Here is a 256,441-nt window from a genome sequence, read left to right as displayed (position 1 = left end):
AACTTTCTTAACTTTTCTAGGCCTCAGATTTCTCAGAGTCTACTGTGAATATTGTGAACAGTTAAATGAGCTAATACAGATAAGACATTAGCACATATACTGCTCAATACATGATTGTATTATAATTGTTTTTAGACAAAATGATGCAGCTGTTATTTCTCCCCAGTCCTTTTTTTTTTTGAGAATGGAGTCTCTCTGTGTTGCCAAGAGTGGTCTTGAACTCCTGGGCTCAAGCGATCAGTCTCCAGAGTAGCTGGTACTATAGGTATGAGCCATCCCTTAATATTTAAGTATTGCACTATAGCTTTGGGGAAGAGAAAGGAGTGAACATCACAGAATGCTATTTTGCAGGAAGTAAGACGCAGGTTTAAATCCTGGTTCCACCACCAGCATGGTGGGTGACTTTGGGCTCGGGTATTTAGTATCTCTGGGCTTCAGGGTTCATCTGCACAGTAGGGAGATCACAACGTAGGCAGTGTGAGGATTGGAAAAGTCAGTCAAGTCCTCCTATACAATCAGCCCTCAAAATTAGTTGCTATTAACAACAGTGGTTTTTTTTTTTTTCTTTCTTTCTTTGGGACGGAGTTTTGTTCTTGTTGCCTGGGCGGGAGTGCAGTGGTGTGATCTCGGCTCACTACAACCTCTGCCTCCTGGGTTCAAGTGATTCTCCTGCTTCAGCCTCCTGAATAGCTGGGATTACAGGTGCCCGCCACCATGCCTGTCTAGTTTTTTGTATTTTTAGTACAGATGAGGTTTCATGTTGGCCAGGCTGCTCTTGAATTCCTGACCTCAGGTTATCCATTGGCCTCAGCCTCCCAAAGTACTGGCTGGTATTCCAGGCATGAGCCACTGTGCCCAGCCATATAGTGGGATATTAATATGGATATAGTGTTTTCTGACTTGGGTTCTGGAACTCCTTAGACTCCCCTGACTTCTCTACCTAGATCCCTGCTTTTTTTTTTTAAGCTGGAGTTTTGCTCTTTTTACCCAGGCTGGAGTGCCCTGGAGTGATCTCAGCTTATTGCCACTTCCAACTCACAGGTTCAAGTGATTCTCCTGCCTCAGCTGCCTGAGTAGCTGGGACTACAACCACGTGCCACTACACCCGGCTAATTTTTGTATTTTTTAGTAGAGACAAGGTTCACCGTGTTGGCCAGGTTGGTCTCGAACTCTTTATTTCAAGTAATCCACCTGCCTCGGCCTCTCAAAGTGCTGGGATTACAGGCATGAGCAATCATGCCCACCCCAAAGACACGTTTTAATTATTAAAAGTAGTTAAATATTTTTAAGTATTTTTACACATGGATAATTTTTTAAGGTATACAAATGTTTTCCTTACCTACTACCATCATCATTTTGTAAAACAATGGTGTAATGTAGAAAGGGTATGTTTTTATTTCTTTATTTTTTACAAGCAAAGAAACAGGAATTCAGAGAAATTAAGCAACTTGTTTAAGACCATGGAGTTGGCAAATGAAAGAGCTTCTCCCAGAGAACTTACGGTAGAACCTCATGGGGTAGAAAGCACTATTTAAGTGGGCTGGTGAAAATGCTCCACGTTTTCACCACTAGTGGATGATTGAGACTTGAGGGTGATCGATGGAAAAAGTCACCATTTGTGGGCTCAGAAGAAATGAGTTCAAGTCCCGGCACTGTTACTTTTCACTGCTGCTGATGAGCAAAACCATGGTTTTCTCAGAATCTCACTTTACCTGTAGAAGGAGAACTTTGAACTAGATCACAGCCAAGAGTCCTGTTTTCTTTCAAATTGGTTGTAGGGATGGTGGGGTTAAAATAAAAACTGCAGCTGAGTTAAATTTAAAATGATTTAATTGAGTGAAGAATGACTAATGACTTGGAAAACCTCCTGAGCCAGAGTGGGCTCAGAGACTCCGAAACAGCCACGTCGTGGAAGAGGATTTACGGACAGAAAGAGGAAAGCGACGTCCAGAAAATGGAATGAGGTACGGAAACAGACAGACTCGTTATTGCTGGGCGTTTGCCTTATCTGAACACGGTTTGAACAGCTGGCCAATATGATTGACCCAAGCTTGGTGATTGGTGCAAGAGGAGGCTACAGTCTGTTTACAGCTCCATTTAGGTATATGGTTCACTATGTACAGAGAAACCTTTAGGCTGAACTTAAATTATGTAAAAAGGTAGCTTTAGGCTAAACTTGATTTAACAGTGGTCATTAACAGTGCCAGAGGAAGAGAGATAAGATGAAATATAAGACTGTATCATATTCTCTAGTTTAGATAAGTTTGTCCTTGAACATTGAGAATATAATGTCATCCAAAGCATCATCCAACATCCACGCTCCTCTTCTGTTGACACCCTATTCTCCCTTTTAGGAAATCTCCCATAGTGTGGAAGTCTTTCCACTGAAGTCTAAGTAACAGGTGTTTCCTCTTTGTACCACAAAGCAGTCAGGGATGGAGGGCTCTTTCCTTGGACTTCAGCTCTTCAATGCGTGTTAGGAAGGGAGAGGGATGGTTGAGGTTCATGTTCACGGCCACGTCGTTGATGATTTGTGGACTAGACACAGCATGCCCTCTTGTGTGGTTCCAGCTCTCTAGCTTCCCCAGGCTGCTTCATTGTTTTCCAAGCCTGGTCCTCCAGCTTTCCTCTCATTCCAATAAATTGGAAATGCAGTTAAAGATAGCCAGAGTTGGAGTCTGAAGCTTGCCACTAAGACTTTAATAAACGAAGCCTGCATTTTTTTTTCCTAAAGCTAACTGTCAACCTTCTTAAGATGATCTGAGGAAATACAATTCAAACCATGATTCATAACTGTGCGAGGTATGCGAGGCACCAAGAAAGGCAGGATAAAGGATTCAGAAGTAATTATCCTTCTTTCCAAAATTTTAAATTGAATATTACTTTATTCTGTTTACAGACAGAGAGATTACAGGTAGTAAGCTCCCTTTCTAAAGCTGACAGTAACTCCCACACTAATAAACGAAAGCCTGTTTGATAAGAAATATTTACGTATGTGACTGTGAGCACAGCTGAAAATACGGTGTGCTTCATAAATTTAGAACTGCGTTTCCTAAATGTCAAGTGTTTATAACCTGGAAAAAAGAAAGGAAAAACAACTCTACATTTGAAACATGTTCCACAGCTTCCTTGATGAGGCATTTTATGGACCATTAGTTGTCTAAATAGAGATTGTATTTTAGAGAGGAGAATATGAAAGAACGTTCTCTAGTTTAAGGTTGTATCTTCTACCTAGTGACAGAGTCAAGCTGTAAACTCAAGCAGGCATTTGGCATTCGGTTATTCTAAGTCATCTTTCTTTCTCTCTCTTTTAATGTTCTTTCTTCACTTTAAAAACAAACACAGATAAGAGCCCCTAGCACAGGGCCAGCCTCAAATGAGGGCGAATAGGTGCTGGTTTGCTTTTCTCCTCTTTTCTTTGGTAGGTGGACTAAATTCTATGACTCCAGTCTGAGGATGAACAAAAGTCCATCTCTGGAGTTTATGGACTTAATATACCTTATACAGTGGTTCCTGGGAATGCATTTTGTCAGGAGTGAATGGTCATGTTAGAAAACCTGCTCAAGCTTGAGCCCAGGAAGTGGAGGTTGCAGCGAGCTGAGATCGTGCCACTGCACTCCAGCCTGGGCGACAGAGTGAGACCCCATCTCAAAAGAAAAAATATCTGCTCAAGATTTTCAGAAAGGATAATAAGATTTTACACACAGACACACACACACACACACACACACACACACACGGTTTTTATGTCTGTTAAATGCAAATTTTCTCATCTGATTTCTTTTCCATCTTTTCTGCTTTAAACTAGAACTCTAGAGAATATAATTATCTAACATCGAATTGTCTAGAGGTCAGCTTCACAGCTTTCAGGCTTCATAGAGGTTCAGCGTGGTTTTTGTGTGATGGTTTATGATACAGATTATTGAAGGACTTCATTCCCCACTGCCTCCTTTATTTTTACTTTTGTTTTGCTCTGCAGAATCTGGGGTGTAGCCAGGGTCAGAGCCGATAATTCCTGCAAATTCATGTCAAGACATGAATTCCATGAGATGTCCGTTTATGAGTTAGAAATACTAAGGAGAGTCATGTCTTATGGATGTATGCTTTGTAGTAAGAAACTCACGGATAAGTAAACAAATTATTGTTTTGGAAGAACACAGTCTGAATTGACTTCTTTTGACCTTCCTTGTATAGACTGTAGCATCGATTCCACAGTGGTTAACTCGCGCTATCTTTTTTCTTGAGACAGAGTCTTGCTCTGTCACCCAGGTTGGAGTGCAACCGCACAATCTTGGCTCACTGCAACCTCCACCTCCTGGGTTCAACCAATTCTCCTGCCTCAGCCTCCCTAGTAGCTGGGACTACAGGTACTCGCCACCACACCTGGCTAATGTTTTTGTATTTTTAGTAGAGACAAGATTTTACCATATTGGCCAAGCTGGTCTCAAACTCTTGACCTTGTAATCTTCCCACCTTGGTCTCCCACAGTGAGCCACCATGCCTGGTCCCTACTATCTTTTTTTGAGACAGAGTCTCTCTCTGTTGCCCAGGCTGGAGTGCAGTGGTGCGATTTTGACTCACTGGAACCTCTGCCTCCCCAGTTCAAGCTATCCTCCCACTTCAGCCTCCCGAGTAGCTAGGACTACAGATGCATGCCACCACGTCCGGCTAATTTTTTTGTATTTGTAGTAGCAGCAGGGTTTCACCATTTTGGCCAGGCTGGTCTGGAACTCCCGACCTCAAGTGATCCACCTGCCCCGGCCTCCCGAAGTGCTGGGATTACAGGCGTGAGCCTCTCCCACTAATTACTAACTCTTTTCTTATGTTGGTGTTTGCCAGCTTCTTCGCTCTCCCCTTTAAGCCTCCTTCTTCACTTTAAAAACGAACACACATAAAAGCACCTAACACAGGTGCTTGCCAGCTTAAGAAAAGGAGCCGGAAAGTCTTAAATGAATCACTACTCCATCAGCTGACATTTATTATACCTCCTGCCAGTGACGGACAACGGAGAAGGGCGGGGCCCTTTATAATAGTGATACACTTTTGCAAAAATGCACAGTTCACGTAGGCCAAGTGTGCCCATCCCACAACAATCCACGTGTTAGGTACACTTCAGTGGCAGGAGACAGGGGCTCCCTTTTATGAGATAATAACACAAAAGGGTACAGCATGAAAGTCCATGGCAGGCAGCCCCTTGCATTCACAGAGAAGAAACTGTGTACCTCTGCACTGGGAGAAATGCAGGCTTTCAAAGCAGGAGAATGGAAATGAGACAACTGGTTGAGGAATTCAGCTTTCTGTGGCACAACATGGGGCTGGAGGCTTAATTAGCTTAGCACCCGGCTTGCAAATGGGGTGGTTTAAAACTCAGCAAATTGTTTCATTATCCTTCTACATTAAACTAATCTTTCGAGTGGTTCCCTGACTCTTCTCAGGGCAGCTTTTCTGTGGTTTAAATAATTCAGTCTCTTCTGGAGAATCTCTAGTATGAAGACTTCTGGTTCCTGGAGTAAGCACACCAGAAGATGAAATAGCACACCTGTGTATGAAACGCTAGCGCTCCTTTAGAGGCAGCGGTTCTAGAAAACTGAAGCTTCAATCCAACCTCTGTGATGATGACCATAGATTATCGTTGCTGGAATTTTATAATAGACATCTTAAAAGCTTGTTCCGTGTGGAATAAGACAGCTTCTACCAGTCTTCAAGGCCAGAAATTCAACATTACTTTTGGCTCTGTCCCTCATTCACTGTGGGTCTCCCTGGAGCCATTCGATCCTGAGGAGCTGTGGTCTCCCCTTCTTCAAAATGAAGAAGAGAGCCCCCTTGGGCCAAATGGGACAATGTGTACGTAAATCACTGAAAATCACCATGTTCCGCCCATCTATAAAAGTCATTATGATTGATGACTAATACACTGGAACAAACAGACTCTAATTTATATATCCCTTTCAACTTCCATGTGATTATCGTATATAAAACATCTCAGAAATGAGATTAAAATTCATTTAACTAGGTAACATGCAGGGAGGGCAATTATTTTCCATCAGATATGCACAAGGAAGCTGACCAGTCTCGTTTTGAATCAGAACACACTGTTCTATTAGCTGGAAAATTAACAGGAATTTTATATCAAAACACTACTAATATAAAAAAATGAAGCGTGTTTTACTATGATGTTGTAGAACTTATGAGTGAAGAAGGATCAATATGCTGAATTTTTCTTTCTTCAAGAATAAGAGTTTCATTAAAACCTGAGAAATAAAACCATGTTAGCATGATATAATCTATAGTTAGCAATCAAGACTTCCATAAAAGCATTCAATACTTTGAGAAAGCCTGAAAGCAGACTGCATAACAAACCACCTGGCCAGAAGATGAAATCCAAATTATAATATTATTCAGAAACTGGCTCAGTCAAATAGCTGTTTCCTTTCTCTCCTCCAAATTCTCCAATTGCTTTCTTAACCTTAAGCTCTATTTCAATTTATGGTGATTTTTTTAAAAATTCAAAGTTTATGTAAAATAACTTCAAAGTTGGAATGACACTTTCGAACTCTTTATTTTTTTCAAATAGAGAAGCCTAGCAACTTGGTAGGACCCAATTCCCACCTTATTTTGATACTCTAGAAATAAGTGAGTTGAAGATCATCAAACAGAAAATCTCAAAATAACAGTGAAACCTTCTTTTATTTAGAAATATAAACATCATACAACTTTTTAATTAAAGGGAATAATAATTTTTTTTTTTTTTTTTTTTTTTTGAGACAGAGTTTCGCTCTTGTTACCCAGGCTGGAGTGCAATGGCGCGATCTCGGCTCACCGCAACCTCCGCCTCCTGGGTTCAGGCAATTTTCCTGCCTCAGCCTCCTGAGTAGCTGGGATTACAGGCACGTGCCACCATGCCCAGCAATTTTTTTGTATTTTTAGTAGAGACGGGGTTTCACCATGTTGACCAGGTTGGTCTCGATCTCTCGACCTTGTGATCCACCTGCCTCGGCCTCCCAAAGTGCTGGGATTACAGGCTTGAGCCACCGCGCCTGGCCCAGGAATAATAATTTTTATTCAGTTCTTTAAAATTCATCCTATAGTCTCCAATTTAATGTTAAAATGATACAAGTCTTGAGGCTGAGGCGGGCAGATCACTTGGGGTCAGGAGTTCGAGACCAACCTGGCCAAAAGGGTGAAAGCCCATCTCTACCAACAATACAAAAACTAGCTGGGCATGGTGGCGTGGTCCTGTAGTCCCAGCTACTTGGGAGGCTGAGGCAGGAGAATCACTTGAACCCGGGAGGCAGAGGCTGTAGTGAGCTGAGATCCGACTATTGCACCCTGACCTGGGTGACAGAATGAGACTCCCTCTCAAATAATAATACTGATAATAATAATAAAGTCTTACTTTGGGTTATTTTCCAATCTGAAGTCTCACTAGTCTCAGAATGACACAACTGTCACCTATTAAATCATCACGTTTTGTTGATTGTTGTTCTTTCCAGCTATCTTGAAACATAAATATCGAAATCTCAAGTTAATGGATATCTCAAATTTGAAAGCAAATGAACACTAGGTATAACTATAGAAGAATGATGTACACCAGGATTAGCTCTGGTGCACACCATCCGTCCTACAGAAACCTAAAACCTCTATGACTTGTAGCAGATCAAGGTTATGAATCTATATTCCTTCTTGCACTTACTTCAAATCTTCTTGAAAGAACTTTAAAAACGTGAAGGTTATACTATTTCTCTTTTACCAAACAGATGGGATCACAGTACTTCTAAAATACTAACTTCATTCCAGATTTCACTTTTATTTATTTCTTGTTAAAGAGAGAATATGGGGCATAGTGAAGGGTTTCGGAAGCCTAAGGAAGTTATTTTTATATCTACGTCAAACTTAGGTAAATGCCCTCTTTTTACACTAAGTCCTTGCTGTGTAAAGTAAGGAGTATATTGTAGTTGCCACTTTTTTGGGAGGGGGGTGGGAGGGTGGGGAATGAGACTCCTGTATTGCCCAAGGCAAGTGCAGTAGTGTGATCTCGGCTCACTGCAACTTCCACCTCCCAAGTTCAAGTGATTCTCCTGCCTCAGCCTCCCAAGTAGCTGAGATTACAAGCTCCCCTCCCCACCATGCCCAGCTATTTCTTTTTCTTTTTCTTTTTTTTTTTTTTTCTGTATTTTTATTAGAGACAGGGTTTCACCATGTTGGCCAGGCTGGTCTGGAACTCCTGTCCTCAAGTGATCCACCCACATTGGCTTCCCAAAGTGCTGGGATTACAGTCGTGAGCCACTGCGCCCGGCCCACTGCTGCTTTTTTCCTGAAGAAACAGTAGTTCCCCTAACCTTATGGGCTCTCCTGTGAAAATAAAAACTGAAATGACATCTTTGAATTGAGAAAGCAAAATATATAAGAATAAGATGCTACTGAATAAAGTAAGGGAAGTAAAGAAACACGTTATTGAGAAATCAAATATATATAAAATCTACTTCCCTATTCTTGTTTTATTCACATCTTAAATTTGATCCGCATATTGATATCTGGTAAAGTTCTCCCTGTAGTTACAGAAAGACATTCAGAAATCAGAATATTTGACTTGAGGAGTTAAAGCTACAGCAACACAAGAGAAAAAGCCTGTTAAGAGTAAAATTTTAATAGTACTTAGTCTTGGCCAGGTGCGATGCTTCATGCCTGGAATCCCAGGACTTTGGGAGGCCGAGACAGGAGGATCACTTGAGCCCAGGGGTTTGAGACCAGCGTGGGCAACTCGGTGAAACCCTGTCTTGACAAAAAATACAAAAATTAGCTGAGCATGGTGGTGTGCACCTGTAGTTCCAGCTACTTGGGAGGCTGAGGTGGAAGGATCCCTTAACCTTGGGAGGTTGAGACTGCAGTGAGCTATGATGGCATCACTGCACTGCAGCTGGCCAACAGAGAGAGACCCTGTCTCCAAAACAAACGGGCTGGGTGTGGTGGCTCACACCTAGAATCCCAGCACTTTGGGAGACTGAGGTGGGCGGATCACGACGGCAGGAGTTTAAGACCAGTCTGATCAACATGGTGAAACCCCATCTCTACTAAAAATACAAAAATTAGCCAGGCATGGTGGCACGCATCTGTAATCCCAGCTACTCAGGAGGCTGAGGCAAGAGAATGGCTGGAACCCTGGAGGCAAAGTTTGCAGTGAGCTGAAACTGCACCACTGCACAACAGAGCAAGACTGGGCAACAGAGCAAGACTCTGTCTCAAAAACAAAACAAATCAAACAAACAAAACATAAAACAAACAAAAACTTTAAAAAACTTGGTCTCTTCTGTGTGTCAGGTAACATTTTAAGTGCTGGGGATACACAGTGAACAAGATAAAGACTGCCCTCCAGGAGCTCAGATTATATACATATGATATACATATAATAATACATGTGATATATATAATCATAATACATATAATATGTATAATCATAATACATGATATATATATATATATATATAGTGTGTGCATACACATATATATAAAAATGGTGAATTTTTCCCACTTTCTGTTTCCTTTCTGAGACCGTAAGTGTAAGGGAGGAATTTGGAACAATACGTTTATGGTGGTAGACATCAAAAAACATTTCAGTTCTCACAAATGAAGGACTAGCTGCTTCTCCCACCTCCAGGAACGAAATCACTCCTCCACATCAAACACCTGGATAAGCATTGCTTAACTTTGTTAAACGACCATTCATGAAGTGTCTGTGATCAATTGCAATCAACTTATGTACTGAGCACTATCAGGCACTAGAACAGAGGCATTTAACGTGAGATAGGACAAAGTCCCAACCTTTAAAGCATGTGGAATTTACATATATGATTTAAAAAAAAACAAGTAAGACTAAAGTTGTCAAGACAACTCAAGTATTTTCCTAAGTAATCTAAAGCAGGGGGCCTTCTGTATAAATAAATGACATATTTTGACATAAAGCTTCTGTTTCTCCTGGTCAAATTGAAGGTACACAGCTCAGCATTTCATAAAATCATGATCTTCAAAATTTCTGTCCCTAGTTCCCCTCTCTGCCTTCAACAGGTTCCCAGTCCTGCCTTGGAAAAACTTTGTGATATTCTACTTTTTAGGAAACCATTTTGCCATTGTTTTTTCCATCTCCTTCCACTCCCCAAACTGGAGAGGATCTGGTATCAGTTAAGCAGGGACTAACAGAAAGCGATTCTGTCCGGTACGGCCCCAGCTGAGGTTTGAGGGGAGTGGGTGGATAGGCAGAGAGCTGAAAGAACACGCAGGGGAGGGGCGGCGCATCGGCAGCTGAGTACGGTTTTATTCAGCAGCTCTCTCATCAGCAGCCTACTCTTTGCTCCAGCTCGGGAACTCCTGCAGCCCTCGTGCCTGCAGCTACACTCTGGACTACAAGACCAACTCTCCCTTACAGGGAGAGCAGCTTAACTCTTTCCCTCTGGGCACAAGCCAGTTCCTGGCTCCCCACTGCCTGCCTTCAAGGTGACCTACTCTCCCTTACAGGGGTCAGTAGCCTTACTCTCTCTCTGGGCACCAGCATGCCAAGCCATGTCCAGTGATGCTGTTCTGTGCTGGGCTGAGCCAACCCATATGCACAGCGTCAGCAGGGCAGTTATACCTTTTCAAACAATAATGGCTCCAAAACAGGCATGAGCTTACACGAACAGGTTATGTGACAAGTGGAGTATTGCACCTGTGCTCTAAATTCACCAAGTCATGCAGGCCTCAGCCTCATTCTTGACCATCCATGTACCTTACAGATTCACCCTCAGGTATTTGCTGAGTTGGACGCTGCATTTTCTATAAACCTCTCATCCTGTGTTCCCAGCTCCATATTCATCTCCTCACCACCCTACACTTCCTATAGAGAGAGTAGAGTATTTTTAAGATACAAGGAACACCTGAAATCACCGTTAGGCCTTTTCAGTGGATGGAAAGGAAAACCTGATGTTGACCTTTGGATGGACGATGAGGAGGGAGGGCTGTCAAACCCAGAACGACCCCTGAATCAGATAGCACAGGTTGTTTTGCTAAAGAAGAAAGGTCGTCTGGGTCTCTTCATCACTGACACCTCTCTCTCCTCTCTCTCTCTGTCTCTCATCTCACTCTGTTGCCCAGGCTGAAGTCTCAAACTCCTGGGTTCTAATGATCCACCTGCCTCAGCTTCCCAAGTAGTTGGGACTACAGGTGCACATTACCGTAACTAGTTTTTAATTTTTTTTTTTTTTTTTTTTTTTGAGACGGAGTTTCCCTCTTGTTACCCAGGCTGGAGTGCAATGGCGCGATCTCGGCTCACCGCAACCTCCGCCTCCTGGGTTCAGGCAATTCTCCTGCCTCAGCCTCCTGAGTAGCTGGGATTACAGGCACGCACCACCATGCCCAGCTATTTTTTTTGTATTTTTAGTAGAGACGGGGTTTCACCATGTTGACCAAGATGGTCTCGATCTCTTGACCTTGTGATCCACCCGCCTCGGCCTCCCAAAGTGCTGGGATTACAGGCTTGAGCCACCGCGCCCGGCAGTTTTTAATTTTTTAATAGAGTTGGGATCTTGCTATGTTGCTAATTTTGGTCTCAAATTCCTGACTTCAAGTAATCTGCCCACCTCAGCTTCCCAAAATGCTTGAATTATAGGCATGAGCAACCACACCCAGCCTCCTTGTACTTTTCTATAGGACTTGTATTTTATATAATAATTACAAATAATTTTTACAAAAGCCTGTTTTGCTAAACTTTTTAAAATTAAGCAGTGATTAAGAATGAGCTACAGAAAGTAGTATTTATTCAGCACCTATTATATACTAGATATTTTGCATATAGCAAACCACATAATTGACGTATCAAGGCAGGAATTATAATCTTTATTTTCCAGGAGACAAAACTGAGCTTTATCATGATTTCTCAACTCTAGACTCACACAGCTGCTGCCAAAACAAGTGCCCGTCCCAGCAGCCTGCCCCCTGCTGGTTTTATCAAATTCAACCCCCTGCTTCTACCCCCACGTCTGTGTACAAGAATGTACACACACATACACACTCACATATACACTCACACATGTTTCTGCAATATTCCATCTGCCTAGGCGAGAACTTGTCCTGACAAACAAAATGCAGTAATTATTTCCTGGCCAAACCTGTTATTCAACATCTCTATGATTTGGGAAATCGTTTCTGATTTCACACTGATGAGGGTCATACTGAGGTCTCAAGAGAAGTAATAATTACAAAGCATCCTCATCTATGTGAAAGGGTAAGATGTTCAGCTATATCCAGCCCTTTTTGATGCTCTGCTGGAAGGTGATTGAGGTGGAAAGTGCTATTGACTCATGGTCATCTTGGTCCATTAAGTACTTTGTACTTCTTTTGTGTTTGTGCTAAGCGTGGTTTCAAAAGCTGGAAGAAGCTTAACAATTTCTAATATGGAAATATCTCTTTCACAATGTATATGTGGGAGTGTGTGTATGCTATGAAAATATATACACACATATATTCACATACAAATATGTACACACAACTCTCCATATATATATTTATAGTATACTAATTAAAAGGTAAATTCTTAATGATCCATGAAAAGAGAATGGCAGGCCAGGTGTAGTGGCTCACACTTGTAATCCCAGCACAGCGGGAGGGGGAGGGGGGAGGATCACCCAGGAGTTTGAACCCAGGAGTTTGAAACTGGCCCAGGAAACATGGTGAGACCCCCCTCTCCAACAAATAAAAAAATTAGACGGGCATGGTGGCTTGTACCTAGGGTCCGAGCTACTCAGGAGGCTAAGGTGGGAGGATGATTTAAGCCAAAAAGGCAGAGGTTGTGGTGAGCCAAGATCACACCACTGTGCTATAGCCTCAATGATAAAGCAGAAACTTGCCTTAAAAAAAAAAAATTGATATCCCAGAAAACTTTAAAATATCTATATATTCACAAATGTATACAATCATAGTATATTATTCAAAACGTAAATTCTTTTTTTTCTTTTTTTGAGATGGAGTTTCACTCTTGTTACCCAGGCTGGAGTGCACTGGCGCGATCTCGGCTCACTGCAACCTCCGCCTCCTGGGTTCAGGCAATTCTCCTGCCCCAGCCTCCTGAGTAGCTGGGATTACAGGCACACGCCACCATGCCCAGCTAATTTTTTTGTATTTTTAGTAGAGATGGGGTTTCACCATGTTGACCAGGATGGTCCTGATCTCTTGACCTCGTGATCCACCTGCCTTGGTTTCCCAAAGTGCTGGGATTACAGGCTTGAGCCACTGCGCCCAGCCCCCAGAACGTATATTCTTAATATATCATGGCAAACAAGAGGCCACAGATGATGGCTCATGTTTGTAATCTCAGCACGTTGAGAGGCCCAGGCAGGAGGATCGCTTGTGTCCAAAAGCTTAAGACCAGCCTAAGCAGCAGAGTGAGAACCAACCTCTCAAACAAAGTCAGACATTAGTCAGGGATGGTGGCAGATGCCCGTAGTCTACGCTACTCAAGATGCTGACTTGAGAAAATCAGTGGAGGCCAAAAGGCCAAGGCTGCAGTGGAGCCATGATCACACGACAACACTCCAGCCTGGGTGACAGCAAGACCCTAAGGGAAAAAAAGTTAACTGTAAAAAATAAAGAAGACATAAAATGAGAAGCTACCATGTCCAGGGCAAAGACAAACAGCCCACGCCAGAGGCCCATTCCCCTTCGAATCCCCAGAAGACAAGAAAAGCCATGAGCCACTAAATAAAAGACACATCACTGTAAGAAGACACAAGCAGAATTTACTCCAAATCTGTCAAAAATACACTCTCCAGGTTAAAAGTAGAGACAGGTGTTCAGTGAAGGCACACTGCTAAAAAGTGAACAAATCACAGTCCAGGGAGGCTTTGGGCTTTTTGATGCTGTTGACGATCAGAGACCCATAGGGCTGGATCCAGAGGAGGCCACTGGGAGGCAAGGGCAGGGCAGAAAAAACCACCAGGAGGCAGGAGATGAGCCTGGAGTGTCCACTAAGAGGCAGAAGAGAAGGCTGGAGAGGCCACGGTGAGACACAGGCTGGTTTAAGAAAGCCCACCGTGAAAAAAGTAGTTGAATCTTGAGAGACAGACATGACACAGAGGATGGGGATGAAGAGCACTGTGAGTCAAACGAATGGTCTGCAAAAAAGGGCTAAAAAACAGGTAGTCTTGAGGCCAGAAAAGGCCCATATAGCGAATAGCTGGACTGAAGAGGCTGTGGTCAGGCAGGAGCTGGGTCTGTCCGAGTCGCCCGTAAGCTGGAGGAAGGCCTTGAAAGCCTGACCTGAAGAAAAGTGAAGTCTACAGAGGCTGCTGGGAGCTAGGCAGGCGCTGGGACAAACGTGTTTGTTGCCAGGCAGGAATTGAGCCATATACCCAGCGGGGAGGAAGAAGAGCTGGGCCTGGGGAGGCCGCCATGAGGGACACAGAGGCCGAGCCTAGAGAGGCCGACGGGAGGCAGGAGCTGGCCCTGGAGGCGCCCAGGTCAGGAAGTTTTGCGCCCGGAGAGGCTGCCGGGAGGGCAGGAGCCGGGCCTAAAGAAGCCAACTTGAGGAAGTTTGGGGCCTGCAGAAGCCGTCGGCCGGCAGGAGCTGAGCCTGGAGAGGCCACCGTGAGGCCTGAGCTGGGTGGGCCTGGAGAGCTTGACTTGAGGACCTTTTGGGGCTACAAAGGCCACCAGGAGCTGGGCAGGAGCTGACTGAGTCCACAGAGGTTGTTGCAAGGTGAGGCAGGAGGTGGGCCTGTGACGTAGCCATTAGGAAGAGATGGGCCTGGGAAAGACGCAGGAGGCAGCACCTGGGCCCGGGAAGGACGCCAGGAGGTAGCACCTGGGCCCGGGAAAGACGCAGGAGGTAGCACCTGGGCCCGGGAAAGACGCAGGAGGTAGCACCTGGGCCTGGAGGGGCCGCCGCCAAAAGGCTTCCAAGAACTGGGCCTCGAAGGCCACCGTGAGGAACGAGCTGGGTCTGCAGAAGCTACTGGGATGCAGGGGCTGGGCCTGCAGAGGCTGCCGAGACACAGGAGCCTCTCTTGGCCTGGGGAGGCCGTGGCAAAACAGGAGATGCAGCTAAAGAGGCCATTGGAGAGGCAGGAGCTGGGTTTGTCCATGCTGCCACCAGGCAGGCAGGCAGGCAGGCAGGCAGGCAGAGATGGCCTGGGGAGGCCGATGTCGAGGGCAAGACCTAGGCATGGAGAAGCTGTTGTCAGGCAGGAGCTGGATCCTTCCAGGCTGCCGGGAGGCCGAAGGTGGGCCTAGAAAGCCTGACTTGAGGAAGGCTGTGGGTTACAGAGGCTGCCGGGAGCTGGGCGGGAGCTCGGCCAAACACGGTTATTTTGAGGCAGGAGTTGGGCCTGTGGACACAGCCAGGAGGAAGCTGGGCCCGGAGAGGCCGACTTGGAAACATTCTGGGCCTGGAGAGGATGCCAGAAAGCCAACACTGGGTCTGGAAAGGCCACCGGGAGGCACCAGCTTGGCCTAAAGAGGCCACTGGGAGGCCGCAGCTGGGCCTGTACATACAGGCCGCCAAAAAGGCAGGAGCTGGGCCTGAAAGAAGCCATGGTGAGGCCAAGAGCTGGGCCTGGAGGGTCCACTGAGAGGCAGCGGCTGGCCCTGGAGGGGCCTACCACAGGCAGGAGCCGGGCCTGGAGAGGCCCACGAGAGGAAGCTTTGGGCCTGGAGAGGCTGCCGGGGAACAGGAGCTGGCCCAGCAGACTTGGTCAGAGGCATGAGCTGAGCCTAGACAGCTGGGCCAGTGTGAGGGAGAACCTGGGCTTACACTAGAGGCCAGCGAGAGGCCAGAGCTAGGCCTGGAGGGGCCGCCAAAGGCATGAGCTGGGCCTCAGTGGGCCAGTGTGAGGGAGGAGCTGGGCCCGTGGAGGCAGCCAGGAGGCAGGCGGTAATTTGCCTTGGGGAAGCTGCTGCCGGGCAACAGCTGGTCCTTGGGAGGCTTCAGGGAGGCCAGAGCTGGGCCCGGAGAGGCCACTGTCAGGAGCTGGGGCTGGCAAGGCCACCAGGAGGCAAAAGATAGGCCTGGAAAGCTCCACTTGAAGCTTTGGGCCCACAAAGGCAAGGGCACCAGGAGCTGAGCCAAAAGAGGCTGTCGTGAGGCAGGACTTGGGCCTGTAGACGCAGCCGGGAGGAAGAGGTGGGCCTGGGGAGGCTGCTAAGAGGGAAACAGAGGCCGAGACTGGAGAGGTGGGATGGAAGGCGGGAGCTGGGCCGAAGGAGGCCACTGGGAGGCAGGAGCTGGCTCTTCCCTGGAGGGGCCCATGTCAGGAAGATTTGCACCTGGAGAGGCCGCTGGGAAGGCAGGAGCTAGGCCCGGAGAGGCTGACTTCAGGGTCATTTGGGCCTGCCGTGGCCACAAGGAGGCCGGAGCCAGGCCGAGAGAAGCCAGCTTGAGGAAGTTTGGGGCTTTAGAGACGCTGTCATCGGGCTGGAGCTGAGCCTGGAGAGGCCACCGTGAGGCCTGAGCTGGGTGGGCCTGGAGAGCTTGACTTGTGGAACTTTCGGGCTTAAAAAGGCTGTCAGGAGCTGGGCAGGAGTTGAGTCCACAGAGTTTATTGTGAGGGAGAAGGTGGGCCCATTGATGTAGCCGGGAGGTAGACTGGACGCCAGGAGGCTGCACCTCGGCCTGGAGAGGCCGCAAGAGGCATGAGCTGTGTCCAGAGAGGCTTCCAGAAGGCTTTGAGAAGTAAAGCGTGGGTTCTGCAGAGGGTGTTCTCAAGCTAAAGCGGGGCCTTTACATGCCCCTGGGAGACAGATGTCGGGCCTGGAGAGGTGAACTTAAGGACGGTTTGGGCCTATAGTGGTTGATGGCAAATGGGCCAGAGCCGGCCAAAAGTGGTTTTATGAGGCACCAGGTGTGCTGTATCATCAGCTAAGACATATAGTTGGGCCTGGAGAAGCCGACATGAGGCAGAGGCTGGATTTTTAGCGGCCGATGGGAAGCAGGATCTGGGCCAGGAAAGGCCAACTGGAGAAGCATTTGGGCGTTCAGAGGCCACCAGGAGGCAGTAGGTGGGCCTAGAGAGGCTGACCTGAGGACGTTTTTGGCCTGGAGACACCATTCCGGGACAAAACCTGCACCTGGAGATGCTATTGTGAGGCATAAACTTTGCGTAAAGAGGCCGGTGTGAGGCAGGACCTGGCCCTACCCAGGCTGCCGGGGGACAGGCAGCAACCCGGCTGGGGAAGGTTGTCATGAGGCAAAAGCTGGGTCTGCAAAGGCCTCTGTGAGGCATCAGCTTGGCCTAAAGAGGCCATTGGGTGGCAGGAACTGGGCAGGTAGAGGCTGCCGGAAGGCAGGAGCTTGGCTTGGTCAGGCCATGGTGAGGCAGATGCTGGGCATGAGAGTCTGCTGTGAGGCAGAGGCAGACGGAAGCCAGGAGCTGGGCCTGGGGAGGCTGCCAAAAGGCGTAAGCTGGGCCTAAAGAGCCCAATGTGAGGCGAGTGACCGACTTCAGGAAGATTCCGGCCTGGAGAGCATGTTGGGGCAGGAGCGGGGCTTGTCAGGGCTCCTGAAAGGCAGGAGCTGGACGGTGGGTACATGCTGGGCCTGGAGAGTCTGCAGTGAGGCACATGCTGGGCCTGGGGAGTCTGCGGTGAGGCACATGCTGGGCCTGGGGAGTCTGCGGTGATGCAGAGTTTGGGCCTGGAGAGGCCAATGGGAGGCAGGATTTGGACCTGGAATGGCAAACTTGAGAAAACTGTCTGGTGAGGCCACCAGGATGCAGGAACTGGGCCTGAAGAGGCCACTGAGAGGCATGAGCTGTGCCTGAAGAGGCCAGTGAGAGGCAGGAGCTATGCCTACAAAGGCCAGCTTGAGAAAGTTTTGGGCCTGGACAGCCTGTCAGGGGACAGGAGCTGGGCCTGCAGAGGCCACCGTGATCTGGGTGTAATGAGGTTAGTGTGAGGCAGGACTGGGTCTGTCGAGGCTGCCAGGAGGCAGGTAGAAACTTGTTCACGGAAGACCTCTGTGAGGCACAAGCTGGGCCTGGAGAGTCCACTGGGAGACAAGAGCAGGGCTGGAGAGGCCACTGTCACTCAGGAGCTGGGCCTGTCCAAGCCACTGGGAGGCTGAAGCCTGGAAAGCCCACCAGAAACTAGGCAGGAGCCGAGCCAAAAGCAGTTGTTGTGAGGCAGGTGCTGACCCTCTAGGCACAGCTGGGACAAGAGCTTGGCCTTGAGAGGCTGACCTGTGGACACTTTGGGCCCAGATAAGCCACTCAGAGGCAGGAGCTGGGACTAAAGAGGCCATTGTGACGGCGAACCTGGGCCTGTGGAGGCAGCTGTGAGGCAGTAGCCTCATCTGCAAAGACTACCATGAGGTAGGATGTGGGCCTAAATAGACAATAGTGAGCCATGAGCTTGGCCTCTACAGAGGCTGACATGGAAAAAGTTCTGGGCCCAGAGAGGCTGCCAGCAGGTGGGAGCAGGGCCAAAAGATTCAAACACGTTACATTTATTGGGCACTTTATTTCCGTTATTATATTGTAATATATAATGAAATAATTGGTAGAATTCACCATAATGTAGAATTGTAGAATTCACCATAATGTTAAGCTTGTTTTCCTGTGACTAGATGGTCCGCTCTGAGTGTGATGGGAGAAAGGTACAGATTATCGGGCATTAGATTCTCACGGGGACCACACAACCTTGATCCCTCGCATGCCTGGTTCACAATAGGGTTCATGCTCCTCAAAGAATCGAATGCTGCTGACCTGAGAGAAGGCAGAGGTCAGGCAGGAATGGGAGCCACAGGGAGTGGCTGTAAATACAGATGAAGCTTCCCTCCCTAGACACCACTCACCTCCTGCTGTGTGGCTCCTTACAGCTCCATGGCTCAGGGGCTGGGCACCCATGCTCAAGTACATCCAAAAGGACCCTTTCCATACCAGCCATTCTAGTGGGCAAGTGCAGCAACCTCTTTGCTCCCAAAGCACGTGCCTGAGCTGGCATTTCATCACAATCAGCAGTAAGTGGTAGCTTGAGTCACTTCCCCAAAATCACCAGCATCCCATTTCCCCTTGGCAAGGAGCTCAGCACTGCCTCTTGGATAACCAAACCTATGCCCAGATCCCATCTGCGTAGGCCTCTCTCCTGGGACCCTTCCTAGCATCAACTGCATTAGAGTCCAGTCAGGGAGACATAAACCACTCAAAAGTTTCGAGTGGCAAAATTTAATACGGAGAATTACTCATTATCACAGGGGAACAGCATAATGAGAGACTGGCTAGCACAAAGCAAAGGGAACTCTAGAGAATATATAGGACCAGCCAAGGCCAGGCATGGTGGCTCATGCCTGAAATTCCAGCAACTTAAGCCAATACAGGAGGATTGCTTGAGGCCAGGAACTAGAGATCGAACTGGGCAACACAGCAAGACCCTGTCTCTATCCAAGAAAAGAAAAAACTTAGCTGCGTGTCATGGTGCATACTTGTAGTCCCAGCTACTCGGGAAGCTGAAGAGGGAGGGTAGTTTGAGCCTGGGAGGTCAAGATTACAGTGAGTTATGATGATGCCACTACAGTCAAGCCTGGGTGATGCCGCTGTGACGCTGGCATCGCGTCATGGTGCTGGCGTCAGGGCGGTCTGGCAGTCTGCGGAGTTGGGCTCTTCTCAGTACAGACCTTGGGGGGCACTGCGAGGGTGGAGCTGCATTCTTTTCAGCACAGACCCGCGGGCACCGCGAAGGCAGAGCAGTGTTCTCAGCACAGACCCTGGGGGCACCTCCTCGCTTTGGGACAACTCCCGGCCTCCACCACGGTGAGTAAAATCCTTCCTGTTTGCAGTCGTGACTGCTGAGGGTCAGAGACTAGTAAGAAGGTCTTGATGTGGAAAATTCGACAGCAAAAGCCCCTCTGAATCCCGCGCAGAGGTTCTCCCCACCCAGGGCCAGGAGGCAGCGGTGCGAGGTCCGCACGGCAGCCTCAGAACACAGAGCGTTCCTAAGGCAGATACGACATCTGAAATATGAATACAACACCCACAGTGTGGTGCTTATGTAGAAAACACCTGCAATGCTAATGCAAAACCTCAGTACAAAAACGTTAATATAAAATCTGCACTACCCACGCCGGCCTGCCAATACAGCACTCTTAATAATCAACACTGACGTAATCATGCAAACGTAGAAAGCAATGTATGGTTAGGGTTCAGGGTGAGGGTTAGGGCTAGGGGTTAGGGGTGACCAGTTAGGGGTTAGAAGAATTTTAGGCCAAATAAATTTAAACTGTTTATTTGAGCAAAGGCATGATTCTTGAATCATGCCTGAAGCACCAGAATGGAAAACAGCGTTTGGAGCTTCAAGCTCTTAGTGGTGGCAGCTCAATCAGGTTTCTCCTGGCCTCCGGCTGGATGACTGCCTGTTGTGGGGATGGTTCCCTCAGTGTGCCTAGTCATAGAGCCAACTGGTGCCTGGGCTTTTTGTCATTGACTGTGGTTGGTTTGTTAATTGTTTAAAGTCAGTTTAAATGCTTCCAAGTTCAGTTTCCGTTTGCTTAGGCGAGACCTCAGGCTAACGGCCTCCTCCTCTTTTGCTTTAACATGTCAAAACCATAATTCATTTTCATTTTAGGTTCCTGACATTAATAGAAGTAACTTCACATTTTGCTGTTATTCAGAAAGTTGGTTTAATTGGCGACCTCTGAGATGGTGCATGAAATAATGTCTGTTAATCATGAGCATCTTAGATTAGATGAAATATGTTAACTCTATTAAGCTTTGTTATTAAGCCAAAACAGGAGTTTCTTTTCTTTTCTTTTCTCCTTGGCTTTAACCATTTAAAATACACTCAAGCATCTTCTAGTGATGTGGTCCGATCCCGGGAACGCGGATGTGTCTCTCAGAGTGCACAGAATACCCGTGAGTTAACATATAGCACCCAGAACACCCATGACACAGACTAACAAAGCACCCATCACACTCATATAACCTCCAGAACACGCATGTGTCCCTCAGAGTGCAGACATATCACCCAGAAAGCCCGTGACAACATCAGACTCGGAGTGTACACATACGATCTGGAACGCAGAAGTGAGACCGACTATCTCAACACCCGTTACACTCATATAACCCCAGAACACGCATGTGTCCCTCAGAGCACGCACATATGCCCAGAATGCCTGTGACACTGTCAGAGTATACACATCACTCGGAATGCACAAGTGATATTGTCAGATTGATCCAACACCTGTGACAGTCATATAACCCCTGGAACACACGTGTCCCTCAGAACACACACATATCACTGGGAACAACTGTTACACCGTCAGACTCAGAGTGCTCTTATCACCCAGAATGCACAGGAGATGCTGTCAGATGAACCCAACACCCGTCACACTCAATTTAACCCCAGAACATGTGTGTGTCCCTCAGAACACACATGTAATGCCCAGAATGACCATGATACTGTTGGGCTAATACAACACCTGTCACACTCATATAACCCCCAGAACACGCATGTGTCCCTTGGTGAACATATCACCCAGAATGCCCATGACACCGTGAGACTAATAGAACAACTGTCACATGCATATAACCCCAGGAACACACATATCACTCGGGATGCAAACACGGAGTGTGGGACCCTCCAGCTTTCACCGGGGTACTGGGTTCACAGCCTGTGCCAAGCTGGGTTTGGGCTGGATTTGGCCTGTGTTATGAAGCGTGATGTTGTTGTTTCTGCCTTTCTGATGTATTGACAGGGTTGTTTTAAATAGTAGTTGACTTCCCAGTAACGTCATATACCTGCAGTTAGTGTGACTTCTCCTTCCCTCCGATTGCCCAGCAGTTACTGCTGTGCCAGATATGCCGCTTCACAAATACCCCCGTGCGTTTCACCAAAAGCAGAAACGCTCCTCCAGGTGACCCCCACATAACCCCCACATCAGGAAATACGCGGTTTCTTTTTTCTTTTTTTTTTTTTTTTTGGAGACGGAGTGTTGCTCTGTTGCCAGGCTGGAGTGCAGTGGCATGTTCTCAGCTCACTGCAGCCTCCACCTCACGGTTCAAAGGATTCTCCTGCCTCAGCCTCCCCAGTAGCTGGGATTATAGGTGTGCGCCATCACACCCTGCTAATTTTTTCTATTTTTGGTAGAGATGGGTTTTCACCACGTTGGCCAGGATGGTCTTGCTCTCTTAGCCTTGTGACCCTCCCTCCTCGGCCTCCCAAAGTGTTGGGATTACACATGTGAGCCACCGCACCCAGCCGAAAATAGATGATTTCTGTGTTAAAGTCCAGTCCACAGACCTACTTCACTTCACTGCCTGCCCCAGTTGGCAGAAAAATGTCTCTTTCCATGTGGGCTCAATTTTCCTTTTTTGGAATTGTTTCTGACACACACTCAATTTTCTGTTTGTTTTTTTTTTTTTTTTTTTTTTTTTTGAGATGGAGTGTCGCTCTTTTTGCGATGGTGCAATGTCTGCTCACTGCAGCCTCCACCTCCCAGGTTCAAGAGAGTCTCCTGCCTCAGCCTCCCAAGTAGCTGGAATTACAGGCATCCACCACCACCCCTGGGTAGTTTTTTGTATTTTTAGTAGAGATGGGATTTTACCATATTGGTCAGGCAATTCTCAAACTCCTGACCTCAGGTGATCCACCCACCTCGGCCCCGCAGCGTGCTAGGATTACAGGTGAGCCACCATGCCCAGCTGACTCTCTGTTTTCACAGCCTTGACAGATGTAAAGAGCAGAGATGACTCCATGCTGGGTCTACCCAGCCTTTCCTCCCAAACAGCTGCAGACCCCGCCTTCCCGGTGGGAACACCCTGGCCTGGTGCCCTGCTCTCCTCAGTGCAGCCCAGCTGGAGGATCTTCCATCCGTCCCACCACCGCTGGCGACCTCACTTGGTAATGTCAAAATACTTATTTACAATCACAGGTCATCCTGTAGATGTGACTTTGCCAGTGGTTTCCCAGTAAACTCAGAACCATGGCCTCCAGATCCTGAGCCTGCCTGCTGCCCTCTCCCATCCAGTCTGCTACAGTGCCTGCATCCCACTCATGGGGACATGGACTCCCAGGTGTCTCCGTGGGGATTTTATGTGTGTTCTCCCAGTCCATTCACCCAGTGACCACCTTAGGTTTTTAAGGCTTTGTCTAGATAAGTCCTTAAAGTCATAGCAGTTATGTTATCCAAAAGTAGAAAAGTTAATAATGTGATTTTTCTAAAGACAAGGAAATAATCCATTATTTATTAGATCACCTGTGAAATGACCCTCAATTTTTTTTTTTTTTTTTTTTGAAGAGATGGAGTCTCCCTGTGTTGCTCAGGCTGTAGCGCAATGCACAGTCTCTGCTCACCATAGCCTCCACCTTCCAGGTTCAAGTGATTTTCACGTCTCAGGCTCCTGAGTAGCTGGGACTACAGGCACCCAGCATGACACCGAGCTAATTTTTGTATTTTTAGTAGAGATGGGGTTTCACTATGTTGGCCAGAGTAGTTTCAAACTCCTGACCTCATGATCTACCTGTCTTGGCTTCTGAATGTGCTAGGTGTTAGCTACCATGCCCAGCCTATTTTTAACTTTTTGAGGGAATACCAAACTATGTTAAAAGTAGGCTGCACCATTTTATGTTCCACATACAGTATTTAAAGGTTGTGACTTCTCTTGGACCTTGCCAACACATGTTATTTTACATTTTTTAAACCATAGCCTTTGTAGTATGTGTGCAGGAGTGTCATTGCTTTGTAGCGTGTGTGCAGGAGTGTGTCATTCCTTTGTAGTGTGTGTGCAGGAGTATGTCAGTTTAGACGGCCATAATGAGAATGGTATTGATCATCATTTTATGTGCTTGTTTTCCATTTATCTGTTTTACTGGTGAAGTGTGTATTCAACTGTTTCTTCATTTTGTAATTTGGTTGTTTTTGTTGTTGAGTTCTCCAAATAATACATTGTGGTTAACAGACTGTTGTTAGATATATAATGCACAAATATTTTCTTCCATTCATTCTGTGGGTTGTCTTTTCATTTTCCTTTTTTTTTTTTTTTTTTTTTTTTAGAAGGAGCCTTATTCTGTCACCCAGGCTGGAGTGCAGTGGCGTGATCTTGGCTCACTGCAACCTCCACCTCCTGGGTTCAAAAGACTCTCCTGCCTGAACCTCCCAAGTGGCTGAGATTAGGAGCTCCTGCTATTGTGTCTGGCTTTTTTTTTTTTTTTTTTTAGATGGAGTCTTGCTCTGTTGCCCAGTGCTATAGCACAATCTCAGCTCACTGCAACCTTCACCTCCAGGGTTCAAGGGATTTTCCTTCTTTGGCCTCCAGTTGGTATTACAGGTGCGCCCCAGGACACCTGGCTAATGTTTGTGCTTTTAGCAGAGATGGGGTTTCTCCATGTTGAGACTGGTCTCAAACTCCTGACCTCAGGTGATCCACCCGCCTCAGCTTCCCAAAGTGTTGGGATTACAGGTGTGAGCCACTGCACCCTGCCACTGCCAGGCATTTTCTTTTTCTTTCTTGTTTTTGAGATGGGATGTTGCCCTGTCAGCTACACTGGAGTGCAGTGGCCTGATATCTGCTCATTGCAACCTCTGCCTCCTGGGTTCAAGCAATTCTCCCTTCTCAGTCTCCCATGTAGCTGGGATTTTAGGTGTGTGTCACCACACCCAGGTAATTTTTGTATTTTTAGTAGAGATGGGATTTCGCCATGTTGGCCACGTTGGTCTCGAACTCCTGACCTCAAGTGATCCATCCACCTCAGCCTCCCAAAGTGTCGGGATTACAGGAGTGAGGCACTGCACCTGGCCAGTTTTATTTTTTTGTAGAGACAAGGTCTCCTCTGTTGCCCAGGCTGCTCTTGAACTCCTGGCCTCAAGTGATCCTCCTGCCTGGATTCCTTGAGTACTGTGGTTGTGGTTAGGGTTAGGTTAGGGTTAAGGGTTAGCGATTAGGGTTGGGGTAGGGTTTAGGCTTTAGGGTTTATAAGCTCTAGGTAACCCCAGAAAAATCTGGGCTGCAGGTTGCTTCTATAATTTTAAGGAGATAGACTCTATCATTCAAATGTATTTAAGATATATATTGGTTCGGTCTAGAAAGGTGCAAGAACCCAGTGGGTTAGAGTGAAGAGGGGCTTTCAGGTTATTGGTAGATTTAAAATTTTTCTGATTAGTAATCAGTTGAGTTATTATCAATAGAAAGGAACATCTGGGTTATGATAAGGGGCTGTGGAGACCAAAGTTGTATCATGCATATGAAGCCTCCAGGTAGCCAGCTTCAGAGAGAACAGATTGTATTTCTTACCACATTTAAGGTCTGTGTAGATGTTAAATGCTGATTGGCTTTTCCTGAATTCCAAAAGGGAGGAGGGCATAATGAGGCAGGTCTGACCACTTCTTTACAGATAATTGGGGGAGGGGCCTTTGAATTTTATTTTTGGTTTGCAAGTGCTTTTCTAGTCACTTCATGCTCTCAAGATGTGTTACCACCATTACCGTTACCTTTGACCACCTGGCTGAGATAGTATTTTCAGGTTTCTGACTGTGAAGTTACTTTTTTCCTGTGTCTATATTGTATGTATTTTTTTGGAGGAAGTCACCACACAGAGCCCACCCCTAAGGAATGGGGAGTTAGCCACACGTCCTTAATGACTGAATGTCTGTATGAGGTATTTCAAATTCTTCTGTATGAGAAAATTCCGTTCAGCCCGTCTGTGTATGTATTTAATTCAGATCGTTCCTTTCATCTTTTGGTTGTTATCCATTCTACAGTATTTTTTCTTTATTTATACCCGTGGCCACTGGGAGCTCTTTCCACTGGCTCCTTTGACATAATTTAATGTTTGTTTGTTTTTTAACAATTTCTTTGTGTTATTTCAGAAGTATCATGGCTCCTATATTTTCTGTTCTAGGGTTAGTTTCAGCCATTTCTTCAGAGAGTCCTGATTTCCTTTGCTAGAGAATGGCATCAAAAACTTATATCCAGCCACTAAATGTGGTCATTGCATCATGACCCTCACAGCTGACAGTGCAAAGAAATATATGTGTGTATTCTAACTCACATGTACCCACTTAATTATAAAGGTCTCTACGTGAAACCATCTGTGTATATATTAAGTTAGATGTGAGTTTATACTTATGTCTCCAATCAGTAGACTCTCATCCATTATCACGGAGCTCATTTTAGGCTTTCCCCATTTTGTGTCTGTAACATCTCACTGAACAGTGAGGAACCTGGCTCCCACTGTCTGCCATTTATTACATCCCCTGTTCCACTGGGAACAAGGAATTCACTTGTGATCCAGATTCCAGGTTGAGACTTAATAAGAAATAAATGTTTGGTCTCTGTCTCCAGTTCCTGGCACAGAGATCCTAAAACTTTTATAATTTTATAACAATAGTGGTACTAGGTGCATCTTAAGTTCTATTATTTGGTCTCTGGCCCTGATTCCTGACGCAGAGCTCCTAAATCCCTTGGAATCTCCTGGGTAATAGGATTGTCTTCTGTTCTAATAAGGACCCTAATAAGGTTCTAATAAGTTGTTGTTACCATGGAATCGGACAATCATTTCCATGAGGATCTAGAACCACGGGGCCTGCTATCACAGCAGGTGTCACCAACACAATCAGTACTCGGTCACAAGTACCTTTGCTTAGAACCAGGAGAGCTCTCCTCCTGTACTTGACTTCCCAAAGTGCTGGGATTACAGGCATGAGCTGCTGCACCTGGCCTGATCCCCAAAATACGGGTTTGTGCCTGGGAGAGGGCGTCCCCACATGGATAACATTTGAAATTGTTTTGTATAATCTGTGGACCTCTTCACAAACACCCTCAGAGCATGTAGGCTCATCTGTCGAGTGATTCCACATACAAGCAATCATGTCAGTTCCTTTTATACAAAGCAATTTTGTTTCTCTTTTTCTGCTATCTCTAGTCCTTTCAGCATGATGAAAACAAGAAATGGTGGCATACCTGAGCCATCTCTGTGTTTCTTATTTTTTATTTTTATTTATTTTATTATTTATTTTTTGAGAGTCTCACTCTGTCACCCAGGATGTAGGGCAATGGTGCGATCTCTGCTCACTGCAACCTCCGCCTCCTGGGTTCAAGTGATTCTCCTGCCTCAGCCTCACAAGTAGCTGGGACTATAGGCATGCACAACCATGCCCAGCTAATTTTTTTCAATTTTTATTAGGGATGAGGTTTCACCATGTTGGCTAGGCTGGTCTTGATCTGACCTCAGATGATCTGCCCACCTTGGCCTCCCAAAATGCTGAGACTACAGACATGAGCCACCAAGCTCAGCTTTACTGATTGATTTGTTGATTGAGATAGGGTCTCTGTCACCGAGGCTGGAGTACAGTGGCGTGATCTCGGCTTACTGCATCCTTGAACTCCTGGACTCAGATGATCCGCCCAGCCTCCTGAATAGCTGGGACAACAGGCATGGGCCACCACATCGGCTAATTTTTAATTCTTCTGTAGAGACAAGAGTCTTGCTGTGTTGCCCAGGTCTTAAACTCCTGGCCTGAAGTGATTCTCCTGCACTGGGCCCCCCAAACTTCCCAAAGTGCTGGGATGACAGGCATGAGCCACTGCGCCTGGCCTAATCTCTTGTTTTGTTTTGTTTTGTTTTTCTAGACTAAGTCTTGCTTTTGTCACTCAAGGTGGAGTGCAGTGGCACCATGTCTGTTCACTGCAACCTCTGACTGCCGGGTTCAAGGAATTCTCCTGCCTCAGCCTCCTGAGTCGCTGGAATTACAGGCGCCCACCACCATGCATGGCTAATTTTTGTATTTTTAGTAGAGACGAGGTTTCACCATGTTGGCCAGGCTGCTCTTGAACTCCTGACTTCAGGCGATCCGCCCGCCTCGACCTCCCAAAATGTTGGGATTACAGGTATGCGCCACTGCATTCAGCCCCTTAATCTCTGTTTTAAGGACTGATATCTCTTCCCCAAAGGTGGGTTTGTGACTGGGAGAGGGCACCCCCAGGTGGACAACATTTGAAATTGTTCCGTATAATGGCTTGATAACCTTATTGGAAAAGCCACCATCCTCTTCCCAGATCTTGTCTGTGGAATGGCAGCTGATTGGTAGGATCACAGAGGTGGGAGATCACCACCATCCAATTTACCACTCGGGGTGCACGGTTTCCCATGAACTGGAAAGCTCTGTCCTCACGCCTTGCACATGCAGAACTTGGTAGACAGGAAGCTGTTGACACACATCTTGAGACACCAAAACCCAAAGAGTTCTTTGCCTTCTGGCTGGGTGACTGGGGGCTTTGGTTTCCCTAGGCCTGGGTGTCCTCTGACCATCCGGTTGCCTTCCCTGCCCGGAATAAGTTGCGCCTGGTGCAGTGGACAGGACTCGGTTCCTCTGGACACTGTGAGTGCTGTGTCTGGCAGGAGGAGTGTGGGAGGGAGAGGGGAATGGCGGCCACCCTGGCCCATAAGGCAAGCCAGCATCAGCGCTTGGGGCAGATGGGGACTCCATGCAATGGACTGGCACGTGCAGAGCACGCCATCTGCGTGTCACTGGAAACAGACATCGTGCTGCCGTTTCTGTTAGCCGTTTAGCAACCACTCACTGGGCACCCACTTTGTGCCATCCTGGACGTTCAGCAGGGATGCTAACACAGTGATCCAAGCTTTTTGCCACCAGAGACTGATTTTGTGGAAGACAGTTTTTCTATGGACCAGGGTGGGGTGCATGGTTTTGGGATGATTCAAACATTTTACATTTATTGTACATTTATTATTATTACACTGTAATATGTAATGATTTCAGATTGTATTCCTGCAACTGGACGGTCCCATCTGGGGTTGATGGGAGGCAGTGACAGATGATCAGACATTAGATTCTCATAAGGAGCATGCAGCCCAGATCCCTTGCATGCGCAGTTCACAATAGGGTTCATACTCCTATGAGAATCTAATGCCACTGCTGATCTGACAGGAGGCGGAGCTCAAGCGGTGATGCAGGTGATGGGGAGTGGCTATAAACACAGATGACACAAGGCTTGCCTGTCCTCTGCTTACCTCCTGCTGTATGGTCCAGTTCCTGAGAGGCTGCAGACTGGTAACAGTCTGTGAGCTGGGGGTGGCGGACTCCTGCTGTAACAGATCAGGTCCTTGTCCTCATGCAGAAAGCCCAAGATGATAAGCATGGCAACATTTTGGTCAAGTTAGAAAATGGCATCACTGCAAGCTGTGCATAGTGGCTCATTCATGTAATTCTAGCACTTTGGGAGGCTGAGGTGGGTGGATCATGAGGTCAGGAGTTCCAGAGCAGCCTGACCAACATGGTGAAACCCAGTCTCTACTAAAACACAAGTATTAGCCAGGTATGGTAGCATGCCCCTGTAATCCCGGCTACTCGGGAAGCTGAGGCAGGAGAATCACTTGAACCCAGGAGGCAGAGGTTGCAGTAAGCCAAGATTATGCCACTGCACTCCAGACACAGTAACAGAGCGATATTCCATCTTAGAAAAAAAAAAAGAGAAAGGAAATAAAGTATCATAATTGCAAGCATCATTGCACGGTAAGACTCCCCAAACTCAAGTTACCTGGGCTTGCCCCTCCACCCCATCCTTTTGTCACCCCACGGACCAAGACACCCTCCCCCTTGTTGTACAGAAGAACGTAGGCAAACTGCGTACCTGAAAAACACTCACCTCGTGGTAAAAATCCTCGCCTGTGGTGCTGGCCAGCCCCAGCACTGACCAGCTAGTTGATCCTGACAAGTAGATCATCTCTCTCAGCTCCGTATTTCCATCTGCAAAAGGGGCCTATCAATCATCACAGCAGCCGATTGTGAGACTGGATTTAATGGATCTGGGCTGAGAGCTTTGATTTTTAGAAAATCTTTCAGGAGATTCTGTGTTAAGGATCAAGAACCACTAATCTAATCACACGTGTCACAGTGAAATATTTATTATTGATTATAACGGTTATAATTATTATAGTTATATAATTAAAAGTCAATATATAATCTATATTCTAATAAGTATTTAACATTATTTGAGATGGAGTCTTGCTCTGTCATCCAGGCTGGAGTGCAGTGAGCAGTGCAGTCTAGGCTCAGTGCAACCTCCCAGACTCATGCAATTCTCCTGCCTTAGCCTTTAGAATATCTGTGATTACAGGTGCCCACCAGAGGACTTGGCTAATTTTCATACTTTTTAGTAGAGATGGGGTTTTGCTATCTTGGCCAGGCTGATCTGAAACTCCTGACCTCAAATGATCCACCCACCTCGGCTTCCCAAAGTGCTGGGATAACAGGCGTGAGACATTGCGCCTGGCCACAGTGAAATTAATAACACCCCCTTCACTCTCTGGGAAGACTGGGATTAGAATGTAATTTATATCAGAAGTTCATTAACTTTTTCATAAATGACCAGATTATGCATATTTTAGGCTAGTGGGCCAGTTTGTCACAACTGCTCAAAACGTGAAATATAGAAATGAATGGATTTGGCTGTGTTCCAATAACACTTTATTGATAAGAGTAGGCAGTAGGCAGGATTTGGTCTCTGGGCCATGGTTTGACTTCCCCTGGATTATTAGCCATGGGACACAGAAAGAACAAGACCCCTGCAGGGTCACATACAAGCCAGCTAGTAACAGGACCGTTTGCTGAGTGGGAGAGATTTCCTGCTGCAGTTTCTGCCCCTGGCCTCTCTGATGCAGAGGCTGGCCAGGTCAGGGGTCTCCTGTAACTGGACTCTTGTGCCCTGCAGCTGCCAAGAAGGACTGCATCATAATACATGGTGCCATCCTCACCTGGTTCCGGGAAAGCCCTCCCTCCCTCCACAGGTACAGAATGACACTTATGGAAACCAGCCTCATGTTTTTAGGAAGAAGCTGCGTGGGGTTCCTGCCACCTTCCACCTGAGAGATGGTGCATGTTTCTAGCCTGGAACAGGAGGGTGGGTTAGGTTGGGCTGGGCCTTTGCCAGGAAGGTTCTCAGGATGCTCCTGTACCTCCTGCAGGTGGGGACCTGTACAGCATGGGGACCAAGGCATCTCAGTCTCCCCCATCGGGGAAACACCCCTCTGCTCCCAGGCTGGCCAAGACATTGCCAAGGTGGGGCTGGCTGAGGAGCCCCACGGTTCAGCCTCATCAGCTTTGCTTACTTCTGTGCCACCTTGATCAGTCCCAGATCATTATCACCTACAGCCTTCAACTCTATGGCTTGGGCTTTGTGGCCAAAAATCCCAGGCAGCCCTGAAACTCTGTAAGAAGGCAGAGAATGTGTCCTGGGTTGTCGTTCACTCACGTCACTGATGGAGCACTTGCTAGGGGCCATGCTCTGTTGTAGGTATTGGGGAGTGGGTGAAAGAAAGGGACAAGGGCCCAGCTCTCTTGGGGTGACATGCTGATAGAGGTCAGGCCCAAACAGGAAGCCAGGACAGGGGGACAGAGCACGACGGCAGGCCTAGTGAGGGAAGGTTTGGCATCCAAGCCAAGATCATAAGGAAAGACAGTGAGCCATGCACGTGTATGGGAGAAGAGCGGTGGTTTTTGTTTGTTTGTTTTTGGAAACAGAGTCTTGCTCTGTGGCCCAGGCTGGGATGCAATGGTACAATCTCGGCTCACTGCAACTTCCACCTCCTGGGTTCAAGCAGTTCTCCTGCCTCAGGCTCCTGAGTAGCTGGGATTACAGGCACGTGCCACCACACCCAGCCAATTTTTGTATTTTTAGTAGAGACAGGGTTTCACTATGTTGGCCATGCTGGTCTCCAACTCCTGACCTCAAGTGATCCACCTGCCTCAGCTCCCAATGGCCTGGGATTATGGGCACGAGCCACCATGCCTGGCCTGGGAGAAGAGCCTTCTAGGCAGTGAGAGGTTGGTGCAAAGGTCCTGCCTGGGTCAGAAGTATGCCTGGACTTGGGTTTTCAAACCTCAGCATCGTTGATATTTTGGGCTGAAACTTCACTGCTGGGTTCTGTCCTGTGTACTGTGGGATGTTGAGCGGACGCCCAGGCTCTACCCACTAGATACCAGCAGCATCCCCTACCAGTTGTGACATCCAAAAATAGATCTTGCCAAATGACTCTTGGGAGATGCAGTCACCCCCAGTTGAGAACCACTGACCTATTGTGTTCAAGAAACAGTAAGGAGGTCAGCGTGGCCAAGAAAGAGCAGCCGACGCGCGGAGTGGAAGGAGCCGGGACGTTCCTGATCGTCAGGACTTCAGCTTTGACTCTGAGTGAAATGGGAGTGCTGACGGGTTTAGCTGGTAAGTGTCAAGAGCTGGCTTGGGCTTTTTGTTTGTTTTTGAGATGGAGTCTCACTCTGTTGCCAGGCTAGAGTGAAGTGATATAATCTCAGCTCACTGCAACCTCCACCCTCCTGGTTCAAGCCATTCTCCCCTCTCTCTCTCCTCAGCCTCCCAAGTAGCTGGAACTACAGGCATGCACCACCACACTCAGCTTTTTGTATTTTTAGTAGAGACAAAGTTTCTCCATACTGATCAGGCTGGTCTCAGACTCCCAACCTCAGGTGATCCGCCCACCACAGCCTCCCAAAGTACTGGAATTATAGGCGTGAGCCACTGCTGACTTGGTTTTAACAAATCCCTCTGGTTACGGGGTGGAGGAGTGGGGCGAGACCAACAGCAGGGGCAGGGAGGGGAGGAAAGAGCCTAGCTATTTCAAAAGCCAAGACAGGAGGCCAGGCTGGTGAAACCTTGAGGCTACTGCCAACTGTGTGTGCACGGGGGTGGACCTGCAGGCATGTGTGTGCATGGTGTGCATGTGTGCACACATGTATGCATGTGACCGTGGATTGCTTGGGTATGCACATACACTTTGTGTGGATGTGTACCCACATTGTATGTTGCTGTGCACGCTAGCATGCTTGTATGTGTGCAAATGTACATGCATGTGTGCATGCTTTGTGTGTATGCGTGTGCACATGCACAGATGTGCACAGGATGGTTGCTCAAATAGCCAGACAAGGACTGGGAAAAGAACAGCCCCACAGGTGCTCTTAGACTCCCAGACAGGAAAGCCGGGCTCCTTCTGGGGCGCACCCTTCCTCAGAGATGGGGACTGGGCCCCTAACCAAGGTCATGTCTCCTTTCTGGCATTGAAAGAATAAACCTCACCATGCCCCAGGGCTGATTGCTCGCTGTAGTCGGTCCAGTGGGGACAGGGAAGTCCTCCCTGCTGTCTGTCCTCTTTGAGGAGCTGTCAAAGGTGGAGGGGTTTGTGGGCATCAAGGTGAGGCCACCCTCTGCCTGTCTGCTAGGATGTCCCCATCATCCTGAAAGTCCCTTTCCTCACTGCCTTTCCACCCCTCCCCATCCCAGCCAAGTTCACTTTCATTCATTCTCTCCACCCACCACTGAGAGCCCAGCTCCCACTGCTCCTCAAAACCTGTCATACCTCTGTCCCCATCATCCTTCTGTGACCAAAGTAAGTTGTGTTTTAGTGTTCGGTGGCCTACACGCTCTAGGAGGCCTGGATGCAGAACACCTCCGTGGTGGAGAACGTGTGCCTCAGGCAGGAGCCGGACCCAGCCAGACTGCAGAGAGTCCTAGAGGCCTGTGCCCTATGGCCAGATGTGGACAGCTTCCCTGCAGGAGTCCACACTTCAACTGGGGAGCAGGTGAGAGAGTCTCGGGGTCTTTTGGGTCAGGGAGGCACTGCAATTGGGAGTCATTTTGGTCCCTGACTCATGATGAGCAGTATGATGGAGAAATGCAGGGAGTGGTCAGGGAAGTAGAGAAGAAGGGCTCAGTTCAGGGTCAGGCACATACTAGGTGTTCAATAAATAATCATTAATCACTAAACGGAAACGGATAGAGAGGTAAGGAGTTGCGGTAGGGATTAACGATGAGGGGCTCTGTGACAACTGAGTGAGAAGACTAGGCTCCTGTCTTCCTCTGCCCTGCCTTGCTGGGTGACGTTGATCTAATTGCTTCCCCTCTCCGGGCCTCAGCAAAGGGTCTGGACAGAGATATCCAAGACACAGGATATATGCATCTGGAGCTATGGATTGGGCAGGAGCTGGGAAACTGTGACCCCCAGGCCAAATCCAGTCCTCCACCTGTGTGTGTTTTGAAACGGAGTCTCACTCTGTTGCACAGGCTGGAGTGGTACAATCTTGGCTCACTGCAACCTCCCCCCTCCAACATTCAAGAAATTCTCCCACCTCAGCCTCCTGAGTAGCTAGGATTATAGGTGCATGCCACCACACCTGGGTAATTTTTGCATTTTTAGTAGACAGTGTTTCCCCATGTTGGCCAGGCTAGTCTCGAACTTCTGACCTCAGGTGGTCTCCCCATTTTCCTGAGTCAAAGTCCAAGTCATGACGATCCCTGGCAAGGTCCCTGTCACCTTGCTCTGGTATCCATCATCCCCATCTCCCATCGTTTTCTCTTGGCTTCACTCCAACCTCCTGAGTGTCTGTGATGTTCCCTGAATCCCCGCAGCACACTCGGGCCCCAGCGCCTTTGCACCTGCAGTTCCTACTGATGGAAATCTCTCCCCATGAGTTCCCAGGGCTCATCCCTCACTTCTATCACATTCACAGAGAAGCCTTCCCTGATGACCTTATCCAGCACCACCACAACAACCCTGCTCATGCTAGTGCGCCTTACGCCCACACCTGCTTTTCATTTTGTTTCCTTTCTCCTTTCCCTTATTTTCTTGAGACAGGGTCTTGGTATGTTCCCCAGGCTGCAGTGCAGTGGCGCAATCTTGGCTCACTGAAACCTCGACCTCCCAAGTTCAAGCAATCCTCCCACCTCAGCCTCCTGAGTAGCTAGAATTACAGGCAGATGCCACCACAACTGGCTGGGTTTTTTTTTGTACTTTTAGTCAAAATGGGGTTTCACCATGTTGGCCAGGCTGATCTCAAACTCCTAACCTCAAGTGATCCACTCACCTCAGCCTCCCAAACTGCTGAGATTACAGGCGTGAGCAGCACACCTGGCTGTACCTGCTTTCGTATTTATTCTTCATAGTGCTTTCCACCTGATGTGCTGTGTTACTGGTTTGTTTATGGCTCACCTGTCTCTCTCCTCCTAATTAGAATGACGGATCCATTCAGAGAGCAGAAACTTTGTTTTGTTCATTGCTGTTTTCCCAAAGCCTAGAACCCTGCCGGGGATATGATAACAAGGCAGTAGTTGTTAGTGGAATAAATGGATGTAAGAATGAATGAATGGTCAGGTATGGTAGCTCATGCCTGGAGTCCCGGCACTTTGAGAGGACTAGGTGGGTGGATTGCTTGAAGTCAGAAGTTTGAGACCAGCCTGGCCAACATGGTGAAACTCCATCTCTACTAAAAATAAATTCGCCAGGCATGGTGGCGCACCTGTAATCCCGGCTACACGGGAGGCTGAGGCAGGAGAATCGATTGAACCTAAGAAGTGGAGGCTGGAGTGAGTTGAGATCATGCTACTGCACTCCAGTATGGATGAAAGAGCAAGACGCTGTCTCAAAAACAAAAATAATTTTAAAAAAGAATGCATGAAAGACAAGAAGGCCTAGATAGAAGGAATAAGTGGTAGTAATCAGTAGTACACAAGGGAAATCATAGTGAATGAGAATTTATTTGTAAATTTCAAAATAGCTAGAAGACGAGGACTGTCATGTTCCCAGTACAAAAGACAAATATTTGAGGTGATGACTATCTCAGTTACCCCGATTTGATCATTAAAATACTGTCTACAGCAGGGGTTGATTTTTTCTGTGGCACTGATTTTTTTTTGGGCCATACCCCCTGGCCACAAATCAGTACGTCTGAGGCTTGTTAGGAACTGGACAGGCAGCACAGCAGGTGAGCAGCGGGCAGGCGTGTGAGGCTTCATCTGTGTTTACAGGCACTCCTTATTGTTGGCATCACCACTTAAGCTCCACCTCTAGATCAGTGGCAATGTTCGATTCTCATAGGAGAGCAAACCCTACTGTAAACAGCACTTGCAAGGAATCTAGGCCGCATGCTGCTGCTGCTCCTTTTTTTGAGATGCGGTCTCACTCTGTTGCCAGGCTGGAGTACAGTGGTATGTTTTTGGCTCACTGCAACCTCCGCTTTATGGGTTCATGCGATTCTCCTGACTCAGCCTCCTGAGTAGCTGGGATTACAGACACATACCACCATGCACGGCTAACTTTTCTATTTTTTTAGAGAGATGCGGTTTCACCATGTTGGCCAGGCTGGTCTCAAACTTCTGACCTCGTGATCCACCTGCTTCGGCCTCCCAAAGTGCTGGGATTACAGGCATGAGCCACCACGCCCTGCAGCTGCATGCTTCTTGTAAAAATCTAATGCCTGATGATCTATCACAGTCACCCATCGCCCCAGAGGGACCATCTAGTTTGTGCAAAACTAGCTCAGGCTCTCACTGATTCTACATTATGGTGAGTTGTGTAAGTATTTCATTACATTTTACAATGTGGTAATAACAGAAGCAGGCCAGGCACAATGGCTCATGCCTATCATCCCAGCACTTTGGGAGGGTGAGGCGGGCAGATAACCTGAGGTCAGGGGTTTGAGACCTGCCTGGCCAACATGGTGAAACCCCATCTCTACCCAAAATACAAAAAATCAGCCAGGTGTGGTGGCAGGCACTTGTAATCCCAGCTACTTGGGAGGCTGAGGCAGGAGAATTGCTTGAACCCAGCAGGCAGAGGTTGCAGTGAGCCAAGATCACGCCAGTCCACTCTAGCCTGGGTGACAAGAGCAAAACTCCATCTCAATAAATAATGATAAAAATAATAATAGAAGTAAAGTGCTCAATAAATGTAATGTGCTTGAATCATGCTGAAACCACCCCACCCTGCCCCCAGGTCCATGTAAAAATGTTTTCTACAAAACTGATCCCTAGTGCCAAAAAAGTTGGGGACCACTGCTCTACAGGTCTCAAAATATCACCTGTGCCCCTCAAATAGGTACAACTATTACATGTCAATAAAAACTAAGGTATGTCAATTAAAATTTAAAGTTAAAGGACTGAAAAGTTACCACTGGGTCATAGAATAGGGAAATGAATGGTGTCCTCCTTAAAGGTGGTCTCAGTGGAGAAAGGGAACAGAAGGTGGACTCATGGATACGGAGTAAGTAGGACACGGAGTTGCTTGGGAAGTGCAGGTAACTCCTCCAGGAAGCGTGCAGGGAAGGGGAGAAGTGAGGCTGGTATGGATGGAGGGGATGCTGGCTTGGGAGTGGGTGCTGGCCTGGGAGTGGGTGCCTCTGAAGCTGAGCATGTCCCCAGGGGACAGGCATGGGGAGCTACACCTCACCCTGATGAGCAGATGTGCCCCAACCTGCTCCTGCCTGGGCTCCCCAGTTTCACCCTGCAGATGCAGACTCAGGATACTATTCCTTTTGTGGCCACAGGGCGTGAATCTCTCAGGGGCCAGAAGCAGCAGTTGAGCCTCACCCGGGCTACGTGCAGAAAGGCAGCTGTGTACCTGCTGGATGACCCCCTGGTGGCTCTGGACACCCAGGTCGGCCAGCACGTCTTCAACCAGGTCATCGGGCCTGGCAGGCTACTCTAGGGAACAGTAAGTTTGAGAACGTGTCAGAGGGCACAGGGCAAAGGCAGAGGATGCCCTTAGCATCCAGTCCTAACCCAAGTTTCTCTCACCGCCCCCTTCCACTTGAGTCCAATTTTTCTCTTTGTATTTGTCAGCTTTTGCTGTGATGGTGCTGCATAACAATCTCTCAGATTCCATCAGCTTACAACAGCAGCTACTTCTTGCTTATGCATCTGTGGTTTAACTACTACAGGTCTGCCTTGGATGATTAGCCCAGGTCAGATGGACTCCTTGTCGTCTTGATACAGGCTGAAGGAGTCCCCTCTGTTTCTCTATTTGGAAATGCTATTTTCAAGAAAGATGGCAGGAGCACAAGAAGGGGAGCTGTCCCCACTGAGTCCACAGACAATACTCCCACCCCAATCCCCTGCTCCAGGAGGCTGGCCAAGCACATGTGTACCTTTTCTTTTCTTACTTTCTTTCCCCTTCCCTTCCTTCCTCTTTTCCTTCCCCTCCCGGCTCCTCCTCCTCTCTCCCGGCTCCTCCTCCTCTCTCCCGGCTCCTCCTCCTCTCTCCCGGCTCCTCCTCCTCTCTCCCGGCTCCTCCTCCTCTCTCCCGGCTCCTCCTCCTCTCTCCCGGCTCCTCCTCCTCTCTCCCGGCTCCTCCTCCTCTCTCCCGGCTCCTCCTCCTCTCTCCCAGCTCCTCCTCCTCTCTCTCGGCTCCTCCTCCTCTCTCCCGGCTCCTCCTCCTCTCTCCCCCTCTCTCCTCCCTTCCCTCCTTTCTTCTTTTTGATGAAGTCTTGCTTACCTAGGATGGAATGCAATGGTGCAATTTCAGCTCACTGCAACCTCCACCTCCCAGTTTCAAGTGACTCTCGTGCCTCAGTTTCCCAGGTGTGTGCCACCATTCTAGCGCATTTTAGTATTTTTAGTAGAGACAGGGCTTAGCCATGTGGACCTGACTGGTCTTGAACTCCTGGCCTCAAGTGATCCACCTGCCTTGGCCTCCCAAAGTGCTGGGATTACAGACATGAGCCAGAACACCCTCAGAGGCTTGTGAAGTTACCGTTGTCATTTTACAGATGAGCAGAGAGTTAAATCAGTTGCCCAAGGTCACCAGGTTAGAACTTAAGCGTGTCCAACTCCAGAGTCCATGCCTGCAGTTGCTGTGGAGACAGCACAAGAAGGTTTTGATGCCTAGAAAGCTACAACATGCCTGCTAGAGTTTCTAATAATCCAGAGAACACGAAGTGCACTTGATACATGACAAAGTTCTGGAACTAAAGTTGCCAAGCCAAGCTCACCCACAATGACTGAAAAGTAGCAACTCATAGCACATCACATATATTGGCTCACTGAATCAACATAATGTCCCTGTGAGGCTGGTACTAGAATCATTTCCATTTCACATACAAGGAAACTGAGGTCCAAAAGTTAAGGAACTAGTCCCAGGTTACATGGTTTGTAAGTGGCAGCACTGGGATTTGCAACCAAGCAACTTGATTCCAGAGAATGTGTTTTTTAATCACTTGGCTTTTTATTATCTCTGCATGACAAAGCAAGGACTCACACACAGGTCTCCCTCAGTGTTCGACTTTTGTCTCTTCTGAGAACACCTGCTTAGCATTGGCCCACCCTGGCTAAAAACCCTAGGTGTTGATTCACAAAGTCCCAGTCCTGAAGCTTGAAGCTAGAACTTGCCTGTTTGTATTGATCAGATTTTGCTGCAGTGATACCGTGTCACAAATAGCCCCCCAACTCTCAGCAGCTTACACTAGTGGCTATTTCTTGCCTACAGGTCTCTGGTTAAACTCCTACAGCTCTGTCTTCAGTTACTGGCCACATCTGGGGAATAGTGGTAGGGAGGTGTCCTTCCTGGGAGAGATGGTACCTGAGGGTAGGTGGGAGTTAGCCAGAAAAGAGCATTCCAGACACAAGGCTGCTTGAGCAAGGCTGTCAGGAGAAAGAGAGAACTTTATACAGTGTTGGCTGCTGTTTTTCCAACCTCAAGTTCACAGCAGGTACTCAATTATATTCACTGACTGAAAAAAAGAATGAGTGAATGCCTGCATGATGTTCCTGGGAGAAGTCAGAGTGGGGTGTTGAGGTTGCTGGACAGGTGGCAGGAGCCAAAACAGGGAAAGTGGATGGTCAGAGCAGTTAAGGCCACATGGTCAGTGGGTGTCAAAGTCAGTATCTGGACCGTGTTGTGTGACAGGACTCTCTTGACCTTGCAGAAACAGAACCTGGGACCAGCACCAAGGACCCTAGAGACTTCTCTGCAGGCAGGAGGCCCGAGCTTAGACCTGAGAGGTGAGTCCACCATGGCGCCACGCGCAGAAGGGCACAGGCTGAAGCTGATGTAGCTGAAGGGACCATCTGCATCTTAGGCAGTTAGGGGGCAACCAACACCATTACAGATGGAGCACCTGCTAAAGTTCCCCCATGGTGCCCCGCTGAGGGATAATTCACCAAAATTGGTCCAGTTGGCCAAGATGATTAGGTCTCCATAGGGTCAGTTCATGGGATGAGCAAATGCCTTCCAGCATGATGGATGTCTTCAGGTGGGCCGAGCCAGCTTGCTGCCGTTGTCTCAAGGCTGCAGTAGGGTGAGGCTGTTCCAAAGAAATGATCCTCCCCATAGTTGTTAACCACCAAGCCAAGTTTGGTCATTCATGCTTTGACAGGTGGGTTATGCACAGGACGTGGGTCTGTACACATAGCATCACTTACTGTTAGCCAGGAGGCCTGCGGTCCCCTATTCTCTCAGCTCCCTCCAGCCGGGACAGAGCTGAGCTCACTGTCTGGAGCAGAGGGACCTGCTACCTGCTACTCTCCCCTCTTAATGAGCGGGATCTTAGGAAGCAGAACCACAGGCCACTGGTACCAGGTGGTTTGAGCTTAAGTGCCTTCTGTATAGGGATGTGGGGTGGCAAGGATCCTGAGGGGCCTCAGTCCCTGGGGATCATTGGGGTTGATCCCCATCGCAGCTAGCCACCTAGAGGACACTTCTCAGTCACACACTGACCAATCCCACCGTCTTCACAGCACAAAAGAATCCGAAGTAAGATCAGATGGATGGGTAGTCATGTTCAGAGAAAACCTTTAGATAATGACATTAAGGCTGGGTGTGGTGGCTCATGCCTGTAATCCCAGCACTGTGGGAGGCTGAGGCAGGTGGATCACCTGAGGTCAGGAGTTCAAGACCAGCCTGGCCAACATGGCCAAAGACTGCCTCTACTAAAAATACAAAAATCGTCCAGGCCTGGTGGTGCATGCCTGTAGTCCCAGCCACTTGGGAGGCTGAGGCATGACAATTGCTTGAACCTGTGAGGCTCAGGTTGCAGTGAGCAGAGATTGTACCACTGCACTCTGGCCTGGGCGACAGAGCAATACTCCATCTCAAAAAAAAAAAAAAAAAAAAAAAAACTGCCAAATTTAACGTGTCTAAAGTTTTGTTTTCTTGTGTTTTGTTAATGAGACAGAATCTCTCTGTCCCTTAGGCTGGAGTGCAGTGGCACGATATTAGCTCACTGCAACCTCAACCTTTCAGGTTCAAGAGATTCTCATGCCTCAGCCTTCCAAGTAGCTGGGAATACAGGTGTGCGTAACCAGGCCTGGCTAATTTTTGTATTTTTAGTAGAGACAGGGTTTTGCCATGTTGGCCAGGCTCGTCTGGAACTCCTGACCTCAGGTGATCCACCTGCCAAAGGGCTGGGATTATAGGCATGAGTCATGGCACCTGCCTGACAAAGGTTAACCGAGTAAAGAATGATCCAAATATCAGGCAGCCCCTTAACCAGATAAGTTCAGAGAAGCTCTGGTATAGCCACGTGGTCAAAGATGAATGGACAGAAAACAGAAGTGGGTTACACAAACAGCCATATTGGTTGCAGCTCAGCGTTTGCTTTATTTGAACATGGTTTAAACAGTTGGCTGCCTTCAACTGGCTGAAATTCCGTGATTGTCAAGAGTAGGCTGCAGTCTGTTTGTGTAGAAGTCCAGTTAGTTTACAGTTCACTATGTATGGGAAAACCTTTAGGCCAAACTTAATAGTAGGTAGGTAGACAAGTATATACAGATACACAGTTATGTAGATGAATGGATAAATGGATAGATATTACCTTTATTTTTATAGCTGCGGAAACTGAGGTACAGAGGTTAAGTCAGCTCACTCATCTACAGACAAGACTTTCAAAAAGTCTTCAGCATCTGAATTGTGCATAATTTTGTCAGTTGGACTGACAAATCTGATGGTAAACAGTAGGGGCAAAACAACTGCACCAAAGCCTAGGCCAAAATGAGAATTCTGAGAACAGGATGGGTGCAGTGCCTTATGCCTGTAATTCCAGCACTTCAGGAGGCTGAGGTGGGTGGACTGCTTGAGCTCAGGAGTTTGAGACCAACCTGGGCAACATAGCAGGACCCCATCTCAGAAAAGGAAAAAAATAAGAATTTTGAGAACAGAGTTCCAATGGTGGGCAAATTAAGTTCATCCTGTGAAATGGTATCAGAAGAATGGGCTTGCTTGACTGTGGGTTAATAGATGGCATTTAGCTGGGTACCACACAGGTAGAAAGGAAGTATGATATCAGGTCAGTATTCTGTTAGTTGAATGGTTGAATGAATGAATGAAGAGTATACCCTGAGCTCAGTGGCTATCAGTGGGCCTGAGGGTTGGGCACATACACCCCACTATTGGGAGAGACACTGACTTCACCTTTATTTCCTCTAAACAACAGGTCCATCAAGTCAATCCTTGAGAAGGACCACACCACTTCATTAGCCCAGATGGGGGTTCCTCTAGATGACCCTGACAGGACAGCATGGCCAACAGAAAAGGACAGCATGCAATACGGCAGGGTAAGCACCAGCTCCGCCCATCCTCCCCACCCACTGCCGCCACCCCCAGGGCACCAAGTCCTACCAGATGTAGCAGTTAGCAGTGGGGCAGTGGTGATGCTCACCTTTCTGGAGCACCTACTCTGTGCCAGAATTCTAGACCTTCATTTTCTTAATCTTCACAACCCCTCTAAAAACTAGATTGTGATAGCTCTATTTTAGACATATAAAACGTCTTTTAAAATTTATTTTATTTTTGAGAGAGTGGCTCACTCACTCACCCAGCCTAGACTGCAGTGATATAATCACAGCTCACTTGCAGCCAAGTTACAAAACTTGTCTATGTCCTCATAGCTAGCCTGGGACTCAAATTTAGGCCAGTCTAAGTGTGAAACTTGTACTGTTTCTCCTCTTCTATACTGCACCGTACCTCCACTCGCCTACTTATCCATCCCCTCATGCACCTAGATGCTCGTCCACGCACCCACTCATCCATCCATCCTTCCCACCCACCCTCGTATTTATCCATCCATCCCATCCATTTACCCACCTACTCATCTATCCATCTGACCCACTCATCTATCCATCCATCCCATCCATCTACCCACCCACACATCTATCCTTCCCACCCACTCATTTATCTGTCATCCCATCCATTCACCCACCTACTCCTTTATTCAAACCATCCATCTAACCCAGCTAACAGTACATACCAACCATTCCCTCACCTATGCATCTGTTTAGCTGTTCATCCATTCATTGATCTTTCCATCCATTCATTCACTCATTCATCCACATACCTACCTAACTACCCACCCACTCGTTTATTCACCCACCCACCCCCTCATTCATCCAGCAAACACATACACAGTGTCCACTATGTGCCAGGCTAAGTCTAGTGGAGACTGGATACTAGTGAGGACAGATGGAGAGAAAATAATTAGGCTAATAAGCAAGCTATATCTGATAACAGTAAGTGCTATAAAGAAAATAAGAATAATCCCAACACTTTAGGAGGCTGAGGTGGGAGGATTACTTGAGGCCAGGAGTTCAAGGGTGCAGTGAACTATGCTCCTGCCACTGCAATCCAGCCTGGGTGACAGAGTGAGATCCTGCCTCTTAAAGAATCATGAAATGGAGACCAACTGAGGGTCACAGTTGATATGGATAGGATGCTCTGAGAACTTACATGTGAGCTTCCGCAGCAATGTGTGAAGGAACTAATCATACAAAGAGCAAGAGAAAGAGTACTCCAGGCAGAGGAAGCAGCAGGCACAATGGCTCCAAAGCAGTAAGTGGTTTAGGATGCCAGAGAAAGGGGTCCCATGAGGCTGGCAGGCAGTGAGTAGGGGCAAGATAAGCATCTTGGAATTTCAGTTTTTTTGTTCTGAGGTAGAGTTTTACTCTTGCCACCCAGGGTAGAGTGCAATGGCGCAATCTCGGCTTACTGCAACCTCCGTCTCCCGGATTCAAGCGATTCTCGTGCCTCAGCCTCCCAAGTAGCTGGGATTACAGGCACCCGCCACCATGCCTGGCTGAATTTGTATTTTTAGTAGAGATGGAGTTTCACCATGCTGGTCCAGGGTGGCCTCGAACTCCTGACCTTAGGTGATCCTCCCGCCTTGGCCTCCCAAAGTGCTGGGATTACAGGTGTGAATCACCTGCCTGTCTGGAATTTCTTCTAAGAGCAAGAGATGGCCGTGGACAGGTAAGTGACAAGATGTGATTAGATTGATGTTTGCAACAGTCCTTTCTGGCTGCAACTGTGCATGAACTTCAGATTTGTAGGAGCAGGACCCTAAACCAATGGCTCAACCTCTCTGTGCCTCAGTTTCCTTATCATGAGCATAGACGCATGCCTGACCCATGGTGGGTGTTCAAGAAAACCCTTTCTGGATGGGTGTGGTGGCTCACATCTGTAATCCAAGCACTTTGGGAGGCAGAGGAGGGAGGATTGCTTGAGGCCAGGAGTTTGAGATCAGCCTGAGCAACATAGCGAGATTCCATCTCTTTAAAAATACTAAAATTAACAAGGCATGGTGGTACAAACCCATAGTCCCGGCTGTTTGGGAGGCTGAGGTGGGGAGATTATTTAAGCCAAGGAGGTCAAGGCTGTAGTCAGCCATGATTGTGCCACTATACTACAGCCTGGGTGACATGGGCAATGAGGCAAGATCCTGTCATTCATAAATAAATAAATAAAGCTGGGCATGGTGGCTCATGACTGTAATCTCAGGACTTTGGGAGGTTGATGGTGGCAGATCATGTGGTCAGGAGATCAAGACCATCCCGGCTGACACAGTAAAACCCTGTTTCTACTAAAAATACAAATAAGTAGCCAGGTGTGATGGCATGTGCCTGCAGTCGCAGCTACGTGGGAGGCTGAGGCCGGAGAACCACTTGAACCTGGGGGACAGGTTGTAGTGAGCTGAGATCACGCCACTGCAGTCCAGGCTGGGTAACAGAGAGACTCAGTCTCAAAAAACAAAAAAAGAAAAAGAAAAAAAATTATGAATGCTAACTTATTGGGGATTGTGTAGGAGATGGGGGTTCTCAGGCTAGCCAGAGCTTGCTGGGGAGATGGAGCTCCTGGTGAGAATAATGGAGGGAGAACCCGTGGGGTCTTCGTGGGGGTTCCCTCTGCCCATTGGTGTGTTTTCTGAGAGCTTTGCCTGGCCTTGCCTCCACTCACCTCTTTCTCCAGGGGCTCTCTCTGGACAGAATCTTCAAACACCCCTGCCGAAGTGGCGCCTAGGAGACCTTATCTGGTGTTCCTCAGTCTACCCCCGCCTACCTGAGGTTCTCTCTGCCTTCTATGCACTCATGGTCCAGCTTATCAGGAAGGGCTGAGCCAGCTCCAGGGATGTCCAGACTTCATCTGAGTACTGGCTGAACGGGTCCAGGTTCAGGCAGAAGGAACCCGAAAACAAAACAGGATCCTGTTCAGAGAGAAGAGAGTGGCGGCATGTGATGCCTACGGCACACTGACATGGATGGAGAAGAGGTGAGACATAAAGACTTCTGGCCAGGAATGGCGAAGGTGGGGTTTCAGAGCTCCTTGAAATCATTATTTCTGGTGATGTTAATAATGGAGTAAAAGGCCAGGTACAGTGGTTCATGGCTGTAATCCCAGCACTTTGGGAGGCCAAGGTGGGCACTTCACTTGAGGACAGGAGTTCGAGACCAGCATGGCCAACATGGCGAAACCCGGTCTCTACTAAAAATAAAAAAATTAGCTGGGCTTGGTGGCATACACCTCTAGTCCCAGCTATTTGGGAGGCTGAGGCAGTAGAATCACTTGAACCCAGGAGACAGAGTTTGCAGTGAACCCAGATCAGGTCACTGCACTCCAGTCTGGGTGACAGAGTGAGACATCCCCCACCCCAAATATATTCCTTAAGAATGGAAGAAAAGTCAGTCTGGAGTACAGGAGTGTGGCAGAATAAGACAGATTTCCTTTCCATACCACTTCCTAGAGCCTTCAATGTGCATGTAGGTTGAGAACCTTTCAGAGGCGAGAGGTAAATCCTCATGGTCAAGTCCTGTGGATTTGTCCTCCAACTCCAAAAGAGAATCTTCTAAGAAACTTTAGAGAAGATTACACTAGAAGGCAACATATTAAGGAATCCACCTGCAGGGATTGATCTAGAAAATCCTTATTTTGGCCAGGCATGCTGGCTCACCCCTATAATCCCAGCACTGTAGGAGGCTGAGGCAGGCAGATCACTTGAAGTCAGCAGTTTGAGAATCAGCCTATGTAACATGGTGAAACCACATCTCTACTACAAATACAAAACTAGCCAGGCATGGTGGTACGCACCTGTAATCCCAGCTACTTGGGAGGCTGAGGCAGGAAAATCACTTGAACCCAGGAGGCAGAGATTGCAGTGAGCCGAGATTGTACCACTTCACTCTATCCTGGGAGAGACAGGGTGAGACTCTGTCTCAATTTAAAAAAAAAAAAAAAAATCATTTTTTCTTACCAAATACTGCATGTTCTCACTTTTAAGTGGGAAATGAACTCTGGGTACTCATGGATATACAGATGGGAACAACAGAACCGGAGCCTTCAAAAGTAAGGGGAGATGGAGGAGGGTAATCTCTCGGTTACTCTGTTCAGTATTTGGGTGATGAGATCCATAGAAGCCCAAGGGTCAACATTATACAATATACCCATGTAACAAGCTTACACATGCACCCCGTGATCTAAAATTGAAAACATTCTTATTTCTTGTCTAACTCTTAGAAGGGTTAGAGATTCTCAGTCTGACTCTGACAGCAGAGAGAGAAGTCAGAGTCTTTTTAGATTTTTCTAGATGCTCAGAAAACTACCAACTGCAGGGACAGGAAGTCAGGAGTGATACTCAGTGATTTTCCACATTGTTAATCATATGCAAAGAGGCAATTGAGGGAAGCAGCAGCATAGCCTAATCAATAATAATGAAGGCCAGGTGCGGTGGTTCATGCCTGCAATCCCAGCAGGGAGGCCACAGTGGGCGCATCATTTGAGCCCAGGAGTTTTCGAGCAGCCTGGGCAACATGGTGAAACCCCGTCTCCACAAAAAATACTAAAAATAAAAATAAATAAAAAAATTAACTGGGTGTGGTGGTATGTGCCTGTCGTCCCAGCTACTCAGGAGGCTGAGGTGGGAGAATTGCTTGAGCCTGGGAGATAGAGGTTGCAATGAGCCGAGATTGCATGGAGACAGATTTCAGAAAAAAAAAGACCCTGTTTCAGAAGAAAAAAAATGAAGTAGAGCCACATGTGTGTTTGTCCCAAAACTAAACATACATCACTGTTAGGGCATGCCACCCCTGGGTGGCACCCAGACCTTACCTGGGGGATGATGGTGATCTTGAAGCAGAGGCTGTGCAGGCCAATCTTGGTGGTGATGTCACAGATGATCACTCCTTTGGCAGACTCATTGATCTGAAAGAAGCCCAGGGTCAGCGATGACTTCCCAGCTCCTGTGTGCCACACGATCATCCTACAGGATAGAAGGGACTGGGTGTGGTGGGAATGCTGGCATCTGGACTTGTCCCTGCCCCACAGTGCCCTTATCTCTGCCCTACCTCAGGCATCAGTCATCTGGTCAACCCAGCTCCACACCCCCTCCCTCACCCACTGCCCAGAGACTCTCCTTTATTAAGGTGTTTTGGCCAAAGTTCAAAAAGGATGCTCTTCCCTTTGCCAGACTCCCAAAAGGAATTCCTCAGGTTTTTATAGGTTATTAGAGACCTCAAAAGAGATACACAAGCAGCAGAAGGAATTTCCAACAAAGCTCTGTTTGTTTCGACTCAATAACTATTAACTAATAATTACGTATTTCCTCATTTCACACCTCTGATGGTGAGTTTCCCATCATGAGCTGTTGAAACACCTGAAAGATTCAAGCAGATGTTCCATGCCCTTTGCCATGACCTGATCTCCATACATGTTCCCTTGAAGAAACTAGGTTCTCCAGTTAATAGCCAATAATGACATTCCTCATCTCCAGTTCTCCCTGGGCTCTTGAGAAATGGGCTTCTTCTACCCTCCTACAGAGGTGTCACAGAGCAGCATGTGTGCAAAAATTCTCATGACATAAGCCATAAAGACTTAGTAAGGGCCAGGCGCAGTGGCTCATGCCTGTAATCCCAGTATTTTAGGAGGCCAAGGCAGGTGGATCCCCTGAGTCGGGAGTTCAAAACCAGCCTGGCCAACATGGTGAAACCCTGTCTCTACTAAAAATAAAAAAATAAGCCAGGTATGGTGGCATGTACCTACAGTCCCAGATACTCAGGAGACTTAGGGAGGAGAATCACTTGAACCCAGGGGGATTGAGGTTGCAGTGAGCCAAGATCACGCCACTGCATTCCGGCCTCGGCAACAGAGTAAGACTCTGTTTCAAAAACCACGCCCCCCCCCCACCCCCGCAAAAAAAAACAAAAGCTGCTTCCAGGGTCCAGGCATGGTGGCTGACTCCTGTAATCTTAGCACTTTGGGAGTCTGAGGTGGGCAAATCGCTTGAACTCAAGAGTTCCAGACCAGCCTGGGCAACATAGTGTGATCCCATCTCTACAAAAAATACAAAAATGAGCCAGGCATAGTGGCACACGCCTAAGAGTCCCAATCACTTGTAGTCTCCCGACTTGGGAAGCTGTGGTTGCAGTGGGCTGACATCACACCACTGCACTCTAGCCTGGGAGACAGAGAGACCCTGTTTCAAAAAAAAAAAAAAAATCTTCCAAAACATATCTGTGGGGCTCATTTAGTCTTCGGGCTATCAGTTCACCTAAAGCTTTCACTTGTACAAGCTGGATGTGCTCTAACAGCTTTTACTGCCACAATCCACTCCCTCCCCCCGCAACAGCCATTCCAGTGGAGGTGTGGCGCTGTGACAGGGCAGATGCCGCAAGTAGGTTCGTCCACCTGGTGGCACCCTGTGCCTGACTGGGAATAGGGGGTGATGTGTACCCACCTTTTATCCCCCATTGATGTTGACACTGATGTGCCTGGGAACAAAATCCAGGTCTTCTCAGCAGCACGGGCAGGAGTTCCAGAATTCCACTTGGCCCACCTGGAGCCAGCTGCTGGGTGGAGCTGTTTCCTGGATTTGCCAGGGTACCTTCGAGCACAGCAGAGGGAGAGAATAAGGAATTCCCAGTCCATCCTAGAAAGCTGTGACTCCCCCAACCTCCCTTCCCACTCACTCACTCTGCTGCCCAAAGTGACCTCCCAGGCCTCAGCACTGGGGGTGTGCTCTCCTGGAATGCTCTTCCCTATATGACCTCCTCACATCCTGCAGATCTGATTGATGCGGAGGGCTCTGAGCCCCGCATCTCTCTGTCCCCTCCCACACTGCCTTCTCCTACAGAGAACTGCCTGCCTCCAGCCCTCTCCACACTCATATACTCGAGTGTATTCTGTCTCCAATACTTACTGCACCAACCACTCAGTGAGGACAGGCTCTAATTGTTCACCACTGTATCCCAGGGCTCAGAGCACATAGTAGGTGCTCAATAAATATTTATGGACATAACAAGCGTGACACAGTTGCTAATATAGAAGATAAACCAGTGGTAGAAGGCACAGAAACAGAGGGAACATCATCTCTCAGTAGGTCAGCAATACCCGTTGTAAAGCTGTCATCTCTCTGTAATAGATAATGGCTGATTAGATCATAGTTGTTCGCTTCTGTCTGCCAGAATTAATCTGATGTTCATGTTCACCTTTCTCTTAAAATCGTACAACTGACTTGTATCAAAATTGTTTTTTATTTTTGTGAAACAAGAGTCTCACTCTGTTACCCAGGCTGGAGTGCAGTGGCATGAATCTCAGCTCACTGCAACCTCCACCTCCCAGGTTCAGGTGATTCTCCTGCCTCAGACTCCTGAGTAGCTGGGATTACAGGTACCTGCCATCACACCCAGCTAATTTTTGTATTTTTTGTAGAGACAGGTTTCACCATCTTGGCCAGGATGGTCTTGGACTCCTGACCCACTTCAGCCTCCCAAAGTGCTGGGATTACAGGTGTGAGCCATGGCGCCTGGCCACAGATATTGTTCTTTATATGAACATAGTAGGTGAACTTTTTAAAATGTTTTCTAACAAAATATAATGTTTTCCCCAGATTTTTTTTTAACCTCAAGGAAATAACAGCTTGTCAGAGACTTCCTATAGAAGTAGTAATTTTTTAGGTAACTATCATTAGGTTGGATAAGGCAATAGATAATTTCAAAATAGCAAGCAGTAGTACATCTTACCCATATCTTTAGGCTGGTGCCAGGTTTTAAGGGTACAGACTGGTCCTAGGTATTTGCGGAACACAATACAGATATTTTAAAAAGTGATTCTGTAAAATCTACATTATGTTCTCTGTTTCTCTAAAGTGTGTGTGATTTGTTCCTCACACTTGTGAGAAAAAAAGAAGAAAACAGTAACATAAATCTTGAAGTATGTTTCAATGTTGGGTGAATTTTTGTTTTTAGGCACCAACAAAATTCGTTTGATAAAAAAATTTAAAAAATATTTATGGATGGAGTCAATGAAATGAGTGGTCTTCTCTGGAAAGGCACAAGAATAAAAGCGAGTTACCCTAGCTGCCCACCCTGGCAGGAAGGCAAGGATAAAAGCAGGGGCAGTATCACAGTGCCTCGTCATCCTTACAGCAATCCCATATGGAGGGTCCTTCAGTTATTCCCAATTTACACACAAGGGGACTGAGACAGAGAGAAGGGAGGTAGCTTGCCAAGGGACACACAACCCTGCTGAAAAGCAGTCCAGTTCGGCATTTCCTGAGGCTCACAGCTGGATGTGGTGTAGGCCAGGTTCAGTGGTTTTAGCCTCAGAGAATGCACATCCCTCCAGGGCACACACAGATGGGAAGCAGGCTGCAGAGCACATGGCCAAGCTCAGAGACATGGCAGAGGGCATGTAACAAGAAAACATCGGGCACCTTTTAGGCAAGATATTCAGCCCTTTTGTGGATATGCTATAAAATAACAGTGTTGCCGGGCATGGTGGCTCATGCCTGTAACCCTAGCAGTTTGGGAGGCAGAGGCAGGGAAATCACTTGAGGTCAAGGTTTCAAGACCAGCCTGACCAATATGGTGAAACCCTGTCTCTACTAAAAACAAAAATTAGCTGGGCATGGTGGCAGGAGCCTCTAATCCCAGCTACTCAGGAGGCTGAGGCAGGAGGATCACTAGAACCCAGGAGGCAGAGGTTGCAGTGAGCCAAGATCATGCCACTGCACTCCAGCCTGGGTGACAGAGAGTCTGTCTCAAAAAAAAAAAAAAAAAAAAAAAAAAGAATATTCTGCATATGAGTTTCTCTTGCACAACTTCAAAAGTGTTTTAAATGAACATGTGGATAACACCCCCCCCCACCATGGGCACCAAGGAAGGAGAACTGTCCAGACCCCAGGCACAATCAGTGCCTGAAGAATATCTTACAGTGTTATTGTTCAGCTGTTTCCTTTATATAATCCTTTATATATAATCATATATTAGTTTACAGAATTAGTGCCTGAAGTATAACTTACTGCTTACATGTGTCTAGCTTATATTAATACTTATAGGTAGCATACTTAGTTCTATATAATTTTTCTATATAATCATATAATGGAGGTAGTCGGAGCTGTACTGACACATTTAGTGCTGATTTATGTAATTCTTCCATATAACCACATAGTAGTTTGTAGCAGGAATGCCTGGAGCAGTCACAGAACAGAAGCAGTACGTGCGAAAACGGCCAGACCAGGACAAGAACCAAAGACCCAGGCGGTGGCGTCCCTGCCTGAAAAGACATATACTGTATGGCAGGCTTGGAGCAAGAGCCTCTCCTCCTGATAAAGGAGTTGTAGTACCTTGCATCCAGTTCCTGTGGAAAGTGGGCCTCAGGCCTGAGATCCTGGAAATAACCGAGGGAGAAGCCGCCCTCTGGTATGACCAGTCACGGCGGCTGTACACCCTGTCAGTCTCTTCTCGCTTCTGTGCTAGCGCAAATCATCCTCCCATAAATATCTTAAGAGAAGAGCACGAGTTCGTCAGCTCCCACTGCATTAAACTTACAGTATCCTCCTATTAGAAATCCTTTGAAGTCTCCAGCCCCCAGATAAGAAGTGTTACGCACAACACCTGTTGTACACAGCCCACTTCCTTGCCTTGGTGACCTAATTGGGTCTTTTTCTGTACATGACTCTCTACTGCACACAGCATGGCCCCCTACTGCACACAGCCCACCTGTCTGCCCAAGTGACATAACAGGGTGGCCCCCTTGCTTGTGACTCACGTGATTATGTATGCCCTATTACCAAGCCTATAGATGATGACTTCACTACGACCCTGCCTCCTAATTCTACCTAATAAATACAGGTGCTTCAGAGCACTGGGGAGCCCTTGCCGATCTCCACTCACAGGTGGTGTGGCCTCCTGAGTCCAGGTGCTCTTAACCAGTTCCTCAGTGTCCTGTCTCTTTACTTCTCGGATCCTGCACCTCAGCACAGCGTAAGAGACACCCCACGACCCTTTGGGGCCCCATGGCCCTACATGAACACATCTTTATGCTATGCCATGAAGTCAGCAATAAAATACATTAAAACAATTAATGTTTAAACATATAAACGACTATATACAAGAAACTTATTATACTTAAAGGCATTTATTATCCAACACTGAAAAAGTAACATCTCCAATCAATGGTAACAGCTATAACTGAGGACAGACATTATTTCAGGAACGTACATGTAGTCACTTTTCATCCTAACATTCATCTGACAAAGTAGGTTTCTTTGTTTTTTTGAGACAGGATCTCTCTCTACCACCCAGGCTGGAGTGCAATGGCACCATCATGGCTCATTCCACAGTGACCTCAGCCTCCTGGGCTCAAGTGATCCTCACACCTTGGCCTCCCAAGAAGCTGGAACCAAAGGCATGCGCCACCATGCCTGGTTAATTTTTGTATTTTTTGTAGAGACAGGGTTTTGCCCTGTTGCCCAGGCTGGTCTGAAACTCCCGAGCTCAAGAGATCTGCCAGGTGTCAGCCTCCCAAAGTGCTGGGATTACAGGTGTGAGCTAGGCCCTAAGTAGGTGTAAAAATCCCTATTTAACATAAGAAATTGAGGCACCATGAGGCTAAGGCCACAAGTCTAAGAACTGGGAGAGATGGAAGCCCCCCCAGATCCGTTAGCTTTGAGCTCAGTATACCAAGCCAAGGAGGCAGGGAGGGCTAACTTAATGTTAGCTGGCAGGCTGGTATAAGTTTGCAGCAGAATTTTCATTGATTTCTGGGAAAATGGGGAAAAGAAAGAACACAAAAGTAAACTTTTTTTCTTTTTTTTTTTTTTTGAGACAGTTTTACCCTTGTAGCCCAGATGGAGTGCAATGGTACCATCTCTGCTTACTGCAACCTTTGCCTCCTGGGGTCAAGTGATTCTCCTGCCTCAGTCTTCAGAGAAGCTGGGATTATAGGTGCATGCCACCACACCCAGTTAATTTTATATTTTTAGTAGAGACAGAGTTTCACCAGGTAAGCCAGGCTGGTCTGAAACTAAACTTTTAAAAATAACTAAATGATTCCACTTAAAGATCTTTTATTCTGGCCAGGTGCAGTGGCTCATGCCTGTAATCCCAGCACTTTGGGAGGCTGAGGCACGCAGATCATGAGGTCAAGAGATCAAGACCGTCCTGGCCAACATGGTGAAACCCTGTCTCTGCTGAAAATACAAAAATTAGCTGGGCGTGGTGGCGCACACCTGTAGTCCCAGCTACTCAGGGGGCTGAGGCAGAAGAATCACTCAAACCAAGGAGATGGAGGCTGTAGTGAGCTAAGATCATGCCACCGCACTCCAGCCTGGTGAGAGTAAGACTCCATCTCAAAAAATTAAAAAATAAAATATATTATGAAAGACTCTGTTCTTTCGAACTGTTTGAGTAAAAATATCCTTTTTTTAAATGAAACGATGGTGAAAGGAGATGGTGGTGTGTTATTTGTTTTTATTGGCTGTACCTGGTAGAAATAAAAAATCAAGCCAGGCATGGTGGCTCACAAGGTCAAAAGACCGAGACCATCCTGGCCAATATGGTGAAACCGTATCTCTACTAAAAATACAAAAATTAGCTGGGCATGGTGGCACATACCTGTAATTCCAGCTACTCAGGAAGCTGCTGCAGGAGAATCACTTGAACCCAGGAGGCAGAGCCTGCAGGGAGTTGAGATCATGCCACTGCACTCTAACCTGGCGACAGGGCAAGACTCTGTCTCAGAAAAAAAAAAAAATTAGCATTTCTATTGTAGCCTCCTAATTTTGGGGAAATATTTCTTTAGAAATCTCAAAGTCTGGCCCTTTACATCATAATGATCCCAAAACAATAGGAGACTTTATACAGAGATAACACATACCCCTCAAGATTCTCTCTTTAACCTTTACCTTATTCTGTTTGGATTAGGACATTTGGGGATTGTGAAATGAGAATAAAGTTGAGTATAAGCAATCCAAAACCACGTGCTGACCCTGGTTCCTAGAAGAGAACTTTCTTCAGAATTTTTTTCATCTGTTAACATTTCTCTGGGCTCAAACATTTTTTGTTTGAGATGGAGTTTCACTCTTGTTGCCCGGGCTGGAGTGTAGTGGTGCGATCTCAGCTTACCACAACCTCCGCCTCCCAGGTTCAAGTGATTCTGCTGCCTCAGCTTCCTGAGTAGCTAAGATTACAGGTATGTACCACCACATCCAGCTAATTTTGTATTTTTAGTAGAGACGGGTTTTCTCCATGTTGGTCAGGCTGGTCTTGAACTACTGACCTCAGATGATCCACCCACCTCGGCCTCCCAAAGTGCCAGGATTACAGGCGTGAGCCAGGTGACTTCAAACTTTCTTATGTATTTATTTGAGACAGAATTTCACTCTTGTTGTCCAGACTAGAGTGCAATGGTGTGATCTCGGCTCACTGCAACCTCTGTTCAAGCAATTCTCCTCCTGCCTCAGCCTCCCAAGTAGCTGGGATTACAGGTGCGCACCCCCACGCCCAACCACCTAATTTTGTATTTTTAGTACAGACGGGGTTTCTCCATGTTGGTTAAGCTGGTCTCGAACTCCTGACCTCAGGTGATCCACCTGCCTTGGCCTCCGAAAGTGCGGGTATTACAGGCATGAGCCACCAGAGCCAGCCCCGGGCTCAAACTTTCTTCTCCTAAGAGTCATATCTCTCAGGAGTACTGCTACATGGCAATCACTGCTCAAAAGAAACTAACTTGAGGTGTCCAGTAATCAGCTTTCATTTAAAGTCTCTTTCAGCTTGACAAAATAAAAACTTTCAATGTGTTGTCTACCTACTTCCAAAAGAAAATTAGTCTATATATGTACATACACATGTGATTATATATGTATATATACATGTGATTTTGATCAGGCTGTTTATAAACTATTTCCAAAATAAGTTGACCTGTAAATTCATTTATTAAATGAGTTTATTAACTACTTGATTTTTGCAAGTAACAGACTGATCAAAATGAACAAATTTCTTAAAATAATTTCATCATATAGTTAGCAAGTTATTTACTCCTTATTAGCATATCTTATTTTTACCTATCTTTTAACAAGCATCTAAGTTAAACTATTTTATGTTCACAGCTACACACTGAAACACTTTCAGTCACAACATATTAAATTCACATTTAAACTATAAAGAGATCCAGTTACCTTTAGTCTTACATGTACTTACATACGCTTTTAATATACCTCCTAATGTTTTATGATGCACACACAGCTCTTGCAAGATATATAACTATGAGAATATTTAGAACGTATGCTTATTAAATGGTTCAAAGGTCTGTTCTTCAAAAAAAAGTCAATTTTAAGAACTTAAGCATAAAGTACTCCTTCCATGCCCCATATTAAAAGATCCATTTATTTTAGACGACTTGTTTCAAAAAAAATCTAAAATTGGTAATAATTCTGCTTAAATTCCATATTAACCTAGGATCAAAAGTTATTTTTAGTTCTTGTTTTTTAAATACTTGAAATGTGCTGCCGCATAATGTTTTCCTTACATATTTCTTCAATCAACTAACTTCAGGTGGAAGGCACTTACGAGTTTAAAAGTCCTTTCCCAATGTGGAAATAAAAATGGTGCATGAAAGACACTCAACGTTTCTCAAGGGGTATCTGAGAGTCTAATCAGCCTATTACCTTGGTTCGGAATAACCACCAACAATTGTGAGCTTTTTGTCACATCTATGTATTTTCCCCTGTAAACTAATACCTATATTTTAAATGCATTTTCAAAATATTTCATTTGGCCATGTGATAATTATTTTCCCTGTAAAAAGCTACAGGATTTTCGTTTAAGAGCTAATGAGCTAGAGTATCTAGTCCATGAGAAGGTTAAGTGGAAAGAACGGCACCCTGAAGTTTGTAACCAATAATAAGACAAACTCCAGTGCTACCTTGTTCATATAATCAACAATGTGTGAGTCGAAATAAATTAGTGAGCTATATACATTTCTGTCTACATACCAATTTACCAATCAACAGGAGGGGAAGAAATTGCTCAAATGTGAGTACTATTAACAAACATCTAAATCTTAGATATAGTCTCTATTAAAATCGTAACCTATCAATTCTGAAATCATTGTTTTTAATCCTGCCCCCCCTAAAAATAACCAGCCACCTGTAAAATGTAAATTCTTCCCTTCTTCAAAGTAACTTGCCTAGGAAAATTTAATGCCTTAGAATAAAACGTTAACAGACAAACTAATTACAACATTAAAATAAATAAATAAAACGATCAGTAACACAAACCAATCGCTCAGGTTTAGCAAAGCATGTGTTTTTAATCTGTTGTGAGTATCCTATTACACTAATAAGCAACAACGTTTAAAAGTCATCCTAACGCATAAAACACCACCATACACGTAAAATACTTGTCCTTTACTCCAATGAAGCTTAAACTCAGACCCAAACTCAGACCATTTCCCCTTCCTGGCACACTGAAATATACGAGGGGAAATCCAAGAAATTAGATTTGTTAAGTGCCAGTTTCTTCTTCCAGAGTAGGGTCAAACTCGTGTTTGCCCGCAAATGCCACCGTCCCAGTAAGGCTGCAAATTCTCACTAGCGCTGGAGTACAAACAAGTTTGATAACGGAAACTCCCGTCCCAGCACCAGGAAGACAATGGGAAACGCAACCCCCCTGAGTCCGCGCTGGCCCTAAAGCTTCGGCTGCAGCGATGGGGGGACAAGAAGTGGCCGCTGGCCTCGCAGGTGCGGCAGACAGGGTCCCACACCCCCGACCCGCTAACCCGGAAACCTGTTAGCCTGGCCGGGACCCTCTGCAGACGCTCGCGCTCCAGCCCAGCGCGGACCCCGCCGGGCTCGGGTTCTGACCCCGTCCGTTCCCCCGCGGTCGGGTCCCACCGGCCCAGGTCCGAGCTCCCGCCGCGCGCTCGCCACCCCCAGCCTCCGCCCTCGCCCAGCGCCGCTGCCCCCCGACCACCCCCGAGCCGCTACCTGGAGGCAAGGGCAACGAAGCACTTCACCCAGGACCCCAGGTCGCAGAGGGCCCGGTGCTCAGAGTCTCGCTCCTCCTCCCGCTCCACGTGGTAGGCTAGACGGAGAGTAGGATCCCGGCGGCGCGCACGGCTTACCCGGCCACCCGCTCCCACCGCGGCACCCACACTCTCGAAGACAGGCGCCTCCATCTTAACGCTCCGCGGCCGAAGCCTCCTTCCGCCTCCACCTGAGCCGCCGCCGTCCGTCGGCCCGACCCAGTCCGCGCCCCATTGGCGGGGTCTTTTGCTCCGGGCCCCGCCCCCACAGGCGCGCGGCCCAACCGCCGCGAAAGGAGGCGGGCGAAGCGGGGAAGGCGCACACGGGAACGGAGGGAGGGGAAGGAGGGCGCAACCGCCGAGGAGGCTGGATTGGCCGGCCGAGACTGAGGCGGTGCGTCCCGGCGCGTGAAGGGCGGGGCCCGGGGTGAGGGGCGGGGCCGCAGGTGAGGGGCGGGGCCCGGGCGGGAGGGACTTAAGGGAGCCGTTGCCAGGACCGCTTAGGAAGGATCTTACTGTGGGTGGCTGGGTGAATCCTTGGCCCCTCCCTCTGGGATGGCAATCAGTTGCCATCCTTTTCCCCTTTTCCGTCGTTATCACTTCGTATTTCTGACACAATCCAAATTACCCCTGGTCAATGCTTGGGGCTCCTGAGCCACCCTCCTATAACCTGATCTTCCCACCGTCACCTCCAGGCACTTTGTGTTCAACCTGTGCAAAACTTCCTGGACTGCAGTTAGGGTGCTCCCAGCAGCCATTGTGCCATGAGAGTACAATGAACAAAGGAGGAACCAGGCGAGCTGATCCCAGATCAGTTCCATAACACAAGAAGCAGATGCCAAGGTGGAATTTGATGTGCAAGAGATTGACAGGAAAAAGAAAAAAGCCTGTGCAGAATAACGGAAAGGGGGAGCAAGAATAAGCATGGATGGGCCGGGTGAGGGGGCTCACGCCTGTAGTCTCAGCCCTCTGGGAGGCCAAGGCAGGCAGATCACCTGAGGGCCAGACTTTAAGACCAGCCTGGACAACATGGTGAAACCCCATCTCTACTAAAAATACAAAAATTAGCCTGGCATGGTGGTGGGCAGCTGTAATCCCAGCTACTTGGGAAGCTGATGCAGGAGAATTGCCTGAACTCAGGAAGGGGAGTTTGCAGTGACCTGAGATCATACCACTGCATTCCAGCCTGGGTGACAGAATGAGCGCGACTCTGTCTCAAAAATAATAATAATAAAAATTCTAAAAAATAAAAGAAGTTTTAAAAGGCATGGATGGACACAGTGGCTCATGCCTATAATCCCAGCACTTTGAGAAGCCAAGTCAGGAGGATCACTTGAGGCCAGGAGTTCAAGATCAGCCTGGGCACATGGCGAAACCCTGTGTCAACAAAAAAAAAAATAAAATTATTAGCTGGGCATAGTGGTATGCATCTGTAGTCCTAGCTACTGGTGAGGCCGAGGTGGGAGAATTCCTTGAGCCCAGGAGGTCAAGGCTACAGTGAGCCATGATCGAGCTACTGCACTCCAAATCCTATCTAAAATAAAATAAAATAAGCAAAAAGAATATTCATGGAGAGCATACTGACCACAATGCAGGTCTGACAACTGTTTGAGAGCTCTGCAGAGAGCCCAGAGCAGACTGTCCACATAGGAGCAGTTTGTAAGGCAGGAATGGCCTGAATCTGGAATCCCTGGCATGCAGAGTCATTGGCTGGCGCAGCCTGGGAAGAGCATGCCTCAGGATGAAGCCTGTGTGGGCCCAAGTGTGTAGCAGATGGTATCTTGGCCAGACCTCTTAGACCTCTTGCAGTAGGCTCTCTCTCTTTTTTTTTTTTTAAATAGGGTCTCACTCTGTTACCCAGGCTGGTGTGCAGTGGCACAATCTCAGCTCACTGCAACCTCTGCCTCCCAGGTTCAATTCCCCTGCCTCAGTCTCCCTAGTAGCTGGAACTACAGGCGTGCGCCACCGCGCCCGGCTAATTTTTGTATTTTAATAGATACAGCATTTCACCATGTTGGCCAGGATAGTCTCGATCTCCTGACCCCGTGATCTGCCCACCTCAGCCTTCTAAAGTGCTGGGATTACAGGTTTGAGCTACCGCACCCAGCCAGTATGCTCTCTTACAGATGCACATCTGTAATCTCACCACTTAGGGATGCTGAGACAGGTGGATCACTTGAGGTCAGGAGTTTGAGACTGCCCCGGACAACATGGTGAAACCCCGTCTGTACTAAAAATACAAAATTAGCTAGGCATAGTGGTGGGCACCTGTAGTCTGAGCTGCTTGGGAGGCTGAGGCAGGAGAATTGCTTGCGGCCAAGAGGCAGAGGTTGCACGGAGTCGAGATGGCACCACTGCACTCCAGCCTGGGCAACAGAAGAAGACTCTGTCTTTAAGAAAATAAAGTAAATAAAATAAAATGAGGCCAACTGAGTGTGTTCCCAGCACCACCACCACATTACCAAACAGTTTTCCAAAGTAGGTGTACCGATGTAAACTCCCATTAGAGCTACATGAGTCTGTTACACCACATCCTCCCAGTCATTCGCATAGTTAGTGCTTTCAGCTTTAGGATTTTTGGTGACTCTACAGAGGGCTCTCATTGTAGGTATTTTGTTTTTTTGTTTGTTTTTGTTTTGTTTTTTGTTTTTAGGACGGAGTCTCACTCAGTTGCCCAGGCTGGAGTGCAGTGGCGTGATCTCGGCTCACTGCAACCTCTGCCTCTCAGGTTCAAGCAATTCTCCTGCCTCAGCCTTCCAAGCAGCCATCACATTTGGCTAATTTTTTAGTAGAAGTGGGGTTTCACTGTGTTGGCCAGGCTGGTCTCAGGCGCCTGATCTCAAGTGATCCACCTGCCTCAGCCTCTCAAAGTGCTCGGATCATAGGCATGAGCCACCATGCCTGGCCCCAGCATATATATTTTGAATGAATGAATGAATGAATCAACAGTCAAAAAATGTTAGCTGTCAGTATCTTTGTACAAACAATAGGCCCACAGCAAACATCTTTTCCCAAATAAAAAGGAAGTCCTCACAACAGAGATTATTTCACCACTCCAGAAAAAAAAAAGATGAAAAGTTTTTAAAAAGTGCTTTGTAGGCTGGGCACGGTGGCTCATGCCTGTAATCCCAGCACTTTGGGAGGCCAAGGCAGGCAGATCACCTGCGGTCAGGAGTTCGAGACCAGCCTGACCAACATGGCGAAACCCCGTCTCTACTAAAAATGCAAAATTAGCCGGATGTAGTGGCGCATGCCTGTAATCCCAGCTACCCAGCCTGGGCAGCATAGCAAGTCCCTATCTCTACAAAAAATAAAAATACAAAATTAGCCAGGCATGGTGGCACACGCTGTAGTCCTAGCTGTTCAGGAGGATGGGGCAGAAGGATTGCTTGAGCCCAGGAGTTCAAGGCTACAGTGAGCTATAATTGAGCCACTGCACTCCAGCCTGAGCCACAGAGAAACACCCTGTCTCTAAAAAAAAAAAAAAAAAAAAAAAAAAAAAAAAAAAAAAAAAAAAAAAGACATCTTATTTTGTCCTCTGTTCTCTGAAGTCCTTCTGCCTTCCTGAGGATGTCATTGTCCACATGGACGAGCATGCAGTTCGCCTGACTCACCATCCCATGTCTTCCTCAGCTCTCATGACCTTTGCTTCCACTCCCCTTAAGCTGCTACATGAATGGCTCTTGTGATCTTTTGGACAGCTAGATTTCTGAAACCTTAAACTCTAACGTTCTTTCTACCTCACACCTGTAATCCCAGCACTTTGGGAGGCTGAGGTGGGTGGATCACTTGAGCTCAGGTGTTTCAGACCAGCCTAAGCAACGTGGCCACACGCTATCTATACAAAAAAGTACAAAAATTTAGCCAGGTTTGGTGGCATATGCCTGTAATCCCAGCTACTCAGAAAGCTGAGGCAGGAGAAATTGCTATTCAGAAAGCTGAGGCGGAGGTTTTGGCGAGCCAAGATTGTGCCATTATACTGCAGCCTGAGCAACAAGAGTGAAACTTCATCTTAAAAAAAAAAAAAAAAGAAAAAATTTAGCCAGGCATGGTAGTATGTACCTGCAGTCCCAGGTACTCAGCAGTCTGAGGTGAGGATTGCTTGAGCCCAGGAAGTCAAGGCTACAGTAAGCCATGATCACACCACTGCACTCTAGCCTGGGTGACAGAGTAAGACCCTGTCTCAAAAATAATAAAAAAAAAAAAAAGTTGATTTTTTTTTTTTTCTTTTTGAGACAGAGTCTCACTCTGTCACCCAGGCTGAAGTGCACTGAAGTAATCTCAGCTCACTACAACTTCCACCTCCTGGGTTCAAGTAATTCTCCTGCCTTAGTCTCCTGAGTAGCTGGGATTTACAGGTGTGCACCACCATGCTTGGCTAATTTTTGTATTTTTAGTGGAAATGGGGTTTCACCCTATGGGCCAGGCTGGTCTCAAACTCCTGACTTCAAGTGATGTGCCTGCCTCAGCCTCCCAAAGTTTTGGGATTACAGGCATGAGCCACTGTGCTTGGCCAAAAGTTGAATTTCTTTCCCCCCCCACCCCGAGATGGAGTCTCACTCTGTCAGCCAGGCTGGAGTGCAGTGGCCTGACAGCAGCTCACTGTTAACCTCCGCCTCCCTGGTTCAAGCGATTTTCCAGCCTCAGCCTCCCAAGTAGCTGGGATTACAGGTGCATGTCACCACAGGCCGGCTAATTTTTGTATTTTTAGTAGAGACAAGGTTTTGCCATATTGTCAGGCTGGTCTCGAACTCCCAACCTCAGTTGATCCACCTGCCTTGGCCTCCCAAAGTGTTGGGATTACAGGCGTGAGCCACCGCACCAGATCAGTTGAATTTTTTAATAAATAAAACAGAAAAAAATATTTGATGTATTTAGAGGGTATGGGTGCAGGTTTTCTTATTATGGAGTGCTGAGGTCTGGGCTTTGAGTGTAGCCATGATCAAATAGTGAACACTGTACTCAGTAGGAGAATATTCACTCTTCCACCCTCCTCCCATCTTTTGGAATCTTCAGTCTTTTTTTTCCTCCTGTGTACCTATTTTTTAACTCCCACGCGTGAGAACAGTCAGTATGTGACTTTGTTTCTGAGTGATTTCACTGAGGATAATGGCCTCCAGTTCTATCCACACTGCTGGAAAAGACATGATTTCATGACATGATTTCATTCTTTTTGTGGCTGAGTCACGTTCCATGGTGTGTATGTACCACGTTTTCTTTATCCATTCATAGTAGCAAAGATATGGAATCAACCTAAGCATCTGTCAGCCGCTGACAGACAGGTTGATTCCATATCTTTGCTACTGTGAATGGGGCTGTGATAAACATAAGAGTACGGGTACTTTTTGATACATTGATTTCTTTTCCTTTGGGTAGATACCCAGAAGTGAGATTACTGGCTGAATGGCAGTTCTATTTTTAGTTCTGTGAGAAGCCTCTGTACTGTTTTCTGTAATGGTTGTACTAATTTACATTTCCACTAACAGTGTATAAGCATTTCCTTTTCTCTGCATCCTCACCAATATCTGTTGTTTTCTGACTTTTAATTTTTATAGAGATGGGGGGGTCTCATTATGTTACCCAGGCTGGTCTCAAAGTCCAGACCTCAAGTGATCTGCCCACTTTGGCCTCCCAAAGTACAGGGTTACAGGTGCGAACCATCATATCTGGCTGTTTTCTGACTTTTTCTAATAGCACGTGCTGGCTGCAGTGGCTCATGCCTGTAATCCCAGCACCTTGCGGGGGGCCTAGGTGGACAGATCACCTGAGGTCAGGAGTTTGAGACCAGTCTGGCCAACATGGTAAAACCCCATCTATACTAAAAGTACAAAAATTAGCTGGGCGTGGTGGCAGGCTCCTATAATCCCAGCTACTCGGGAGGCTGAGACAGGAAAATCGCTTTAACCTGAGAGGCAGAAGTTGCAGTGAGTCAAGATTGTAGCACTGCACTCCAGCCTGGGTGACAGAGCAAGATTCCCTCTGTTTTTTTGTTGTTGTTTGTTGCCCATGCTGGAGTGCAATGCCGCGATCTCAGCTCACCGAAAACTCCCGAGTAGCTGGGATTACAGGCATGTACCACCGAGTTCGGCTAATTTTGTATTATTAGTAGAGATGGGGTTTTTCCGTGTTGGTCAGACTGGTCTTGACTTCCTGACCTCAGGTGATCTGTCCACCTAGGCCCCCCACAAAGTGCTGGGATTACAGGGATGTGTAATCTGGGATCTGCCTGCCTTGGCCTCCCAAAGTGCTGAGAATACAGGCATGAGCTACCGCACCCAGCCCCTCTTAATAACAATAATAACAACAATAATAGCATGTGCTTCTTCAAACATGACCTTAACATTGCTCCATGATGAGGTCAGGTCTGCGCTCCTCCCCCTGGAATTCGAGAAGGTCTGTGACTGGCAGAAGTGATTCAAGGTAGGTCATAAAAGGTGACACCATTTGTCCGTGGTCTTCCTGGGATGCTTCCTCTTTCACCCAGACGCCATGCTGTGAGGAAGCCCAGATCACAGGGAGAGGCCACATTTTGATCTTCCAATCAACAGTCCCAGCACAGGTTTCAGATGACAGCCAGCATCACTTGCCAGGCTGAAGAAGGCTTTGCAATAACTCCAGCCCCAGCCACTGCAACAGCATGAGAGACCCCAAGTGAAAATCACCTACCTGAACCCAGTCAACTCCCAGACCATGAAAAAAAAAAAAAAAAACAGATTGTTATTCTAAGCACCCAGAGCAGGCACCCCCAAACTTTTTACACAGCGGACGAGTTCACTGTCCCTCAGACCATTGGAGGGCCGCCGCATACTGTGCTCCTCTCACTGACCACCAGTGAAAGAGGTGCCCCTTCCTGAAGTGCTGCCAGGGGCCGGATAAATGGCCTCAGGGGGCCGCATGCGGCCCGCGGGCCGTAGTTTGGGGACGCCTGGCCCAGAGTTTTGGGGTTATATATTACGCAGTAAGGGTAACTTCAATATCTTCCTTTGCTTCTAGCTTTTCAAATCTCTTACTCATCAAACGCAGTCTCTCTCAGAAGACCTCTGCCTTAATCAACATTTTCCCCGTAGACCCAGCAAGACGTAAGTTGGGTTTTCTTCCTACTCTTCAAGGCCACTCAGAAACCATTTCTTCTTCTATTTCTTCTTTCTTCTTCCTTTTTGTTGTTGTTGTTGTTGTTGTTGTTGTTGTTGAGACGGAGTCTCACTCTGTTGCCCAGAATGTAGCGCAGTAGCGCATTCTTTACTCACCACAACCTCTGCCTCCCGGGTTCAAGCAATTCTCCTGCCTCAGCCTCCTGAGTAGCTGGGATTACAGGTGCTTACCACCCATGTCTGGCTAATTTTTGTAGTTTTAGTAGAGACAGGGTTTTACCATCATGGTCCGGCTGGTCTTGAACTACTGACCTCAAGTGATCCACCCACCTCAGCCTCCCTAAGTGCTAGGATTACAGGCATGAACCACTGTGCTCAGCCAGATTCTTCTTTTTCTTCTTTTTCTTCTATTTCTTCTTCCTCCTCCTCTCCTGTCTCCTTCCTCTACTTCTTCCTCTTCCTCCTCTTATTCTTCCTCCTCTTCCTCCTCCTTCTGCTTCTTCTTTTTTTTTTTTTTTCTCTTCCTCCTCCTCTTTCTCTTTGACAGGGTCTCACGTCTCCAGGCTCATGCAATTCTCACACTTCAGCCTCCTGAGTAGCTGAGATCACAAGGCGCATGCCACCATACCTGATTGGTTTCTTTTTTTTTTTTTTTTTTTTTTGAGATGGAGTTTTTTGGCTCTTGTTACCCAGGCTGGAGTGCAGTGGTGTGATCTCGGCTCACTGAAACCTCTGTCTCCTGGGTTCAAGCAATTCTCCACAGTAGCTGGTATTACAGATGCATGCCACCATGCCCGGCTAATCTTTTGTATTTTTAGTAGAGATGGGGTTTCGCTATGTTGGTCAGGCTGGCCTCAAACTCCTGAGCTCATGATCTGCCTGCCTCAGCCTCCCAAAGTGCTGAGATTACAGGCGTGAGCCACCACACCTGGCCCCATTGGTTTCTTTTTATTTTTTGTAGATATGGGGCTCTCACTATGTCACTCAGGCCAGCCTCAACCTCCTGGTCTCAAGTGATCCTTCTGCCTTGGCCTCCCAAAGCGTTGAGATGACAGGTATGCAGCACTGTGCCCAGCCTCATGTTTCATCTTCTTGAGCCAACCTGAGTGTCTCCGTGTTCTCCAGCACTCTGTTCCCTTGAAGATGCCATCTCCTGTGTGACTGCTGCGAGTCCTGGCATCTTTTCAGGATTTCCTCTCTAAGAGCCATTCACAAAATGGTGAGTTCATTTGCCCACAGTCCACATGGCAGCCAATAGCAAGGCCAAACAGCAGCAGTGCCTGGATCTCCCTGCATAGCACATTCACCTTGCCTTGCATACACTTCCTTCACTACACGAGGGTAAGAACACCTTTGAGATCATCAGTGTGCATGTTCTCTGTTCAGACTAAAACATACAATAACTCCCACCAAGACACTAACATCCTGATGGGTCTGTATGTTAAAGCAGTTGTCTTCAAATTTAACTCCTATGAATGATTATACTTCTGTTTATTCTAAAACTCCCTGGAGACTTCCCAGTATCTTGCAATTCCTCAATAAGTCACAGGGAGCCCAGGAATAAATTATTCAAAAACAATTAGCAAAACACTTTAACTTATTTTATTTATTTAGTTGGTGATATTTTCCAATTTAATTAGTTTTGCTGATATAGAAATTTTTCGAAGAGGCCTCTTTGGGTTAAGAACAATGCTCTTCTTTCTAGTTGCTCTAGAGAAGAGGAAGAAGAAGAAAAAAGAACAAAGCCCATTTTATGAAACTTTTAGCCATGAGTAGAACACAGCACAATGAAAACATTCTCTTTTACACAAGAAATATATTTTGGCCAGGTGCGGTGGCTCATGCCTGTAATCCGAGCATTTTGGGAAGCCAAGGCAGGAAGATCACCTGAGGTTAGGAGTTCAAGACCAGTTTGGCCAACATGGTGAAACTCTGTCTTTACTAAAAATACAAAAATTAGCCAGGTGTCACGATGGCCGCCTGTAATCACAGCTACTCAGGAAGCTGAGGCAGGAGAATTGCTTGAACCCAGGAGGCAGAACTTGCAGTGAGCTGAGATTGGGCCACTGCACTCTAACCTGGGCGACAGAGCAAGACTCCATCTCAAAAAAGAAATAACAGAAATATATTTCACAAAAGTGCATTTAATGCAGGCAAATAGTGAGCATCAGAGAACTTGGTCTGGAGTCCAGAGACACAGTGTCGCATTGGTTACAAGAGTGGTTTGGGACCCCAGCTTTACTGCATTAATAGCTGCCCGTGCCTAGCAATGTACTTAACCCTCTTTGCCTCAGTATCTTCTCCATAAAATGGGGATGGCAGTAGTACAGTGGTCCATGCCTCAGAGGGTTTGACAAGGGTCAAGTGGTGGGCACACAGTGCTCAATAAATGCTGTAGCTATTATCTTTATTTTCGTCTCTGTGAGTGAAAGAAAAATCCAACACTGGATCGGATTAAATTCTTCCAGAAGCAATGGCTTAAAATAAACTGCCATTCAAAACCTAAAATTATCATATTGGGTTAAAGCTATTCAAAATTTAACTGATCTATATACCAGTAATTCCACAAAACAGATAAATATGTGTAGTTACTTAGAACATTTAACAACTGCATTTAAATGTAGATTCTCAGCCAGGCTCGGTGGCTCACACCTCTAATACCAGAACTTTGGGAGGCTGAGGCGGGTGGATCACCTGAGGTCAGGAGTTCGAGACCAGTCTGGCCAACATAGTGAAAACCGTCTCTACTAAAAATACAAAAATTAGCTGGGTATTGTGGCGGGCACCCTGTAATCACAGCTACTCAGAAGGCTGAGGCCAGAGAATTGCTTGAACCCAAGAAGCGAAGGTTACAGTGAGCCAAGATCACACCACTGCACTCCAGCCTGGGCAACAGAGTGATACTCCATCTCAAAAAAAGCAAAAAAGCATAAAAAAATTAAAAAACAAAAAAAAAATGTAGATTCTTGGGCTTTGTTTCATATGATTCCCAACAGCAGAGAGACCTAAGAATGTGCTTTTTTTTTTTTTTTTTTTTTTTTTTGAGATGGAGTCTTGCTCTGTCACCAGGCTACAGTGTAGTGGCACCATCTCAGCTCACTACAATCTCTGCCATCTGGGTTCCAGCAATTCTCCTACCTTAGCCTCCTGAGTAGCTGGGACTACAGGCATGTGCCACCACGCCCAGCTAATTTTTTTTGTATTTTTAGTAGAGACAGGGTTTCACCACGTTGGCCAAAATGGTCTTGATCTCCTGACCTCGTGATCCACCCATCTCATCCTCTCAAAGTACTGGGATTACAGGCGTGAGGCACCAGTAGCCCGGCCAAGAGTGTGTATTTTTATCAAGCCCTTTAGTGACCTTTATGAACACGCAAACTCAGGTAATAACATTGATTGAAGGGTTGGTGAGTACAGATTTTCCAGGTTTAAATGATATTGGACATAGATCAGCTGTTCTCAAATTTTTTTATTGTTGTATTTGAGGTAGAGTCTTGCTCTGTAGCCCAGGCTGGAGTGCAGTGGCACGATTTCGGCTCACTGCAACCTTTGCCTCCTGAGTCCCGGTTCAAGTAATTCTCCTACCTCAGCCTCCCAAGTAGCTGGATTACAGGCACAAGCCACCATGCCCAGCTAATTTTTGTATTTCTTTTTAGATGGGGTTTCACCATGTTGGCCAGTCTGGTCTTAAACTCCTGACCTCGTGATCCACCTGCCTCGACCTCCCAAAGTGTTGAGATTACAGACATAAGCCACCGCAACTGGCCTATTCTCAAATTTTAATGTGCTTAAGAATCACCAGGAAAGTGGTTAAAAATTAGATATCCAGAGATTTAGACATTTAGGGATATAGATTCAAAGCTCTGGGAAACACTCAAAAATCTGCAATTTTAACCAGTTTCTTCTCTCCAGGGTGAATCATTCAAAGGCACTTGTCTTCATCCATTCTGTGCTGCTGCAAAAGGTAATTTATAATGAACAGAGATATATTTGGCTCAGGGTTATGGAGGTTGGGAAGTCCAAGTACAGGGGCTACATCTGATGAGGGCCTTCTTGCTCTCTCAAATGATGGCAGAAAGTATCACATGGTGACAGAGAGCAGGAAGGGGGCTAAACTCATTCCTTAGAAGGCACTCACTCGTGTAATAATGAACCCCACTCCCACAATGACCGCATTAATGCATTAAGGCAGAGTCTTCATGACCTAATCACTTCTTAAAGGTCCCACCTCCCCACATTGTTGTATTGGGGATTAGGTGGTTTCCAACACATGAGCTTTGGGGGATACATTCAAACCATAGCATTCTGCCCCTGACTACCGAAATTCATGTTTTCACATGCAAAATACATTCATTCCATCCCAGTAGCTCCAAAAGTCTTAACTTGTTTCAGAACCAACGCAAAACTTTAATGTTCAGAGTCTCAACTAAATCAGATATGGGTTAGACACATAGCACAATTCATCCTGAGGCAAATTTTCCTCCAGCTGTAAGCCTATGAAATAATAATAAAAATAAAGTGATCTGCTTCCAAAATACAGTGGTAAGACAGATATAGGGTAGATGCTTCCTTTCTTCTTCTTTTTTTTTTTTTTGAAACAGTGTTTCACTCTTGTTGCCCAGGCTGGAGTGCAATGGCCAGGCTGGAGTGCAACGGCACAATCTCTGTTCACTGTGATCTTCACCTCCTGGGTTCAAGCAATTCTCCTACTTCAGGGTCCCGAGTAGCTGAGATTACAGGTGGCTGCCACGACACCTGGCTAATTTTTTGTATTTTTAGTAGAGATGGGGTTTCACCATGTTGGCCAGGCTGGTCTCAAACTCCTGACCTCAGGGGATCCACCCACCTCAGCCTCCCAAAGTGCTGGTCTTACAAGCATGAGCCACCGTTCCCAGCAGACATTTTCATTTCAAAAAGGAGAAATCGGCCAAAAGAAAGAAGTAACAGGTCCAAAGTAATTCCGAAACCCAGGAAGGCAGACAAATTAAATCTCAAGACTCCCGAATAATCTTTTATTTCCTGTACTGCTACCTGGACACATTGGGAGGGTTGAGTCCCCAAAGCCTAGAGCAGCCCTGCCCCTCTAGAGCTAGCAATATAGGGCTACTATACTGCTGTGCCTGCTGGGCTCAGTTCACGCAGAAGCTCTCACGAGCTGAAGTATCGCGCCTTCAGCTCTCCCAAGCTGAAGTTGCAAATTATTAACTCCACAGTTCAGCCAGGCACAGTGGCTCACGCCTGTAATACCAGCACTTTGGGAGGCCAAGGCGGGTGGATGACCTGAGGTCAGGAGTTTAAGACCAGCCTGGCCAACATGGCGAAACCCCATCCCCACTATAAATACAAAAATTAGCTGGGCCTGGTGGCACACGCCTGTAATCCCAGCTACTCGGGAGGCTGAGGCAGAAGAATCACTTGAACCTGGGAAGCAGAGGTTACAGTGAGCAGAGATCGCCACTGCATTCCAGCCTGGGTGACAGAGTGAGACTCCATCTCAAAAAAAGTAAAAAGAAATAATAATAAAAAAGCTGGATTAGGGCTATAATTTTGGGGTTTTGAAATGCCATGTCAATAGTCTGGGAATCGATCTCTCATTTTATTACAAATGATTATGTTAAAAAATTTCCCATTTTTCAGAAGGGAAATGATATGATAAATGTGATGCTTAAAGACATTCATCAGATTCTAGTATGTGGAGCATGCTAAAGAAATGAAAGAATAAAGGAGATGCAAGCTGTTGCATTAGCCATGGTATGAGATGTTAAGGACCCCAACTTTATTAAGTCACACTTAATAAACGGCTTGAACCCAGGAGGCAGAGGGTGTAGTGAGCTGAGATTGCGCCACTGCACTCCAGCCTGGCGACAGAGCAAGACTCTGTCTCAAAAAACAAACAAACAATACTCTGGGTTCTCTTCAGGCTCTATAAATCTTTGGCCTTTTACTAAAGATTTCCGTGGAGAGGAACAGTTATGAGTCTTTATACAATTTTTTGAGGCCTTGTGTTTCACGAAGCTAAATAAAAAAACAAACAAACAAAAAACTCTACAGTTGTTGGGTCTCAGAGGTGGCCCCACTCTTGCGGCTCCATTAGGCATTGCCCTGGTGGGGTCTTTGCAGTAGCTTCACCTCTGTGACAAACTTCGGCCTGGGGCTCCTGGACCTCCCAGGTTCAAGGGATTCTCATGCCTCAGACTCCTGAGTAGCTGGGATAACAGGTGCCTGCCACTACTCCTGGCTAATTTTTTGTCCCTTTTTTTTTTTAGTAGACATGGGGTTTCATTATGTTGGCCAGACTGGTCTTGAACCCTTGACCTTGTGCTCTGCCTGCCTCGGCCTCCCAAAGTGGGCCATATGGTCTTTGCCACAACTATTCAGCCCTGCTGCTGTAATACAAAAGCAGCTGTATACAATGATGACTCAACCAGTGTGGCTAGCTATGTTCCAATAAAACTTTATTGGCAATGACGAGCAGGCTGATTAGGCTCATGAGCTGTAGTTCCCCCACCCTGCTCTAACCACCTGTTGCCCACTCTTGGCCTCAGGCAGGACCCGCACCTCACCTCATCATCCAGTGTTAGCCCATCCCTGGTGAGTTTCTCCTGCTCCGCAATTCACCATCCTTTCCTCTCCAAACAAAATCCGACATAGCTTATTCTTACTTGAACATTTGATGTTATTTTACTTAACATTTCTTAAACTGCTGTCTGATATCTGGAAACATATTCTGATGCCTTTTATCTTCTTTTTGCCTGCAGTAATATATACTTTTGACAGAGTAGTGTGTTTGAGAGTGCATTTCCCTCATTAAAAAGAGTACTGCTGCATGTATACATTTTCCAGTCAGCAATAATTATTGCCAAATAGAGCAAGGCTTCTAATTAACAAGCAAATTCCAAACTCCAAATGGTGTACCAGACTACTTAATTAGATCTGTTGCTTTTTAATTCCCTCACGGAAAGTCTCAGACATGGCTTTAACTCTATTTAGTCAGTTATTTTCTTTAGCCTAACCTTGGTCTTACTCTACATCATGCTAATTATTCTCACTAATTTATTTGTTTACTGCAGGTAGAGGCTCTCTTACCCTACACAGGTCAGGGAATGTAAAAATCTCCGTGATCCGTAACTCTGGTTTTATCTCCCAGACAACAAGAGCAATACCTGACAATGGTTTTGTTTGATTTTCATATCTAGGTTTGTTTTTCTTCTCTCTTGCCTGCAACCTCTGCATTTGTTAAAACGATAGAATATTTCAATTCAAACCAATGACATGGAAAAACAGTATGTAGCCTGGTTTTACTAGAGAAATGAAGACGAGGGCTAACGTGAAGATACTGTGCTAGGAAATGGCAGGAGAGAAGGCTGAAAAGTTTAAGTAACGAGGATTTTAGCAAGAGGGCCTCAGAGTGCTTTCCTACTGTCTTCTCTGGACTCCCAATTTCCAGCCGTTTCTCTGCAGTCTGGCACCTACAGGCCATTAGCAGACCTGGAGGAATGTAGCAAAGCCTCTACCCAGGCCCATGGGAAAACGCTTCGGCAGGATTTGTTTCCCTCTTGAAGTCAGACCAAATGTATGAGTTTTCTATTACTGCTGTTACAAATGGCCATGCCTTTAGAGGCTTAAAAACAGCATGGATCTATTATCTTACAGTTGCGGAGGTCAGAAGTTCAAAATGGGTCTCACTGGCCTAAAAGAAAATTGTTGACGGGGCTGTGTTCCTTTGAGAGGCTTTATGGAAAAAGTCCATGTGTCCTTGCCTTTTCCATGCCACCTACATTCCTTGGCTCGTGGCCTCTTCCTCCATCTTCAAAGCCAGTGAAGGAGCATCTTTAAATCTCTATAGGACTCTGACCCTCTTGCCTTGTGATTACATTGCACACACCTAATCAAGGATAACCTCCCCATGTCAAGGTCATCTGATTAGCAACCTTAACTCCATCCACAATCTTAATTCCCTGTTGTAATAGAACATATTCACAAATTCTTGGGATTAGATATCTTTTGGGGGGGGACCATTATTCTGTCTATTACATCAACTGAGTCTAGGATTCAATAATTCAGAGTACTGGTGCGTCTCTATGCATTTTGTCAAAATTACTGAATTCCAAAATGAAGAATACGTTTTTACAACATGCTAGACATAAAATTTAGTGATGTATACATACACATGAGATTAGCATTACATTTATCTGCAGAATGAATGAACATGGAAGGGTGTGGACACACAGAGACTAAAATCCAGGAAATGTGTTTCCATCTAAGATATCATTCACCCATCAAGGAAAATGAAGACATTTGGAAATATGCTAGAATTCCAAAAATATATCATCTGTGAAGATTCAAAGGGAATATTCAAGAAAAAACTTTCAGTCAAACAACAAAATATCTCAAACAGAGGCTGGAGGACAGAGCAAGGGGAAAAGAAGATTAAATAGTGGCCAGTAATGAACATTTCAAAAACCGTATATATTGTTAAATCTAAACAGAGAATTGTAGAATATAAAAATTAAAAAGTATGGATTTACTTTACTTGGCTGATCTTAGTTATAGAAATCTAATTTACCCTTTTATTTGACGAGAAGCCTTGTGAGGAAGCTAGACTTGGTGACGTAAGTCCTTAAGGGCTGTGCTAATACTGCCTTTCTTAGCAAGATAAGGAAAAAAAAAATACAGAATATGTCCTGGTGACCACTAGAGCGCTCTATACAAACACACGGTGCTGGAAACTAAATGCATACATTCTCTGGGAGAATAAACCGTATGCTAGCTTAGTTAGAGGTGTTATCCCTAAATTTACTGATAGTTACAAGAAAAATTAAAAAAAAAAAGAATTCCTGAGAAATTTAAATGTTTGACAACCAGGCCTGTAAATATAATGGTTTAACCACAAAGCTTTAAAGCGTTTGTTATGGGAAATTGACTTTCTTCAAGTCAGCTGTAAATTAACTCATCAGTCTTGTGATAAGTAACGTACCACTCAGGATGTGAACTTGCTGGACTTGTGATGATGAATCCACCACACTGTGGCTGTTCTCTTGTTTTTCAGAGCACTTTTTCTTCCCTTACCAGTTCTATTCCCAACAGGTAGAGAAGTGATTTAGGCTGCCTCTGACAGATCTGATCCATACACAGTACAAAGCGTCTTTCTTCCATGCACTGAGTGAAATACTAACAACAGTCTTGTACTAAAAGTTATAAATTTAGCAAAACGTAGGACTTGAGGGGATGGGAGACAGTTAAGTAAAATTAGAAGGATAGTCTAAATTTATCTTCTTTCTGGTGTATGAATAAAAGCGATAGGGAAATAGAGTATCTGAAGTATATAGGAATTGTATCTTGCTTTCATGTAATAGTCAAGAAACAGCATTTAATTGTGAAGCTACTTGTTCACACAAGAAAAAAAGCTAACACATTTTCAAAAGTAGAAATTTTAAGAAATCACATTCTCTGATCATAGTCTGATACAGATAGACAAAAAGTAAAACTATGCCTCTAAGAAAATAACAAATCACTTCTACATCAATCTTGGATAAAACAGAAAAGTCAAAATAAAACCATGAACTATAGGTAGACCAGTGAAAGGAAGGCCACTACGTTCTAAAACCTCTGTCACACAGGTCAGGCACAGTGGCCTGTAAGCCCAGCGCTTTGGGAGGCAGGTGACTCACTTGAGGTCAGGATTTTGAGACCAGCCTGGCCAACATACTAAAAACACAAAAATTAGCTGGGTGTGGTAGTGCACACCTGTAATCTCAGCTACTTGGGAGGCTGGAGCAGGAGAATTGCTTGAACTCAGGAGGTAGAGGCTGTAGTGAGCTGAGACTGTGCCACTTCACTCTAGCCTGGGCAACAGATCAGTAATTTATCTCTAATAATAATAATAATAATAAAATGCCTGGTAAATAATGAAAGCTATACTCAGTGGGAGATTACAACCATGAAAGCTGTGCTGGGGGTCCCCAAGACCACTTTCAGGCTTGTCAATAGACTAGAAGAACTCACAGGACTCAGAAAAGCTATTGTGTGCACAATTATGTTTTATTTCAAGGAAAGGGTGCAGGTTAAAATCAGCAAAATGCAAAGGGTTGTGGAGCAAAGTCCAGGAGAAACCAGGTGCAAACTTCCAGATGTCCTCTCCCAGTAGAGAAACACAGACGCATTTAATTCTCCCAACGAGAATGTGTGATTACACGTGCAAAGTACTGCCAGTCAGGGAAACTTACCTGAGGCTTGGTGTCCAGGGTTTTTATTGGCAGAGTCACTAGCATAAACACAGTACATGTATGATTAACCTCAGCCACTCAGAGCAAAAATAGCAAAAAGAAGCATCACCATAAATCACATTGTTAGCAGAAACCACCTAACTAAAATAGTACCAGGTAGCCCAAAGCCTCAGTCATGCAAAACTCTCTGATCCTGCAGAATATTTCAACATCTCAGGGCTTAGCTCCCAAGAGCCAGCTGAGGCTGATCCTAAAGACAGGCCTTCTTAGGGCACGAGCAGGGTTTAGCGGCCAGAACTGCAGTTAGCACCTTCTGCACAAATGCCTCCATGATTTTAGAAGAAACAATACATTTTTAAAAAATACAATTCTTGGTTTAAGAAATTAGAAATAGAAACAAAAGATAGCACAAAAGGGAATTAAGGTAACAAAAAGAAATAAAATGTAATAAGAGGTTAAATATATCCCAAAGCCAGTTCTTCCAAAAGACCAACAAAATAGACAAACGCTCATGAGATTAATCAAGAATTAAAGAGGATAAAAATACACAAGCTTAGGAATGAGAACGAAAACATGACCATAGATAAGGAAGACAATAAAATAGTTTAAAGATATCCTAGATACAATGCATAGAATAAAGATACAATGCATAGAATATCCTAGATACAATGCATACAATGCATATATTAATATATATATATAATGCATTTTATATATATATACATATATATATACATATATATATATATATATATATTTTTTTTTTTTTCTTTTTGGAGATGGAGTTTCATTCATGTTGCCCAGGCTGGATTGCAATGATGCAGTCTCGGCTCACTGCAACCTCTGCCTCCCAGGGTCAAGCAGTTCTCCTGCCTCAGCCTCCCTAGTGGCTGGGATCACAGGCATGCGCCACCACATCCAGCTAATTTTTGTATTTTTAGTAGAGATGAAGTTTCTTCATGTTTGTCAGGCTGGTCTTGAACTCCTGACCTCAGGTGATCTGCCCGTCTCAGCCTCCCAAAGTGCTGGGATTACAGGTGTGAGTCACCGCACCCAGCCAGAAATGTATATATTTTGAGTAAAAATATAAGGTCCCACTGTTGAGCCCAGAGGAAGGAAAAACCATGAACAAACAAATTACCACAGAAGTATGGAAAAGATAACGGAAGATCTATAGTTAAGAAAGACAACAGTGTAAGATACTGTCACAGCTGAGGAAAGCCCTCTAGCAAGGAGAGGCAGCTGTTGGCAGCTGGAAGTCCAGCAGGTATTCACAGAAAAAGTAAGAGCCAGAGGATGTGACAGAACACCGAGAGTATCTGCAGCAACTAGTAGGGCCAAAATATGTTAATTGCCCTGGTAGGCAAGTAAATGAAATTAAAACAATAGACATCATCGTACCCCATAATATTGGTAATTACAATGAGGAATTACAGATGCCTATGGTTGGAGGCCCACAGGATAAAAGATTGTCTTGTATTTGATGGTGGAAATATGAATTGTCACAACCTATTGAGAAACAATCTAATAATATCCATTAAAATTCAAGGGTGTGTGTGTGTGTGTGTGTGTGTGTGTATGTGTGTGTGTGTGTGATTTGTTTTAGCAATTCCAGTCCTGGGGATCCACCCCATGGAAATAAAATAGAAGCAACAATCTATAGGAATATATAACCAGGGAAGTTTTTCAGCAATATTGTAGAGGTTTTTAGAAAAGAAAATGCCCATCAATAGGAAAATGACTAAAGACATATTAATACCTCCATACCATGCACAACTGTTTAGCTATTAAAAATGAGTTATGGCCAGGCATGGTGGCTCACACCTGTAATCCCAGCACTTTGGGAGGCTGAGGCAGGGAGATAATTAAAGCCAGGAGTTCAAAAGCAGCCAGGGCAACATAGTGAGATTCCATCTCTACTAAGAATTTTTTAAAAATTAAATAAATTTATAAAATAAATTTTTAAAATGAGTTAGATCTAAATAGATCAAATCAGAAGAATTTTTCAACATATTATTAAGTGAGAAAGCTAGGATGTGGTGGAATTTCTACAATATGATTTCATTTTATTAAAAAAAATTAAATCACATTGTGTCTGTGTTTATGCTTATAACAAAAGCATGACTGAAGGTCTAGAAGGATGCTCAGTAGCTTGTTACACAAGGTACCTGCTCCTGCTGGTGGTGGAGAGAGATGGCAGTAATGCCAATGTTTGGGAAGGAGACAGAGAGACCCAAGATTTAAAAATGTGTATGTCTTGGGTCTCTCTGTCTCCTTCCCACACATTGGCATTACTACCATCTCTCTCCACCACCAGCAGGAGCAGGTACCTTGTGTAACAAGCTGTCACCATGGAATATTACGCAGCCATCAAAAACCATGAGTTTGCGCCCTTTGTAGGGACATGGATGAACCTGGAAACCATCATTCTCAGCAAACTGACACAAGAGCAGAAAATCAAACACCACATGTTCTCACTCATAGGCGGGTGTTGAACAATGAGAACACAAGGACACAGGGAGGGGAGCACTACACACTGGGGTCCGTTGGGGGGAAATGGGGGAGGGATGGGGAGGTGGGGAGGTGGGAAGAGATAGCATGGGGAGAAATGACAGATACAGGTGAGGGGAAGGAAGGCAGCAAACCACACTGCCATGTGTGTACCTATGCAACAATCTTGCATGTTCTTCACATGTACCCCCAAACCTAAAATGCAATAAAAAAATGTGTATGTATCTGTATTAGCCCATTTTCACATTGCTATACAAAACTCCCTGAGACTGGGTAACTTATACATATATGAAGAGGTTTAATTGAGTCACAGGTCCATACTGCTGGGGAGGCCTCAGGAAACACTATCATGGTGGAACGCAAAGGGAATAAAGACACTTCTTACATGGTAGCAGGAGAGACAGAGTGCCATACTTTTAAATCATCAGATCTCGTGAGAACATACTTAATATCACACAAACAGCATGGGAGAAATCTTTCCTCATGATTGGAGTGATTTATAAAGGAAACAGTTTTTTTATTTTTTCTTTCTGATGGAGTCTCCCTCTGTCACCCAGGCTGGAGTGCAGTGGTGTGATCTCCATTCACTGCAATCTCTACCTCCTGGGTTCAAGTGATTCTCTTGCCTCAGCCTCCCGAGTAGCTGGGACTACAGGTGCGTGTCACCATGCCTAGCTAATTTTTTTATTTTTAGTAGAGATGGGGTTTCACCATGTTGGCAAGGCAGGTCTCAAACTCCTGGCCTCAAGTGATCCACCCACCTCGGCCTTCCAGAGTGCTGGGATTATAGGCACCAGCCACAGTGTCCAGCCAAAGAAAAGAGGTATAATTGACTCATGGTTCTACAGGCTGTACAGGAAGCATGATGGTTCTGCCTCTGGGGAGGCCTCAGGAAACTTACAATCATAGCAGAAGGTGAAGGGGAAGCAGGTACATCTTATGTGGCCAGAGAAAGACCAGAGAGAAAGGGAAAGGGGAGGTAAATACTTTTAAACAACCAGATCTCATGATAACTCACTCACTATTATGAGAACAGCACCCAGAAGATGGTGCTAGACCATTCATGAAGGATCCACCCCATGAGCCAGGCACCTCCCACCAGGCCCCACCTCAAACACTGGGGATTATAATCTGACATGAGATTTGGGAGGGGACACAGATCCAAAACATACCAGTTGGTGCTGAAATAAATTTAGCGTCACTATGGCAGTCTCAAAGAATGTTTTTTTTTGTTTGTTTTTTTTGCGTGTTTTTTGTATTGTTTTGAGACAGAGTTTCACACTGTTACCCAGTCTGGAGTGCAATGCTGAGATGTTGGCTCACTGCAACCTCTGCCTCCTGGGTTCAAGCAATTCTCCTGCCTCCGCCTCCCAAGTAGCTGGGATTACAGGTGCCCGCCACCATGTCCAGCTAATTTTTTGTATTTTTAGTAGATACTGGGTTTCACTATGTTGGCCAGGCTGGTCTCGAACTCCTGAACTCGTGATCCACCCACCTTGGCCTCCTAAAGTGCTAGGATTACAGGCATGAGCCACTGCACCCAGCCTAAAGGATGGTTTTAGAATTTATTAATATAAACCATTTCATATTTTTAAACATGCCAAAAACTTTTACTCCTATCTGTTTCATAGAGGGGGCCGCGGCTCAAATGTTCCCTTATCTTTGTTTTCTTTCGCAGTCTCTGCAAATGAATGAAAACTGAACACTTTTCTGAACCTTCAAAGACTTTAGCTTTCATTATCAGTTCGTGTCATCCAGGAAAGAGATATCAGTATAGAGTAAGACATGCACGAAATGTATTAGGGGAACTGGGATCCCCTGTAGAAGGTAAAGTAGAGGAGGACCAAGAGTAGGCAGTGCTTCCAGACCAGGCGTGCGGTTTGACACCTGTCAAAGAAGAGGAAGGAGGAGGTGTCAGAAAGAACTCAAGACTCCAGCACAGCTCTGAGTCTGGCCAGGATGATGGCGTGACCTGGACCAAAGATTGTTAAGAGTCCTGCACCAGGCCGGGATGACTCGGCCCAGGTGTCCCATCCTGACTGGCTGGGAGCAGCCCAAGGAGGGTGTGGCCCTGGGTGAAGTCTGCAGTGAGTCCTGGAGGTGTGGCAGGTGGAGCTCGTTAGCTAATTTCACTCCTCACGGCAGGTCACCTCCTGGAGGATCTTTAGAAAAATCTGCACAGCACAGCACAGCACAGCAGGGCTATCCCACTCTATTTTTCACTCACCGTGGCTCACTTCCAGGCTTTATTAGAATTACTTCTAACATATCTTACAGGTATTGATTGACTTACCACCTAGGCAACTTACGACCACTTGACTTTACGACCACAATCGCTGGCCACAACTGCTCTGCGTCTGGCAGCCCAAACGTTGCCCAGCTGGGCGGACGACAGTGCGGACCAGCTTCTGGCAGCACTACCATCTCCGCGTGCACCATTTCAACTGTACATAGAGCCTACTCAACTTACGACCAAATCGTGTTACGACCGTCCTGCGGGCCCAACCGTGGTCGTAAGTCGAGCACTGCCTACTTCCCTAACTAGTTCATCGCATTCTTAAGCATAGGATCCATGTCTATTTTATTCTTGGAAATGCGCAACGCTGGATATACTTGGAGGGACCTAGAGACTCATATCTCAGGATCCCCAATTTATTAAGCCAAAAGGAAAAGTCAAGCAGGGAACTGCATCAAGCAAAGCTGCCTTGCATTTGATTCCTAAACAACGTAGCTGCAAGGATCAACAAGCTACCTCCCTCCCTCACGATTTGCCCACAAGGAAATTCCCGTGGACAAGGGACAGCCTCGAAGTCATCCCTCTGCTCACGTGGGGCAAATGTGTATCTGACTGCTTCCTCTGCCCTCTCGTTTCACTGAGCCAGACTGAGGCATGAGTGACTATTCATCTACCCTCCTCTCACAGGTATATTGTGTATTCAGTGAAAGGCTAACTAGAGACTCAAAAGAAGGCACCTGACTATCTCTTAAATACTTATGGCATGGAAGCCCTCTTATCGGCTTCAAGTTGCCTGGCCTTTCCGAACCAATGTACATCTTACACATACTGACTGATGTCTCAAGTCTCCGTAAAATGTATAAAACCGAGCTGCTCACTGACCACCTTGAGCACACGTCGTCAGGACCTCTTTAGGCTGGGTCCCGGGCGTGTCCTTAGCCTGGGCAAAATCAACTTTCTAAATTGATTAAGATGGGTCTCAGATGCTTACTTTTGGGTTCATACAACACAAAACAAGTGGTCAGAAATGGATTTCCACAGTAATAATTATTTCTTGAATACATCATGGTGTGAAACGGAGGGTTTCCTCAGACTCTGCAATGAAGTGTCCTGAGCATCTTTTGAATACAACAGTTTCCTATCCTGACAGTCTTATCTTGTTTACACAGGAGTTCAAGTGTTCACCGCTTCCTACTCTTCCTTCCTTGACAGCGACGTGAAGTTAAGTGAGACCAATCATTTTCAGCAGGTACTTACTTCATATCACATTCCCGTCCACTCTGTGCAATACTCCACTGGCTACTATGCATGTATAACATTAATTGCACACATTTATCATGCACTTTTTACAGGTAAATTTATATACATTTACCATGCACCTTTTAAGGAATCAAGCTGTATGTACAGGTGACACCAACTACGGAAGTCTCTTGATAAACAGTTCTAGTTTGAATAAACCAAATTCAACTTAGTACAATACTAATAAGCAAGAAAGAGACGGCTGCTAGTCATACCAGGATCAGTCTAAATAATCTTTCTTCTCAACATTCTCTTTTCATAATATTGGGTCAGTATTGTTTGGATGGAGAGTTCCTTTTTTTTCTTTCTAAATCAAAATGTTAATATTGCTCTTTGGAACTACTGGTTAAGAGCTGCTACCCTGAAAGTCTCATGGGAAAAAGATAAAAGGGAAGAAGTCATAGTTGTTTTTTATAAGCTGGTATCACTGTTACTCACGCTGGTCAAATGGCTGTTGGTAGCACTACCATGACTGTTTTGCCAGTAATTCACGATCGGTTGAAAACACAGAAGGTAGCTTACATTCATTCAGACACATATGTGCGTGGAAAGAAAGAAATACTTCCTTTGGACTACTGTATTTCAGAACACCGAGAGCACCACGGGACTGACGTCTAGCCTGAAAAGGGAGAGAAGGAGAACCAACCTTTTACTGAGTGCTATTTTATTTTAAAAGAAACACTATTTTTTCATTTTCCCCAGTCACTTGCACCATATTTACGCAATTATGAATCAATAAATATTTTTGAGTTCCCACTAAATCATTTTTGGCACAGAAGACCCACTTCATAAAAGAGATCCAGGCTAGAATTCTTTAAATTGTCTACAATAAAGATCACATGAGCTGAAATTTATGAATACTGGAGGATTTACAAGTTGAATCCTGAGCAAGTTGGAGAATCTTCACTGTTCCCCCCACCTAATTTTTTGAGCATGAAAAACTGTCCCCACACCCAGGAGGTGAGAATTTTATTTCCCTATGAAACAAAAAGAACAGAAACATTGACCTGTGACCAACCCAAAGGACCCTCAGAAACCTTTGAAAATCAAAAGCTGAAATAACCATCACCCCCAGTCACTATTTAGCAGCCTGGAGAGCTTGGTTTAATTTTAAAAGTGTCCTGTGGTTGCAATCTAATATTTTGAGCCCCTGTAGTTGATAGCTGCTGAGTAGCATTCTGTGTATAACGAGAAAGAATCATCTATTAGAGCAGGTGTATTTCCACACAGCTGTCAGCATTCCGCATCCCGCTGGGCACCTTTGTGTCCCACGCAGTGTCAACTGCTCTCACCTCTGTTAAACTGCAGAAAAGAGAAGCTTATATCGAATTGCCATTTCAGCACTGACAATTCTGATCATCCTTCATTTCAGGAAAAGAGCAAATCTGATTTAGCCAAAGTGTGGGTTATTCGGAGACAGTGGTGATTATGAAACTTCGGTCCCCTGATAGCTACTCTCCGCTGATAATAAATAATCCTTTAAGAAAATATGAGGGTGCTCCTCTTCCCTCCTCTCTCAAATATTAGTTTCGTACCGAGTGAACGAAGTCAAATGACATATTGCAGAAAATCTCTTGAAGACAAGATTGAGCTGAGGACCTGGCTCACCTGAACACAGTGGTTTCACCTCTGGTTCTCAGGTCTGATTGAAACGAGTTTTTGAGATTACAGTTCAGTCCCTAGAGGGCCCTACAGGATAGTCAATCCACATCAAAAAGCCATTGCAGGTATGAATTCATGCTGATTTTACGTGACAGCCTGTTTCCATTTAGACTGGTTCAAGCACCACAGAGCGGAATCACTCCTCTTCTGGTAAGATTAAAAGCTTACCCATTTTTGAACAGAATCCTTCACCTGGAATTGCTCTTATTACTTTTTGTTTTCCCAGAATAATAAAATCTTTCTTTTCTGATGGCAGAAAACATTTCACCATCCATTCACCTTTATTTCTCCTTGCAGAACATAAGTATCATAACTAAGACACCAGCCGGCTCAAGGGGTGTTATTTTATTTTGGTTATAAAGAAGAATTACAAGACTCTAACCACAACTAATAGCAGGCCCTAAGATTTTTAAAATGTCAGCCGGGTGTGGTGGCTCATGCCTGTTGAGCATCTAAATCTGGCGGGGCATCGTGGCTCATGCCTGTAATCCCAGCACTTTTTGAGGCCGAGTTATGTAGATAACTTTAGGCCAGGCGTTCAAGACTAGCCTAGCCAACATGGTGAAACACTGTCTCTACAACAAATGCAAAAAATTAGCTGGAGGTGGTGGCAGGTGCCCGTAATCCCAGCTACTTGGGAGGCTGAGGCAGGAGAGGTGGAGGTTGCAGTGAGCCAAGATTGTGCCACTGCACTTCAGCCCCAGCAACAGAGCCAGACCCTATCTCAAAAAAAAAAAAAAAAAAAAAAGTCCAGAGGAACCGTATTATCTACTCAATGGGTCTCTCATTTCTGCCTAACAATGAGTTAAACATTTTTTTTCCATAAGATTCAAATTTTGGGAAATCCACTGGATTTAGTGGGAAAATAAATTAATAGAAAGGCTTTTAAAGTCTTAGTTATTTCTTCAGTGTGATTAGTGTTGGATAAATCCCTAAGGAGGAGACAGTTTAACTGAAAATTTATTAAAATCTGTAAACGAGTTGAGGATTATGATGATCATGGGTTATTCATTTATTTAGGAATTGTATGTATCTGAATTCAGATAATAAAATCAGAAGACGGTGGTTCAAAGAAGTGCTGGTGAATGCTCTACAGGAAGCTGAGAACACAGCTGAACAACACGGGCCTAGGAGGGACACAGACCTGAGTTGAAATCCTGCTGGCTTCTCCTTTTTTTAGTGGCTTTGGATAAATTGTTCACCTTCTCAATGTCTGTGCCTTCTTATTTTTAAGGTAGTGGTTGTAGAATATCTCCTTGTGGTGTCTGCTTAGACCTCACAGTGTCCTTTCTCTAAGTACAGTCCCCTCCTCCCATGTTCCTGCTCAGTCTGGAGTGTTGGCAGCCATGTTGAGTTTTTTTCCCCCAACTTTATTGAGACAGATAAAAGTTTGTTGATTGACAAATAAAAATTGCAGCCAGGTGCAGTGGCTCACGCCTAGAATCCCAGCACTATGAGAGGCCAAAGTGGGCAGATTGCTTGAGCTCAGAAGTTCAAGACCAGCCTCGGCAATACAGTGAAATCCTGTCTCTACTGAGAAAGCATACAAAATGTTAGCTAGTTGTGCACTCCCAGCTACTTGTGAGGCTGAGGAAGGAGGGTCACTTGGGCCTGGGGAAGTGGAGGCTTGGTCAGTGGCAATCTCAGGGAAAACTTTTGGGGGTCTTCCCCTTTGCATAGGATCTATAGTTGTATTTCCCTGCACCCTCAAACTTCTGGGCTGAAGAGACACTCCCACTTAGGCCTCTCAAGTAGCTGAGGCTACAGGTATGTACCACCACACTGGGCTAGTTTTTAAAATGTTTTGTAGAGATGAGGTCTCACTACACTGTCCAGGCTGGTCCCAAACTCCTGGGCTCAAGCAATCCTCCCATCTTGGCCTCCCAAGGTGCTGAGATTTCAGGTGTGAATCACTATGTCCAGCCCCATCCTGCCTTTAAAATGTCCTTCTTTCCTGCTGACAAGTGGTGGTAAGAAAAATTTAAAAAGAAAGAAAGAAAGAAAAATGTCCTCCCCACCCCACTTGTCTTGGACAAAGTAGTCTCCCCTGGTTTATTTGGGGAAATGAAGGAAAGAGCTTTAGAGATGAGGATAGCAAACATCTTAGGGCAGGCATCTCTGAGCTCTCTTCTGAGACCTGGCTGGTGGCTAAGCAGGCAGAGCTCTCAGCATGGCAAGGGAGTTGAATTCATCAACTCAGTGAATCTGACATACAGTTGAAATATTGGAAACTTAAAAACTATGCCAGTTTTAAGCTTTGAGACTGTAGGTCTATGAAAAATAAAATGGGAATGAGATCATTATCTCATCAGGAATCTAGCTTCCATGAAGTGTCTGGGGAAAGATGGATGTCATGTTTAGTGTCAGAAGTGCCATTTCATACAGCTCTTTATTAAACAAAGGTGCTTTGCTATCCCCTTTGGGTCAGAGGTTAACAGGTCATAGCTCCAAGGGCCTAATATTATGCACACGCTTACGTATGTATAGACAAGGCGCTAGACTGAAAAGTCAAACTTCTCAGCTGTGATGAGATGATGTAAGGTGGCTGGTTTGTTTTTGTGTCTGACGGTATTAGTCTCTTTTCATGCTGCTGATAAAGACATACCTGAGACTGGGTAATTTACAAAGAAAAGGAAGTTTAATGGACTCACAGTTACATGTGGCTAGGGAGGCCTCACAATCATGGGAGAAGGCAAAAGTCACGTCTTACATGGCGGGAGGCAAGAGAGAATAAGAACCAAGTGAAAGAGAAAACCTCTTATAAAACTACCAAATCTCATAAGACTTATTCACTACCATGAGAACAGTATGGGGGAAACTGTCCTCATGATTCAGTGATCTCCTCCTGGATCCTCCCAAAACACAGGGGAATTATGGGAGATACATTTCAAGATGAGATTTTGGTGGGGACACAGCCAAACCATATCACTTGCCTTGCAACGGTGCCAAGGTTGAGAGCTCACAAAATGCTTCCAGGTTCATGGCTCAACCAAGAAATGTAGTAAAGTCCTTAACGTCAGAATTCATTGATTCCAAATTTTATTATGCAGAACAAATAAAAACATGCTTGGAATGCATGTCGTAGGAAACCTACAGAGTCCTCTGGTTGAAAATGTGTTAAAAAAACAGTGTTCACCCTTTTGCTGGAAGTGGAGAGAAGACAGGGAAATCCTAAAACCTGCCAGTGTTTTGTAATCATCCTCAGAAAGGCTGTGACAAAAATGAATGGCCCTAACATTTTCTTAAGGCATACAGAAGAAACCAAAGACTTCTGAAGACCAAAGGGTTCTGTTTTGTTTTATTCACCACAGTGAATGTACTGAATGATACCGTGGAAGAGAAAATCTGCTGATTGTCCTCTCGCTCAATTTTCTAATTTGCATCCAGAGGCCACGTAGGCTGCTTAAAAGCTAGCTAAAAATGAGTTATAATAATAAGAATTTTGTGAAGTGTTTTCAGACTGCTTTTCCTGACGACTAAAATACTACTCACCAGTTGCCTAGAAATATACCAAAGAACAGCAAAAACAGTGGCAAAATTTTTCTCACAAACCAAATAAATAACTGACTCAAGGGTTGCAGACATACATAATACTCTTGTTCTTCACCCAGATGGAGAAGGCAATCAAGGATGTTGGTAAAGAAGGAAGTTTGTTTTCTGCAATTCATTTATAATTATATTGTAGTTATATAAGCGAATGATATTGTTCTCAGAAAATACTTGGTGAAGCCAGGCACAATGGCTCACACCTATAATCCCATCACTTTGGGAGGCCAAGGTGGGAGGATTGCTTAAACCCAGGATTTCAGGACCAGCCTTTGCAACGTAGTGAGACCTTGTCTATACCAAAAGATACAAAAGAAATTAGCCAAGCATGGTGGCATGTGCCTGTAGTCCCAGCTACTTGGGAGGCTGAGGTGAGAGGATCACTTGAGCTCAAGAGGTGGAAGCTGCAATGAGCCAAGATTGCCCCCACTGCACTCCAGCCCAGACAACAGAGCAAGACTTTTGTCTCAAGAAAGAAAAGAAAATATCTGGTGATTTAGGAATTTCGGGTGAAGGATCATAACCTCATTCATTTAACCCTAAATCAATTGGTAGTTTCATGTAAACGGGCATATGAGGAATTTATTATACTATTCTTGAAAATGTTATTACTAGGAAATTTGAAATATTTCAGAATAAGAAGTTTGTAAACATGTCATTTTTCTAGTTTCCACTTATCAGCTGTAAATCTAGCTCAAGTTTTGAATCTTTAAATTTCTTACCTATAAATTGAGGATAAAACATTAGTGACAACCACAAAGAATTCAATGAAATGATAACTCAAGAAAAGTTGATGATAGTTTATACAAATCTTCAAGTTATTTTTATTTATTTATTTTTTTGAGATGGAGTTTTGCTCTTGTTACCCAGGCTGGAGTGCAATGGCGTGATCTCGGCTCACCGCAACCTCCACCTCCTGGGTTCAGGCAATTCTCCTGCCTCAGCCTCTTGAGTAGCTGGGATTACAGGCACGCGCCACCATACCCAGCTAACTTTTTGTATTTTTAGTAGAGACAGCGTTTCACCTTGTTGACCAGGATGGTCTCGATCTCTTACCTTGTGATCCACCCGCCTCGGCCTCCCAAAGTGCTGGGATTACAGGCTTGCGCCACCGTGACCGGCACCAAGTTATTTTTAATGACAGACTATGCTTGGTTTTGGTCAGTTACAAGTAGCTGAGTCCTTATATGATATCTACTATGATAAGAAAATATACTGATACCATCTTTATTACAGGGGAGTACTGGAACTGACCCCATAGCTTTTTAATTATGCCTCATTTCTAGAGAGTTGCCCATTCAAAAAACAAAATCTATTCATGGTATAGACAAAAGGCATTCAAAATCCAGGCAATTCCCCTGAAGACCTTTACATACCCATGTGACCAGGTATCAGTGTCCTCTTGAATCTCAGAGAGTTAGAAATATGACATCTCTGGTTAAGAGTTTTAAAACCTGAACTTTAGACTTTTCAGTAATGATATGGTACATTCCTATTAAATTTCATTTATCAAATTCTAATTTCAAAGAACCTTGGTGACTACGTACTTTGCCATTCAAACTAGACAACTTTGAGAATGAAAAGGATGAACTAGGACTGTCTGGGCAAACTAGGATATATAATTACACTATTAAGAATACACTTTTATAAGCTGCTGACTTATCGATGCAAAATGAAAAGGTGCATTGTCTTCGGAGATGTTTATTACTAGGAAACCAACGATTGTCCCGTAAATAGAACTATTATGGTGCTGCTAATGTGCAAGAAATTGCATGATTCTTAGAAGAGCAACTTGGGTGAATACTGAATGAAAGGGCAACTATTTTAGGAAGCCGTCAGCATTGAGCTCTTTAGACAAACTGGTTCAAATACCACTATATTTACCCAAAGATCAGTAGGCCCAGAAAAGTCTACTACAAGGTCTGAGATATTATTCCCTAATATCTCTCTTCGATGTTAATGCTAATATCACAGTGCGTGTACACTGTGATATTATTTGTAATATCACTCTTAGATATTGCTGCTAATATCACACTGGGGGTATACACTGTGTGCACACTCTCTGTGATATTACTAAAAACATCTTTGATAATGCTGCTAATATCACAGTGGTTGTACATCCTGTGTGTATACCCTCTTTGATATTATTTATATTTTCAATATTGCTGCCAATATCACAGTGATTGTACACCCTCTGTGAATTTATTCATAGTATTTTTGATATTTCTGCTAATGCCACCAAGGATGCATGGTCTCTGTGATATTATTCATAATATCATACACCCTATATTACTCATAATATCATTGATGTTACTGCTAATATCACAGTGAGTGTACATCCTGTAATGTTACTCATAATATCTTCAATATTACTGCTACTATCACAGTGGGTATACACCCTGTGATATTAATCATAACATCTTACATATTACTGCTAATATCATAGTGAGTGTACACCTAGTGTGTACACCCACCGTGATATTAATAACATCTTCAACATTACTGCATATTATCACAGTGGGTATACACCCTGTGTACCTGTGTGCACCCTGTAATAACACACTGTGATGTTAATAAAATATATTAATGATATTTCTCTCTCTGATATCATTTAGTGTTAACATACTGTGATGTTAGTAAAACATATCAATGATATTTATCTATCTCATATCATCTGGTGTTAACACACTGTAATATTAATAAAATATATCAATGATACCTAGCTCATGTCATCTTGTGTTAACATACAGTGATATTAACACAATATCTATGATTTGATATAATATCATCTAGTGTTAACACAGTGGTAATACACTATGAAATTAATACAATACTGATATTTAAAAATCATCTATTGTTTACATGCTATGGTATTAATAAAATATTGATTTAATTTAATCAATATTTTATAAAATGAATTTTTAAAAGGTATCATTTATATAAGCCTTGTTTCTAGAGTGAATATATGTCATGTCTAGCAAGTAATTTTATGGGGAAAATTTAACGTCATCTACAGTGTATTTGCTCAGTGATCAGCAGGACAGCATTCTAAGAAACTTCAGGACTTGAGAGAAGACCATGAAATGTGGAGTCTAAACTGTCTGAGCTCAAACTCTAGTTCACTCACTTAGGAGACAGGGGAAGCTACTTATACTAAATATGGTTAGGTGCTCAACCAGCATCGTTTATTCCTCCCTTCCTCCTTCCCAATCAAACTCTAAATTTGCTCAGGTACATGTGTCCCCACTAGAACCCATAGGGATGAAACCAAAGGTAAAGGTGACACCCCAAATCCTTTTGCCAATGGCTAGTTTAAAAATAGGCATATGGATGATTCGAACCAATGAGAAACAAGCAAAGGTTTACAGGGGATTTAAGGAAAGTTCTTTTCTCCTGGGATAGTCCAGAAGTGACCCTCTCCTCTACACTGCAGATGTACAGATGTACAGATATGAGACCTGCATGTATGACATTTGTTCAACAGCTGGTCTCAGCATGAAGTAGTCACACAGAGGTAAATGCCACAGGGAAATGAAACCAGAACCAAAGGGTGAAGGCAGCAGTTAAGTCTCCCTGTCTCTAGACTTCCAGATCTGTGAGCCAAGAATTCCAAACTGTAAAAGAATTTGACGAGGCTTTTTGATATTTGTGGCTGAAAGCACCCTAATCGTTCTGAGCCAGTTTTTCATCTGTGAAAGTCAGCTGGATAGCTGTATTGCATTCTTGCAGGAATTCATGATAATACACATAAGGTATTAGGCACAGTGCTTGGCACAGAGCAAACTTTTAATAAAGGACACCAGAAGTGGGGTATTTGTCTACACACTGAATACCTGCTACTAACACAGGAAAAAATTAAGCAAATTTTTAACGGCCTGGATTTTTAGTTGCTTGTATTTGGTATTAGCATCCAGGGAAGATGCCGTAATCACTGAGGTAAGGGTTTTCAATCTTTTTGAGACCCTTAAAAGACAAGGAATAGAATAATAATGCAGTAATAATGTAATGGTATGTTACTAGATGTCAGAGGCCCAGAAATAAACTAATTTATTATAGTACAACATATTGGCTAATTCCAAAATTAATTAAGCATTAAAATAAATCCAGTAGAATATATAACATTTATAGTATAAGCTTGAGTGATAATTCCTTAACTGAGAAAGGTTGAAATTTGGAACCTATCACAAAGAATTAGACAATTAGAAAAAATAACAACCCAATACAATGATAAAAATAGTGATAAAAATTCTAAAGTTTTTAAATTTTAAATGCTGTTTTTTTCTTTTTTTTTTTTAATTGCATTTTATTGCATTTTAGGTTTCGGGGTACATGTGATGAACATGCAAGATTGTTGCATAGGTACACACATGACAGTGTGGTTTGCTGCCTTCCGTCCCCTCACCTGTATCTGTCATTTCTCCCCATGCTATCTCTTCCCACCTCCCCACCCGCCCCGTCCCTCCCCCATTTCCCCCCAACGGACCCCAGTGTGTAGTGCTCCCCTCCCTGTGTCCATGTGTTCTCATTGTTCAGCACCCGCCTATGAGTGAGAATATAAATGCTGTTTTTTTCAAACATCAACAACAATGAAACTAAAAGAAAGGATAAAATATTGATTAAGCACATGGGCTTTGGGTATAAAACCTGAATTTCAAACTTGCCCCTAACGTTTTTAACTATATAACCTGGGGCAAGTTTCTTAGCCTTTCCTAACCTCGATTTTCAGATTTATAAAATGTAGATAGCAAAACTCTACCCTGACTTAGGTTTAAATAAGATAAGGTAATCTAGGCCAAGTTCTCATATAGGTGCCAAATATATACTTAGCACTTAATAGAAAAACAAACAAAAAATATTTTTCAGACAGAAAATTAGGAAAGATAAAAGACTTGACTAACAACCTCAATCAATCTGATCTAACTGACGTTAGTAGAACACTCTACCTAACTACAACTGTTAGGTGGACACATTCTTTTGAAATCCACACAAGATATTTACCAAGAAAGGCTATATCCTGGGCTGTAACAAAGTCTCAATACATTTAAGTGGATTTAAATCATACTAAACATATTCACTGACTACAGTGAAATTCACTTAAAACGATCTGCAGTAACACATATGAAAAAAATCAGAAATATTTGGAAACTAAATAATATACTTCTAAGTAACCCTTGGTCCAAAGAAGATTTCAAAAGGCAATTAGATCATAATTAGAAAGGAACGAAAATGAAAATATGAAATACACAAATTTGTGAGAAAGATCTGACAGTTTTTAGAGGAAAATATAGCACTAAATTCCCATGTTTAAAAACAGGTAATTCAAATCAATGACATTAAGGAAGTATAAAAGGAAAAGCAAATACAACTGAAAGAAGAGAAATAATAAGAAGCAGAGAAGAAATCAGAGACCAAACAGCAGGTTCTTGAGATGGTCACTAAAACTGATAAACCTCAAGCTGGACAGACAAGGGAAAATGTCAGAAGACACAAATTACCAATGTGAGAAATCAGATAGCAGAATAACTGTAGACTCTGCAATATTAAAGGATAAGAGAATCTTATGAACAACTTTATTACGATAAATTCTAAGACTCTGATGAAGAAGATAAATTTCCTGAAGAACACAAACTACCAAAGAAGAAACAGACCATCTGAATGGTCCTGCATCTATTAAAGAAATTGCTCAATATTAAAAATCTTCCCTCAGGGAAAATCGTAGGCCAGATGGTTTCACTGGTGAATTTTACCAAATGTAAAGAAGAAAATGCTGAACTTATGCAAATTCTTCCAGAACAACAAAAAGCAAAACATAAACTAAAACAAAAACAAAACTAGCTTTGAAAAAGATTGGAGTTTTATCTCAAGACTTATAAAACTACAGTAATAAAAATGGCATGATGTTGGCATAAAAACAGACAAATCGATGAAACAGAATTGAGTCTACAAATAAATAAACCCAAATATAAATAAATTGATTTTCAACTAGGTGCCAAGCAGTATAACAAAGACAAATCTCTTCAACAAACTCTACTGGAAAAACTGTTCAGATATATGCAAAAATATGATTTAATCTTTACCTTACACTCTAAACACATATGGAACATAACTCAAAATGGTTCTTAGGCTTGAATATAACAGACAAACAATAAATCTTCTAAAAGAATACGGAGGAGAAAATCTGTGACCTTGGGTTTGGCAAAGGTTTCTTAAATTTGACACTAAAAACACAAACTATAAAATTTTTAAATTAATAAACTAGACTTTAGTAAAATTAAAAACTTCTGCTATTCAAAAGACACTGTTAAGAAAATGAAAAGGCTGAGAAAGTAGTTGCAAAATACATATCTAGTAAAAGACTTGTATCTAGAGTCTATAAAGATCCTTCAGAAGTCATTTATAAGAAGAGAATCCAATTCAAAATGGCCAAAATATTTGAGCAGACAAAGAAGATACGTGGGCTGGGTGCGGTGGCTCATGCCTGTAATCCCAGTACTTTGGGAGGCCAAGGTGGGTTGATCACAAGGTCAAGAGCTCAAGACCATCCTGGCCAATATGGTGAAACCCCATCTCTACTAAAAATACAAAAATTACCCTGGCGTGGTGGTGTACACCTGTAGTCCTAGCTACTCAGGAGGCAGGAAAATTGTTTGAACTTGGGAGGCAGAGGTTGCAGTGAGCTGAGATTGCACCAACACACTCCAGCCTGGCAACAGAGTGGAATTCTGTCTCAAAATAAATAAATAAATAAATAAATAAATAAGCTATATGGCAGTCAAATAAACACATTAAAAAATCATAAGGGAAATGAAAGTCAAAATCACAATGAGATACAGAGATACAACTGTGTACCCAATAGACTGTCTAAAATTAAACACTGCCAAACCGAATTCTGTCAGAGATGTCAGGCAACAGCCACTGGTATAAGATACTGATAGAAACATGAAATATTATAACCACTTTGTAAAACAGCATGGTAGTTTTCTAAAAGTGTTAGACATACATGGACCATGTGACCTAGTCATTCCAATCCTAGATACTTGTCCCAAGGAAATAAAAATCTATGTTCACAAGAAGACTTGCACATAAATGTTCATGATAGTTTTATTTGTAACAGCCAAAACCAGGAGATATTAAAATGTTCATCAACAAGTGAGCAGATAAGCCAATTGTGGTGTATCCATATTACATAATTCTACACAGTAAAGGAATAAACTACCGATACACGATCAACATGAATGAATTCTAATATTAGTATGCTGAGCAAAAGTGCAAGACAAGAAATGAATACAGACAATGATTCCATTTTTTATAAAATTCTAAAAAATGTAAACAGTCTATAGTGTAAAAATGTAAATTAGTCTATAGAAAAACATTAGGAATTTCCAGGGGACCAGGGTGAGATGGACAGGGAGGAGGAAGAGGGGGCATTACAAAGCAGCACAAGAAACCATTTTGGGGTAATGAATATATACAGTGTCTTAACTGGGGAGATGGTTGCATGGGTGTATGCATGTACATAAATATGTGCCGTTTATTACATGTCAATGACATGGGATAACATTGATTTTTCTTTTCATTTTGTAATTGTATAATGGAAATAATATTGGCTTTAGAGTCAGATCTATGAGTTGAATACTAGCTCTGCTCTTATATATAATGCAACCTTATATAAGTTACTTACCATTTTGAGTCTCAGCTTCTATATGTATTTATGTAGTAGAAAGACTATCATATGTGAGGATAAGAATATATATGTCAAAGGCTTGCTGTATTAAATACGATAACATGTTTATTTTTCTTATCCCTAAACCCACTCCCATTACCCTCTCCTTAATAGGTACCCTTCTTGTATTTGACACGTGGCCTTGAATATGTTTGTATGTATGCATGCATATGCTTTTAAGTAATTAAATGGCATTGTGCTAAAACTCTTGTTTTTCCATCATGCTAAATTTTAAGGATCTACCCTTATTTCTGTATATATGTCCAATACTTTGCTTCTAACTGCTGTATCGTATTCCACATTAAGTATCCAGCAAAGTTAGTTCACTGACTTCCTAAGAGACAGACATCTGTGTGCCAATGGTCTACTACTGCAAACAATAATGAAATAAATATCTTAGTACTTGTTTTTTTGTGTGGATCAGAACAAGTTCTCTTGGCTATATATCCAAAAGTGCAATTACTGGACTATAGAACGACATATGATGAATTTTACTAACTCAGTACTCCTAGGTTGCTTTCCAAAATGGCTCAATCAGCTTATACTTCCACCAGCACCTGAAGTTAATGACCTTACTAATATTTACCAATGCAATGGATATAGTATCTCACCCTCATTTGCATTTCTCAGATTACTGGGAAATTTCAGCATCACTTTCCATTCTGATTGGCTACTCAGCTTTCCCCTTTGTAAATCACATTCTTATCTTTTGTTCATTTTCATGTTGAGTTTCCTGTCTTTTACCTGTTGATTTACAATTCCTTGGAATGTCTCTCTGTTAATGCCATTAATTTTATGCATTGCTAACAGCTATTTCAGTCTTTCCCAGCCTATTAACTTTAAGGTGTCATTCATTGAGTAGAAATCTTTGATTTTAATATAGTCCTAGCCATTCTTTCTTAGCCCAATTCTTTAAAAAATTATTTTTGGGTCATGCGGAAGAAGTACAGTTCCTCACCTATATCTCAAACATAATTTTCCCACATTTTCTTCTATGAGCTTTAAAGTTTTACTTTTTAAACCATCTTTTTAATCCCTCTGGAGTCCAGCTTTTTATATGCAATGCAGGCATTTATTTTTCTCCATTCAATGAGCCAATGTTTCAATACTATCTGCTAAGGACTTTGCCTCGTCTCCGTTACATACGTGATGTATCTGTATCATTTATCGCCTACATTTTTTTCAATAAAAAGAAGACTGCTTCTGGAAGAGTAATGGCCCAAAATAAAAAAGAGCATGAGAAATATCCCTGCCTTTCCACTCTCAAGAGTGGTGACACTGCTCACTATGGGATCAGAATAGGAAACCTTAAACACTCCTAGCACCCTCAAATGAATTTTTTTGATCAAGTATTAAGAAAGAAACAGTCGGCCGGGTGCGGTGGCTCAAGCCTGTAATCCCAGCACTTCGGGAGGCCGAAACGGGTGGATCACGAGGTCAAGAGATCGAGACCATCCTAGTCAACATGGTGAAACCCCGTCTCTACTAAAAATACTAAAAATTAGCTGGGCATGGTGGCGCGTGCCTGTAATCCCAGCTATTCAGGTGCCTGAGGCAGGAGAATTGCCTGAACCCAGGAGGCGGAGGTTGCAGTGAGCCGAGATCGTGCCACTGCACTCCAGCCTGGGCAACAAGAGTGAAACTCTGTCTCAAAAAAAAAAAAAAGAAAAAAAAAAAGAAAAAAAGAAAGAAACAGTCTTATTAGATCAAGTGCATCAGATATATCAGACGAATTCCCATAATGCCTTCAATTTTTAATGCATAATAATGTGTTTCCATGTTATATTAGATGAATGTTTTGAAGTTCACAATGTATTATATATCACATCATAACTATACTTCTGCCGTAGCTAGTTAGGATGTTAGTCAACCCGTTTTCCCCCAAATTTTCCAATTTTCCCAAAGCTTCTTAATTCATGAATTGATTTAGGGTTCCTGACATTACATAATATTTAACTGGTAAATTTTTTGTAAGCAAGGAAAAATTTAGGCAAAAACAGGTCTGATTTGCTGCTTGATTCTGTATTCTACAGAGCCCTCAAAAAAGAGTTTTTGACTGATTACCTGGCCGAGAGTCCACAGTCACTGGGTTAGGATTTACATGAAGAGGGAAATCTTTAGTGAAAGTCATGATCTATTTGTCATTCATTGCCTTTTGTTCAAAGGAAAAAGCACCAGAGACTTCAAGAACTATTACACTGTGCAAAAATGGACACTATGCAATTGATCACGGATCCCTCTGCAGGGGTCCCAGAGCACTACGGACTATACACTTAAATGAATATTTCTGCCTTGCTTTTGGATTTGACTGAAAATTATATTGGAATCTTGTTACTGTTTCATTGCCCAATGAGGCTGATCAAGTGGAAAACAGAATCAAGCAAGCTAGTATTTTTCTTAGAAACTGCTAGTATATAGCATTATGAGCTAGAATCCTAACTAAAAGGCTATTCTTTTTTTTTTTTTTTTTTTCTGAGACAGGGTCTCACTCTGTCACACAGGCTACAATGCAGTGGTACAATCACAGCTCACTGCAGCCTCTACCTCCTGGGCTCCAGTGATCCTTCCTCCATAGCCTCCCTCCGTAGCTTGGACCACAGGTCCATGCCACTGTGCTCAGCTAATTTTTTTTTTTTTTTTTTTTTTTTGTAGAGCAGAGTTCTATGTTGCACAGGCTGGTCTCAAACTACTGGCCTGATGTGACCCACACTGACCTCCCAAAGTGCTGGAATTATAGGTGTGAACCACTGCGTCTGGCCTACAGTGCTACTCTTGTCTAGTACCAGAACTCAGACTTTCCATTCTCAATGCCCTTGGATGTACTCGAGCTTTAAGAGCAGAAGATCACATTAGATCTATCTAATAACATTTAAGCAATGTTGATTACACACAGATTTCTTGGGAGTGTCACAGTCAGAACTGGTGGTGGTGAATCTACAAATCTACCAGATGGAGTAGATTTGTAGATTCACCACCACCAGTTTATAGTTTTTGTTTTGCTCTTGCAATAATTCACCCTTACAGGACAAAACCAGCTGTGACTTTTGTTTTAGTTTACATAGCTGATATGCTGTATTGTCAACATTCATGTTCTATAGCATTTTAGAAAGTTCTAAGTAATGTTCTGTTTTAGAACAAAAGAACATTATTGCCACCTCACAGCGGGATATATGGAAGGCTATGCTGTACCAGGAAGAAAATGATAGGATTGAATGAGGCACTGTGTCTCACTCATTTTAGTTCTCTGCAACACAGTGACTATTCTAGAGAGGGTAGGAGCACTTCAAATAATGACCAACAACCCCAATGTGTTGTGAAATCACAATAGGTCTATTTGAGAAAAATATACAAAGAATGTGCATGTTATATGTCACAATGAATATGAATGCACGTTATATGTGTCACATATATCTACATATGACAGAATTTGGATATAGACAATATACCACGTCAACTATGTAAATTATAAAACATGATCACAGTTCTTGTTGCTCTGTAAGGGTGAATTCCTGTAAGTTTTTCACAGATGTTGAACCAGAAACTTCCGATGTATTCATGTGGAAAGGTTACAATTTACTCCACACACAAAAAAAACCCACAATATTTTTTTTCTCCTAAAGTGTTAGTGAAACATGGGTATTATTCTGCTCTTTGGTCTTACACCATCTGGAATATTTCAGGAATCCATATAAGTGATACTAGAGAATCTGTTTTGATATTCTACAGAAAAATTTTTAAGTTAAGATAGGATATTACATGGGAAAAAAATCTTAAGCTCTAGATGTCCTAACTATAATTTTTATTAAAATAGCATATAAAGTCCCCACATTGTATATTTAATTATTTCAGTATATTGTGTTACTTTTACTCATCACCTATATATTTCATCAATGGTTTGAGACATCCACAGGGGGTCTTCCCATATCTGCAGATCAGGGGAGACTATTGAACACTGAAATAGATTCCACTGAAATAGATTTAATTATCCCTGCTTCTGTTCCTTGTAGCTCTTTATTCATAGCTTTTGTCATTATAATGCTTACCATACCCTATCATAATTAATGATATGCACATCTATTTTCTCCTACAAGAGGCAATAATCCTTCTCGCAGGCCCTACTCTCTCACAGAGCCTGGTGCAGGGCCTGGTATGAAGTAGCTACTCAATGATTTTAAAACAAAATTGAATGGGTGACCCCATAGACAAGACAACAGGTAAGAAAGACTGGGTATTGTAACTGTTCATGTCCTTGGAGTACATCCTGTAAGCGAGGAGGAAAAGGTCTAAGAATGAGGCAGGAAGTTAAAATAAAATCATGAAGTGATAAAAAGATGGAGATACAGGAGGAAAATAAATGGCTTAAATACAACCATTGTATCATCACAGCTACTATTAAAAGTCAATTTAATCAGAAGCAGGACTACTGCCATAGTCAAAGAAGAATTTCATTCCTGAATGATCAAGAATGTCTTAAGTACATAATTTTCTTGTATGCACTCTTTAAAACAATGGGAAAGATATTGGCAGAGACCTGCCACAGAAAGAAACCCAATGGATACTGATAATGCAACTACTCTCTTTAGAAAAGACCTCCGAGACAGCATGCTTTTACTCTCCGTCTGGTGAAGGTGGAGGTGGCTGGTACAAACAGTAACAAAGAAATATTCTTTGAGACCCTACCTAACACGAAAGGCCATGCCACCAATTTTATAAATTATCACGTTTTATTTATATGAGTCAGATATCATGGTGACCATTTTACAAAGAGAAAAAATGAAGATCAGAAGGATTGAATGACTTGACATGGTAGCAAAATGAGCGGGGGCAGCTTTGGTCAAACTAAATTTTGGGTCTCATCTTAGAATAGTAGCCACCTCCTTTGGTGCTTGGAGACATTGTTACTCACCTACTGCATTATATTAAAATTATTCCCATTTTAAGATACTTTGTTTAGGCAACTTCACATTTGCTAAATTGCAGTTTGAGGATTCCTTTCACATGAAGTTGGAGGATCTGGCTGTACTCTTTGGGCATCTGATGGAAACCACGTTTAGGTGGCATGTTGTCGTAATAGTGATGGCTGACAGGTGTGTCTTCTACAGTTTTAGAGAAGGGCCAGAATCCATACAGCTTCACGTTTTCACACAGTTCCACTGCAACACTTGTGATCATCAAGCCGGTGGACAGGCGGTACGCGGTCACGCCTTTAGTTCTCCAGAAAAGGGCCAGATGTTTCAGGTACTTGGGATGGAAAAACAAAACCTTTTGTCTTGCTTTAGACTCTTCGAGTGTGTGGTACACTTTAAAAGAGGTACCCGTGTTGGCCCTGAAGGAAAACGCTGGCAGAAGAAGAAATGCATCTCCATATGTTGCAATGTCCTCCAGAAATAGGGCTTTCTTTTCCTTTAAGTTCCCATATCTGCCAAATTAAAAACAAATTACAGTATTCCCAAGAATAATAATCAAAGTAGCAGTTTTGATAACATGAAGCTGAATTTACCATTGGTCAAAAAACTGAACCATTTATATACTGTATATAAAACAGAGTGTGGACTCAGATAAAACTCATTCAAGTAAGCATTATGTCAGTATCAACGGTGTATCTTCTACTATCTTTCTTGGAATCCTTCCAATTTCTGCTTTCTTACTGGGCTGCACCCATAGTGAACAGACATTTCTTGTATTATTTTCTATTTCTTTCAGTAATTTGTCCTAAAGTTGCTTTTTGTTATTGAAACACCTTCCAAATGTATAACAATAAAATATTTCTTCAGGCCAGGTAGAGTGGCTCATGCTTGTAATCCTAGCACTTGGGGAAATCAAGGTGGGTGGATCACAAGGTCAGGACATTAAGACCAGCCTGGCCAACATGGTGAAATCCCATCTCTACCAAAAATACAAAAATTAGCTGGGTGTTGTGGCACATGTCTGTAATCCCAGCTACTCCAGAGGCTAAGGTATGAGAATCACTTGAACCCAGGAGGCAGAGGTTGCAGTGAGCCAAGATTGTGCCACTGCACTCCAGCCGGGGTGATAGAGCGAGACTTCATCTTAAAAAAACAAAAATAAAAAACATTTTTTCAAGCATACCATGCATATCAATACATTTTTAAAATTCATTTAGCTGTACACTTATGCTTTGTGCACTTTTTAATTGTACTTTAGTTTCTGCGAAGTGTGCAGATCATGCAGGATTGTTGCATAGGGACATACATGGCAAGGTGGTTTGCCACCTCCATCCCTCTGTCACTCATATCTGGTATTTCTCCCCATGTTATCTCCCCCCAACCTCCCCACCACCCGCTATCGCTCCCCTATTTTCCCCCAACAGGCCCCAGTGTGTGATGTTCCCCTCCCTGTGTCCATGTGTTCTCATTGTTCAACACCCGCCTATGAGTGAGAATATGTGGTGTTTGATTTTCTGTTCTTGTGTCAGTTTGCTGAGAATGATGGTTTCCAGGTTCATCCATGTCCCTACAAAGGACATAAACTCATAGTTTTTTATGGCTGTGTAGTATTCCATGGTGTATATGTGCCACATTTTCCTTGTCCAGTGTATCATCGATGGGCTTTTGGGTTGGTTCCAGGTCTTTGCTATTGTAAACAGTGCCACAACGAACATAGGTGTGCATGTGTCTTTATAATAGAATGATTTATAATTCTCTGGATATATATGCAGTAATGGGATTGTGGGGTCAAATGGAATTTCTATTTCTAGATTCTTGAGGAATTGCCACACTATCTTCCACAATAGCTGAACTTACACTCACACCAACAGTGTAAAAGTGTTCCTATTTCTCCACATCCTCTCCAGCATCTGCTGTCTCCAGATTTTTTAATGATCGCCATTCTAACTGGCATGAGGTGGTATCCCAAAGTGGTTTTGATTTGCATTTCTCTAATGACCAGTGATGATGAGCATTTTTTCATGTTTTTTGGCCTCATATATGTCTTCTTTTTGAAAAGTGTCTTTTCATATCCTTTGCCCACTTTTGAATGGGTTTGTTTCTTGTAAATCTGTTTTAGTTCTTTGTAGATTCTGGATATTAGTCCTTTGTCAGCTGGGTAGATTGCAAAGATTTTTTACCATTCTGTTGGTTGCCAGTTCACTCTAATGATTGTTTCGTTTGCTGTGCAGAAGCGCTGGAGTTTAATTAGATCCCATTTGTCTATTTTGGCTTTTGTTGCCAGTGCATTTGGTGTTTTAGTCATGAAGTCCTTGCCTATGCCTATGTCCTGAATGGTATCGCCTAGGTTTTCTTCTAGGGTTTTTACGGTATTAGCTCATATGTTTAAGTCTTTAATCCATCCAGAGTTAATTTTAGTGTAAGGTGTCAGGAAAGGGTCCAGTTTCTGCACATATTTCATTATATGTTTCCTTTAGAAAACTTAAAATAGGCCAGGCACAAAGGCTCATGCCTGTCAGCACTTTGGGAGACTGAGGCGGGAAGATCACTTGAGGCCAGGAGTTCGAGACCAATCTGGGTAACACAGTGAGACCCTGCCCCCCATCTCTATTAAAAATGAAAAGAATTAGCTGGGCACAGTGGTGCATGCCTGTAGTCCCAGCTACTTGGCAGGCTGAGGTGAGAGGAAACTGTGAGCCCAGGAGTTTGAGGCTACAGTGGCCTGTGATTGCATTGCTGCACTCTAAACTCAGTGACAAAGTGAGGCAAAGAAAGAGAGAAAAAGAAAGAGAAAGAAAGAGAAACAAAGAAGGAGAAAGGACGGAAGGAAGGGAGGGAGGGAGGGAGAGAGGAGGGAGGGAAAACTTACAATATCTAAATGCAAATATAGATATACATATATATCATTTAAAAAATTTTCCTCCATGCATTGTAGTATCTATATGTATGATTTAAGTAACTTGGTATCCTAGTAAGCATAATTGTGAGTGTTTAGAAAATATGCTTTGAAAGGCAGGTTCAATATTTTATTTTCTTTCAAGAGATGCTATAACTATTAGTAGAAACATACTCTATTACTGATGTTTATCAGTCACTTTTGATGAAAACAATGGAGTAAAAACTATGTATAAGAGTTTTCATTAGCCAACACTTTTATGGTAGTTACGTTGCAGAAATGAAAGATGGTAATTATTTTTTGGTGATAAACTCTCCAACATGATAACTGTATTCTGCCAGGTTGTCTTAGAGCTCACTCTCTGGAGTTTCTAAATAGAGTAAGTTTTATCAAGAAAGTGCTACCAAGATAGAAAATAAAGCTAACACTAAAAGAAAATGAAGAAGGCCGGGTGCGGTGGCTCACGCCTGTAATCCCAGAGCTTTGGGAGGCAGAGGCGAGCGGATCATCTAAGATCAGAAGTTCGAGACCAGCCTGGCCAACATGGTGAAACCCCGTCTCTACTAAAAATACAAAATTATCTGGGCATGGTGGCTCATGCCTGTAATCCCAGCTGCCTGGGAGGCTGAGGCAGGACAATCGCTTGAACGCAGGAGGAAAAGGTTGTGGTGAGCTGAGATCTTGGCTAACACAGTGAAAAACCATCTCTACTAAAAATCTTGTTGCACTCCAGCCTGGGCAACAAAAGCAAAACTCCCTCTCAAAAAAAAAAAAAAAAAAGGAAAAAAGTGGCTTCATTATTGTTAAAAGGGATGAAATAAATACGTTCTCATTTGATTAGCTTATGACATTGGAAATACCCACTGAGTCATAACTCTTATGAACAACAACCTTGACAGAATGCAACATTTGCAAATGAATTCTTATATATTTTTCCAAAAAGTCATTCCACCTGTATTGCCAAGTCAGCCTCAGCAACAAGATTAGCGCTTAAGCTGAGAATCATGTTGAACAATGAAAAAATGTTCTTGACCAGTTACGTAACTTGCTGGTACTTACTTCAGAGTTATGATACTGGGATTTATAGTCACAAGATTTGTTTTACTGCCAACATCTTTACTAACATCTCCTGTGATTGGGGGAAGGTTACACCTGAAATTTTAAAAGAAAATTATTTTCAAAATAGAACTTGTTAAAAAAAGATTGTATACACACATACGCACACATACATGTACATATAATAATTGTCCTTATATTGGATAAATCATTGCTATTAAGAGAGCCTCAGAATCCATTTGGTTTCTATTTTAAATGATTTAATGTAGTAATTATTCAGCTCTTGGTTGACATTTCAATGTTGTATAAAATATACACTTTTTTTTTTTTGAGATGGAGTCTTGCTCTGTTGCCCAAGCTGGAGTGCAGTGGCACTATCTCAGCTCACTGCAACCTCCACCTCCCAAGTTCCAGTGATTCTCCTGCCTCAGCCCCCTGAATAGCTGAGACTATAGGCATGCACCCAGCTGATTTCTGTATTTTTAGTAGTGATAGGGTATCACCATGTTGGCCAGGCTTGTCTCAATCTCCTGACCACAAGTGATTCGCCTGCTTCGGCCTCCCAAAGTGCTAGGATTGCAGGCATGAGCCACCGTGCCTGGCTAAACTACACAAATTTCATAAATGCTTTCAATATGGACAATAACTTTTATAACTATCAAAACCAGAAATGACAATTACACCTTGTCTAAGTTTAGAAGAGTTCCCAATCCTTTTATTAAAATAGTTATTTATATTATTTACATTAATTACGTTCTCATAGTGGTATGATCACTCATTTGCATGTTCTTAAAAAATTGATGCACTGTTGCTAAAGTTATACAGTCTACCAGGAGCAAAGACTACATTAAAAAAATCAAAACTTCCCGATTCCCATGTGGATAGTTTTGCCACCAAATTATGGTGTTAATAAATAAAATCCTAATGTTCTTATAGTGATGTTTTTCATACTGATGTTCTCATCTTCCTTTGAGTACTAATTTGCTGTTAAATTGGAAAACAAAATAAGAATTCTAATTTTGAGTAATTATATTCTTGTCATAAAAAAGGAAAAATTGGTTATGACTTTCTAAATCTCACTTACTGAAGTTCAAGTAGTAAGGCTAAAAACATAAGAAGGGAGCATCCTGGAGTGCTTCCTGAAAAAGGCTATTCAAAGCTGATGTGATCTGTAACATGACTGAGGATGAAATACGCCATTCCATGTCCTATAAAACATATGAGGCCAGAAGTGGTGGCTCATGCCTGTAATCCCAGCACTTTGGGAGGCCAACGTGGGTGGATCACCAGGTCAGGAGGTCAAGACCATCCTGGCTAACACAGTGAAAAACCGTCTCTACTGAAAACACAAAAAATTAGCCGGGTGTGTGGTGGCACATGCCTGTAGTCCCAGCTACTCGAGAGGCTGAAACAAGAGAATCCCTTGAACCTGGGAGGCAGAGGTTACAGTGAGCCGAGACCACACCATTGCACTCTAGCCTGAACGATAGAGAAGACTCCCTCTCAAAAAAGAAGAATGAATTAATTAAACATGAACTTCTTCCCTCATTGATATAAAAGCGATGTCAGAAAATGAAACAAATATGGCACCTTGGCAAGATAAATATTAACCAAATATTAATAATAAATATTAAATGATAAAGATTAATCATAGATACTAGGCCACAAAAGTGACCTTGCTAGTGGGCCTCCTATTAAAAAATGCCCTTTCTAGAACAGTCTCATATTCTTTTGAAGAATCAAATGTGATTTCTAGTAGAATATGATAGGAGACTCCAAAGGGAAGGATGTTTTATAAGAAGATACAGTAAGTTTTTGCTTAAACTTAAAAAATCTCAGTAGATAGTTAATTTATGAGTCTAAAATAAATGCCTGTGTTTCTAGATCTATTTTTGCTGATGGCAGGTATTTTCCTGAATATAGAGTACACACACACACACACACACACAGACACACACAAACACACATAAAGAGTAGTATAGGTCATGGTATGTATTATACATATATACACATTAAATTTAAATTGTATAACAGTATATGTTATTTTATTATACTGTTATATAATTTTATCATATATATGTATATATGTAATATATGTATACATATTAAACATATATAACATATAACACTGATATATAATTATATATGTATATGTGTAATTATATACATATAATATGTATGCATATTATATACACATATTATGTCATATACAATATGCATAATACTATATATTATATATACATATTAGGTAACATATACTATGCATACATATACATATATAATAACATGCTGTATTATACAGGATATATACATATACTATTATTTACATATAATACTGTATTAGTTTATATGTAAACATATGTATTATAGGTAAATACTATTATTTACCTATAATACTATAATTACATATAATGCTATATTATATAGTATATATACAAATATACGTATATATGCATATATATTATAGCATATATATATTATATATTACATAGTACATAGGAATAATATTATATAGTATATATACAGATATACGTATATATGCATATATATTATAGCATATATATATTATATATTATATAGTACATATGTATAGTATTATATAGTACATATGTAATAATACACCATATAATAGTACATGTACATATGTAATATGTATACATATTATATTACATGCATATACATACATATATACATATATACACATATTATATATATTATATATAAGGTATACATAACACATGTATATATACTATACATATTATGCAATATATAATATGCATACATATTATACACATATAATTACATATAATACTGTATTATATAATATACCATATAGCATATAGTATATATTATATAATTATAAATATATAAATATAAATATTATAATTATGTATAATTATATAGATTTATATTTATATATAATATATATGATATATAATTATATATCATTATATAGTATATAATATCTACTATATATTTTATATAATTATATATATAACTATATAATTATATATTATCAATATTATATATAAATATATGATATATAGTAGATATATACTATATGATGTATAGTACATATATTGTATATAATACAGTATTATACATTTATTATACATATGTATATGTATATATGATATATGAATGCTACTGGATTTTATATATTACAGTAGACTACAGTATATATATGTGGTTATATATATTACTACTACTGTAATATATATAGTATGTACTGGTATAGTCACATATACCAAGAGTATATATAGTCATTACCTATTTTCGTTCCTCACACACTTAATTCATAGCTCCAAATCTTTTGAAATGAAAAATAAAAGTTTGTTTTATAAACTATTACCATGCAGCACCAAAGTAAATACAGGCTTAAAAAATGAAATAGATTTTAATAACACCAACACATCTAGCCCTCATTTTGCCTTTCAGTTTGAATGGCTAGCTTTACAGAAAATTCTATATTCAAGAAAACATCCATCATCAGCAAATGTGTAATCTACGTATGCAGACAGTTGTGCTGTATCTGCTGAGTTTCTTTTCTTCTGGGTTTTAAACCAAAACTTCTTCTATTGCCTATACTTGCTATAAAGTATAATGAATGTTTAGGCCTGATCCTCATCACAGATGTTTTTGGAATTTTAAGCCTATAAAAAGTCTACTGAAAGAAGAATTATCTTCCTTATGGCTTTTTCACACTGAGTACTTGAACAAAATGGCTAAACCATTCAGATATTGACCATTTTAATACTAATCACGAAGAAGACATTCAATGATTGTTGCACTGTCAGGTCTATTGTTGCTTCATCATCACTTCAACGCAAAATTTAAAAATGAGATTAAAATTAGAAAACAGGGTTTCTAAGCTGTTTGTTAGAAACCCTGTTTCTTTTTCAATTGCTTAAAAGGGCAGCACTAAATCAAGAAAGATCAAAGGGTCCCTTCTGATGTATGAAATCAGTGCTCCTTAAACAGGAAGAACCAGACTTCCACTTTCTCTTTAAAAAGGTGCATTTCAATTGAAACCCATCCTCAGATGGATGAATTACCTTTCCATCAGACTGAGAAAGTAGAGATGCTTTGGTGTGGCTTATTAATACATGGCATGCATAAAATCCATTTTGTTTCTATTTTTGCATGCTGGCTGATATGGAGATAGAAAACATTTTAAAAGACCAGAACTAAGAAGCTGTACAAATTTGTTTTTTAAATTGCAAGCCAGAGAACGAAATATTGATACAGTTTGCATGGCTATAAAATGTCTTGATCAGCATTTCCCCAAGTATTGTCTGAGAACAAAACATCTTTGAAATATTCTGTTAAACAAAAACAAAAACAAACAAATGAAAAAAGATCTTCAAGGTCAGGTAAGCCTGGGTTATATCGCCCTCCAGAGTCCTCCCAAAGTAGCCATGGTACCCATTAACAGACTGAATGCTCTGAAAAGTCCTGCAATACAAAACCCTCTTTCACCACCACTCTTTTCACCCACTGTTTCCTAAACACATCTCACAATAGCACATTTTGATTCTTCAGATATTGACATTCTCAGGAACTCATGAGCCATATAACACTTCAGGAAAACCTTCCTGGATAATTAGTAGACTTTTGTAATGAGCTCAAAGGTCAAAATACACAAAGGATATGGTTACACTATCCCTCTGAAACACCCAACTGATCTTTTGTTTCGAAGAAATCAATTTGACAGGTCTTACCTAAAAACGAAGTCAGATTTATCTATTTCAGCTCCACAGAGAGACTTATTCAGAATTCCCCCATTTCCGACCACTGCACACTGATTATAAGGGTAGTCCACAAAAGGCTGGGACTGGTAGGAGAAAGTAGAAAACTACCATGAAATACCATTAATTTTAGAACCATAGACATCAGCTTAATTCTAGTAACTTAACTTTTTATACATGCTAAGGAGAAGAATAAAAACAATGGACCAGGTGCGGTCGCTTACGCCTATAATCTCAGCACATTGGAAGACCGAGGAGAGTGGATCACCTGAGGTCAGGAGTTTGAGACCAGCCTGGCCAACATAGTAAAACCCTGTCTCTACTAAAAATACAAAAATTAGCCGGGCGTAGTGGCAGGCACCTGTAATCCCAGCTACTTGGGAGGCTGAGGCAGGAGAATCGCTTGAACCCAAGAGGCAGAGGTTGCAGTGAGCTGAGATCACACCATTGTGCTCCAGCCTGGGTGACAGTGGGAGACTCCATCAAAAAAACCCAAAAACCAAAAAACAGACAAACAAGGAAAAGCAGCAGCACAGTTTGTTAATCAACTTATTATGACTTAATATAAAACACCAGCCCAGTGCAGTGGCTCCCATCTGTAATCCCAGCACTTTGGGAGGCCAAAGTGGGTGGATCACAGGTCAGGAGTTAAAGGCCAGCCTGGCCAATATGGTAAAACCTCTTCTCCACTAAAAATACAAAAATTAGCTAGGCATGGTGGCGGGTGCCTGTATTTCCAGCTGCTGGGGAGGCTAAGGCAGGAGAATCACTTGAACTTGGGAGGCAGAGATTGCAGTGAGCCGAGATCGCACCACTGCACTACAGCCTGAGTGACAGAGGAAGACTCCATCTCAAAAAAAAAAAATGTGTGTGTGTGTGTGTGTGTGTGTGTGTGTGTGTGTGTGTGTAGTGTGTATATATGTAAAATAAAATAAAAAATCATATGAACCTAAGTTTCATTCCTCTTGAGAGAAACAGACATCATATACAACATAACGTAATAATACAAAAGGCAGTATCATGTATTTTACATGGCATAATTAAGGAAAAAAATTAGAATGGCAAAATCCCATATTCTGCCTTTCTGATAAACAAGGACGTTTTCAGCAAGAAAGAGAAAATAAAGAAATTAGGAAGCAGCATTAAATCTATTCTGAGGCATAAAATTAATAGGTGATTTAGCAAAAATTTCCTGTGCTTCTTAAATAGTTAGACCTTCAGGCTCAGTAATGGCATTAGATTTATGTCTGCCGTCTCTGCGAATGGCCAGCCAGTGTGCTTCAGGGAGGCCTACCAACTGTACTGACATATTTCAAATTAATTTCCAAGACCTCAATCTTTTTTATTCCTTTTAGGACACAACCTGCTTACCCCAGAAGGTTTCCTATTTTCCCCCAAGTTCTCCACGGCCTGAAATCTAACTTTTCCATTCAGTGGTGCACTTTCACCTTCCTGGTCACTTTCCGTGAAGTAATCATGTGACCTTGGGCCCACAGCCAGGGTCCCAGCTCATGCTTCTCTGTGATGAGGTCCTGATACACCGACTTTGTCTTTAGGATTAAGGTGTAAGTCCTCAAGAGCAGAGAGGCTGTTTATTAGTTTTAATTTCCCCTCATTTTCCCCTCCTGATCTTGCACAGTGCCACGTGTACAGCTTTCAATACTCATCTCATGAGCTTTCAACAAGCTCTCCCACCTTCTCACTAGGTGGCTTTGAGGATAAATCTTATTTCTTTTGCAAAACCAGTATCAGGGTCATTCTTTTACTGCACGTGTACAGAATGAACCTGGCCCTGGTCTGTAACCACTGCAGGGGTCACTAGTAAATATTCAAGAATTTTGTGAGCTGGTATTTAACCATTGGTAACTAAAAATTTTCCAGGATAGGGATATTGACGCCACTGAAGTTGCCAAAGTTTACAAAAGCAAGGCACATCACCCTTGCCAAAGGCTATTTACCAGCCCCACTGGCATTAGCCCAGGGCTCATGTGGTTCTGAGCAGCCCAGAGTGACAGAAGATGCCCCAGAACCACCGTGGCTGCTGTCTGCCCTGATGCTGGCTCTGGGAGCTGCCCAACTAGCATAGAAACTCAGTTTCAGTACATCTCTCTTTGTAGTTTTGTCTTTGAAATGTAAAAGTCCTATTGCACTTTTTATGCAAGAGACACTATTTCAAGTACGTACTTTATTAGCACATTTAACCTACACAGCAACCTTTTGAGTATCTTACAGATGGGAACAGGCAGGCATGAGTCCAAGTAACAGCTAGAGAGCAGCAGGACTGGAAATAGGAACCCAGTTTGCTCCAGAGCACATGCTTTAAACCACTACACATTATAGTTTCTCACAATTCTGTGGATTAAAATAACTGAATAACGTGTCCTATTTCTTGTTATATCTGCAATGCCTAGCAGAGTGACTGGCTCTAAACAGAGCAGTTCTCAGATACCTCAGGCTATTTCATGTCACTCAACTTCTAGGTCAAGATGTCTTCAGCCAGTATCTACTAAACGGTGCCACCATAAATTCTGAATTTTATAGATAGGGTAGGATGCAAAAATGCAAATAGGCTCTTTATGGTATAAAATAGAAAAGATTACTGAAGGAAACATATCTCACATTATGCACTCACAATAATGAATGTTTTTCTCTGGTTTCTCGGTCAACTGAGAGGAAAACATCTATATGCTTTAGTATCTCATGTTCAGGAAGAATTTAAATAAATTACAAACCTCAATGTTTCCTTAAATAAACCTCCTAAGAAAATGCAAATTTGCACACTCCACTGCCTGCTCATTGCTCCCTCGGGCTGAAAATCGACTTTTGTTTTTTTTCTCTGCAAGTAACTTAGCAAAGTTTGTGGAGGAAGTGGCTCCACATCACTTCCTGAAAACATTTAATGCAGTCTTCCTGTGTGCTTAGCAGTTCGTCGCGAAGAGTTGCATGCAGAAGGGCAGCGTAAAGCAAGGTGGGAAAGAGGACCTCCCCACCACAAGCCCCATCCATGAAAGGAGAAGCCTAGAGAAACACACGCACAAAAGGGACCTGGCTCTGCAACTGGTGCCGTACTGACTGCAAAATTTCCTCTCCCCAGTTAAAAAAAAAAAAAAATCAGTGTACATTTGGAAAGCGGATGCAATTACCAGTTGCATACATATTTATCAAATCTTTATTAAGTTAATCCTTTCAAAGCACCAAATGAGAGGTAAAGTAGTTGCTGCTCCTCTGTTCTGGTCAGTCAAAAACAAGGTAAACATGGGCAAAACCCACATGGATGAATGAGTGAAAGAGTTGCTCACTGTCAAGCTTTCCAAGGCTTCCCCTGATAGGAAAGATAAACTGTGGGGATTCACTCAGCGTGGTGGCAAAAATATGAAGGTAAAAATATTAGAGAAAGTTATAGAATATAGTCTCAAACCCTTTTGGAAGGCCTAAGGATCTTTTATATAGTTCTTGGCTGAAGGCAGCCAGAGTCTCTTTGCAGGAGCCAGAGAGATGAGGGCGCAAATACAAAGGAATGTGAGTAGTTTACCTAACTAACTTTTTTACTCATGTGGTCTTAACACTAGACTTTGAACCAGATAATCCTCTGGAGAGGTCAGTGGGGGAGGTTTACCAGGGATATTACCCACTCATGGTGTTTGCTTTGGGCACGAACTCTTTCTTTTAATCTTTTCACTCTAGTGGTATTGACCCAAGTCTTTGTCAATTAAACTTTACTGAATACATGCAAGTCTCACTGGCTGGAGGGGGCCAGTGGTCACAACTGTTTACAGCACTCTTCAGGGTGCCTGTAAGTCACCGGTACACACTCAAACTGTCAAAGCATAATATCTGTGTGTGAGTGTACTTTATTCATCCGTCGTTGAGTCAGGGTCTGCAGGACAGACCCCCGCAGGTGGTGACCCCAACAATAAATACTCTTGCCTTATCTTTTCAATCACTGCTCATTTCAGTGCATCGTGAGAATGCTTTGAGTTAGAATTTTTGTCCCCTTTTCCTTCCAGAAAATTTACAGTATTTTTCCTCTATCATTTTCTATTTATTTCTTACTCATGCTCAGCAAGTTATTCTTCCTCTGAATCCTAATATATAAGAAAAACTGGAACAACTTACATAAGCAACAAAAAACTAGCTGAAAGAAGTCAAGGCTCCAACAAAAGAAAACTATAAGAGTCTCATATCCCACAGCTGGTACACTGCATATAGACAGTGATCCCATTTTGACCATCTTGATGTGGCCTAATTGCTTTTTAATCAAATCATAGAAAGATGCTGGAGAATGTATGTTTATAAGCAATGAGATGTTTATGTTCTTCAGAGCCAAAATTTCCCCAAGTCAAGTTTCTCCTCACTGTGTCAAGCAGTTTTAGAACATATCATGACTCATTTTTCTAATTTTACAAATAGGTAGTGAGTGCATACATGTACTGGGAAATGTCCTAGGGGTTTGGGATACATCACTAGACACAGCAGAAAAAAATCTCTATCTTATGGTGGGCATGTTTATTGACTATAAATTCTTACATGTTTACTTCCCAAAGATGAGCCACATAAACGCGCTGTTCCTTGTGAAGGAATTGATTTAGTCACTATAACTGACAATTGGAAGAATCTTATTTGAGGTGAAAAATGGCCATCTTCACAAGCCTCAGTAACTACTCAGCAGAAAGCCCAAGTGTCTCATCTCATTTGAAGAGGAGTCTGGAAGACTCAGAACTAGAAGAGCTTATCATTTAAGACATAAATATTCCTTCCCCGCAGAGCCACACTGCATTCCAAAGGGCCTGTTTAAAAAATGGCCCACTATCCAAATTTTATACGACGTAACGGTGTGGTATGTTAATTAATTCCATCATAATTTTAAGTTATAGCTTAAAGTAAGGGAAAATTCACCTCGAATGGTAACACAAATAACCCACCACAAATCTTTACTCACCACTGGAAACATATGAAAAATGTTCTCTTTAATTGGGATTTCTTTTTTGCTTTCCACCTCGTAACTCATGTTAGTCCCAACTGGAGTGTTATTCTGAGAAACAACAAAGTTTTGAACAGCATCACAGCAGGAAGCAAGTTTTGCTCTGCAAAGGATAAGAATAAAAAGGAAGCAATGGTATAAGATTAAGAAACCAAAAATAGAGATCACAATGGAGGATGCAAAGGAGGATTTTGCCATACTGACTTTCAAAAAGAAGATAATTATTCACAAAGATGACTTTCTTTTTTTTTTTCCTCCAGGCTCTATATTCCTTGAGGATTGAGACTGACTCTCTTTCTTTTTGTCTTTTGCTTTTATCTTATTTTAACTTCTTTTTAAAATTTTTCTTATTTTACTTTAGGTTCTGGGGTACATGTGCAGATCATGCAGGTTTGTTACATGGGTTTACATATGCCATGGTCATTTGCTGCACTTATTAACCCATCATCTAGGTTTTAAGCCCTGCATGCCTTAGATGTTTATCCTAATGCTCTCCTTCCCCTTGCCTCCACCCACTAACAGGCCCCAGTGTGTGATGTTCCCCTCCCTGTGTCCGTGTGTTCTCATTGTTCAACTCCCACTTATGAGTGAGAACATGTGGTGTTTGGTTTTCTGTTTCTGTGTTGGTTTGCTGAGGATGATGGCTTCCAGCTTCATCCATGTCCCTGCAAAGGACATGATCTCATTCTTTTTATGGCTGTGTATTATTCCACGGTATATATGTTCCACATTTTCTTTATGCAATCTATCATTGATGGGCATTTGGGCTGGTTCTATGTCTTTCATATTGTAAATAGTGCTGCAGTAAACATATATGTACATGTGTCTTTATAGTAGAATGATTTATATTTCTTTGCGTATATACCCAGTAATGGGATTGCTGGGTCAAATGATATTTCTGGTTCTAGATCCTTGAAGAATTACCCACACTGTCTTCCACAATGGTTGAACTAATTTACATTCCCACCAATAGTGTAAAAGCTCTCCTATTTTTTTACAGCCTCACCAGCATCTGTGATTACAAGTGTGTACCACCCACACCCAACTAATTATTTTTAGTAGAGACAGGGTTTCACCATGTTGGCCAGGCTGGTCTTGAACTCCTGACCTCAAGTGATCCACCCACCTCAGCCTCCCAATGTGCTATTTCTTGATTTTTTAACAATTACCATTCTGACTGGTGTGAGATTGTATTTCACTGTGGTTTTGATTTGCATTTCTCTAATAATCAGTGATAATGAGCTTTTAAATTACGTTTGTTTTCTGCATAAATGTCTTCTTTTAAGAAGTGTCTGTTCATATATCCTTTGTCCACTTTTTGATGGTGTTGTTTCTTTTTTTTTTTCTTGTAAATTTGTTTAAGCTCCTTGTAGATTCTGGATATCAAACGTTTGTCAAATGGGTAGATTGCAAAAATCTCATTCTGTAGGTTGCCCGTTTGCTCTGTGCTAGTTTCTTTTGCTATGCAGAAGCTCTCTAGTTTAAAATCAGTGGGTAAAAATTACAAGCATTTCTATACATCAACAATAGACAATCAGAGAGCCAAATAACGAATGAACTCCCATTTACAATTGCCGCAAAGGGAATAAAATACCTAGAAATACAGCTTACAAGGAATCTGGAGGACTTCTTCAAAGAGAACTACAAACCACTGCTCAAGGAAATAAGAGGGGACCTGAACAAATAGAAAAACATTCTATCCTCATGGAAAGAATCAACATCGTAAAAACGGCCATACTGCCCAAAATAATTTATAGATTCAATGTTATTCCCATCAAACTGCCATTGACATTCTTCACAGAATTAGAAAAAATTACTTTAAATTTCATATGGAAATGGAACCAAAAAAGAGCCCATATAGCCAAGATAATCCTAAGCAAAAATAACAAAGCTGGAGGCATCATGCTGCCTGACTTCAAACTGTACTTCAAGGATACAGTAATCAAAACGGCATGGTACTGGTAGCAAAACAAACATATAGATTAATGGAACAGGACAGAGACCTCAGAAATAACACCATACATGCACAACCATCTGATGGTCAACAACCCTGACAAAAACAAGCAATGGGGAAAGGATTCCCTATTTAATAAATGGTGCTGGGAAAACTGGCTAGCTGTATGCAGAAAACTGAAACTGGACCCCTTCCTCATACCTTATACAAAAATTAACTCCAGGTGGATTAAAGACTTAAATGTAAAATCAAAACCATAAAAGCCCTAGAAGAAAATCTAGGCAATACCACTCAGGACACAGGTACAGGCAAAGACTTCATGACAAAAACATTAAAAGCAACTGCAGCAACTGCAACAAAAGTCATTTTTTTTTTTTTTTTTTTTTTTTTTTTTTTTTTTTGTGACAGAATCTTACTCTGTCTCCAAGGCTGGAGTGCAGCGTCACAATCTCAGCTGACTGCAAACTCTGCTTCCTGGGTTCAAGCAATTCTCCTGCCTCAGCCTCCCGAGTAGCTAGGACTATAGGCACCTGTTACGATGCCTGGCTAATTTTTGCATTTTTGGTAAAGACAGAGGTGCCACCATGTTGGCCAGGCTGGTCTTGAACTCCTGGCTTCATGTGCTCTGCGCCCTCAGCCTCCCAAAGTGTTGAGATTACAGGCGTGAGCCACCGCACCTGATAGTTTTTTTTTTTTTTTTTTTTTTTTGAGACGGAGTTTAGCTCTTGTTAACCAGGCAGGAGTGCAATGGCACGATCTCGGCTCACTGCAACCTCCGCCTCCTGGGTTCAAGCAATTCTCCTGCCTCAGCCTCCTCTGATAGTTTTTTAAAAATCTCACTAGACTTCTAACTGGCTCTGGATCGGAGCTTGGTGACTTGGCAAGATAAATGGCAAAGCAGTTAAACATACTTATACTCAGATAAGGACCTTCTCACCAATGAAAAATGCTCATGAAGATAACATTTTTAAAAATACAAACTTTCTTCTGATGATACTGTTATAATACTAAAGTCAAAAAATGAGCGGATACATTATAATGATTTTATAATAATTATAAAATAAAGAAACTAAGTTAGTAACAGTATGACCATCACTAAAAAAATATGTAATCATTTATTATGAGACAACTCCAGTGGAAAAAAGAATTATCTAATACAATGAATTTTTAAGTGAGGTGAATTTAAAGTTGCCATTCCATATAGAAAGCCCAGAGAAGCATAAATAATTACCAAGCTATATTTCAAAATTATTACCATGGAGTGAAACATTATTATTAGAATGCAGAACTAGGAAGTGCTTTCAAGGATCAACCTCTGGCAGGTGTAGATGTAGAACCACTTAGAATTCATATTTCATGTCTTTAATTCTCCAATGATGTAGATTCCTTAAAGTCTCTTGATAATTATTCCAGGGTTTAATCAAACTTAAAGTGAAAGAGATTTCTGCATTTGCACAATGAAACTACGTCTTAATGTAAATCTATTCTCCTTGTTAGGTTTTCATAGATTCTCCCTATAAAAATATTTCTCATACTTGAAAATGGAAATCAAGCAAAGCTTTAGCCTTTTTCAATCTTGAAGGGTTTATGGAAATTTCTCTTCTCTCAGGTTTTCCTCATACGACCGGTTTTTCATTATTTCCGTCATTTTGTTTCTCTTTAAATCTCTACTTATTTCTCCATATTACTTAAAAATCTGTATCCAAGCCGGATCGAATCATAAGAAAAGAGACAGTGAATATTCACCAAGAAATGTTGATTATAGTGAGTCATTAGAAATAGTCTTTCTTCGGGCCACACTTCTGTTATTGGTTTGGTAATGAAAAGTAAACTTCCATACATGTTTTTACTGAATTTTGCCCTTTTGAAAAAATACAATTCTCTAATTTGTCAAGGTCATTTTAAACTTACTCTTCTGAATTCCAATAATTCTCAAGGCATGAAAAGTAAAGGTGATATTTGCACCTCAAACTTAACGTTTCCAACAATACTTCTTATCAGTTAACTTAAGTTTAAATATTCATTAAAATAGTATATCCTTCTTAATTGGATTCTGTCACTCACTTATTATTTCTTTTTGTATTTTACAACCTACCATTTAGAAAAGATAGTTCACAGAGATTTACAAAAGAAAGAAAATGAAAATGAAATGGTATGTAGTCAAAAACAGGACACTAAGTAGTTTTTAATTATACATTTAATTTGATAAAAACTTGAGTGACATATTGCAAATTCAGAAATTCTTAAGTGTATATAATTTCTAATGGTTCTTTTATCTAGCATTTTGAGAAAAGACAACACAATAAATTCTCATTTACCTTTGGCAGGTAATTTCTCTAAGGATATTCAGGGCCTACAAGAATATTGTATCAGCAGAAACACTAAATCAGATCTCCCCTTATGCTTTTTCAAAATATTAAGAGTTTTTGCTGACTTTTTCTTTTTTTTTTTTTGAGATAGAGTCTCCCTGCGTCGCCCAGGCTGGAGTGCAGTGGTGGTTCAAGCGATTCTCCTACCTCAGTCTCTCAAGTAGCTGGGACTACAGCCATGCACCACCATGCCTGGCTCATGCTTTGTATTTTTAGTAGAAATGTAGTTTCAGCATGTTGGCCAGGCTCGTCTCAAGCTCCTGACCTCAAGTGATTTGCCCACTTTAGCCTCCAGAAGTGCTGGGATTATAGGCCTGAGTCACTGTACTAGGCCTTTTTCTGAAATTATGTATTTTAGATATCGTATAAAATTTCCAAACCTATAGGAAAGTTAAAATAACTGCACAATCAGCGCTTGAATAACCAGCAGCTAGATTTCACGATTAATTTTTCACTATATTTGCCTTATTGTGTATTATCCACTAATCCAATTTCACTGTTATAGTTGTTGCAATTCAAAGTAAACTGTGGATCTGAGTACATGTCACCTCTAAACACTTTCTATCTCCAGACCCTCCACCAAGCCCCATAGGACACTTTTGTGATGATTTTTCACCATAGATTACTTTTGCCTGTTCTAGTATATGAACATAATTAATTACGTCACATGTATGCTTTTTTTTTTATTGAGACGGAGTCTCACTCTGTCACCTAGGCTGGAGTGCAGTGGTGCAATCTCAGCTCACTACAACCTCCACCTCCCAGGTTCAAGTGATTCTCCTGTCTCAGACTCCTGAATAGCTGGGACTACAGGTACCCGCCAACACACCCCACTAATTTTTGTATTTTTAGTAGAGATGAGGTTTCACCATGTTGGCCAGGCTGGTTTTGAACTCTTGATCTTAGGTGATCCATCTGCCTTGGCCTTTCAAAGTGCTGGGATTACAGGTGTGAGCTGTCATGCCTGGCTTACATGTATCCTTTTATGTAAGACTTTTTTCACTCAGCCTAAATGTTTTCTGAGATTCGTATATGTTGCCATGTGACATGGTTTGGGTCTCTGGCCCCACCCAAACTTCATGTCGAATTGTAATCCTGTGTTGGAGAAGGGACCTGGTGAGAGGTAATTGGATCACGGGGGTGGATTTCCCCCTTGCTATTCTCATGATAGTGATTGACTTCTCACGAGATCCGGTTGTTTAAAGGTGTGTAGTGCCTCCCCCTCCTCTGTCTTCCTCCTGCTCTGGCCATGTAAGATACGCTTGCTTCCACTTTGCCTTCCACCATGATTAGCAGCAATCCGTTCTTAATTGCTGGAGTAGTATTTCATGGTATAGATATGTACCAGAGTTGGTTTAGCCATCCCTCTTGCAACTTTTGAAGATCTCACTATCAAAAATCCACATTCAACTCCCAAGGCACTCATTATAATCTCCCAGGAAAAATATCAGAATTATAATCTGAGATGTCATTTCTGAAACCTCCCTTTAGTCACAGGCTAAGGGGACTTTTCCAGCTTTTATGTGCAGTGGCGGAGTGATTAAGTGCATGCTCTATGTCACTCTCCAGTTCATCCATGTGGCAGACAGTAAGAGCTAGATTTGGTATAAAGCTGAGCTGCTTACAACAAATAAAACAAAAAGGAATTTTTATCTCTATTACCCTATTTCCCGTCACCCCTGAAATCAGAGTCAGTTCTGATCTTGGGTGACTCTAAAGCCAACTAGACATGTTCACAATAATGGGTATGACCACTGCTCCCTTGTTGGGTAAAAAGAAGAAGATACATTATGAAATGGAAGACACTGTGGGTATTCATCAGAAATCCTGCCATTTCCATGACACCTCAGTTGTCTATAATGCAAGGTTTCAAACACCTCCACAGCAGTAAATATCCCCAACAGATTAGTAGGCACAAGCTTTAACAATCACAGATGTCAAAACACTGTGCACTTTGGCCATTACCCCCACCCGATTTCCACAGCAAGCAAGGAGGCTTAAAGATGAGAAAATTGGCGTTGAGAGAGGGTGAGTTATACCACCAAAGCATGCAGGTTATAAAGGACTCAAACTTTGTCTTTTGACATTCACTTCTCTGCATTTTACACTAGAGTATGTTTTAATTGGGGGAAATGCCATTATCTCAGCCTTTTCCCCGAGGATACTTTCCAAAACAGTACCACCATAGCATACGTACTTGTTCCCAAAGTAATGCTGGTAAGATCTTGCTGAAAACCTACCTAGAGTCCATTCAAAGGCTATCATACAATTTAAATATAACTCTTCAAAGCCTATGTAACTGAGACATTTGAGGCTCTCCTTTTACATGGAAGATGTATAAGCTGCCCTATGGGACTAGGATTATCAGGTGACCCAAACAAAGTGCCCCGAAATAAGGTGAAAAGAAGCCCCTGACTTGATGAGAATCTAACTCTTGCTGCATTCCACCTTCAGCAATTTCCTGCAGGCTACCCAGGTTCAAAAGAGAATACACTGCCTTCCATACCCCCAGGAAAGAATTGGAACTTTCTGTACTGCACTGAGTTCTAGAATTCAGGAGAGTTCATATACTTTGAAAAATGTTTAACTTTCAAGGAGTAGGTTGGCTCTGGGAGAATCTGACTTAATGCTTTTCACCTGGGTCTGTAAAGATGGAATTGAGGATATACAAAATCATCTTTGCATCATAGGTCAAATCATCTTTGCATTACAAATCCCTTTTGAGAAAGGGATCTTTACTAAAATTGTAAAAATTTATTTTTGTTTTTTTCACTGTAGGTGCTATTTTCTTTTTCTGTTTCTTTTGTTTGTTTTTGTTTCAAGTCTCAGGTCAAAATTCTTCAGTTCTAAATGCAGTGCTTCCTGGATTTCCAGGAAGTGTTAACCAGTACTTAAGCCTGACAGTTCACAGAGCCCTAGGGCACCTGGAATACTAATAACCTAAAGGCCCAAGCCCATGGCCCCCAGGAACCTCTTCTGTTTATTACACTACTCTGAGACTCCCTAATGAGATGTGGGGAAGTTAGACATGTCAGATAGAGGCTGCAGGCCCTTTCCAGGTATTGAGAAAGCACTACCTTTCCAGAATTCATTCTCTATGATTCTAATGAAGGTCCTAGAAAAAAGAGTTTTAAAATGTAAGCACCAGCAGAAAGTCAAAGGGTTTATTTACCATCCAAACCATTTCTAAAATGGCCACATTTCTTTTTCTTCACAAAAACGTAACACATGTAGGCAACGACCCAACCTGCCTCTCTCCTGCTGATGCCCCTCTTTGCCTCTCTTCTTGCCCCATTTGACCTGTAATTCATGGACTGACCAATAACAATAACCAACATTTAGTACATTGCCACTGCATGCTAAATATTTTATGTAGATTATTTCACTTAAGACTTGCAATAACCCTACAAAATAGAAGCAATTAACAGTCTCATTTTATAGATGAGGATAACTTAGGATCATAAAGTTAAGAAGGTCATATAGGACATATTCATTCACTCATTCATATTTATTTAGCACCTATTAAATATTGAGCTCTCTGAGAGGTGCTGGCTACACATTGGTCAATAAATTACACACTGTCTCTGCTTTTATTGTGTTTGTGATCCAGTTGGGAAGAAAAACAAAAGGTTTAGAAGGATGACTTGTAAGGCAGTAAGTGGCAAAGCCAAGATTCGAACCTAGAATTCAAACTCTTACTCTAAAGCCCACCGCCAGAGCATGCCCCACAAAGAACCATGGCATACAATGGGGGAAATTAAAATGTTCTTATCTGAGCCACCATATCTTACAACCCGAAATAGTTTTCTAGAATTCTCAAGTTCATATTCGAAAGAACTTCTTTAACAAAAAGTAAAAGAGCTTTCTGGGCTCAAAGGGCCTTTCCAGCCGGGTGTGGTGGCTCACGCCTGTAATCCCAGCGCTTTAGGAGGCTGAGGTGGATGGATCATGAGGTCAGCTCAAGACCAGGTGAAACGCCATCTCTACTAAAAATACAATAAAAAATAAAAGTTAGCTAGACATGGTGGCGGTTGCCTGTAATTCCAGGTACTCGGGAGGCTGAGGCAGAGAATTGTTTGAACCTGGGAGGTGGAGGTTGCAGTAAACCGAGATTGTGCTACTGGACTCCAGCCTCAGTGACAGAATGGGACTCCATCTCAGAGTCCCAAAACAAAACAAAAGGGCCTTTCCATTGCTGTCACATAGTGTAGAAGACCCATCCCCTGCACCCTAACTGCCCAGCATCCACAGACAATCTTCATGTCCCAGGGAATGCTCTAGACTTTGCAGGAGTCTGTGTGGTTGCCTGTTGGCTTGTATTGTGCAGCTATGGGAGGCAACTCCCGGAGAAGGTGAGAGAGAAATAATCATTTGTTATTGGAGGTTGAGAACAAGTCATCTCTGGTCAGAGGCCATTGAAGGCGAGAAGAAGATTTACAGGCTTTGACTTGACTTGCTAGAACCCAAGAGTATGCCCTCACTTTCCAAAACTCAAGTATGATCTGAAACTGCATATTTAAAGGAACTGTGGCTACAAAGAGAAGAGAGATACACGCTATTCTATAATGTTCAAAACCATGCCTGGGGTGCTTGGGTCTGTTGTAGAAGTTTGACTTTTAAAGGCATTTCACAAACCAGGGCTGGTCTGGAGGGAACAGACTGAAATCCATGCCAGTTGAAAAACTAATAACAGCCCGGCTGGAGAAGAGAAGATTTGGTGTATTCAATAGCTCTCTTTGAATATTTTAAGGATTATAAGGTGAAGGAATAATTAGATTTAACTTCTGTAGCTTCAAAATACAAAACTAGGACTGATACGGACTGAATGCTTTTGTCTCCCCAAAATTAGTATGTTGAAACCCAAAGCCCCAGTGTCACAGTATTAGGAGGTGAGGTCTCCGAGAGGTGATTAGGACTAGGGAGGGTCATGAGGGTGGAGCGCTGATGAATGTGAGGTTAGAGTAAGAAGTTGGCTGTCTGCAACCCACAAGAGGGCCCTCGCCAGAACTTATCAGAACCATGCTGGCACCCTGCTCTTCTACTTCACAGCCTCCAGAACTGTCAGAAATAAATGTTGGTTGTTAAAGTCGCCCAGTCTATGGCATTTGGTTATGGCAGCCCAAGCTGACTGAGACAAAGACCGATACACAGAGCAATTCAGCACACATTCACTGAGCAGTCAGCAGGGATGTCCGTGGCCCAAGGTTGTGCTGTTACAATTTGCAAAGTATTAAATACAAATATGAATAAAACATGGATGGGTCTTACCCTCTGGGAGTTTAAGTGTATTAAGAGAGACAGACACAAAGCATCACTGGTATTTCAGTATCATTTCACTATAACATGAGGCTATGAGACCAGCACAGAGGAAAGGCACTTAGCCAACTTGGGAGTTAGGGTAGTTTTTGTGATGGAGCTGTTAACACAGCACCCAGCACACAGGTGGCGCTTGATATATATTTCCTCACTGAATGAATAAGCCTGTGTTTGAGGATAATTCTTTGGGTCATATAGGATGTATGGCAGTGGAAGGAAATCAGAGGGAGGAAAGCCACCTGAGACATGACTGCAAGGCTTTTGCTAGAGTCACCTAATTAAAGATTAAAAGAACCTACATGGAACAATTTTAAAATTGAAAAGAGGAGGAAGGAGACTTGAGATATGGTCTCAAGGTGGAAAGAACAGCCCAGGCACAGTGGCTCATGCCTATAATCCTAGCACTTTGGGAGGCCAAGGTGGTTAAATCACTTGAGGTCAGAAGTTCGAGACCAGCCTGGCCAACATGGCAAAACCCTGTCTCTACTAAAAATACGAAAATTAGCCGGGCATGGTAGCAGGTGCCTGTAGTCCTAGCTACTCAGGAGGCTGAGGTGGGAGGATCGCTTGAACCCAGGAGACAGAGGCTGCAGTGAGCTGAAATTGTGCCACCGCACTCCAGCCTGGGTAACAGAGATTCCCGCTCAAAAAAAAAAAAAGATAAAAATGATAAAGGCAGTGGGGCATTACTACAATGGTTTGATATGAGATGTTCTTCTTGGTCTTCGCCTAAACCTCAGCACTCCTAGGGGAATTCATTCATTTCACAAATATTCATCAATGGCATCCCAGGCATCTTGCACTGTGCTAGGCTCTGGGGATATGCCAAGGAATGACCCAGACCCCCAGCCTGTCCTTATCTTGCTCCTGTGACACTACAATGTAGATGAGAAGCAGAAGATGGAAGAAGCCACTGAACAAGGTAACAAAGGTGAACAATAGCTGTTAACTATGGTTCAGAAAGAAAGGTCAGCAAGATAGAGGGAATCTTTTCTCTACAAAGGGTCAGGAACCACAGGAAGGAAAATCAATAGATAGTTGTGCAAGCAAAGAACAATTTGATTCCCCCCTAGAGAGCCATAGAAAATATTGTATTCATAAGCTCATAAATGTTTGAAAAGGGAATCGAAAATTATTTAATGAGCTCAGAAAATAGTTTCTAGATTTCAGCTCTGATGCTATTGGTACCTGCAGAAGAGAGGTGGAGAGGTTAAACAGAAAGAGTAAACTAAGACTGTGCAGAAACCAAGGGGGAAAAAAAGGAGAAACAGATGAACATTGCATGAAATGGAAGAGAAAAGAAAAGTGGTGGACACATGAAATAAAACACAGAAAGAAAGCTCTGAGAAAAACAGAAGAGATGAAGACAGAGGGCAAAAAGACAGTCACCCACAGAAAACCAAGGACATAGAGATGAAAGAGACACGAAATAGACAGAAATGCAAACACATGCTCACAGAGGAGCAGGTTTACCCAGACAGAATATTCAACAGAGAGGGTCCAGAAAGAGAGACACAAGATAGAGACTCAGATAGGAGCACAGAAAGGGAAACGTGTGTTTGAGGCTTATGTCTACAGATGCATAAACAATAATAAAGGCATGCATGGCTTTTACTGTCTGAAGCACTCTTCCAAACACTTTATATATTATTTAATCCTTATAAGAGCCTTATGAGAGAAGCACTATTATCTTCACTGTTGTCCCCATTTTTCAGATGTAGAAGCTGGGTCACAGAGGTGAAGGTACTTGCCTGAGGTCTCACAGCTAGCTAATGACATGACTGAGACTTGAACACAGGCAGTCTGGTCTTAATAGCTGTGTGCTCTAAATACTTCCCTATATTCCTCTAATTGTTGTCTAATGTATGCACAAATAAACCATGGCAAAGATGCACAGAGGGGGGAAAAAATCAAGAAGAAAGCCCACATCGTCACTGTCACAAGACATGAACAGACTCTGTTGTGTTAGTAAGTTTTCATGCTGCTAATAAAGACATACCCAAGACGAGGAGGAGGTTTAATGGATTCACAGTAGCACTTCAATGATTTAATTATCTCCCACTGAGTCCCTCCCACAAAACGTGGGCATTATGGGAGCTACAATTCAAGATGAGATTTGGGTGAAGACACAGCCAAACTGAAGGACCGTGTTAAGGAAAATTGCCTGTGTTTCAAAGGCAGGAATTTCCCCTCGCCATATCTCCATCCACGCCCCCATCCGGGAATGCAAAATTCTTTATCTAACTTTCCTGTACAGGGGCTAGGTAGAAATTCCAGGTGAGCTGCTTCCGTTCAGAAAGCCCGCCAAAAGCCCTCGGAGGAGGGGCTCTGTTGCGGGCCCAAGCAACCAATCCGGGATCAGAATTAAAGATCAATAACATCAGAGGAAGTTTGAAAGACCTCCCCTCATTGGACAGGAACATGAATGAGGCAGGAATAACTTCAGGGTTAAAACTGCACCGCTCCTTACCTGTGCGGATATCCCCTTCGGACTCCCCTCCCACAGCAGCGTGGGAGCTCTCCCGCTCTCTCTCTTTCTCTCTCTGCCTAATAAATTGCTCTCTGCTAAACCCTTTGGGTACAATATATATTTGAACAGTAAGCTCACCCACCGCCCGGGCCCCTTCCCCATTCCTGGGCAAGTGAGCCCAAGAACCCGGGACTCCAGGTTACATCTTTGGCGAGCACAGAGAGGGAGCTGAGCCCCTGCACCACGACCCGGTTACAAAACCGTATCATCCGTCCTTCATGGGAAAATATCTGTATTGTGGGAAATTTTGGAAATTGTGATTAAAATATTCTTAAGCTATGCTGAATGTTCACAGCTATATGCATAATAAAAGAGGGAAACAGGGTCCAAATCCCTCCCTCTCAAGGGCCAGGGAAGACCCAGCCAGATACAGGTTAAGGGGCCGCAGGTTGGAAATGGGAGTGCAGGGAGTCAAGGCTAAGGCTGAAAATCCCTGCCCAGGCAACAGATTGCTTGAGGCTGGGTAGAAACTCCTGCAGAACAGATAGAATGGAAATAGAAAAACAAATATAATTCATATAGATTTGAATGGATAAACAAATGAAGCACTCACTACCGTTCTCACTACTGGGAATGTAACAGAAAAGAAAGAGAGCTTCTCATGGAGAACTTTTAGCTGGTGAGAGAGCAGTCAACAATCAGAACTTGGTGCCATCAGTCTACACTGCAACACGGGGAGGAAGAGGGAAGAGGTGGGCCAGGCCAGGCCTACTGTATACCTCTAAGGCTTAAGAGAAAGGGCTGGGAGGGGTGAGACTACAGCAGAAAAGCCCACTTCCTTTTGTGACAAGAGTGGACCTTTGAGACTGAGATGCCTGCCAGTGTAACCTGGGGAGCCCACAGTTCCTGGAGCACTTCAGGTGCTGCTCTGAGTGGGAGAGTCCACTCTCTTGAATCCTTAATCTTGTGTTTATGTTTTGCTAGTTGCATAAGGAAGCAAAGTACAAGCAAGGTTGAGTACAATTCCACAATCATGCAAGCCCAAGGAGCTGGGCCAGCTGTGGGGTCAAGAGCATGTTGGAAGGTACCTAAGCCACCCAAAGTCTGGGGACTCGGCTCCCCAGAAGATGCAAAGCTTAAGCTGAAAACTTAAACAAAAGGAGCCAGGTAAGGCAGAAGGAGATGGATGGGTAAAGACTGTTCAAGAAGCAGGAAAGAAAATGTGAAAGCCTGGAGGGGAGGGAGGGAGGGAGGGAGGGAAAGGGGGAGAGAGGGAGAGAGAGAGAGAGAGAGAGAGAGAGAGAGAGGAGGGAGGGAGAGAGAGAGAGAGAGAAAGCATAGAATGTGCAAAAGTCTGAAAGAAATCCTGTGTGGCTTAAGAGATGGAGTACTAGGTGGAGAACGCTGCAGAACTGAATCAAGAGTCTCACAGGCATCACAAAGTCAACAATACGGCTTTCTTCTATGGAAAAAGCAAAGCATTGAAGGGTCTTAGTTATGGACGTGACACATGGTATATACATTTCAGGATGTGCACCCTGGCTTCAGTGAGGACAGATTAGTAGAGCTGCAGAAAGATCCCACTAATCAGTTAGGAGGATAGGGAATGACCCAGTGTTGTAGGTAGTCGCCAAAGATGGCCACCATCAACTCTTTCTCTCCCTACATACACATGTCAAGAAATGAAACCTAAAATTCCTCCCCTTGAATATGGGCTGGCCTTAGTAAGTACTTGAACAAGTAGAATGCTGCAGAAGAAGGGACATTCTGGGATTTCCAGTGCTGTGTCATAAGAAGTGTTGTGGCTTCTGCCTGGATCTCTTGGAACGTTCATTCTCTGGACAATTCCCCAAGGAATCCAGCCTCTATGCTGCAAGAAGTTCAAGTCACATATGGAGGCTCCTTTGAAGATCCTTAAACGGCAGCCCTAGCTGAATTCCTAGTAAGCAGTCAATGTGTGCTTACACACAAGGCTGATGTGTGAGTGTGTCATCTTGGACATCCAGCTCAGGCAAGTTCTCAGATGACTCCAGTGGACTGCAACCCTATGAAAGCCCTCCATTAAGCATTCCCTGGGCAGTGTGTGGTGGCTCACATCTGTAATTCCAACACTTGGCTGAGGTGGCAGGATCACTTGAGCCCAGGAGTTGCCTGGGCAACATAGGGAGACCTCATCTCTACAAAAACTCCAAAAATTAGCTGGGCTTGGTGGCATGCTCCTATAGTCCCAGCTATTCAAGAGGCTGAGGCAGGAGGATTGCTTGATCATAGCAGGTCAAGGTTGCAGTGAGCTGTGATGGTGCCACTGCACTCCAGTATGGGTGACAAAGTGAGATCCTGTCTAAAAAATAGTAACAACAACAAAAGCATTCCCCAGCTGAGCCCAGGCAGCACAAGGAACTGAGAGAGAATATGAAATTATTGTTTTCAGCCATCAGTTTGGGGGCAGTTTATTATGCAGCAGCAGATAACCAAGATGCCAGTTAAGAGAGAACAGTAGCCATATATGTCTGAGCTCTCCAGAAAAACAGAATCAGTAGTCTATGTATGTATGTATGTAGCAATTTATCCATCTATGTATCTATGTATGTATCTACCTTCTATCTATGTCTCTATCTTCTATGTATCTACCTATATATCTATGTATCTAGCTATTTATATATTTTTTATCTATCTGTCTTCTATCTATGTATCTATCTGTATCTATCTATCTAACTATCCATCTACCTATCTATCTTCCTATCTTCTATGTATCTACCTAGGTATCTATGTATCCAGATATCTATATATCTTTTACCTATGTATCTACTATCTATGTATCTATCTATGTATTCATCATGTATCTATGTATCTATGATCTATCTATATATCTATCATCTCCTATGTTTCTACCTATGTATCTGTGTATCTATGTATCTAGCTATCTATATACCTTTTATTTATGTATCTATCTTCCATGTATGTATGCATGTATCTATGTATCTATGTATCTATCTATCTATCTATCTATCTATCTATCTATCTATCTAAAGAGTCTTATTTTAAAGAATTGGCCCACACAATTGCAGGGGCTAGCACATCTAAAATCTGTAGGGTAAGCTTGCAGGTTGGACATGCAGGCAGGAGTTGATTCTTCAGTCTTGAAACAGAACTACTTCTTCTCTGGGACACCTCAGTTTTTGCTCTTAAGGTCTTTAACTGATTGGGATGAGATCCACCCACATTATCAATGGCAAGCGCCTTTACTTAATGTCAATCAATTGTAGATGTTAACCACATCTACAAAACACTTCACAGCAACACTTAGATTCACATTTGATTAAATAACTGGGTACCATAGCCTAGCCAAGTAGACACAATTAATTCCAGTAACCCAGACCAGAGATGGGTAATGAGATTGCAAAAAGAAGATAGATTTAATACATATTTAGGGCCTGAGACTTTAGCAAAAGTTTGGCAATGGACTAGAAATGGGCACTGAAAGAGAAAAAGGTGGTGAGGATCATGCAGGGGTTTCTGATTCAGGCCACTGGGAAGGTGCCTTCTCTGACATACAGAGTAGCCTAAACAAGAGGGGAGAGGGCTATGATATGTTCATAATGAAGGTGGTGACCAGTTGTGTGTGTGTGTGTGTCTGTTTTTTTTTTAGATGAAGTCTTGCTCTGTCACCTAGAGTGACAGAGATGCAACCTCAGCTCACTGCAACCTCCACCTCTCGGCTTCAAGTGATTCTCCTGCCTCAGCCTCCCGAGTAGCTGGGACTATAGGCGTGCGTCACCACATCCAGCTAATTTTTATATTTTTAGTAGAGATGGGGTTTTACCATGTTGGCCAGGCTGGTCTCGATCTCTTGACCTTGTGATCTACCCACCTGAGCCTCCCAAAGTGCTGGGATTATAGGCATGAGCCATTGCGCCTGGCCCCTGCTGTGATTTTAATTCATGCCAAGACTTGTAAAGAAAAAAAATGGGATCACGTTGCAGAACTGGAAGTGAGAGTGTGAAAAAGCAGGACTGAAGGCTTTGGGAAAGTGAGGGGTGCACCCATCTGGCTTGCTTCAGGGGCCATTTGCAATGAGCATAAACCTGTGACTGAAGTGACTTGCAAGGTTCCCTACACTGCTCTAACCGCATGCGCATCCCCTGCCTTTTAACAATTAATTTAAAGCCAATTATGAATTGCCTAAGTGTGGAAACACAAGTTCTAAAAATACAAAATCAATATGATTTTGGAATATATTTTAGTTTGCAAACACAAAAAAAGTCTAGGTCACTGCCATTATTTATTGTTCAACGTGTGAAGAAGAGCATGTAAAGAAACCAAACTATTGTTGACGGCTTATAAACTTTTATTTAGTTAGATATGTTTAGGGGAGGAAGAAGGCGGAGTAGGAAATTTCTTTTTTTTCTTTTTTTCTTTTCTTTTTCTTTTTTCTTTTTTTTTTTTTGTAGTCATTGTCTAGCAAGATACTGAGAGCCTGAATTAACACTGCATCCTATGAAACCAGAGTTTTGTAATGATAATGCTGAATCAGTCTTATGTGTAATTATACCAACATGCTACTCTGTGAAGCATTTCTTAAGGGAAATGTTCCCAGTATATTTTGTTTTTATGCCACTTTCTTTTATTAAAGGTCTCATTATTTCATGAACTTCGATTTACCAGACCAAATGATAATGGTAGGCTTCAGTGAAGACCAGCAATACACCTGTATTTCAAGAAGCTTGGTGTGTGCCCTGACTGGGAAACTGTCTTGCACAGGGGGAGAAACAGGTAGGCAGGTCAGTTTTGCTCATGGCCATTCAATGAGCTGGGTTCACATACCCAAAGAGGCCCTAAGCGCCCCCAGAAAGCAAGCACACATCTCAGGCATTCTTCCAACATAGCTTCCGCTGTGGAATTCATCATTTTCCAAGCTTTTTGGCTTCAGCCCTACACTCAGCTTCTGTTTTTGCTTGGCCTCTGGAAACTGCTTTTGGCTTCTGGCTCCCTTCCAAATCCTAACTTTTCATCTCTGCCCTTAGGCTTCACCCAGCAGAATCTCAAATAAGAATGATCCATTCCTGTCCTGGGTTCCTCAGCCCTTATTTAGCCCTAGTCAAGGGCTAAGTAATCTGGGGACTGGGGATGGGGTGGGAAGCATAAATCTTGGCTCTGCCTATACTTGAGCTGATTAATTTTCAGGGAATTCAGAACAATTCCTGATTAGACGTGAGAGCATGTGGTTTAACCAGCCATATTGAAAGGGAGGGACAAGCAGACAGTTCATATAAAGGTAAATCCTTTTCCATGGAAAATAATGCACAAAAAGATGATAATTTAGAAAGCTGAAGTTTAATACTTTCTGCTCTTTCCATCATGAAAAGATCAAAGAAAGTTCAAACAGAACAAACTGAACAGGAAGGGTTGGTCCTTACCAAGTATGTGATACAATGAACAGGAAGGGTTGGTCCTTACCAAGTGAAATGATCACAAAAGCAAATCGGGGTTTATAAATGTTTACACATTCCCCTAGGCAGAGGACTGGAACTGAAAATATTATAGCATTATTGCTGCATCATAGACTTGCTGTACTTACTGTAGATACAAAGAGTTTAACTAATTAGTAAAATATTAATTATAAGCCAGAAAAATGATACTAAACTGGAAATAATCATAAGAGCTATGACGTGCTGAGATTCTAGCATATAACAGACTCTGTACTGAGCATTTTACATATTGAATATTCATAAAAACTCACAGAGGTAAGTATTGTCTACATTTTACTAATGAAGACACTGGCTGGGAAAAGTGGCTTAGCCTAATAAGAATAAAGATGTTGTCATCAATAACCAGCGGCAAAGGTAAAATGATGACTTTAAGATGTTCTAGTAGGAACTCTTTCACTTACAGGAAAGACCAAATTTAAAAGAAAATGAAAGATTAGGGATAACAAAAAAAAAATGTCAATAAAATATGTGAAACAAACAAGACACATGGAGTCAACTTAAAGCTGAGCCTAGAAATCAAATTGTACTCTCCAATTCTCCCCATCTACTAGTTCCTATGGTGAGCCTTGATCTATTTTCTGAATCAACTAGAAAGATTCTTTGTTCCTCCTGATGCCCTCCATAAAACACATGGCTCAGATTAACCAGGTCTGTAAATTAAATACACACACACACACACACACACACACACGCAGACACACACACACTCAAATGAAAACTTATACCTGTGGTTAGTGCAATGAAAGTGAATTTCAAGACAGTACAGCAGCCAGGACTTAATCAGGTTGTCCAGGGAAGGCTGCCCTGAGGAAGGGATAACTGGTTTTAAACTGGTTGCAGCAGGGGCAGAAGTGGTTAGAGCAATGTGGCCAAAGTCCATATTCCTCCCAGTTATTGCACAAGAAGTCAATGAGAAGGATTCATCATGGTTCATGGTGACCCATTTGAAGGTCATAGAATAAGCAGAAGGTACTATGAGAGAGTGAGTATAGACAGCTCCTTCCAGAATGCACTTCCATGTTTATTGCAGCTTGATTCACAATAGCCAAGATACAGAATCAGCCTAAGTGTCCATCAATGGCTGAATGCATAAAGAAAATGTGGTATATATACACAATGGAATAGTATACATCTGTAAAAAAATGAGGAAATTCTGTCACTTGCAGACAACAAGAAAAAACATGAAGGACATTATGCTAAGTGAACTAAACTGTCCATGCAGAAAGAGAAATACTGCATGATCTCACTTATATGTGGAATCTAAGTTGAACTTACAGAAGTACAGAGTAGAATGGTGGTCAGAAGGGGCTGGGAGGTGGTGGAAATGGGGAGATGGTGGTCAAAGGGTACAAAGTTCCAGATGGGCAGAAATAATACATTTTTCAAGATCTATTGCACAGCATGGTGACCGTAGTTCCTAATAAGGTACTGCATATTTCAACATTGATAAAAGAGCAGATTTTAAGTGTTCTCACTACAAAAAACAAATGCTAAGCATATGAGCTGATAGATATGTTAATTAGCTTGATACAATTATTCTACAATGTATGCATATATCTAGACATCATGTTTTATTCCATAAATATATACAATATTTGTCAATTAAAAATAAGCATTTAAATTTAAAAGAATAATAGGTAAAACTCTTCAAAAAGACCAAATTCAATCAGCAACTCAGATGTCTAGTTTTTCCCTTAACAGCTAATATGTACACTGATATTAAGTTTATAAAAGGTCAGCTCACATCTTTGAGTGGAATGTCCGAACTAATGCAAGGTAAAATGAAATATAAAAGAATATGATTATTAAAGCAAAGGATAGGAAGTCAAGTGAAATATAAACTCATAAGTGAAGGGTCCATGCTGAAACACTGGAGAAAGATCTATCTACTAGGATCTCATGCCAGTGTAAACAATGTAACGTACCCATGAAGACAGCACAAGTAATGCTATAAGGAAAAGAGAATTTGAAACACAAGGCAGCCTAAATGGAGCTTACTTGACATGTGAACATGAAATATTGAGTACAACTTGGGAGATAAATTTTGAAATAGAATTTAGAAGACCAGTGAACCCTGTGTGAGTGCCACATACTTTGATGGCAGAGTTCATATTCTGAAGACCAAGGAAAGGAGCTAGTCCCTAAATGTACAAGAGCTAGCTTCTTTTATTAAATATGGCAGAAGTAATGACATGGTGTGGGTTTTGTTGCTTTTTCTAAATGCACAGGCATGCTGTATAGCATGACAAATAGAAGATGATATGACAGTATATTAATGATGAAAAATGGTCTCAATGCAGAGGAAACAAAGAAAAAAGCTTTTTCAATCTGACAACTGACCCAAAACACCTATCATAAAGTACACACATCTTCTTAAATTAAAAATAAAATATGTATTGCTTTCAGCTGTCAATGTAGTCAACCCAAATGAATTGTAAATAGCAAACATTTATAGGAGGAGAGTGGTGGCTCAGAAAAATGAACTTGGTCTTGTAATATCAAAAGAAGCCCCTAGCAGAGATGATTTTTGATTTTCTCCAAGAAATCTGTCCTATAGAAAAAAATGCCTGGAACATAATAAGGTTCAATAAATGTTGACTGAATGAAAAAGAGCAAGCTCACAAAATGCTCATGCAAATCAAACAATACAATTGCTTTTGGAGAAATCGTTCAGAAAATAACTGAAAACTTTGTGGTAAAACCAAGTGTGGTTTTCCAGTTCTGTGATTCATTGCAAAATATTAACTTATTTCTTTATTTTCATAATTTATATTCTTTTGCAAAGTAAAATCATTAAATGGCCTGGTTGGAATCACGTAAATGTCATATAGTTAAAAAATGAACGTATATGGTAGATATGCAAGTTTAACACTATTGTCTTCAAAGAGTGCAAATAAAAATGAAAGTAACATAGTGACTGTTATTTTTAAAATATCAGTGAATCTACAAATACAGCACTGGAACCTTTTCTCACATATCTAACACAAGAAAGACAAAGGAATAACTTTCAATAAATTTTAATTTAACCAAACCTGAGGGGATAACTCAAGATTTAATAAAATTGCCACCACGTAATAGTTATCTGTAACAAAGCAATAAGGCACAAAATACCTGTTTTACAAGTCATTTGAAAAGTATCTCATTTCCATGAGTCATAAATGTGTGGGTTTACATAATACCACTGTTTGCTGCCACTATGTTTTCAGTAAACACATGATTGATAATATTCAGTAATCTTGGATTCCAACTCATCTCTTTGAAATATGAGGATATCCAAAAAAATCAAATGGTATTAGTGGCTCCAAAAGAAACTAAAAAACAAAATCATAGTGTATGTATTTCTGGGGGTGGGGGCAGGGGTGGGGGGAAGTGAAAGTAAAATAAAAATTAAGCACTGTTACTGTGTACCTATTAGTTTTCCGTAATTGGTTATACAAATGAAGAAGGTTCTTTTAAGTTAGAAAACGATTCAAGAAAGCTAATGCAGTAATTACCATGCAAGTTACCTAGGGAATCTGAGACTAATTACTGAAGCTCAAAAATCTTCTGCTGGGATAAAACCTGCTTACCAGAAGTTTCCAGAGTTTCACAAAGGAGCCTTCAAGGGTGAAGTAGAAGAAGTGGGGAAGGAGGAGTAGAGGGCGTCTCATCTTATGTTTAATTTAAATTTAAGCATCTCAATGTTACTCTCAAATAGCTGAGTGTCACGCTCAAGCAAATGATTATCCATCAGTTTCTAAAAATCAGAGGGAGAGACTGTGAAGAGTAGTAATTGCTTAGACTGAAATCCAGGTAGATTTATCACAAATTATTCAGTGCATTAGCTTGTTCTTAGAGGGAAGGGGGTGGGGACCTCTTATAGGAGAATCAATCAAGCTTTTAAAAGCAGAAACTGCAGACCCCTCAACATTGTTGACTTTGTACAGCTACACATAAAATAAATTAGATAGCAAAAAAGAACGTCCTTCTTCAAAGATTCAAGATTCTTCAAAGATTCAAGGCAGGGCATCTTCAACTCTGACTTAAATCTCTCTTTACCTGAGTTCAACTAGTATCTCATGAAACTCAAATTCATAGCAGAAACTTAAAATCTGTGAAGTAGAGGTAGAGGTAAATCTGAGCCAGAATCACACCTGCGCCTGGGATAACCACGCATCATGGAAGGTGAAAGAGGCAACTGAATCCCAAACAGAGTCTCAGGGCCAGAAAGATCCTTAAAAATACATTACTCCCTGTGGAAGGTCCTAGACTCCTTGAGAATCTGATGAAAATCACAGATTCTTTGCCCAGAAACATGTGTAAAATCTCACAATTTTAAGAGTTTTAGGAAACCACTTTTATGGACTTCAGATTAAGAATCTTCCTAGTTAAGCCTCTCATGTTTCCAGGTAAAAGCTGAAGGAAATCTGAGGCTCAAGATCCACTACCAAGTTCTCAGACCCATAGTTAAGTGCTGAATGAGTAAAAGCTTAGGAATCTGTAGGAAAAAAAAAAAAGAAGACAAACCCCCTCATAGCACAAAAAGAAACTAAAAATTGCTGAGAAGATAGACTTGGAGAAGCTCTATTCCTTACAAAAGCCAGATGTAAGCCATACTTGCTTTTCTTTTTTGAGATAATTCATTTTCTCTTAGCATTTATATTTTTCCCAGACCAAGAAAAAGGTCTTCTGTATCCAGTTGTCCCCCAGTTGGCTGAAACATAATCTGTCCAAGATGGCTTTACTTTTCAATCCAATTTCTCTCTGAAATCTTTATATCTGACAGTGTCTGGAAAAGCAACAAAGGAGAAAGGACTTATAGAGTGCCTACATAAATTGGTTATGAGTAACACATAAACAAGGAACAACAAACTGTGGAAGGCCACAGGAGGCCTCTGAGGAAGAAGGCCTCTTCAAGCCTCGTGTTCCGGTGCAGGGTGACCTTGGCTCTTTTACCATAAACATTGTGCTCAGGGACGTAAAACCCCTTCGTAGCACTATGTCACAGCTAGACTTGTAGGCTCCTTGTAAGGCCCATGTTCCATCAGCAATACATAGATAATAAGCTAAAGATAACCACATGTTCTTGTTTTGTGAAACTCCCAAACCACCACTGTTATCAATCCTTAGAATGACACATCAGTTCCGGTTCACTGATTCAGTTCCAGCTCACTGATTCACTCCACCATCATCGTCTCCTCACCACTACTCCTCCCCTACCCTGTAGATCAAAGTGATTGCAACCAATAAATAGAGTGGATGATCAGAGCTCAGGGCCTTCACTGTTTCTTCCAGAGTAATAAAATGATGGCCCCCTGGTCCCACTGTCTCTCTTAATCTTTTTCTCATTCCTTTGTCACCACCAGACTCGGGGAACCCATGGGTGATATAGGGCTGGCTCCCTATAGTCAGAAGCAGCATGAGTATTGCAGATGCAAGATTTCTCATTTGACTTTATTTTTCTTCTCCTTCAATGAGAGAACTGGAAGTCAACACGAAACCAAGTCCTACCAAGTCTTCAGTTATGGAGCAATTTATTAGGTACCATCTACGTGATAGGTACTGGAGATACAAAGATAATACCGTGTCCCAAAGGGCTCACAGTCAAGCATCTCTCTCTCTTGATATTTTCATAGCTACCATTGATGTTGTAGGTGGTCACCATTCTATAGTCACTTGTCTACAACCAGCCCATACCTGCTCTGATTTTCTACACTGCTCCCTTCCTCCTAATACTCCAACGTGCTTTCACTCATTTGCTGTCCGAATACTTTCCCTAAAACAATGAATTCTTCTTGTAATTCCTTTGCCAGCAATATTTCTCTTGTTAGATACAGTGAACTCCAAGTTTCTCTTCAAAGAATCAGTGTCAGTATGTTCAGCTCTCTTATTCTCTAATTCTCCATTTTAAAGTTTAACTTTCTTGTGGTTTCAGTAAACAACCTTTTCCACCAGTTCTAATCAGTAGCTCACATCTGTTCTCCCAGTCCCCTGCTCCGTCCTGACTCATCCCAGTCACCTACTCTTGTCACCTGCCCTGGTCAGCTGCTTTAACCTGAGTCACCCCGGTCATCTGCTTTGACCTGTACCATAACCATCCTTCCCGCCAAACTACCCACCCTGCCACTCCAGCTCATACCCCTGCTTTAAAATAGCCATTTGGAATTAGCTTAGACTGAGCGGTCTAACCCTAGCCAATAGGGGAACAACACAGCAGTAGGGGCTACCTGTATCAGAATAAGAACCTCTTCCTCTCTCTTGTCCAGGTGTGTACTCGCCATTGCTCCATCTGTGAGATGCACCCTTCTATAGAAGTAAATTGCCTTGCTGAGAAAATTTATATTTGAGTACTATTTCTTTTGTGGCACTGAAAATTTACATGTAACACTCTTGGGTTCCTGGTATCTACAGAATGTCTGTGGACTTTACTGATAACGAGATCTGTGTGCATCATGTCCTTCCTTGTCTACCTGAAATGATTGCCTTTATCCTGCATACCTAATAGTACAAATTCATTGCTCCAGCCCAACTGGCCTTGAAACTTACTGGCCTTTATTCCTTAGCCTCATCATTGCCAAATTGGTCTCACCCTCCCTTTCCAGCCGTCTTTAAATTTAGAGCTACAGCTCAAGTTCTGCCTCTTCTCACAAAATTTCAAAAAAACTGTATCCCACAGTGATCTTGCATTAACACAGCATAGTATTTCTAAATCACTTATTTTGATATTCAATCATAAACATTCATATTTATATTTCTTATCTTTCTAAAGTGACTATAAATCCTTTGAGTTCAGTAAAACATTATACTTTTTTGTTTACTTTCATATATCCATTTATTTAATATTTTTATTAAGACCCTATTTTGTATCCAGCACTCTACCAAGCATGAAAAGAGGCCACAGTGCTCTGACTTAGTAAATCATAAATATCTGTGGCTAACCTTTACCTTTTTTCATACCAAGTGACATATTTATTTAAGGAAAACAACTTTTAAGCTCTCTTATTGTTAGATCATTTGACCACAGGAGTCCTATAACTTTCAAACAATCCCCAGGTATCAACTGTTGGAAGTTCCAACAATCAGGTTACAGATAGGTTTAAAATATATTCACTTGTTTGTATTCTTCCAAATTTAATGTAACTTTTGTAAATGCTGCTTAAAAATTACCACATTTTAAAGACTCACATTCTACTTTTCTTCAAATTGGTATAAAATTCTAAGTAAATACAATAAAATTAAAAATGATTTAGCTACCTGACATTTTTAATTACAGGGGACATATCCATAATATCAGCTTTTTCAACAAGCCAGAGACTCCCCAGATTTGGCCAGCTATATCAGTAAAAATTTAGGAAAGTAGGTGGTTTATTATGATTTAATTTCATAACTTCTGTTGAGGGTTTCTAAAATTTAGTTTAGAAATATGCCCATAAAAAGAACATTACAATATAATAAATATTCAAGTTGATAAATAAATGTCTCTGTGCCTGTTCTCTTCTATGACAACCAACAAAGTGTATTATAGCCCCTGACGTTTACTTTCTTCTTCTTTTTTTTTTTTTTTTTGAGACAGAGTTATTTTGTCATCCAGGCTGCAGTGCAGTGGTGCAATCTAGCTCACTGCAACCTCAGCCTCACAGATTCAAGTGATTCTCCCATCTCATCCTTCCAAGCAGCTAGGATTACAGGCATGCACCACCACACCCAGCTAATTTTTGTATTTTTAGTAGAAATGGGGTTTCACCATTTTTGCCAGGCTGGTTTCAAACTCTTGACCTCAAGTGATCCACCCGCCTCAGCCTCCTAAAGTGCTGGGATTACAGGTGTGAGCCACTGCGCCTGGCCTAAGATGTTTACCTAAATTGGCCCTGAAGAGATGGAGAGGCCACTGGGAGTAATCGTCATGGTTACTGATGAATTTTTTTTTTTTTAACATCAAAATGGTACTAAGGTAAGAATGGCTGTACCCTCCATGGAGCAGCCATCTATGCAGATCCCATACCTCATAATCTGCAGCAGCAGTGACTCTCATATAGCTCTGGATTGGAAGAGACTGATTTTTGTCCCAAAAAAAAGAAAGGAAAGAAAGAAAAAAGATTTACAGATAATATCGTTTTGAAATTGAGTCAGACACCATGAGTGAATAAGGTTACCTTCCTCCAAAGGGAATTTCCTTTTGCTCCTATCAGCATCTAAGCTAAGGGCAGAGCTAAATCCAACTCAGGATGGAAATGATTCAAAATTGGCCTTCAGTTTTTTTGAAAACTGGTTTTTCCAGGGATTGCTGGAAGCTCTGCTCAGCCTCTCTGCCTCTCGGCCAAATTTTGCCTTTATATTTGGCAAGTTCCTTGTGAGAAAAATAGCCCCTATTATTGGGCTCCCCTCACCTCCCGGGCGTTAGTCCTTTAAATTTGCCCTGACTTGGTGGCACGCCAGTGCCCTCACACAGGTGTTTGGTACACTTTGTCTTATTTGCATTACTATCAAGAGGCTTGGTCCGAACTCGACAGCCAGAAGTAAAAGCTCCTAAACTCCCTACTTTTATCATCAGTCATTACTAATCTGTCTTTCCAGCTAATTATCTTAGATTGATCCTCTGATCATTAGAGTCATTACTAATCTATCTTTCAGCTAATTATCTTAGACTCATCCTCAATAGCTCACTACCTGAATATCTCCCTCTCCCTTTTTTTTTGGGTCTATTTTTCATATGCAGAAAGGTCTCTCAAAATCAGACTCTGTTATCACTTGTTGACCCTGTGATCATTCAGGTTATGATTGTGCAATTTTCAGTCTCATTTTCCTGCCATCAGGACCTCTCAAATCCAGTCTTAAATAAAATTGTGTAGCATAAAACATCCTGGAAATAAAATGGTGAAACAGGAATCCCCTTTCCAGCCTCTCTTCCTAAAATATCAGGTAGGAAAGATGCTAAATGGTATCATGCAGGAAGTCATGGCATCCATGTGTCTACCCAGTGGAGGGAAGATACCACTTTTGACTTTGACACAACCAGGAAGGTACTCTTATTCAGTAGGGGTGGAGCAGAACCCCCTCAGGTTGGCAGCAGAATCAAAGGCGTTGGTCCAATTATACCGGCATATTCTGACTAAAGAAGGAACAGCAGAGCCACTGCACGAGGCAAAAAAGAAGAACTGCCTTCCCACATGCAAAAGAGAACCATGCAGCAGATACTTTTTAGAGTATTTTAGGGGAAAGCAAAGTCTCTTTAGTAATATTTTTATAAGTTTAATCCTTCAAGTAAACTTTGAAAATAATGAGTAAAGATAAAGACCTGTCTCTGGATCATAATAGAATAAAATAATGTGGCATAGGATGAAATTGGAATGGAATGTTCAGGAAAGAATCAGAATGTAGAAAAGAAGGAGGTGGAGGAGGGGAGGAAGAAGAAGAAGAAAGAGAAGGAGAAGGAGAGAGAAGGAGACAGAAGAAGAAAAGATGAAGAGGAGGAGGAGGAAGAGGAGGAGGGAGAAGAGGAGGGAGAGGGAGAAGGCTAAGAGAAGGAGAAGGAGAAGGAGAAGGAGAACAGGTGGAGGAGGAGGAAGTGGAGGAGGAGGAAGAAGGGGAAGGAGGAGAAGGAGAAGAAGAACAAGAAGAAGGGAGAGGAGGAGGAGGGAACAGGAAGGAAGAAGACAAGGGAAGGAAGGAAGGGGGAAGAAGAAAAATGGAGGAGGAAAGAAGAGGAGGAAGAGGAAAAAGGAGGAGGAGGAGGAGAAGGAAAGGAGAGAAAGAAGAAAGAAGAAGAAAAAGAAGACAAAGAGGAAGGAGGAGGGAAAAGAAAAGAAGCCCCCCTCACGAACCAAAACCAGAGCAATCTAGACCAAGCAAGCACAGAGACCACTGACCTTGATCTATGATCCGTGGAGGTGTGGGGGACAAGAACTATCAGGTAAGTATTGACTCTCCCTCACTGCATATTGCTTTAACAAAGCTTATTTTTGTCTGGATGGGCTACAAGCTTTCCAACCACAGCCCTACAATGGTCAAGTGATAACCTGGTTTTGCCAGTTGATACCTCCTCCTCAAGTTATTACTTAGCGCGAATCACACCCCTGAATGTCATTTGTGTTAAAAAGTGAATGAGGAAAAACTGGAAGAGTGTATGCAGAAAACAAAAGTTGTTCTAAAGTGATGGGATTATGGATTATGTTTTCCAAACATTCTTCAACACTATTACATTTTATTTGCTAAATAAATAAATAACAAATGTAAATGGTACCAAAAAACACAGCATCTTTTAAAATACAACTTAAAAACATAATAAAACCTTTCTTTTGAACTTGGGATTTTTTTAATAATGAAAACAGTAACATAATGCAAATTTCTACATAAGAGATGCGGATGGAACACCCCATGCCTCATGAGAGGGTCTTAGAATTCCATGGGCCTCATCGCCAGCTGGGGTTGGTTCTACTTCTCTTTTTAACAACATATTGCCGATTTTTCTACAAAGCAAATGAACAAGACTGTTTAAAAATCTCATATTCTTAATGGAAAAAAAGTACCTGAAATTTGCATATTCTTCTGCTTGTGGTTTCCATGGACAACTCTGTATATCTGTGATAATCTGAAGGTAGTCGTTCTCTGAATACCTAAAAAGTAAATGTCCATATAATTAGAAAATAATGACTTCATATGTAAATCTTCTTAGAAGATACTTTTATTATCTCATTTTAGTCGATAAATATTTTTTGATATAAGGTGAGGCAGGAATAATTAAAATCATACTCATTTCAAAACACCAAGAAAGTACAATTTGTAAATGATTATTAAGTGGGTTTAGGGATCTGTAGTTTGCACATATCATAAGCGAAGTATAGTATTAAAAACCATGACAGCACACCAACTCACATATACATCCTGTGGGCATTTCACCTTGCCTTAAAATAATTGACAAATAAATATATTTTTACAGATGTTTGCCATAAATATGTAGTCAATAGATTTTTTTCAGACTCTCAAGTTCATACGTTTACCTTGGAATGTATAGACAAAAATTTCTTCCGAATAATTATCTTAAGTTTTAATTTTGAACTGTACATTCAACACCGAGACTGGACTGTTGAGCGAGATGTTTACTGACATAATAATCTATAGTTTGAGATTATAGATACATATCTATATATTTATATAGATATATAGATATATAAAATTTATCTATAAATATATATAATAAATATACAGATATATTTATATAGAAAAATCCCAAGTTCAAAAGATGTTTACTGACATAATAATCTACACTTTGAGAAGCACGGAGCAGGATACCAGTCCCCAGTAGATCTCTCCCTATCTGAAATTCCACCACTAAGTATTAATTCCTAAAGCACAGAATATCCTTTAGTCTTTGTATGCCCATTTGAAATGCAAATATCCCTTTGAGTGAGAAAACTCTTAAATTTTATTCCAATTAGTAACTTATTCATTAGTTGCCAGCTATTAGTGATCAAAGGCTCTACAACGATGAGATAGAATATATGTTGAAGACATAATGGAGAAGAAAAATGAAACCAGACTGATAGCTGGATTAACAGAACATGATAAAGACTACTGGGAATGGAAAATATGTAAATATATATGAAAGATTTTTTCTTATTTTTCTAAGTCTTCTTGAAAGATAATTGTTTAAAGTGACTATAATATTTGAGGGGGTGGTTATATATGTAGACATAAAATGCATGACAGCTACAGAACAAAGGCCAGAAAGAGGTGGGGGACAGGAAGTAGAAGTGGTATAAATCATCTGACAACAGACAGCAATAAGAAAAAGATGCATTCTTCTCATCTAAACCAGCAAAACCAAACAAAATTATGAAAATGTTATCACAGAAATACTCAATCCAAAGGAAAGTAGAAAAAGAGGGAAGGGAACAAAGAACCGGTAAATAGAGAACAAACAGCAAGATGGCAGACTTAGGTCCAACCGTCTGACTAATCTCAACAAATATAAATGATCTAGACATACCAATTAAAAGGCAAAAACTGTCAAACTGGGAGATGAAAGAAGATGAAAAAGAAGATGGAGATGAAGGCTAAGACAAAAATGAAGAAGAGGAGGAGGAGAAAGAAACAACCAATCCACATGTTGTCTACATGAAGCGTATTTTATATAAATAAGCAAATAAAAGTAAAAAAAAAAAGAATCATTAAAACAGAGTTAGAAGGGCTTTAATGATAGTATATTTTTGAGCAAGGAAATAAAATTCCCAAAGAATATTAATGAAAAAAAATGAGATTAGAGTAGAAATTAATAAATTTTTTTAAATGTAATGAGATCAAAAGCTGGTTCATTGAAAACATCAATAAAATTGATAAAACTGTTGTCACACTGATTAGAAAAAGTGAGAAAAGATACAAATGACCAGTACCAGAAATGAGAGAGGATGGAGTGCTAAGAATCTTCAAAACATTAAAATATAATAACTTTATGCCAAAATATTTTGTGGCTTAGATGGAATGCATATATGTGTTGAAAGACACAAAGTACCAAAGCCCATACAAGAAGAAATTGATAACAAAAATAGTCCTATAGCTGTTAAAAGCCTATAGCCAATAAAATTGATTTTGTAATCAAAATTCTTCCTACAAAAAAAAACAAAACAAAACAAAGCAAAACACACTAGGGTCAGATGGCTTCACTGGAGAATTTTATCAAACATTTAAAGAATATTAATACCAATTCTATACAAACTCTTCTAGAAAATTGAAGTGGGTAAGACACCTCCCAATTCACTGTATGAGAACAGGGTTACCCAGATACAAAAATAATGAAAAGACATTAAAAAAAAAAAGGCAGAACAACATTTCAGATAAAGATAGATGCAAAAAATCTTCAACTAAATATTATTGAATTAAACCCAACAACATGTAGAAAGGATAAAGCACTGTGATCTACTGAGGTGTGTATCAGGAATTTGGTTTATTTTAAAATCAATCAAAGCAGCTTACCATATTACCAGATTCAAAAAGAAAACACAAATAATGATCTCAGTACACAAAAGGATTTGACCTGATCCAACATTCAACAATGACAAAATCTCTCAGAAAATTTAGTATAAAAGGGAATTTCCATAACTTGATAAAGAGCATTTACAAAAACACCTATGGCTAGGATCACACTTAATGGTGAAAGACTGAATGATGAATGCTTTCCCCCTAAGATCAGGAACAAAGCAAAAACGTCCACTTTCACCATGTCTATTCCACCTTGTATCAGAGGTCCAACAAATGCAATAAAGAAGAAAAGGAAATAAAGCCATCCAGATTAAAAAGGAAATAGTAAAACTGTCTTCATTCAGAGATGACATCATCATCTAATGATTGTAGAAATGTTGTATACATATGCCAGCACTTGACAAATTATTCACTTAAGTGGAAGTTCATTGAACATTATTTATCCTCAAAAAGATTTAAAATGTTTATTACTAAATGAAAAATTATATTTTCCATGATGCTATAACTAAGATAATAAGCACTATATATCAGCTGTTTTTAAGGATCAAATATCTAAAATTTGAAATCTGATTTATTATGAACCTAGAGTATATTTAAATTGATATGTTTGTTTAAAGAGTTTCCTGCACAGTTAATACGTTACTACTTCCTATGAGCTCTCAGACTGCTTTGACCAACATTTCTATAATATCCTCTCTCACACTGAATTTAATTATGAGTTTACATGTTGGTTTCTCAGTCTCTCCCTTCCCCTCAGGACTTTGAGGTCTGACCATTTCTGTACCAGCACAATCCCTACGACACGCTGATTTGTTTTTGTTAACCTAGGAAATGCATGTTTAAATATAAATATAACTATTCTGAATAAGCTCCAAGCTTGGATTATGGCTTCCACTTAAAACTTCCCTCAGTACTGACTTCCACTGACTTTTTCTATTTATACATCTCCCATTTAAAGCCCAGCCCTCCTTCCTTGTATTGCTTGAGAGTTCTCACATTAGAGCTTAATAGCTCATTAGTCAGATTTCTCAGTCCAGTAATCCAACTCACTCTTCTTAATTTCCCAGTTTCTTAGCATTAAAGAAGGCATGCATATGTGTGTGTGTGTGTGTGTGTGTGTGTGTGTGTGTGTGTCCTATTAAACTCCTACCCCCTTTTTCCATGAGTAACCCATACACTCACTGTACCTATCTTCCTTTTTGAGCTCTCTCAATAGTGACCAATGTAGAACTTGCCAATGAGTTCACATAGGATATGGAGAAAGGGGGTTATATTGCTAGGTAGTAGTGATCTAACCTCTGCAACTTAAGAACAAAGAATACAGCAAATCCCTCTCTTTTTGGCTGACTCTCGGACTTGAGGGCAATTTTTCTCAGCCCTTTCCGTTGACATGGCATGGGGGTGGGGATCTTCTTGTCCCTCCCTCCATACTTTATCTTATTAATATGCTGGAGTTGGCTCACAGAATCTTGTGGGAGCTGACCGTTAAGTTTCTAGGAATGGAGCCGGGCGCGGTGGCTCAAGGTTGTAATCCCAGCACTTTGGGAGGCCGAGGCGGGTGGATCACGAGGTCAAGAGATCTAGACCGTCCTGGTCAACATAGTGAAACCCCCGTCTCTACTAAAAATACAAAAATTAGCTGGGCATGGTGGCACGTGCCTGTAATCCCAGCTACTCAGGAGGCTGAGGCAGGAGAATTGCCTGAACACAGGAGGCGGAGGCTGAGGTGAGCCGAGATCGCGCCATTGCACTCCAGCCTGGGTAACAAGAGCGAAACTCCATCTCAAAAAAAAAAAAAAAAAAAAAAAATGTTTCTAGGAATGTTGTGAACAGGTTATTAAATCATTAGTAGCCTGAAATCAGCTGAAGTGGGAGCATTTGCACCACAGGAATTAGCAAATTTGATAAATCAGGTTTCTCCGCTTCCCCCCTCCACCCAAGCTAATAGTAAAACATGAATGAGCTCAGGATAGCTCCTATACTTCTCATCCCAGCTAGAAGCCTGTTGGCCTGGCTCATACCCATTCACTATCCCCATAGTTTGAGCTTCACTGAAGCTTGCTGAAAAGGCCAGGTGAGACTGTTCCGCCACACCTAGCTCATCAAATAAGACTGATCCACAGTGGCTCTGGGTTTTATAAAATGATCATATAACATCCAAACAGCAACTACTACATTGCAAAATTAAAGATGACTTTATTACCACCAAAATTGTGTGCAAATGCACCTGAGTATGTGATACTTTTACTTTAGCTTACTTGAAAAGCAGAGATTTTCTTGCAATCATTCTTGCCTGTATATTGAGCTTAGTATTGAACATTAAAATTACCATCTATGGACAAGTGGGAAAAAATGTGCATTGTAGAATGTGGATAGTCTAAAATATTTTGTTTTAAACATCTCCCCATATATTGTAGCTGGTTCTAATTTAACCTAATATTGAAAGACATCGATCATAATGTATCTAAGTTTACTGGTAAGTTAGCCGAATAAAATGGCTTTTGACTTTATGGTCACTGACATGTAAAACCAAGTGAATACCTTATAGCAGACCCATCTATTATTAGATATACTTCTGGACATTTTACAGTTGGAAGACTACTCAGGCTACTTACTCCCTGAGATTATGTGTTCAAGAGTCATTTTTACATCCCATCTAGAAATGAAGCCTTATCCTCAGACAGTAGAGAGGGGAAGACAAAAGAATAGGGATACCAAAGTGAATTTTTTTCTAAGTGCTTGCCTTTTTTTAGGGAAAGTTAAATCACCAACAGTTTTTTGGAAAATTAAGATTGCCATAGGATCATCACAATGATAAAATGGAAGCATGGTTGCAACCAAAAATCATTTGAGGAATTAAAACCACAGGTGTGCTACAGCCGTGGGCCAATTTGGTGATAGGTGCATCTCTGCAAAAGCTTCCTGCTAAGTAAAATGTTCTAAATCGCATCATACTTTCTGCACCCTTACATATCACCCTAAAATCTTGGGAGGTCGCTCTGCTTCAGATATCATATCTGTTTTTCTGGATGACAAAACTAAAACTTCTGAGAAGATAAACAGCTTGCTCAATATTGCACTGGATGTAGATGAGCTAAGAATTAAACTCATGTCTTTTGATTCACATTCTGGCTCTTTCCAATATATCATGTTGTAGCTCATCTATTTTCATAATGAAACTGACAATTAATCCCAACAGAAATGTTTTCTGTCCCAAGACATACAATAAATCACACTAAATAATGCAGCAAGTTATGTTCAAAAGAATAAATAATGCCTATTTAAATCATTATTAGTAATACTCAAAATGAGACACAAATTAAAAATAACCTACTAAATGATAATACATGTCATATTAAAATTTTAAACATTTTTCTAGAAACGTCTCTTTGAAGATGAAGACCCACATGCTGTGACTAGTTTGATCTCAATTAAGATCTAAAGAGGGCTTTTCAAACACTATAATTTATGCTTAATTAATTAAATGATTAAATATTTACAGTAGTTTCCCCTTATGTATGGTTTCATTTTCTTCCGTTCCAGTTACCCATGGTGAACCACAGTCCAAAAATATTAAACGGAACATTCCAGAAACAAACAATTCATAAGTTTAAAATCATGGACTGCTCTGAGTGGTCTATGAAATCTCACATCATGCTGCTCCATCCAGCCTGGGATGTAAATCGTCCCTCTGTTCAGCAGATACACCCTGTCTATGCTACCTGCCTGCTGACTTAGTTACTTTGAAGCCGTCTCAATTATCAGACTTAAAGAACATAGTATATATAGGGTTCTGCACTGTCTATGGTTTCAGGCATCCACAGGGGGTCTTGAAACATATCCCATGCAGACAAGGGAGACTACTGTATTGGATACTTACTACATGCCTAGAAGTTATCTTGGAGCTATTCATTTATTAGTCTTATTTAAGCAGCCGAGATACTGATTCGGTTTCCTATGACATCTCTTCATGGTGAAAGCCAACCATCTTTCACCCACTGAAATGGGTGGGGATAACACAGTAATATTAAGTCAGTAGTTTTCTCAGTGGTGTTCTGTGTAGATCAAAAAGTCTTTTGCAGCATTTTCACCAAGCCCCTGAAGAGCTCAGCTCTACTTGAAAATAGATTCTGCAAATGAATGCAGTGCTACAAGACTTTCAGTCAATACAGTCAATCATTTCCACTGGGTAATACTCTTTCAAGGAATAGCTAATGAGCATAGGAAAGCGAAACTAGGAGAAGCGTATGGCAGGTAGACTGAGTTGAGCTCTGCAGTGGCTCTGACATCTTATCCACTAAAGGCAGAAGACTTCAATTTACATTGCTTTCAACCAGGCACGATGGTAACTTCTAATTAGAGTGTCATGGATATTGTCAACTGGCATGGGGAAAGGGGGTCTGAAACTTTTATTTTCTCCATATCTTTTAATGTCCCTCAGACAAGTTAAATAAATATTAGAAAGCAGCTTTAGAGATTAACTCCTGAAGATGCCAGTGCGTCTTCACAGCCACAGTGAAATCTCCGAAGTGCTATACTGTAGTATTTGAAAAAGCTAGACTTTTTTTTTTTAAGGGATGCTTCCTTTGTTCTAGAACGGGTACTGGTATTAAGCATATACTTAAGATGTGCTAGGAAATGCTGTGAGCAGTGACTAACCTTAGCCAACCAAGAGGGAACGGTGTATCTATTTACAAAGGGGTGGGATGTGATGGATGAGAAGCTACACAGATTGGTGGAGCACACTAGGGCCATCAGTAGGGTAAAGTAAGAGAGCTGTTACCACCCCCAAATCTACAGGTGACCGACTGAGAGCTGTGACTGTAGGTGAAGACAAGGGTGATAGCCTTTGATAGAAGATGCAGTCATCCCTAATCCCAGCCCACAGAGAGGGATCCAGGGGAGTAAATCCCCCAAGCTCTCTCTCTCCTTCCACCTTCCATTCTCCTGCCAATGACTCCCATAGGCTGAACCTAACCAGATGCCAAAGGGTAAGAGAAAGACAGTAAGTACATTTATTAACGTAGTCCAAGGAAGTCAGCCTCAAGTACCTGCAGCAAGAAGAAAAAGCACGAATGATAGATCTGGATGATCAGCCAATAATTTATAACACAAATGGCAATCTATTCATGATGCTACTTCTCAGCATTATTTTGGGGTAATTGAATTGTAGCTCCATGGAAAATTTGATATAATGCCAAAATCAAGCAGTGGCTCACAGCAAAACACAAAACAGAATGTTCAGTAACTTGAAGTCTCTTGTATTAGTCCATTTTCATACTGCTGTGAAGAAATAACCAAGACTCGGTAATTCCTAAAGAAAAAAGAGATTTAATGAACCCACAGTTCCCCATGACTGGGGAGGCCTCACACACATGGAGGAAGGTAAAGGAGGAACAAGGGCATGTCTTACATGGTGGCAGGCAAGAGAGTGTGTGTGCAGGGGAACTGCCCTTTATAAAACAATCAGATCTCCTGAGATCTATTTATCATGAGAACAGCATGGGAAAACCCACCTTCATGATTTAATTACCTCCCACCAGTTCCCTCCCACGACAAATGGGGGTTATAGGAGCTATAATTCAAGATGAGACTTGGGTGGGGACACAGCCAAACCATATCACTTCTTCACAAATATCTGCAACCTGTAAATACATCACCAGGATAAAGAGACTGAATAAACAAATAATGAGTCTGATGTTTTAGATTTTCATATTTCCTCCTATCACACTATCACTATAAGATTTCTAAAGATGAAAAAAATGATGACCTGCTTTTCAAGTTTATAGAAAGAAATCTCCAGACCTGTAAGAGGATATCCAGAGATAAAAGTGACAATTTAGTGATTTTATACCATCAGTTTTTACAAATAAGTCCTATAAATTGCAGAGTCTGAGGGAACCACTAAGTTCACTATTTCACCATTTCTTGAAGTTACAACAGCAAAGGAGCAAACACGCACAGAACACCTGCTAAGATTTTTAAGCCATATATGAGTAGCTATTAACCTTTTGCATCTTCAGCTGTCCCAACTCACATAAGCAAAGTGGATCCTTCCCTCCCTCTTGACTCTCCTTTGCACCACCCCAATATCTATTACATATCCCTATAGCACTTATCCTTTTATTTTCACATATTTATCGAAAAAATATTTACTGGTCATTTGCTATGCATGAGACACTGTTCTGTGCATCAGTAATAAGCAACAGAACACAAAAATCTATGTTCTCGTGAAGTTTATATTGTAGTAAGGGTTGACAGCAAACCCAAATAATACATCTATTAATACCATGTTAACGTGCTAGGTACTCCAATGTATTCAGTAATACCAAAAAAAAAAAAAAAAAAAAAAAAAAAGAGTAAAGCAGAACAACAGGGAAAGAAAGTATGAGGAATAGGGTTGCAGTTTTGTAGGGTGACCAAGGAAGCCTGAGGGGTGATAATTGAGCACATACTTGAAAAATGTAATTAAGTAAGCTGTGCAAATACAAAGGGGTGCAAGTGTGGGGACAGCATTCTGGGCAAGGTGATAACAATTGCAAAGGCTGGAGGCAGAGGCGGGCATGGTGTGTTTGAGGGACACAAAATGATCTGGGGGGCTGTAATCCACCTCTCAGTCACTCATGAATCCAGTCATGAAGGTGGCAGGAGATGAGATAGGAAAGGTAATAAAAGTCTGATGCTCTTGGCCTTGCTATTTAAAGTGTGGACCTGAGACTAGTGGTATTGGTATCACATAGGATAGGGACTCTACACAGAGTCCCCACCGGCAAGAAGACCCTCAGCAGCCCCTCAGTCCTGGACTTCTTAGCCTCCATAGCTTAAGAAAGAAATTTATTTTCTTGACCAGGTACAGTGGCTCACGCCTGTAATCCCAGCACTTTGGGAGGCTGAGACAGGTGGATCACCTGAGATCAGGAGTTCGAGACCAGCCTGGCCAACATGTTGAAACCCTGTCTCTACTAAAAACACAAAAATTAGCTGGTCGTGGTGACAGGCCCCTGTAATCCCCCTACTGAGAACGATGAGGCAGGAGAATCGCTTGAACTCAGGAGGCAGAGGTTGTGGTGAGCCAAGATTGCACCACTGAACTCCAGACTGAGTGACAGAGCGAGACTCTGTCTCAAAAAAAATTTTTTTTTAAATCATTTTCTTTATAAATTAAAAAAAAAAGAATGCAGTATTTCAGGCCCCATTCTTGACCCACAAAATTAGAATCTATATTGAAACAAAATCCCACAGGTGATATGTAGACACATTAAAGTTTTTAGTAGCTTGATTGAGATATAATTTGTACGCCATACAATTCACCAAGCATAGACGTACTGTTAAATGGTTGTTATATTGACGGACATGTTCAAACATCACTGCAGTCAATTTTACAACATTTTAAGCACCTCAAAAAAAATCCTGTATCCTTTATCTATTACTCCCTGCATCCCGTAAGTTTTGGTATGTCATGTCTTCATTTTCATTCATCTTAAAAGTATTTTCTGATTCTACTTTTGATTTCATCTTGGATGCCTTGGACACTCAGACATGTGTTGTTTAATTCACATCCATTTCTGAGTTTTCCAAATTGTTTTTCTGCTATTGATTTCAAATATCACTTCATTGTGATGAGATATTATACTTGGCATTATTTCTATTCTCTTAAATTTGCTGCATTTAAAAAAAATCATCTAACACATGGTATATGCTGGAGAATGATTTGTGTGCATTTAGATCATCATAGTCTGTGGTTACATGGCGTGTTGTGTGTCTGGTTGATTTATAGTGTTCTTCAGGTCTTCTATTTCTATGTTAATCTTCTCTCATTTTACTATCCACTACTAAAAGTGGACACTGAAGTTTTGAATTATTATTGTTGACTTGTTTCGCTCTTTTTTTGCTTCATATATTTTGGTGCTCTGTTACTAGGTGCATACATGTTTATAGTTATTTTACATTGCTAATGGATGACCTTTATCACTATAAAATCTTTACCTCTTAATTTTATTTTAAAAGTCTACTTTGTCTGACATAAGAAGAGCCACTCCAGCTTTCTTGTGGTTGCCATTTGCACAATTTATCTTTTTCCATCCTTTTACTTTAAATCTGTTATATCTTTGAGTCTAAAGTGTGTCTTCTGTAGACAGTACAGAAATGGATCATGTCTTTAATTCAATGTGACAATCTCTGACTTTCAATTAGGTGATTTAATCCGTTCAAATTTAATTGGTTATTTATATAGTTAGATTTATGTTTGCTATTTTACTTTTTGTTTGCTGTATGTTTCATGTTTTTTTCGTTTCTCTAGTCCTCTTTTATAGCTTTGTTTTGACTTAGGTAAATATTTTCTAATGTAGCAACTTACATCTTTAATAATTTTAACTATTTTCAGTATGGTTGCTCTAAGGTTTACCATGCACATCTTATCAGAACCAGCTTCAAATTTATACAAGTTTAATTGCAGGGATACATAGAAACATTATTCCTATATAGCTCTGTTTCCTTTTCTCCTTTATTATGATATTATTGTAGATATTAAACCTATTAATGTTACAAACCCAACTATACCTTGTTGTCATTATCACTTTATCATCTCTTATCATTTCTATAGCACAGTATAGCTTTGCTCGAGACTACTTCCTTTGTCCTATTAATGTTAAACACCTACATATATCTTTGAGAAGCGTTTGTAAGGAACTTGTAGGTCACTAGAAGAACTCTGTCTTTTCTTTTGAGTGAAACTGAAAGACTTTGGAGCAGAGAAGTTATCTGTCTACTTACATAAATACAATCCCTCTGTCTACTTTGTTGAAAATAGTCCTTAAGAGAGCAAGAGATGGAAGTTAGGAGAAAATTAAGAGATGTTTGCCATAATCCAGGAGAGGGAAAAGGTGACTTAAACCAAAGTGGGAGTGCTGGGGTTAGGAAGAAATCAGCAGCTTCTGGATTTGATTTGAAGGTTGCCAATAAGATTTGATAATAGACTGGATATGGTATGGTTAAAAAGACAGGAATCAAGGATAACTCCAAAGTTTCAGGTCCGAGCAACTAGCAGAATAGACATGTCATTCATTAACTGATACAGGGAAGAGTGCTAAAGTACAAAGTTTAGAGGGAAGTCCAGGAGATCAGTGTGAGATAGGCTAGCTTTGAGATCCCTTATAGACATTCCAGGAAAGCTTTGAGTTGGGCAGAGATTGATACAAACCTGCAAAGAGGTTCAGGTGGGAGACAGAAATTTGGAAATTGTCAGTATGGTATTTAAAACCATGAGACTCAATGGGGTCCTTGAGGGATGAGGATGAAGAGAAATGAGGCCCGAGGACTGAACTATGGGGCATCCAGTGTCAAAAGTGAGGAGACGTGAGAAGGAATCTGCAGTGAAGAATAAGAAGGGGCTGGGAGCAGTGTCTCATGCCTGTAATCCCAGCACTTTGGGAGGCCAAGGTGGGAGGATCACCTGAGATCAGGAGTTCAAGACCAACCTGGACAAAATGGTGAAGCCCCCTTCTCTACTAAAAGTACAAAAAATTAGCTGGGAGTGGTGGCGCATGCCTGTAGTCCTAGTTACTTGAGAGGCTGTGACAGGAAAATCGCTTGAACCCAGGAGACAGAGGTTGCAGTGAGCTGAGATCATGCCATTGCACTCCAGTCTGGGTGACAGAATGAGAGTCCATATATATGAATGAGAAGGGAAAGCCACTGGCCACTGTAGGATAAATATTTAATATGTGACTCTTTAATATACTGTGGACAGCTAAGAAATAGAAATAATATATTTATTGTGATGCTCCTTATATACAAGAGCTTTAAATCCATTCTTAACCATGTATACTTCAGAAAACCTCCTAAGTCTAATGCACTCTCCAAGTTGAAAATAACTCTTTCTGTACTTGCCATAATATGAGGCATGTGGTAGTTGCTTTGTGTTTCTGAAATTAACATTTAATATATGACTACAACTTAAAAATGTCCAAAGTTTTCAGACACCAATTTTGAACAATGACAATAATTAGCCATCAGCCAAGATCTTACCAAGAAAAACCACATGGATAACCCAGCTGCAAGTAGAATACTGCTACATAAGACAATTCTATCTAAGTACATTTATATTATGGATGCTTATGTAAAATAAGTAAAGTGAGGAACGTGTGTTACAATTTTGGAGCTGGCTCACTTTTGAATAGCTTCACATTTTAAAATCAAAATCCAATGCTTTTATCTTTTTAAATTTCTCACTTACAATTTTGCTGTCATTAAGAGTGATGCCTTGGAGTAGTGAAAAGAGAACAGTAAGACTTCTATCCAAATCTCAGATCTGCCATTTGTAACTGTCTGATGTTCTGCAAGCCATCCTCAGAGCTCATCTGTCTCACTTGTGGAATTAAAATAGTAAAATCTACTCTGAAGAAATACTGCAAGAGCTATACATACATTTAAATTACCTGGCAGAGAGTTGGCCCACAAAAATGGTAGTTGTGACTATCACGATTGATAATTGTGTTAGTAATAATTATCGCCATTATGACAAGAATATAATGTAGATTATTATGAACTCAGTAATGAGTTGGTTACCCATGACTATGTAATAAATCACTCCAAAATTTAGTGGCTTAAAGTAACCATAAACAGTCATTATTGCACAGAACTCACAAAATCTCTTATGACCTTGCTTGAAAGTCACACATTACTTCTGCAATATTCTATTGGTTAGCCCTCTTTAGGCTGGCAGGGACTATAGAAGTGTGCAGATACCAGGAAGAGAGGATCTTTGAGGCTTTGATCTGAAAGACCAAAATAGATGTCCTTTGATGAACTAAAAAGAACCATAAGGTTAGGGAAAAAAAAGTTACCCATAGGTTGAGGGTTCAGGGGTTCTAGCATGGCAACTCCATAAATTCCCACGGCTGCAAGAAAAACCACACTCTCTAAACTCCCTAACAACAGGAGTTACCAGGCAATTTATCAGGCTGATTTATAACCCAGATAACCTCAACTCTGATTGGACAGAGGACAGCCTTATTGTTTTCTGACAAGCAACTGCAGCCGACCTTAAGCTAGTTTCAGCAGCTTCCAGAGGCTGTGCACAAATTACGTTTGTGTCCTATAGTTCACCTTTTGACATAAAGAGCCAAATTCTACCTCATTTAAATGCTACAACCCACCCCAAAGTGAATATGGGAATGTATGTTACATACACAGCACATGCACTTGACTTCCCCTTGTAAATAACGCGTAACTTTTCCCCAAAACATGCTGAACATGTTTGACTTTACCATGTAACAGAGACCCTGTGAGGCATCAAACCCAACCTGCTCTTCCTCTCTTTGACGAGACAGCACGTACAGTCCATGCTGGAGACTCTCTTCCCAGCTTGCAAACTGATATTGCCAATAAAGTCCTTCTTTCCACTATTGTAATCATCCTGATGGCCTTTTGGATGACAGTCACCTTGAAGCTCCAGCTACCACAAATAGCAAATAAACTATACCTTTAACATTGCCTGTTATATTTGAAGATGTTGAAAACAGCAACAGATTTGCCTTCTCTGTGCCAGTTCTAAAATTGAAAATAATTCCAATTCTTTCTCAATGACTTTAAATAAGTTTGATTATTTTTATTGCCATGGTCTTCCCAGAAAGGCAGTTTGATTATTTTTATTGCCATGGTCTTCCCAGAAAGGCTTTGTTCAAATGGCTAGTTATTTGAGGAAGTATAAGGAAGCCTGCTGATATGAATGCATAATCAACATTGTTGTCTAACTAGCAAGCCAGCTTTTCCATTTTTCTCTGAGAGAAAATTCAGTTTTGTTTCCACTGACAAGTACTTACAATAAAATAATACATAATTCCAATCTTCAGCATCATAAAAATGATAGTAAGGAACTCTTACCAAGTATTAACTAAAGAATTCATATTAGGATTATGCTAGTTATCTTTTAATGTCAACAACCACAGCAAACACACAGACACACACACACACACACACACACACACACACACACACACACGGAAAAATAGTCTTTATTAACTTTCCACTAACAGATTGCCTGACTTTGAACAAGTCATAATCCCATTTTTTATCTTTAAACTGAGGGAATCAGATTTGTTTTAAAAGTCATACATGTTCATAGTTGAAACAAACAATATACGAATTCAAATAATTTAAGAGACTATGCTTTCAAACTCAGATTGTAATTATTTTTCACATACTCTTTGAAGTACAGAATGACTGTTAAACCACATTTTAATAAATCTGACGTAACTTTCGTTTAAATGCAAACACTGTCAGAGACTTTTATCATACTCTCAATATGATTACCTCGGCCGGGAGTGATGGCTCATACCTATAATGTCAGCACTTAGGGAGGCCAAGGTGGGTGGATCAGCTGCGGTCAGGAGTTTGAGATCAGCCTGGTCAACATGGTGAAACTCCATCTCTACCAAAAATACAAAAATTAGCTGGCATGGTGGCAGGCGCCTGTAATCCCACCTACTTGGAAGTCTGAGGTAGGAGAATCGCTTGAACCCAGGAGCAGAGCTTGCAGTGAGCCAAGGTTACTGCACTCCAGCTTGGGGGACAGAATGAGACCCTGTCTCAAAAAACATATATATATTATTAGCTCATCTGCCCTCCCAACTTGAAATTTTATATCAGCTAATACAGCCTTGGCTTTGATTACCAATAGGAATTTCCCCAAATACTAAGAATGTAATGTGTTGATATGAATGGCTGTTTGGTGTTGATGTATTATTTTCTAATCTATACCTCTTTTTTTTCCCCAATTTTGAGACAGGGTCTTGCTCTGTCACCCAGGCTGGAGTGCAGGGATGTGATCACAGTTCACTGCAGCCTCAACCTCCTGGCCTCAAGTGATCCTCCAGCCTCAGTGTCCCAAAACAATGGAATTACAGGCATGAGCCACCATGCCCAGCCCTGGAACTCTTAAAAACTGATCAGAAAAGGCAAGTTAAAGGGTCAGAGGTGAGTAGAAAGACAAAAACGTGCACATTGCTTTAAAAAGCAATCAAAGCACCACAGATTTCAAGTAGAACAGAAACAAGTCATACATCATTATAGGCCAAGAAAATCCTGTCTGTGACCAAAAATCTTTCTTCCTGCTGGACAGCTTGAAACTTAAGACTATTTGCATGGTTAGCAGGCTGTCAAGTGATACGCTCACATTTGGGCTCTTTGAAGTTTGATCGGCCATAATTTATGCCTTTTCTTTTCAAATAGCAATCAGGTCATGTTGTTCTCCCCAGGATAATAGAGTAAAGAACACTTAGGGCTAGTCTTCAGTTCCCTTTGCATTTCACCCTGAGAAACGGTGCCTTCTGACTAACGACTTTAAGCCACCCCATGAAGAATCTATCTTTCAGAAAATTCGATTGTTCTCAGTGATTTTAAATGGTACGGCATGAAATAGCTCATCAAGCGTAGACACTCACCTATGGCACAAACCGCACTTAGTCTGTGCGAGGCAGATGTTCCAAATCTTGAGTCTGAGCATTAGTATTTTGCCCCAGAAAACTGTCTGAATACAAGTGAGCCCACCATGCCCTAGCAATTCTGCGGACAGCTACAGGGCACTGGCTTACAGGCTGTTTCTTAGAAGACATCTCAGTCCCTTACTAGAGGGTCTATTTAAATGCTCCGGTGCTCAGAAGATGTACAAGATTGCTGTTGTTTGGGGAAAAAAAAAAAAAGTTTATTTCCATCTTTAAGAGCCACCCTAGGGGTCTATAATCAATAGAATGATGAGAATGGTAGAGCTATTTAACACATGTGGCAGAGATGCCTGGCGGACTACCACTGATTGGCACTCCCTTTCTGTAGCACACACTTGTTGCTACAAACAGCTGCCCAAAACAGACACTCTGTTCCCAAACACCCACCGCATATCAGCGCCTCTTGCATTCTGTTGGTCAAAAGCCCCACCATGTTCCCAACATTTAGAAGGGCCAGTCCCAGATGGTGGAGTGAGAATGGGAGTGATGAGCGCCCCCTGCAGGCTAGGTGCAGTATTGGCTTTCTCTTCATTAGCACCTGCTCTTTGAGCAGCCAGATAGTTGAAGATGGCTTGATCTTAAGATGGAAGGAGCCAGTATCCCTGAATCAATATCCGGGGGAAAAGCCACCCAGGAGAGTTGCCTGACAAAGAAGGAACATTTTATATTGAGCGAGAGACAGTAAAATATTTTGCTCAGACTTCGAGTTTGGGAGCTTTTGTTAGAGCAGGGTGTCTATTCTACCAAATGGTAAAAACTGAACAAATCTAATGGTACATTTTCTTGGGAGCCAGGACTCTTGGGGAAAGAAACGAAAAGCATAAAAAAGAGGAGTAAAAACAACAGAGGCAGAAAAGTCCAAGAAAAGGAAATGAGTTCATTTCCTGGGTCGGCACCTCTGAAGTATCTACTCTTAGAAAAATCATTTCATTTATCTGAGGCAATGAGGAGTAAGATGGACAGCTTGGATATCCATAGAGACATTTTTCTAAAAATATAAGCAAGAAAGATTATAAGTAATAAGTTTGCTATACTGAAAAATGAGCAAACTCACAGTGATAAGATGGCTATAAGGAGTTTTTAATACAGTATAATATTTTATCTGAGAGATAACCTACTGGAAAGAATAGAGCTTCAGAAAGGCAGAGAAACATTCAAGGGAAAAGGACGAGGTAGAAAAAAAAATCAGAAAAGTAGAGACCCAAAGTAACAGAAGGAGTCCAAAAAGTTAAAATTGGTTTCAAAACGGTCTTGGTTTATAGATTTATAATTTTTTTTTTAATCTAGGAATTAGAGATAGTATCAAAATCCTTCGAAAACCTAAGAAATACATTCATTCATTTATTTGTTTATTCAACAAAAATTTATTGAGCAACTGTTGTGTGCTGAACCCTTGTGATTGGCACCAGGGGACAGATGTGTGAACAAGACATTGTCCCACTCTTTTTGGAGCTCACAATCTAACACGCAGAATAGAGAATTATGGCACACAAGACCCTATCCCACTTGTTCTCCTAATGGCAACTGCTTAATTTTCTTTTATTCAAAAAACATAGTTAAGACTAGGGAAGGAAAAGGGCACTTTTCCCTCCCACTATAACTCCATCTTCCTAAATGCTACTTTAGCAATGTGAAAGGGACACATAGGCTGAAGAAAGAGAAGATTCTAAGTCTCTAACAGACCATGACAAAAATAAGGCCAGATAATTATTTCTAAGAAAATGAAATTACTTTTTTATCGCTGTTCACTGAATGGCTTTCCCCATTGCATCCCCAAGTCTGGAATAGGACTGGTTATAGAACACGCAATCCCTGACCGCAGACAATGCAACCGAAAAAATTAGTCTCCTGTGTGCAAAACACTTTTATAACAACAGGCAATTCGTGTCTGCTCTCTCTAGACCTTTGCCAAATAGAATACCAGTACAGGCTAATTATATGAGCCAGCTGAAATTGCACGCGTTTAATAGGAAGGCATTCCCCTAAAGAATAGCTGAGAAAAGGTCTTAGCACCAAATAGAAAACAACAGAGAAGAAGTGAGAGGGCAAACATGGGGGTATGGGCACCCAGCATTCTAATTAGCATACTGCAGTTACCACTTTTGTTGATGCACATCAAAGAGTTGTCAAATTCTCTGCCTTGAAAAAGATGCCTTCCGTGATTAGAGAATTTTCTCCCTCTGCTGACTCAGGTGTTTTGCAAAAACACACAGATATTTGTCACCCTCAAGTTGAGAACTTTTGTCACTTTGGAAAGCAAAAACGGGTAATGTCAGAGTGCCCGCAGAGTCAAAGGCAAGTTTTACTCACTAATTTACACATCTGTCAAACACCATAGCCAGCTTTCCACAGGGTCTAGCAGAGCAAAGACCAATTTTCTGGTTCTACTTTTCATGCATCATTTTGTCACATGCCTGATGTGTGGAAGGCGCCACAAGAGGTTTGGAACTCAAGTCCCTCAGGAAAAGCTTCAGGAAGATCCTTGTAACACCCACATTACCCGACAAACAACAAACAAAACAACAACATCAAAACTGGCATGCACTGCATCTCTGATATGTGAATGACTTTAAGTCCACTCCCGAAATCAGTGACTTTATCGTGAAAGGGAAGAAGCATTTGCAAAGGTCTTTATTCCAACTAGTCTATAGTGTCAGGCATGCTCTGAATGCCTGACCATCTGAACAGGCTTTGTGTGAGCAACAAGGCTATTTTATTCAACCAGTCGTGAGTGGGCTGAGTCTGAAAAGAGTCAGTGAAGGGTAGTCGGATAGGAGGTGGTTTTATAGGTTTGAGGTAGGCAGTGGAAAGTTACAGTTCAGGACGGTCTTTGCAAGCCGGGGGAAGTGTTGTGGGGGGAGCGGGGAGTGGTGTCACAAGGTCCAATGTCACAAGTTTGGGTTATCAGTTAAGGCAGGAATAATGGCAGAATGTTGCAAGGTCGGTTAATCAGGCACTGCAGGAGCTAGTCATTCTTCTTCTTCTGTGGTTTTCCTGTTACTTCAGACTTTCTGGCTCTGGGAGGCCATCTGGAGGTATCCGTGCAGGTTACAGGGGTCACCATGGTCTGTACAGTCCATGGTGCAGTCAGTTTATAGGTCCTTACATACAGAAAAATAGAGTCCTGGCAGGAATGACAGCCTGCTCCAATTGTGGAATTGAAGAAGGGCTTAAAAAAGGAACTTTTCCCAAAGATCTGGGCAAGCTGTAGAGAAATCTAGGTACAATAGTAGGGGATTATTAACAGCTTATCCCTAAGTTAAAGAGTCCAGTGGAAGGAATGGAGAAAGAGGGAAGGAAAGAGCGAGCTAGCGTGAAAGAGAGAGTAAGAATGAGAGAAGGACAGGGCAAAAGACCTAATAATAACCTTGGCTTTTGTTCAGTGATGCAGAGCTTCTTTCAGTCAAGGATGAAGGCCAGGAGTGTTGGGTCACGCCTGTGAAAGGAAAATATCTTGGGCCCCAGAATCGCTAAGGAAAACTCAGGCTGCAAACTGCTTAAGGCAGAGAGTGTACTTTAATTTTATGTTTAATTTGACTCAAATAAAAATGAAAGTGTCTCCCTCTAGTACACTACCAGACTTTTTCTTTCTATACCTTATGACGTAAATTTTGCTATTTGATTTTCACCTGAGTTGTTTCCTTTAATGTTCAAACTTAAGGCTATTTAGCTGACAACTGCCTAGGGTTGTGAAACAGGTTATCAAGAATCTGAAAGTCTATGATAGGAAAAAAAGGGGGGGTGATAAATCTATAAAACGTACTACCACCGGCATGCCTAATTAGTCTTTATATGTATTTAGGCATTGTATACACAATGTTTCACTACTAAAAATATATAAAAGAGTTCTAATTAATTGGCTTAAAGAAAAATAAAGGTGCTTAAATCGGATACTAAAAAAGAAAAGACAGTCAAATGCTTTTTCAAATTTATATAACTTAAGTAAAATCTTCAATAAACAAGCTGGCTTTAAAATTATTGGTAAGGTAATATTAGAAATGTCTTAAGAATTGCCAGCATTCATTTCTGTTTGCATTTATTAAACAAGCAATTTCATACTTATCCCTGCCAAATACTATAAGGTGTCAAAATTTGGCATAGGGTTTACAAAACTATAAACCCAGCCCAAAACAGAATTATCTTTGCTTGTGTATTTTTAATAATAAGACATTGATATGGGTTTAATTAAAATAGCTGCATCTCAAATTTAGTAAGATTACCATAACTTCTAATCCTGTGGTTTTAGGCAGTCTAGTCCAGAGACAATAAGGAGGTTTGTTTTGGGAAAGGACTGTTACTGTCTTTGTTTCAAAGCTAAACTATAAATGAAGTTTCTCCCAAAGTTAGGTTGGCCGGTGGCCGAGAATGAACAAGGATAGCTAGGAGGTTAAGAGCAAGATGGAGTCAAGTCAAAATTTTTTCACTGTCTCAGTTATAATTTTGCAATGGTGGTTTTATAACTTTAAATCATGACTATCACAGTTTTCATAAACAATCTAGGTAAACTATTAAAATGAAATAGGTAAATGTAATGGAATAAATACTTGTAGACAAACTGGTCATAATTTAGAATATAAAGTTCTAATAAATTATATAACAGATATGTCATTATTTTGGTATTTTCTAATAAAAAAAGTTCCAGTGACAAAATCTTTTTCTTAAGGTTATTACATCCATGGATTTTTTTGAGATGGAGCCTTCCCCAGCTGGAGTGCAATGGCACAATCTCAGCTCACTGTAACTTCCTTCTCCCAGGTTCAAGCAATTCTCCCACTTCAGCCTTCCAAGTAGCTGGGATTATAGGTATCTGCCACCATATCTAGCTAATTTTTGTATTTTTAGTAGAGACAGGGTTTCACCATGTTGGCTAGGCTGGTCTTGAACTCCTAACCTCAGGTGATCTGCCCACCTCAGCCTCCCAAAGTGCTGGGATTACAGGTATGAGCCACTGCACCTGGCCCCTGTATGTGCTTTTAAAGTCCTTGTAACCTTGAGTAACAGCACCTTAACTCTTGGGTTTAAAAAGGACATCAAGTCCTGCTAAATTTTAAGTACTGACAGCAATTAAAGCCTCATATTCAAGCCCCATAGAAGATGCCAATCAAAATAACTGCATTCCTGAGATACAGGGCAAGTAATTAAAGCTATTCAACTCCTCAAGGCCCAGGGCTATTGTGGAAGAAGTGGGCCCATAAGGTCCTAAGGGCCGATTTTGAAAGATGAAATAAGTTAAGTTTCTCTATAAATTAATCATTAGTGTCAAAGGCACACTGATGCAAAACCAGTGTATGCTTCAGATTAACAAGGCTTTCTAGAAGCATAACCAACTCTTTAATAAAGGTTATAAAGGTTATAAAAGGCTTGTGGAAGTTATATTTTATAATCAAGATTAAATTTTATAGATTGTTTACAACATTTTGAAAAACAAATGTAATTGGCTTCATGCTGGTTTTATTAGGGCTTCTTGTTTAGAAAATTCAGTCTCCTCTCTCAAAGAATCAAGGTTTTCACTTTTAAAAAAAATCCTTGAAAATTATCACTTTGGTTAGATAAATGACCTTACAATGACCTGTAATCCTATTTTGTAATATCAAGTGTGTTAAACCTTGGATATTTGACAAACTTTCTAAAATCAAATTATAAATTCTTTTTCTAATTTAATTAATCCTTTAAGACATTAGGTTCTCTAAAGTCCAAAAATGACATAATTTGGCTTATTTGGCATAAAACTATACAGGAAGCATTGTCAAATATAAAGTGGTGTTTAATTTTCCTTGGGTTGTATTTGTATAAATATGTTGCTGGTATGTGTTCCAAAATTATGGGAAACTCCAGTAATTCTGATATATTTTAGTGTACATTATCAGTAATAATTGTTATGTTAAAATTATTCTGTGCCACAGAAGTAACAAATTTTCTTGTCAGGTGTGTCTTTTGACTATGGCTGTTTTAAAACTTTTTTTCATCCATGGACAATTGTCTTGTTTTGTTCCTCTTTAGAGGGTGGTTTGATAATCAGCTATAAAACTTCAACAAGTGCTCTTAAATGCAGGTTTCTAACAACTTGGGAGATTGTGATATCAGGAAAAACTTTCAGGATTCATGTAGAGCTAAAATATTCATGGGTATCAAGCAGAACAAAAATTAACTGCACGGACTGAACGAATCTTTTTGACTTTTTTGATTAAAATGCTTGCTGATCCTTTGCTTTGTTTTTCAGAGTCTTAAAACATTTCTTTTGCACTATTGACAGCTTTTTAACAATTTAGTGTATTCCCATGAACAAAATTTAGACCATATTTGTTTCTCTCTACCTGATTTACCAGAAATTTGGAAACTATTTGTGAATATTCTTAACTTACAGCAATGCATTTATTTGTTTAAGTGTAATAGGAATCTGTTTTAATTTATAACAGGACACAATTGGAGAAATTGATTATTTTAACAAGATTTTGACTGGAATGGTGCTTTCCTTTAAGGAATCAAACTTGACTTATGGAGCCAATAAAGCCCTCGGAAAAACCAGCCTCATATTTTGTGTACACAGTCCCCATACAGGGTAAATAAGGGACCTGTAGTAAATAAAGAATGTCACTTGCTGACAAGCACAGAACCCCGAGGTTAAACTTGGAACCTCATGAAGAGAAGAAATTCACCAAACTCATAATTATTTGATGGCACAAATCCATGTCTGGGCTTGGCTTTAAAAAAAAAGTCTCATCTGAGATTCCTTCCTTGGAACAGAGTTCCATCAAAGCCAATTTAAAAATCTTTGTAAAAAATAATTATTCTTGTTGCACTGTATACAAATAATTAGGCCAACTCTAATAAGCACATCGGTGTTACCATGATTTACCTTTAGTAAAATGGGAAACTGGAGAGAGAAAAAAATTGTGTTTCAAAACAATACTACACCTGTTAGATTCTACTCTTGTCTAATTTTTTTTTTAACTTTTATTATTTTCTACAGTCTGGACCAAATTCTAATTTTTCTTGGCTGCAAGTCTTCAAAATAATGTTTTCTATTTTTTTCTTTTTTTTCCATTTTCCCTAATTTGGAGTCACTGAAAACTAAGCTGTGCTTTTTAAAAATCATACACACTTAAGCTGGACAACTTAAACTTCAGAAGAAAATAACAGCAACGAATTTACATACATAAGCCACTTTCACACCTACCTACTAATGTATGGACTTCAGAGTAATGTGGCCTACATCAACTTTTCCAGATTTTCCTTTGCTTTGTCATTGCTTTTTTTCCCCTTCCTCCCTCTAATTTTCTTTACAAAGGACAGGAGACTTCACAACCTGCTAAAATGAACTTTCGGGACCTACCCATCTAGACCTTTCTGGGAATAAGTCATCTTAGCCATGAGAGATCAGATGAAATCTGAGACCAGAGACTCATTTTTAAAATATATATATATATATATATGTATACACACACATATATATAATCCTTTCTCCAAAAGATTTAAAAAAAGAAAAGGGAGGAAATGGGAAAGGCAAATATCCTGGGCCCCCAAATCACTAGCGAAAACTCAAACTGGAAACTGCTGAGGGAAAACGTGCCTCCCATTCTATTCAAATTTATCCCTCTGCTCACTAAGACAGATGCACATCTGATTGCCTTCTTTGGAAAGGCTAATCCAAAACTCAAATGAATGCAACCATTTGTGTCTCACCTATTTGTGACCTGGAAGTTCCCTCCACTGCCACTTTGAATCTTCCTGCCTTTGCTTCAGGTTGTCACCGCCTTTCCAGACAAAACCAAGTTACTTCTTACATATAATGATTGATGTCTCATGTCTTCCTAAAATGTATAAAACCAGCCTGTGCCCCAACTACTTTGGGCACATGTTGTCAGGACTTCCTGAGGCTGTCCTCAACCCTGGCAAAATAAACTTTCTAAATTAACTGAGACTTGTCTCAGATTTTCTGGGTTCACGTGCTTGCACAATCAACACTTAGGGAGGCCAAGGCAAGAGGATCACTTGCACCCAGGAGTTTGAGACCAACCTGGGCAACACAGAACGACACCATCTCTACAAAAAATCAATTACAAATTAACCAGCCATGGTGGTACACACTTGTGGTCCTGCCTACTTGTGAAGCTGAGGCAGGAGGATGGCTTGAGCACAGGAGTTTAAGGCTGCAGTGAGCTGTGCTCATGCTGCTGCACACTAGCCTGGGCGACAGAGTGAGACACAAACACACAGACACACACACACGAAAAGCATGTAGTTAACCTGTGACAACACCAAGAACAGAGTTTCTTCTCCTTCCTCACTTTTTCTGCTATCTTTTTCATGCTCCTTCTTGGTCAAATCCAAAAAAAAAAAAAAAAAAAAAAAAAAGAGGCCAGAATGGCAACAAGAGGCAAAAGAGGCCAGAATCTATTAGTGAGTTCCACATACGTCAACCTCCCTGAGAAAAACGCAGAGATGAAACTGTTGAGAAAAATTATGAGAGAGGGAGTGGAGTAGGTGGGGCAAATGGAAGACACACAGCATAGTGGATTCCTTGCAAGCTTAAGGCCTGCTAGTTGGAATTTAAGGAAAAGAAAACAAGAATTTTAATAGCGCTATCCTTCTGTGAGAAACTAAGCTAACATACAAGATTTGACTGCTGTCAAATTGACTGACTCAAATCAAAGATCTTAACCAGTATCAAGCTTTCCTAATAGTTTCAGAGATCTGCAGAGAAGTGAGGGAAATGGGGCTAGAGGGGAAGTGAAGAAGTTAAGAGGTTTCTGGAGGACTGTAGGAGAGAGATGATGGCAACTCCTTTTACCTGTCAGGAGAGAACAGATTATGTGATGTGATAACAGACAAAGCCACGCTCTCAGTTGGTTTACAAAACAAAGGTTTATTTCTTGCCCATGAAATACCCACTATATATCTGAAGGGCTGTCTAGGGCAGCTGCGCTCCATGTGGTTTAGGGCTTGTGATGGTTCATTTTCTGGGTCAACATGACTGGGCTCAGGGGTGCCCAGATCACTGGTAAAACATAATTTCTGGTTGTGTCAAGAAGCTCAGACAACCCAGAGACAGGCTCGGGACATCAAGAGTGGACACGCCATTTAGCAGCATTACCTACCTGTTCAACTAGAAAAAAATAAAATAAAAAATGAACACCCCAGTTATAGAAAATAAAAGTAAATAGAAGTTCCTCTTCAAAGCTATCTTCTTAGCTTATTAAAAATGAATAATAGCTTCTTCAAAGGTTGATTTATTCTAAAGCCTTTTGTTAATCATCCTAAGCAGCTGTTAGTTATAATAAAGAAGTGGGTATATTCTGTGTCCCTAGTTCTTATACTCTAGCCCAGATATTTGCCCTGACATGTCTGGCAAGTTCAGGCAGGCTTCATCCCATAGTTAATTTCTTTTCCTTATTTGGAAATGTTATTGCTTCTTTAAGTCTTTTGTAAGTGACTTCCTCTTTTCCTCTGTTCTCTCTCACCCTTTTAGGAAAAGTTCTGAGTTATTAGCCAATCTGTATAGTTTAGATTGTGAGGCCCAGCTCCAGCCAATGGGGGCAGGGCACAGAGGTAGGGGCCAGTCTGTAAGGGATAAATATGTCTGCCTTTCCTTTGTTCTTTGCACTCTTGTGGCAAACTGCTGGCAAGTGTATCCTTTCTGCAGAAAGTAAAGTTGCCTTGCTGAGAGAAAATTTATATTCAAGTACTACTACTTCTGTGGCACTGAAAATTTACATATAACACCAATTGTGTCTTTCCACATTGCACATGGCCCAGGATAGAAGGTCAGGTCTCTACATGAGTTCCATCAGCTTCCTCACACAGCAGGAACTTTTAAATTGTGAAACGTTTCTCTGTTAGACCTAGGGAGTTCCGCAGCCTTTGAGCCATTCTCCAGGGGACTCCCACCTCCTGGATCTTGAGTTCCATTAACTTAAAGCGGGACCTCAGCCAGAGATGAGCCTGCTAGGGACACCCCACGGATGTGTCTCTTCCTCTAAGCAAATATTATTAGTCTGTTTACCCAAAGGCTCAGCAGGGGCACAGGTTAAACCAGTTTACCTACCTTGGTTCTCCCCAGGTCAATCTTCAGCACCCCCAGGGAAGGGAAGGAATGGATTAGAGGCAGCTGCTTTACTCCTTCCTTCCATAAACACATTTCTAACATTAAAGAAGAGGTGTGTGTGTGTGTGTGAGAGAGAGAGAGAGAGAAAGAGAGAGACAGAGAGAGAGAGAGAGTGAGAGAGACAGAGAGAGAATCACTGATTATTAGGAAAAGAAACAGAAAAACAGGAAGGCAGGAAGACCACTCCCTGGCTCGTCCTTGTATAGGATTGGCATGTGGAAAACAGCAATACCTCTTACTGAAACCACCTTTGAAAATTATAACTGAGGAAATTATGACATGAAACAAATCAGGCCTAACCGACTCCATCTTGCATCTAACCTTTAAGCTTTCCCTGTTCATTCCTGGGTGTAGGCTGAACTAACTTTTGGGAAGGAATGCAGTTCATGGTTTGGCTCTGAAACAGAATTGCTAAGAGCTCTTTCCTGAAAGGACACCCCTTCTTGCCTGGGACCAGTCTGCCTTTGCAGGACTAACAAATTAGCTACAGATTAGAAATTACAGTTTAAGGGTCATGCAGCCTCTGGCTCCAAGAGTCTGAACCTCCTCTAATGACTCCTGAGGATATCATCCCTATTGTAAAACCTAAGATCAGTACTTGAGACATTTTTCAGACCCTACACTGGATGGATTAGCTGGCACCCCCACCGCAGACTGGTAATCTGGCTCAACCAGTTCTGCCATCCCACCCAGGAACAGAAGATGGCAAGAAAAACGCACTTTGACTCCCTATGATTCCATCTCCAACCTGACCATCAGGACTCCTCACTTTGCAAGCCCCTACCCACCAAATTATCTCTAAAAAGTCTGATCCCTGAATTCTCAGGGAGACTGATTTGAGTAATAAAACTCTGGTCTCCCAGCCGGGCATGGTGGCTCACGCCTATAATCCCAGCATTTTAGGAGGCCAAGGTGGTTGGATCATGAGGTCAGGAGATCGATACCATCCTGGCCAAAAATGGTGAAAACGCCTCTCTACTAAAAATACAAAAATTAGCTGGGCATGGTGGTGTGTGCCTGTAATCCCAGCTACTCAGGAGGCTGATGCAGGAGAATCACTTGAACCAGAGAATCAAAGGTTGCAACGAGCCAAGATCATGCCACTGTACTCCAGCCTGGGAGACAGAGACTTCGTCTTAAAAAAAAACAACAACAAAAAAACCCCAAACAAACAAACAAAAACACCTTGGTCTCCCACAGTCAACTCTGTGTGAATTATTCTTTCTCCACTAGAATTCTCCTCTCTTGACAAATCAGTTCTATTTAGGCAGCAGGCAAGGTGACCCCCCTGGGCAGTTACATTATCCTGAACCATCTTCAAATTTTATCAGGCAAGCATCAAGCAAGATGAAATTCAGATTGTTTTCCTTTCAGGGGGGTCAAAGGCATAACCTTGAGTCCCTGCCCGACACACACACGCACATCCCCTTTGCCCAGCACCCTTAGATTGTTCCTGGAACAATCAACACAGGGCTTCTAACTTCAGTCTCAGGCCACCAATGCCTCTTCCATGTAGGTGGGACACAGAGCACTTGGTTTCCTTTTCCCCAGGTTGAAGGAGATGATGTAGCAAACCCTCTAAAATCCAGGACTGTAAGCAGCGTTGGGGAAGCTGAGGGAGTGGCATAGCTGAGACTGTGGGTAAGTCATTCACCTGCTAAAATCGTAAGCACAATTTTGTACAAGTGTGTATTTTTCTAGGCTAGCATTCAGAATACGTATCAGATTCTTGAAAGGATTGAGGGCCTATAAATGTGTAGCCAGTAAAACTACATGGTATTTTAGGGGGTGGTTTGGTTGATTCTGGAGACACGTTCTCGGTCTTTCACCCAAGCTGGGCGCAGTAGAGCAATCTTAGCTCACTGCAGCCTTGAACTCCTGGATTTAAATGATCCTCCTGCCTCCGCCTCTTGAGAAGCTGGGATTACAGGCACATGCCACCTGATTTTGATTATCTTTTGTCTTGCTATGTTACTAAGCCTGGTCTCAAACTCCTGGCCTCAAGCAATCCTCTAGCCTCTGCCTCCCAAAGCACTGGGATTATAGGCATGAGCCACCGTACCTGGCCCCTATGTAGTATTTTTAACAAGTGTGGATCCGGGGACAAGTAAGTTGAGTCCCACTGCCAGGGTCTGGTCCTGCTGCATATTGTTTGACCCTGGTCCATCCTGCTCACCGACAGGATCTTCAGAGCCCAATGGTAAGCCTGAGAGTGAACACGGTCTCAAATTCCAAATGACTTCAGAGACACTGTCAAACATTCTGAATGTAAAACCCTTATTGTAAAAGGAAATTAAAAATGAAGAGTAGAACTTACCCTTTCGTTTTGTTAGAGAAAGACTCAAGGCCATACTGCAGATTTTTGCATTTCTCCGTCAGTTGGAGCGACTTCTCATTCAGACATGTGCTGTTTCATGAAAGAGATTTTTAAAAAGATTGATTTAAAATGAGAGCTAATAAGATATTGTTAACAAAAATCAGATTTAATTGATAAAGCATGTTCAAATAAAGTCTGATTTTTACACCATTATTGGATTTCTCCATGGAAAAGGAAATTAATATTTTCACCACCGATGGGTCTAAATGGAAAAAAAAAACTTACGCTCTAAAGTCAAACATAAAAGAACTCCATTTTGAGGACTTTACACTGGCAGGCTTTCATACTCTGAGGTTAGTTGTTACAATCAACAAGTTACTCAATAGTTATAATCACCATGTGTTTATTTTTAAAATATTTATTTTTTGGTAGAAAACATGCAGACAGGCAATCATTAATCCTTTTCATAATAAACACAAATCTGGCCTTTGATTATTATAATAGCTGCAATAGAAGGGCCTGTAAGCTTTGTTTTGTAAACTTTGAAAATTGGAGGTGGAACCAAAAAAAATATCCAAAGTCAGATTACGGACATGGGTTACAAAGTTCGCCTGCCTATCAGCCTCATGGACATAAGTAGGTTATTTAACCCGCTCCAGGTGTAGAATCTTCTAAATCAAGGATAACTGTGCTTACCTCATAGTATTATTGTTACTGTGCCAAGTAACAATGTAAAGCACCTGTAACATGCGTCACACATACTGAGTGCTCAAAAAAATTAACTATCTCTTTCCAAGACTTAAAAATATATATATGAGGCTGGGCACAATGACTCATGCCTGTAATCCCAGCTCTTTGGGAGGCCAAGGCAGGCAGATCACGAGGCCAGGAGTTTGAGACCAGCCTGGCCAACATGGTAAAACCCCATCTCTACTAAAATATGAAAATTAGGCATGCTAGCAGATGCTTGTAATCCCAGCTACTTTGGGAGGCTGAGGCAGGAGAATGACTTGAACCTGGGAGGCGGAGGTTGCAGTGAGCCAAGACCATGCCAATGCACTCCAGCCTGGGAGATAGAGCGAGACTCAGCCTCAAAAAAAAAAAAAAAAAAAAAAAAAAAAAAAAAAAATATATATATATATATATATATATAAAACTTGCAGTTAAAAACTTGCATTTATTTAATGAAGATATTTATTGGCAGCATAATATGGGTTGGGCCATACACAGGTTATTTCGGACAGAGAGGAAGAGAATATATAGACATGGTCTCATTTCCTAGTCAAGCTTGCAGTCTGATTAAGGAGAAAGATAAAAATAACCACACAAAGGAAGATGGAATTATGAACTGTGATTGGTTATGGTTGACCCATAGTATATGGCTTGGAAGAGGAGGTCTCTACTCACACTGAGGGGTCAAAGGAGGCCTCCAATGAAGTATCATTTAGGTGGAGACACTCAAGGATGACCCAAACAAAGTGGGTAGAGCATTGGAGGCAGAGAAAAAAGTGTGTGCAGGCCAGGCACACTGGCTCACACCTCTAGTCCAGCACTTCGGGAAGCTGAGGCAGGTGAATCACTTGAGCCCAGGAGTCCAAGATTGCAGTGAACCATGATTGGGCCACTGTACTCCAGCCTGGGTGGCAGAGTAAGACCCTGTCTCAAAAAAAAAAAAAAAAAAGTGCAATGGTTCTAAAATGGGGAGCAGCCTCGAATATCTGAGGAACTGAAAAGATGAAAGGAGTCAAGGCTGAAGAGCCATGGGGTGATTGCAGAGAAATCAGGGGAAATGGGGCAAGAGAGGAAATGAAAAATTAAGAGGTTTCTGCTGGACTCTAGGAGAGAGATGATGGCAACTCCTTTTACTTGTCAGGATAGAATAGACTATGATGTGATAACAAACAAGCCAAGCTCTCAGTTGCTTTACAAAACAAAGGGGGTTTTTTGCTCATGAAATGGCCACTGTATGTCTGGAGGGCTGTCTAGGACAGCTGTGCTCCATGTAGATTAGAGCTTGTGATGGTTCATTCACTGTGTCAACTTGATTGGGCTCAGCGGTGCCCAGATAACTGGTAAAACATGATTTCTGGGTGTGTCGGTGAAGGTATTTCTGGAATAGATGAGCATTTGAATCAGGAGACTGAGTAAAGACTGCCCTTACCAACGGGGGTGGATAGCAACCAATCTGCTGAGCACTTGGGTAGAACAAAAAAGCAGAGGAAGGGTGAGTTCACTCTGTCTTCTTGAGCTGGGACATCTTCTCCTGCCCTTGGACATTGGTGATCCTGAATCTGGGGACTTCATATTCAGACTGGGACTCACACTGTTGGCCCCCTAGTTTCCATCAGAGTCTCCTCCGCCTTTGGGCTTAGACTGAACTACAAGGGCTTTCCTGGGGCTCCAGCTTGAAGGCGGCAGGTTATGAGGACTTCTCAGCCTCCTCTAATTATGGGAGTTAATTCCTCGAAATCAGTCTCTTACTATCTACTCTATTGGTTCTGTTTTCCTAGAGAACTCTGACTAGCATAGGGATCCAAATTGCTTCAGTCTTGTGGCACCTTCATTTCAATAACCTGCTTCCATAATTGCTGTGGCAGAAGAACCTGCTGGACGTTCTTGCCCTGAATACAAATGTTTGAGCCAGAAGTACAATGCATCGTTAGCCAGAACCAGTCACCTGCCTCACCTAATTACAATGTGGGAGTCAGAAGTGAGCCACCTTCCTGTGTCTCTAGAGAGGAGATCGGATACAGGTGTATCTGTATCCGATACTCGCCACACACTGCGTCCATCGGCAGGAAGAGAAGTGGACAGATTTGAGATCTATTCTAGAGGCAAGACTGACAGGACTTCATAGGAGATTGCATGTGGGAAGGGAAGGATAGGAAGGCCTAAAGGTAAAGATATAAACAAGACAGATTCATAATTAATTCTCCAATATTTCTCAGAAATGCTTTCTGAAAACACTGCCTGCACAGTACACATGGGCTCACAAAAGTCCCTCTTACTCCTGATAGGATTTCTCTCCCCTGCAACTTTCTTCCCCCCTCCCTCTAGCACAGCCTCCACATGTGCTTTCTGCATGTATTATCCTACTGTCCAAGGATTTGTTTATTTCCAGTTTGCCATGTATTGTATGCAGGCAGGACCATTAATGAAGTGAATTACCAAGCCAGCAATGCTTCGAATTATGATGGTGTTGCAATACTGAATTGTGAAACTGTGACTGGTAGGCGCCAATAGGATTGTGTGTCCTATGTCTCTCCTTAGAGTACATTTTATTTTATTTTATCTTATTTTATTTTTTTGAGACGGAGTCTTGCTCTGTCGCCCAGGCTGGAGTGCAGTGGCACGCTTTCGGCTCACTGCAACCTCCTCCTCCCAGGTTCAAGCAATTCTTCTGTCTCAGCCTCCCATTTTTTTTTAAAGATGGAGTTTGGCTCTTGTTGTCTAGGCTGGAGTGCAATGGTGTGATCTTGGCTCACGGCAACCTCTGCCTCCTGGATTCAAGCAGTTCTCCTGCCTCAGCCTCCCGAGAGCTGGGATTTCAGGCATGCGTCACCACGCCTGGCTAATTTTGTATTTTTAGTAGAGACAGGGTTTCTCCATATTAGTCAGGCTGGTCTCCAACTCCTGACCTCAGGTGATCTGCCCATCTCAGCCTCCCAAAGTCCTGGGATTACAGGCGTCAGCCACCGCACCCAGCAAATCAGAGAGTATCTTTTTAAATACAAACTCAGAACAGGTTTAGTGTGGCAAACTAAAATCACAAATGGGAACAAATGAGAGGATCTGGAGTAGACGTGGAGGTGACAGAATGAAGTCCCGGGGACAAAATCAGTCTTGGGAGTAAGCAAGGCCAGTCTCTGAATCTGGGCTCCACTCTCTGACCTTAACTTTCGAGCTTTGGGCGTGGTGGTTCATGCCTGTAATCCCAGCACTTTGGGAGGCCGAGGCGGGTGGATCACGAGGTCAAGAGTTCAAGACCATCCTGGCCAACATAGTGAAACCCCGTCTCTATTAAAAGTACAAAAAATTAGGCGGGCGTGGTGGTGTATGCCTGTTGTCTCAGCTACTCGGGAAGCTGAGGCAGAAGAATTGCTTGAAACCAGAAATAAATGGAAGATGCAGTGAGCCGTGATCACGCCACTACACTCCAGCCTGGTGAAAGACCAAGACTCTGTCTCAAAAAAAAAAACAAACAAAACAAAACAAAACAAAAAAAACCTTACCCAACAAAGAAATTTTAGGAATTGACTGGGATGTGTATCAAAACACCTGACAAGCCAAAGTCAGTGAATAAATGTGTTCTTATTCTCTCAAAGTCATTGCATTATTTCCTCAAATCAGTCATTATTTCCATAGAGGTAGGAAGCATCTCACACCAATAGGAAGTTATCACTGGTAATGAAAGAAGGAAGCCCTTTTAATTATCTTTGCCTCTGTACATTCCCTGTCCTCTCCTTTTCATTCCAAGAGTCTTCAGAGTTTTCTTCCTTTTTCATCTAACATCATTCAAACTTGCTCTGGAAAGAGACCCTCTCAATTCTGGGATAAGAACTACCTGTGAGCAGATCCCATCTGAGAGGTTGGTGCCTACCACATATGAAGACGTTGGGTTGAGTCCTCTTTAACTGCTGATTTGGGGACATCTCTCAGACAAGTCATAGGGGATGGAGAGAAACTGATCAAGGTGAAAGTAGGAACTGCAAAGACTCTGAACCAGAAACAACGTGGTGGGACAAGAGATGGCTGCAAGACAAACGTGGGCTGATCTGTAAGCCCAGGAAGTGTTACTGGGTGATATGGTTTGGCTGTGTCCCCACCCAAATCTCATCTTGAGTTGTAGCTCCCATAATTCCCATGTGTTATGAGAAGAACTCTGTCTGAAATATTTGAATCATGGAGGCAGTTTCCCCCATACTGTTCTCATGGTACAGAATAAGTCTGATAGTTTTACAAGAGGAAATCCCATTCACTCTTATTCTCTCTTTTGTCTGCTGCTTTGTAAGACGCGCCTTTTGCCTTCTGCCATAACTATAAGGCCTGCCCAGCCATGTGGAACTGTGAGTCCATTAAATGCCTTTTTCTTTATAAATTACCCATCTTTATCAGCAGCATGAAAATGGACTAATACACTGGGTATTATATCCCATCCTGCTGCAGGAGAGCTTCTTTCCAGGTAGAAGTCCCATATAAATGGAGAGAGACCCACCTAAAACTAATCAAGTTAGTTGTCTGAGCAGTTGAGTCAAGGGAGAGAAAGAGAACAGGACTCAGTAATGTTGCCAGGCAAACTCTAAGAACCAAAACCCTGGGACCAGGCTCCTGCAGGCTCAAAGTATGAATTCTGTTTCTGTCAATTCTTAGACTAAAACAATTTTTTTCATTTTATTCCAATTTTCTGTTGAAAGCACTTCTTAAAAACTTCTTACCAGAATTAGTTGAAACAGAAAAAAGGACCTGTTCACATCAGAACTGCCAAACTATACAGCTGAGAGTGCCCCCAAAGAGACAAACCATGGCAGAGACCATAGCTACTCTCACAGTGTTCTGCTAGAACTCTGTCGTCTGGTTAGCGTGAGAAGCCTCTGACGCATGAGCAGAGATGGTTCTAACTGTTCTGCCAATGTTTCTCTAATTGCTCCATTAGAAGATCACCATCTCTGCTCACATGTCACTGTGCAAGATTGCTTTTCTGCCCACTTGTAGCATTTGTCACATCTTACCAGCCCTCTCGATTTCCTGATCCACTGACATCTTGTCACTTTGCAAATCTGCACTAATATAGCAGCACAGCCCCTGGCATCCTACGTTCCTATACCTGACCCATGAGAAGTGCTGGAAAAAATCATGTGGGTGGTTTGGTGCCTTGGTAAATTCATGATGTCCTATTTGCAAGGCCTTTTATATACCTTGGCAATTCTATTACATGCCCAGCTCCCTCCAGGGCTATGCTATGCGTCCAGTTTCCTATTGTCTTTGCCTGTTCTCTGCACTCCTAACTTCTCATTTAACTGTGCTCCTATTTCAGAGAAACATGATGCAGCTGGGTGAGCACTGGCCTTTAAGTTCAACCCATCCTGACTTTCCATCTCGGAGCAAGAAATGTCTTCCTTCTCACAAAAGAATAATCCACCTGCCATCACATCCCTGTCTATCTCCCCTGAGATCCAGCCCATCCCTTGATTTTTACCTCTCCTGAATCTTTCCCCTCTCCCTACCATGGTCTCCTTTCCCAGCTCAATTCCATTGTAAAATCAAAAATAAACAAAATCACCCATTCTGCTATGCTCCTCCATCTATTGCCTTACCTATCATTCAAAGCGCAACCAACGATTGTCCCTTTTCTTTACCTGCAAATCTGCTAAACCATTCTTGGAAAGCATCACCAAGTCCAAAACCTATTTCAATACATCTGGACTTGACCCCTGAGGGTATCTGAACCATTGACAACTCACTCAGCACGTGGCTTCCACCACAGTCCCATCTTCTTATCCTCTGACCTCTGCTATTCAAGGTCCTTCTGCAGGATCTTTCTTGGGCCAGTGAATAAAAGTGGGTATTTCCCATGGGTCTTCTTTTCCTGATGTGAACTTAAAGTAAGTGGCTAGGATTCAGTTTACCAGTGTTTCCCCATCCACTGCCTCCATGGCCTGCATCTTAGCCTGCTGGCTTCCTCTAAACACCTCTCCCAACCTCCTTCCCCTTCAGCTCCATCCTTACTTCCTCCACAGTGGGTTGTCTCATGTGCACATTTGATCACATCATTTCCCTGCTCAAAGACCTTCCATCCCATCACTCTTGAGATGGGCTTTGTCCTCCTTATTAACTGGGCTTGCAAAGCCATCCACCACCTGGCCCCTGCCTGTATTTGTTAACCATTAATTGGTACACATTTCCCTTTTTAAGTTCCTTCCAGTCTTATATTATGGCTTCTGGCTGTTTTGATTATTTGATTATAGAATTTGTTTGTTACTGGCAACCAAGACTTTAGGCACATTTTCATCACTTCAGTATGTTGGGGAGTGGGGGTGGGAATCTTTACTAAGGTTGGAAAGAAAAGATACACAAAAACAAGCAGTTCTGCTATCATTGTTATCTACATATGGTTGATGTGCTCTTAAAATATTATATCTTTATAAGTCATTCTTGAATTGAAAGTGATCACTTTACAAGTCCCGCTGACAAGATTCTACAGAATAGCCAAAAGCTTAGAGACTGTAATGCCTACTGCCAAGTAAGAAAAATTAAGATTCTGATAATGCAAAGAATGCCTCTTGAAGGAAACAAGCTGTTCAGTCCTTACAAAACAATGCCATCGGTGCTTACTGAGCATCCACAAAGGCCCCTGAAACATAGAATTAACGTCACCCTCTGAGTATGACTCATAATTAATGCAATCATGCAATCAGTCCCCCAACCAAGTAAAACATCCCAAAGAATCATCTGCATATGGGTGACAAAGGAGTTTCAAGAACATCCAAATTCTATTTACAGTGACCGTACAGGAGATAAAACTGGATTGTGAATTTAAATGTAAAGCTTCAAACCAAATCAATGTTATTCTCCCTGAACAAAGAATGCTTTAACAGACAGGGAATATTACCAAAGAGCAGAAAGCCCAAAGAGTTACAAGGTTCTTTCCATATACTTAGAAACACTCTGTCCTCATTCCAGGGATGAGGAGCCAGGAGAGCGTCCTAGCCACCAGCATCCTGAGCACCGTAGAGGGATGTAGCAGGATGACCCGCCCCTGGGACAGAGGACACAGTCATTACCTGTGCTCCAGCTTCCAGCTCATTAAGCAAACTTCTAATTATAATGGAGCTACACCCCTCCCCGCCCGCCACACACACACATGCCACGTAGTTTTCCTGAGAGATAAAGGCAACCATCCCAGTCTACTCCATGGTTTGAGTACTCTTTTTAATTAACAAATTAATATTCTGGTTTATAAATCATCCTCTACGAATCTGGTTAACAAAAGTCTGCCTTTGCGTATCCATCATACTCAGGAGCTGACAAAATCAAGTTGCAGTGCCTACAAAGATGAGGGGCAGATTCCGGCTGCCTTTTAATTTTGTCATTCACCGGATATCTGTGCCAGAGAATGGTAAGCGCTGGAGATAAAACAAGGCACAAGACAGTTTCTCTGCTGCCTTGAAGCAAACAGCCTGGTGGGGATGACAGGCAAGTAAACACAATTACCATCTGAGCTTGCAGAATGAAAGCCGGCCATTTTCTGTAATCATATTAATTTCAAGAAACCATGATTCTGTGTTTCGGTGAATGCCATTTAATTCAAATAGAGAAACTTTTCTTAAAATGACTTTATAGAGCTTCATTCTTTTATACATAAACATTGCAGGCAGCTTAAAATTGCAAAAATTTCTGCAAATAATCTCTGCTTACTTGGTTTTTATTTGCCTTCAGTTACCCTTGATGAAGATTAATTAGCTAGCTCTCTGCTTCTGAGTCAGTTACTATAATGTATTTTTGCTCTCCTACCATGGTTGAAAGATAAGTTTTCAACAATGTAAAATCAGCCAGATGCGGTGGCTTACACCTATAATCCCAGCTGGGATTTGGGAGGCCAAGGTAGGGAAAGGTCTTGAGCCTAGGAGTTTGCGACCGCAACATTGTGAGTCTCCTGCCTCTACAAAAAATTTAAAAATTAGCCAGACATGGATGTGTGTGCCTGTGGTTCCAGCTACTCAGAAAGCTGAGGTGGGAGGATTGCTTGAGCCCAGGAGGTGAAGACTGCAGTGAGCCTGGATTGCACCACTGCACTCCAGCCTGGATGACTGAGCGAGACCCTGTCTCAAAAAAAAAAAAAAAAGGAAAATTGTAACTCTCACGCACAAATAAAATAAACATGGGTGAAAGCTTTTATTTTACTCATAATGAGGGAACCAGTTCAAAGGAGAATGCAGAGTACCAGCACCTTTACAGATCAGGAATATTGAGATTTATGTGTCAATGGGAGGGCCAGGGGGAGGATGAGTCATTGGGACATCTACCACGCAGGATATAATTTGCATATTTATGGACAAGAATTATTTTGCATTGCTATCAGTTAACTGCAACTTGGCATTCTCAAATAGCTCCCATAGGATCAGAATCAGATAACTCAGAGGTGTGTGCTCTGACCAGGCACGGTGGCTCACACCTGTAATCCCAGCACTTTGGGAGGCCAAGGTGGGTGGATAACCTAAAGTCAGGAGTTTCAGAACAGCCTGGTCAACATGGTGAAAACCCATGTCTACTAAAAATATAAAACATAGCCAGGCATGGTGGCGCAGACCTGTAATCTCAGTGGGAGGCTGACGCAGGAGAATCACTTGAACCTAGGAGGCAGAGGTTGCAGTGAGCCAAGATCATGCCACTGCACTCCAGCCTGGGTGACAAGGTGAGACTCTGTTTCCAAAAAAAAAAAACAACAACAACAACAAAACTAAAAGTCAAAGCAGTCTGTGATCCAAACAATGCAAACCTATCCATTGTGGCACAAAATTTTCCCTACACCATAAACACTACCACTGCCCATCTCTTTAATGTTAAGGGAAGGAGTTATAGGAATGAGCCTCACAGACTCCCACTTCTGAATTTCAGTCTCCGTCCACCCCACAGAGGACCCCAAACAGGGAAACAGATGGACCTGACTCAGGCATGAGTCATTTGGGCAGTCAGAAAGTATTGCCTTATCTGAGTCAGCTGAAGTGAGAGTTATCAGAAGGACAAGTATGAGATGGAGATTTACGAAAACTTCAGATTCGATGGGCCAGAGTAGGACTCTAATTAGGCAATGGAGTCTTCAGGCAAGTTGAGATAGAGCAAAATAGAAACAGATTGAAGACAAGTTGCAAACACCAGCATCCACGTCTCATTTCACTGGTCCAGAGGCGAGAGGTCCTTGGCTATGGGAAGCACGCCTAAAAGTGTAGAGTCAGGGTGGAATTCACCCAAAGTGCAATGCTGCTGTCATTTTTAACCAACTTCCAACGATATTCTCTTACTTTAGTCTGAAGGTAGTGACTTATCTCAATTTATTGTTCACCATGAAGTTACAGATTGAATTCCTCATTCTACTCTTCTTCCCCTTCTCATTACTGCACTTGTCTAGACTAATACATGTATTTTTTTTCTTATTCTAAATAGCTAAGATTATTTTGTCCTTTCTTTAGTGTGCTTTGAATTTGAAAATCTTGGATATGCTAATGAGAGGAACCAAACTAACTCCATCTTAGATGTGAGCCTGACTGACTCCATCTTGGCTTCTCCTCACCCCCCCCACCCCCGACCCCAATTCCTCCCTTGAGTGCATACCTGGGCCACACTTTACTGGGTCATATTGTACCTAGAACTATAGAAACATATAGCCACTGTAAACGTATCCTTCTTGACAAGCCCACTTGCTATTGTGAACATCCCCTTGGTTGATTGTATAGAAAGTACCGAATGCCCCCCTTGGTAACCAGCAATCATGGGAACCACTTGTGTGTACCTTCCTTAGTTAATCGGCAATCATGGAAGCCTCTTGCCTCCTAATTACCAACCTCCTTCCCTAACTTGCTTATTCTGTTTCTGTAAAATTCCACTTTGCCCCCTTCAACCTGAGCAACATATAAAAGGAAATCAAACTCCTTCCTTGGGGCCAAAAGATTCTGAGCGTGAGCTGACTCTTGGTCACTGGCAATAAAGGACTCACAGTCAGATTTCAGAGTGTGGTGCTTTCTTAACAACTCGCTCAGATACAACACTAAGTATAGTTTTAATATTAATATCTACATTCCCTGATGTAAAAATCCTCATATGCCTTCTTAGTTAAGAATGAAGGAGCTGGGCGCGGTGCCTCATGCCTGTAATCCCAGCACTTTGGGAGGACAAAGCAGGTGGATCCCTGAGGTCAGGAGTTCGAGATTAGCCTATCCAACATGGTGAAACTCTGTCTCTACTAAAATTACAAAAAAAATTAGCCGAGCATGGTGGTGCATGCCTGTAATTCCAGCTACTCAGGAGGCTGAGGTAGGAGAATTGCTTGAACCCAGGAGGAGGAGGTTGCAGTGAGCCAAGATGTCACCACTAAACTCCAGCCTGGGCAACAGACAGAGTGAGACACTATCTCAAAAACAAACAAACAAATGAAAAAGCAAAGAATGAAGGTCATAAGAGTGACATCATTAGGTGCCACGTATTGTTTTACAAACTTTACACATGTGTCATCTCATCTCATTTACTTCTCACACTGAACTTCCTTCTTTAACAGGGCTATTTTGCAATTCTATAAATTGTGCATAAGTGAGAGCAACGCAAAATAATTCTTATAGGCATGCAAACAAACTGTGCCCAGTGGAGAGGCAATTCTCCCTCTTCTACACCACAAGGAAAAAGGAGTTTTGCCTCCACTGACACATTCAACTTAGCAGTCCTGATATATACATGTAAATGTATCTGTTCTGTGGATTCTCCTTTGAATTGGTTATAACACCTTAACAGTTTTCTCAGTGATTACTTAAATAAAATCTTTACGCTTGAGACCAGGAGTTTTGAGAGCAGCCTGGGGAAAACTGCAAGACCTCATCTCTATAAAAAATTTAAAAAAATAGCCAAGCATGGTGGTACATGCCTGTAGTCCCAGCTACTCCGGAAGCTGAGATAGGAGGATTGCCTGAGCCCAGGAGGTCAAGCCTGAAGTGAACCGTGATCACACCATTGAACTCCACCCTGGGTGACAGAGCAAGACCCTGTCTAAAAAATAAAAATAAAAATAAAAAAACATTTAAAAACTGATCATTTTCATATCTGTATGTGGTTTTACACGTTATATAAAAAGTGTCTTTTAACACCTCAAATGAGAGTGCTGACATTTTTGAATCATGTAAACAAATTACAGTAATCAAGAGGATAAACTTTGATGCAAGTGGACAATCGTTCAAAATCCTGCTCTGATACACACTAGATGCTCAACCTTAAGAAAGTTAAACTCCTTTACGATTTCAGCTTCCTCACGTGCAAAATGGGGGAAATCCTCTCTTTGATAAATCTGATGCAAAATCTGTAGGAGGCAATGCATAAAAACACTGTGCACAGTCATTGGAATGAAGACCCTGCATAATAATCAGTATTCAGGAGTATTTGTTAAAAGAAACCAGAATGTGTCCCCTCAAAATATGCCTCTTTGACACAAATGTTTTTTGAGCTAAAGGCAATTAAGAAGCTGACTCAAAAAAGCTCTCTGCCTTCCTTCTGTTTGCCTAAAAGCAGGGCAAGCTAATCGTTAAAGACAAACGGTCTTTCTACACTCCCCCTATTTCCCATCCAAAGCCAGGGTGTAAATTCTCCTTTACAACATTTTATCAGCTCAGCAACAAAGCCAGGAGATTCTGACAGTGGACTTCACTCTGTTCATTTCCCATAAATTTGCCTTCCCACATTTTCCTACCTCTAGGATCCTGGGACAACTTTCCTTTTGTCTTGTCACTTCTCTGAAATTTATTGTTCTTTGTCAAATATACGACATAACACTCCTAAAGCCACTGCTTTGAGTTACTTCTCTCCCACGGGTCGGGATGTGCACTGCATGCATTTGTAAACTTGCTTGTTTTTCTCTTGTTAATCTGTCTTTTGTTGCAAGCCTGTCCCAACGACAAACGTGTGAGGGTTGAGGAAGAGTTACTTTTTCCTCCCTTTCTTATTCTATACAGAAGTGGTTGTTATTGTCTTGGCAGGCCTCTTGAAAGCAGCATTTCTTCAACTGCAGTGTGCCCATGAATCACCTGAGAAATGCGTTAAAATGCAGATTCTGGTTCAGTAGATCCAGGGTAAGGCTTAATATCCTGCATTTCTGAAACCAAGAGCTAATCTTTTAAGTTGCTTGCTCCTTGTTAATTTTTGCTGCTTATTGATTTTTTTTCTTTTTTTTTTGAGACAGAGTTTTGCTCTTGTTGCCCAGGCTAGAGTGCAATGGTGTGATCTCGGCTCACTGCAACCTCAGCCTCCCAAGTTCAAGCGATTCTCCTGCCTCAGCCTCCTGAGCAGCTGGGATTACAGGCATGTGCCACCACGCCTGACTAATTTTTTATTTTTTGTAGAGATAGAGTTTCTCCATGTTGGTCAGGCTGGTCTTGAACTCCCAACCTCAGGTGATCTGCCCACCTTGGCCTCCCAAAGTGCTGGGATTACAGGTGTGAGCCACCATGCCCGACACTTACTAATTTTTTTTAAACCCACATAGCTTAAAGCCAGGCTGCTAAATGCTGTAACTTGGCGTTCACTAGCTTCCTTATAAATAACACTCTAACATATATGTCACCATAATAACAGTAACTTCAGCTGTCTTTCAGAAACTGTCCAGTTCAAACCAGCTGAGACCAGCAACCCTCTGAATGCACCTGCATGGATGTCCAAAAAGTGACCTTTTGACATCAGAGGGCTAAAACTCCACCCTCAGATCATGTTAACACTGCCATTTTCTCACCATGTGTCCTAGGAAGAGTCATGAACCCAGACTACACTTGCTCAGATCACCAGTTACCTTAATTCTCCCCACTGTCTATCATCTTTCCTCACCTTAGACCATCCTAATTCTTTACTCCATAAATATCTCTAAGCACTATCCTTGAGGAGGTAGATATCCTTGAGGAGCCCATCTCCTAGCTGGGCTGCCCTTTGAATAAATCTTTTCTCTTTTGCAAAACCCCTACCACCATGATTGGCTTACTGTGTCCAAGCAGAATGAACCTGGTTTGGTGTCATATCTACGGGCTCCCAGACAATGCCAATCCCACTGGACTAAAAGTCTCACTTTGAGTAACAAGGTCTTAAAAGTCTCCTGGATCAAGTCATTCTGCCCTGGCAGTCTTTTTCATGATAGTCTAGAGCAAGACTTCACACACAAGAAATGTGGGACTGTCTCCTAGGCAGAAGCATTAGTGAGAAAAGTAATGAGTCAATTCAAAAACTGCAGAAGTAAAGTGAGTTAAGTCATCATGTTACTAATAAGAGTTCTGTTTTGTTTTTAATTTTCAAATAAAAAGCACAACCAAGGAAATAATAGAAGAGGAAACATATGTTACTGGGAACATTTAACATAATTATTTTCCTGACTTAGTGGCATGGTTCAGTCTCCCAGGAGATCTGCTGCAGAGAAGAGCAACCTCCATCCATCCTGGCCAAAGCCCCTAGTCAGGCTGTGCTCTGGATCCAGCCCAACAAATGCAACCCTTAAATAAGGATTGTGCAAGCAAATTGGATGACAACTGAAGAAACACTGTCACTTCTGAGAAAACATCCAATCCAAGAATGTGAGTTCTGGAAATGTCATTAAATGTCAGTTATATCCATGCTTACGTGTCCATATTCGTTATGCAATCACCATCACCAAGGTCTTTTTTCCCCAAACAAAAAAACAAGTGAATTTCTCTGCTAACTAAATATTTCTTCAGCCCAGGCTTGGTGGCTCACCCTTGTAATCTCAGCACTTTGGGAGGCCAAGGCTGTTGGATCACCTGAGGTCATGAGTTCAAGATCTGCCCAGTCAACATGGTGAAACCCTGTCTCTACTGAAAATACAAAAACGTAGGCGGGTGTGGTGGCACATGCCTGTAATCCCAGCTATTTGGGAGGCTGAGGCAGGAGAATTGCTTGAATCTGGGAGGTAGAGACTGCAGTGACCCAAGATCACACCACTGCAGTCCAGCCTGGGCGACAGAGTGAAACTCAGCCTCAAAAAAAAATTAATTAAATTAAATTAATAAATATGCCTTCACTGAAACTCAAGTAAGTGAATTTTGAGATAAGAATTTTATTTTATCTATTTATTTACTTATTTTGAGATGGAGTTTCACTCTTGTTGCCTAGGCTGGAGTGCAATGGCATTATCTCAGCTCACTGCAACCTCTGCCTCTCTGGTTCAAGTGATTCTCCTGCCTCAGCTTCCCGAGTAGCTGGAATTGCAAGCATGCACCACCACGCCTGGCTAATGTTTTTTCTTGTTGTTGTTGTTTGTATTTTTAGTAGAGACGAGGTTTCTCCAGGTTGGTTAGGTTGGTCTCAAAACTCCTCACCTCAGGTGATCCACCCGCCTCGACCTCCCAAAGCACTGGGATTATAGGCATGAGCCACCGTGCCTGGCCGAGGTAAGAATTTTAATTGGAAAATATCTTTTATCTGTATTCAATGTTGACTTCATGCTAATTTGAGTGTTTGAAAAGGCCATATAGATAGATGCCCTAACATTCAAGAATTTACAAATACTTAACTATTTGAAACATAACTACAGTTTTAAAATAAGTTTACTCATCTAAGATTAAAGATTTTCTTACAATCTGTAAGTCTAGAGCTCAACTCTTGAATATTTATGTTTTATATTCATTTTCAGGAAAGCATCAGGTTCAGTAACTAAGAACTCCTGTAGAAGAGTATTGTGGAATCTTCTTTAAAAGAACAAAACAAGGCAAAAGGAAGTTTAACAGGATAGAGCAGCCAGGTGTGATGGTCATGCCTCTAATCCCAGCAATTTGGGAGGCCAAGGCAGGAGGATTACTTGAGCTTAGGAGTTTAAGACCAGCTTGGGCAACATAGCAAAACCTTGCCTCTACCAAAAAAAAAAAAAAAAAAAAAAAAAAAAAAAAAAAAAAAAATTATCCAGGCATGGTGGTGCACAACTGTGTCTCAGGTACTCAGGAGGCTGGGGTGGGAGGATTGCTTGAGCCTAGGAGTATGAGGCTGCAGTAAGCTGTGACCCTACCAGTGCACACCAGCCTGGGTGACACAGCAAGACCCTCTTTTTCTTTTTCTTTTCTTTTTTCTTTTTCTTTTTTTTTTTTTGAGATGGAGTTGCGCTCTGTCACCAAGCTGGAGTGCAGTGGTGTGATCTCTGCTCACCGCAACCTCTGCCTTCTGCGTTCAAGGGATTCTCCTGCCTCAGAGACTGGGTTTCACCATGTTGGTCAGGATGGTCTCGATCTCCTGACCTTGTGATCCACCCGCCTCGGCCTCCCAAAGTGTTAGGATTACAGGCATGAGCCACTACCCTTGGCCTCAAGACCCTATCTCTTAAAAAAAAAATTATAGAGTGATTTCCGGCCAAAAAAGCAAGAAAGAAGTAAACCCATGAAAACCAATGGTGCAAGTCTGGGTGCAAATATAGAAAAGCTGCCTAATTCTGGTGGAAGCCCCAGGGAAATTATATACCATAAAAACCTAACACTACAAAAACCAGTCAGACACATATGAGCAGTGAACAAAATCCGAATTTACTGGCTTAACATTCAAAACTGGTGTGTTTGTGCATCTTCTAAAGACTGTTGGGGGTTTATTTGTGAAGTTCAGCTGAGTGTCAGCAGAACAAAGATCAGTTCTAAAATCTTTCAGAAATCATGCCCAAACATTTGTGTGCACCTTAAATATGAAATGAAATGGCAAGAAGAATATGTCACAACAAAGTAAAAATAACAAGTGAAATGTCTCATCATACTGTGACAATTTTATAAATGACGCAAAGGCCCTGTCAAAAAACGATGATGAGTTTCAAAATTCTGAAATGCAAAGGGGAAAACTACATTCAGTTTACAGGAAGCACACAAGAATCTCCCCATCACCAAGACTTTTTTTTCTATGGTCCACACTTTGTAAGATAATAATAAGAAAAAACTATAAACTAGAATTTGTTGAAAGAACAACTTCTAGAGTTTGCCCTTGATCTGCTGTTTTACCGTTTTCATGTCTGTCTCTGCCATAACGCCCTCATCTGTTAGTAGCCTCCTAATAAATCTGAACAAATGAATGAATGAGTAAGAGACAACTAAGCATGAGGTATTGCAAGATGGTAACCCATCTTGGGAAAATTAAAATGTGTAGTGGATCAGATTGAAAAACAAAACATTCTAGAAAAAACATCGGGAGGATTTCCAACCAGAAAGGTCCCCTGGTTAACCTTCAGCTAATTAGAAGATTTAATTAACTGGAAAAGCTCAATTCTTGTTTATTCTATTTAATTGAGATTTTACCATACTTAAAATGATGCTACTCAAGTGTTCTCATTAATATTTAATGAAAGTGTAAGAGAACTGGCTAACCAAATTTACTGTGCTTAGGTAAACTGCAATTAGGAAGGGTTAGCAGGGCATCCCAAGGGACCTATCAATCACAAAATGAAGCAATACAATTACAGATGAATTTCAACAAAGAAACAGCACAAAACAATAATCCTCATAAAGTTGGAATAAAATTACTTGAATGTGGTGGTCGGTTCTGAGAAGTGCAGTCAATCACGTGACATTTCAGACAACTCAGAAGCAATAACCCTACCCAACAGACTTGAACTCGGGTTTTTGTTTTGTTTTTTTCTTTGTTTTTTGAGATAGGCTAGAGTGCCATGGCGTGATTTCGGATCACTGCAACCTCTGCCCCCAGGTTCAAGCAATTCTCCTGACTCAGCCTTCCTAGTAGTTGAGATTACAGGTGCCCACCACCACTCCTGGCTAATTTTTGTATTTGTAGTAGAGAAGGGGTTTCACCATGTTGGCCAGGCTGGTCTCGAACTCCTGACCTCAGGTGATCTTCCGTCCTCAGCCTCCCAAAGTTCTGGGATTACAGGTATGGGCCACTGCACCCGGCCTAGACTTGAACGTTTGATTGCATCAAAGTGTATTAATCTTCTATCTGCTCATTCCCAATTTCCCAGCTGATGAAATGTATTGCTGTTATTTCACTTACAATTTGGAATAACCTGCATCTAGTTAAGCTGGAGCTACTTTGTCTCGTTAAGGATTTTCTTGTGTTTTGCTGTCTTTTCGTTCTAACTTGGCAGAGCCAGGTGCTTTGTCTCTATTTGCCTGCAAGACCTCTTTTCCAAGACATCTCAGGTTTCTCTCCAAAGCACCTTCCACCTGGAGCAGGCGTCCCCAAACTACGGCCCTCGGGCCGCATGCGGCCCCCTGAGGCCATTTATCCGGCCCCCCGCCGCACTTCAGGAAGGGGCACCTCTTTCACTGGTGGTCAGTGACAGAAGCACAGTATGTGGTGACCCTCCAACGGTCTGAGGGACAGTGAACTGGCCGCCTGTGTAAAAAGTTTGGGGATGCCCGACCTGGAGCGTATCTGTTCTTGTTCTTTAACCAATTCCTGGTCCTATTTCCTATTCATCTGCCAAACTAGTCTTTGTGAGTAGCATCATGCATGGCAATGAGTTCTAATGAGTTTTTAATGTTTCACACCTCACGAGGAACATATATTTGCATTTCAGAAAACGCTTTTAAGGAACGTTTTATTTTCTGCCCTCACTCCCAACTCGGTTGGTTGCCTTTAAGCAAAACCAAAGAGAGCCACGGCCAGCCTGCTCAGACTGCTGAATCATTTAAGCCCCTCTCACCCCGTGCGGGCCCCTCTTGCCTCTCTGGCCCGCCCATGCTTGCCCCAGTCTCAACTTCTGCCCCCACTCCAGCTGAACAGATTTGCCATTCTCAGCTTTCAGCTTTGGGGATTCCTCTTGACATGGTTAGCGATCGCTGCGACCATCCTCACATCACAGACTTCTGGGCTTCTGCTTCTTAGGACAACACCTGCTCTCCCTGCTAGCTTACCCCTCACCCCAGGCCCTCCAACCTCAACCACCCCAACTCAAAAGCCACATCCTATCTCATTGACCAACCCTACTGCCAAGCCAAGCCCAACCCCCAGACCTGGGGCTCAGAGAAATTATTAATCCAATCAAAGGCACTAAAGTTGGGATTCTGACTCTGAAGCAGGTACCAAATTTTGGACAGAGGGGGTCTCTTCAAACCATACTATTCCTGCAGTAAGTGTCTGGCAACAGGCAGGGGATATAGTGTGGCCTAACAAGGCGGTGAACTGGGATTAACCTGGGTGAGCTCCGCCTGGCTGTGCTCCAAAGGTCAATACATTATGTGAGCCTAGGGGAGCCAGTCACTGCTACATCCAGGGCTGCATCCGGGCGTCCTTTTTATGCCTAAACCTGCATTTTCCTAATTTTCAGGTCTGTAGAAATATTTACTACAAAATTTTTACAGGAATGGGTAAATATCTCTAAGTATTTAAAAGTATATATGGTATTATACAATATGATAGGAGAAATAAGACCTAATGATAGATAAATCAGCAGAGTAATTATAGTTTACGACCATCTGTTGTACATTTCAAAATAGCTACAAGAGAAAAAGGTGAATATTTCTAGCATAAAGACAAATACTTAAGGTAATGGATATCCCAAGTATACTGATTTGATATTTATGCATTATACAAATGTATTAAATTGTCATATGTACTCCAAAGCTATGTACATGTATCATACATCAATTAAAAAAGGATAAAAGTATGTATGTATTAGTAAGTACTTCTAAGTACCTGTAAATGAATATAAGTGCATATTAGAGTAGGAGAACTAAAGAGAATTTGATAACAATGTTTACACAGTGCTAGCATTCTATTATCTAAAACACCTCTTGATTGGGGGCGCCAAGATGGCCGAGAGAAGCCAGGACGGGAATGCAGCTCCCAGCGAATGAGAGGCAGAGGGCTAGAGGACTTCACAAATCCAAATGAGGTGCCAGGATCATTTCTGTGGCACTGACAGGTCACTGAAATTAGGCCCAGGGAAGGAGCCGCAGGGCGAGAGCTGCCCAGGGGGCAAATCAAGGCGGGGGAAGGGTATGTCCCCACCTGAAAGGTGCAGCCGGCTCGGAGGGTCGGGGGACTTAACCGCCTCAGTGCTCCGTTTGGGATCCTGTGCTTACCTCATGCCTCCTGCAGCCCACGGTCCACGAGAGCCCTGCCACACGGTGGGGCGCCCAGCGCAGTCGATGCAAATGTGAGCAGCGGCTACCGATGGGTGGGGGCAAGTTGTTGCACGGCCCTGGGCGGGAGTTGGGACTAACACCTGCAGGAGGGACCGTCCCACAGAGGGAGGGAGAGCTGAGAGCGGGGAAGCAGACCACAAGGCCTTGCAGGCCCCCACCTCCACAGAACTCAAACCGAAGCCCTGCTAGAGAGCTTGGCAGCAAATACACCAGCTTGACCCCAACCAGGAAGATCCGGCTGGGGAAGGAGAGACGCCATGGGGAAGGCGGGGCCGCTCTCACCTGCAGACCCCAGGGAAGGACCACCCACCTGGCAACCTGACTGCACCCGGGAGCCCAGCAGCGCCCTCTACAGGCCAACAACGATACAGCTCCAACCTCAGCAGGAAAAACGTTCACTCAAAGGCTCCTCCTGAAATCACCAACTTGAAAGATTAAAGGGAGATAAATCCACAAAGATGGGTGGGTGGAGGGAAACAGCGCAAAAAGGATGAAACAATCAAAGAACAGAACACTTCTTCTCCTCCCAGGGATCAAAACTCTTCACCATCAAGGGAACAAAAAAAGACAGGGAATAAATTTGACAAATTGACAGAAGCAGGCTTCAGAAGGTGGATAATAAACTACTCTGTGTTAAAAGACCATGTTCTAACCCAATGTAAAGAAACTAAGAACCTTGAAAAAAGGTTAGAGGAAATGCTAACTAGAATAACCCAGCTTAGAGAATAACATAAACGACTTGATGGAGCTGAAAAACTCAGCACAATAGCTTCACAAGGAATACACAAGTTTCAACAGCCGAATCGATCAAGCAGAAGAAAGGATATCAGAGATAGAAGATCAAATCAATGAAATAAAATGAGAAGGCAAGATTAGAGAAAAAATAGTGAAAAAAGATGAACAAAACCTCCAAGAACTATGGGATTATGTGAAAAAACCTAATCTACACTTGATCGGCATACCTGAATGTGACAGGGAGAATGAATCCAAGTTGGAAAACACTCTTCAAGATATTATCAAAGAGAACTTTCCCAACATAACAAGGCAGGCCAACATTCACATCCAGGAAATACAGAGAACACCAAAAAGATATTCCTCAACAAGAGTAACCCCAAGGCACATAGTTGTCAGATTCACCACAGTTGAAATGAAGGAAAAAATTCTAAGGGCAGCCAGAGAGAAAGGTCAAGTCACCCACAAAGGAAAGACCATCAGACTCACAGCGGATCTCTTGGCAGAAACCCTGCAAGCTAGAAGGGAGTGGGGGCCAATATTCAACATCCTTAAAGAAAAGAACTTTCAACCCAGAATTTCACATCCGGCCAAACTAAGCTTTATAAGTGAAGAAATAAAAGCTTTTATGGACAAGCAATTGCTAAGAGATTTACTCACTACAAGACCTGCCTTACAGGAGCTACTGAACGAAGTACTAAACAGGGAAAGGAACAACCAGTACCAGCCACTGCAAAAACATACTAAATGGTAAAGAATAATGATGCAATGAAGGAGCCACATCAATTAATGGGCAAAACAATCAGCCAGTGACAAAATGGCAGGATCAAATTCAAACAAAACAAAATTAACATTGAATATAAATGGTCTAAATACCCCAATCAAAAGACACAGACTAGCAAACTGGATAAAAAGTCAAGACCCATCACTGTGCTGTATTCAGGAGAGCCATCTCACATGCAAAGACACACATAGATTCAAAATAAAGAGATGGAAGAAGATTTACCAAGCAAATGGAGAACCAAAAAAAGCAGGGGTTGCAAGCCTAGTCTCTGACAAAACGGACTTTAAACCAACAAAGATCAAAAGAGACAAAGAAGGGCATTACAAAATGGTAAAAGGTTCAATGCAACAGGAAGAGCTATCTTAAACATTTATGCACCCAATGTAGGAGTGCCCAGATATATAAAGCAAGTTCTTAATGACGTACAAAGAGACTTAGACTCCCGCACAAAAATAGTAGGAGACTTTACCACTCCACTGACAATATTAGACAGATCAACGAGACAGAAAGTCAACAAGGATATCCAGGACTTGAATGTAGATTTGGACCAAGTGGAATTAATAGACATTTACAGGACACTCCATCCCAAATCCATAGAATACACATTCTTCTCAGCACCACAATGAACTTACTTCAAAATTGACCACATAATGGGAAGTAAATCACTCCTCAGCAAATGCAAAAGAACGAAATCATAACAAACAGTCTCTCAGACCACAGTGCAATCAAATTAGAACTCAGGATTAAGAAAAGCACTCAAAACCACACAATCACATGGAAACTGAACAACTTGCTCCTGAATGATGAATGGATAAACAATGAAATGAAGGCAGAAACAAAAATGTTCTTTGAAACCAACTAGAATGAACACACAATGTACCAGATCCTATGGGACGCATTTAAAGCAGTGTCTAGAGGGAAATTTATGGCAATAAATGCCCACATGACAAACAAGGAAAGATCTAAAATTGACACCCTGTTGTCAAAATTGAAAGAGCTAGTGGAGCAAGATCAAAAAAACTTAAAAGCAAGCAGAAGACAGGAAATAACCAAGATGAGAGCAGAACTGAAGGAGATAGAGACACAAAAAAACCCTTCAAAAAATCAATAAATCCAGGAGCTAGTTTTTTGAAAAGATCAATAAAATAGACAGACTGCTAGCTAGTCTAATCAAAAAGAAAGGAGAGAAGAATCAAATAGATGCAATAAAAAACGATAAAGGGGAGATCACCACCGATTCCTCGGAAATACAAACCACCATCAGAGATTACTACAAACAACTCTATGCACATAAACCAGTAAATCTGGAAGAAATGGATAAATTCCTAGACACGTGCACACTCCCAAGACTAAGCCAAGAAGAAGCTGAAATCCTGAATATATCAATAACAAGGTCTGAAGTCGAGGCAGCAATTAACAGCCTACTGACCAAAAAAAGTCCAGGTCCAGATAGGCTCACAGCTGAATTCTATCAGACATAAAAAGAGGAGCTGGTACCATTCCTGTTGAAACTATTCCAAATGATACAAAAAGAGGGACTCCTCCTAACTTATTTTATGAGACCGACATCATCCTGATAGCAAAATCTGGCAGAGATACAACTAAAAAAAAAAAAAACTACAGGCCAATATCCATGATAAACATTGGTGCAAAAATCTTCAATAAAATACTGGCCAACTGCATCCAACAGCACATCAAAAAGCTTATCCACCACAATCAAGTAGGCTTCATCCTGGGGATGCAAGGCTGGTTCAACACAGGCAAATCTATAAACACAATTCACCGCATAAACAGAACCAAAGACAAACCCACATGATTATCTCAATAGATGTAGAGAAGGCCTTCGACAAAATTCAACAGCCCTTTATGCTAAAAAATCTCAATAAACTAGGTATCCATGGAATGTATCTCAAAACAATAAAAGCTATTTATGACAAACCCACAGCCAATATCATACTGAATGGGCAAAAATTAGAAGCATTCCCTTTAAAAACTGGCACTGGACAAGGATGCCCTCTCTAATCACTCCTATTCAATATATTATTGGAAGTTCTAGCCAGAGCAATTAGGCAAGAAAAAGAAATAAAGGGCATTCAATTAGGAAAAAAAGAAGTCAAGTTGTTCCTATTTGCAGATAATGTTATCATATATTTAGAAGACACCATTGTCTCAGCCCAAAACCTCCTTAAGGTGATAAGCAACTTCCACAAAGTCTCAGGAGACAAAATCAATGTGCAGAAATCACAAGCATTCCTATACACCAATAACAAACAGAGAGCCAAATAATGAGCAAACTCCCATTCACAATTTTCACAAAGAAAATAAAATACCTAGGCATACAACTAACAAAGGAGGTAAAAGATCTCTTCAAGGAGAACTATGAACCACTGATCAAGGAAGTAAGAGAGGACACAAACAGATGGAAAAACATTCCATGCTCATGGTTAGGAAGAATCAGTATTGTGAAAATAGCCATACTACCCAAAGTAATTTGTAGATTCAATGCTATCCCCATCAAGCTACCATTGACCTTCTTCACAGAACTGGAAAGAAACACTTTAAACTTCATATGGAACCAAAAGAGAGCCCGCATAGCCAAGACAATCCTAAGCAAAAAGAACAAAGCTGGTGGCATCTCGCTACCTAACTTCAAACTATAGTACAAGGCTACAGTAATCAAAACAGCATGATACTGGTATCAAAACAGAGATATAGACCAATGGATCAGAACAGAGGCCTCAGAAGCAACGCCACACATCTACAACCATCTGATCTTTGACAAATCAGACAAAAACAAGCAATGGGGAAAGGATTCCCTGTTTCATAAATGGTGTTGGGAAAACTGGCTAGCCATATGCAGGAAGCTGAAACTGGACCCCTTCCTTACACCTTATACAAAAGTTAACTCTAGATGGATTAAAGATTTAAACATACAAACTAATACCATAAAAATCCTAGAAGAAAACCTAGGCAAAACCATTCAGGACATAAGCACAGGCAAGGACTTCATGACTAAAACACCAAAAGCAATGGCAACAAAAAACAAAATAGACAAATGGGACCTAATTAAATTTAAGAGCTTCTGCACAGCAAAAGAAACAATCATTAGCGTAAACCGGCAACCAAAAGAATGGGATAAAATTTTCACAATCTACCCGTCAGACAAAGGGCTAATAATCCAGAATCTACAGAATCTACAAAGAACTAAAGCAGATTTACAAGAAAAAAACAAACCCATTCAAAAGTGGGCAAAGGATATGAACAGACACTTTTCAAAAGAAGGCAAATATGTGGCCAAAAAACATATGAAAAAATACTCATCATCATTGGTCATTAGAGAAATGCAAATCAAAACCACACTGAGATACCATCTCACACCAATTAGAATGGCGATCATTTAAAAATCTGGAGACAACAGATGTTGGAGAGGATGTGGAGAAAAGGGAACACATTTACACTGTTGGTGGGAGTGTAAATTAGTTCAGCTATTGTGGAAGACAGTGTAATTCCTCAAAGATCTAGAAATAGAAATTCCATTTGACCCAGCAATCCCATTACTGGGTATATACCCAAGGGATTATAAACTGTTCTGTCATAAAGACACATGCACACATATGTTCATGGTGGCGCTGTTTACGATAGCAAAGACCTGGAAACAACCCAAATGCCCATCGATGATAGACTGGACAAAAAAAAAATGTGGCATATATACACTATGGAATACTATGCAGCCATAAAAAATGATGAGTTTGTGTCCTTTGTAGAGACATGGATCAACCTAGAGACCATAATTCTCAGCAAACTGACACAAGAACAGAAAACCAAACACTGCATGTTCTCACTCATAGGCAGGTGATGAACAATGAGAACGCTTGGGCACAGGGAAGGGAACAACACTCACACTCACAGGGCTAGGTGAGGGGTGCAGGGGAGGGCAGGGAGGATGGGGAGAGAGAACACCAGGAGAAATGCCTGATGTATGCAACTCAGGTGGGGGGCGGGAAAGGAGACAGCCACGACGGCATATATGTACCTAAGCAACAGTCCTGCGGGATGCAAGATGTGCACATGTACCCCAGAGCCCAAATACAATTAAAAAATAAAAAACACACCTCTTTTTCAACTCTATCAAAGACTGAATGCATTTTCAAATTCAAGGAATATAATATTCAGAATGATTATTTTTATTACAGCTGTGAGTTTTTTCATTGGGCATTGAATGCTTCCATTTAGTTCAACTACTTATATATCTTTTTTTTTTTTGCTTTTCTATTTCTTTCCCAGTAATAACATATATTTTCTCAACTTCTTAAATCTCTTTATTAGATACAATTGAATGTAATTTGGAATTTACGAGTCTTATCACATTCTCATTCCACTTGAGCAATTCAAGACCAAAGTACAGACTGCCTATGTTTCTTTATAGTTTCTCCAATGATTTGCTTAAAATTCCTGAAATTAAAATTATGGTTCCTTGATACCACTTCTGTCTAATCATTGCTGGAACCTGGAAAATACCAAATGTTTTATTTACACAGCACCCACTCTGAAATTTCTCACTTAAAAGGTTGTCTTACACAGAAATAATGACCATTTTGACAAGAGAATGGCCCTAGGATTGGGCCAGAGCCAGAAATAAGCAGAATAAACGATTTTGATATTCTTTTTCAGTGGTCATAAATCCAGTTAGCATGTTATTGTTTACATATTATGATTTTGTTTATGTCAGTTGTAGTAGAATGCCCTAAGGAAATCAAGCTCTGTTGTATCATCTACATTACTTTAGTTACTGATAACTCACATTACAGTTTACACCAAGAATTTCCATTTGTTCCTTGGAATAAACCTGTGAAGAAGGTATTTTTATCACTAGTTTCATATAATGAAAACAATTTATTCCTGTTAATGTCAATACATTCTCTTTGCCCAGCTCACTCTAGTACTCTCTCTGCACTGATTTTTTAATCTCTTTGAGAACCCCCATGCCCAATACACACCTCATATCTTCACTTCTCTCCTTCCCCAACTCACACCCTCGAAAACATTCTTACCTCTCTTCTTTTTCTGTTGCCCTTGATTGGCAAATGTGGAGCCATGCATGTACCCAACTCTGACATTTGGGGCTACCCCTGACTGTCCAAAAACTGCTGGAGAAACTCTCCTGAATGATTTCACTCTAAACTCAGCTCTATGAACTTCAAATGGACATTTAAGGATACATGGCGATCCTACTACATTTTCCTAATAAATTTCATTTTCCTCTTTCAAAATTGTTATGTTTTCCTCCTCTCTCCTCCAGCCTCCTATATCCCTACTTCCACACTCACTTTCAGCTGATGATGTCATTTCATACTTTATTGAGGAAATAAAAGCCTGCAAAGGAGCAACACTTTCATACTCCTCCCACTGTATCTAAAAACCTCTAAGTTTCTGTGCCTGTCTTAGTCAGCTCAGATTGCCATAACAAAATGCCACAAAATGAGTGGCTGAAATCACAGAAATTTTTCATCTCACAGTCTGCAGGTTCCAAATCCAAGCTCAAGGTGCTGGCATGGTTGGTACCTAGTGAGGACTCTCCTCCTAGTTTGCGGACAGCTGCCTTCTGGCTAGGTCCTCACATGGCCTTTATGTGGTGCATGCATGGTTAGGGTTAGGGTTAGGGTTAGGTGTCTCTTGATCTTCTTATAAAGACACTAGCCCTATCTAATTAAGGGCCAGCTCTATGACCTCATTTAAATAGAATTATCTCCCTGAAAACCTTATTTTGTAGTATAGTCACATTTGGGACTCGGGCTTCAACATGAATTTTGGGGAGACAGAATTCAGTCCTTAATAGTGCCTGTGTTCTTCATCTTACCATGGGTTCCAACAGAAAAAATCTCCCTGCTCTCGTAAAAAATTAGTAGCCACCCAGTGTGCTCTGGCCCCTGCCCCTTTTACTCTCCTAACATCACTGACCTCCTCATTTCTTTTTTTTTGAGACAGAGTCTCACTCTGTCGCCAAGGCTGGAGTGCAGCGGCATGATCTCAGCTCACCGCAACCTCTGCCTCCCAGGTTCAAGCAATTCTCCTGCTTCAGCCTCCTGAGTAGGTAGGACTATAGGCAGGCATCACCACGCCTAGCTAATTTTTTTGTATTTTTCAGTAGAGGTAGGGTTTTGCCATGTTTGCCAGGCTGGTTTCAAACTCCTGACCTTAGGCAATCCATCTGCCTTGACCTCCCAAAGTGCCGGGATTATAGGTGTGAGCCACCGCACCCAGCCCAACCCCCTCATTTCTTCTCTTACATAACTAGGGTTGTCCTCACAAGCACCCTCTGCCCTTGACTCCATAATCCCTCTCCATCGCCCAACTAATTTTTCTACCTCCCTTTAAGGACCAGTTCTCTAACAAATTATCTAAAACTACTGACTCTCCTCCTTCAACAAATTTATTCACTCATCAGAAGACTTCAAACTGGCTAACGGAGCTGCTGAGGCTCAGAAAATGAAAGCCCAAAATATGCCACTTTAGACTTCAAACTAAGAGCACGTGGGGAGCAGCAAATGCAGGGAAGGGCTTTCCCCAAAGTTCCCTCCCTATCTAAAGGTTGGATTCTCCCTGAGGGACCCAATTGTTGTCAATCACTTCCCGGGTATCTCTTCCCCTGGGAGAAAACGGAAGTATATCCCAGGAACAGGGAAGAGAAGACTAGAATTGATGCCACACCAGGAGCCCAGATGGGCTTTGTCTCAGAATACCATCTGTTCTTCAGGCCCATTGGTCTTCCCTAAAACTCATTCACTCCTTCTCTAAATTGTCTGCATCCCACCCTTCCGTCCCCCTATGAAGAAGAGTATATAAGCTTCTAAATCCCATTGGGTCATTGGGTACTCACCCCCCAGGAATGCACATGTACACACAGTATATGTGTTTGCCTTTTCTCTTGTTAAGTAATCTGTTAGTTTATTTCTCAGATTCAAATATTGAACGTCCAGAGTGGAAAGAAAGGGATCTCTGACCCCAATATGGCTCCTCTCAAGCTCATCAATAGCCCCCATGTTCCAAATTCAATGGACACCTCACTTATCTTTTTTTCTTTTTCTTTTTTTTTTTTTTTGAAGCAGAATCTTTCTCTGTCACCCAGGCTGGAGTGCAGTGGCATGATCTCAGCTCAATGCAACCTCCACTTCCTGGGTTCATATGATTCTCCTGCCTCAGCCTCCTGAGGCGCTGGGATTACAGGTGCACCACCAGACCCAGCTAATTTTTGTATTTTTAGTAGAGATGGGGTTTTGCCATGTTGCCCAGGCTGGTCTTGAACTCCTGACTTCAAGTGATTCACTTGCTTCAGTCTCCCAAAGTGCTGGGATTACAGGTGTGAGCCACCACGCTGGGCCTCACTGATCTTATTTGATCTTTCAAGAATATCTGACCCAGTCAACCACTCTCTTCCCTGAAAACTCTCCCCTTATGGGATCCACAGCATCACACTCTCCTGGCTTGCTTTCTGTGTACCTGGCTGCTCCTTCCTCTCCTCCTTTGCTGGCTTCTGCTCCTCTTTCAAGCCTGTAAATGTGGGAATGCCCTAGAACTTGATCGTAGATCCTCCTTTCTTCTCCAGCCACCTCCAGAGCTACCTGAGCTCATTCCACTCTCTGGCTTTGAGTCCTGTCTCTCTAGCAATGACACCCAGATTGATATGTGCAGCTCTGACCTCTCCCTTGAGCTCCAGACTCATTTATATGGCTGAAATGCCCATCTGACATTTCCAATTGGACGTCTAATAGTCTCGTCAAATGTAGCATATCCAAAACATAACCTCTGACTTCCTTCTCTCTCTTCCAGTCTTCCCTATTTCCATGGATGGCCATGAACTGCTCAAGCCAAACATTTATCATTCTGATTCCACCCCTTCTCTTCTCTCCTATACCTGGGCTTTTGATGATTCAGCCTTAAATCCATCTACTTCTCTTTATCGCTACTTCTATTGCCCTTATTCAAGGCACATCAGCTCTAGTCTGGATGGAAGCCATGGCCCCATAACTAGTCTTTCTGCTTCCATTGCCTGACTGCTGTCCATTCTCTATGCAGCTATCAGAGTACTCCTTTAAAAACTTAAATCATATTTGGAATACCTGACATCCTGTCATGCCCTCGTGGCTTCACTTATTATTAGAATTAAACTCAAATCCTCACTAGGGTTTGCATCCAACAACACAACCTGACTTAGTAGATCTCTCTGTTTGTCCCTTTGCTTTCTGTATTGGTCCATTTGCATTGCTGTAAATAAATGCCTGAGACTGGGTAGTTTATGAAGAAAAGAGGTTTATTTGGGTCACAGTTCTGCAGGCTGTACACAAAGCATAGTGCCAGTGTCTGCTTCTGGTGAGGGACTCAGGAAGCTTACAATCATGGTGGGAGGTGAGAAGAGCCAGCACATCACATGGAGATATATATATATATATCTTTGCCTTTTATAGATAGATAGATAGATAGATAGATAGATAGATAGATAGAGAGAGAGAGAGAACCAGACTTTTTGAAATGACCAGATCTTGTGTGAACTCAAAGAATAAGAACTCACTCATTACTGCAAAGACATTCATCAGGGATCTGCCCCCACAACCCAGACACCTCCCATTAAGCCCACTTTCAACATTAAAGCTCACATTCCAATGTGAGATTTGGAGGGGGCAAACATCGAAACCCCATCACCCTCCAGGATCCATTCTTTCTGCTTCTGAAATATGCCAGGCTCAGGGCTGCTATTCCCTCTGCCTTGAACATTCCTGTTTGTCCTTCAGGTCTTAACTCCAATGTCAGCCCCTCAGGGTGACCTTTGCTACTCCCTATGGAAAGCTCACCTCCCACCCCTGCCATCATCATTTATTTCTGCTTCTTTCATACTGCTTAGCACAATGAGCTCCAGGAGGGCAGGCTTTTGTCTGGTATGCACCCTGCACACTCTGCAGCACCAAGCACAGACCTGGCACACAATGAACGTTCACTGAAAGAATGAAATTGATCTCAGACTCTTCACCTAGCTCCAGGATGCCAAAATAAGCCCCTAATTGCCTTCCCTGCTTCTCCTTTTGTTCCTGCCCCATCTGTCTCCTAGGGAGAGCTGTCTCAGCTAGACCAGTCCTGGGCTCTTCACACATCAGAGTTAAGGGAGTTGACAGGGAATTAATAGAAGAGAGAACCTGAAAAAGGCTTAGGAGCAGAAAGACTTAGAGAAATCCATTGTCAGTCCAAAATAATAAAGTACAGAGGTGTCTGTGAGGAGGAAGGGTAGGGAGTACAGGAAGGGAAAGAAATCTATACAGGCCAGGTGTAAGTGAGAAAGTTCTTTTGGCATTTGTCAAACTTGAATTTCTAGAGGGTGTGGGAGACACAGAACTGAGAGGAGTAAATGGGACTGCAGCAAAGATGAGGATTCTGAATTAGGGCCACTCTGTCACTCAGGCTGGAGTACAGCAGTGTGATCAAGGCTCAATGCAGCCTGGGCCTCCTGGGCTCAGGCAATCTTCCCACCTCAGCCTCCCAAGTAGCTAGGACTACAGGCATGTACCACAGCAAGATATGGAGTCTTGCTGTGTTGTCCAGGCTGGACTCAAACTCCCGAGCTCAAGTGATTCTCCTGAAGTCCTGGGATTATAGGCAAGAGCCACCAAGTGCAGCCTGGAGCCCTTTCTATGTACTTTAAGAAGAAGGAAAATAAGAACGAAATTTTTGTTTCTGGCACGTTGAGTTGTGCTTCCTGAAATACCAGCCTGGGCTGAATGCCATGGGCCTGTGATTTCAACAAGATTACATACATATGAGAAAACTGAAGCTCTGAGTGGTCATAGGATATGATCACTGCCATTCAGTTGACAGATGACGAAAGCAGGATTCAAACCCATGGCTTTAACCTCCAGGGTCCTTGTTGTTATTCGCAGTCTCCCTGCCTCCCTCCAAAGCAAGAAATGAGGTTAGCCAGACATATGGCCTCCAATTGTTACCATTTTGCTTTCTAATTGTTTACAGAAATTTAAGTCAAGCTCACCAATTTATGGTTTCCAAAATATATTTTTATCCTCCCTTTACATATCAAAATAACATTTGTTCCTTTTGTCATTTTCTATCACCTCCCTCTTCCCTGTGATTCATTAAAGATCACCAGTAGCAAGTGTGGAATTATACGTGTAAAGAACCTTTAGTACCAGGCTGTAATTTGTCTCCATCTGGAGAATGAAATTTGCTTAAAATGACTGGAAGGCTGGGTGCAGTGGCTCACACCTGTAATCCCAGCACTTTGGGAGGCCAAGGCAGGAAGATCGCTTGAGCCCAGGAGTTCGAGAACAGCCTGGGCAACATGGTGAGACTTTGTCTCTACAAAAAATTTAAAATTAGCTGGGCAAGGCAGTGTGTGCCTGTGGTCCCACGTACTCAGGAGGCTGAGATGGGAGGATGGCTTGAGCCTGGGGAAGACAAGTCTGCAGTGAGCCATGTTTGTGCCACTGCACTCCAGCCTGGGCAACAAAGCAAGACTGTCTCAAAAAAAAAAAAAAAAAAAATGACTGCGAGATTTCTGACTAACTCCACACAGTCGGGTTTCCATTCTCTCCTTTATGGCTAGATGTTTCCAGTGTGAAGGTCATTGTCTTTGAAAAGGAAGTCATAGACAGAGGAAAAAAGGAGCCATTCTGATTTCCCCACCCTCGGGGAACAATATGTAATCTGCTCCAAACAATGACCATCATATCCCTTTCTCTTTTTTGTTTAAAACATGGCTATTAAAAAACACTGGAGGTTCTTGTATTCCTTAGCTTTTTTCCTGCAATCTTCTTACAACTTCACAGCCATTGTTTTGCACACATTTTTCTTATACACACTTTATATTTTCACCTCCCCTTTCTGAATCTGATTATCATGCAGTCGTGCTACTTTAAAAGATGCTTTCCTATTTTTTCATTTGCATTTATATCATCAGAATTTTCTTTAAAAAGGTATTTCCACCTGGTGAGCCTTAAATAGACACATTTTCCAAATAGATAAGAACGAGGTTTTAAAATTATAATCATGATATAGTTAACTTTAAAAAAAAAAATTGTAACCTCCAAGACTGAAGACTCTAAAGTGCTTTATAAAAGAGACAGTGCCCTTTTTTTGTTATGGTGAAGTCATGTGAATATTTGCACTGAGTGTGATCATACCCAAAAACCCTCTAAGGGTCATCTGGATTTTAGATAGTGATGCATACCTCCTGGGACTGATTTAGGCACCATGAAATAGTTGTTAACGCCTGTGAAGAATGCAGTGGCAAGTCACCCAGGCCCTCTGCTTTTATCCTGCCAGCAGTTTTGTCTGCTGATCCCACACTGGATCCTTCCCAAAGAATTGTCCCCTGTGAAAGGAACTGTGTCTTCCAAGTCGACACCTTACATTGGTGTCACACTGCTATAAGGAACCTGAGACTGGGTAATTTATAAAGAAAATAGGTGTAATCGATTCACAGTTCCACCTGACTGGGGAGGCCACAGGAAACTCATGGCAGGGGGCAAAGGGAAAGCTGGCACATCTTACATGGCAGCAGGAGAGAGCGAGCCAAGGTGGAACTGCCCACACTTTTAAACCATCAGATCTCAGGACAATTCAGTCACTATCACCAGAACAGCGAGGGGGAAATCTGGCCCCATGATCCAATTACATTCCACCAGGCTCCTCCCTGATACCTAGGGATGACAATTTGACAGGAGATTTGCGGGGGGACACAGAGCCAGAGCACAGCACAGCTCTTGGGAGCAGTCATGTCATGACTGACTGAGGGCTAGCCCCTTTCCTGGGGTGGAACTCAACTGGGAAGGGTGATGCCAGCCTCAAGCCCTTGTGGAATTGGCTCAGTCCTCTGTTGCAACTGCGTTGGGATCTACCTGTCTCCTACGGCTGCTCAGTCCTGTCATGGGCATTGCTCCTGAGAGCACTTCCTAATAAGTGTCCCGTATACAAATCTGAATCCCAGACTGTGTTGCCCGGGAAATCCAATTTACAACAGTCCATAATACAAAAGCAACTGTATAGCAATTGACCTGTGCTTCTAACAGGCAAGCAAAAAAATTGTATATATAAATTGCCCAATTAACTAGCCCTGAATTACTGAGATCTTAGAATTAAAGGATACATACAAATTAAAACAATTCTTTTTTTTTTTTGAGATGGAGTCTCACTCTGTCTCCCAGGCTGGAGTGCAGTGGTACAATCTTGGCTCACTGCAACCTCCGCCTCCCAAGTTCAAGCAATTCTCTGCTTCAGCCTCCCTAGTATCTGGGATTACAGGCACATACCACCATAGCTGGCTTTTGTTGTTGTTGTTGTTGTTGTTGTTGTTGTTGTTGTTGCCATTGTTGTTGTATTTTTAGTAGAGACAGGATTCATCATGTTGGTGAGGCTTATCTTGAACTCCTGACCTCATGATCCACCCACCTCAGCCTCCCAAAGTGCTGGGATTACAGGCGTGAGCCACCGCACCCAGCAGAACAAGTTTTAAACTTAATTTTTTTAAAGACTGGGTCTTGCTCTGTTTCGGAGGCTAGAATGCAGTGGTGCCATCACAGCTCACTGCTGCCTCAACCTCCTGGGATCAAGGGATCCTCCTGCCTCAGCCTCCCCACTAGCTGGGACTACAGGTGTGTGCCACCATGCCCTTCTAATTTAAAAACAAAAAAAATTGTAAAGATAGGGTTCTACTATGTTATCCAGGCTGGTCGCGAACTCCTGAGCTGAAGTCATCCTACCTCTTTGGTTTCACAAAGTACTCGGATAATAGCCATGCCACTGTTCCTGGCCTTTCATTTTATTTCCTTCTGAGGACAACATTTTCCCTGGGTACACAGCCACCAAAGTGTAAAGGAGACAAGTAGGGAAGAATAAAGATTCTGCAAATGTTTGCTTTATACAGCCCTTTTCAGAAGTTATTATAGACTAGACTACAGATTTTTTATAATAATATAGAATTTATAACTTCATACATTAAGATAATTTCAATCCTAAATCTGTGTCAGTGAAGGAGAGCACCTAACAATGATATTAGAGCACTTTCACTTTTAATCAAGAGAACGATCTTCAAGCCAATAGAAACAGTCACAACTCATGCTGCAAAAGTAAGAAAAGAAAAAAAACCCTGAATATTGAAGAGCAAAATAAATGTAAAAATTTTTAGGGAAAAGCTTACATTTGAAAGAGTCAGGCCAGGTATGGTGGCTCATGCTTGTAATCGCAGTCCTTTGAGAGGCCAAGGTGGGCAGATCACCTGAGTTCGGGGGTTCAAGACCAGCCTCACAAACATGAAGAAACGCTGTTTCTACTAAAAATACAAAATACTACCAGCCTGTAGTCCCAGCTACTCAGCAGGCTGAGGCAGGAGAATCGCTTGAACCTGGGAGGTGGAGGTTGCAGTGAACCAAGATCACACGCCATTGCACTCCACCCTGGGCAACAAGAGAGAAACTCCTCTCGAAAAATTAAAAAGACAAAAAACTTAAAGAGTCAACTGTTCTAAAACGTTTATGAAATACCATTTTCAGTGTCCAAAATAACGAATTTATTCCCTGGTCCACATTTTTGCCTGAAGCACCTCCCTCCCAAGGAATTAAGAGTTATTTTATGGGACAAGAGTTAGCCAGTCAGATCCAATTACTGTAAATCAGAAAGACAAAATTTATATATCCTTTTCTGTCCTTCAATAATACTGATCTCTTTAACAAATGGTAGCCAACAGCTACTTTAATCATAAGCCTGATAATGTACTATTTCATGGCAAATAGACCTTAATAATTCTACTCCTCTCTTGCTGCCAGCCCTGTACTGAACGGTGAGAATACATTGACGTTGTCATGGTTCACGACACATTGATTAATCAGGTAATACACATTCTAAACACTTAGTGAAATGGACTGTAAAAAAACTATTTTACTGACTCTTAGGGACAACAATTTGTCTTCTTCTACTTTAATGATGATGCTGTGTCTATGTCTTTACTGTCAATGGTACTTAAAATTACCTGAAATGACTGGGTTTCACTGACTCAGTACCACTTAAAAGTCAACAGAATTTTGCTAAAAAGCTCAAAAATGAAACAAGAAATACTGAACAATTTTAAGCATGCTAAGAGAGACGCAAATGATCGAAAGTATAGAAATTACCGAACAATACGTTCCAGACAGGATGATGGACAGTGCTAATTTCACTTTGAATATAGCCAACTGGAAAATGATGAAAATCCCTCTCAGTGCAGCAGGAAATAAACGTGCATGGGTGCAATTTTTAATAGAATAGTGTTGTCTGTCGGCTGCACTGGAGCCAAGGAGACACTCCGGGAGTGCTTGGTAACAAAAAAAATATGGACCTGATCAATTATGCAGCCAAATTAGCAAGTAATTAGACAGAAACATTAAAACTGCACCAGAAGCCACAGCCATCCCAGAAATTCCAAACATACACTAAAACAAGTAAGTGGAAGCTTGTGAAATTCACTGTATTTACAATTGCTTACTCCTGTTTTCAAAATCCTAATAATTTCCTTAGGGAAAACTTCTGGAATCCCCCAGAGTTGGTTTCCTCGTCATATGTTTTCATAGCATCCTATTTGCATTTTCTGCACACAACTTAATATTCCTGGGATTCAGTAATTTATGTTTTCCTCCCTCAACTAGCTCCGTGAGTCTAGAGACCTCATGTCTGTTTGGTTCCTGGTATGTCTAGCATGGGGTGGGGATAAATTACAGGTGCTCCAAATATATTTTTTAATAAATTAATAATCTCAGCACATCAGCAGTTCTCTTCACTTTCCAGTTTTCTTCTCGGTTGTTACTTGCATTGTCTCTAGATGCTCTTCCTTTCTCTTCCACTACCACTCTGATGAGCATACAATAGCAGACAACATCCCTAGAACAACATGACATCTACAGAAAAGGGGCACGCCCCTCCCACTCCTTTGTACTCTGCACACCAAAATAGATCACTTGTTCCAGTGCAATCAGGCATCCCTGATGGGCCCCAAAATACACAGGTGATAATCTCAGTAGAATCTTACATCTCTGTCTGAAATCATCTTCAGAACAGCACAATATATATCTTAGGAGGTGCTCTGTAGGTAACGAAAGTGATGCAGAACCCACACATGTTCATCCAGCACCTACCACGTGCCAGTTATTGCAAAACTACCCCACATCAAGGACAGATGGATAACAAATCTCCCTTGAATCCTTCTGTCCAGCTATGGTCATGCTCACACTTCCTGACTTTTCATCTTGCAGTAACATTCTCTCCATCACCCACCTGATGCATTAACTGCCTTACCCTTGACCTCTGTAGAGTTATTTCCACATTCTTTTTTTTTTTCTTTTCTTTTGAGACAAAGTCTTGCTCTGTGGCCCGGGCTGGAGTGCAGTGGTCCAATCTCAGCTCACTGTAGCCTCCTCCTCCCGGGTTCAAGCAATTCTTGTGCCTCAGCCTCCTGAGTAGCTGGGATTATAGGCGCACACTACCATGCTGGCTAAATTTTGCATATTTAGTAAGAACGATGTCTAAACGTTTTGTCCAGGCTGGTCTTGAACTCCTGACCTCGGGTGATCCACCCACCTTGGCCTCCCAACGTGCTGGGATTACAGGCATGAGCCACTGCTCCTGGCCTATTTCCAAGTTCTGTTGTTACATCATTGTCACAACAGACACCATATTTCAATCCTGCCTGTGTCCCCAAATGGTGTGTGAGTGTGAGTATATGGGTGTGAGTGTATGTGTGTAAACCTCCCATCTATTAATGTATTCATTTAAAGATTATGCTCTGATTGTCAATGATAAAAGAAGACAAACCATGTTTTCATTACACAGGACATTTCGACAGGTCTAATATGAGATTTCCTCTCACTCCATTTATTCATACTTATTTCATTATCTCCCTGTTTTACTTGCAGCTGTGCCCATCAAACACTAATTATTTTTCTTTTAGGAAGAAATAATATATAACATCATCAATTTTTTTTTTTGAAACATTGTCTCACTCTGTCACCCAGACTGGAGTGCAGTTGCACAATCTAGATTCACTGTAACCTCTGCCTCCCAGGTTCAAGTGATTCTCATGCCTCAAACTCCTGAGTAGCTGGGATTACAGGCATGCACCACCATGTCTGGCTAATTTTTGTATTTTTTAGTACAGATGGGAGTTTTGCCTTGTTAGCCAGGCTGGTCTTGAACTTCTGGCCTCAACTGATCCTCCTGCCTCAGCCTCCCAAAGTGCTGGAATTACAGGCATGAGCCATCATGCCCAGCCACCCAGTGTTAATTCTAAAAATATTGCTTCATCTTACCACCAATTACCTGAGACTCAAAATTAGAATAATAACCTAGGAATGTTCCATAAAGTGAAATTACTTTGAGAAATTACACATATATATAATATATATATTTACATATACACACACACATCTCCAGTAGCAGGATATGCTTACATGTATACATGTAGTTGTCTCTATTTGGGTTGTCCCAAAAGCAGACCACAAGAGGAGGATGGAAATATAACTACGTTGGCCAGGTGCTGTGGCTCACGCCTGTAATCCCAGCACTTTGGGAGGAAGAGGCAGGCAGATCACCTGAGGTCAAGAGTTCAGGACCAGTCTGGCCAACAGGTGAAACCCCGTCTCTCCTAAAAATACAAAAGTAAGCTGGGCGTGGTAGTGTGCCTGTAACCCGAGCTACTCAGGAGGCTGAGGTGGGAGAATTGCTTGAACCTGGGAGGCGGAGGCTGCAGTGAGCTCAGATCGCGCCACTGCACTCCAGCCTAGGCAACAGAGCGGGACCCCGCCTCAAAAAAAAAAAAAAAGAAAAAAAGAAAAAAAGAAAAAAGAAAAAGAAAGAAAGAAAAGAAAAGAAAAAAGAAAAACATGTAAGTAGGTAGTTTAGGAGATGATCACAGGTAAGATGGAAGGAGAGCGGGAAGCTGAGATGAGATGGTATAAGGCCTAAAATTAAGATCCAGTACTATGCATGCCTTGTCGTCTGGGAAACACTGAGGGCCTCACATGCCCTAACTGCAAGTTCCCATCCCCACTCTTTTCACACAGATAAGGTGCCGTAGCCAAGCTGTCCTCCTTATCACAGGAACCAGTCAATTTCTGCTTATCTCTGAGTAGTGGGCCTCAGTTGCCTGCCATCCTGTGGCATTATTCAGACGAGACAGTCACATCCTCCCACAGGCACGAGGGGGCGCTCCACCCTATTGATAATACAAAGTCTGCCTCCCGCAGCCCCTGCTGGTTCACTGGGTTCCCAAGTGCTGGTGACCCCGGGTGGCACACGGTGTCTTATTCTGCCCTGCCATGAGCATATGGGACTAATACACTGCCACTCATCTCCTTATCCAGTGTTGGGTGTCACGTGTCTGAGCATCCCCATAATCCTGAGGTGAGAATCCTCCTCTACCAATGGGGTGTCTAGGAGGCAATTAAAACAGGTGTATAAAGAAATGCATGTCATAAAATGCATGCTGTCAACAAATTTTTAAATGGCTAACTGAGAAATTGCAGTAAAAACAATCTGGAGAGTTCTGAGAGCCAATGAGAACCAGCTCCGGAGATATCCAAGTAGGAAAAGAGCTGGCGTTTTTAAAAGCCAACACTTGTCAGTCATTGATTAAAGGCTGCTCCCAGGGACATTAATTCTCCCACATCTCAACAAAAGTAGTTCAGCCAGCCTGAGAAAGCCCTCAAGCAAAGAAACGTTCAGGCTGGCAGGTGGAAGTTCACCTGTAAGCACTGTTGTTCTAAGACCTGAGGGGCTTTGGGCTGAGCCTGGCTGCTACAGTGCAAAAGTGTGGTGGTCTTTTAGACCAAATTCCTGCCCCTTCTTGATGTTTTTCACAAAATTCATGTATCTACAGGCAGACAGACTTTATCTTTTGGTACAGATAAAGTTCTATGCATGGGGCCAGGCGCAGTGGCTCACGCCTGTAATCCCAGCACTTTGGGAGGCCGAGGCAGGGCGACCACTTGAAGCCAGGAGTTCAAGACAAGCCTGACCAACAAGGTGAAACCCTGTCTCTCTTAAAAATACAAAAATTAGCCAGGCATGCAGTCCCAGCTACTTGGGAGGTTGAGACAGGAGAATTGTTTGAACCCGATGGCAGAGGTTGCAGTGAGCTGAGATCATGCCACTGCACTCCAGCCTTTGCAACAGAGCAAGACTCTGTCGCAAAACTAAACAAAAGCTCTATGCATGAAAGGGGATAAAGAAAAAAAGAAAAGAAAAATGCTAAATGCCATGGTTTGATAAAAGCTACTGCTAATTCCTCTCTCTAACCTCTAGCATTGAGAAATGAGAGAGTCCTGAGACTTTAGTATGTATCAAAGTCTTAGGAGGGGCTGAGTTTCAACTGCAGGATCTCCCATTAAGTCTTCTGGGGTGAGATCTTAGAACTTTTATTTCTAACGAGTTCCCTAGTGCTGCCAATGCTACTGGTCTGGGGACCACACTTGGCTCTAGGCCAAGGTTCTACAACCATAGGTTTTCAAACATAGAGTGATGGAGACCTGTGGTGGGCCTATGACAGAGTCAGAATGATTCCAGAAGAGGTATCTTCAAAGTGTGCTGGACCATCAAAGCATGAGCCAAAGCCATGGAGCAATCAGCAGCTTTGTCTTCGCTGTCTTGCAGTTAGAAAGGAGAAGATGATGATATTTCCTTTCTATACAACAAGATCAAGGAGACAGTTGAGTGAAAACAAGAACTTGAGGATGGCCCCTGGATGTGAATTCAGCCGAGGTCCTAATATACATGGACATTCTTCTCCGTGGACAGGATGACGAGCGGTTTCCAAAAACAGACATTATTGAAAACTGAAGTCTGAGTCAATCTCACAGAGGCAATCATCCGGCACTTGTCTGTTGATAAGGGGATGCCCTGCACTTCCATCCGTTATCCCTGAAGGAGCGGAGCAATGGCCTATTGGAAATCGCCAGGTATCTTGGATTCATGGAAACACACTTGCTGATGAAAAGAGGGCAGCCCTGACTAGCGCTTTCTCTTTTTGCCTCTGAGTTCAAGTAGACCAGAAGTGCACAAGAGTCCTTCTCTTTCTACGAAGAAAAAGAAACAAGATCTTTGTGTTTGTTGATGGAGTGTTTTGAGACATTGTTTTGACTTCATTTTAAGCCCTATTAACTTTTAGTATTATCCCTAGCAGATTTCCTCACTAAAGCAAGTGACTAAATCTCCCTCAATGTCCATTTCTTTAAATGCTATCACATAAAATCTCGAACATGTATTCCATATGTTGCTGTGATGATAGGAAAATATGTGCCAAGCACCCAGCTGGGTGTGTCCTAAAGCAGGACATTGGTCCTTCCCCTCCTCTCCCCACACTCTGTCCTCCTCCTTAGTTGTCTTGTTGATGGCTTCCTGTCTGTAGAGTACATCACAAACCCTAATACTTTCATTCATTCACTGATGTAGCAAACACTTATTTTTATTTGATACATGACACGCTGTAAATGCTGGAGATACAAAAATGCTGGGTAGTCCCTGCTGTTGCATTGTTCTCAATCTACCCAAGAAGTGCGCTAATAAAGTCAGTCGACATTGGCGTGATACTGAGCTATGTGGAGAAACACAACAGGAGAAAGTTAGAGGGAGGAGAAGCAACTGGAAGGGCTTTCCTAGGAAAGCAGCCGCTCAGCTGTGTCTCCAGGGAGGAGCTAAGCAACCAGCTAGGTAGAGGAGGAGGCAGCCAAGCAGAAGGAGCGGCAAGTAAAAGGGCTCAGAGGCCAGGGAGAAGAATGAGTCTGAATTCATAGAAAAAGGGCCAGAAAGGTGAAGAGCGGCACCAAGAAGCAGAGGACAGCCACAGAGCTGGCATCGTGGGAGTCCAAGGAGAAAACCAGTGTGAGGCGGAAGGCGTGGTCAAATACAAGGAGGCAAGTAATACAAAGATCGATGTCTGTTGCCTACACTGCCGATGACCTCAGCAGAGAGACTGCTAGGAGAACAGCAGGCGGGGCAGAAGTCAGTCCATGATAACCTGAGAAATAAATGGGAGTTGAATGCTGTCAACGTGTTATGTGGCTTTTGTGGCCTGAGCTGCACCGCCACGCCTTCTTTCTGCTGTGTGGGGGGATTCACGATGATCTCAGTAGCACCTACGGGAAGCGAGATTTGGGGTTTCATTTAACATCTTGTGTTTTGTTCTGTAGTGCCCCCTCCTCCTGCTGGTTTGTGTCTAGTATTAGTAGGTATATCTCTTTAAAACTGGTTTCATATTTTGTACTACATCAATTACCCTTGGAATTTATGATCGCTCATCCATTTAAACTGCCAGTTTTTCACTTTAGGGATATAATAGATCATCACCACCACTAACCCCACCACCCCCACATACTTACTCCTCAGTGCTTTTTCTACCTTTTATTCTATTTTTCTTTGCTTTCTTTCTTTCCTTTTTTTTTTTTTTTTTTTAGAGGCAGGGTTTCCCTCTGTTGCCCAGGCTGGAGTGCAGCGGCATGAAATCAGCTTTTCTTTTACCTGCTGTTCCTTCTGCTTGGCTGCCTCTTCCTCTACCTGGATGGTTGCTAAGCTCCTCCCTGGAGACACAGCTCAGTGGATGCTTTTCTCAGGAAGCCCTTCCAACTTCCTCTCCTCCCTCTAACTTTCTGTGTGCCCAGGAAATCTGCAGCCTCCACCTCCCAGACTCAGGTGGTCCTATCACCTCACCCTCCTAAAAGTAGCTGGGATTACAGGTGCGTGCCACCATGCCCAGCTAATTTTTGTATCTTTTGTCGAGACAGATTCTCACTATGCTGCCCGGGCTGGTCTTGAACTCCTGGGCTCAAGAGATCTGACTGCCTTGGCCTCCCAGAGTGCCGGCATTACAGGCGTGAGCCACCATGCCTGGTCTTACTTTTTCAACTTCTATTTGTACTTCACATTTTAGCACTTGGAGCATCATTTAGCATCTGATACTTTATAGCATCCCTTCTCTTCTGAATATTTATATTCTTTGTTAAAAACTTTTTGTTTCAATAGTTTTTAGGGCACAGTGGTTGTTTTGTTACATGGATGTATTGTACAGTGGTGAATTCTGAGATTTTAGTGCACCCATCACCCGAGTAGTGTACATTGTATCTATGTGTCATTTTTTTTATCCCTAGCCCTCCTCCCATCTTCCCTTTCTGAGTCTCTAAAGTCCATTATATCCACTCTCTATGCCTTTGCATACTCATAGCTTAGCTCCCATTGATAAATCAGGATATACAGTTTTCGGTTTTCTCCTCCTGTGCTACTTCGCTAAGAATAATGGCCTCCTGGTCCATCCAAGTCACTTTGTTCCTTCTTATGGCTGAGTAGTAGTCCACGGTGTATATACACTACATTTTCTTTATCGACCCATTGGTTGATGGACACTTACCTTGGTTCCACATCTTTGCAATTGTGAATTGTGCTGCTATAAATGTGTGTGTGTGTGTGTGTGTGTGTGTGTGTGTGTGTGTGTGTGTTTCATATAGACTTCTTTTCCTTTGGGTAGATACCTGGTAGTGGGTTGCTGGATTGAATGGCAGATCCACTTTTAGTGGAATCTCCATGCTGTTTTCCATAGCATTTGTACTAATTTACATTCCGGTGTTCCCTTTTCTCCACATCCTCGCCAACATCTATTGTTTTTGACTTTTAATAGTGGCCATTTTTGCCAGAGTAGGGTGATGTGTCTCGCTGTGGTTTTAATTTGCATTTCCCTGAAGACTAGTGGTGTCAAACATTTTTTCCTATGTTTGTTGGTCATCTGTATCTTCTTTTGAGAATTGTCTATTCATGTCCTTTGTTCGCTTTTTGATGGGATTATTTTTCTCTTGCTGATTTGTTTGAGTTCCTTGTAAATTCTGGATTCTAGACCTTTGTCAGATGCATAAGTTGCAAATATTTTCTCCTATTCTGTGGGTTGTCTGTTCACTTTGCTGATTATCCCTTTTATATTCTTATTAAGGTTACATGAAAGACTTGCTCAGTGTGATCGGAGGCTCCCTCTTGTGGCACACAGTGGCCGGAAGCCATTCCCAAACTTTCCTTTGCCTGCCTTCAAATACACAGGCTACCAAGTGAGACATTCATCTTTCTAGACTTCCAGAAGCCAAGGCTGAGCATGTGACACTTATGGCCAAAAAGATTTAGGCAGCAATCTTTGAGTAGGGATTGCCTTTTAAGCTACAAAGGCAAAGCCTCATTAGGAAAAAGCCCTTTGCTCTAGTCCTTTTCTCTCCTTCTCAACTGTAATGCAGATTGCCCCGAGGGCTGCCACCTTTGGCCGAGGTGAGGATGAGAACCAGACACTGAGGACAGCTGCAAGGCACCTGAGGATCAGGTATCTCCCACCCCAAGGTGGAGGGTAAGGGAAAGAAAGTCAGGGCAGGTGTTTTGAACCACATTTGTGACATTTATATAAAAGAAATTTCTCCACAGTGCTGTTTTAAAGGTATTTTAAGCACATCATTTCACAGTGTGACCAGAATAATGATATACCGATTCGAAAGCAGTTATTTGAGTGAATAAAAGTTTCATTTTAAAGGTGGGGAAAGGGCGTGACTGTAATACAGATTTATTTGGATTTCTGAAAAATATAGATTGTCCAGGCTATAGTGGAAAAAGCACAAACTATTAGAACAACAATGCAGAGCCTGCTGCAAAAACAAGGAGAGAATTCAGACAGCCAGTGTGAGATCCTCTCTGTCCTTAAAACAAACCTGCAGAAAGGTGTCCTGGGTTCAAGTCCCAAGTTGTACACCTACTAGCTGTGTGACCTTAGGCAAATCACTGCAATTTCTCTTTGCCTCATGGTCTTTGTTTGGGGGAGGGGAAGGAAGGAATTTGCTCAACAAATACTCAGTTTCTACCATATGCCATTATTATTCTAGTCACAACTGTAAATGAAACAGACAAACATCTCTGTCCACATGGAGCTTGCCGCCTAGTGAGAGGAGATAGATAAGAACAAGTACTGTGAAATATATGTGGTGTCATATGGTGAAAAGTGGTACAGGAAAAAACAGCAAAGAAAGAGGAAGCAGAGAGTAGGGTTAGAAGTGGTGACTGCAGGGAGTGACAGAAAGCCGGAAGCTGGAAGCTGGAAGCCGGAAGCCGGAAGCTGGAAGCTGGAAGCCGGAAGCCGGAAGCCAGAAAACAAAAACCTGAAGCAGGAAGCAGACTAGGTGGGTATCTGCCGGGTGATATTCATAAAAGAGCCTTGGTCCGGGCAGAGAACACTGTCAGAGACAAGGTGCTAGAGCATAGCATGTTCTAGAAATAGCTGGAAGTTCCATACAGCTGGAACACAGTGAGCAAGGAGAGTTGAAAGAGATGAAGTCAGAGAGGCACTTAGGGCCAGAGTTTTTAATGACTCGCTAACCATGGAAAGGACTTCGGCCTTCACTGAGTGAACTGAGGAGTCACAGGAGAAAAGCAACAGGATGGAGTCTGTATTTAAGAGGACCACTCAGCGTGCTGTTTTGAGAATAGATTCTGGAAGCGGGCACTAGTTCTGAGGCAATTACAGCAATCCAGGCAGACAGGAAGAGAAGATCCTTTTCCACCCCACCAATTTGCCGTGATGTAATGTGTATGAATGTGAATTTCAAGAGACTGCCTGCATTTATGATACATTATTATTGCCAGTTTATGACCTTTATGCTAAAAACATGCTAGAAGGAAAAAAAATACAGCCAACAAATGCAGTTTTATATGAACTCACCGGCAATGATAAACACACTTTTCAGCTTTTCAAAGAGTTGACGCCAAATTGATGTCTGATTTAGATCCTACTTAATGGCTCAAGGAAACAGATGAGTGATATCTGTTAAAGCAACCTAAATATGGCCTTAGGACTCCATGCTTCTATATTTGGGTCCTTGCGGACAAATTATAACCTAGCTTAATTGGCAGACAAGATTGAAAACCTAACTTAAGAGTATGCACCTGTAACAATAGCTGAGTCTTGGCCAATCCCAGCAGCCACAATTCAACCACTCATAGACTGCTAAGTGTTCAAACTGTGTTCAAATAAGGCAAACGCCAACCTGTAACCAACCCAGCTGTTTCTGTACCTCACTGCCGATTTCTGTGTGTCACTTCCTTTTTTTTCTTGTCTATAAATTTGCTCTGACGATGAGACATACTTGGAGTCTCTCTGAATCTGCTGTGATTCTTGGGGCTGCCTGATTCATGAATCGTTCGTTGCTCAATTAAACTCCTTTAAATTTAATTTGGCTGAAGTTTTGATATTAACAGACCAATGACAGGTCACATCCCTACTTCACTGGCTTCTTTATATGACTCAGGAAACTAACGAACATTCTACATCTGGGCAAAAGAAATAACCTGTACCTTTCCTCAACAGGACAATAACACATTCTTATATCAGCTTGTTAAATGCACATGACACGTCTATATCAAGTTGTCACACACTCACACTCACACACACACACACCCTTGCTTAAATGATTGTTAAACACCTATGATCCACAAAAATAATCACAAGGTATCACTAATTTATTTGCCAGGTTAAAGCTCTAAGATAGAGCTTTAATATCCAATCATTGATAATCGAAGAAATTCTAATTAAAACAGATACCATTTTCACCCATCAAACTAACAAAAATATAAACATAATAATACTTAATGTTCATGATAAACCCCAACTGATCAGAAACAGATGCTGGATCCATGGTAAGAACCCACTCCCCCAGTGCAGGCACCCACTCAACCAGGTATCCACCTCTGGAGTCCCTGGAAGGAGGGCAGGGGGCTGGGGACAGAGCACCTGGGACTTGGGCTGTAGCCCTCTCAGCACTTTAATAACTGGTATAGCTATCCCAGCTGAACATCAGCTCTGCCTCACTGTAACCACTTCATCTCTCCAAATTACAGACTTCATCAGGTCATCCACCTGAAAAGCCTTCAATAGGCCGTTCCCCTTTGTTTTCTAGACCCCATCTACTTTTTCAGCCCCACATTCACCTCTCCTCAACATATACCCTGAGATCCTGCCATCCTGAGTGATTTCTCAGCTTCACAAACCCGTCTTGTTCTTACATCCCCAAGCCTTTACATGTAGTTTGAATGTCTGCTTCTCTCCTTGCCTGTTCAAGGAATTTCTACTTATCCTCCAAGACTCAAAACGGGCACTTGTACCTGCTCAGCCTTCCCTGGCTTCTCTCCCCTGGGGTATCCCCTCTTCATGCCTAGACATATTTCAAGGACAGTATTTATGCAGAATGGTCATTACACATGCTGCTTCCCACTCTCTAGATGGCGGACTCCTTGGGATCAAGGATAGATGCTTTCCTGGGACTATGTCCACAGATTCTGAAACTCTGGCTGACCAGGGCAGGGTCTCAGAAAATCTTCAGAGATTCAACAGCTGATGTGCTTTGCCACAAACACTGCAGAGCTGGACCTAGCACCTGCCTTCCTAAGGAAAGAAGGATGTTTTTACCCAATCAAATTAGGTACCACCTGCCTATCCTCCCTGTTGGTGGCCAGGCTCTAAGATAAGAGAACAGGTTTCCTGCAGCATAAATATCCACTGAATGGATGAATGAATCCATTAATAACCTTTTGACTGTGTGCTGGAGTCAGTACTGTGCTGAGAAGCATATTTTCAAACGAAAAGAAAAACATCTTTTTGAGTGAGTCGGGATAGAATCTTTGGATATAAATTCATTCTTTTCTTAGGGGACTTTCTCTTAATGAAACTCATGGTGAATGAGGCGGATGTGCTTATTCCCTGGACCTTTCTGAAAGTACAATGAAATCCCACAGATACGGTCTGAACGCAGCAGAAATAAAGGGTGAACCTGTGCCTGTAGGTGTTGGGAGCACACACACACACACACACACACACAAACACACACACACGAAAGGGAAACTGTCTGAGTGGGTTAACTCCAACTTGGGTAAAGTAAATAATGAAGTCTCAGCCCACGTTCAGTGGCATGGTTTATGGTTTCTCTTTTAACAGGAAAGGGCAACTTCCTGGAGGTGGCCACCAGAACACCCAGCTTCTGCCTTTAAAGCTGGGCACAGACTCTCTGACCCACCCACGCAGACTGGGGCAGCTCCAAGCTCCCAGATTTGGCAAGAACTCCCATGCTGAGAAAGCTCTCCCGGTTATTTCCAAAATTGATCTGAGGCCTGAATTACAACCGGGGGGATGCCAGCCCCCTGGAAAGCCCCCTGAAGCTGACCTCTCTCCATGCGTGGCTTATTCTGCATTCCTTGTTGCTGCTGCACATCTGAATTCATTACATTTGACTTCATCATCTGAAGAGATTCAAAAATCTGGGTTGGTCTCTTATCTTTCAGTATATGTGGTTTCTAGGCCAAATTCTATCACTTCTGGGTCTCTCCAAGGCCCTCTATCCCCAAAAGCCTGGCACATGTGCTCACCTCCTTCTTCCAAGGTCCCCTAAATGTCCAGAAAGATTGACCTGCATTTCCTATGAGACACACTTCAACTTATCTCTGTCTCACCATCTGGAGTCTAATTCCCATGAGGGCAAAGGCCATGAGTAGCATAGCCTTCAGCTCTATGGCCTGGGGCCAGTTACCTCTCTGTGACTTGGCTTCTCCTTTGGTAAAATGAGAATATTACCAGTTCTGCATAGTAACATTGTGGTGAGAATTAACTGAAATCATACAAAGCTGTTGAAACCTAGTGCTTAGTAACAGCTGAATAATTGCTAAACTTCCTTGGTCCTATTGAGCTTGACACAAAGCCCCATACATCACAGGGACTCCCATTTGGGTGACTGTTCTCTATCTTAAATATACAGCATTTCAGCCCTGACTTGAACTGCTTACAAAATGGGGGGCAATGCAATAAATCCAAATGTTAATGGAGGACTTTGCCCATTCAGTCTGTGTCTCACCTCAAGATATTTTTGATAACAATGTGGATAGCCTAAGGAGACTTCTTAAAACTTGGTGCTCTTCAAAAATAATTACATCCTCTCAAACCCAATAACACAACTTTACTTCTGTGAAAGCTGATTGTGTGAACTGGATGATTCTTGCCATACCCAAATAAAGCAGTCAAGGGACCAGCAGGGCCAGGGGGAAGCACTCAGCACATAGTACCTGCTTCAAAAATTATCCACAAACCGAGCTACTAAAACAATGTGCTGTAATCCTAAGATGAGTTTTACGTAGCAGCTGCTGGAATCTCCTGCTACGACTCTAAGACTAGTTTTACTTACCATGGTCACTCACCAGTCAGAGCTTGCCAGCTCCCAAAATCTTCTAGAATGCCAATGAGCTTTCTTTCAAAATAGTACATAATCTTCTCTTTCTGAAAAAACTCCAGTATTGTTTGGCTGTGTCCCCACCCACATCTCATCTTTAATTTCCATGTGTTGTGGGAGGAACCAATGGGGAGGTAATTGAATCATGGGGGCAGGTCTTTCCTGTGCTATTCTCATGATAGTGAATGATAGTTTCATAACGGGGAGTTTCCCTGCACAAGTTCTCTTCTCTTGTCTGCCACCATGTGAGATGTGCCTTTCACCTTCCACCACGATTGTGAGGTCTCTCCAGCCATGTGGAGCTGTGAGTCCATTAAACCTCTTTCTTTTGTAAATTGCCCATTCTAGGGTATGTCTTTATCAGCAGCATGAAAACTAGCTAATACAAACTCCCAACCTTCTCTTTGTTCTTCAGGCATACCTGAGACCACCCCTGTCTGTTTGTATGCCCCAAATTGCAATTCTGTGATTCTCAAATCAAACATTTCACTTACAGATTCATCTCTCTCTCTTTCTCTCTCTCTCTCTCTCTCTCTCTCTCTCTCTCTCTCTCACACACACACACACACACACACACACACACACACATATATTTGAGGGAGGATCTTGCTCTGTTGCCTCAGGCTCAAATGCAGTGGCACAATCATAGCTAACTGCAGCCTTGAACTCCTGGACTCAAGCAATTCTTCTGCTTCAACCTCCCAAGTAGTTGGGACTACACATGTGCCATCATACCTGGATAATTTTATTTTACTTTTTAATTTTTAGTTTGTAGAGACATGGTCTCATTATGTTCCCCAGGCTGGTCCTTGAACTCCTAGCCTCAAGCAGTCCTCTTGGCTTGGCATCCTAAAGTGCTAGGATTACAGGTGTAAGCCACTATGCCTGGACCATCTATATATTGTATTTTGAATTCAGCATGCTTGGTGTCAGAAGTGGAGTCTGAAGCAGACTCACCTTAGAGAGATCAACAACAGGCCATGGAAATATGGCTTGCAGTACCCAAACTTGGGCCCCCCCTGTTTCTGTAGGTTGCCTCTTTTACCACCTGGTGAGTCTGTCTTGGATTAAACTCTCTTTTTTTTTCTTTATTTTATTTTATTTTTTGGTTGAGCTTATTTTATTTGGGAATTGATTACGAAAAGTCTTTCCCCTTCCTGGTTATGAGATCTCTTGTTTAGGGAGGGTTTTTTTCCCCTGGAAAAAGTACACACTTATCAAGAAGGATGATAACTCTTTTCCAGTATGTACTTTATTCTCCAATTCATTTGCACACTTAGAGTTTAATTTGGCTTTTGTGTATTCGGCACTAAACCGAATCACCTCGATAAATTTATTTACAAATGGGCTCTCAAAATTCAAAAGCATGCCAATATAGCTCCTCACTCTGGGACTCCAGCTGGTAGCATCTACAAACATTATGGAGATCATTCAAAGAGTCTGATTTTCTGAAAACTAAACTAAAAAAAAAAAAAATCACAGCTATAAAATACAGTCCAAATAGGAGGCATATCTCAATTGGTATCTCAAGGCTCCAAAACACATTCAGCACTCAAAGACTGCCTCACTTCAAAATGCCGTCTCTGAGCTAGCTGAGACTTTCTGGTCCAAAGCCTTTCCCTTCCCTTTCTACACCTCCTCCTCTTTATCTTTCTCCAGGCTAAGCTCTGTTTCTCCAAAACTCCTCAGCTATTCCGTCATACTGATTATTTAAGTAAAGACACTTGGAAACCACAAGATAACAAAGAAAATAGCTTTGACCTTTGTGATATTTATTAAAAGCAAAAGATGAAATTCCCATGTAAAAGACACTTTCCCTGTACTAAAAGGAAAGGCAAGCTCTTATCTCTGAGGACAAGGGATTGAGACCAAGAGAATACTGCACAGACCTTGTTAGAATAACGCTTGACTTTTGAGCCTCTTCATAAAATTCAATCACATTTTCAGAGGTAACAATTCTTTATTCAATCCAGTGTGCTGGTCACTAACTCCAACTGCTTTACTCAAAATATGCTTCACAGCCTCCATAAGATGACATATTATGGCAAATAAAAAACCTTACAAACCACCTTCCAAATGACACCTTTTTTCTATTTTACAGTTTCTACTTAATTTCAAGTTGAAAATACTATCTTTTTCATTTAAAATGATAATTTCATTTCTTGAGATAGAATTTTCCTCTCCAAGCTTTTCAGATTCATATCTCAAGTGTTCAGCTTTTTACATGTCTCACTACCTGTGATTTACAGTTCATTACTTTCTGTGCTGCTTCCTTCTTTTTTTTTTATTTTTATTTTTTGGGATGGAGCCTCTGTCGCCCAGGCTGGAGTGCAATGCAGTGGCAAAATCTCAGCTCATTGCAACCTCCACCTACTGTGTTCAAGTAATTCTTGTGCCTCAGCCTCCTTAGTAGCTAGAATTACTGGCACTCACAACCACACCCTGCTATTTTTGGTATTTTTAGTAGAGAAAGGGTTTCTCCATGTCGGTCAGGCTGCTTTCAAACTCCTGACCTCAGGTGATTCACCTGCCTCAGCCTCCCAAAGTGCTGGGATTACAGATGTGAGCCACCATGCCCAGCCTATGTTTAACTTTTTATGAAATTACCAAACTCTTTTCCAAAGTAGTTGCACTTGGACCTCCATGAATGTCTGATGTAGTGCCAGTAATCTCTAAGCCTCGTCTCTCACCTGTGTCTGTTGCCTTCTGCACAATTCTAATAAGGCTCACTTTACCCCACTTCCCATGTGTCAGTTTAGAGATTCCCAGGTCAACGGTAAGTGAAGAAGAGCCATCACTACAGAACATGCTGAGGCTATCTCCCAGGAGGAAATGGCTCATTAGAAATTATTAGAGCACTAAAATATCTATGCAGCTGTTCCTGCAAAGTGCATGAACACAAGTGGAGGTATTTTCAATTGTACAACACAGATTCAACACTCCCTAGAATGGTGTGGATCTTCCAATAAGGAAAGGCAGATCTTAAATGAAGTCCCAGTGCCAGCAATCTTAAATCAGATCCTAGTGGCTTCACTCCATCATAGCAATTTGAATGGGGGATTACTATGGGAATCCAGATGGCAAGGCCCACAGCTTTCATAATTATAAGCAATAGGAAATTACTGGAGGCAAAGGGATACTGATTTTTAGTCACTTTTGTAATAGTTTCTCAATAGTTTCTCAAATGTGATTTGTAATAGTTTCTCAAATATAAAACTTTGCCTCAAGGTCTCAGGGCTATCCATAAATTCATAATGAGTATACCAAACTCCTGGGCACTGCACTGGCTATGCAGTCTCCCTGTTCTTAAACTCCTTATCCTGCTCTAACCTTACCCCAGGACTTCCTGCCTATGTGAGTAATAAACCTTTCTGTGATCCCACCAAAGAACCACTGTCATGAGCTTCAGCAGTAGGAGCGTACCTTGGGAGGAAGCCTTCTCCATGTCATGGAAGCATTGCTACAAAAGCCATCATGAAAGGCATGGAGTTGTGTATCTCATTGTGGTTTGGTTTACATTTCCCTAATGATTAGTGATGTTGAACATTTTGTCATTGTGCTTACTAGCCATCTATCTATCTTCTTTGCTGAACATAGGTCTTCAAATCTTCTGCCCATTTTTCAATTGGGTTGTCTTCTTGTTAATTGAGCTGCAAGAGTTCTTTACATATTCTGATAAAGTCTTGTATTGGATATATGATATATAAATGTTTTCTCTCTGTCTATGGCTTATCTTTTTTATATTCTTAACGGTGTCTGTTGAAGCACAAACTTTTTTTTTAATTTAGGAAAAATATAATTTGTCAAATTTTTCTTTTATTGATTATGCTTTTGGTGCCACATCTAAGAACTCTACCTGCTCCAAGTTTCAAAATTTTTCTTTTATGTTTTCTTTTGGACATTTTACATCTGTAAGCTTTTGTCTATGATCCATGTAGAAACCATTCTTCTGTGCAGGGTGTAATGTAAGAATCTAAACCTGTCTTTCTGCTTACAGAGTTCCCATTGTGCCAGCACCATTTGTTGGAAACTATCCTCGCTCTACCATCTGGAAGTCCCGCCTCTAAATTTGTTAATTAATTTAATTACATTTCATTGGAAAGAATCTGTCAAACTCAATAAAATTAGATTTATTAAAAAACTTACTTGAAAGTTCTACATTTGAAATTGGTCCTAAAAACAAGCTCTATTTTTTATTGTTTGTATGGTAAAGACAATATAAAACAATCTTTTTTTTTTTTTTTTTTTTTGAGATGGAGTTTTGCTCTGTCACCAAGGCTGGAGTGCAATGGTATGATCTCAGCTCACTGCAACCTCCGCCTCCCAGATTCAAGCGGTTCTCCTTCGTCAGCCTCCTGAGTAGCTGGGATTACAGGTATGTACCACCATGCCTGGCTAATTTTTGTAGTTTTTGTAGAGATGGGGTTTCCTCATGCTCGCTAGGCTGGTATCCAACTCCTGACTTCATGATCCACCTGACTTAGCCTCACAAAGGGCTGGGATTACAGGCATAAGCCACCACACCTGGCCAAAACAATCTTTTAAAATGTTATTTATGTCTCATTCTGCCAAAACACACTCTTAAGAAACATGGAAGGAACCTTATACTCTGGGCAATATTTAGTAAATGCAATATTTTCCAGGTTGTTACGGCTTTTTCCAAGAAACCAGCCCAAGGTTTGCATATGTGATTAGTAATATACTGTAAAATCAAAAATTTTATGTGAAGACTTTTTAGCTTAAAATATGCCATTTTTATTCAAAATGATCTTCTAGAAACCACCCAGTGTAAACCTGAAAAATACTGAATTTCTGACTTAGAGATGCATTTTTTAAAAATCATTGTTTTTCTAAAGTTACATTTCTATACACAGTTTCCATTGATCTGTAGCTTTTCAAAGAGTATTCAAAACCCTTCAGCAGCAAGAGTGCTAACATTGACTGAAAAGATATGTGATCCTTAATCTCCTAAGTTTTTATTTTAAAAAAATTATCCTAAGTACAAATATCATAAGACTTTATACCAGCTTATTATTCAAATTCTTTGTTAATATACAGTTTGCCTTTAAGAAATAATTATAGATATGGGTTTTCAACTCTGCAGGTTTAAATCATCCTCTTCCGATTATAAAATGTTATTTTGTATGTTCACACATAAGCACACAACTATAAACTCTGCCTATTTAATTATGTAAATCTCACTGTCTGTCTATCCTATAATACAGCACAGTAAAGTGTACCTCCAAAAACCTAGACAAGGCAACAAGACTCCAATCCCAAAAAGCTGGTGTTCTAGATTATAGCTGGAGTACAGTGGTGAAAAAGATAGACAAGGCTCCCACCTCCCAGAACTACAATCTATTGCATGTATAATATTCCCTAGATATAGGAAACATACGTACTTTGGTATCCCCAAAGTGAATCTGGTGTGTTAGATGAACTCCCAGCTCAAAAATACAAAAATATGCCTATAACTTAGTGTGCAAACAGTAAAACCACATTGGCAAATATAAATATGTAGGATATAGGTGTCCTCCTTAAATAGTTAAGTACCCACAATATTATAAAATACATATTATAGCCATGAAAGATACCTGGGAAACACCAGGTTTTGGAACCACGCATTTATTTTATAGAGTTAGGAAACAATGGAATATAATCTCAAAAAAAAATGTGGAATACAAATATAGCTTCTAAAGGCAGCATTCCAACAGAGGTTTCAGCAACCAGTGAGAGACTTCAATCATTTGCAAAATTAATGGTCTCTCTACAACCTCAATTTTTTGGAATGCTACAGTTTAAAAATTATATGGTAGAGAATTTCGGTGTATTTTTCAATAACAACAATAACTAGCAAGATAACAAAAAATGTTTTACAGTAAATGCAAAAGCACAAGTTATGCCCTATAAAATTATCTTTAGAAATAATTATGCCCACAGATATGAATGTTCCTGAGAATTAATGACTGATTATCTCTAGCATGTACAAATCATTCTTAGGACTTGGTGAAAAATAATAATAAATGTGTTTAAATCTGAGAGCATAGAAAAGATGGACTTAGCTGTGGACAAGCTGAACTCCTAAGTGTATGTAGATAAATATGCTATAGCAACGACCATCTTCTGGGCGGCAAAGGAAGCTATAAAACAAGGCATCGGAAAAAAGAGCATCTTTCTCCTGTTTACCCAAAGCATCAGTGGCTCTTTAAAGGGCTTTTCTTTTTGTCCTGCAAATGAGAGATTACAGAACCCTCGAACCCTTAGATCACAGAACAGTCAAAGACTAGTGACTCTGAAAGGAATCGCTGCACTTGGCAAAAGAGGAGATATATTTCTTTCCTTTTCTTCCTTTCATATCCCTGCTGCTGTATCCAAGCCTCCGGTCTCATTATTTCCACTGTTAGCACCTAATATGCCAAAATGTCCGCTTCTCTATAACCACCTCTCCAAGGATATTTTTCCTGCCTCCACTGGGCAGTCAGGTTCTTTTCTTCTTTCAAATGTATGCTAGTACCTGTTGCCTTAAAAGAACTGTCTAAGGCCGGGCGCGGTGGCTCACGCCTGTAATCCCAGCACTTTGGGAGGCCGAGGCGGGTGGATCACGAGGTCAAGAGATCGAGACCATCCTGGTCAATATGGTGAAACCCTGTCTCTACTAAAGATACAAAAAATTAGCTGGGCATGGTGGCACGTGCCTGTAATCCCAGCTACTCAGGAGGCTGAGGCAGGAGAATTGCCTGAACCCAGGAGGCGGAGGTTGCAGTGAGCCGAGATCGCGCCATTGCACTCCAGCCTGGGTAACAAGAGCGAAACTCCGTCTCAAAAAAAAAAAAAAAAAAAAAAAAGAACTCTCTAATAAGGAGGTACTGAATAAACACACAAGAGCAGACAACATACCCCACTAAGGAAGTCTTGATTTATGTTGCAAGGAAACCAACCACCTTTGCTTTAACATACATGTGTGAATGGTATCGTCTGCCAAATGTTGTCTCTTGAGTCATGAAAAGAAACGTCCCAGCCTCTTTGTTAAGAGAAGTCTGTCAAGTAAGTAGTAGAGTTATATGAGTGAGACAGAAAATAAAATTCCCCCTCCAACAACCTCTGAAATGGGAGGTAGGCATGCAGACACCATTTCTTCATGAAATCCTGCCCTGTTCCTCTACCCACGACACAAAGGAAAGGGAATAGCAGGGCATTTATTTGCATCATTCACACTCTCCCTGGCTCTCCTGTCCATGTGGAAAGACACCTGTAGAAGCTCAGGGGTGACTGCAGCTCATACTCTGTAGCCCTCTACCTGGGTCAGCTGCCCTGGACAATTGCACCTGATAGCTTTTCCAGAGCAGAGCAGCCAGAGAGGTGACAGAGAATGAAAGCACTGGGAAGCAAATGTGAAACCCATTTCCAAACAAGGAAGGCAAGGAGAAAAGCAAGTCACACAAGAAAAGAGATGGAGGAGAAATCCCTCTCAGTCTTAAAAGAGAAGGGTTGCAATTTAAGACGGAATTAGAACGTAGAAAAGGAACCAGAATGCAAGATTTAAAGCCTCTTTGCAAAGCATTTCGGAAACCAGACTCAAGGCAACTTTAAAGCATTCTCAATGTTTAAAATCAGGACACATATTAGTATTATTACTTCAAAAAGCAAAGACACAACCGTGAAAAAGCTTTTATTGCTCACGGAAGTAAAATCCAATAGCCTTCATCTGTTTGGAGCATGGGGTGGAAAGGAAAGGGGCAAAAGGGTAAAAATCAAGTATTCTCGAGTTAGGTTTAGTTTCATGGTTCTTTTTTCAAGCTCTAGTTCACACTCATCTTGAATTTTCCAAAGCCTGTAGTTATGATCCCATTGTGAACATATGCAACAAAAAATGCCGAATAAAACATTATTACATCTTTTGGTATAAGACAGCAGAGAGTAAACAGTGCCTGATTTTCTCTCTTCCAGACTATTTACATTCTTACAAACAGGCACAAGTCTACACAAAATGACAAGCGCACATTTTGATGGCAACCGATCAGCTGCTTCAGAAATGTGTCTGGCTTGGAGAAGAGATATCATTGACAAGAGCAAATATGGAACCACTCTGAGGAATTACTAGCTCCGATGTAAATTTTCACCTCAGAAACAGACCAAGTCCAGAGAGAAAAAAACTAGAGAGGTTTTGATTCTCCTCCCACTGTCTGCCTTTCTTTATCGAAGAATAGGGAGCCTGCCCCAACTGGAAAATCACGTAGCTTCTCCCACACAGGAAGCGATCTGCTGCCGGAGGCAGAAAGGACTGTTTGGGTGCCTCTGTCCCTAGTGCTCATTCATTTCTCTCTTACCACATCCTCTTGAGACTGCGTGTTGATTACACTATATTCTATTGTATTGTATTGCATTATACAGCAACACTGAAAGAATGAAAAGAAACAGGAAAGGGAGTCAATCGGCCATTGCACCCCGGCATAGGAAGAGGGTGGGACAGATAGATACTGGGACAGCCCCGTGAGCCTAGCCCTCCCAGGGTTTTAGATGACATTTGTCAGGCACCATTCCTGGCAGCAGCAGCAGCAGATCAGGGTGACCAGGATCACCTAGGAATACGGGTACTTCTGACAGTCATGAAACCAAGGCAGGAGAGCAAGAGATAGCTTTGGGGTCTGGTATCCAAAAATTCAAATTAGTAAATTTCATGTTATGTGTATTATATCACTTTAAAGCTCACATTTTAAACATTCAGGGGTTTAAGGGTTATATGGCTCTGGTATCCATAATGCTGCAAAAATGGAAATCTTTTAGTCCCCAAGGTGGACAGCGAGAAGTCCTAAGTCCGCTGATCTGATAAGCACAGTGGGACAGAGGACTCCTCATCTGGGGATATCCAGGTTGAAAACAAATAAACAAAAATCATAAAACTTATGAAAATATTCTATAAAGTAGGAAGAGACCATTGCTCTTAAAATGCAGAGAAAACTCATACTTTTGAAAAACGGTTTGCAAGAAACAGGAAATCTTTAAAAAACATTCCCTTCATGTTCTCAATGAAATATAAGAAAACACAAAATAACAAATGGAAACTGAGATGTAAAATGCTACTTAGATGCTTTCCGGGATGGAAACCGATACAGTAAGATTCAGGCTGAAAGAAAATAATTGTAAATAATAAAAATGTAACCAATTTACTGTTTCAGATAGGGCACAACAGAGAAGTGACACTTTGGAAAGTAATTCAGTAACATGGAAGATAAATTTGAGAAGCCATTCCAAAAAGCAGAGGAAAATGACAAAGCCAAAATCGAAAAGAGAAATAAAGTTATTAACTTGGGGAGAGAATGGTGAAGAAAAGACAAAGAACTATGCAACACAGAAAATGAAGATTCACTTCATAAAACAGAGGAAAAATGTCTACAAAGTTTTAAGAATAAAAAGAGAAAAACAGCTGGGCACTGTGGCTCACGCCTGTAATCCAAGCACTTTGGGAGACTGTGGCGGGTGGATCACCTGAGGTCAGGAGTTCAAGACCAGCCTGGCCAACATGGCTAAACTCCATCTCTAGTAAAAATAAAAAATAAAAATAAAATAAAATAAAATAAATTAACTATAATCCCAGCTACTTGGGAGGCTGAAGCAGGAAAATGGCTAGAACCCTGGAGGTGGAAGTTGCAGTGAGCTGAGATGGCACCATTGCACTCCAGCTTGGGTGACAGAGCGAGACTCTGTCTCAAAAAAAAAAAAAAAAAAGAAAGAAAGAAAGGAAAGGAAAGGAAAAAAGATAAAGCTGTGATCAAATAAGAGAACCCAGGTATGAAAAGTAAAAATTGTGGCCAGGAGCGGTGGTTCATGCCTGTAATCCCAGCACTTTGGGAGGCCGAGGCAGGCAGATCACCTGAGGTCAGGAGTTCAAGACCAGCTTGGGCAACATGATGAAACTGCCATCTCTACTAAAAATACAAAAATTAGCTAGGTACAGTGGTGCACACCTGTAATCCGAGCTACTCAGCGTCAGAGGCAGGAGAATCACTTGAACCCAGGAGGCAGAGGTGGCAGTGAGCTGAGATTGCACCACTGCACTCCAGCCTGGTCAACAGGAGTGAAATTCCATCTCAAAAAAAAAAAAAAAAAAAAGTCTCCTTAAAATAATAAAAACTTTCATGAACAACAACAAAAATCGTGCCCTAAATATTTAAAGTTTCACAACTATAATACATATTCCAATGCTAAAAATAGTAGACTTATGCAAATAGATACTAAGCTTATGACCAAGAAAGAAATAAAAACAAAGAACTGAAGAAATGGGGAGGGGATCATTTAAAATGATAAATTCTAAGCACTGAAAAGAGATTCTAAATAGTACTAGGTTGTTAAGCAATAACTCCATTCAAATAAAAACAATTTTTCATATGAAAAGTATATAATAAAGTAATAATTACTAACTGAAAAACCCACCACTTTGCTAAATGACCTTCAAAACTATATAGATTAATTTAGCGACTATTAACATTTTTTAATAAATTTTGAGATGGAGTCTTGCTCTGCCGAGGCTGGAGTGCAGTGGTGCAATCTCAGCTCACTGCAACCTCCACCTCCCATGTTCAAGTGACTCTCCTGCCTCAGCCTCCTGAGTAGCTGGGATTACAGATGCCTGCCACCATACCTGGCTAATTTTTTTTTTTTTTTTTTGAGACGGAGTTTCACTCTTATTACCCAGGCTGGAGTGCAATGACGTGATCTCAGCTCACTGCAACCTCCGCCTCCTGGGTCCAGGCAATTCTCCTGCCTCAGCCTCCTGAGTAGTTGGGATTACAGGCACATGCCACCATGCCCAGCTAATTTTTTGTATTTTTAGTAGAGACAGGGTTTCACCATGTTGACCAGGAAGGTCTCGATCTCTTGACTTTGTGATCCACGCCTCGGCCTCCCAAAGTGCTGGGATTACAGGCGTGAGCCACTGTGCCTGGCCTAATTTTTGTATTTTTAGTAGAGCAAGGGTTTCACCATGTTGGCCAGGCTGGTCTCCAACTCCTGACCTGAAGTAATCTGCCTGCCTCTGCCTCCTAATGTGCTGGGATTATAGGCCTGAGCCACCTTGCCCAGCCTAGTTTGAGGATTTCTACTCAGCTTTAGCAATTAGCAAGTATGCACAAGCCAAAGTCCTTCTGCAGATAAAAAAGACCACAGGAAAGGGAGAGAAAGGCCACTAAGAGAAATAGCAGGTGAACCTCTCTAGAAAAACAGAGATGTGAAGGTGAGGTCCCCTATCTCTGGTAAACCCCTGGTTCAATAATCCCAGATGGGCCAATGAAACAGACACCAACAAAACAGGACATTCAAAGAATAACAGCAGCTGCTGTCCAGGAAGTCACAGGCTGCCACACAATCCCAAATCATCACCACAGATGTTTAAAGCCAAAATGGATAGCTGCCACCAAAAGGTGCCAAATCATAGCCAAGACATGGATGTTCTCATGGAACTCAAATTAGCTAGTTATACAAGCTTGTGCTGACCATTTCACTAATCTCACAACACTTCAACTCCTCATTTCTAATGATTATATACAATTTAGAAAGTATTTTTAAAAATCTAAACATTATATTTAGAAACTGAAGAAATGAGTCCAAAGCTGCATTCAATGGAAAATTCATAGTATTAAAATATTTTTGTTACGAAAAAAGGAAAGAATAACATAAATAAATCAAGTATTCATTTCAAGACATTAAGTTGAAAAAATAGAATATTTTTCAAAGATAAAAGTAACATAAAGGAAATAGAACATGGAAATATATATACATATAAGTTGAGACATAAATCCAAGAGCTAGTTATTTAAAAAACAAGCAAACCACTGAAAACCCAAAAGTTATTAGCAAAAGAAAGGATCCATTGTAATGGAGTTATATTTTGAAAACTAGTAGTTTATTTTTCTCTTTTGCCTTTCTGAGTATATGACCTTCCCCTAGTCAACTTGGTTTCAAGTTCTTTGCAGGGAGGAAGGAGAGATTAAGACATTTTCCTAAAAGAATGCAAAGAGAGAAAATAAGGTAATAATCCACTTTAGACATGTAAAATAGAATTTTCTGCAGCCGTAAGAGAAGATATTCCAAATTCTTTTCACTCTCCCGCTTTAGCACATTAATCATATTACGTGGAAGACACAGCTCCTTGAATATTCCCAATCTTTTCCCTCTGGTCCCCACAATTTATCATTAAGGCTTGAATTTGAGTTAGACCTGGAGCTTTGCATCAGGGCAAATAGAATACGAAACAGAAGAGGGAAGCCCACACATTTCTGTAATTGAGTCAGTAGGGGGAAAGAGAAAAAAACAAACAGTTCTGGCTTGTAGAGGGAGAAAGATGGGGGCAATAAAAAGCTAGTGGCAAGAGTAATAACGAGGACAGAAGGGCTTTGCTTCCTCCTCCAATTAGGATTTTGAAATTCATCACTTCTTGGGCAATACCCCATCCTGAAATAAACAAGAGTAGGGTCACATCTACTTGGTGGAGCAAGTAGAGGGAAGCCCTGATACTTAGTTTTCTGAACTAATTTTGGTTCTTATATGTTTAGATGAAGCCCAGAAATATGTGAGAGGCTGGCTGTGAAGCTAGCTAGCAACAGCTGAGTGAGTGGCATCATAGCAAATGTCACAGAGAGACAACCCAAGATAGGACCAAAAGAGAATCTTTGCCAGATCCCTGAAAGGTAACATCAGTAGGATCTCAGGTGAGGCCAAGACAGCCAGGAGCACCACCAGGTGCAACACCTGAGGGAAAAGAAAGAGCCACAAGCTGCAGGTCTTATCACTAACTCTCAACAGGATGCCTGGCCACCAGATGGAAAAGGATGCATGCCATCAGGTAGATTAGAATGAAAAAAAACCGTGATCATGAGCTCCAACCCTTGACTTGACCACTGCATCACCTAAGGTGCCCTCCCTAAGACACCTGAATGTCATTTTTTTTTCTTCTGGTGAGACAGAGTCTTGGCTGGCCACCCAGGCTGGAGTCTGGTGTCACAATCTTGGCTCATTGCAACCTCCCCTTAACAGGTTCAAGCGATTCTCACATCTCAGCCTCCTGAGTAGCTGGGACTACAGGTGTGTGCCCCCACGCCCAGCTAATTTCTGTATCCTTCAGTAGAGACAGGGTTTCACCATGTTAGCCAGGCTGGTGTCAAACTCCTGACTTAGGTGATCTGCCCGCCTCTGCCTCCCAAAGTGCTGGGGTTACAGGTATGTGCCACTGCGCCCAGCCTGCTTGGATGGCATCTTAAAGTGAGAAGAGATGGTAGAAGCAATCTGAGAGCCTCGGCATTTGTTCTCAGAAAGAATAAATATTGCCGGAAAGAGTCTCTTAAATTGTCACATCTAAGCTTTCACCTGGATCAAACGTTTTGAAAACACACACACACACACACACACACACACTCACACACACACACATCATCTTTCCCAGCACCTATGACAGGTAACACAGTGGGAGATTACACGTGTGGGATTCTGCATTCCCCTGGCCTGGCTTTCACTCTAGACTCCAGAATGTGTTAACTCTGTGATTGTGGGCAATGTACTTAATCTTTTTGCTTCAATTTTCTCATCTATAAAAATTAGGGTAACAATAGTTTCTCTTAGTATTTTTTAAGGATTAAATGAATTAAAGGAAAAGTGCTTATTCCCAATAGCAAAGTCATAGAATCAGCCTAAATGTCTCTTAACAGAGGACTGGATAGAGAAAATATGGCATATATACATACCACATACTACAACTCGGTCAGAAGAAAAGAAGGATTTAACGTCTTTTGCAGCAACAGGGATGGCACTGGACGTCATTCTTTTAAATGAAGTAACTCAGAAACAGAAAATCAAATACCACATTTTTTTGGAAGTAGGAGGTCAATCATGGGTACACATAGACACAGACTGTGGGATATTAAACACTGGAGACAGAGGTGGGAGAGTGAGGTGGGAGCTGAGAAATTATCCATTGGGTACAATGAGTACACCCTGTTTGCGTGATGGTTTCACTAAAATGCCGACTTCACCCTTAGTCAATATATCCATGTAACAAAAATGCACTTTACCCCCAAACCTATTTCAAAAAAAATTTAAATTAAAAATGTTAAGCGTTAAAAAAAAGAAAAAAAAATGTTAAGCGCTTAGATCAGTGTCTGCCCTCAGAAGAGTTCATGCAGCATTTGCTCTCCATATTGCTATCAGCGTCATTGCCATGGGGTTCATGGGGGAATGTCAGACCAGCTCCAGAAAAATGAAGGGATTACAATTTCTCTATACAACCAAGGAGTATGGTGGGTTAAAATTTGCACCCCTGCTCCATAAATAATCAAAATCATAAATGATAAAGGGGACATCATTGTCAAAAGACAAAGAGGCTTTTACAAACACAGAACAATGGTATAAATTTTTAAATGCTTAATAAAATGGGCCTTGTTCAGAATTATGAGTTAGGTATATTAGCCCAAGAAGTAAGCCAAGTAGAAAAGAAGTATGGCAAAAGAAACTGAAAAATTCGGCAAAGAATTACCTCTAAAAACGACCTGAGATCAAATCATTTAATGAGTACATTCTTTCAACCTTTCCCAAAAGGGCAACCCTAGAATGGGTAATAGCCACGCAACTTGGGAAAAGATGGAATGCTTCCCAGTTCATCAAGAAAGCTAGGCTACCTATAGTATGCCAACCTGAATAGAATAAAACTATAGGACACTATTTTTCTCAAAAGCTTTTGTTACTTCAGGAGGTCCGAGTGCCTCTAATATGCTGTGAAATTGCACTGAAGGGGTGGCAGCCGTGGTGTTCCTCACTTCAGGGTTTCTTCCAGCCATTTCCAGACCCTTCTTTAGAGCCTTGCTGGAGCTGCCTGGAGTCGTACCGTCAGATTAAGGTGGATCCAAGAGCCAAGAATATAGAGAAGCATGCACAGAAGAAAAAGGATTTGCAAGAGATAAAAAAAGGAAAAGAGACCGTATAGGAGATTGCAATCATAATAGCAGTGCTAAGGCAGAAAGCAGTACATTCTGCTTGTGAAAATGTAAATTGATTCAAGCCTTTGAGGAAGCAACTGACAATGTGACTTAGAAAGTAAAGAGTACATACTCTTTGACTTAATAATCCCAACCTCTATCAGTCCATCCTGGACAATTAATTTGAAATGAAGATAAAGATTTACATACAAGGATGCACTTCATAGAATTACTGATGGCAAACAAAATGAAACAAAAACAAAAAGCAACCTAAATGGCTGAAAATGAAAACTGTTAAATAGATTATGGCACGTTCAGATGATAAATTATGAAACAATCAAAAGCAATGTTTTTGTGGCGGGAGGGAAATGTAATGACAGATGTAGGTCTATGCTTTTTTACAAAAAAAAAAAAGTCAAAACATAAGCTACAATGTATAATCTCAGCTCTATTTTTCAAACATATGTATATAGAAAAGACTATTGGAAGAAATACAGACCAAAACCAACCTGAATATGGTCTCTGAGACGTAAAGACTCTGAACGAGTAACATTTTCTTTTATACAGTTCTATTTTCTAACTTTCTGCACAAAGCCGTATTACTTTTACAATCTGAAACAAAAACAATGACTGCCTATGAATAAATACACAAATGAAGGATAAGAAAAAAAATTAAGCCTCCAATCACTAAGGGCAAAATCATTCCTAGCACACAGAACAAACCTGAATCTTAACACGGGTGCACTTTAAAGCATTGAAAACAAAAAGCAAACCAACCAAATCCCCCAGTAAAGACAGGCTGAGCTGCCTCTCTCGGGGGATTTTCAAGACACCGTCGTGGAGAGGGAAACTCAGCACCCATTTTTCAAATGCAGCTGTTGGAGGATTCCCCCTTGATTAAAAAACCATCCATATCGAAGGAAAGGCTTAGAGGATTGAGTGTGAAGAGCGCAGCCCCCACCCCCAGGCCTCTCCAAACACGCACACTCTCAAGCTTAAGCGCGTCGTCCCAGCCTGCCCACTCCAAGCGAGTCCAAGCCGGTGCAGCCACGCCCCGCGTCCGGCTCGCAGCCCCGGAGCCCCAGTCGGCCCGCGCTGGGCACCGCTGTACCTGTTCGTGGCGCGCGGTGCCGCGGTCGCCGGGCTCCGGAGCGTCCTCAGCGCCGCGGGAGTGCCGTGGGTGGCTTCCCTCCTTTCCTCCACCGCGATCCTGCACAGCCGGGGAGAAAACTTAAGTTGCTACACCCCGCCGGGAGCCGCTAGCTGACAGGCTGGGCGTAGCGCTCCAAGCCTGGCGGGGAGATCTCGCGCTCCCCGGCTCTCCGGCCAGATCCCCAAACCCAGAGTTGGAAGAGCCTTAGGGCGGGAAGAAAGAGACAGCAAGGACCAGAATGGGGAGCCCGGGATCCTGCTGGGGAACCCGACGGCAGGTCCCGCTCCGCAGCTGCCTTGCCCACAGCGATGCGCGCTAGAGCCCCCGCAGCCCTGACCGGTCCCTCTACTCCCCAGGCGCTGCCCACCGCTCCAAGGGTCTCCTGCTGGCGACCCCCTCCCCCACTCCTCTCTCAGGCCGTCGCCGCTCGTCGGCTGCTCCCCGCCGCGGCCAAAAGTCTCCGCACCCAAGCGGAGGCAATGAGCGGCTTGGGGGTCCGGGGACGCCCGGCGCGCGGTTCGCGGCGCGCGGCGGGCAGGAGGGTTACCTGGCGCGGGCGGGCGCGTCTGCCGGGCACCAGAGCAGGCGCAGCAGCAGCAGCAGCAGCAGGCTGGGGAGCAGGGCGAGCAGCGCGCCCCCCGGCCGCATCCTGAGCCACAGGCGCCGCCGCCGCCGCTGCTGCCGGGGCGAAGCGCAGCCCGGGCGGCCCTGACTCACGGCTCCCGCCACCGCCGCCTTGGCTGCAGCCCCGCGCACCCGCAACGTTCGCAGGCGACGGCGAGTGGCGCCCCCAGCCCAGCAGGCGGAATCTCCGCTGCGGGCGGAGGCAGAAGCCGCGTCCGGGCTCGCTCCGGGCTCCCACCCCGGCCCTGGCCGGCGGAGCTCCGCGCTCGGCTGGCAGATGACGATTCGCCGAGCTCGCCGCCTGCCCTCCCGGAGGCGCTTCGAGCTGCTGCGGGCTCCGGTCGCCGCCGCCACTGCTGCCGCCGCCGCCGCCGCCGCGCGGGGTCACCTGAAGGTTGGGGCGCGGAAGCTCAACTCCGTGCTGATTGGGCTCCAACTTTTCTGCGCCCTCGCCTCGCCCCGAGTGCCCGCGCGTCCCCCGGAAGCCCACGCAGCCCACCCAGCCACACTACAACTCTGCCTGCAGAAAGGAGGGGAGAAAGGGGCCGCTTCAAAAACTTTCAAAACTGTGCAGTCAGTCGCTCGGCCAGATCCTCCCACGCATGAAGCAAGCTGGGGACTGGGGAATTGCTGGGTGGATCATGACACTGAACAGAAGCAGTAACCTGTGCTTACTTCACCTAGATTCAGAGGGACAGCCAACTGGTATCAGGGACTAGGAGACTTTCAGGCGTGAGCACATGACTTAGCCCCTGCCTGTGTTTGCAAATAGTTTTATTGGAAACCCTCCATGCCCATGACTTTGTATTATCCATATCTGTATATGGCTGTATGACCTAGGGCTGCCAGGGCAGAATTGAGTAGTGGTGACAGAGGTGGCATAACCCATAAAGCCTGAAATATTTGCCATTTGAAGCTTTCCAGAAAACGTTTGCATACTGCTCTTAAATAAGCAAGAGGGCATTAGCTTGAGGCTGTCTCTACTTTGAGTCCCCACCTAACAATGGAAACCTACCTTAGGTTGTAACAAACAGAGGGCTCCTGGCCAATCACATGCAGCCAACTCATTACATCAGGCCCGGTAAGGCAGTCTGCATGGCTATAGCCAGTTTCTCTACTGTGCTTCCAACTTTGGCCTATCCGGCTTTGTTGCTCACAGCGCTGGGTGGAACTCACTGGACCTCCTCTGGCTGTGAGTGCTGCCCAATTCATGAATCCTTTGCCAAAATAAATTGTGCTAAATTTAATTGGTCTGATGTTTTTCTTTTAACACTGCTATGGGTTGAATGTTTCTGTCTCTATAAAATTTGTATGTTGAAACCCTAATCCCCAATGTGATGTGGTGGTATTTGGAGCTGGGGCCTTTGGTACCCGATTATTTCACGGAGTGGAGGTTTCCTGGTGGAATTAGTTCTCTCATAAGAGCAGGCCACAGAGAATTTGCCTCCTCTCTCTGCTCTGTGCAGTGTAAAGACACAGCAAGAGGACAGCTTTCTGCCAAGCAGGAAAAGGACTCTCACCAGAACCTGACCATGCCAGCACACTGATCTTGGGCTTCTCACCCTCTAGAACTGTGAAAAATAAATTTCTGTTCTTTTGGTCACCCAGCCTATGGTATTCTTCTTGTGGCCACCAGAACAAAACCACAGTCTAGATCATATTGGTTCGTATCTCATTTACAAGTATCTCATCTATTGCAGGAGAGTGATCCAATGACGCTATGAAACAGACTGGCTCTCCGATTATTTATTTAGAAGTGAGTCTCAATTCTTTATACCCTAAACTATCCTGACTGCCCAAGCCCTCACTTAGCCACTTCCCTAGGTTTTAATTCCATTGTGGTTAGATGTGGGCTTATAAAACTATTCACTCTTAATTTTGTATAGATTTGAGATTTTTCCAAATGCAACTCTTGGATTCTCCCATCTTGGGAGTACCTTGATAAGACCTTTTGAAATGACTTCAGTTTTGAAAAGGCTTTGATAAGTTCACTTTCCCAAGCAACAAAAATATTGTATTTCAGCTGACTTCTCTGGTCTTCACCTGAAAGAGGCCAAAGTGAGAGCCATTTCGGAGCAACCAGGCCGGACAACTAAATAAAGCTGTCACCAGAGATTCCATTGCAGGAAAACATATGTCAAGAAAAGAGATAGAAGTGTCCCTCATCTCTCTCTACTAATTCTGGATTTACTCTAAAAACATTTGGTTGAATACAAAGCAGAAGTTTGCACATAGTGACTGATCAATAAATGTTTGGTCAATTAATAAAAACACATAAGATCTAGTGTCATTTTTAAAGAGAAAATAGAGCAGAAAAACTAAAAACAAATGTGACTAGGAATATGATTTCATCCTATAGCTCATCATTGCTGTTAATATACATACTAATCAAGAATACAAATAGGATTCTACTTTTACATAAGACTAACGTTTACAGAGATTCGTTTCCTTTAGATGAGTATGACATAATAAAGTAATGCCATATTCAAGGAGTGATAAAATAATGTAGTAATCTAATTCTACATATTTGAAAGTTTAAGCCCTCTGTTAAATAAGTAGAATATGGCACAATTGTCCAGAAAATGAAGAACTGCCTGGATTTGAAAGATATTCCCATTTTTATCTCAATGCAGAAAATTGTACAGAAAACTAATGCTGAACATGGTTTGCAGAAAAAGAAAAAGGCATTATTGTATCAGCCAGGAAGCTGCAATTTCACCTAATTTACTAAAGTTTAATATTTCAGCACAGCTGGGCTCAAGGCAACAGCAGAAGAGTCAGCCTTGCACTGGGTTCCCTAAACACCCTTGCTGCAAATGAAGTTACTTTTTATCAAGCCAATGGCTATCAGCAGGAGACTCACAAAAGCCCATTTTAATTGGAAAACCAAGTGTAAATTTGCAATGGGAATTCTGAGCCCAGTGTTAAAATTTGACAGTAGGGAACTTTACCACAGCTTTCTAATTTAAGACTTGGGTGGGTAAGATATAAATTATCTTGCTTATCCTTGAGAGATAAGGAAACCTGACAAGAACAAGATTCCTTAGTATTATTAGCCATAGAACCACTACTGGAAAAGTGTGCTTTTGGTAATTTAACATTTGCAGGTTTGACTTGCAACCCTAAAGATCTATGCCATGCAGTAATTTGAAATACAGCTGAGGCCAGGAATTGAAACACAAACTAAGGTTGACATCCAGACGCTGCTCCCAAGCTTGTGACAAGTGGCAAGCCTACGTCACTCACCCAGTCCACGCCACATGGGCCTCTCATTTGGCCTTTGTTATTCTCTATTCAGCATCATGAATGTCCTTACTTTCATAAAATAATTTTTAAAAATGATTGGGCAGTTTTGATATATAAAAAGTGTCCAGGCCTATGGAAATCTTCTTGAAAGTTGGTTTCTGATATGGAATGTAAGGTTTTTATATTTGGCTGACAAGTGACCTTCCACTAAAAAGGTGAGTCAGGGGAAAGTTAGAAATGTGTAAGATTTTCATAGGTGTGGCTTTGGGGATTCAGAAAGATGAATCACAAGTATCAAGTGATTCACTTGATATATACATAATATATATACACACATGTTATGTGTATATTATGTATATATATCATATATAATGTATATATACACACTATACATTATACTATATGTATATATACATTACATATTATGTATATATACATAGCATATTATGTATATATACATAGTATGTACTATACATATAATATATACTGTATTACATAATATAGTATATACATATAGTATATACTATGTGTATAATGTATATATACTATGTATATATAGTGTGTATACATACATTATACTATGTATATAGTGTGTATAACAGATAGGTTATATGTCATGTATATAATATACACTATGCATATACATTGCATGTAATATGCATCTGCAAAATTGTTATTATATAATAGAATGTATATATTATGTATAATATATATTATGTATATACATAATTATACATTGTATTATATATATAATGTATATAATATGTATATAATACAAATGTATAGAAACTATATATACATATATCTGTTTACATAGTATGTATATATACATATATAGTATATATGTATACTATATATATGTAATATAGCTACATCATTTTTCTATATATATACTACATAGATAGTATATATGTCTATACTGTGTATATATATATATATATATCTACATCATTTTTTTCTTATATTGAAAATTCTTACTGATATATACCAGTGAATGAGTGTATATAGATATGATATATCTTTACATAGATTATATATATACACTATACAAATATATGTATATATAATGCACGTACATGCATGCTATGTATATACACACTATATACATAATAGATATAAATATATCTCACTGGTATATATCGACATCTCCAATATAAGGAAAAAAGGAATGCTGTGAGAAACACAAAAAAATTGATGCACCAGAGAACCTTTCCTTTCATTCAGATGACGTGTTTACCTCTGTTTAGAAAAGATGATTTCTGATGTTTCAGACTGCTTGATTGGTTTGGGTAACATTAAAGATTTGTAAGGACTACAGGACAATAGGTCATTTGTAACATTAAACTACATCTTGGGGAGGACGTTTATAAGAATGTGATAACCAAGACTATGTATTTTCAATAAATCATAGGATGTAAATAAAAGTAGAAATGACTTGAAGAAATCAATGACCTCAGAATCTCTCCAAATATGTCTTATTACAGATTTTTGCCCACTGTTAGTTGACTATTAAGGAATGGGGACCAGGCACTGTGGCTCACACCTGTAATCCCAGCACTTTGGGAGGCTGAGGTGGGTGGACTACTTGAGCCCAGGAGTTCAAGACCAACCTGGGAAACATAGCAAATCCCCTTCTCTACAAAACATACAAAAAAGAAAAATAGCAGGGCATGTTGGTGCACACCTGTGGTCCCAGCTACTCTGAGGCTGACGTGGGAGAATCACTTGAGCCTAGGAGGTAGAGGGTGCAGTGAGCTGAGAGAGTGCCACTGCACTCCAGCCTGGGTGATGAAGTGAGGCCCTGTCTCAAGAAAAAAAAAAAGTAATTCTATACATAAAGTCATTTTAACTTAAAGAGTATAACTAAAATCACAGAAAAAAATGTAAGAATTATTTACTTTATAAAATGGATTTTTAATGTATAAACATTCAAATTTCCAAAAATACTCTCTTTGAAATGCACTTAAAATACCACAAAGGACCAAAAGGGGAAATGTACACTATTTATTAATATCTCAAGACTATAAAATGGCAGCAACCCCGTTTCACAAACTCCCTGCTGAAGGTGAATTAATTGGACAAGAATGCCAATTTCAAGGCATGTCTCCTCTATTTATGATCTTGTATTTGTGGGAAACAAGCAGAAAAGTTGGCTGGGTGCAGTGGCTCATGCCTGTTATCCCAGAACTTTGGGAGGCTGAGGCAGGAGAATTGCTTGAGTCCAGGGGTTCAAGACAAGCCTATGCAACATAGCAAGACCCCGTCTCTACAAAAAGCCTTTTTTTTTTTTTCAATTAGTCAGGCATAGTGGCTCATGCCTGTAGTCCCAGCTACTTGGCAGCCAGAAGTGGGAAGATCACTTGAGCTCGGGGGGGCAGAGGTTGCAATGAGCCAAGGTCATGCCACTGCACTCTAGCCTGGGTGACAGAGAAAGACCCTGTCTCAGAGATAGTATGTCAAACTCTGTCAAATGTGTTCCTCCAGCTTCTCTTCCCTCTCTCTTCCCTCCATATAATCTAAACTATAAACAGAAAACTTAAAAAAAAAATTCAACAGCCAATCTGTAATGCAAAACTAAGTTTCAACAAGAGCACCTCTTGTTGAAGAGGACTGCCGGAGAATTTCCATTCACAATATTCCTAGTGAGTAGCAGAAAGGAGCAGACATAACTTGTTTCAAAGACGACCAGACAGGACAGGAACTTATGCAAAGGTTCCGCAAAATATAAGGTAAAAGGAAAGAAATGTAACCAGTAACAAGAACAAAGAAGAATATGTGTTGGAACAAGACTTACTCCAAGAAATAGCAGAAAATTTGAGCAACAACCACTTCATACTCCCCAGGAAATTATAATGTAAATGCTATGACAAGAAAGTCCAGAGAAAGAAAAACCCTTTCAGGTTTTGCTATGTGGTCAAACTATTTCAGTTTTTCTTTCTTTGGACTTTCCTATCATCATTAAAACAAAAACAAAAACAAAACCAGAAAAATGTTGCAGAATGTAGAATATCTGGCAGAACTTATATGGCAAAAATCTGAATCAAAGTCAGATTGCACTGGTGGCAATTACAAAAACCAACCAACCAAACAAACAAGAAAACTCACACAGGAAAAGGACAGGGAAACTGCACTTATCAAAAAAGACAGAGACTGACTTTCACTCTTGCTGTCCAGGCTAGAGTGCAATGGCGTGATCTCGGCTCACTGCAACCTCTGCCTCCTGGGTTCAAGCAATTCTCCTGCCTCAACCTCCCGAGTAGCTGGAACTACAGGTGTGTGCCATCATGCCCAGGTAATTTTTCGTATTTTTAATAGATACGGTGTTTTGCCATGTTGGCCAGGCTGTCTCAAACTCCTGACCTCAGGTGATCCACCTGTCTCGACCTCCCAAAATGCTGAGATTACAGGTGTGAGCCACTGTGCCCATCCCAAAGACAGATATTAAACATACAACTATTGTTTTAATAGGTATTAGAGTTCTTTTTAAAAAGCATTACAATGAAACATTAAAAATACTTAGAACATAATAGAAGAAAACTTTCCTGAACAAAGGAACATGTGAATCTGCAACGTCTCTTCTTGTCTGAACTCACTATGTGAACTCATGGGGTTACAAATATATTTAATAGAGAATGACTCACTTCATGACTTATTTGTTGCAGATATTATTCAAAGACAAAAAACAAATCCTAAAAACATCTAGAAAGAAGAAAAAGGTGAAGATTAATCTTGCTTCCAAGTTCAACTGAGCAACCTTAAACTAAACAGGAACAAAATCATATTTACAGAGTTTTTAAACAAAAAAGATGTGGCTCACAAATTCCATGCCCAGCCAAGAATTTTCATAGGTAAAAGCATATGTTTTTAACTATGAGATTTTCAAATACTTTCAAATATTTAAGAACTCAGAATACATAATGCTTATGTGTGTATCCTAAAAAAAGAAAAATCAACTGAGCTATAACCCAGCCATAAAACATGAATCACAATAAGGACTTTACAAAGAAGTCTTGTTCATAAACAATTCAGATGAGAAAATAAACCACTTAAAGATAGAATTAAGTTTAAATATTAGAATTCCACAATGTAAGTATTGCATTTTGTTTAAAAATAGCTAGGTAAATATGAAATAACATGTTGATGTAATAAATCTTGAAAGGGAAATTTCAGTTTATGGCAAATAGTGGAAAGGATAAAATAAGAAGGTAGTATAAGCGTGTTCCTTTCTTCATCTCTCAGTGTGCATAAATACAATTAAATCATTAAAAATCCTGCTAGTCAGAAAAAGTCATAATTGTTTTAACCCCTCCTCCCAAAGAAAGTATAAAAATATTTCAAAGAAGGTGGAGGAGAAAGAAAACTCAGACTTCTAAGCAAATGATGAAGAGAATACCAATTCACCAGGCACAGTGGCTCATGTCTGTAATCCCAGCACTTTGGGAGTCTGAGGCAGGAAGATTGCTAGAGCCTAAGTAGCTGGGACTACAGGTGCATGCCACGTAATTTTTAAAATGTATTTTTTTATTGAAAGATGGAGTCTCACTATATTGCCCAAGCTGATCTTGAACTCTTAGGCTCATGTGACCCTCCTGTATGGGCCTCCCAAAGTACTGGGATTATAGGCATGAGCCATAGTGCCCAGTCAGGTAGTTTATTTAAAAATAAATCTCTGGCTGGGTGTGGTGGCTCACACCTATAATTCCAGCACTTTGGGAGGCCAAGGTGGATAGATCACGAGGTCAGGAGTTCAAGACTAGCCTACCAGCATGGAGAAACCACATCTCTACTAAAAATATAAAAGAACTTAGCCAGGCGTGGTGGTGCATGCCTGTAATCCCAGCTACTCGAGAGGCTGAGGCAGGAGAATTGCTTGAACCGGGAGGTGGAGGTTGCGGTGAGTCGAGATCGCGCCATTGCACTCCAGCCTGGACAACAAGAGAGAAACTCCGTCTCAAAAAAATAAATGAATGAATAAATCCGTGGGAGGAGGAATGAGAAAATAGAGAAAGGAAAGTAGAGGAGAGAAAGCCAGTGTAAAAGCACATCATCAAATTGGACATCCCTGAGAGTAAGAGGCTTAATCATGCCAGGGAGTCTGTGATGAACTTCATAGAAAGTGCATCCATGTTCTCTGCTTGAGAGCAGGTTAGCATTACTCCCTCAGCTCCCATTGCACACTGCATTTTCAGGTTGCACAAGAATGAGTGACAGCCATCCTGCAGTGGAACTGTGTCCCCACATTAGACTGATTCACAAGAGAATGTTCCTGTATTCACAAATTCTCTCTCCCTTCTTCAGTCTTATTTTCTGTCTTTTCTGTCCCAAGACCTTCAAGATACATGCCCAAACGTGCTCCCTCAGTTTCTGCTAGCAACTGCTGCAATTCTTTTTGTTTGTTTCAAGACAGAGTCTCACTCTGTCTCCCAGGCTGGAGTGCAGTGGCATGTTCTTGGCTCACTGCAACCTCCGCCTCCTGGGTTCAAGTGATTCTTCTGCCTCAACCTCCTGAGTAGCTGAAATTAGAGGTGGCTGCCACCATGCCAGGCTAATTTTTGTAGTTTTAGTAAAGACAGGGTTTCACCATGTTGGCCAGGCTGGTCTCGAACTCCTGGCCTCGAGTGATCTACCTGCCTTGGCCTCCCAAATTGCTGGGATTACAGGCGTGAGCCACAGCGCCCAGCCAATTCTTTTGGTCTGTATGCTCTTTCCCCTTGGAGTCCAGACTGCATATTCTTTCTTAAGCCATGCTGTGACTTACCCTAGTTTTTGGTCTGGAGGCAATGAGAGCGGTGGAAGCAGCTCTTGACGAGGACATCATAAAAAGAAGTATCTGCCTCCATTGAGGTCTTTGAGGTATATCCAGGTAAGATGAAGCTGCTCTCATTGAAAGGAAAGAGCTGCTTCTGCTTGCCCAGAGAGTCAGGGGAGCCTGGAGGTTCATGATGCTCAGGTTAATCCACTCAAATATCACCATGACAGCTCTAAGTCCCATTCCTTTCCTGTCAAAAACTTGGCATTTGCATAGGTGACCTGTCAAGGCTGTAGATTCCATCCTTTTTGTAGCGTTGCCACCACAAGATTAAATCCTGGGCCAAAATGATCTGCAGCTACAAGTGATGATCTCCTCTTTACACGCTGTCATAGAGGTCTTCCAGCTTTCAAAGCCAGCATTGAGTTGATATTTAGCTAACCTAAGGCTGATATTTTCTTTATTTAAAGCTTCTAAAGCATTGACCAAAACCAGGCAGTTCATCATACGTTTCATTGCCATTGCCCTCCCACTATTGAAAGGCTTGCCTGTCTCTCAACTGGATGCTTCATCTCTACCTGCACCTCTCCTGAATTCATGTCAGTGAGACTCTCATTGCGATGTCAAGGGTTCTTGCCACTCCTCCCACCACCACCAATAGGATCCTTGTTGCTATGTGACTGCTCAGATTCCATTTCAGAGCCCCCTCCTAAGGTTCTGCTTTCCAGGGCCACTTCTGACACCAATGCTTGACCTGCTCATCACATCCAAATCACTAAGCAAACTTTAGGCAAAGGCTTGCAAGCAGGAAGCTTATTTGAGAAGTGTTCTCCAGCAGCAGGAATGAGGAATGGTGAAACGACTCAATTGTTTCATTCTATGGGAAACTGGAGCCCAACTCCTCTAGGCACGCCCACTGGAGCACATATGGAATCTCAGAATCCTTCACCCGAAGGGCAGAGAAAGGGAGCCTTTATCCATCACTGTTTCTCATCTGTCAGGGGTTGTCCCCTGAGCTGTACGTTCCCTGACACTTTGACATTGCACATGAGTGAGGACCAGATCGGTTCCTGCAGAAATATGACCATGATACCATAGTATCAAAAAAAGCTCCAGGAAGAAGAGATTTGCTGGGAAGCTAAGGTTTACACTAGCACTAGTATGAAAACCTAAGCATTAGATGCCAGATAACAGGTTGCATACAACAGATCAGGAATTAAACTGTCATAAGAGGTGGTGAAATCTACCGACTGAAAAAGAACTCTGGAAGTTGATGACCTGGGTTCATACCTGGGTCATTCCACTTACCTGCAAGTGTTTAACCTGAAAGATATTTAACTTTTTCTGCCTCAATTTCTTTACATTTAAAATGGAGATAATAATAATAGCAATATATACTTCATAATGCTATTGTAAAGATTAAAGAGTTATTTATAAAGAGGTTAGGACAGTGTCTAGCATGTAATAAACACTAGATAAGTGAGTAACTATTACATTCTTGGTAGCAATACTGGAAGCTAGAAAACACCTCCAAAATTATAAGGCAAAATTACTTCCAACCTAGAATTTTATACCAAGAAAGGAAATAGAAATTATGTAATTGTCCCTCAGTAGAACAATAATATTTTGTGGCTTGCTTATTCAGCAATTCAAATGAATAAACAAACTTTATATACCATAAATACCCCAAATTACAATACAAGAACCATTACTATTTATTCTTATGGTGCAAGGATGGTTCAACATGAGAAAACCAAATTTTATTTACCATATTATTTGGATATTAGAGGAAAACCATTATCATCTTAGAAAGGACATATTTAGGAACCTTTCCTAAATTAAAAAAAAAAAAAAAAAGCAACTGAGGCTGAGTACAGTGGCTCATGCCTGTAATGGCAGCTACTTAGGAGGCTGCAGCAGGAGGATTACTTGAGCCCAGGAGTTCAAGACCAGCCTGGGCAATATAGTAAGATTTCATCTCAAAAAAGAAAAAAAAAGAAAGAAAGAAAACTTTAATAAAACAAGATGAATATGACAGCAACTTCAAATAGAATGATAAAACAAATTAACATCTCAAATCAAAAGGGAGTCATATGCTTAATTAATTGCTTAATAAAAACAATTTCTTTCAAATCAAGAATAAAACAGGATCTTTTTTTTTTTTTTTCCTTTTTTGAGATGGAGTCTTGCTCTGCCTCCAGGCTGGAATGTGGAGTGCGATCTCAGCTCACTGCAACCTCCATCTCCCAGGTTCACACAATTCTCCTGCCTCAGCCTCCTGAGTAGCTGATACTACAGGTATGTGCCACCATGCCCAGCTAATTTTTGTATTTTTAGTAGAGATGGGATTTCACTATGTTGGCCAGGATGATCTCAATCTCTTGACCTTGTGATGTGCCCACCTTGGCCTCCCAAAGTGCTGGGATTACAGGCATGAGCCACAGTGCCTGGCTGAGACAGGATCTTTTTTATTTTTTATTTTTTATTTTTTTTTTTGAGATGGAGTTTCGCTGTTGTTACCCAGGCTGGAGTGCAATGGCGCGATCTCGGCTCACCGCAACCTCCGCCTCCTGGGTTCAGGCAATTCTCCTGCCTCAGCCTCCTGAGTAGCTGGGATTACAGGCATGTGCCACCATGCCCAGCTAATTTTTTGTATTTTTAGTAGAGACAGGGTTTCACCATGTTGACCAGGATGGTCTCGATCTCTTGACCTTGTGATCCACCCTCCTCAGCCTCCCAAAGTGCTGGGATTACAGGTGTAAGCCACCGCGCCCGGGGAGACAGGATCTTAATAATTGTTTGAGTAAAGTGTATCCATGGTCCTGTACCGGTTTTTGACATGCCGTTTGACTGCTCAACATACTAAAAATAAGTTTCTTAATATTATCGAAGCATTAAACCTAAATAAAACCATGTAAAATACTCAACACTTTTACCCATAGTTTATGAATCAGTATAACTGAAAAGTATCAGTTGTTCCATTCCTATATTTAACATTCAAAAACAGTATTGATTTTGTATTTATCTCTGAAAATAGGGAATAGAAAATAAGCAAATAGCTGATTTTATAGTCATTGGCAACTCAGCAGAATAATAATCCTCACTACTGATTTATAGGACCAATTTTGTCCCCACCTGTATGTACACAGGTTTTGGACTTGGTAGAAAATGCCCATCTCTATTGACACAAGTAATTCAACTCTTTCTTTTCATTTAAAGGCTTCTTTTTTCCCCAGGCATCTTTCTAGAACATGATCTCACATGTCAAGATTGAGGATAAATATTTAGAAATATTTGGGAATTGGGCATCAACTTCAGATCATTTTCTTCTTACATCCCTTCTATCTGTTCTCCATCCTTGGGAAGGGAATGTTTGATGCATTTGTGAAACACAAGGTCAATGTGATTTTGCTACCATGCCTTTGCACTTAACATTCTGTTCTCTTTGCCAGAAAAACTCTTGCTCCAGATATGTTCAGGGCTTACCCCCTTTCTTTAGTTCAAATACTACCTTAATCAAATAAAACTACCTTTTAACCCTAGACACCCAACATCTCCTACCTCCCTACATTGCTTTATGTTTCCTCTAGCATTTGTCACCACTAAATACGTTATGTATTTATTTGTACATTGTTAGAGTGTACAAATTACAATGGAAGTTCCATGAAGGCACGGACTTGGTCTATTTCACCCCATTCCTGCATTTCCAGTGCCTAAAACACATAGAAGGGGCAAAATAAGCATTTGTTAAATACAGAAATGAACATAAATGCCAAAGTGTTTATAATATGCAACTGACATTTTTCTGTGGCTAGCCTAACCACTGCCTTTCCTCTGAAAACTTCAATGGCCTTTAGAAATGCTGGGTACAATCACAGTAATTATAGAAAAGTAAATACAAGGAGACGCTTTCGTCAGTCAACAGTGCAGAATAAAGCAGAATGAAAGGGCAGATAAATGTGTCAGCCACAGACTGAAAAATTTCTAGCAAGTTATTTTCCTATGAAAGTATTTTTTCCCGCTAAAAATTTCACGTGGACGCATTTGTTTGGAAAAGGTGATACGTAAACATAGTACTGAGATTTTAATAGATTACTCTTCAATCTTCCCATGCTGATTCAAGGGAATTACATTTGTTGTATCCTTTGTTTATATTATTATTACATTGTATATAACGAGATAATTATATAACTCGCCATAATGTAGAATTGGTGCTGGGCTTGTTTTCCTGCAACTTGATAGTCCCACCACAAGGTAATGGGAGACAGTGACAGATCATCAGGCATTAGATTCTCATAAGCAGCATGCAACCTATTCCTTGCATGTGCAGCTCACAATAGGTTTCGTGCTCCTGTGAGAACCTAATGCCGCTGCTGTTCTGACAGGAGGCAGAGCTCAGGTGGCGATGCGAGTGATGGAGAGCAGCTGTAAATACAGATGAAGCTTTGATCACTGGCCTGCCACTCACCTTCTGCTGCGTGGCCTGGTTGCTAACAAGCCACAGACTAGTACTGGGGCCTAGGGACCCCTGATTTAGAGAACCCGGGAGGAGGAACAGAGTCCCTAGTAGGTTCGTTTTATCCTCATTTCTGCAGCTGAAGAAACTCAGAGAAGTTAAACATCCCACTCAGAGTCATATACCCAGTGAATGGCACAGCCAAAATCCACACCAAACCTGTTTAAATAAAATACTCATGCTCTCTATCTTACAACAGGGTGCTCTGATGTGCCAGTCAGTGCCAGTGAAGGCAACAGAAACAATCCCACGGGGATCTGCTATAGGCAGTGCTCCATGGACACACACCACCACCAGCACCACAGAAATCTCACTGATGCCATTGCCACCATGCTGAATAATTTCCCAAGCATCCCTGCAGCTTGGTGTCACTTCCTCAATATTCAGATTTTGGGGTGGTCAGTGTTTGAATGGCCACACCCGGATAACTTAGCTGCCTGGCCTCCTTGGGTTTATGTCAATTTCCCAATCCCTGTTCTCTAGTCCTCCTGATGTTTCCAGAACTCACCAATAAATATCCTCCCATTAAATGCCACTGCTGTCCAGGTCAAGTACATGTAATCAGGAGCACTCCTGGCACATCATGAAATGCCCACTCCCCCCATGCCTTACAAACACACCTACACTTCCAGTGGCCTCCTGTCCACCCCCACATCCTTAGCATTGCTTTGGGATTCAAGCATCTCTCACCTCTCCAGTTTCCTTGTCTCGTCTTTACTCTAGCCACATTCACTCTCGCGCAGTTGAACTATCGGGACATACTCTCTGTTGGACTTTTGCGCACGCCGTGTTTTCTCCAGAAACTTCCCCTGTCTGTCCTACCCGCCACCCACTATCCATCCTTCATTTGGCTAACGTCTACTTGTCCTTTGGATCTCAGCTTCAAATTCCCTGAGAAAGCCTTTCTTGAACATGTTGCTTGTGACCTTCTTTCTAATGCAGGAGGGCTCTCTTCAACTAGCAGCTGTATTCAGCTTCATAACCTTTAGCCCTATACCGTCCCAAAGAGATGGCAAAATGTCAGTTAGAAAAATCCTTGCACAGGACCTAGCTGGTCATGAGCTCATCTTTCTAGTAAGAGGTATAAGGCTGTGGCTGTCTAGCTGCAGCCACATGCCTCCACCTGCAGAGTTCTTTGATCCACCCCCATCCCCTTTATGGGGTACTTACCCCAGATAGCTCAATACTAAGCTATTTTATTTAGAAAAAGAATTTCTGATCGTGAGTGAGACGTGTAAAGGAGAGAGAATTGGAAGGGGGTGCATTAGGCATTTCTGGAGAAAACTGTAACAATAGAGACCTATAATAAGGACACAGCTGAAGTAGGGCATTGTGAGTTGTACGGAGGCACCGGAAGCTTAGGGCTGGGAAAGAGTCCTAGGAGTGGGAGAAGAATTCACAAAGGAAGAGGAGAAGACAGACTTCCGGTGCTTTGCAAATCCAGCCAGGCTTAGTGGCAGTCACTGCTATTTATAGATGAAAAGGCACACCTGTGCTTTCAAGTGTCAACAAGAGAAAATAAACTGAGACGTGGGCCAGAGAGACCTGAATTCTCAGTTCCGCTCAGTTTGCTAAGGCGAACTTAACCTCTCTGAGCCTCCATTTCCTTATTTATAAAATCAGGACAAAAATATCGTTCTTTATATTAAGTGCCCAAAGCAAGGTGCAGAACTATGTATAGTACGGTCCCATTTGCCTTGTTTAGGAAAAGGAGTGTATTCATCAAGTATGGCTGTGTATACTCGAAGCGGTAGCCCTGGTTGCTTCAGGAGAGGAAACCTCAGAGTGGCGTGAGACCTAACGTTCCACCGTATATTCCTTTGGTCTTTTTGAATTAAGTACTAAGTATGTGTTTTAACTATTCTAATGATTTCATTAATTGCATAAGAATATGTCTCTCCCAAAGTTGTTGCAAAGTAAACACCTGTAATCCCAGCAGTTTGGGAGGCTGAGGTGGGTGGATTGCTTGAGGTCAGGAGTTCAAGACCAACCTGACCAATATGATGAAATCCTGTCTCTACTGAAAATACAAAAATTAGCTGGGCATGGCGGCAGGTGCCTGTAGTCCCAGCTATTCGGGAGGCTAAGGCAGGAGAATTGCTTGAGTCCGGGAGGCGGAGGTTGCGGTGAGCTGTGATTGCATCACTGCACTCCAATCCAGTCTGGGCAACAAAGTGAGACTCTGTCTCAAAAAACATAAATAAATAAATAAAAATAATAAAATTTATTGTGGGTCTAAACATATAATACATTCTGTGCAAAGGTATTCTGAACAGTCACCCAAGAACCCATCACATTTTTTGTTTTTCTTCTAAATACATACTTTATTTACTATAAAATGTTTACCTTTTTTTCCCTACAAATACACTGTAAATTATTCAAAACCCAGTATATTTCACCTTTTCTTTCCACAGGTAAAATAGGCTTCTTGGATCACTATCAAAGTTTTTTAAAAAGCAATCCTGAGAGCCAGAAAAGCACAATTTAGTAAAATCAAACACTGATCCAAGAAACTTATTTGTTCCAAAAGCTAAATATGGAAAATTGGATGTTCAAATGGAAAATCAAAGGTTGCCATTTGAGGATTAACAAATAGTACTATTGTGATTAGGAAATTGCATGGAAATCTTCTTCTGTACCTTATAAGAGTAGGAGGTGAGAAATTAAGATCTGGAGGCATTTTTGATCTAGAGTCACATGAATAGCACAGGAATTGTTATTTAAAGCCAAATTATTCTGTTAATTAAAAAAAGCCTTGATGAATAAAATGCCTCATTTCAGATCTCGTCCCTTTAGACATTCTCCCTTCAGTTCCTTTATATTTGGACATAGAATTGATCATCCCTCAGAAGAATTTTTGATGAGATCTCTGCTTATCGGACTCACCATGCTTCTGGAGAGTATTTTCTTACACTCTTACATTCACTAAATTACTTAGGATGGCTCCATCCCAAGGATGCTGATCACCTCACTGTTCCAAATCACTGAGGTTATAAACCAGAATTCTTATTCTCCCAGATTCTACACGAGGTGCAAGTGGTAATTTCACTTTTAAGTTATGAGATAACAATATGTTTACCCAGCTTAATTAATTTTCCCTTGGAAAATGTTCCTTTAATTATGTTTTGCATATTTGAATGATTCCTATTTTGCACCTGTGTTCAGAGGCACCTGATTCTAATGAATTGATTATCTAGGCTAGAGAATGAATATAATTATATTTTGCCTACTTTGATGATGAACTTTTCGTGTTTGACCTAGCTGGCATTTTGTACCCTATCTTATCACCTCATTAACTCCATTAAGACACTTCAGTGATACTTAACATCTTATAGGTATGTAATTAAAATATAAATTTAGTCAAATTTATATTGTAACTAATATTATAGAGCTGAGACAACTTAGCATTCTGTTCTTGCTTTCTCTGAGAAATTTACTAACTTGGAACTTCTCTGGCCAATTATTTTCACTGTTGTATTCCCCAACAAGGATTTTTTAATTTGTTTTGCTTTGACAATTTTTCTTTGATGACCACTTTGTCTGTTCAATCAAGTCACCAACATGCACACAGAACAAAAGTTTGAAGGAGTTATTCAGATCATTTGAGCCAACATCATATTTTGTGTTTAGATTATTGGACTAAGAAGAGCATAGCTAAAATGTTCTTTCATGCTTTATCCAAACAACAGTCTAATTACCCTTTCTATTCCAGCTGTGAAAGCCAACCAGTGGGAAGTGAAATAATTCTTTCTCCAGGTCCCAAAGCAAATTATTAGCAGCTGTGAACCCAGGAATCTCTACTATCTCCATAGGTGCCAATCAAATATGACCTCATGACACCACTGAATTGGAAGAAGATATTTTTCCATTCTTCCTAAGAACTACGGCATGTTATTGCTGCTACTGATTTCATGCCACCTTAGAATTACTAATGCTGTCCTAGTTATTCTAAATCTGTTCAGGAAAACAGCTTAAATAAGTACAATAATATAAGTAGTATTACTGGGACTCATGTTTTCAGAGAAAATGCTGTTAAAATGAAGCCATTTTTACTCGGGAGTCTTTTGTTAAGTAACTATAAATTACAGGCATTTGTCAGTGATATAATAGGATAGAGATATAGGAATAGACCAGTGTGACCACATACACACACACACACACACACACACACACACAAATAAATTAGAGATTTAATTAGAAGAAAGGACAGCTGGATAATAAAAATTTAATACAAAAGATTGCCAAATCTAAAATTACAGGCTAAAGATGAGTTGCCTTTTTTTTTTTTTTTTTTTTTTTTTTTTTTTTTTTGAGACGGAGTTTCACTCTTGTTACCCAGGCTGGAGTGCAATGGCACGATCTCGGCTCACCGCAACCTCCGCCTCCTGGGTTCAGGCAATTCTCCTGCCTCAGCCTCCTGAGTAGCTGGGATTACAGGCACGTGCCACCATGCCCAGCTAATTTTTTGTATTGTTAGTAGAGACGGGGTTTCACCATGTTGACCAGGATGGTCTCGATCTCTTGACCTTGTGATCCACCTGCCTCGGCCTCCCAAAGTGCTGGGATTATAGGCTTGAGCCACCGCGCCCGGCCGAGTTGCCATTTTAAGAACGCACCTTTTTGTAGAGCTGGTCATCAGGCTTAAGGAAAGCTGAACAAATGGATATTAACCAACCTAGGGAAGGAAGATTCTTCCTCTCTGAAACAAACAGCATTTAATAGACACCCAAGGGAAGGAAAATTCCTTGTGCCTTTTTCTGATCCATTCATTTTTCCATAAAGCACATATTCAGAATTTTTAATGTTTCAATACAGATATTGAAATAATATGACTTACTTGGAGCCCCACATATAAGTAACAGATAGTTCTCCCATACTTTTCTTTTTTTAAAGGAATGACCAATTAATCTTTTTAAATTGATTTTTTACTTGTCTCTATATTTAAGAAATTTAAATTTACCATTTTTCTTATTTTCTTTTTAACTGTTCTTTTCATTTAAGGAAATTCTTTCCGAGTCACGGTTTTCCTGTTTGGAAGTCAAAGCTCTTAGAGGAAAGGAATGTTGACTGTCTTGTTCACACTGTATCCCCAGCACTAAGAACCACCCTGTTACTTAAGTAGGTGACAGAAAACATTTGCCAAATGAATGGATACATAACATATTAAAGACACAGATTAGGAGTTTGTTGGCAAAATATGCTTTATGATGATGTCTCATAGATAAAAATAAATGTCATAGTATTGTTGGGACTCAGAAAACAATACCCCAAAATGAAAGTCTCAGAAGCAAAAGTTTTTCTCGGACTTTTTCCTCCCCTCTGTCTCTCATCCCATCCTCTCCCAAAGCTAGCCATGGAAACTAGAATCTCTCTTCCCCAAGGCAGGTCATTGAAACCAGAAATGCTTTTCCCCCTAAACAAGCCATAAAACCTAAATATATCATTCTAACTCCCCAACTCCAACCTTTCTGTGTAAAAACCACCAATAAGGACTGGATATGGTGGCTCTTGAATGTAATCCCAGAATTGTGGGATGCCAAGGTGGGAGGATCACTTGAGTACAGTTTAAGATCTGCCTGGGACCCAGACTCCACAAAAAATTTAAATATTAGATGGATATGGTGGTGCAGGCTTGTAATCCCAGCCACTAAGGAGGCTGAGGCCAGAGGATTGCTTAGATCCAGGAGTTTGAGGCTGCAGTGAGCTAAGATTGTGCTACTGCACTCTACCTGGGTGTCAAAATAAAACCCTGTCTCAAACAAAACAAAATAAAATACCCACAAGCCATAAGGAAATTATTTGATCTACCTTGTTTGACTGATGTGGTTGGCTGTGTCCCCTCCTAAGTCTCATCTTGAATTATAGCTCCCATAATTCCCTCATGTTGGAGAGACCTGGTGGGAGATAATTCAATCATGGGGTTGATTTCTCCCATACTGTTCCTGTGGGAGTGAAAAAGTCTCACGAGATCTAATGCTTTCATGAGGAGAAACCCTTTTCACTTGGCTCTTTCTCTTGCATATGGTTTTTCTTCTGTTAATCTGCCTCTTTTCAGTGATTTCCAGTGAACCTTCAGAGGGTAAAGGGTAAATTTCCCCTTGGCCTGGACAGTATCTTGAATTTTTTTTTTTTTAATTTGGGAGGCTTCTTGAATTTGAAAATGGCAGATCCATGGAATTCACCAGCCTGATAAACACACAGGCATAACATTTTCTCCTTCTGAGACCCCATGCAAGTCAGACTGACATTCCATTTTTACCGGGGAAAGGAGGTGAGTTCTCCAGTGATGTCCACATCTGCAGCATTCTTTCAGGAACAGAAAAAGCAGAAAGTATACAACAATAGCTGGAGCCAGACATAGTAGCTCATGCCTGTAATCCCAGCACTTTGGGAAGCTGAGGTGGGAGGATTACTTGAGGCCAGGAGTTCAAAACTGGTCTGGAATACATAATGAAATCCCATCTGTGAAAAAAAGTACGACATAGAATAATAGCTTGTTGATGAAGATCCACAGTTACAAGAAGTGAACCCACCACACCCACTCACACCAAAACAACGAGTGGAAGAAGGCAGAACGAGAATCATTCTTAACGCAGAAGCAAGATATTTTCAGCCTCAACATCTGAGAGCGGCCTTCCCAGAGGCTCTGTTTAGACTACCTTGTCCTAAACTGATGTTGAGTCCCGTAATAATCAGATAAAGGATTTGTTAGTGGCATGAGCATGTCATATGGCTCTGGATTTAGGGGGTGGAAGTCAAAAATCTTTGAAAAGTATAGGCTAAAATGCTTTTCTCTGTGGTCCAGTTCTTAGTTCTAGCCCTCTGCTGTGATTCTCACAGAACACTGTGCACGCGCGGATTGCATTCCTTGTTCTTTAATTGGATGACTCCTAAATTTGACCTCCAGTTTTGTCCTCTCTAGTGAATAGAAAACATTCCCATTTCTAGAAGCTTCCTGGATGTCTTGCCATCTTGATTTCCCACCAGTACCTCAATTAAGTTCTTGTTTATCTGCTCCTCCTGCCCAAACTAGACCTTCCTCTCGGCCTCTCTGTTTCCTATGATGACACTATTGAGCCACTGTCAAGCCTCTCAGGCTACGTTTCCTAGATTTATCTTTAATTTCTCCCCCTCTCTTTTCACCTCTTCTATATATTTTCTCTGTCACCATCTTCCCCTCTTATAGCATCAAAACTGGTCCCTTGACTTCACTTACTTCCTAACCTGATCAGTCCTATATGGCACTTCCAAAATATTTTTCTTCAGTTTTCGTATGTATGTCTCATGCCATGCTGCTGTTCCAAGAGCAAATTTGCCTTGCAATTGAGATGAAACTGAGTAGGAGACTGGCAGGACTTATTTCCCAGTCTCGAGAGGATGAAGTGAAGAAACCAGGCTGAGATCACACCTGCACTTTGGGAAGCTGAGGTGGGAGATGGCTTGAGCCCAGGAGTTCAAGACCAGCCTGGGAAACATAGCAAGACCTTGTCTCTACAAAGATTAGCTGAGCATGTTGATTCGTGCCTGTGGTCTCAGCTACTCAGGAAACTGAGGTGGGAGGGTTGCTTAAGCCTGGGAGATCAAAGCTTCAGTGAACTATGATCATGCCATTGTACCATAGCCTGGTCAACAGAGTGAGACCCTGTCTGAAAAAAAGAAAAGAAAAAGAAAGGAAGAAACCAACCAGCAGGAACCAGCAGAAGGTGAAGAAAGTGATCACTAGCTATCTTCATTGATTATTAGCATGAGACACTCCCACCAATGCCATGACAGTTTACAAATGCCACGGCAATGACCCAAGAAGTTACTTCTCTTTTCCATGGTAACAACCCGGAAGTTACTGCCTCATTTCCTAAAAGTTCAAAGTAACTCCGCCTCAGTTTGCATGTAACTGAAAGTGGATTCATGTGAGTATAAATACAGTTGCCAAGAGCCCAGACTATGGCTGACTATAGTGTACTGCCTCTGAGATAGCCCTGCTCCACAGGGAGCAGTACCATTCGATAAAAGATTGTTGTCTAACTCTACTGGCTCATCCTTGAATTTTTTCCTTGGTGAAGCTGAGAACCTTCTTGGGCTTAGCCCCAATTTGGAGCCTCACCTGTCCTGCATCAACTCCACAGTCAGTATCCAAACTACAAACTATACCCTTGTTATTATCAGCACCCAGACACCAGGGTTCAACATCTGTGTAAGCTCAGATGTCAACTCTTTATGTGTCAGTTACTCCACTTGAAAAGTATTCTGTTAGGGTTGTGAAAGATTAAGTGAGTTAATATATTGTTAGGCACTTAGAATAGTACCAAGCACTTACTAAGTATTATATTGGTGTTTCTTGTTATGACCAGTCTTAGAACCTAATAAATAAGAACACTCACCATTTCCCAAACATGTCTTCACTTCCATCATTTCTCAACGGATACAGTTTGGCTCTGTGTCTACACCCAGATTTCATCTTGAATTATAATCCCCACATGTCAAGCCAGGGCCCTAGTGGAAGGGATTGGATTGTGAGGACAGTTTCCCTCATGCTGTCCTTGTGATAGTGAGTGAATTCTCATGAGATCTGCTGGTTTTATAAATGGTAGTTTTTCCTGAGCTCTTGCCAGCTGCCACGTAAGACATGCCTGCTTCTTCTTCTGCCATGATTGTAAGTTTCCTGAGGCCTCCCCAGCCATGTGAAACTGAGGGTCAATTAAACCTCTTTCCTTTATAAATTACTCTGTCTCAGGCAGTTCTTTACTGCAATGTGAAAATGGGCTAACACATGAACTTCTGTTCATATTGGTTCCTCTGCCTTCAATGACCTTTTCATCACTTAAAGTCTACCCATTTTTCAAAATCTACCTCAAATACCAACACCTCCCTTGAAAATTTCATTTAAAAGACTTG

At 42.1% G+C, this 256,441-nt stretch overlaps 2 protein-coding genes and 1 non-coding gene across 4 annotated transcripts; 1 reads left to right on the top strand and 2 right to left on the bottom strand.

Moving 5' to 3' along the window:
- Nucleotides 1-35,491: 35,491 nt before the first annotated feature.
- LOC104651794 (uncharacterized) lies at nt 35,492-57,882 on the bottom strand. The gene is made up of 4 exons (XM_010341195.3): nt 57,272-57,882; nt 48,740-48,886; nt 47,116-47,266; nt 35,492-45,217 (listed from the first exon to the last, which is right to left on the bottom strand). Exons 1-4 carry the CDS (start codon nt 57,880-57,882, stop codon nt 45,092-45,094), a joined length of 1,035 nt encoding a protein of 344 aa, XP_010339497.2. The 3' UTR covers nt 35,492-45,091.
- Nucleotides 57,883-70,300: 12,418 nt separating this feature from the next.
- LOC120367697 (U5 spliceosomal RNA) lies at nt 70,301-70,417 on the top strand. Its single transcript, XR_005582015.1, has one exon. It is a non-coding gene; the product is annotated as a U5 spliceosomal RNA (small nuclear RNA).
- Nucleotides 70,418-96,586: 26,169 nt separating this feature from the next.
- On the bottom strand, nt 96,587-234,384 carry ST8SIA6 (ST8 alpha-N-acetyl-neuraminide alpha-2,8-sialyltransferase 6). Of its 2 annotated transcripts, XM_039478854.2 has the most exons (8): nt 233,962-234,384; nt 233,373-233,471; nt 168,668-168,757; nt 140,295-140,381; nt 112,150-112,294; nt 107,184-107,296; nt 102,466-102,558; nt 96,587-99,022 (listed from the first exon to the last, which is right to left on the bottom strand). In XM_039478854.2, exons 1-8 carry the CDS (start codon nt 234,060-234,062, stop codon nt 98,554-98,556), a joined length of 1,197 nt encoding a protein of 398 aa, XP_039334788.1. In that variant the 5' UTR covers nt 234,063-234,384; the 3' UTR covers nt 96,587-98,553. The 2 variants fall into 2 exon arrangements, with proteins under 2 accessions (XP_039334788.1, XP_039334789.1); XM_039478855.2 differs by lacking the exons at nt 233,373-233,471; nt 233,962-234,384 and adding an exon at nt 168,953-169,039.
- Between the last annotated feature and the right edge of the window lie 22,057 nt (nt 234,385-256,441).

The sequence above is a fragment of the Saimiri boliviensis genome, chromosome 8 (genome assembly GCF_048565385.1).
Source record: "Saimiri boliviensis isolate mSaiBol1 chromosome 8, mSaiBol1.pri, whole genome shotgun sequence".
NCBI lineage: Eukaryota > Metazoa > Chordata > Mammalia > Primates > Cebidae > Saimiri > Saimiri boliviensis.
The sequence above is the reverse complement of the archived record's forward strand: the minus strand, read 5'-3'. Positions and strand labels throughout refer to the sequence as shown.

What these genes read in the sequence shown, in the direction of transcription:
- LOC104651794 (XM_010341195.3), bottom strand. Translation starts at nt 57,882, where the DNA reads ATGGCAACTGATTGCCATCCCAGAGGGAGGGGCCAAGGATTCACCCAG. An exon ending in TTCGTTGCCCTTGCCTCCAG is followed by an intron (nt 48,887 to 57,271) that starts GTAGCGGCTCGG and finishes CTGTGCTCGAAG; the next exon opens with GTACCCTGGCAAATCCAGGA. An exon ending in AGATCACCATCATCCCCCAG is followed by an intron (nt 45,218 to 47,115) that starts GTAAGGTCTGGG and finishes CTCTCTGAACAG; the next exon opens with GATCCTGTTTTGTTTTCGGG.
- ST8SIA6 (XM_039478854.2), bottom strand. Translation starts at nt 234,062, where the DNA reads ATGCGGCCGGGGGGCGCGCTGCTCGCCCTGCTCCCCAGCCTGCTGCTG. An exon ending in GACGCGCCCGCCCGCGCCAG is followed by an intron (nt 233,472 to 233,961) that starts GTAACCCTCCTG and finishes CCGGCTGTGCAG; the next exon opens with GATCGCGGTGGAGGAAAGGA. An exon ending in CCCAGTATCATAACTCTGAA is followed by an intron (nt 99,023 to 102,465) that starts GTAAGTACCAGC and finishes TTAATTTGGCAG; the next exon opens with ATATGGGAACTTAAAGGAAA.